Genomic DNA, 278064 nt, shown 5'->3' with positions numbered 1-278064 from the left:
CCCGCCCACGGACACCCGCGCCAACAGTCTGAGCCGGGCCCTGGGCTGGCTGTGCCCGCCCCGCACCCCCGCCCCCTAGGGTTGGGGCTTCGCTCCCGAGCGGAAACCCTGAGTGACGCATCACCCCGTCCAGTACAGAACCCCAACCCCACGCCAGGGGCCCCACGGGAGACGCTGCCACCACCCCACAGGCCCCACTGAAGGACCCCCTGCCCCCGCTGCTCCCCAACATTTTACTGTTTAATTTTTTTTCCAGCGCTTGTTACTGTTTGAAGTTGTCTCGTTTGCTAGTGTCTTGTCTGTGTCTGCTGCTGGAGTCACAATAGGATGAGGGCAGGGGGTGTGCACAAGTCCCCGGGGTCTGGACTGCACCCGTGTGCAGGGGGCTCAGCAAGCGTGTTTTGGGTGGGTGGGTGGGTGGGTGGATGGGTAGATGGGTGGGTAGATGGGTGGGTGGGTGGGTGGATGGGTAGATGAGTGGGTGGATGGGTGGGTAGATGGAAGGAAGGATGAAAGAATGAGTGGCCTCCTCCCCTAGTGGGCACCCGGTCCAGGAAATAACCCCAGAAGTTGGCTGGCTTCTGAACTGTGGGAGCATGTGTCCCCTCTTCACATCGGAGGCACAGTTTGGGGTTTGGGGAGTGGAGGGAGAAGGACATTCCTTCGAGCAGAGTGTGGAATCGAACACCCGCCCCGCCCGTGTTGGGAAGGTTTGGAGCATGCTCAGGACCCTCGGGCTGTGGCCGAAGTGGGGCTGTGTGCCCTCTGAGTGCCCTCCTGCTCCTGGGACTCCGGCCTTTGCAGCCCCGAGCGGCCGCGTAAACGGACCATAACACAGGGGTCTGGTCCGGATGCCGCCTCCAGAACTCCCCCACACAGGAGGCCCTCGGTGCATGTTTGGGCAGCTCCCGGGGCTGCTGTAACCAGTTCCCACCCACCAGGGGCTCCAGACAGCTGAAGACGACTCCCTCGAGGCTCCGGGGACCAGAAGCCCCAGGTCCAGGGGTGGGCCGGGCTGGGACCCTCCCCAGGCCTTGACCGAGACTCCGTTCCAGGCCTGTTCCCCAGCTCCTGGGGGCGGCTGTGGCCCCTTGTCCTCCGGCCGGTAGGTGTGCCACTCCGCTCTCTGCTCCGCCGTCACACGGCCTCTCCTCCCCGAGTCTGTCTCCCGTGTGTGTCTCCAGTCTCCCGTCCTCTCCCTGCTAAGACCACCGGTCACTGGACTTAGGGTCCCCACAACATCCAGGATGACCTCATTTCAAACCCATATCTCGAGTGCGTCTGCAGCGACCCTTCTCTCCAGCAGGGTCCCCCTCGGAAGGTCCAGGTGGACGTGAGTTCGGGAGACACGATGCTGGCCCCGTGGAGAGGGAGACGGGTACCCCGCGCTGGGAGGACGGCTCTGCGCCCCACGACCCCGAGACCCTGCCGGGCACCTGACCGTCCCCAACCCAGTCCCATGCTGGGGCTGGATGAGCAGGGGCCAAAGGAGGAGGCCCAGGGAGGGACAGGGCATCCAGGGGGCTCTGTCCCGCCCAGTGTGTTTGCAGGAAGGGGCTCCCGCTGGCCAGGGCCCAGCTCTAGGCCCACAAAACCCTCCTCTACCTGGCTTCCGTCCCCACCTCCTGCTTCCAAGGCCCTCCTCCCGCCCCGTCCCCCCGCCCCCGAGCCACTGCACACACCCTCAGTGCCCCCCCTCTCCCAGCGGCTTCCAGCGAGGCCAGGTGGGCTCCCCGTGGCCACCCTCTCCGGGCGTTTCACTCTGGGAGAAGTTCAGACCTGAGGAACCAGCACGTGCAGAGACCAGCCAGGTCCTTAATCGTCCTCTGAGCCACGGGGACACTGGCACGGGGTCCTCTGTGATTTCCCGAAAGGGACCGGGGATGAAGGAGTTGGCTTTGGGGGTTCTCCTCGCGGCATCATCAAAACAACGCGTCAGCTCCGTCAGAGCAGCTCCCCAGAGGACGAGAGGTGCCCCCCGGAGCGAGAGGCCGTCCTCACGGTCCAGCAGGGGCAGTGGCCCCAGGGCCGCCCCCCCCCACCCTCCCCCCACACACAGGAGCTTCTTCCTGGGGGGAGACATCTGGGTTTCTAGAGGGATCTACAGCAAGCACCCCCTGGCTCCGCCCCACTGGCCGCGGCAGCGGCTCCCAAGCCCCGCCCCAGTGTGGGTGCAGGGTGATTGACGAGCAGGATGCTCTGTTGTGCTCTCCGCCGTAATTGCTTTAATTCAAACACACCGTCAGCGCCGCTTCCCCGAGCACCAGCACACGGCTGTCAGGGCTGTCAGGCGGAGCTGCTTACTGTTTTACATCGTTACAATATTTGATTTCAACTCTGCTGTGTTGTTTTTTTTTTTCCCTGCAGAGCGATTTCAAGACTGTTTCTTCCACCTCTCCCAGGGAGAACTGCAGCAGGGGAAGGGGAGGAGAAAGGAGCCGTTCCCTCTGATCCAGGTGGCTATTGACTTGGGAGCTGAGCAGGAGGGAGAGAGACACAGAGAGAGAGACAGAGACACAGAGATGAGGAGGAGGAGGAGAAGGAGGAGGAGGAGAAAGGAAGGGAGGGAAGGAGGAGGTGAGGGAAGGAAAAGGAAAGAGAATAAGAGAGAACAGAGAAGGAAGAATAACAAAGGTAGCTGGTTCCGCTCGTGGCCAGCACAGGCGCTCGGCCGGCCGGGCAGGAGCGCCGAGAGCGGCCCCTCCGCCTCTGAGCGCTTCCGGGACGAGCGCGGGTGAGCCCAGCAGCCTGTCCGGGTGGCCCGGTCGCTGCGGTGCCCGTTGGAATGACTCTTTCAGTGGCTCCACGGAAAGGTCGCCAGCAAACTTGACGTCAACTCCAAGAGACTGGGGAGCTCAGCACGGCCAGATGCCCCGTCCGGAAGGCAGGCGCTGGCAGCAGTGGCGTCAATCTCGCAGTTTGCTGAGCTGCATGGATGTTTAGCTTTGGGTGAGTTTTTATTTTGAAATCGCTTCAGATTCAGAAACGCTGCAAGCCTAGCGCCGGGAAGTCCCCGTGCCCTTCCCCAGGGTCACTGCTGCTCATGTTTTGGGCTGGATTGCAGACCCCGCTTCCCCGGACACACGATTTTTCCCTCCCCGCACCTTCTGTGAGCACGTTGGAGACACCGCCCCCGGCATCCAAACACCTCCCGGCGATCGCTCCCGTGGCGCGTCCCGAAGAATAAGGACATTTTCTTACGTAGCAAAATCAGGCGATTTACCGCTGGCACAATATTATCTGACCCGCAGTCCGTCTTTGCTGTGGACGGAATGTTCGTGTCTCCACCCCATGCCCACATTGGTGTGTCACAGCCCTGCCCCTGCAGTGTGATAGGAGAAGGCGGGGCCTTTCAGAGGTCCCTGGGTCAGATGAGGTCACCGGCGTGGGTCCTCCCCCCAGGAGGGGTCAAGTGGCCTCAGGAGAGGAGACACCCGGGAGCGCACTGTCGGTCTGGGTCTCCCTGCCCGTCACGTGAGGACGGGGAGGAGCCGGCCCTGCCCCAGCCCCGGCCCCAGCTGCCGGCGCCCTGAGCTCCCACCCGCAGCCGCCAGAACCACGAGAACGTTACAGCTCCGCCGCCTGAGCCGCCCGGCGCTGTGGTTCATTACCGCGCCTGCGCGGACCAGACCCCTGCTCGGGCCTCTTCACTTTCCCACTCCGCGTTCTCTGTTGCCCCTGGCTACCCGGCCCAGCCCCCAGTCTGGGGCCGCGGGGCGCACGCCGAAGTCTCGTCCCTGCCACCTCCTTTGCTCCGGACCAGGGTCTTCCTCGGTCTTTCTTTTACTGTAACTTTTTAAAAGGATTTCCAGCCAGTTATTTGAACAGACCGCCTTCCAACAGGGCGGTGCACTGACTCGGAGTGTGCGTTGGGGACGGCGACCCCACAGACGTGACGCGCGTGGGAGTGTCGGCCGCCGGCCCCCTCGCTGCGCCGCCCCTCCGCTCTCCGGTGTGTGACGCGCAGTTCACGGGGAGGCCCTTGGAGACACGTGTGTCCGACGCTAGTCACGTGACTGCACCCACAATCTTTTTTTTAAAAAGATTTTATTTATTTATCTTTAGAGAGGGAAGGGAGGGAGAAAGAGAGAGAGAGAGAAACATCAACGTGTGGTTGCTGGGGGCCGTGGCCTGCAACCCAGGCATGTGCCCTGACTGGGAATCGAACCTGCGATGCTTTGGTTTGCAGCCTGTGCTCAATCCACTGAGCTACGCCAGCCAGGGCCAAGTCAGCTCTCTTTAAAGACTAGATCTGTGTTCACGCCCTTCCATTATTCACCTAATGTTCTGCCACGAGGATATGCTTTTTAAATCAGAGCAAAAAAAAAAAAAAAAGCTCTCTGTTTTCCTTCTGTATACCTAACACTCCAGCACAGAAAAGGCCTTTTTTATTGCCGGGAACGGCCTTCACCTGGGAAACGCCAAAGGCTGGTCGGGCAGCTCCGTCTCTCCCTGACGCTCCCGTCACCAGGGCCAGTGCAGCACGCCGCCCTGGCAGGGTCCTCTCCCCGAGGGGACGAGCGCTGGTCTTCTCCTTTCTGTAGACCACAGGGATGCCCTGTCACCAGGCTTGAACACAGGTTCAGATGCATTTCGCCCCTGGAACCAAAACCTGTCCCCAAAAGCCCTGGCTGGCGTAGCTCAGTGGATTGAGCGCGGGCTGCGAACCAAAGCATCGCAGGTTCGATTCCCAGTCAGGGCACATGCCTGGGTTGCAGGCCACAGCCCCCGGCAACCGCACATTGATGTTTCTCTCTCTCTCTCTCTCTCTTTCTCCCTCCCTTCCCTCTCTAAAAATAAATAAATAAAATCTTTAAAAAAAAAGCCCTGTCCCCGAGGGCCACCACCACTCGCTCCCGTGCCCTGAGACCCTGTCCCTGTGTGTCCCCTTCCCCAGTGGACCTGCTGTGTCTGCCCACTCAGCTTGTCACGAGCCCGGCCTGGGCCCAGCCCACAGGACAGTCCCCAGACAGGTGGCCTGTGGACCCCTAAGGGCACTCAGAGCGGTACCACCAGCCCTGAGACCCCACAGAAGGAAAGTTCCCTAATCCATCAGGAAATGTATCTTCCCACCCCTGTCCCCCGGTGCCAAGCCAGGGCTGCCCTGGGCCCCGGTCTCAGAGCCTCTCATGCTAATGGTTTGCACACTCAGATCAGCAGTCCCGGGTGTCACTTTAAGACGGCGTCCCCCAAGGCACCAGGGAGGCCCCTTCCCACGCCTGGTTCTGGGCTGTGCCCTGTGATGACCCTCCTCCCCCTTCCTCGGGCCCAAAGCTCTGCTCAACTTGAGCCTCTGGGAAAGGGACCCACTTGGGGTCAGGGGTTACGTCTCACGGCTGCAGAAAAATCCCCGCCAGAAACTGTAAACTAGCAGCAAAGTGACAGCAGTCCTACAGTTTGGGTGGGGGTGGGGGGACCGGAGAGGAAGGCAAGAGAAATTGCGCCTGGGCCAGCCTGCTGCTCTCTAAGGGTGGAAGCTCGGTCCGAAAGGGTAAGCCACTCGGGGGTGGGGGCTGGGGTGGCGGCCCGGGTCGGACAGGCTGCCCCGGAGGGGCCCCCCCAGCCCCCACCCCCCCTCCTGCCCGGACTCCTGGGCGTGGGAGCGGCGGAGCGAGGCCCTCATCATCACGGCCCCGGAGAATGGGCGCCAGGCGTGACCGTTTGTCACCGAGATGGAGTGGACGACGCGAACCATGGCAAACACCGTAATGGCTAATTTCAAACATTTATTACGATTCTTGCGAGATCTGAAAGCTGTCCCCACTCTTGATTTTAATAAATGCCGTCTCGGAGCAGCCGCTCATCAAAGTGACACAAATTGTGCGGTAAACAGATCACGGCGCGGCTGAAATACTGGAAAACGAGATCGGAAATGCCCCTTGTCCCCGTTTAAAACTGCCCGCCACGCCTCCTCGGCCTTCGCTGCAGCCGCGGGGCGGCCACGGGCAGCGGCGCTGGGCAGGTTGTGGTGGGCACCACCAGGTGCTGTCCCCCAGCCTCTCCCGGCCCTGGTGCTCCCCGTCAGGGACGGGTGGACAGGACGCCTGGGCCTGGCGCTCCCCCGGCCACTGGGGCGAGGGCACCTGGGAGGCACGGGGACCTGCCTCTGGGTTGGAAGGGGTGCTGGTTGGGGCTCTGGGCACTGACCCTCCTGGGGGGGCTGGGAGAAGGAATGCCCCCCCCCGTGTTCTAGGTCCCCCACCAGGAGTTCCTACTCCTGGAAAGGGTTGGGGGCCACGGGCTCTTGCCTGTCGATTCTGAGTCCCCCTTTTCGGCCGCTCCCCTTCCCTCCCCTCCCCTGCTCACACCGGGCACCACCTACTGTGTGCCAGGCATCTGCCTGGCCCCTGGGCATGCACAGGTGCCCAAGAAGGGCTTCTGGTCCAGAGTGGGAGGCTGACGGGCCTGCAGTGAAATGAGACGACCACGTGACCTGAGCCAGGCTGGGCCCGCTGGACGACAGGACGCCCTGGGGTGGTGGCAGTCCCCTGCTTGGCCGCGGCCGACCCAGCACGTCAGGACGCAGGCTACCTGGCCAGGTGGCCTGCGTGCTGTGTGCTTGGGCCAGGACCCTCCCTGTCCAGGGTTCCAGGTGCCCGTGCCCAGGCGGCCCCACTCCCTCCAAGGACAGAACAAGCAGGGAAAGCCCTGTGCAGCCTTAAAGGACAACAAAACGGGGCAGGGGCGCTTTCCTGTTTGCCTTAAACCCCAACCCCAGGGCAGGGTGCAGAGCCCCCGTCCCCCACAGGGACCCACAGGGCTTGCCCGCCCTGAGTGCCTCCCTCCTAAGCATGTCCCTCACTCAGAACCTGCCCCTTGTGCTGTCACAGGCAGAATGTGGGGACCTGCAATGTAAACACAGGACTTTGGGGAGACCGAGAAGCCCCCCAGCCCGAGGCCGAGGCAGCGTGGCTGCCTCCGGCGGGGGGGGGGGGGGGGGCGCCTGCGTGCGGCTCAGAAGCCTCTGCCTCCGACTTCCTGGGGCAGCCGGCGTTCGGGGACCTCGGCGGGGACTGATGGCTGGTGTCACCAGGCACATGCTGCGCGTCACTGCCAATTAAGGCTCGAGAGAAAAGCACCGCACGCCTGGGCACAGCTGGTCACACGCCGTTCCACCCCCACTCCCTCCCTGGCCTGGGTGCGGGGGGGGGGTGCGGGGGGCGGGCGGAGGTGGCCCCTTTGCAGCAGCTGCACCGGGGGGCCCAGCGGAGGGTCGGGGCCACTTGGCATGGATCGGCGGGCGACGCTGCAAAGCCAAACGGTCACTCTGCCTTTGAGCCGCAGCTCCGCCGGGTCTGGGGTGGGGGCGGGGGTGACCACCACCTGCCCCTGATTCTTCCTCCTCCACCTGCCCCCGGCCGGGGCCAAGAGGACGCCCACTGGTGGAATTCCCACGGAGAACAGGGAGCCTGGCGGCTCTGAGGAGCAACTGCTAGCTCTTTCAGTGTTTTCAATCAGCATTGGATTAAGAAACTACACAGTTTATACATTTAAGCCCAAGTTAATAGATATTAAATTTCATTATTTATTAAATATGAATAATCCATTAGGGGTTCCAAGTGAAACATTAAATCTCTAACAAATTAAATTTAAATAATTAAGGCTATTATTAGTGGAGAGAGATTGCCAGGATGCGGGGGGGAGGAGGCGTGGGCATGTTCCAGAAACTATTTTTTTAGCCAAAGGGGCACCGGGCTCTCATCATCTGTGGGTTGGGGATGGGGAGGGGAAGGGGGGGAAGCGAAGGGCCTGGACCTTGAACACGCTGCTGGTGCATTTCTGAGCTGGGGTCACACCCCGATTCCTTCTTTCCTAGATCCCAGCCATTATCTGGGACTCCCACAACACGGTCATTCCCTCTGACACGGGAACAGAGTGGTTTCTCTGGGGGAGGAGCGGTAAGATGCCAGGCGTGGTAACGGCGTCGCAGGGAAGGATGTGAGGACACCGGAAGCTGCTTACAACGGGCGGGGCCGGGTGGGGTGTCTCCCCAGGGAGGAATGGGCGGTGGGGGGGATGCTGAGCAGCCAAGGAGGGACAGGAAGAGGGGGACCAGCTGCAAACTCTCCAGGAGGCTGGGACCACGCCTCCCCCAAACATGTGTCTACATCCTAATCCCTGGAGCCTTTGAACGTGACCTTACTTGGGGGGAGGAAAAAAAGGTCCTTCCTATGTAACCAGTTAAGGATCTCAGAGGAGATCGCCCTGGGTCCCCTGGGTGGGGCCCGAATCCAGGGACGAGTGTCCTAATGAGAAACAGAAGACAGACACAGAGGTGCAGCTGCCCCCGGACGGGCAGGGACCGGAGGGGCACAGCCCCGGCCCAGGGCCGCCAGCGGCTGCCGGGCGCCGGGACTGGCAGGGAACAGGACCCCTTGCCCCGCCCCCGCCCCCCGAGAGCTTCGGGAGGGAGCCTGGCCGGGCCGGCACCTTGAAAGTGGACGTCTAGTCCGCAGCTTCCCGAGACAACACACGCGTGTCGCTTGCAGCCCCCCAGTTCGTGCTTGTCTGTTCCGGTGGCCCGGGAACCCGCTGCCGTGCCCGGGGAACCTGCCTGTGCCCCTGGGGCCGCGTCACGGCGGGGCACCGTGGGCCGGGCCGTCCTGCCAGGCCCCGCCGGCACCCTGCCCCCGTGACAGGCTTCCTTCGGTGCCCGTGCCGGGGTCACTGCGGCCCAGGCCCGGGGCACGGGTGGTCCGTGACCGTGGGGACAGCCCAGCGCTGGATGTGTTCAAGCCCAGCCGTGCACTCTGAACTCACACGGACACGGCTTGGCCGTGCTCAGTCTGATCACAGGATGGTTCTCTTTCACAAGCGCCCCTTCTGAGCAGAAAACCCCCTGCCCACTCGGAGGGTCAGGCATCCAGTCCCCCGGGGCGTGTTCCCCCTCTTAGGGAGCGACCCCCGGCTGCATCCCCCCAGGGCCCCTGGCTGAAGTTCCCAGCCCCCGCGTGAGGCCATGTCTGCCCTCTGCCCTGCTCCTCCTCCCAGTATCCTGGTCCCAGCTGCCCCCCAGGGGTCCCCCCATTCTGTCCTGCCCAGGGGACGCCACCCATGTGCTCAAAACCCCCTGGGCTTCCCCACCGCCAACCCCACTAGGCACAGGTGCAGCCACCGACCGCGGGTCCATCTGTATGCGGCCCAAGCGACCCGTCTGGTCTTTTCTCTGGTCCCCGCCCCCAGCCCCCACCGACGATGCTTCAAGGTTCGTCCCCCACGGGTCCTCCCCCTGGACGCCTTTCCACGCTCCCCCACAAGGACAAGGCCCCCAGCGGCCCCTCCGACGCCCTGTGGAATTTGCTTTTGTAGCTCTCACTGTACTTGAACTTGCTGCCCCCCTGCCAGGGCCCCCCGCCTCGAGTCACAAGCCCCCCTCGCCCTCTGGCACCAGCCCAGACTGAGAACGAGCCAAAGCCGGTGTGTCCAAGGTCACCTTGGCTGCAGAATCCAAACCTCATCTCTGCCCCCCTCTTTACAGCCAGGACCGGCCAGCTCATCCATCAGATGAGGGGGGCCCTCAGGGGGCAAGGGCCGAATGCTCCGAGGGCGGTCTGGCGTCCCGCTGGGACTCTGGCTAAAGAGTCCCCTCTGAAGACACGAGTGCACCCACGTGCAGTGACCTGGGGGCCCTGCGGGAGGAGACCTCTGGTTGGGGAGGGGCATCCTCAAAGAGTCAGATGCTCCCTGTTTGGTGATGTGGTGTCCCTGCCTACCCGGACCCCCTCCTCGCCTGTCCCCTGGAGCTGGGGCCCTGGGAAGCTGCGGCTGAATGCTGCCCCTGCTCTGCCTTGGCCAAGGTCAGACGGACTGTGCTCCCTCCTAACCCAGAGGCTGTCAGGATACACATACACACCCCCACCACCAATAGCAACACCGTTGGCCTGGGAACTAAGGGAAAAGTCTCAAATCGGAGAGAGCTGAGCGTGGGAGACTGTAGCATCAGATTATTCCTCCAGATCCGCCCACAGTCTCTGGGCCTGGGTGGCGGGGCCGAGGTCACCCCTCGCTCCTGCCCCAGCAGGAGGGCCCTGCACCGAGCCCGTGTTTCGGCCGTGAGCACATGACCTGTTGGGAGCCGCCCCGCCTGGTTTCAGAAGCTGTAACCCCCAGGGCTGAGGCTGAGTAGCATACCTTAGGACCCTGAACCACTGAGGAGGCAAAGCTTTTCTCCCTGGGAGGGGCGCCGCCTCTGCCCCCTTTCACCTCACCCTGCTTGGCCCCGGGCAGATCACTGGTTAGCCAATGATGGGTAAGGTTCCTCAAGGGAGGGACAACCTAAGACAGGCACGGTCACGAAGGGGGCCCTCAGGGAAGGTCTTGGGGGGCTATTGAAAAAGGGGGTGATGGGCCCTCACCCCTCAGCTTTGATATAACCTGAGTCCTCATTCTGTCTGCAAGAAGTCTCCTAATCTCTTGGCTGCCTTACTTCCCCCGCCTGACGTAAGCCTGAAACAATGCGGGAGGGTGGGTGCAGCCCTGGGCAGGAAAGGGTCCCCCCCAGGCGATCAGGCCTAAGGAAGAATGCACAGAATCCTGGGAAGCCTGCTTTGCTAAGAATGTCCTCAGTGCTCTGATAAGGGTCCGAGCACGAAATGAGTGTGTTTCCCAGAGTCTCATGACCCTTCAGCTCCCTGACCCTGACTCAGAACAGGCCCTCGTGGTTCTCTGGAAGTTGTCTGTCGTCTGAGCCTCACTGCCCGACCCTGACTGATGCGCTTCCCCTGTGCTCCTGTGCGCACCGAGCCCCGTGAGAGCCCCCTGAGGAGCAGGCTCCCGGCCCTTCTCCTCCGAGAGATTGGCCCCCTTCCTCCCCAGGCAGGTCGTGTCTTGGTAGACTTACTCTTGTCTGTGGCAGGGTGGGGGGCGGGCTCTGCGGGCGGAGCCCCCCCCCAATGACCCCCTCCTCCTCTACCACCACCTGTTTTGCTCCTGGGGCTTCCTTTGTCTCCTTAAAAGTCCCAGTGGATTGAGCACCGGACTGCGATCTAAAAGGCTGTCGGTTCAATTCCCCGTCAGGGCACATGCCTGGGTTGCAGGCCAGGTCCCGCATTGGGGGGCACGCAAGAGGCAACTGATCAATGTTTCCCTCCCTCTCTTTCTCCCTCCCGTCCCCTCTCTCTCAAAGTAAATAAGTGAAATCTTTTTAAAAAACCCAAATAGAGACAAAAAACTAACAACAACAACAACAACAAACCCTCCTCAACCTAATAAGTGACAAAGACACAGGCAAACACACACAAAGGCACCCTGTGTATATACACTAGCAATAAACAAATGGGCGTCAAAGTGTTTCAAAATAACACCACTTACAACCACTCAAAAAAAAAAAAAGAAAGAAACAGAAGCGCTTCGGTGTGACTCTAACAAAACGTGAGGAGAACATATGTGCTGAAAACCACACGGATCAAAAACAGAGAAAAAGAAACCCAAGTGCGCGGAGACCCACAGCCGGCGGGGCCTGGAAGGCGCCTCCTAGTGGCGCTCCAGCCTCCGGCGCGCCTACTGACCCCCGCCCACCACGAGGTTGGCTTGTCCGTTTGCTTGCTTGCTTGCTTAAGCTGCAGGCACGATTATTGTAACATTTAAATGAGAAGGCAGAGGAGCCAGGAGAGCTACAACAACTTCGAAAACAAATACAGCGAAGGAAATCAGCCTCCCTCATGTGGAGACTTTTCCCTCTGTCGGCAGGCGTCCAGGGGCTGGGGTCTCTGCAGAGAGCTGGACACACGGACCCTCGGGACGGAGCCGGGCGTCCAGAACCGGCACCCAGGAGTGCACCCGCCCAAGTCCCCCGGCTGAGGCGCCAGGCCCCTCGGGGGCGGAGAGGGACTCGTCGGCCTGGGTCCCTGAGGCCACTGGACACCCACGGACCAGGAGGGGAACCCCTCTCCCGAAGCCTCACACTTTATACAAAAACTAGCTCAAAAGGAATATGCGCTTGGATGTGACATGTAACGCTATGACATTCCCAGAAAAACACATGGGCAGAAGTGTCTCAGGGAGAAAGAGCTCCTAGACTTCGCGCCCAGAGCACAACCCAGAGAGGACACCGGCGGTCAGATGGAGGCCGCAGGACGCCGGCCCCGGTGTCCCCTGGGGAAGGCGGGGACACACAAAGGCTCAGTTCTCCCCTGGTTTCCACCGACGTCCTGCAACCCCCGTGGGACCTGAACACGGAGGGCAGGTGAGCTCCCTGCTGGGTCACCCCGTCCGTGAGCCGGGAGGACGACGTGTCCAGAGGACCCTGGCCGATCGCGCCCTTTGTGTCTCTCCGTGTGGCTGGTTCTGCGTTGCACCCTCGACAATAAAACCGCAGTCCTCAGTGTAGCGCTGGCCTGAGTCCTGTGAGCTGTTCCAGTGAGTCACAGAGCCTGAGGGGACGAATCTTAACTCCATAGCCAGACGGCCCGGTGCCCGGGTGGCCCTCGGGCCCGCGGCCGGCCGGCCTCGGAAGCCTGAGCAGTCTCTCGGGGGGCTGAGCCCTTTCCCTCTGAAGTCCTGCTCTGCCCCCTGGGAGTCCGTGTCCCAGCTGCAGGACAGATGTCACCGCAGAGGACCTGGGGGTGTGCCACTGACGAAAGCCGCACAGAGCCAGGGGCAGGGCTCGCTCCGGCTTTATTCCCCTCGGCCCCTAAGGGGACCCTCCTTGCTCAGAGCAAGCCCTGCTCCGACCTCCGAGGGGGGCCGAGATGAGGATGAATGCATACTGAAGCCGGTGAACTTGTGTGGAGGTAGGCGAAAAAGTTCTTCACAGACAGCCACCTTCTTAGGGTCAGAACCTTGACCCCTAGGGGTGAACCAACACCACCATCACGCCCCCCTTTGACCTGGCCCCGCCCCCCTCCTGCAGTCAATCAGGAAGAATTCAACACGCGTGTGTAGGCATGGGGGTGGGTGTTAAGAGAGTGGGCGACCCTGGCTGGTGTGGCTCGGTGGTCTGGGTGTCATCCCACACACCCAGAGGTCACTGGTTCCGCTCCTGGTCAGGCCACGTGCCCAGGTTGCTGGCCAGGCCCCCAGTGGGGTCATCTGGGAGGCAACCAATGGTGTTTCTCTCCCTTGGTTTCTCCCTCTCTGTGTCTCTAAAAATAAATAAATAAAAACCTTTAAGGGGGTGTGACCAGGCCCCCTGCTGGACGGACAAGGGTGGTGCATGGGAGGGGCCAATCCGAAGCCCTCAGCAGCTCATCCTTATGGTTTACAGTGGGGGCTCTGGAATGGGGGCGCTCTCCGGAATGGGAGGGCCCTGGGGGTGGAGGAGGTCACCAGGGAAGCTGCCCCCAGAGGCCAGGGAGGGCTGGAGGAATGAGGGATGAGCAGGACGAAGGAGGAGGTGGGACCCGAGGGCAGAAGGCAGGAGAGGCTTGAGCAGGCGGTGCTGGGAGGTCACAGACACCTGCTTGCCCGAGGTACGGGAGCCCCGGGAGTGGGGGTCCTTCCACCGGCTCTCCAGACAACCCTTGGGTCAGGGTCGGGGATTATTTCCAGGTAACGGGTGGGGAAACTGAGGCCTAAGGATATGAGAGAGAGAGAGAGAGAGAGAGAGAGGGCCTCCTAGGCCGGGCTCCGACCCCCCAGCCTCAGCTCAAGATGACGCTCTCTTCCTCGCCCACCGAGACCCTGGGCCACGCCCCCCCCCCCCCCCCCCCCCCGCCCACCGGAGGGAACGGTGCCCAAATGTCGCAGCAGCTGCTGGAGCAGAAAGCACGACTCCCCTCAGTGAAGACCATGCTTTCGGGGACCTGAAGCCACCCCCCCCCCCCCCCCCCCCCGCACTGCAGGTTAAACCATCAGAGCGGCCTCGGAGTTCTAGACATCAGACGCGGGGCAAAGGAAAGTTCAAATCCAACACGGGGCCGGAGCAGGTGCAAGGTCTCCACAGCCCACAGACCCGGCGGGACCTCGGAAGCTTCCTGTGCTGCAGGGTGGGGCTGCCCACCCCCTGGGGGGGGGGGCCTGCTACTTCCCCGTCAGCCCCATCCAGCTGTGAGCCCAGCGCTGGCCGGCCCCGGGGGAGGCCTCGCTCAGCTCCCCGGCTGGGGCCCCGTGCAAAGGGGGCAGAGAAACTTGGACTTCAAACCGCTCTTACAAAACAACATTTTTAGGAGTTAAGCAATTAATCCAAACACACATGGATTCAATTTCCTCGAAACAGAAATGGCTCCGAAACCCAAGGAGAGCCGAGCGCGGGGACTAATCCTCTGTGAGCTCTGTGAGCACGTGGGAAGCGCGAGTGAGCGGGGGGACGCCCACCAGAAGCCCCCCCGCTTTGTGGCGGAGGGGGCGGGGCCTGGGTTTCAGAAGAGAAGAAAGACTTTCACACGGGGGCGGGCAAGGGCCAGGCCCCCCCCACCCCCACCCCAGGCTCTCCGTGGTGGCCCGCGGGTGGGCAGCACAAGGGACAGGGACAGGAAAGGGAAGGCAGGGCCGCAGTGCGTCCGAGTTCTCCCCACACGGCGCTTTCTTCCCTCTGGTGTCCCCCGAGGCCAAGGAAGGGGTTTCCGGCCGACGTCTGCTTCCCCTCGCAAAGTTTTATGACTCGGCCTCCGCCGCCGTTCACCCGGGAGACAGGGTTTTAATAGAATTAGGTGGAGACCTTCCCTTGACCTCGGCCAACAAAGGAAATCAGACGCGGAACGATGTTTATACGAAACTCCGAAGGTCAAACGAGACACCAGCCATCCGCTCCGAAGGCAGGAGGAAGGAGACCTGGGAACTGCAGTCAGTGAGCGCTGCCCTCCTCGCCACCCCGTTTGGGGGGAGGGGGAGGGGGGAGGGGGAGAGGGGGGAGGCCCGGCCACGTGTGGGCCCGTGTTCCCCAGCAAACAGGTCCCTCCGTCTCCATTGCGTAGGGAAGGTGAAAGATGCTGAGTTTAGAAAGCCAACATCGTATGAAAGAATTCTGCCCGTAACACAGGAGCGAGCGCTGTGTTCGCCGTTGCTGCCTGCGGAGGGGTGCAGCCCCGTGGTGGTGACGGCCTGGATTTATCTGTCACCTCTGCCCCCTTCCTTCCTCGGCACACTCCCCCCACTCCCCCTCCCTCCCTCCCGTTGAGGACACAGGCTCAGAGCGTCTCGGCGGTGAAGTTCAGGCCCCCGGGTCCAGCAGGCCCGAGCCTAAGACACGGTCCACCTTTCCCCAGGACCAGCCCCCGGAGCAGCCACCAGCCTGCGCATCTCCAAGGCGCTCCCTGCCCCAGGGTCTCTGCCCGGGTTCCAGGCCTCCACCTGCTCCGGCCCGAAGGCGTGGCCCTGGCTTGGTTGCACTTCTCCGGGACTCCTCCCTGTCCCCCCTCCCGCCCCACCCAGCCTGCAGCTCCACCTTGGACACGGACCCTTTGCCTCCGACCCCTCCGATGCCCCGATGCAGCCGCCATCGTCCTGCGCGACTCCTTGCTCCCTCCCGTGACCCCAGAGAGTTCTGCAACGTCACACTCAGGCCATGTCCGCCCGCCCACTCGGAGGGTAGCCATAGTCCCCACACGCCCGAGGACTCGCCGGGTCCCAGCCCCTCCCCGAGCCCTCCCTGCACCCGCAGCCACAGCAGCTCCCTGAGCCTTTGTCCCAAGGCTCCTACCGCCTGGAAGGAACTTTTTTTTTTTAAATAAAGATTTTATTTATTTATTTCTAGAGAGGGAAGGGAGGGAGATAAAGAGAGAAACATCAGCGTGCGGTTGCTGGAGATTGTGGCCTGCAACCCAGGCATGTGCCCTGACTGGGAATCGAACCTGCGATGCTTTGGTTCGCAGCCCGCGCTCAATCCACTGAGCTACTCCAGCCAGGGCAGGAACACTCGCCTCTAAAGCGCTGCGGCACCTCCCCCTTCTCCTTCCCGTCTCTGCTCCACCCCGCTGGGCGAGGCTCCCTCCCTGGACCTGCAGGTCAACACCGTGTCCCAGTCCCACCCCCTCTGCTCCTTTTCCCGCGTGGGAAGGCCCACCGTCTGGGGTACGCCGTACCCACGGGGCTGGCCCTGCAGCTGGCCCACATCCTCCTCTGGAGAGTGGGCTCTGTGCGAGCGGGGTCCGCCCGGCCAGGGGTCTGTGCCCACTTACACACACCCCGTGACGTGGAGAGACGGGCCGGCCTCCCGGGTGGCGTCTGCTCGGCCCGTATTACCGCGGGTCCCTCCACCGTGTTTTGCGCACACACGACGGAGGGCGCCCGGTCTCACTGGGGGCATTGGTGCCCGGCCGCTGGCGGCGCGAGGGCCTGGGAACTTCCGTCTCCCTTCCCTGGGACTGACGGGCGAGGTACATGCTCTCAGCTCCTGAGCCCCCGGGGGGACCCCTCATGGGTGCGATCATCACCCCCCCCCCGAAACACGGGCTTGGCCGGACGCCGGCCCCCGTGTGTGCTCCTTCCCGCTCGGCCTCCCTCCCCGCCCCGCCGCTCCGCTCCCGGGAAACACCTCCCGACCTTCGCTTAGTGCAGACCCTCATCTCAGGACCTGCTCCGGGGCACCCCCGCCGGAGACCCACCTTCCAGCGTCATGGAAACGTAAGCTGGCCTCGGGGCACGTGCGTGTGCAGCATCCTCGCCACCGGGCCCTCCCAGTGTGTCGAGGAAGGGGCGTCGTCACACCCATTGAAAAGGTGAGAAAGCTGAGGCCTGAGGGGGCATGGCAAAGGACAGCTGTCCCTCTGTATCCATGGGGATGGGTTTCAGGCCCCCCCCCATTGAATACCCAAATCCACAGGCGCTCAAGTCCCTGATCTGAAATGACACTGTATTTCCATACAACCTGCGCCCAGCCCCCGCCACCCCGGTCTACATTTGCTTACAATACCTAATACCAGGTACAGGCTAAGTGAGTCGTCGTTACACTGTATCGTTTAGGGACTAATGACTAGGAAAAAAAAAGTCTGTCCACATTCAGTTCGGGTCCAATCACCGCAGTATGTGTCAGCAACAATGTAGCCTTTTACAAAATGCTTTTAAGCCCCCGCTGGATGATGTTGCAGGTGCGGAACCTGCAGCCACCAAAGGCGAAGGGGCACGTTTCCCCAGCGCGCACGCCAGTGCCGAGCACGCTCTGTTTGACGCCCCCCATAACGTGCAGCCGTGGGAGCCGCCGCCCCGAGCCCCGGGAGGCGCCGTCTCAGAGTCTGCCCATCGGTCCACGTTGTTTCAGGCGGCAGACCTGCGTGAGACGACCAGTGTCCAGCCAACACATCTCCCCAGACCTGAAGGTGTTTCCGCTTTTCACCGTGAAAGAGACTCAAAATTGAGGCCCATCCCATCCCCGAAGAATTTGCTACATGAGAAGGAAAAAAAAGAATCACCCCTCCATCTATTAACCGATCGCTTGCTTGGGCCTGGTTTGGCGAGATTTATTCCGCCATTAATCACTGCCCTCCCTTCGTTCCTGTTAAATATAGAATTGATGAGGAGAGATCCCCATCACGGTTTTAAAAAAAATAATTAGCTGCTACATCACGCTGCCCGCCGCGAGACAGGAAGGAGTGATTAAATTAGGAATATTAAAACCCCATTAATCTGCGCTCAACGTGAGCTCCGCTTGTTCAGCTCGTGGGGCGCTTATTACTGCCGACACCGGGAGACACGTGACTCGCCAGCCACAGCGAGGTCACGGGCTGGAAGATGCCAGGTGGGACATCGGTCAAAGGCGGGAGAGGGGACCCGAAGTGAGGGCTGCCGTGTGTCAGCGAGACCCCTCCCCGTGCATGTGTCGAAATGCCTTGGATGTGGCTCTGAAAAGCAGATAAGACCCCCCACCTCTGGGTGGGCTCGGGCAGGGTCCAGGCGTGCTCAGGGCTGTGCTGCCTACCTGCGCTCCGTCCCTCTCTGCGGGTCACCTGTGACTTCAGGGACCTCTGAGGCGTCCGAGGCGGTGGCACCCTCTGCCCCAGCCCGGGGGGGTGCCCCACCGCTGGTCTGTGGGTGGTCCTGAGAGCGTGACCCCACTAGGAATGGCAGGTGTCGTTAGTGCCGAGGGGGTTCCATCTTCTGTCTCACACGTGGCCCTGTGAGCCGTCCGGGCCTGTCACCCTCAATCAGGTGAGGAGCTAAGGGCACACCCCAGGAGCACTCAATAGAGACAGATGTGGGAGGGAGGAAGCCAGCCAGGGATCAGGAGCCAGGAGATGAGGCTAGTTCCGGGAAGAGAGTGGATTCACTGAAGGTCGGGGGTTCGCAGGGAGGGGGACACTGGGCAGCGGGGGTGGGGCACCTGCCTTCCTCATCAGGTTGAGGTCACAGGGCTGCCAGGTGCCGGCCTGTCCGTCTCTGACCTTCACACCCTCGCTGACACGAAACAGTGCAGCGCTGGTCCCCCACTCAGACCGGCCAGGGCCTCCCGAGCACGGACCCCTCCTCTCCGGGCCCCACTTGCTCACCGCTCATGGGAGGTCAGACCTGGGGCTCCTCCGAGCAGGCACGGCCCAGCCAGACCTCTGTGGCCCTCCCTGGCCCTGACCACCCACCGCAGGCCCCGAGGCCCCCCACAGCATGCCCCGTCTCTGATCCCAGGGTGCCTGGAGCACCAGGTGCCCATCAAGATGCCGATTCAGGCCCTGGCTGGCATAGCTCAGTGGACTGAGCACAGGCTGTGAACCACAGTATCGCAGGTTCGATTCCCAGTCAGGGCACATGCCTGGGTTGCAGGCCACGGCCCCCAGCAACTGCACATTGATGTTTCTCTCTCTCCTTCTCCCTCCCTTCCCTCTCTAAAAATAAATAAATAAATCTATTTTAAAAAGATGCCGATTCAAGTTTGATTCAAGTTCGAGTGGGGCCGGGGACCTCCCGGGATGCGCCCTGTTTCACTGACAGGAACGGAGACCGTAGGTCACAGCCGGCTGGGGGGGCTGGTCGCCCCGAAGAAACGCCCACAGGTCGCCGAGGAGCAGGGAGCTGAGAGTTGGCAGAAAGGGCTTTTTCTCCAGAAGGGCCCCAGGAGCAGCCCGGGCTGGCTTCTGCTCCGAGGGTTCTCCGTCCTGGGGGGGGGCAGAGTGGACGTGTAGGCGAGGGTCGTGCCTGGACGCGGCGCACGGCTTCTCCCGGACAGCCACAGCCACAGTCACGCGCTGGCCACGGCAGCAAAGACGGGCAAGGGCTGGTGGCCTGGCCCGGTTGTCCCCTCCTATGCACCTCCAAGTTCTCTGCCTGGGACAGACGTGGGGGCCCCTCCCTGGCCAGGGCCGGCCCCAGAAGGGCTCCCCAGGGTCACTGGGAAAGCAAAGGGGGAACCTGGCAGAGCCACTGTCCTCAGAGTCGACCCTGGAGCGAGCTGTGCATGGAGGCAGTTCAGGACAGACTGGGGCTGCCCCGGGGCTCTCTCGGGACCCCCGGGAGTCTGCACGAGACACCTCGCCCACCTGGCTGCACACTGGCAAGCTGACTCCAAACCCCGAGGCGCGGGCTGCGCCACCACGGAGCAGAATGTCAGGTTGTACGGGCCAAGGACCTGTCATGTTAGGGGCGCAGAGCACACTTGGGTCAGCACCCCCTCGGGGACGAGGTTCGTACAGCGCCCGGGAAACCGTCACCGCCCAGGCCGGGGAACCGGCAGGGCCGAGTCTCCGAAAGGCACCCTCAGGGCAGAGGGACCAGGAGAGAAGGTCCAGTGGTCTAGGGACACTCAGTGCCAGAGGTCTGTTCACGGCGTAAACCGCCCCGGAGGAAAACGCTTCATCCGCGAGGGAGAACGAGTCCCGGGGGAGGCGGCGGAGGGCAGCGCGCGCGGAGAAGTCTCGGTGATCGTCGGGCTCGGCCCGACCCAGCCACGCCACGGGCGCGCTCCCTGCCTGCGCCCCGCGGAGACGGAGGAGACGCAGGAGACGCAAATTCTGCCTCCTGGCCCATTTCCGCGTTTCCAAAATGTACAAAACGAGACAAAAACAAGCTCCCGCCCGTTCCCTCTCCTCCATCCCCGCTGGTCAGCCAGGCGGTGAGACCGAGGTCGCCGGGGACCCCCGCAGAGAGCGGGAGGAGGGTGGCCGCCCGCCGTCCCAACAGTCATTGAGTGCAGGGTTCCGAGTTCGGGCCGAGGTCTCAGTGCCGCCCCCCCTGCCCTGGCGGGGGGGGGGGGGACTTCCCCGCCCTTGTCCCCCGCCCCACGCTGGCGCTGGCGGCACAGCCCCCGGGGAAGTGTCCGGTTCGCAGGCGCCCCGGTGCCCCGCCCCGTGTGTGCTGGCTGCGGGCCGCGGCGGCGGGGTGACCGAGGAGGGGCCCTCCCCCACCGTCTCCGGCCGGAGGCCAAGGTGCAGGCTGCCCACGGCGCCCGTGCGCTCGGCGCGAGATGAGTCTGTCCGGAGGGAAAGGTGATGGGTAACGGACACCTGTCACCGGTAATCAGAGCCGGGGCTGGGGCCGGGCCACCCAAGGGAGCCGCTTCAGACATAAACACTCCGACAGCGTAGAGAATGGTGCTGGGTTCGTCCCCCAGCCGCTGGGGGGGCCTGGCCCGCCGGTTCCCTCCTGGAGCCCGAGCCGGGCCGGGTTCCCTTGGGTCCCAACGGGAATGACCAGTTCCTGGCGCCCAGGGGATCAATGTTCAAGAGGCCGAGACTCCTCGACTCTCCCCACGTGGACGCCGAGGCTCAGGGTCCTCACCGAGGCCAACTCCGCAGCCGAGGCTCTCGCGGGGCCTCATCCACTTCCCACCGCGCACCCTGCATGGCTGAGCGGGTTCGGGCCGAGGATCGTCCCCGGCTTGGGGCTCCGAACGGCGCTGCCCCCCACCACTGGCGCGCCCACGACCCCGCCCAGCCACCTCAGCAGGAGAGCTTCGGCGACAATCGAACGTCAAGGTCAGGGTGAGCAAGGAAGGTCGAGTGAGGACCAGGGCAGGGTTCTGACTGCCCATCGGGGACACTGAGTCATTTCCCAGGATGAGGCTGCCACACGGTCCCTGCGGCTCCGCCTGGAACGGTGGGGGGGGGGGGGGCAGGATGGGGGGGGTCGCTCTTCTGGGACGAACAGCGAGGTTTCGGGTTTTCCTTGTTGTCCCGTCCCCGTGGGGGCCGGGCATCCTGAGAGATGTGGCTATTTGTGAGCAGCAGGCTCACCGGGCTGGACTGAGGACGCAGGGAGTCTTTCTTCTTAGCTGTTTGCAAACTGACAGACTTTTGGGGGGACGGCACCCTCAGGCCCTCGGTCACCACGTGACCAGACATCGCTGTGATCCCATGGGACATGGGTGTCTGGTCCCGCTGGGCACCCCGAGGAGAGGCCAGGGAGGGCGCTGTTCTTGTGACCCCTCCCCATGGAGGTGGGCCGCTCTCGGGACCCGGGCATCAGGGCGCTGAGACTCGGGAACGTGGGGGCCCCTCCGGGGCCCGCTGGCTGACCCCTGGGCCCCGTCACCTGCATCTGAGGTGGAGGAGTGGCCTGTCCCAGCGGCCATGGGTCCCTCCCCTCACAGACACCCTCCGTGCCCCTTGCGAGACTGATTGCAAAGACAGAATTTTCTAGATTAGGCCCTTTATTAACCCCAGGTGGGGGAGGGAGGAGGGGCAGAGTCAAGAGCCTCCTGGCGTCTTCATTTCCTCCCGCCGCCCCCTAAATCCGTCCCACGTCCGTGGCATTTGCGGAGCGTATGTTCAGGGGACCCCATAATCCCTTCAGAATATTAAGATTGCATGACTTTATCTTCGGTTACATTAAACTTTAATTTTCCTTAGGAGTTCGTATTTGGCTAAAAATTAATATAGTGAAGTTGAAAAGAATCTTGTGGCAGGGAGAAAAAAAAAGACTAATTTCGTCTCCGGCTGCTCAGACCCGGAGAAGCCGAGGTCAACGGCCTCGCGTTCCGCCGAGGGCCCGGCTGTGTACACACCCCGCCCCGCCCGCCGGGGCGAGATTAGATTTTATTACTCTGCAGATCCCGGTTATCTCCGCCGCGCCAGCGCGGCGCTGCCGGGAAACGCAGAACCATCTGGTCCTGAGCCCGCACGGTTTATTTAAGGATTTAATTAAATGCTCTAAATGGAGAGGTTCTCCGAATTAACATTTTAAATGTGACTTATTGCAGGTTTAATATTGTCTTAATGCCAACCTGGGGACCGCTGCCGCCGCCGCCGCGTTGTTGACGTTCAAATTGAATTCATTTGGGGGGCTCCGGGGGGACCCATTAATTAATCGACACAACTAATGGGGATTGGTTCTGACTTTTGATGAAGATTATTTACTGAGACAATTTGCGATGAATAAAGAGTCACAGTAGGCAAATGCTTAATTGAATTCAAAAAAAAAAAACAAAACCCGTCTCATTGTGTTTAATATCAAGGATGCATCCTGCAAGCAAGCGTTGAGATAAATACCGCGGAAGGACCCATCGCTTCAATCTTCTTAGCGCGGCGCTCCCAACAAAGCGGATGGGTAATTACATCTGCCCGGGCAATTTGCTGCTCGCAGAAGGACTGCAGGTCCGGCCGGCTAATCGCTCCCCCGGAGAGACATCTCTACAAGCGCCCACTTTGCCCTCGATGGCACAGGCACCCGGGCTGCTCAGAGGCCTGCAAAAAGGCAGGGGTCAGGTCCCCAGGAAGCTGCATGGCTTAAAGAAGCCCTTCGCCCTTTCTTCCCAGGATCCCCTCCGTAGCCACCACGCACACACGGGACTCTGATGGATCTGGTGTTACACCTCCCAGGTCTGCGCAAGCCACACCTCTGCTCGGAGGAAAAGGAGAGGTCTGGAGAATGGGAACCGCTGCCTCTGTGTGGGGTGAGGGCCACCGGGGGCCTCCCCTTGGCCTCTGCGGCCCTACCCCTGCCTTAGGGCACCTTGGTGCCTACCCCCAGGGCCCTCCCTCCTGCCTGTTCTTCAAGGCCCAGGGCAGCCCCTGCCTCCCGCAGTGTCTGGGGGTCACTGCAGCCCGCTGGCCCTCTCCGTCGGCCAGTCACCGGCCTTCCCGCCTTTCGAGGCGCAGCCCAGGCCCGGCAGCCTGGGCATCACCGGGCTTGCCGGAGATGCGAGCTGTCAGGGCTGCCGTGACCTGCTGAGCCATAATTGGCCGTTAACGAGCCCCTGGGGACCATGTGCAGGGTCTAGGGAGACCGCTGCTCCGGGGACTGCTTCCAGGGGAGGGGGATGCTGGGCCGCCCTGTGGAGTGAGTGAGCTCCGGCGCCCCTGACGCCAGCAGCCCGGGAGCCGGGCTTTGCTCTCTGCTGTCGGTGGGGCACTGGGCCCCGAGAAGAGCCAGCGAGAATGATGACGGTGACCAGTGGCTTCTCCCCAAACCTCTCTGCCCCCGGCTACGTGGGGAGTCCTGGTGGCTGACTCCACTGCGCTGGGCACCGTGGCGCCCTGATCCCACCACAGCCAGGAGCACCCCCACCTGCCACGGGGACCCCCCCAGAGCCCAGGGATACTGGGTCAATGTCTGTGGGGTCGGATCGCCACCCTTGCTGGGGACGGCCCTTCACATGGAGGGAGATGCAAGCAGCCCCCACGACGCCAGTTCCAGATGGTGGCCTGTGCGCGAGACAGGGGACCTGGCGTCCCCCAGAGAGCCCCCCGCCCCCGTCCCTGCCACACCACCCAGCTCCCTCACCTCCCAGTGCAGGTGTGGGTGGGTGCGTCTGTGGGAAGGGCACTCGGGTTTTCATTCTGCAGAGCCCGGCCTCACGTGAGTGTCACCAGAAACCAACCGGTGACGCAGGCGTGGCCCGTGTGACAACGGTTTTATCCTACAAAGTGGGGGCCCCCCCCAGAGGAAGCCTCCTTGAGTGCTGCTGTGTTGTTTCAGGCCGCCCGTGACGTCACCGGGGGCAGGAGTCGCGGTGCAAAGACACAAACAGAAGTGTCACAAAGCCTGCCTCCTCCTGCAGAGCAGACGGTCAGCAGAGAGAGACAGCACCGCGGGACCACGGGCCGGGGGAAGGTGCTTGCAGACCGAGGACCGCAGACAGACGCGGGGCGGCTGTCCGGAGGACAGAAGGAGCCCCCACAGCTCAGCAGCAAAACCCACAGATAACCCCATTTACAACAGCGGGGGAAGGGCTGGAGCAGACACCTCTCCAGCGAAGACGAACGGATGGCCGGCAGGTGCTTCGCGTCGCGGGCCACCAGGGAAATGCAAGTCCGGGCCACAGTGAGATGCCTCCTCGCACAAGCGCCGGCCGGGATGTGCTCGGCCAGCGGGAACCTCACACGACACGTCACCGTGGAAAACACGGAGGCACTTCCCCGGAAAGTTACACTGGAGCCACTGACGGGGATTCCTCCGGACGGGCTAAAGCAGCATCTCGGAGGGACACTGGCGCCTCTACTCATCCCGGCCGCGTCCCTGCAGACGGCCAGGCCGTGGGAACAGATCCGAGATGACGTGCTCGGTCCCCACGGTGGAATGGGGCTCGGCCCGAAAGAGAAGGACACGCTGGCCCGGGCTCCAGTGGGGACGAACCGCAGGGCCGCCGCGCCCAGTGGAATAAACGAGCCGGTCTCCGAATCTCCGAAGCACGGACACGGCGGGCTTCCGCGCACACCAGGCATCTGAAGGCGTCGAATCTCATAGACGGAAAGTAAAACGGGGCTCTGGCTGGCGTAGCTCAGTGGATTGAGCTTGGGCTGCGAACCAAAGTGTCGCAGGTTCGATTCCCAGTCAGGGCACATGCCTGGGTTGCAGGCCATGGCCCCCAGCAACCACACATTGATGTTTCTCTCTCTCTCTTTCTCTCTCTCTCTTTCTCCCTCCCTTCCCTCTCTAAAAATAAACAAAATCTTTAAAAAAAAAAGTAAAATGGTGGTTGCCGGGAGCCGCAGGGGGGGTCACAGGGAGCTGACGTCCAAACGGCACCAAGTCTCGGCGGTGCGGGGTGAGAACATTCCGGGGAGCCCCCAAGTCACCTTGGGCTTGCAGTGACCGATGGCGTCCTGTGCCCTTGGCATCGCGGAGAGAGTCCTAAGGACCCAGCTGACAGCAGTGTCGCCCCAACACTGATTTCTCAGTTGTGTTGTAGCAGCCGTGGCGTGGCTGCTGTGAGATGCTGACTCTCGGGGAGCTGCCGGGGCAGGGGTGGGAGGCTCGTGCCGGCGCACGGTCTCGGTGTTGTTGACACATGCACTAGGCCAGGCCGTTCTCCGGGTGGCGGCTGTCCTCTGCCTGCGGGGTGCTTAGCGGTGTCCCCAGGTTCTGCCCACTGGAACCCAAAACACCCCCCTCCGTGGGACACCCAAGAATGTCTCCTGCGGGCTCCCCATGAGAGTCACACTTTTAGAAATCTGAGATTATTTCAAAATTAAAAATATACACCATAACACCGGGACCCAACCCATGAAAGAAACAACAGAAAAGCCGGACTTCGGTAAAACGGACAACTTCTGCTCCGTGAAAGGCAGCATTAAGAGCAGGAGAAACCTCGCCACCGTCCGGAACAGAAATATTTGCAGAAGACGCACCAGATACAGGGCGGTTCCACAGAGTACACAGATAACTTTAAGATTCAACAATAAGGAAACAACCCAATCTAAAAACGGGCCAAGGACCTTCACAGACACCTCCCCAAAGATCACAGACAGACGGCGGTAAACACACCCACGGGGCTCAGCGTCACACGTCACCAGGGAAATGCCGATTTACACAACGAGGGGGCGCCACTGCACACCGGTCAGACTGGCCAAAACCTGCACACTGCCAACACCAAGTGCCGATGAGGATGCAGAGCAACAGGAACCCTCGGCCGTGGCTGTGGGGGCGTGAAACGGTGCAGCCACTGCGGGGGACAGTTTGAGCGTTTCTCGCAGAGCTCACCATACTCGTACCGTGTGAGCCAGTAACTGTGCGTCTCGGCGTTTACCCAAAGGAGCGGGAAACCTATGTCCACACGACGCCTGCACACGGATGTTTACAGCAGCTTCATGCAAAACCGCAAACACTTGGAAAACACCGAGGTGCCCTTCAGTAAGCGGTGGATAAAAAAAAAAACTATGGACCTTCCAGACAATGGAACATATTTTAGCACCAAAAAGAAATGAGCCGTCACCGCCATGAAAGCCACGGAGGAGCCTGAAGCGACTGTCACTACATGGGAGACGCCAGTCTGAAGAGGCTACCTCCCGTGCGGTTCCAGCATTCTGGAAGAGACAGCGCTACGGACACAGGAAAGGCCTTGGCGGCTCCCGGGGGTGGGGGGTGAACAGGCGGCGCACACAGGTGGTCAGGGCAGGGGAACCCCCTGGGGACACTCCGACAGTGGGTCCACGCCACCACACAGTTGTCCAGACCCGCGGCTTGTTCCACAGCACAGTGACCTGAGTGCAGGCCATGGCCCCTGGGGGGACGGCGTGTCCTTATGGGTTCGTCCCCCGAGGCCGCAGCTGGTGGTCACCCTGGCTGAGCCTGGAGAACACAGCCACAGGTGGGTGGGCCCACCTGCTCGGGCTGGAGGCCTGGAGGAGCCCCGGACCCTTCGCCAGGACCCCGGGCAGGGGTGCCTCCCAGAAGAAGATGCCTGGAAGCCACGCTGGACGCCGCCGGGCAAAGCGGGCAGGAGGCCGCTGAGCCACGAGTGAGGGCCGGGCAGGAGACCGGGCTGCGCGCTGGCCCCGGAGGACCTCAGAGCTCCCTCGGGGGCGCGGCCACGGGCTGAGGGCAGCAGGGGGCTGCGGAGGGAGGGAGGCAGAGGGTTAGGCCGCTGGGCAGGAGCAGGACACTGCGGGGACCAGAGCAAAGCTGTCCCTGGACAGCCGCAAAAACCGCGCCACCGAACAGATGAAATACGTGGCCAGGTTCTTGTTCACCCGCATTAACGGCGATGCCCTCCGTGGCACAAGGGAACGAGCCAGAGGCCCTGGAGCTCCGGAGAGGCCGGAGCAGAGGCTGTGACGGGGCAGAACGCAGAGGGGACGGAAAAGCAGGAACATACAACCAGAGGAAGCCACTCCCGCACAGGCAGGTGACCGGGAAGCACTGCACGGGAGCACAGGCCGCAGACAGGCCACGCCAGGAGGAGCAGAGGGGGCGGGGCAGAGGCGCCCACCCTGCTGACTCTGCCCTGCCAGACCCTCCGTTTCGGGGTTCGCTCCTCCCGGACCCCCGTGGTTCAGAGAACACCCATTGGCGTCCCACCAACAGAGCCCGTTTTGGGCATCACTGTTCTAGGTCAGGGATTTCTGTCCCCCAGGGGAGGAGGGCATTTTTGGTCACCACGACAGATGCGGGTGCTGCTAATAGGAGGTACATGGGGACCAGGGGTGCTGCCAGCGTTGGACAAGGTTCAGGACAGTCCCCACTGCACAGAACTCTCCAGCCCAAACGTCACCAGTGTCCCCGTGGAGAGCACCCGCCCTCAGGGGTCCTGAGGCTCCAGCGCTGCCCCACACTGTCCGTCCCAGGGATTCCCTTTTGGTGGTGGTGGCCGCTGGGTCAGGATGGCAGCGGCTGGGTCGGGAAGGGCGGGAGGAGAGGGAGGGGCCCGCCAGGCGTTTGTGGGTCGGTGGCGGAGGGACCTGTGAAGTCAGAGGCGTCTGCGGGGACCGGAGGGGCGTCTGTCCTCAGCGGGAGGCCGCCCGGCACAGGCCAAGACGTTCATTGCCCCCACTCCCGTGCACGGGCTCGTGGCCCCCAAATGTGGTAACACGGGGAGATGAGCAGAAACATCAGCACGTGACCCTGAGCCGATCCTTGCCCCTGCCCCCTGCTCCGCACCAGAGCCCGCAGGGCCAGCCCCGGGGGCCTCCAGGCCCAAGGGGGAGGCAGGCCGGCAGCCCCGTCGGTGGACGGTGGGCCCGGCCACACTGGGGTCTCTCGGGTCCCTCCCGGGAGGCGCCCCTCCGTGCAGGAAAAGGAGGCTTTGCGCCAACCTCTGTTTCACCATATTCACCTCGTCGCCAACCTTCAGAATGGCTAACGTCGCCGCCTGCCCCAGGGGAAGCTGTTCTTGCCGCTTCCCCTGAATGTCACGCGGAAGCTCACTTCAAACCCCACCGAGGAGCTGGCTCCTCCCCCGGCGGCCGGGCCGGGCCAGGCGTCAGGAACGAGGGACTCACCTGTCCCGGCTCCCAGCCCCTCGGCTTCCCAGGGTGTTGAGTCCCAGGCTGCCACCCGTGTAGCCTGAAAGAGACACGGGAAATAATGTATTCACAGAAAAAGCTTAGCTGTGATACAGCCACATATGAAATTGCGTATACCCACTAAAATAAAAAAAAAAAACATGTATGGAAGACTTTGTAAAATGGGGAACCTGCTGGCAATATGATGTTAACTGACGAAAAGCTAAATACCGTATGATCTCAAGTTTGTGAAAATATGAGAGAGAGAGAGGACAATAAAACCAAAAAGAAAAGGAGAAATACGGTAGTTTATCGTCAGACAGAAAGAGAACAACAGATAGCGTGTCTAATCTGTACGCTGTTCTGTAGCTCCCGGTGTTTATATGTGAGTGTGTGACCCTCAGACACTGTGTAACCAAACATTCGTTGGTGAAAGGACGTCACATCCTGTCTGTTCAGGCTCAGGGCAAAGCGCTCCAACAGGTGACGCCCCCTCAGGACGGGCCCGCAGCAGAAGCCAGCAGCACCTTCTCCCCGGATGTATCACAAAGAACCTCCTGAAAACTGGCCCACGAAGGACACCGTCCGGGGACTTCTGTCTGGTGAAGGCGGGCGGTGGGCAGGAGGGGACCACTGGGTGGCACAGCGCAGTGCCACAAAGCCAGGGGCACCAAAGAAGTACTTTAACGGCACGAGTCCATCCGACGACAGAACGAGAGCCCCCCCACCCCCCGCCAGCCCCATCCCGCCAACTTTGACATCTATGGAATCTTCCAGAATGCAGCTGACCCTGCAAGATGCTGTCTGGGCCCAGAACATATCTTAGCTTTAATACCAGTGCTCAGCGGGCAGGGGGAGCGTGCCTGGGCACCCCGGTTCGTGGGGTGCCCCTGGGAAACCAGCCCGCCACCCCCAGACAGAGCCAGAGGGGCGAGCCCAGGACTGTTCCCCAGCTCTGTTCACTCCGCACCTGCCTGTCGGGCACCTATGGCCGTGTGCCGGGGCCAGCCAGGTACGGGGCAGGGTAGTAAACCCCTAGGTGATAAATAAATGCCTTCCTTTCACACTGGGCCAGCCTCGGTGCCCCTGGGGTGCCCCTGAACACACAGGCCGCTGATTCAGCCCATCAGCGACCCCCAGTGTGTATTTGTAGCAAGTCTCCAGGCAACACCCTGCTTCCGCTGCTGGCCAGGGTGCCCACTTTGAGAACCACTGAAAAAAAACAAAACAAAAAAGGGAGGTGGCCAGGCTGCAACCTGTCAGCTCCTGGTCCCCATGAAAATGGACACAGCACCGGCACAGTCCTGGGGGACACCGGTCTGGCTGCCCGAGGGGTTGGGGAACCCGCTCAGCGCCCGCAGGGCACCCCTTCCCAGGGAGGCCTCAGACTCACTCACGGGCAGGAGTGGCGGCCGCCCCGTCTCTGTGAGCCCACAGAACTGGCTCAGCCGCCGCCCGCTCCCGGCGGCCGGTTGCCCGGAGCTCATGGAATTCACGCCGCTCACACACACCTGCAGGTGCTGAGACGGCGCCGAGGGCCGGAGCGCGCGGTCTCTCGGGTCTGAGGTAGGGTTCTCCGCATTAGGCCGCCATAGTGAGAAGAGGTGGGTGCGTGCGGGGGGAGGGGCACGGGCGGGGGGGATGGTGGCATCGGTGGAGATCAGTAAATAATTCACGCCTCTTTCCGCCCGAACAAAGCTGCCTTCCACTCCACCACGCTTATCAACACCCTGAGGTTTCTCATCCCCCTTCTGAAAGGAGGTAGAAGGTGAAATACAATCATTTTTCATTAAGAAATGAAGCCATCCCTTCCTACATATTCGGTCCGGTGTTTATGTCCTTGGGTGGGGTTGGGGTGGAGGCAGGGGATGGGGAGAAAGACTCCAGCCATCCCAGGAAAAAGATTTTTTTTCATCACCCTGCAAAATCCAGTGCCCAAAATAGCCCGTCGTTGCCCTGGCAACGGGCACTTGCTCCCCAGCCTCCCCCCACCCCTGCCTTTGCATATTTCTATCGCCGCCTCCCAGGCGCAGCTCATAAACACGGCGGCATAATGAAGCACGTTATCGCCGGTGACTTACAGCCCAGCTGCGCCCGGCGAGATAGCACGTGGCCGGCAAATGCAATTTCATGCAGCGAGGCTAACAGATTGATTGGGTGCCCTTCAAACGCGACGCCACTTCTCCCCGTCCGTCCACACTCGGAAGCGAAAGCCGGCCTCGCCCTCTCCGGGGCCGCGCGCCACGGCGCACACGCCGAGATAATGCCCCGGGGTCTCATTAGGGCGGGAACCGTCCTGCCCCGAGACGGGGATTATGCCAACAGACCTCCGGCTCCTCTCCCGCAGCTCCCCCTCGCTCGGCAGAGGACGGGCGGGGACGCGGGCCTTTTTGAGTTAATTATCCTCTCTCCTCTCCTGCGTGGATTACGGCTCCTCCGTGCTGGGGGCGGTGGGGGTGGGGCGGGGCTGGGGCAAGCAAAGATCAAGGAGGATTTTCATCTCTGTACCTGGGGCCTCCAGTTCCAGTTGGGGGGGGGGGCGGGGGGAGGCTGTCTCTTCAGTGGTGAATGTGAGGAGAGGGAGCGCTCGGCTCAGCACCCCGCACCCCTGACCCTGACCTTGGGAGCTGCCTGTGTTCCGAGAGGGTCTGGGGGCCTGGCAGTGAGACCCCTGCCTCTCTCGGGCCCCTGGGCAGGGATGTCGTGGAGCGAGGAGGAGGTCCCCCGGGCCCCGGCAGACACTTGAGAACACGATCAGTCGATCAGTGGGAAGACAGGGGGTGGAGATGGAGCTGATGGCAGGGTGGGGGGCAGGGCTGGGGGTAGGAAGCCCAGTTGGCCCCCGCCTCCTGGCCCCGCCCAGCGCCCTGTGCAGGACCTGCTGTTCCTCCGGGGGGCTGCCGGCGTCCACAGAGCCTTCTCAGAGCCCCGGTGGTCTGCCCTGGGATGCGGGGCGAAGGAGCGCTCAGAGGAAGGGGCCCAGGGGCACGCCGAGCTGGGAGGAGAGTGCATGCCGTCCCTCCAAGGACAGCTCCGGGGCTGCCTGGGCCCTGAGCACCATCAAGACGAAGGCCCCTCGTCTTCCTCCTGCCCACCCGCTGTCCGAGGTCCGCCCGGACCGCCACTGCCAGGGTGGAGGAGCCCAGGAAGCAGTCTGGGCAGAGACAGCGCCCCCTTGCCCATGCGTAGCTGCTCCCCCAAGTCCGCTGGCGCAGCGCTCGGAGCTTGGGCCTCAGGAACCTTTTACATAATTTTTTAATGGAGATAAAATTCACGTGGGGTAAAGCTAACCGTTTTACAGTGAATATTTCAGTGGCTTTTAGCTCCCTCACAGCGCCGGGCAGCCTCCACCTCCGTCTGCTTCCGGAACGTTCCATCACCCCAAAAGGGGACCCCGTCCCCATGAAGCCACTCCCCGTCCCGCGCCCCCCCCCCGTCGCCGGCAGCCACCACGCTGCTTTCTGTCTCCCCGGACTTCCGCGGTCCGCAGGTTCCGCATACCTGGGATTGTACGAGACGCGACCCTGTTCTTGGACTTGCCCGCGGAGGGGTGCGGCCGGGACTTCACCCCTTTCCCACGGCCGCACCCGTTACGCAGCGAACGCCCCGTTGAGCGGACGGGCCACGCCTCGCGCATCCGGCTACCGGCTGGCAGACCCCTGGGCCGGTCTCACCGTCCGTTCAGCCTCCGTGAGTGTGGCGGCCGTGAGCATGCTTGCACACGCACCCGCGTGAACGCACGTTTTCCACCCTATGGGGTCTGTGTCTAGGGGCGTGTGCTACGTGTGTGTTGAGCATTTTTGAGACACCACGACGCCATTTTCCAAAGCGGCCGCCCCGGCTCCCACCCCACCGGCCACGCGAGGGTCCCGATCGCTCCCCATCGGGGCCCACGCGCACCCATCCCGATTCTGGCCGCCCCGGAGGGTGCGCAGTGGCCCCGCACCGCGGTTCTGACCTGCGTTTCCCATCAGGTGCCCTGGTTTCTTTTCTCCTCCTCTTGGCATAGAAGTGTTTTTTTTTCAGTTAAGACTTTCGCTCACAGAGACAAGAATGCGAGCGAGCCCGGGGGGGGGGGGGGGGGGACGGGGAGAGAGAGAGAGAGTTCTCGGACCTTCCTGACCCCGGAGCCGGGGGAGGGCAGGGAGAGAGAGCCACCGCAGAAGACCCAAAGGTGCTGAAGAATATTCAGCCTGAAATTCTCTGCTACTCGGGAACCTCTTAAACTCCCCCCGGAGGGGAGCCTGCCGGCACACCCGTGTGTGTGTGTTCTGTGCCGAAAGGAAGATTCGAGAGAACGAGGCTGGCGACTCTTACCTTCCTCACCTTGAACCGTTTCCGAGAAGGCTGTCCAAAATCGGCTTCGCTCCCCACAGGGGGCGAGGGCCTTCCCAGGACAGGAGGTGTGCAGTCCATTTCTCCCGCCCGGGAACACGCCCCCACGGGCCACCAGCCCTCCAAGGCCCCTGCTCTGCAGAGCGAGAAACGGAGGGAAATTGCACTGAAAAATGACACCATGCCTCTGCCCCGCCCCCCTCCCCGGAGGGGGGGACCTTCCGTGCTCTGTGGTTTCGTCCCCCCGCTGGACACCTGCATCCTCTCTGTCCTCCTCCAGCAGGACAGATACCCCTGCACGCTGATTCACTCCAGCCACTGTCAGACCAGGGGCTGTGGCCCCGAGACAAGGCTGGGGCGTTGGACATGGGCGGGCAAGCGCTGAGTTGAGTGGCTGGGCCACCCAGCGGCCTCCTGACCTCCGGCTGGTCATTCACACGGAGGGCCCTTCGAACGAGACACGGTCATATCGGCTCAAATCGAGCCCCTTCCCCCCAAGGTCTGAGCACGTTTCTCCTGACACCTCAGTTCCTGCCACAGCCCTTTTGGCCCCCACCCCACCACGTGACGGCCCCCAGAGCTCTGCCTTGATGGGGGGCGAGGGGCCGGGCCCCGTGGTGGCCGCAGGGATGGGCGCGCTGCCTGGCCCTGGGCCCCAAAGCCAAGTAAAAAGCCCCTGTGGAGGGAGAGTCATCGATGTCCCTGCAAACACAGCAGAGGTCACCAGTGCTGCTGGAGAGAGGCACACGGTGTCTTGGCCTCGAAGACAGGAGGGGCTGTCCCTGGTGGTGGGGTCCCCGCCAGGTGGCCACATCTGCAGACGGCCCTCGGGAGGGTCTCCGATTTCCGCCCTCCAAGGGGCAGGAGGTGGGGGGATGTGGCAAGTGGGAGGCACAGCCCCAGCAGGACCAGGGAGGTGGGAACACGCAGGCTGTTGGGGGTCTCCCCGGGTCACATCTTCCCACCGGAGTGTGGAGCGGGGAGGGGACACCAGGGGGAAAAGGGACTGGTGGCCAGTGTGTGGAAGGGGCGGCGGCCGCTGCCCCGGGCAGGCAGGAGGCACCAGCCCTGGTCAGAGAGGGACTCCCTGCCTCTCCCGCCCCCCCCCCCCCCCCCTGCACCTGGGGACCAGTGCGGTCCTGCCCGTGAGCATGAAGTGGGCCTCGCCAGGGTGGGGGGGCGAGAGTTACACCAGAGGGCTGGCCAAGGTCCATGCTTTTCCTCCAGTGAGCCACCTCCTGGCGCAGCCGCCACCCCGCGGGACACGAGTTCAGGCCCCCGCCGAGCCCCCCTCCGAGGGAGCGGAGCCGTGAAACGTGCCCCCACGAAGGAGCCCTTCCTGCTGCCTTTGCACGTTCCGGTCTGGGGCTGGGCCGGGCAGGCGCTGGGGTGGACAGGACGCGGCCACGAATATGTAACGAAGCAGGAGCCGACTGTGACTCACTCACAGCTGTAAGCCGACGTCTGCCCGCTCTGGGTCTCTCCCCTGTCGCAGTCCAAGTCCCCAGAAGGCAGACAGTCCCGACTGTGCCTCTTCAACTCCCGGACCCTCGCTTCCTCGTCCACAAGAGAGAAGGCGCACAGCTGCGTGGCCGTTCTCCAGCCTTGGCCAGTGAGCAGAACACCCGGGGCACTCGTTCAGAACGCAGGCCCCACCCTGGCTGGCGTGGCTCAGTGGATTGAGCGCCAGCCTGCGAACCAAAGGGCCACCAGTCCAATTCCCAGGCAGGGCACATGTCTGGGTTGTGGGCCAGGTCTCCTGTAGGGGGCGCATGTGAGGCAACCACACATGGATGCTTCTCTCCCTCTTTTTCTCCCTCCATTCCCCTCTCTAAAAGTAAAACTGAAGAAAATCTTAAAAACAGAAAAAAATGCAGGTGCCCAGGCTCAACCTCCACTCTTCAGGGATGAGGCTGGGGGTCGGCACCGAGTCTCGAACACGGTCTGAGAAATGCGAGGCAGCCATGCCCCTGTGTCCTGGTCCCCGGATTTCTGGGGACCGAGGCCAGACACCCCCATGTTCTCTGTCGACAGCTGCAGGGGGCAGGGGTCGAGCACCTCTGGCATTCAGAAGGAGCCGGGTCCCAGCTGCCCTCCAGCCCGCTGCTGGGTGGGGGCGGGCGGGGGGGGTGGCCCTAACCTCAGCCGAGCCCTCTCCCAGGGCCTGTGTGGGGACCTGCTGGCCCCGGAGCCGGGGGTCAAACACTCGGAAGGAACAAATAATCCCCACACGAACAGCAAACGGACAGGCAGTTCTCACCAGCTGAGGCCCCATAAATCTTCACATACTTTTGAATCTCCCTTACAGTTCCTGTCCGGCGGGTGCATAAAACTTCTCCGGGTTCACACGGGCCAACTGCGTCAGTCATCCCCGCCCCCGACGGGCTCCCCGTCTCGGAGACCTTTCGGAAACCGGGACGCCTTTCTGCGGTCACCCATAATTGGAAACGCGTGGAGACGAGAAAATGTATGGCAAGGAGCGACCTACCTGGGCAAAGCCGTAAGGAGGGCCCAGTGTCTGCAAGGGGGCAGGGGGGGGGCCAGGCACCCGCTCCCTGTTCATCCCCTGTTACGCTGTCATCCAGGGTCCCCAGCGGCCCCTGAAACCTGAGGACTTGGCTCGAGTGGGGCCCCACCCGAGTTCACTTCCATGTCCACACGGGTGCAGACTGTGCTCCGTGGGGCCAGGGGGTGAGCAAGGACAGAGGGTCTGAGGGCGAGGAGGAGGAGACACGGGGGCATCCGATCGTCCCCGTCAGCCCCCTGGTGGTCTCCTGAGGGCCTACTGTGCGCCACCTGCTGTTCTGTGGGCGGGAGGCGCACAGTGAACAAGACAGACAGGAACCCGCCCGGGTGGTGTTCAGAGCCTGTGGGACCGTGACTCGCTCTGGGGGTTCCAGCCACAGACGGGACCCCGGAATGACCCCTCCAGGCCCGCTCCCCCGACCTCTGACCCCGGGCCTCCCGATGGGTCCCCCTTCCTCCAGCCCATCCTCTCCGGCGAGATCCGCCTCCACCACCGACTCGCCGCCCTCCCTGCTCAGAGCCCCCGGTGCCACGCGCACACTCAGCACGGCGCCCAAGAGGTGGAGACAGCCCCGCCGCCCACGGGTGGGCCCACGGGCAGCACAGCACGGCCCGTCCAGACCCCGGAGCACGGCTCGGCCCTCGAAGGAAGGAAGGAACCCTGGCCGCTGCCGCAGAGCGGAGCCTGAGGACCCTGTGTGTGCTCGGGGAAGCCAGCCACATGCAGAGGGCGAATGTCCGGGGCTCCTCCTCCGGGAAGCCCTCAGAGGAGAGGCAGGAAGTGGAGTGGAGGGAGCAGGGGCGAGGGTTTCCTGGGCACAGAGGTTCCTCGGGGGACGGGGGAGACGTTCGGGAGATGAGGGTGGGGGCGGTGCGACGGGAGTGTCCTTCATGCCACGGAACTGGACACTCAACCACAGTGAAGACGGTAAATCTTACGTTTTCTGTCTTTTGCCAAAAAAAATTAAAACATGCAAACCCTAAATAACACCAGGTCACTCAGCCCAAAATTTCTTCCACCGGGTGGAGTAACGGGGGGTGGGGGCAGAGCCCAGTCCGGGCTCCTCCCCAGCCACTGCCCCTCCCCCACCCGCTGTGCCCCAGACGCCCCTTAGCGTCCTGTGAGGGCACCAGGCTGGTCCCCACCTTGAGGGTCTTTGCAATTTGCCGTGACCTGGGCCTGACACGTTCTCCATCACAGGCTGGCTCCTCCGTGTGACCCGAATTTCCGGTTAAATGTCACCTCGTTGGGGAGGCCCTCCCAGGCCCCCTGTATAAAGCAGCCGCCCCACCCCTAGCCCCCACCAGTTCCTCGCAGGCCCCCCTGTGTCGGCTCTCATGCTGCACGCCCCCCGCCCCCCGTTGGGTACGTGCCAACTGTTCTGCTTCATCGGGACAAGAACCCGCGGCCGGTCTGGGCAGCGTGTGTGGCCCACGGCCGCTGGTCTGAGGACGGTGGACGGAGGGATGGCGGGAGAGAAGGCGCTCAGAAGTCACCTGTGTTTGCACCGTCACCTCGGGGCCCCTGCCGGGGTTCCGGGGCAGCCACCGGGAGACGGCCCTTCGTGTGCGGGGTCTTGGGGGGCTGAGCGGCCGTGCCGGGCAGAGCACGTGGCTGCTGGGCCGGTGTCCCCCACACTGGCCAGGGTGGAGCTCAGGACACAGGCAGCCCCGGGAAGGCCCTCTGTCCAGCTGAGGGCAAGTCCAGGAGAAGGGCTCAATGAGAAATGGGGGGCCGGGGGGACCACACGCGGCGGCCGCCTTCCGTGTGGTCGTCCCCACCTGGTCCCTACGGCAAACTTCCTGTCTGAGGGGGGACCACAGTCAGGGGCTGGGGGAGGGGTTGGGGGGGGAGGCTGGCACAGGTGGGAGAGCTGCAGAAGCCACCCCCCCCCCCCCCGGGCCTCACTGCCCACCCCCAGGCCAAGGCTCTGGACCAGTGTCCCCTCTCGCCACCAAGGGGCTGGGTGCTTCCAGAACCCGCCCTTTCCGGAGCGGCCGGCTCTCCGCACCATTGGGAGCCACGCTGCCATCCAAGTGCCCGCAACACCCCCCCCTCCTCTGCTGCCCCTGCCAGCCCACCTCCCTTCCCGCAGGGTGGGCATTCCCACCCGCCCCTGTGGGGTCTGAGCCGGCGGCTGGGGGAGGGGCGGGGGCGGGTGACAGCCCCGGTGGCACTCCTTCCCGGTGGGGAGGGTGTGTGTGTGCACGCGCATGTCACTGCGGAACGCTGCCAGAGCGATCTGGTTTCCAAGGAAACGGAGGGGAGGTGTGGGGAGAAATGCCGGTCCCGAAGCCCAGCTCCCCGGGGGGGCCCAGCCAATTACTGCCCGCGGGCTGGGGGCCAAGGCCCGGAGGCAGACGCGCCCGGCCGCTGGAGAGGGGCCCGGTGGGGGGGGACGGTGCCCAACGGCAGGCAGCAATGCAGGACGACGAGGACCCGTCCCCCCGCCAGGGGACAGCCAGCAGCACACCCTCGGGGCCACCCTCTCCCCGCCCTCTCCCCGCCCTCCCCCGCACGCGGGGTGGGGGTGGGGCAGGCAGGCAGCCGGACATTCCGCGACCCACTCCACGGCTAATTATTCTCCGCGACGAACACGTTATTATGTCTTACACTCGACATAATCAGTTTGGAATCACCACTTTGATGAGTTAATGGGCACTTGGTGGGTGTCATTCAAGAATCTCTCCGCAAAGTGCGGCTGTATTTTTAGCAGCGCGGCAGCGGGGGGCGGGGCAGGGCGCTCTGCGTGGGCGGGGCTGCGCGCTGGCCGCTGGCCGTGTCTCCGCCCCCACCACCTGCCTGTCTGTGCTGCGGGCCCAAGGGCAGGGCTAGCCAGTGGCTCGGGCCCACTCCCGTGCCCAGGTCACGCGGGGTCCCCGCCTGGCGGAGCCCTTGACGCCTGCCACAGACGGACAGTGTGTTCCCCGGAAACGCATGGGTTGAATCTCAATCCCGACTGGTGTCCTTCCGCAAGGGACCCCAGAGAGCCCCCGTGTCCTTCCGCCCCGCGAGGACACGGGAAGACCCAAAGCCAAGACGACTTTCTGTGGACCAGCCGGGGGTCCCTCGCCAGACGCCGAGTCTGCTGGCACCTTGATCTTGGACTTCCAGCCAAGAACCGTGGGAAGTCAGTCTTGGCTGCTCCAGCCCCCCCCCCCCCCCCATCTGGGATGCTCTGTTAGGGGAACGCACGCCCGCCCGCAGCCCCAGAGGGCGGTGCTGAGGGTCAGCTCTACGTCACGTGGGACATGGGGGTCTGGGGTCTGGGACAGAGCCGCGTCGGACCTCGCACGCGCGCAGCAGACACCCCTGGCCTGGCTCAGCGCCGGGCCCCAGCCCTGACGAACTAAGCCGCAGGAGGCTCAGTAGAGAGGGTGTCTTCGCTGCAGACAGACAGACACAGAAGGAGACAGCGCCTGCAGACACACAAGGAAGTGTGTGTGGGGGGGGGGGGGTGCCACCCCCCCCCCAGCCCAGCCCCAGAGGGGATGGTGCAAAGCTGAGCTTCGGAAATGAGATGAAGTCTCCGAGGGGACGTGGGTGGGGAGGCGTGGGCGGGGGCTGAGCTCTCCAGCACGGCCGCCCTGCGCTGGGGCTGGTCCTGCACGCAGGGACGGCTCTGGTGAAAAGCAACTACTTAGCGTGGAGGGCCGGCGCTGAGCTACAAACGACCCTGTCCCCGGGCAGAGCTGCGGCCCCCAGCAGCGCCGGGACAGGCAGTCTCCGCCCCCCCTTCCCCCCGCACCTGTGCTGGGCTCCTGGCGGCAGGGCTGGCTGGCTTCCCCCAGTGGGCTGGCTCTTCGCCCCCCAGGCCAGCCCGCGTGGTCGCTGGGCCAAGGCCGGTATTGGGAGTGGACAACGCACCACCGCCCGTGCCCACCACAAATTCACCGACACCCACGCTTCTGCAAGGACCCTACCCCAGCCCCCGTGGCCACCGGTCTCGCAGGGCTGGGCCATCTGCCCTTGGCCTTCCCAGTGCTGCTCAGACAGACCCCTGCTGGCTGCCGCCCTGGCGTTCATGCCTGCTCCCCACCAGCCTCCGTCCCTCAGGTGGGGGGATCTCCAGGGGTCTGTTCCTGGGGCCAAGGATAAAGCGCATGACCTAAGTTACCTAAGTTAGGCCAACCCCTGTCTCCCGTCCCTTTGCCACAGAGACGGGTCCACAGGTGGGCACGTGAGCCCCCGCAGCCCAAGTGACGCAGGCCCAGGCCCTTCGCTGGGCCTATGGGAGCAAGGCTCGCTCTCGCTCACTGGGCGTGACCAGGAAAGGGTGGGGCCCAGGGGACTGCCGGGACCTGCTGAAGATGGGACTCAGACACGGAAACACGGCTGCTTGTGCATGGTGCACACACATGTTCACATATGCATGCACACACGCACACACACCAACCACCACGATGCTCATGTCTCAGAGGCTGGTGGCCCCGTCCGGCCTGGTCTTCGAACACCGGGCAGCTCCGAGGGCCGTTCTCTCCACCACGGGCCCCCAGACAGGTGGACGCAGGGCCTCCCCCTGCGGCCAGCTCCCCAGGAGGCCAGACCGCCCGCCGCCCCCCCCCCCCCACGGCAGGAAGAGGCCGAGGGCGGCCTTCTCCGGGGCGAGCCCCAGCTCCTCCATGCGTCCAGAAGCGGAGAGCAGGGTCCTCGTCACTCCCGGCTGGGTTTCTGTGTTCTCCGGCCACCGCCCACCCGGGAGGGAGGAGCCGCCTGGACCTTCCCGCCCAGCGCCCGGCTCTCTCCCGGGCGCCTGCCTGCACAGCTGCTGGAGTCTGCCCTCAAGGGCTTGCCGGGCACTGACGGCGTCCCGGGGGAGCAGAGGGAGGAACCCCAGGGCGCCGCCCCGAGCACCGAGGTGCCAGGCTGGAGCAGGGGGCGGCAGGGGGGCACCCACGGAGAAAATCGAGTCCGCACCTGTCGGTGTTGTGAATTCCAGTGGCTCCCACCCATGCTCGTACGACGAGAGGCTGCGAGACGTGGCCTGCAGAAGCCCTCGGGCCCCGAGTCCAGGGTGTGACCCCCAGAAGCCCGGGGGGCTGGGTCGAGCACACGCTGAGAGGCAGGCTCACGGAGGAGCCTCCAGGCTGCCAAGCTGGGACGTCCCCAGAGCCACCCCTGCAGGTCACCCATTGGGCTGAGAAACAGTCACCGAGGCCCCAGGGCAGGTGACAGCCCAGGGCACAGGTGGCAGACACCAGGCCTGCAGGCAGAACGCGGACTCCACCTGGTTTCTGCCCGGCGGCAGCGCCCAGCGGCTTGTCCCTAGTGAAGGAGCAGTTACGGGTACGCAGCCCTAAAACCACATTCGGCTCTTTGAAGGCCACCGCGAGGCTGATGTGGCCCCCGTGAAAACGAGTCGGACACCCCCGGTGAGGGGAGAGGGTGGGAGGGGGACTGTGGAGTGGAGGGAAGGCTGGGGCGGGGGGACATGAGAGAGAGACGGAAGCTGAGCGGCATCTTGAGAGGAAACGGGGGGAGGCCACCCAAGGGTGGAGCCTGGTCCACGCGGCCGCCGGTGGTGGCGGGCGCTCTGCTCCGACTCGGCGGCGTGAGCAGAACCGGCGGGAGCTGCGGTCCAGCACTGATGAGCCCGCCCCCCGCCCCCCGGCCCGGGATCACTGCGGCTCTCGAGCTAATAACCCCGGGGACCCCTCCGCCCCACACTGGAAGGGGCCACCAGCCCTCTGACCTCCGTGCAGGCTGCCTGAAGGCAACTAAACTCTCCTGTTTGTTTAAGGCGAGATCTGCCCGGCCCAGGGCCCTGGGGAGGGACCTTCTTCCTTCCACGGAGAACGGTGGGGGCCGGGGCCGGAGCCGGGGCGGGGGGAGCAGACCCCTCCCGTCCTGCTGTTCTCCAAGCACAGGTGTCCTGCTTCACTGCGTGAGCGCCCATCGCCCGGGGTGGGGTGGGGGGCCTGATCCGGCTCCCAGGGGTCGCCAACACCCAGCGGGGTCGCCTGACCCCCTTTGACCCTGGTGTGGGCACAGCCCTGGGACCTGACACGCGGGTGCCCAGTGGACGGCCAGGGGTCCTGCCTGGGAACCGGGAGTCGGCTGCACGGAGCTGCGGTCTTTCCTGGGCGGCTGGTCCCCGCGGCCCTCTGGGGAGGCCGAGGGTGGACGTCGGGAGACATGGGAGCCCAGGCTCTGGGCGGGGCACCGCTGTTCTCACCTCCGACGACTCCCGGAGCTTCGCCGGCGGCCTCAGGCCCTGCCTCCGACACAACCCGAGGCCCCGCAGGTGAAGTCGCCGGTCTGACCCACGTGGTCAGGTGCGGACAGCGAGGACCCAAGCCCGGCCGGGACTGAGTCTAAAATCCCTGCTCCCGAAGCAGACCCTGGCGTGGGGGACAAGGGGCAAAGTGGGGAGCCCCCCAGCAGCAGGCTCAGCCTCCGCCCGCCTCCAACAGCAGACTTACACCCCGCCGCCCCCCCCCCCCCGTGGGAGGGACACTGGGCAGAAAGTCCTCGGCCCTGAGTTGGGGGCGGGCAGAGGTGGGGCCCCGCCCACTGCAGAGGCTCAGAGGCCCCGCCCCCAACTCGCCTCTACTCGGGGGTTCCCCCTTGCCCCAGGCTTCTAGCCAGGGAGCCCCGCACTCAAGGCCCAAGCTCGTTCCTCCAGGGAGCTCCCCAAATCGCCCCGGGTGGGTGGGAACTGGTCTCCCCTTAGTGCCCATCGTGCCCAGCACGCCCTGGGCAGGGCCGCTCTCTCCCTCCCAAATACGTGTGTCCTCGCCGCCCACGTGAAACGCAAAGCGTGTCCCGTGGAACTTGGTCGGGTCCACCAATCGCACTTAATTGCTTGACCGGATCCGGCGTGGCGCCCAGCACGAGGCCGGCGAGGAACAAACCACTACAGGTAACAGGTGTGCGCACTCCTCTTCTGTGGTCGCCACAAAAAAATTGCCCAAAAGGGAGTGGCCAACAACAACGCAAGTTGATTGTCTTACAAATCCTTTCGGTTCTACTCCAACCTGGGCCTCGCTGGACTAAATCAAGGTGTGGGCAGGGCCACGCTCTGCCTGAGGCCCCGGGGAGACCGTCTCCTGGCCTCTTGCAGCGTCTAAAGGCCCCGCCCATCTTCAAAGCCAAGGCCCGGGCCTGTCTGGCCCTTCTCTGCTCACGCCTCTCTGACCGCAGGCCGGAGAAGCGCCCCGCTTGCTGCTTTTCAGGGCGCAGGGCGATCCAGAAGGATCCCCCGTCTCGACGGCCTTACCTTCATCATGTCCTCAAAGGCCCTTTGGCTGCGTAAGGTGATAGACAAGGGGCCCCCCAAAGTGGAATGTACTTATGAAAAACTGTGTGTTTATTCTTCCATGTTTAAACTTCACTCACCCTCCAAGTCCTTTCCATTTGATACGATACACCTGGCGAGACGTGTTTTCCACGGCTCAGAACAGTTCTTGAACTTGTCGGTTTCGATGCCTTTTAAGGCTTCTGTCCTTGTCTTGTTTCACCTCTTCCACGTCGGCAAAACATTTCCCTTTGAGGACTTTTTTCCACCCAGGGAAACAAAAAAAAAGTTGCTCAGGATAAAATTGGGTGAATAGGGAGGGTGGGGCACGGGGGGCACACCATTTTTTGGTCAAAAACTGCCGAACACTTAGCATATGTAGGCAGGTGCGCTTGTAAGTCACCCATCAGGAAATGGGCAGACATGTTGAGTCTTAAAAAAAAAAAATTCACTGAAGCCAAAGGCAGCCTCTCACAACAACGCCAGCTGGTACATTGGTGCAGATGGGCTCCTAGAACACTCACCTCGTGGTGGAAGCCTGTACCACAAGGCTCCTGACACCCAGAAGATAATTTCAATTCTGGGGGTCCGCCTTCATAGTCACAGGTGCTGGGGATTCAATGTGGACACCCCCTGCTGGCCGTGTTCTGACCCCCACGGTGTACTGTAAACACCCACAAAGCTTGAGGCAGGGGGCGCTCAGTGAATAAATGTGAGACTCACCATAGGAAGCGAAGTCAGCAGGTTCTGCGCTGCGGGCCTGCTCGGAGCCTTCACCACGTGGGTGAGCGTGGTGAGTTTCCAGGACGGGGGTGCAGCATGCCGCGGAGTGATACTGCGCCTCTGCGACCCCGGGACCCCTTCAGGTTTGCGCGACCGCCGGCACCTCCACAGCAGCGCCCTCTCTGGTCGCGGGTCGCGGGGTTAGGAGCTCAGAGCCGCTGCTCCCGCCCTCTGCTCCCCCCAGGCCTCCAGGGCCCACTAGACTCCACCCCTGGGCAGCAAGACTGAAGCGACTCTGAAAACGCAGCCTCCTTTCCGGGGCCGAGGCCAGCGGAGACCGCGTGGGAGGCCTCACACCGCCCTCACGGGTGCGGGCACCTCCGCCCTGTTTGCCCGGGACGCTTTAGCACCCGGGACAGACGCAGCGTTCCTGTCACCCTGCCCTTCGCAGCAGCGTCTTCCCCGACAGGACACGGCACGCCCGTGTCCTCTGCAGCGTGCGTGTCAACACTCAGGGAGGCACTGCATGGAAACGCCGCTAATCAGACGGGAGCGTCGCCCTGCACCCTGACTCTGCCCCAGGAAGCCCATGACCTTGGGCCGACCCTCCGGCCTCCCTGAGCTTCCGGTTCCTCTTCTGCAAGGGGCCCCGGGGGTTAAGTAGACGGTTGGCTCGACCTCTCCCAGCTCCGAGCTCCGAGCTCCTACCTTTCATGCCTCTCTGTATAGCCTCCCCGGGTCCAGTCCGCACGAGAATAATCCACCGCCCGCTGCTTATAAAAATGCCCGCGGTCCCCAAAGGGGCTGCCGGGCCCTGGCATCCTGTAACCTGCTAACTTCTACCTGAAGCTCGCGGCTCCCAAGGAGAGAATTGTTTAATCTCATTGTACGGCCGCGTGATTATTAGCTGCTCTCGGCCACTGAAGCAATTCCAGCCATAAATAATAAGGTCGATTATAAAGATAATTGCAGGCACCGTCCCCTCCCCCATCACGGCACTGGCTGCTGCTGCTGTTTTATTTTTTTTTTAAATGCCACGCAGTGCCAAAAGCCTTCAGAAAAGGAGTTAATTAATATCCCTTGCTGTGGACTAATTCTCGTTTCAACATGTGGCTGTCACGTCCCTGTCATCATCGCTGATTTACAACAGGGTTTAATTAAATTCTCCCTCCATCATTCCGCATCCTCCAAAGACACCACCGCAGAGGCCGGGGGTATTTAAAATGTCACCTGCTGAGACACATCACCTCTTCTTAAATAAATATGACAGTGATCAAACTTTGACTAATTACAGTGACTTGGTTATTTGTATGTTTTAATATTTAATTGCTTTCATGTTCATCCAATTACTGAGCGACGGCAAATAGAAATTAACTTTTTATCAGCGTGTTCGCAGCCCAGTGAGGAAGCGCCCCGAAGTCTCCGTGCACGGGGAGCTCCCCGGTCTGGGGGCGATGCAGAAGCGCTCTCGGTGCAGAGCACCGGGCGATTAAATTCAGGGCGAACCCTCCCGGCTCCCGCCCCAACTCCCAGCCTGCACAGGGCGGCGGCCGGGCTGCGGGAGCATCTACCTTCGTGCAGGCCCACACTGCCACCCTGTGGCCACTCGGTGCAACGGCCCCAGTTCCTTCCGGCGGTTAGGGTGACTCCTTGGGGACATGGAAGCTTGTGTCTTCCAGTCCCCACGCTGGCAACCCGCATTCCCCTCCTGAGTGGAGGTTCTGTCTTCATGCTCCTCCAGCTTTGGCAGGGGCGGAGGGGAGCCGGGCGGGGGGCGTCTGCTTCTCGTTAGACATTCTAGCACCTTTTGCCAAGCTCCCTGGGACAAAGGCAGCACCTGAGACCATGTCAACTGTGTGTCATCTACGCCACAAATTCCAGCAGCTGGACACTCCGCCAGCTATGAACCGGGAGACAGAGGGTGCATGCGGCTCATCACCAACGGTGTTCCGAGCAAACGCCTTAACCAGAGCCCGAGACGGCTCACAGACCCCCCAAAGCCAATCCCCCCCCAAATTGTCTCGGAAGTCCCACTTGCTGTCTTTCCTGTCCCCTCGCTCCAACCCAGCGCTTGATGTTTCGACATGTGCTTTCCCCCCAAGCCTGACCTCTGCATTGCAGCATCTTTGCAGAATATTAAAAAATGGTTTTTTTAAAGAATGAAGAAATAAGCCTCTTCTGCAACTCTGCAGCGATTCCAAACTGAATAAGGCAGGTCCACCCCCAGCCTAACCCCACGGCCTCACGGGATGCCGGCTTGCGGGGTTCAACTTTCCAAAAATAAAAATAATCTTCCCAGGTACTTACATCTTATCTCCCTGGCTCAGCTGTAAGCTCTTCACGGGGCAGACCCAGAACTGGGTAGAGACTGAATCAGGGGGCGAGCCGGAGAAAAGTCCCCGCCGGCCAGCCTTCTGCCCAGTGGCCCACGAGTGGCCCTCACAGGAGGTCTGGGTCACAAGGGGGCAGCCGGGGTCGTGTGAGGAAATGCCTTGTCCACTGAGCCGGGGTAACACCCGCTGTGCCCTGGGCGCCGGCTGCACACACTGGGGATAAAGGACAGTGCGGAGCTTCTGTCCTTGGGGCTGGAGTTGGGGGGTCAAGGTGTGGGGTGGGGGGGACAGCGTCCCCAGGAGCCTCGCCAAACCCAGGGACTGGGCTGAGGCCCCAGTGGGAGCTTGCTCTGGGGGCCACACGAGCCATCGGCTAGGGAAAGAGCAGGAACGGTTTTCATGCAGCAAAGAATAGGAGGCCGTTTGGACACTTTTCCTGGGGACCCAGGGCTTATGCAAATGCACCCAGCCCAGACCGAGGGATGCTAATTGGTCCCAGCGGGCGCCTCCCTGGTCAGGGGTCATGTCCGCTCAGCACCCGTATTAACCTCTCCACTGGGGTCTCCAAAGCACTCGCTGGCTGTTTCAGCCGCTCTCTTCAGAGCCCGGAGGTTTTTACCTCGAATTCAAATCGAGTCTTTATTTCCCTCTCCTCTCCAACTAATTCCCCGTGACAGGCGAGTCCTTGGAGAAAGCCACAAAGCCTTCAGTGCTGTGGCCTGGCCGGAAGCCACCGGGAAACCAGGACAGAGAGGCGGCAGAGAACGCGGCGCTGAGGGCTGGCACCTCACCGGGTGCCCTGCCCGGGTGCGCCCACCTCCCCCTGAGGCACAAGGACCCAGAGCCCCCAGGTTCTGTGCCCCGCTCGGCAAGAAGAAGCTCGGCACCCCACGGAGCTGCCCTGCGCCCTGAGCTGCATTGTGGGAAATCGCTGGTTGGAGCTCAAGGTCAAACAAGGGCCCTGCAGCCAAGAAGTCGGCTACTGGCCTTCTGAGCCTGACCCGAGGTGCCCGACTCTTCCAGGAGGCAGCCCAGCGTGGCTCCCAGGATCTGTGGCTCCACAGCCGGGGCTTGGGGACCAAGGACACTTACCGTGGGCCTCAGTTTCCCTACCTGTAAAGTGGGAATGATTCTAGCACTCAGTCTGTAGGGCTGCAGGAGCACTGGGTGCGGTAGCCCGAGGGTGTCTGGTTCCGCACCGAAGTCTGCACCTCAGTCCACCCCTCCCACAGCCCCGAGTGCTGGCTGGTGTCCCGTGTCCACAGGCACTCGGCGGAGCCAGGCCGGCAGCTGGGAAGCGGGGGACGCGCGCCAGCAGCTCCTGCCACGGGCTCCTCTGACGGCCGACGAGGCCCGTGGGCCCTTTCTCAGAGCAGCATTTTCCGGTGCAGGCCATGGAGCACGGAGAATGGCAGCAGTGACCGGTGGGGGTGACGCCAGTCCCCACGATACTTTTAAAGGTCAGGGTGTCACATGTGCCTCTCCATCCAGGCTGGTGCGATAGAGCACATAATTCCAGGTAAGCGTGAGCGCCAGGGCATTCGCAGCGGCGAGAGTGCCGCAGAGAAGCCCGCGGGGGCGTCGGTTCCCGTCTCGCGGGGAGGAGACGCTGGGTTTCGGCGGCAGGCTCCTCCCACGGAAGACGTCCGTCAGCCTCATCCAAACTCCCGGACTTCTGGAATTTTCTCCATCTACCCCAGCAGGCCCCCCGAGGGCCAGCTTGGGGACCCCAGCCAGTCCGATGCCCCTCGCCACCCCTCAGGAAACATTAGCTGCTATTATTTGGGGGCCGGATCCTCCAGAAGGTCTGCAGGAATCTAGTGACTCCCTTCCTCGGGGGGGAGGGGGGTGGGGGATAAATGCCCATCCGCGCAGGGGGGCTCCAGGTTTCCCAGGCAGTCGCAGGTGGTCCCGGGACCCTTGCCTCCTCCCTAAACAGATGTCAGAGTCCTTAGCCTTTCGGCGGGATCTTTCCAGAGGAAACCGTCTTGCTACCCTCACGAGTACACGGCGCTTTGGAAGAGAAAGAAAAGCCGTGAGCAAAGGAGGACCGCGGAGGAACACCAAGGAAGCATCTTCTGCAGCCCTCACACCCCACTCGCAAGCCCGGTTACTTCAAGGGACCCAGTCGGTCCCCGAACGGGACGGGGTTGGGGGGGAGGCCGGCGGAGGGCAGGAGGCAGGCAGGGAATATGACGGTGGTGTTATTTGATTACGCTAATTACTAATCATGGTCCCAACCAGCAACACGGCCACAAGCCAATTCATTGTGAAAGCACTATAATAGTGTTTAGGATACAGAATTAATGTTTATAGCCACTGGGGTCATTGAGTTTCCACGGCCATACAGATTTATTACAAACCAGATGAGTTTCCCCCCGAGTGCTCAGAGCAAGGACGCCGCACGCCTCAGTGACCGCCCCTCGCGCTACGCTGGACACCAGGGGCGGGTGTGGGAGGGGCTGGCGCCCCACCCTGGTGTACAAACACCTTTTTAAAAATTGTGCTTTAGCCCTGGCTGATGTAGCTCAGTGGACTGAGTGCCCGCCTGTGAATCAAAGGGTCCCCGGTTCGATTCCCAGTCAGGGACATGCCTGGGTTGCAGGGTAGGATCCCAGTAGGGGGTGCACGAGAGGCAACCACACACTGATATTTCTCTCCTTCTCTTTCTCCCTCCCTTCCTCTCTCTCTAAAAATAAATAAAATCTTTAAAAAAAAAACACAAAAAAATAGTGCTTTAGAGATTAAAACATAATAATACCAAAAAATGCCCTGGCCAGCTTGCTCAGTTGGTTGGAGCATCATCCTGTGCATCAGAAGGCTGCCGGTTCGATCTCCAGTCAGGCATGTGTGGGAGGCGACGGATGGATGTCTCTCTCACATTGATGTTTCTCTCTCTCTCTCAAACCAATAAATGCATCCTTGGGTGAGGAGTCAAAAATAAAAATAAGAACGAGGTGAACGAGATGGTGCTTCAGGAAACCACAGGTCAATGGGGGGCGGGGGGAGTGAGGCCGGCAGCGGCTCAGAGCGTGAAGACTGGCCGTGGAACCGCCCCGCGGGGCCCCGCACGCACACCCGGGGAGCCATTCCCCTCTGGTCGGAGCGGACGGTTCCGGGGGCCTGGGACACGCATCTTCGGAAACCCGCTTTGGGTCCATTCTTCTCGACAGGTTCTACGGGAGTCAGCTCGGGCGGCCGTAAAAAGGCGCCCCAGATCACCGGGGTGGCTTAGGGAGCGGTCCTGGGGGCCGGAGGCCAAGGTCAGGGTCGGCTTCCGCTGGGGCCTCTCTCCACGTCCACCGCCACCTCTTCGTGTGCCCACACGGTGGTCGGCCCCCTGTGCGTGTCTGTGCCCCCATCAGCTCTCCTGATGACATCAGTCACAGTGGGTTGGGGCCCCTCTGCAGGGCCCCGTTTAGCCCGGTCACCTCTGTGGAGGCCCCCTCTTCACAGGGTCTCACGTCCTGAGGTCTGGGGGGGCTACGGCTTTAACACGTGAATTCTGGGGGACACAGCTCAGCGGGTACCACCTCACCCAGGGAGGGCGGGGCTTCCTGAGAACCCCAGAGGTGGGGGAAGGACACCTGGTTCTGGTCACTGGCTTTCCTTATCTCTAAGGACAACAATGCCAGAGGACGATTTTAAAATGATAATAAATCAAACAGATGTCTCCAAGACAGAGAGAACATTCCAGGACGTTTCAGACTTGAAGAGCAGTGCTGGTGTCTGGGGTCATCCTCAGATGCCCCTTGAGGTGGCCAGGAATATGGGGGGAGAGGGCAGCCCCACCCAGGGCCTGGCACACAGGGGTGGCACCCCCCCCCACTGCCCGCCCCTCCCCCAGCCCTTCTGCTGGCTCAGCAGCAGCCACCCCCAGTTCTTAGGGGCTGGCCCCCCTCCGGGACTGGCTTCTGGGGGTGGGGCGGGCAGGAGACCAGGGCCTTCTGACAGCTGTCAGGCCACATCACCAGCTCTACCGGGAACATCTTCCTCTGCTGTCATCCTCGCTTCCAGCCGTGGCAGCGGCGGCCCGGAAGACAGACAGCCCCCCTAATGGTGCCAGGCAGGCGGCCCCCCCAGCTCTGCCCTCTTGCTCTCCAAGGGCCGGGAGAGCCGTCACGGCCAAGGGCACGGTCCCGGGGCCTCAGCCAGCCTTAGGACCAAGCTTCGAGCCAGAGGGTGCATCCGGGGAGGCACAGCTGGGGGTGGGGGCGGGTCCCTGACCCCTGCCGGGTGCTCCCTTCCGGCAGCAGAGAGAAAGGGCAGCACCCAGCTCCCGGGGGAGTGCGTCTCTCTCCCCTGTGGCCCTGCCCCCGTTTTCTGGGTGATTGTCACACTGTTTATGTCATTTGTTATTATCGTTGCTGCCCCTGCCCCCATCTGGCTCTGCACCAAGCCTCGGTGGGCCCCCTGCGGGTCCCTGCCCCCACCCCCTGCTTCCCTGAGCTCTTGGCCCCACTGGCCCTTGCCTGCTGGGGGTGGGGGGACTCTCTGCCCAACTGCAGCCACTCTCTCCCTGTCCCTCTGTGACTTTGGTGCCTGCCGCTCCCACATCACCCTGGGAGGCTGTGGGAGGAGCGTGGTGATGTCGGGGTGGGGGCCCGAGGGAGCAAGGAAGGAAAGCATTGCTCACAGCGGTGTGGCTGGGCCCGAGGATTCAGGGTCTTCCCACTCTGCGGGGTGGGGGTAGGAGGGGTGGGCGGGGAGGGGGGAGGGAGAATGGGAACTCCTGGCTGCAGCCGGACTGAGTGTCTTTGTGGGCACGGACTGGGCAGCTGCCCGGCCTGCCTGCTGCTGGCCACTCTACTCCACGCTGGCTGCCCCTCCCCTCGACGTTTGTTCTCTTTCCAAAACTGCCGTGTTTTCCCCAAAAGCGGGAGCGAGGCCCCAGGGCCCACGCCCAGGACCGGAGGGGCTTCTGCACGGAGCGCATTAAGGGAAGGACTTGGCGGAAACAAGAGCCCCGCCCGCTCCTTGGATTCCCCTCCACCCACGCTGCGCTCACACCCCGAGGGCGCCGTCTGGGCTCGCGGCAAAGCGGCAGCAGCACTGTGATGCCCTGCACGACACCGCTGCCCCTGGGCACCCAGACAGGTGGGGCTCGCCGCCCCGGGACCCCTGGTTCAGAATTGCACCTCCCCCATCACGCCGGACTTCAGCTGCACTCACACCCTCCAATCCCAGGGCAGCGGCCACGCCCCGAGGTGCCCCTCTCTGCTCCCCGAGGTTCCGCAGGGTGGTTGCCAAGGAGCCCGCTCCTGCAGGGGGATGGGTGCGTGGGCATCCCGCAGGGCCGCCCAGCCAGCCGCCCACGGGCCACCAGACACGGGGCAGGGACAGCGGCTGGCTGCCCTCCGCTGCACACATTCCCAGCAGGGGCTCCCGCATCGCCACCCTCTCCAGGAGGGGGCCGTGGGGTTTCCGGGCGTAGGGGGCTCACTGCCCTGCGCCCCAAGGCGGGGAGATGCGGGGGAGCAAGACAGCACCGTCCTGGGGGCCCACCGTGCCCCCCCCCAAGAGAGCAGGAGCCCGTTACTGCCCTCCTGGTGGGATTTTAAAACATCCTTGTATGTTACAAGGACACGAGTTAGCTCTGACGAAGGCGATGCCATTTCACCAGGGGAAGACCCACGTGGGAGGTGGGAGGGGCGCGGAGGGAGAGGTGGCGCTGTGCGCGGGGCGTGGCGGGGGCGGAGCTCCGCGAACGTATCTGCCAATTTCTCCCTCCAGGACCGGGAGGCGTGGGGGACTCACTGGCGCAGGGAGGCGGGGTGCCGGGCCTGGCATCCACGTGGGGGGCGGAAGGACCCCAGCACAGGCGCCATCTTCCCAGCGCAAGCGTGGATTTGAGATCCAAAGGCTCTCTGCCCGGAGCCCAGGGAGGCTGCCCCGGGCCCGGGGGTGCACGGAGCGCCTCGGAGGTTCATTCTGTCCACAAAACGGAGCAGAGCCTTGCAAGAAGGGTCCTTCCTCCTCCAGAATATTCTGCTGTCGCCATTCAAAACCCCCTCCCTGACTGGAGTCCCAGGGGCCCGGCCGCTGCCATGGAAACCTGGCAACAGACAGGCAGGAGAAGCGCCAGACTGAACTTGACCATCTGGAGGGAGGCCCGGAACCGGGAGTGGGAAGTGCTCGGATGTCACAGCCACTTCCCAGGGGGCTCCTGGGCGCTCCTGAGCCCCCGCACCATGCTTCCAGCCGGAGGCGGGACCCGACTGGGCAGGACACGCGGCACCTCCGCCTTTGGGACGCCTGCCACCAGTCAGGGGACGGAGCAGGATCTGGGCCGAATGAATGGGCAGGCAGCCGGCGGCAGCGAAGTGAGCCAAGGGCCAGGCCCGCAGGTCACCAAAGGCGTGGCCGTGGGTGCAGGTGGCAAGGAGTGGGTCTGTCTGAGTGGGAGGCTCGCCTGGAAGGTGAGGGGACAAAGAGGTGGCAGCCAGACGTTGAGTTCAGGTGTGGGGGGGAGGGGGGGCTGAGCACCGGGAAGGGAAAGCCAGCAAGAGGGGCTTTTGTCCCAGGCCACGGCTGTCACTCACTGGGACACCCGGACAGGCCTGGGGCTGCAGGGAGAAGCCACAGAGCCGCCAGGCTGCCGCGGGCTCAGGGCTCGGGGGTGTGAGCCCAGACTCTCCCAATCCTGGCTGACCCTTCAGCGAGGCAGGCTCGGAGGGGTCTCCAGGCGGACCAAAACGTCAAAAATCCGAACGGAGGCAAGGCAGCCCCACCCCCTCCAGGGGCCCCAGACCCCACAGGCAGAAAAAAGAATTAGAAAAATGAACAGAATCCAGAGTTGCTGCCACATATTCCTTACAATGTCCGGTTTCGCCCCCAAATTATAGGACAGGCAAACACATGGGAAGTGTAGCCACGCCCAGGGGGGAGTAAGGCCGTCAGCGGAGACGGACAGGACAGAAGACAGAGAGGGGGCGGGGGTGGCATTCGTGTGTTCTGGCAGACAGACCGGCTTCGCACTGGCACCGGGCACACAGGGAGGTGACGGCTCCCTGCGGCTGCCGTCCACACCGGCGACCCAACAGGACTCAGAGCTTGGGACGCGGCGAAGGGCAGGCCGCGTTTCCGCCGGGAGCTGCGGTGCATTCACCGTCAGAATCCCTGAAACGCAGCGCCGTGGGGTCTGCCCACTTCCGTGAGCTCTGCTCTGCCGCACGACTCGGGGTGGGGGAGGGGTGGGGTGGGGGTGGGGGGCGAGCACCAGCCTCTGGCGCATTCAAGGCAGAGCTATTAAAGCGGCACCGTTTTTAAAAGAGAGAGCCAGTACAAAGGATGACGAGAAACCCCCTAAATTACAAGTGTGGGTTACAATAATTGCTAAATTACAGAGCTCCAACTTTATTAGACACACACCCCCGGGTTTTCAAAGGCTGTCTGGAGCTGACAAAGCCAAAAAGCTCCGTGAGGAGCTCCACGCGGAGCTGAGCGGGGCTCCCGGGGCCACCCCCCCTCCCCCCGTCTCCCGCCTCCCTGGGTGAGGCTGGGACTCAGAGATCTGGCCAGTTCCCCTGGAGGAACAAAGCCGCACGCGGTGGGTTTGGAGCTGGGCTGGAAGCAGTTTTCAAATGTGCAGAAGCCGCGCGGGGCCCATGGCCAGCGGGTTTGGGTCCTGAGAATGTCCGTGGGGTCTTCAGAGGCGCTGCTTAGGCCCTCGGAGCAGGCCCTCGCCAGGGCCGTGCCCCCTGTTCCTCTCACCGTGTGCAGCTGTGACTTCAAAGCCTCCAGCGTAAGTGCCGGGTCCCTGCGAATCCCCTCCCTCCCTCCCTCCCCTCCTCCCTCCCCTCCTCCCTCCCTTCCTCCCTCCCTCCCTGCACAGGACACGGCCCTGTTCTGTAGCGCTCACCCCCCTGCACACACACCCCCCCCACGCTGCCCCCTGGCGTGCCAGCTGCCCGCAGGCTGGGCTGCCCACCCTTCCCGCTTACGCACACCCTTACGCCTCTCCCGCTCCCAGCAGGTAAGGGAAGACCTGACCCCGCCCACTGGCCCAGCCCCGGAAGTGAGTGGCGAAGGGAACCGCAGCTCAGGCCCAGCTCAGCTGCACGTTGGACCGGCTCCGCCCCTCCCACTAACGCCGACGGAGGAGGGGGCCTGTCCTTTTTCCAGGCGGAATATATTTACATTCGCCCTGCCGGGTGGGGCTCAGAGGCTTGAGCACCGGCCTGCGAACCATGAGGTTCGATTCCCAGTCAGGGCACATGTCAGGGTTACAGACCAGGTGCCCAGTTGGGGGCGTGCGAGAGGCAACCACCCATTGGTGTTTCTCTCCCTCTCTTTCTCCCTCCTTCCCCCTCTCTCTTAAAAATAAATAAATACAATCTTTAAAAATATATATCTTTATAGTGCACACTACTGTTTTTCCACACGTGACATCTGAGGGAAATTAAAAAACTGTACGACATGAAAAGAAACAGGAAAATGTGACTCATAATCAAGAGAAAAATGACCGCTAGAAGCAGACCCACAGATGGCTGGGACGCCGGAATTATCAGCCAGGACTTAAAATTCATTGTACGAAAGGCATGACAAGACCCAGCAGCGGGGAAGGCAGCCGGCCTGTGCGGACAGGTCCGGCCAGCAGGGGGCGCAGCAGGAGGGGGCTGCAAAACACTCAGCTGCCTCTCCGATGGACGCATCAGCTCAGCCCGCCCTTGACCTCCGATTTACTTTCGTTCCTTCGGCTCCAGGGCAGAGGAGCAAGAGGAGGCCAATGCAGGGTCTTTCTGTTGCTGCTTCTGGATGCTGACGCTGCTGCTGCTGCTGCTGGTGGTGGTGATGATGCCCTGATCGGCTTGGGCTGCTCTGACAAAATGCTGGGACCCAACAGAAATGTACTTCCTGCAGCTCCAGTTCCCGCAAGAGCCTGCTTCCTGGCTGCAGACGGCCACCCACTCACTGCGTGTCCGGTGGCCTTTCGCGGGGAGAGAGCTCTCCAGTCTCTTCCTGGTCTCAGAAGGGCCCCGATCCCACCCTGAGGGCCCCACGCGCACGGTGTCATCTAACCCTGATCCCTGCAAAAGTCTCGCCTCCAGCGCCATCCGAGCGAGGAGCAGGGCTCCAGCCCGTGAACCTGAGGGGGACACAGACACGCCCTTCGCAGCAGCGGTGACGACGTTGGCGACGATGACGGCTAACGTCGGTGGGACGGTCCGTCGAAACTGTCCTGTGTGATGGGTAGTTCGCCATCATTTCTCACGTGGGGAAACTGAGGCACGGGCCTACGTTCAGTCACTGGCTGGCTCAGAGTCACCCAGCTGGCAGGTGGAGGAACCAGGATGCAAAGCCGTCCTGAGAACACTGCCCCGTGATGGCTTTTGCAAAGGAACACAGGCCCAGCGCCTGCAAAGCATGTGGGCTGGGGGGGCGGGGGGGGGGACACGGGGGTTGGGGGGGCAGGCGTCTCAGCTGGAGATGGCAGCCTCTAGGGAAACAAAACTGAGGTGAGAACCCCAGGGGGCCTCGGGATGACACTCCCCGCCCACTCCACGCTCCCCAGGGGGCTGACTCCCGAGAACGGAGCTGCAGAAGGTTTGCAGACGGTTGGGGATTCTTCCTTCTTTGCCCATTTGGGTGCGTGCTGACGGGGGTCTCTGGTCTCCATTGCTGGGCTCTGTGAGGCCGGCGTCCTGATGCTGGTGGTGTAATCGCTGCCCGTGTCATCTCCCGGCCTGTCCCTCTGCCCTGCCCCTCAGTGTGCTGGTCCCGCCCTCACCGTCCAGGGGGCAGCCCCACACCCAAGCCCCAGTCCAGCAGGCTGTGAGGGCCCGTGTGCTCCCCATGCTGTGCGCTGCAGGGGGGGCATGCGTGTGTACCAGAGCCTCCCGTGGGCACAGCCCCCACACTCCCCACTCTGAGACCACACACGGCCCAGCACGGTGCCATTCTAGGGGGCCGCGCTCCAGCCAGGACCCGCCCAGACGGGATGTCAGCGCAGAAGAGGTGCCTGAGAGGCACCCAGAGTGAGGCCCCCGTGGGAGGAAACGTGAGGTCCAGCCCCTTCACCACGCTGCTGTGTGGCTTGTGGCCTCAGTTTCCCCCTCTGTGCAGTGGACTTGGCAGCCTCTGATGCGCCCTCTCCAGAGGGGCCATGTGGGCGAGAACCTTGGCAAACCCAGCCCTGGGAGTTGGGGCTCCTGGTGACCGGGCACCAGGGGGTGGGCAGGAAGAGTCGGAGAAGGAACCCAGATGGTGGGGTGGGGATGGGGCCCAGAGTCCGGGTGGAATCTGGATTCTGAGCAGTGTCCACTGTGGCCAGGGGCAAGGATACCCGTCCCCCCAACCCCACTGCCAGCCTCACCGCCCACGGGGGCCCTGACTGCTGGAGCCTGGACTGAGCCCCACCCCTCCAGGTGGCAGGTCCTTCGGGGACTTAACTTTCTTCCTGGGATGGACTTGGAGGAAGTTATGCATCAGGGAGACGGTGGAGAGGCTGCAGCAGAATGGGGGCGGGCCCCTGCTGGGGTTGGGGGGTGGGCCCTGCAGGGTGGGACTGAGACACAGCGCCTCCTAATTCCTCGGCTGCACACACCGGTGTCTGCATGGCTCCCCCATTCCCACACGCCCCTTCTCCCTCCCCCAGAACCCCCAAACCGCAGGGAGGGGGAGGATGGCCGGGGCCTTTCATTTCTTTGTGGTGTGTTTCTTCCTGGAGTTTTCCACATGGTCTATGAGCTGTGCATGCTCCTCTTGTCGTTAGAAGGTCGTGTTTAGAACGGGGAGGGGGACATCCCCAGTGAGGACCCGAAAGGAGGCCCCCCCGTCGGCCAGCTTCCCTCTGGCTTCCGCCCAGGTGGAGCCGGCGCACCCCGGGCCTTCACGCAAGGCAGGGACACACACAGGGCAGGGGCTGGACAAGCCCGCGACTGCCCGGGCGCTCTGGCTCGTTTGAACTCTGCAGCCACGCAGGGGAGGCGCCCTTGGGAAGCCCCGCCCCCCACAGGTGCAGAGAAAGCCCTTGGGGGCTGCCCGTGGAACCCCAGTGTCCTCGGAGCCCGGTTCTCCCGGAACACGCAAAATTGGCTGAAACTATCGTCCAACGCTGACCAGGCCCGAGGCTTCCGTCCAGTGGCTTTAAGTGCCCACGGCTGCCCGGGCAGAGGCAGCCACCCGGAGCGAACCTGTCAAAGGCTCTGGCACGTGGGGTGTCGGTCTGATGTTCCCTTTTCCGTCACCCTCACACGCCCAGCACCACCCCCGCCGCCCCGGCGCCGCGGCGCCGACCAGGAGGCCCGTGAAGAACTCCACCGCGAGCCTTCCAAGTCTGCATTTGCAACATTTATTTCAGGAAATACATTTTCAACACTTTGTTATTTATACAAAAAAAGAGACGGATTTCTCGGGAGGCACATAGCACAAGGCCACTGTGGAACACACCCCGGGGAGCTAACCGTTTTTCTGGCTACAGAGAAGGGAAGCGGAGGCATCCCGGGGCCGGGCGCCAGAGCCCCGGTGGCGGCGCGGGGGCTGGAGGGGGCGTGCCCTCGGGGGGTGGGCGGGGTGGGGGGAGCTCCCCCACGCTGCTCCGGCCCCGTGCTGGGGGCGGGCACGCCCTGCGAAGTCACGGTTTTGGCAAAAACTCGGCAAGTCGGCAAGTAAACTGTTTGCTAAGGGATCCTTCCTCTGCGAGGTGGGGAGTGAAGGTGCGACGTGGAAGCCCCTCGGGCCTGCTGCGCACGTGGGGACGGCCCCCGAGGGTCCCCTCGTGGAGCCGCAGGGTCAGGGAGCACGAGAGGCCAGTGGTGGGCTATGCAACCTGACCCCTGACCTCTCTCTCTTTCGCGGGGGTCTTGACCATGGGCCCTGGGGTGCAGGGACCCAGGTGCTCTCAGGATGACAGGAAGTCAGGGTTGCCCAGCTTCCTGCCTCCCCCGGCTGGGTGTGCAGGTGGGGTGGCTGCCTGGGCCTTAATTTAACCAGAGCATCTTGGACCCAACGGGTGTCCGGACGGACGGACGGATGGACACACACACAAGCACACGCTCAGTCACACGGGGAAGGCACCGAGCCACTTGGACCACTGAACACCCGGCCACGGCCCCCCCAGCCCCCCTTCTTCTTTTGGGGACAGCCTCCCTCCCTCCACCCCCTCACCAGACTCATCTGCTCAGAGCTTCCCAAGACTCAGGGGGTGGGGGGTGCATCCCTTTTCTCCCTTTGAACCCTCAATCAAATCCCAGCTAGGGGCACAGCCGGGAGGCGAAGACACACCTCCTCTCCAGCCTGCCCCCGTTTCCCCACCGAGGGGCCGGCCGGGCGTCCGCAGCCTCGAGGGGCGTCTGTGATAAAGGCACTTTCCGCTCCGGGTGAGCCTACAGGCCGGCTGGCAGGCGGGCGGCGGCCGATGGGCCTCGCCGCGTCTAAGCTATTGGCAACCTGCGTCTCGCGGGAGTGGCTCTTCTCTCCTTGGTGGGGGCCAAGGGGTCCGAGGAGGGCTCTCTGAGTTATGTGGTCTGAGTTACGGCCCACGCCGTGCGGGGAGGTGGCGACGGAAAAGGGTTCTGGCCCCCCCCCCCCCCCCCCTTGCTGGCTCCATGCCCCCCGGGCACAACCCCGCAGGCTCCAGGGGCTGAGGCAGCCTGGGGGTGCGGCGGGTACCAAGAGCAGGGGGCTGCTCCGCCAGACCCCGGAGCCGGGCCTGGGGCCGGGGCGGGCATGGACTCGGCCGGCCCCTGCCCGCCTCTCCTGGCTGTGGTCCGGCCTCTCCCGGACCTAGGCACTGCCAGGAACGGTCACACTCGGGGGACTCGTTATCTTGTCCATGGCGGCGTGGTGCGGGGCGGAGGACGATGACGAACGGAGAAAATGAGAGGAGAGAAAGTGGGGCCAGTGGGCGGGCTGGGGGGCGGGAGAGGCTGGGGGGGCGGGGCCCTGGGGGCGGGGCGGGTCTACATCTCCTGCGCTTCCGGCTCCTTGTCGTCCACGCCGTTGGACATGTTGCTCTCGTGCAGGCGCTTCACGCGGTACGCCTCGAAGTGGATGCTGCTGGTGATGTCTTTGATGTTCTGCATGTGCGTCCTGGGGCGCGGGGGGCGGGGGGCGCGAGGTGTCAGCCTGGCCCGGGACGGTCGCAGCCGCCCTCCCCGCCCCCAAGCCCCCAGCGATGGAGACCCAAGCGCAACCGGGCTGGCCTTGGGGGAGGGGCAGTCTCTATGGCAACCCCAAACCCTCTCAGGACACCCCTGTTCTCACGTGTCCCCCCTTCTGTGTCAAGCCTGTGGCCGGGACGGGGGCTGGGTGCAGACGTAGAGGTGGGCAGGGCTGGGGTGTCCCTCCTCCAGCTGGGAAGTGCTGGCCGGAGGCCAGGGGTGCCGGCAGGGGTGGGGCGGGGGCGACCACAGCCCTGGGGGAGCGTGGTCCAACTCTGCTAGTCCCGGCTGGGGCTCCCCCTCTGCCCATCCGCAAGGCAGAGGGGGCAGATGTGGGAAGAGGGCCGGAAGAGCCCAGGGCGGGTGTCCTTCTGTAGCCAGGCTCTCTCTCTAACACCTGCCCCTAACCCGGAGTCCCCGCCAAGAGATGCCTCACCCCCAACATCCATCCGCCTGCCAACTGAGAAGTGGGAGCCCCGCCCTCTGCATTGCACCCTGGGGCACCCTCTAATGGGTTGAGGACAATCTACTGCTCCTTGTTTGGGCTCACGGAGACCATGGGGAAGACACAGCCAGGTCAAAGGGTGGGGTGGGAGCTGGGGAGACGCCCCCCCCAGTGCCCGACTCCTGGGGCCCGGGGTCTGCAGGCTCACCCTGACCGTGACTCAGCCCTTCCCACCCAGGGGGCTCCGGTGGTTGCAAAGGGTTTCCACTTGCTTTATTCCCAAGAATCTGGGCTCCCCGCCCCGGGGAGGACAGGCAGACGGCGGGACTGTGGTCCCCAGCCCCCAACCCCCGCACGGTCCCCGCTCTCACCTGATGAGGAGGTCCCGCAGGTAAGCAAACTCACAGTGTGTGGTGTTCTCAACTGAGGAGAGGAGACAGGGGGCCTTTAGTGTGGCTGCGGGCCCCTCCCCCGGCCCCTCCCCCCCGGCAGCTGTGGTCTAAAGACAGGTTCGGGCAGGTGGGCAGGGACGGCCACTGCCCGGCGCGTGAGCACGGGGCACCTCGCAGGCGCTGGAGGGGCTGTGTGACGGTACTGACTCAGCTCCTGCTCTCCAGAAAGTTCTGGAAAATCGGGGAGATGGCATGGTAACCAGGCCAAGACTCAGCAAGTGAGAGAGAGAGAGAGAGAGGGAGAGAGAGAGAGAACACACACTACAGCGAGGGACAGATGCTTCCTGGCCTCTCTGACCCTCGGTTTCCTCATCTGGGAAATGGGGGTAGTAACCGCCATCCACTTCCCACTTCTCAGGGGCGGGAGAGGGCGGGCTGAGCCGCCCGTGAGTTTCGCCACGCTCACCTTGCTCTCGAAAACACGGAAGACGCCTCAGGATGGCGGGGGACAAGGACAGGGCGCAGGGGAGGGGTAGGCGCACGAGAGCCAGGCAGGAGCCCCGGACACACGGCTGGCCGGGGGCTGGCACGCAGCGGGCCCTTCTGGGCTGGGGCGGGGACGCAGCAACTGCCACCGGGCCACCATCCTTACAGCGCCATGGGGCTGCTGCTGCTTTCAACGACCCCAAACGGAGCCGGCGGCACCAGGACAACGCACAGACAGTGCACAGGGCACGGATGGGGTGGGACAGGGACACCACCGGGGTGCAAGACACGGAACACCAGCCTCGCTCACTCCCTAGCAAATCCTGTTTCCAGCACTGGCTGCAGGCTGGCCACCAGGGGGCAGCAGACGCCAGCCCATCTGCATGCTGCCCTCCCAGGCCCCTCCCGACTGACCCTCTCTGACCCCGAGGTCTCCCTCCAAAACACGGCTTCAAAAAAAGGTTCTGAGCAGCAGGACTCTGGGAAGAGAGGAGGTGAAAGAGGAGGGGCCAAGACAGGCTGGGCTGAGACTGCCTCAGTGGGCAGGGAGGCGAGTGGCCTTCGGGGACACCCGGGGGATCAAGGCCCCCCAGACAAGGGGTGAAGTGAAGAAAGGCGATTCGGGGCAGATGCGGAAGCATCCAGCCGGCACCCCACCACCAGCCCGACGTGGGCACCTCTCCCCCCTCCCCCAGACTGGAGCCCGCACGGGTGGGCTCACGGATTCCAGAGCCCGGGTGGGCTTCTTCCTGGCCCTGCCGGGGGGTGGGGGGGTGTGGACAGACACAGACCCGAATGCTTCAAAGATTTAACATAAAGTAAGCCGGCCGGCCGGGGGCCTGCTGGACACCCAGCAGTTCTCGTTATCGCCAGCTGCTTAGAGCTCTCTGCCCCCCAAGCTCCAGTGGTCATCGGACAGTCTCTCACTTCCCCGACATCTGGGCCCGCTGCGCCCACTTCACAGATGTGGAAGACTGAGGCCCTGGGGAAGGGAGACGCCGGCCCGACTCCAAAGAGCAGCAGGGGCCTGGTGCGCTCGCTTCCTCCTCTACCGGGGCCTCTCAGCCCGAGGAACGGGGAGCCAAGGGGCCTGTTTTAACCTGCCCCCACCCCCCTCCGGTCTACACGGGGAGGAGCAGAGGGGAAGAGAGGAAACGCCTGGGTTCACCCCACCTAGGGAGTAACCACCCTCGGAGGGCGGCACTGTGTCTCCCCAAACCACGCCCCGCGGCCAGCCCTCAGCACTGGGAATGGGGAGGAGGCATCTGGGAAAAGAACCGTGGGCCCCGAGCCGACACCTGACACCTTCGAGAGAGGGAGGGACAGACACACGAAAGGCTGAGCAGGGAGCAGGGATGTGGCCGTGCGCTGAGGATGCCAGGCAGGGCCGAGGCCGCCAGGAGAGAGGCCCGCACGCCAGATTCTCCCTCCAGCCTCCAGAAGGCTCTGGCCCTGCCCACGCCTTGGTTTAGCACACCTGGCCTCCAAAACCTCGAGAACGAATTTCTGCTGTCGGCCGCCCCGTCTGTGCTCTCATTTGTCACAACAGGCCCAGGACGCCACGGAGGTCCTGGAGATTTGTGCATGTGGGGGGTGGGGGGAAGAGCGCCACCTGGTGGTCGCCAGGGCTGGACAGAGCTGCAGCCCAGCCCTTTCCTAGCCCAGAGGCTCCAGTGTGTCCAGGGCCACAGCTGCTGGACCCAGCACTCAGCAGTGCCCATGTCGCCCTTCCTCCCTGGACACTTCCCCACCCATGGGGGACCCGGGTGGGGGCACAGCTCTGTCAGCCAAGGGCTCCTGGACGGGCGGCTTGCCCCCCTGGGTTATTCCCCGGTGGGCCCCTCCTGGCGGCTGGGAGGGGGGCAAAGCAAGGAATGAGGCTCTGAGGGTGCCCCCCACCCCAGGCCCTGATGGGCAGCCCCGGAGCTGGGGGTGGGGGGGCGGAGGGCAGAGGTGGCTTTAGCGTGCCGGCCTGTGGGGTGGCCCCGGGCGAAGGCTGGGCGGTGAGTTACCTTCGATGGTGCCCCACTTGGTCTTCCGGCCGAGGATCCGCTTCCCGTTCACCTGGTACTCGTGGTCGCTGCCTACCACGGCGAACGGGATCATCTCCTGCGGGGGGGGCGGGTCGGGGGGGCGTGCACGGGTCACGTGTGGGCCCCGGGAGTAGTGTCGGAGCGTGGGGCCCCTATGGACGCCGGGGCTCCCACCCCTGCCAGCCCCCCCCCCCCTCCGCCTTTCCTCAGACCCCCGAGGGGCAGGAAGGCCCCGCCCCCGCCCTCCGGCAGCACCGGCGTCCGGGGCCATTCACTCACCCGGAACTTCTCGTTCACCAGCCGGTCCTCCGCGTCCTCATCGAACTCCTTCTGGGGGTACACGTCAATGCCATTGGACAGCAGGTCGGCGGTGATCTGGGGACCCAGAGGGGGGACGTGTGGGCACCGTGGACCTGCACGACGGTGTCTGCCCTTCCTGTGACCTCCAGCGTCAGCGGCCCCAGGCTCGGGGTCAAGGGTGGGCTCTGGAGAGCCGGCGACCTTGATGTTCTCCAGCCCTTGTGCCTGGAGTGGCAACCTGCAGCTGCCCGGGGACCTGGGTCGCTGCCCCCAGTGCCTCCCAGCCTCCCTCTCCAGCTCATCCCCCTCAAGTGGCCAAGCCCTAACCACCCCCCCACTAAGCTCTACCAGGCACCCCTGTCACTGAGGCCTCAAGTGCCTGCCCGGGTCCTGCCTGCAGCCCAGCACACACCTGCTTGCGTTTCACTGTCACCTCCCTTTGCAGGGACAGGTGCCCCACCCAGATACCCAGTCGACACATCCCCCCAGACATGCCCCCTGCAAGGGGGCTCCCCGAAGCATGCTGGGAAAACCCCAGGTGCCCGGAGCTGAGGCCCTGCCGGGACCCAGCTCCGTGGTTTTCGAGCTCCCAGGTGGCCCTGACGTGCCCCTCCCGCTCAGCCAGCCCTCCCCACACAGCCGGCGCCGCAACCGCAGCAGAGGAGGAAGAGCGGCCACCTGTCCCCTGCACGGAGACTGTCCCCTCGGCGGAGGCCGCCCACCTCCGACTTCCTCTTCCACTTAACAGAGACCCGACACCCCGTGCCCGACAGCCCCTTGCGGGGGGGCTGGCTCCCGCCGAGGGGTGGGGGGCCGGCAGCCGGGTGGCAGCGGAGCCCTACCCGCTGTTTGAAGTAGACCCTCTCCTCCAGGGTCAGCGTGTCGGCCTTGGCGATGACCGGAACGATGTTGACCACTTTGCTGAGGCGCTTCATGAACTCGATGTCCAGGGGCCTGAGGCTGGAAGGGGAGGAGGACGAGAGAGTGGTTGGTGGAACGGGGACAGGAAGGGGGACAGGAACGGGGACAGGGGGGCAGGCAGGATGTCACCCGCCTCAGGCCCAGAGGGAGCCCGGGGAGCACCCAGGGGCCCGGTCCCGGGCTCTCCACGCCCAGGATGGACAGCAGGACGAGATGGGGTGGCACGCAGGGGCCCGCCCCCGCCCCTGGGACCCGCCCCGGCACGCAGCCCCACGGGGCACGCACGAGTGTCCGGTGGCCGGGATGAAGTACAGGCAGCAATGCACACGCGTGTCGGGGATCCGCTTCTTCCTGTTGATGTTGACCTCCTCCTGCAGGTACTTCTCGTACTGGTCGTTGATGAACTTCATGATGGGCTGCCAGCTGCGGGCGGGGGCCGGTCAGCTCCTGCCCAGCTCAGGGCCGCCCCCGCCCCCGTCCACACCCAGGCCACCCAGTCCCAGAGCCCCGTGCACATGCCAGGGAATGTGACTGACCAGGGATGAGCCTCCTCTTCGACCTTGACCTCAGGGGTGGGTGGGGAGGGGCCAGATTCTCAGGGCTCAGAGCACCCGTTCGTGTTTCTCTGCCCGAGGAGCGGCCCCCCCAAACCTGGGGGTCCCCGAGCCCTCACCAGTTCTCGTTGTTGATGTGGTCCCCAAAGCCCGGTGTGTCGATGACCGTCAGCTTCATGCGGACACCCTTCTCCTCGATATCTGCGGGGGTCACAGCAGCCACCGAGCTCAGGGGCAGGCCCAGGACCTGACTCCCCCGTGGGCTGGGCCCCCGGCTGCCCGTCCAGCCCTGCCCCAACGAGGCCCACTCGGGGTGCCCCAGAGTGACCAGCGATGATGCCCTAGTTTACACGGGGGGCACGAGAGCCGCCAGCACAGAAGTCCGGTGGAGGCTGGTGGCGTTGATGCCTGTGATTTCCAGTGGACAGCTCAGCTGTCTCTGTGAGTGAGAGCTCAGGGGTCCCGGAGGGCTGGCCCCTCGCCGGGGACCCACAGCTAACACGCCCAGCGGGGTGGCCGCCGCGAGTGCCCGGCCCAGGGCCCCGGCCTGCGCCTACCGTGCGTGATGGACTTGATCTCGATGGTCTTAGGGATGCGCTCCTCCGCGGCCGGTTGCTGCACCGACTTCCGGCTGATCTTGGATTTGAAGAGGGTGTTGATCAAGGTGGACTTCCCCAGGCCGCTCTGCCCTGGGGAGAGAAGGGGCTGTCGGCGGGGGTCGGCGGGGCTCCGGCCAGGGGTTCGCGGGCCCCGAGACTCAGTGACGCTGGGGCACCCCCTCTCGGTGGGCGCCCGGGGTCAGGGAGAGCTGGACAGCGGTCTGGTGCCCACAGTGCATGGCCGGACCCCAGTCCTTCTGACCACAGAGGCCCGCCAACCCCGGGCACGCAGGTCCCAGCCCCATCCTGAGCCCCACGTGGGGCTCACAGGAAAAACTCTGCCCAGAGTCCTCTCAGCATGGAGCCCACGGGCCCACACACACACACACACATGCGTGTGCACACGGCTGCAGCCTGGAAGCCCTGCCAGGCTGCCTTCCCTGCCCTGAGCTGCACCAACACGTCTCTGACACGACATCACACTGACGTTCCAACTCTGAGGGGCATTCGAGGAAAAGCGTGTGCCCCCGGCGGACAGGCAGCCGGTGTTGGCACCCCCTGGCCACTGCTGAGCAGCCCGGGACCAGCCGCCCCTCCTTCCACTCCCTCCCCGCTGCCTGCGTGTTCGTGTCCCGGCCCGAGGCTCAGGCCAGGGGCCATGTCACACATTGCAGCCACAGTCCCCGACGTCTGGGAGGTGCCAGTGGGGCATCTCAAAGTCTACCCCAGGGTCACGGGCATTTTCATCTCCACCATCACCACCACCACCCGAGCACCCACAACCACCCCACTCTCCTGGGGCTGCCCTGAAGCCTCCAGCCAGGCCCACTGGGCAGGGGGCAGCCCTGCACGGGGCTGGAAGGCCAGGGCTCCAGCGGGAGCCAGGCAGCCGCTTCAGCAGAAGCTGAAAGGGGGCTGCCACTGGTTGACCCAGCGCCTGCCCGGCCAACACTGACTGACCTTCCTGAGCAATCCCCGGGACTCTGAGGGGAGGGGCAGCGGCCCCTCTGAGGAGCTGGGACCCTCAGGCAGGCACGCGGACGCACCCACGATGCCACCTGCCCCAGTCACAGAAGTGGAGACGGGGCCGGGGGCGCGGGACTCACCGACCACCATGATGTTGAACTCGAAGCCCTGCTTCATGGCCTTCCGGCGCATCTGCTCCAGGATGGAGTCGATCCCCACGTAGCCGAAGTCCGCGGGGGCCTTCTCGTTCCGCGGGGTGGGGGCCTGCTTGAGCCCGGCGTCTCGGGGGGTGTCGGCCATGTCGCCAGCGCAGCCGGGAGCCGCCTCGGTGGCTGGGGGAGGACGGGCAGAGGCGTCAGGCCACCCGCAGGCGCCCGCCGGAACCTACATCCTCAGGTGGCCCCAACCACCGGCCCCATTTCTCAGCTGGGAAAACCGAGGCCCCGCTGCCCAGGGGGTCCCCGAGGAACACCCGGAGCCCGAAGACCCTCAAACCTGCCTCCGGGGCAGGGCTGTCCCCGGACCCCCATCTCCCCCCCACCCGGGGTTTGTCCTGGAGAACCACTCCCAGGAGGACAGGGCCCGGGGCGCACAGTGGGCCTCTGCGTCTCCCTCATCCGCCTCAAAGACACCCCACCGCCTGCTGCAGCAGCCCAAAGGGCCTGGGGCCCCGCAGGGGACACAGCCTGGGCTGGGGCACAGGCGAGGACGGCCTGGTGGAAGCGGAGGGGAGGCACCGGCGCCTGTCCACCGGCCCCGCCGCTCCCTCCTGGGTGAGGTGCGTTCCACCCCCCGTGCCCGCCGCCAGCCCTGGGGCGGCAGGAGAGCCCGGTGGGCCCCCCGGGTGCAGAGCCGCCCTGCTCCCCGGCTCGGCCGCTCCAGGGGAAGCAGCACCCAGGCACGGCCCCGCCCCACTGGACCCAGGTGGCCACTTCCTCCGCCGGCCCCACCGCGCGGCCAGGATGAGGTTCTGCTTTCGGGTCAGCGGACAGGGGAGCAGACGGGTGGGGCTGGGCGAGAAATCTCAGGCTCCCGCGGTCTGCAGGCCACGCCTCCCTCCTTTCTGCAGCCCCGCCCCTGAGGCGGTCCCCGCCCCGCCCACATGCCCAGGTCAGAGTCCCCAGACAACACCCCCGGGGACCTGAGGCGTGTCCTCCCCGCCTGTCCCACTCCCAGGGCGGCTCCCCAGTCTCCCCAGCTGCACCCTGAGCTCGGGGTGACCCTGCAGCGTGTCCTGACACCCTCAGGAGGGGCTGGTGGGTTCCCTGGGCATCGCCCCGGACCATGCCCTCCGGACGGCCTGCTCCTGCCCGGCCCCGGGAAGCCCAGGACACGGGGCGCCAGGCTGGGAGGTCAGTGCCGAGTCTCCAGGAAACTGCATTCCCACTTCCCGGGGAAACCGCCAGCTCTACCCCCCACAGGCCCCCGGCGGGCGCAGCGACCCCCTGTGGCCGCCTGGTCCCCACTGCCCGGCGCCCAGGCCTCGAGCAGGGCTGCAGGAGAGGAAGGTGCCAGGACGGCCGGCTGCCCGGTCCCAGGAACCGGACCGGTCCCGCACGGCCGTTTCACAAGGGTCCCTACCTCGGAGAACCGAGGGACCGAGAAAATAGCAACGCAGGTAAGAAAGCCAGGAGCCCCCAGGCCCACGCTGCCCACCCCCGGGCCAGGGAAGGCGAAGGACAGCAGGGGGACCACGTGACCACCCAGGACTCAGGAGGGGGACGAGGACCACCACTCGCCGGAGGGGCCGCCTCCCTCCCCTGAAATCCTCCCCCAGCCTTGCTGCTTCCGACGAACAAAGACAAGAGCAGCATCTGGCCCCACATGTGGCCGCGGGGCAGCTTCCTGGACACGAACGCGGCCGCCTTGTGGGGCGCGGCTCCGCCCTGCCCTGCCCACGTGACTGAAAATTGCTTCCATCTGTCTGCGGGGCCGGGAGACATTCTCCAGCCCGCCCCCACACGCCCCTCCCAGCAGGCCTGGGGGGGCAGGGAGACCCTAACCATCCCCCCTCACTCCCCTGCACGTCCAGGGAGCAGCCGCCTGGCCAGCCGCAGGCACAACTGTCCACGGCAGAAACCAGAACCAAAGCCAACACCCTGCCTGCCGGGGCCCTGCTTGAGAAGGGACAATGAAAGCCCAGCAAAGCCCCCTCCCCCTGCCCCCCGGCAGGCTCCGCCCATCCTGCGCACCCCTCCACAGCCCGCGGGCCCTCGGACGCCAGCCAGGCCACGGAACGCCGCAAGATGAGCACGTGCTGGAGCCAGACAGAGGGGGTGGCCGCAGGACACGGGGCGTGGACGGTGCCCTCTACACGGGTGCGCTGCGTGGGACGGGGGTCGCAGCCCCGCGGGCTGCCGTGTCAGGGAGGAAGCAGCCCGGCAGGCGGGGCGGGAAAGAACCCCCTGTGCCGCGAGTGCCGTGCGCTCGGCGGGGTCAGCCATGGCCAGGACGCCGCCCTCTGGCCTCAGCGTCCTGTGCCCGGGGCTGCCCGGAAGTGCCCCGTGAGAGCTGTCCCGTCCTCCCCCCGCCAGGCCGGTCCTGCAGGGGGCAGGCCAGCCCGGAAGTCGCTCTCTGCAGGTGCCCCTTTGAGCCCCGGCCCGTTCACTATACCCACAGGCCGGGGGCAGCCGGCCCGGCCCCCTCCTTCACCAGGGGCACCTGCTGGGGGGCCTTTTCTCAGGATTTGGGACAGGCGAGAGGGTCTTAGAGCAGGGAGAGAAGGGAAGGGGCACAGCCGCCCCCCCACCCCAGCCAGAGACTCTGCTCTTCTGGTGCCTGCGCGGGGGCTGGAGCTCACAGCCCGAGCTGGCGCAATCTGAGGACTTCAGCTCCAAGGGACACACGCCGACGGTGACGGGCCCGGACCACCACCTGCGGCTCGCTGGGGCTGGGGCCGCGGGACACCTCCGGGGGGTTCACGCTGCATCCCAGCGCCGAGGCCGCAGAGCAGAGAGGGCTCGGTGCAGCAGGCTGGCGAGGCCTGACTGGACACAGGCATCAGGGACCCCCCTTCTCTGCCCGCCCTGCCCCTGCCTGTCGGCGCCCCGTCCCCACAAACCTTGGCCTCACACCAGTTCACACCAGTGCCCCTGTCCACACTGGCCTTGCCCGGTCACCACCCACAGCGGCTGAGCAGACAGCAAGGCCCACTGGCCTGCGGACGCTGGCTGCCAGGCCACCCAACGGACCCCCTGGGGCGCCAGGGTCACCCAGCAGATCCAGGGCCCATGTGGTGGCCAGACGTCAGGGCTCCCGGAGCGCACAGCCACCAGGGACGCCCCCAGACCACACCGCCCCACCCTGGGGTCCCGGCTGCCGGACGGTCTACCTTCACTGCACAGCAGGGCACACAGAGGGGAGAGGGGCCCGGACAGCTCTCTGTCTGTGGGTGCCCCCGAGGCCCCCTCGGGGACCACAGGGAAGGCCACACTGCAGGCCACAGGGGCCCCACAGGCTCCGCCCCCAGTGTCTGAGCCCCTGGCCAGGACACGCGGGCCCAAGGACTGCTGACGGTCCCTATTGCCTGCAAAGGGGCCTCTCCAAGGGGGGCAAGTGATGCAGGGGGACAGTGATGTGAGTGGCCCCTTCCTTCCCTCCCGCCCTACTGGGTGAGTGTGGGCATGTCCAGCAGACCCCGGTCTGCAGCCAGGTCAGCCTGCCCCTCCCCCCGCTCCCCTGCTGGAGCCTGCACCCCACTTTCGAGCAGTCTCCACAGCGACAACCAAGTACTGCTGCGTGCCCCCCGCCCCACGTGAGATTCGGGAAGCCAGACCCCGCATCCACCACGCCCACTCCAGCACCCCATGTTCCCAGCGCCTCCCGGCCCGGGGAGCCCACAAGGAAACGCTTGCTGGGTGAAGACATGAGCGAGCGAGCGAAGGCATGATGCCAACCGCAACGGGCACCGTGCACCGGGCCCGAGTGCCAGGCGCCCCCCCGCAGGCATCAGTCCGGGAGGATGTGAGCCCAGGCGGGTCCTGCGGCACCACGGAAAGGCCGAAGGAGTGGGGCCTCCCCACTGCCAAGACCAGAAGGTGCCGGAAGCCGGGGCGGGCCCCCCCAGGCACTGCCAGGAGCTGAGCCCAGCCAGCTGGAAGGGCACTGGGTCTGGAGCCCGGGGCCCACCAAGGGGCGTCAGTATCGTCACCTCCACGGCCGCTGAGAAAAGGCCAAGCCCGGCCGGAGCCACCAGGCTCAGCATTGGCCCTGGACCCCAGGGGGCTCTTAGGGTCGGTTGCGGCTCTCCCAGGGCACCCAGGTGCTGACGTGGGTAGGCGGAGCCTGGCCCACCTGCCGCTCCAGCCAGAGCTCCCAGGCGGGCCCACGTGGAACAGAGAGACCCCCAGCACGCCCGTCGCCTCCTGCAACCCCACCTCCGGGAGGCTGCCCGGCTGAGCTGACGACACCCACGGGGGCCTCAAAGAGGACTGACTCCCCGATCCTGGTCCACGTGGCTGGGTGGCGGGAGAGGCTACTGTGGACCAGCTCTGGAAATGCAGGGGGGTGGGGGGGGCAGGGAAGGCAGGCATCGGGGCTGGACACCAGACCCCCACAGAAGCAGCGGGCAGACCTAGCAGGGGGGGACCTGTCCCGGAAGGAGATGTTAAAGCAGTGGCTGTACACAGTGATGGTGGAAAAAGATCCTGGGGTCCCAGTGGACCAAGGACCGAAACCTCACTGATTCACTCAACAAACGGTTCTCGAGCACCGGATCCCAGAGGAGGCGCTGCAGGCCTGCGGTGGGTCTGGATGGGAACGGTGGCAGCAGCGCACAGGAACGTGAAGATCATTTACACAGGTATTTCTTACCCCAAACTTCCAGCCAGAGAGTCGTCCCTGCCACGTGAGAAACCCGGTCTGGCAGGGCAGTCCGGGATTTTTGTGAGCGTGTTGCAAACCTTTTTTAGACGCTGTTGAAGGGTAAGGACTCCCTCCCCAAAAAACACCCACCAAACAGAGACACCCCAGACACATGCGGACAGTTTGGTCGGGGGGATTCATCAAAGGGCCCCTAGGTCCACGGATCTCAGTTTTAAAAAAATAACTGGGCCTGATAGGAACTCAGAATTGACCCGCATCACCTCCTCACTGCACCGTGACGGACACACACGGAGACGCTCGGGGCTCAGTGGGTCAAGGAGGGAGAGGGAATGTTTAAGACGATCAAAGGCGGAAAACTCACTGGAGGAGCCAAGGGGACGAGGGGCGGGGGAAGAGCAGAGGCTGTGAACAGCTGCCCCCCCCTCCCCCAGCATGGGGGCTGCGCCCTGCGGGCCTCAGGGGGTGGGCGGCTAAGGGGGACAGCGAGGCTTTGAACACCGGACCTTTCCCCTCGCGTCCCCGTGAACCCGTCCCGGCCACCACAAACTCCCCATAAATGTCACCGGGGAACTTCCTGTTCCTTCTAAAGACGCAGACCCTGAATGTAAACGGCCAACTTGCGCCAAGTGTGCCGGCAGGACCGAGGACTGGATTTTAAAGGCACGCAGGGCCTGTCTAATTCGATAAGTGACTCCAAATCGAATTACATTTCACACGTTGTCTGGGGCCGCGAACATCTCACCCGAGGCCGGCCGGGAATGGGGGAGGCCAGAAACCCGAGCCCCGGCCCTGTGGCCCGAAGCTGCTCAGAAACCCGGTGCCAAACCGCCCGGCCTCCGCAGAGGAGCCCCAGAACGAAATCGCAGTTTTGCAGCCTCCATGCACGAGGAAGCGTGCATGCACCAGGAAATCCCACGACCCCGTGCCCTTTGCAGGACCTGGGAGGGGACACGGCAGGCACTGGCGGACCAGGGCCCGCCCCCTTGACTCGCTCAGGGCCCCAGGCGCCCCAAAGTCGGAGGCCCCGCTTTTACCGCCCCGCCCCCTGCCTTTCTCTCACTAAACCCTTGAAAGCAAGCCTCTCCCCCATTGTTCGGGCAGGAATCTCAAGAAGGTCTTCGTCTCTGCCAACGCGGTTTCAACGGGCCCCATCGGGAAAGTCAGATTTGGACCCCGGCCAAGGCTTCCCCTGCCCCTCCCCCCCTTTCTGGAAGAGGCCCCGTCTTCTGCTCCTCCCATTCCCTGGGTTGCAGCCGAGACCTCACCACCGACAGGCTCAGCGCCTGTTGAGACATCCGTCTCCAGGCAGAGCAGGCTCCAACCTGAAAGCGTCCTCACCCACTTCCGGAAAAAAAAAAAAAAAAAAAAAAGCCAAACCTCCCGGAGAATCTGCACGGGAGAGGGCCAGGGACCCACCGGGGCCAGGGCCGACTTTTCGTTTTGTCTTGCACGGCTAACTCCCCTCACAGGATCAGGGGGGCGCGCCTGGAGGTTTCTCCCACCCCAGGGAACCTTCCGGCACCACGGGCCCCTCACCCAAAGCGAACCCGGAACCCAGGCCCGCAGAGCACGCGCGCCTGGCTGGCTGGCTGGCTGGCCGGCCAACCACAGAGATTCCGTTAGTTCTTGGCAAATGTGTGCGGAGTTAAAAAGAGAAAGAAGAGATCCTCCCCCCCCCACCCCGCCCCAAGGACGGGGGGACACTGGCCATTTGTCACAGCGTGGAATTTCCTCTTATCAGGGATGTCCCCCTAAGGGAGGGGGGAGGGGGGGCAGGGCCGCTGGGCCCCCGCCCCCTCGCCCGGCAGCACGGCCATCAGCAGACGCATGCCAGACCTCAGGGTGCACACGACGGAGGCTGGGGCACGGGGGAGGGGGGCTCTACCTTCCCCGACTGGTCAATCTTCTGAATGACAAAAAGAGGCTGGGGTCTCTGGGGTGCAACAGGGCACCCCCCTTCCAGGGTTGAGGAGGAAGGAGCTGTAACCCAAAGACCGGAAGCAAGTGCTTTTTCTCTCTCGTGCAGACCAGCTCGGCCCCACGCTGCCTAAGGCTGCCCCCCACCCGGGGCACTTCAGAGGGGCAGAGTGGGGGCGGGGGGGAGGCTAGGAGGCTGCAGAGGACACCTCCTGTCACAGGGGCTCCAGAGGGATGTAGGTGGGGGGGGTCAGTGCCACCCTGTTGAACCCTGTGACCCACATTCGCAGCCCAGGCTCTGGGCTGGCAGGAGTTGGGACAGCTGGGGTCACTTCCTGTCCCCACTGCCGCCGGGTCCTTCCTGCTCAGGGGGGCAGGGGGTCTGGGGCAGACCCCAGTGGTGGCCTGGGGACTTGCACGGCCCGACGCAGGGTGGGCTTCGCAGGCAGCACCTGGACTGCGCCTGCGGCCCCCTTGGGTCCTGCACCCTGAAAGAACCCGTGCTCACCCCCCACCCCAGGCCAGCCCCTGCCCCTCCTCTCCCCCAGGAGGCAGGCAGCCGAGGAGCCAGAGAAAGGCCCGGTGCAGCCCGGGACACGGCCAGGGGCCCCTGCCAGTCCCAGACCCACGACACCGGGCACCCTCTGGAGCAGGGGTCCCAGGAATAAATGTGCACCCTGCTGCCTCAGGCTCCCCCACCCCGCCCCCAGGGAAAGAGCCATGTGTGTGTGTGTGTGTGTGTTGCACGGCTGCCTGGCCCCCTCAGGACAGACACCCCGAGAGCCCCGTGCTGGGTGGGGCTCCTGCACTGAGCTCATGGTCCAAACACGCCCTCTGGTCTTGGGGGCCCTCCCACCCCAAACCTGTGACCCAGTTCTGGCAGCTAGAAATCCGGGCCCAGCCTGGCCCCTGCTCTTTCCATCACCGCAAACCCGGCCGCCCACCCCGAAGCTCTGTCCACTCCAACCCGGCACAGCTGCAGGCGGCCACCCCGCCCCCCGCCTCTGCGGCCACACGACCCAGGCCGCCACCAGGACGGACGCTACAAAACCTGAGTTAATCCCACCACTCCCCGGAGTGACCCCCTCCACCCCTGGGAAAACACAGAATCCTGTTCCCTTCCACTTACTGCGTGGCCCTGGGCAAGTAACTTTGCCTCTCTGTGCCTCAGTTTCTCACGTGTAAAATGGGGAGATGACCAGATTGCCTCCTCGGAGAGCTGGGGACCGAACCAGGCATCGGCAGGGGGCAAAGCCCAGTGCCCCGCCCGGCCACGCCAAGTGTGGGTCAGCGGGACACCAGCCCCACTCCAGCTCCAGTTCAGCACCTGCACCGACCGACCCCCAGGCTCCGCCCAGAGGTCCCCAGGGGCCCGAAAGGCCCTCTCCCAGCGGCTCCCGGGAGCTCCCCACCGTCTTCCCAGGATACTAATCCGAGCCCCGGCCCCTCCACTCTGTCCCGAGAGCCCTGAGCACAACTGGTAACTGCATGCTCGGTCTTCCGGTCCAAGGCCGCCTCCCGCACCCGGGGAGGGGGGGCGGGAAGCTCAGGGTCTCCCCTCCACCGCTCAAGAGCCCTCCCACATGGAAACACCCGGCGAGGAGCTGCTGCCTGAATGAATGGACAAATGAATGGTGAACTCGCTGCCCTCTCCCCCCACTCCTCTCCCCCAGAGCATCATGGGAGGCCGGCCTCGGCCTCCCTGTTAACCCAGGTGACACCGCGCCCCCTCGAGGTTCCCACGGTGCCGGTTGCATCCTTTCCCACGCGCCTCCCCTCCAGCTCCATGCGGGGCAGCCTGTGAATGAGATGCGAACCGTTTCCGGCCTCCGGCGTCCTTCTGGGGCGGCGGAGCGGGGAGGAGGCAGGGTGGATGCGCTTCCTGGGACAGCTCCTGGCCACTCAGGAAATTCTGCTCCGGAAATGGCCGGAGGGGGGGTGGGGGCACCCTCGGGGGAGGGGAGATGGGCGGAGACTGGGCTGCCAGAGACAGGGCCCTAACGCTACCCCCAAACCCACCCACCCACCGGAGCTGGGGCCCTGGGGGTTCTCCCAGGGGTGCAGCGGAAGTGAACCGGTGCAGTCAGGGCCTGGAGACAGGGGGCTCCCATCGGAGACTGGGCCCACCCCGTCCATGTGGACAGTCCAGGGGGTCCCTGGAAGAATCGCCCCGAGAGTGGGCATCTGGGAGTCCAGGTTTCATGCTCCAAGGACGGCTCTTCCCGGTGTCCAGCAATTTGCTGTCCAGCAAAGTAGGTGCCTGTCCAGTTCAACATGACCTATATCACCTTCCCAAACGTACAGGGATTCAGGTAAACCGATCACGAGAATTCATTAACTGAGATACAACCGGAGCCCCCCAAACATACAAGACCCCGTCCTGGCCCCCAGCGGCTCAGCTAAGCTGTAAAGACACCAAGGGACCGGGCTGGGCCGTCAGAGGACCGGCCGGCGCACAGCACCCTGCAAAGCGCTCAGATTTGTTTTATCTCCGAGTCTCCTGCCCTTGGCCAGGTAGCTCGGCTGGCGAGAGCGCTGTCCCAACAGCCAAGGCTGCGGGTTCGATCCCTGGTCAGGGCACGGAGGAGAAAGCAATGAACGCAGCAATCCGAGGAACAAGGCAACAATGTTTCTCTCTCCCCCCCCCCCCGCCCCCACTGTCTCCCTTCCTTCCTCCCCGTATCTAAAATCAATACTGAAAACGAGAGCCTACATTTCCTGCAGTCATTAGCTGCCACTTTTGAAACCAGACCAAGCGGACTAGGGCTACGGCAACAATGTGTTCTCACACACCCTGTTGCTGCTGCTGCTGCTGCTGCTGCGACACAAAGTTTCCCCCCGGGAGTCGCGCCAGCCCCGGGGGGTCTCCCACACTTGCTGGGACCCGGCACGCCCGCCCCTGCCCACGGACAGACCCCGACCTACCCGGCACCCTCTGCACCCTGGGGGCGGCCTACTGTGGACCCGACAACGCCCGGTGTCTTCCAGTCGCTCTGGGAAGTCAGCACAGAACCTGGAGGGGGCCGGGGGGAGTATGTCCCTTCCCAGGTCCCTCCTGCCAGCAGCTCCCGGAAGGAGACACATTCATATGGTAATTTCTGCCTGTGAACCTCGAGGCCCCTCGGCCGGCAGCCCTGCTTGGAGGAGGAGGAGGAGCAGGAGCAGGAGGAGGCGGCAGAAGGAGGCAGCCTGGCCGGGCCTTCCCAGGACCTCGCTCCCCCGCTGACGAGCAGACACGGGGGACCCGGGCGGAGGGCTTCCTCACACACCTGCGTGGTGGTTCAGCGTGACAGTGGGCGGGCACCGATGTACAGCGTGACTCCGGTGCACGTGACGCACAGAATGGTCTAGAAGCAGCAGAGCTCAGCCCTGGAAGACCCAGGGCTGCCCCTCCCTCCCGGGGTCCCCGAAGCAGCCCTCCCCCACGTCACGTCCACCCTGGGGGGGGGGGACGCCGCACGGGCTCCACCCCGCCGAGGCTGGCCGGGAAGGGGTGCGTGTCCTCCCGGGAGAGAAGCCGCTGCCCACACCCCAGTCCTCCCCCCCCCCCCCCGACTTTCCTGCTGGGGGTGGGGTGCGCCCAGCCCCACTTCTTCTCTCAAACCAGGAGGCCCCGCTGCTCCCCCGGCGCCCACAGAAAGGGCAGACAAACCTCCGCTTCCCCTTTCTGCCGCGGTCTGGGCCCCGTGCAGGCGAAGGAAACTGCAAGTCAGGGCCGGGGCCAGGGCGCAGCTGCAGGGCCCGGGTCGACCCCGCACCCAGACCCCACCCCACCCCACCTCACCCCACCCCACCCCAGCGCTGCCTCGTCAGATTCCAGCAAGCTGGGCCCGGGCTCACTGTGGACAGTAAGGACCCCCGGCAAAATGCCAGAACACAGATTTGAGACCTGCCACGGGGGGAAATTTCCAGGCGCTCCCGGCCATTGGGGTTCAGGCTCAACGGGCCAATGTGGACTCGCCCTGGGCCGGTGGGCGGGACTGTTCCCCGTGACTGGCACTCCCCCGAAGGACGGGAGACACACCCACCCCACAGGCCCCACTGTGCTGCACCGTTCACAGCCGCTCAGAGGAGGCTGCAGCCCAACCCCCACAGGCTGGCGGCCGATGGAGGAGTACGATTCAGCCATGAAAAAGGATGGAGCGCGAGTGTCACCCAAGGAAGACCCTTGGGAGCAGCAGCTACGTGAGAGACGCCGGACACCAAAGGCCGCCCACCCACCCCAGGGTCCCGCCCATTCCACGGCACATCTGCAACGGGGAAAGCCAGAGACAGGGCGCAGGGGGGCGCTGCTGGGGTGGGGAGCAGGGCTGGGGAGCGACCTTGCTGGGTGTGGGGTGCTCTGTGGGGTGAAGAGAACGTTCTGGAATTAGCGGTGACGGCCACATCACTTCGTAAATACACCAGAAGCCAGTGACCTGCACGCTTTCAAACACTGAATTTTATGGTCTGTGAATTGTGTCAATAAAGCCATGATTAACAACCAGGACAGAAAGGCCGGTGACCTGTGAACGTTCCCCAGAGGGCGGGAGAGGAGACAGCGTCCTTCTCGTGTACCCTGGCGCCCAGCCCCACGGTGAGCTGGGGGGAGCCCTCGCCCACCCCACACCCCAACACGCAAGCCCTCAGGGGACCAGCCTACCGCCCCAGACTCACGAAGGTCCCCAACGGCCCTATGAACTGGCAGCTGACAGGAGTTTCTGCCACTTAACTGAGTGGAGAAACTGAGGCACACACGGGGCGGGGGGAGGGTGGGGTTAGTGGTTCACCATGGACATGGCCCCAGAATTTGCTCTGGGGGACGGTGACACGAGGCCCCCGCAGACGGGCCAGGGTCCCCCCCAGCACCGAGGTGTCTCGGCATCGCGGAGAGAGACCAGGAAGCGTGGCTGGGCGGACACCCGAGGGACTGAGCACAGCAGGGTGGCCGCTGCCGCACGGGTGTGGTCCCAGGAGCCTCGGGGAGACAGTCCTGGGCCGCCCGGGGCCGCAGTGAGCCCTGGAGGGGGCTGGGGAGGGGGGCGGCCAGGGCGGGGACAGATGAGAGAGGACGGCGGGGGGACCTTGTGTCGGAACTTCAGGCCGGGGCACAGGGGCCGAGGGGTGCGGCGTCGGGGTGGCACCCCACGGGGCAGTGAGTGCCCCAGGGTGGGGGGCGGGCAGCCAGCCCCAGGGCCCATGCTCCGCCCCCTACCGTGCCCCCCAAGGGTCCCCCTGTGGCCAAAGCCTCCCTTCCAGCCCAACCTCCACCCCTGAACTCAGAGCTGCTCCCTCTGCTCCGGACCCATCCGCTCCTCCTCCTCCTCCTCCGTCTCCTCCAGCGCCTGCTGCTCAACCCCCCTGCGCCCTGAGGCTGAGGCCCAACTACAGGTGAGCTGCCCTTCTGCGGAGAGCCCCGCCCTTGCGGCAGCCAAACTGGGAGGGACCGGCAACGTCCCCCCAACCTCTGGACTCCCCCCGCCCCCCGGAGTCAACCCCCCCACCCCGAGCCAGGACACCGGCCCCACCCAGGACGCTGTGCCGCCCGGGGAACTGAGCAGTGGCCCCACTTCTGCCTCCGACAGCTCTCAGCCTGCCAGGTGCTAAGAGGGGGCCAGGGTGAGGGTCTCACGCCACACCTGCGTGGGGGACGCACGGCAGAGGGCTCCCCGCAGGCCGCGGCCTCCTTGTAATGAGCTGCGTCTACTTCCCCTTGCAGGGCAGGACGCTGCAGGGGGCGCTTCCTTGCCCACCGGGACTTCCTCGTCTCCGTGGGGACTTCTCCCCTTTGCCTCAGTTTCCACATCTGGCCAACGGAGCGAGAGCGGCCCAGGGTGGGTACAAGGAAGCCCTGAGGTCCACAGAGGGGGCCACGGCTCGAGAGAGCCACAAACGCAGGCCCACCTGTCAGCGCCGCACGGGCAGCGTGGGTGACACCACGGAGCTTTCTGTCCCCACCTCGTAAACAGTCCCGTGTGGGCCCACAGGGCGGGGGGCAGGGGGCGGGGCCGGGGAAGCTGTTTGAGACGGGTCCCTCTTCCCAGGAGCAGAAGTCTGGCCCGGGGAGAGGACAGCGTGCCGGGGAAGCCCCCTGGCCCACCGCTCACCTCTCTGCCTCGGTTTCCACCCCCGTCGTGCGAGGAGGGGCAGCCCCACCCAGCAGCGGTCGGTTTGGTGAGATCCCCCCGAGATGAGGACCCAGAGGCCCGGGTGCCAGGCCCGGAGTCAACGGTGGCCAAGATGGTGCCGGGATGGGGCTCCCGCCCTGGCACACCGGCCCCACGGTGGGCAGTGACCGCACAGCAGGGGTGGGGGAGGCGCAGGTGCGTGAGGCCGGGGGGGGGGGGGGGGGCAGACGACCCCAGGAAGGGTGATGCCGCCCCACCAAGTTGCCCGCCCCTCTGGGTGGGCGCCACCCCTCCCCCAGCCTCTGGGCGATGTGTGGGCCCCGGCCCCCACCCGCCCCGTGTCCCGGCTACAATGGGGCCGCTGTCCGACCTGCCATTAGTCTTCGAGGTCCGAGACTGTCACCCGGCAATGGGCCGCTTCTCCTCCGGGCTGGGCAGACAAGGGACAAAAGACACAGCTCGCGTGGTCCCTGCTAGGGCGTGGGGGCGGGGCTGGGGTCAGCGGGTCCGCCCCGCCCAGGGGGGACGGGTTCAAGCCCCCGGACAAATGTGGCTCCTGGGCCCCTTTGTCGTGGACGGCTCCAAGGGGACCAGGGGCCCCGAGAGCAGCACGAGGGGCCAACCCCCCGAGGCCCTGGAGCCGGCCCTGCAGGAGCCATGGGGGTCTGCCGGGCGGCACTGCGTGCTCACTCAGACGCTAACTGGGCAAGTGCCCGGGACGTCCGGGGCACCGGACACTGACCAGTGAAACGCAACCCCTGTGGTCAGCTTCCCCAAGGACACCTGTGCCCTGCCCCCCCGGCGGGTGGCCCTGTGTCAGGGGCCTGGGGACAGGCTCTGGGGACCAGGCCTGGGCAGGGAGAGGGGAGCACCTGCTGGGGGGAGGCCTGCTGGGCACTCCCCACTGGGCACACCAGCAGGGACGCTCTTCTGACCTGCACACCTGGACGCCGTGTCACTGCCCACACCATGCTGGGCGTCCCGGCAGGGCGGGGGGCAGGCCCTTGGGGGGCATGGCCCCGGGAGGGGTCACCACCCCGTAGCTGGGGTTCCGAGGGCAGCCCCCCAGGGCGCACGGGGGCCGAGGTATCACAGAGGGTGGTGTCCGGACCCCAGCGTCGGGCCAGGGACGAGAAATCTGGGGGCACCCCTGCCCCGATCCAGCCAGCGGATCCCGATTAAAGTCGTGTTCGGGCAGAAACAGCGAGGAGGAGGGGACGGAGCCGATGGGTGACCTTCACGTCTCAGGGCCTCCGTGCGGGGCTGCCCCGGCCTCCCCCGGACCAGGGCCCAGCGGCCGCTCGGGCCCCCAAGGGCTGAGCCCTCTCCTCCCCGCCCCCCAGAGCCTGGCCCAAGTCTGGTTCCCGGCGGAAAGAAAGAGATGAACCCACCCCCACCCCCACCCCCAGGGGAGAAGCCCAGGTGGAGAGAAGCCCCACCCACTCCGTGCCGTGCCAGCCCCACACACGGCCCGTTAGGCCCGCCCCCAGGCAGGCAGGACGGACAGAGGGGACTGACTGCCAGCTGGGGCGAGACCCCCCCACCACACACACCAGTTGACCTCAGGCCTGCAGCTCCGCTTCCCACTGCCCAGCTGCCCCCCGGAGAGCAGGCTCAGGCTCGGCCTCGCGGTGGCGGCGTTCCTGGGAAGGCGTCCGCGGCTCTGCCGGGCCCCCGACAACAACAGGCCCCTACCTGTCCCAGGAACCAGGCTGGCGCCCGGCGAGCCAATCAGAGCTCCGTGCTGGGAGGCAGAGCCTGGGAGTGGCGTCCCACCCAGCCACGGGCCACGGGTTTTGCTGGAAGCGTCTTCCCACGTCCTCCGCCGCGTAGGGAGCTGGGGCGCCTGAGCCCTGGCCATGTCGGACCCCAAATCCCCCACGAACCCAGCTGGCGGCGCCGGCCTCGGCCAGAGCTAGGGGATGGGAGGGGAGGGGAGGGACGGGCAGGAGCCACGGGGCGTGGAAGGTGACGGCCACACTGCCGATGACCCCGGCCAGGGGACGCGGGGTGGGCAGCGAGCATGCGTCCCCTCCCTCACGCAGTGAGATAAAGTCACTCTTCCCCGACCTGGGGCCGATGTGAGGGGGGGGCCCAGGACCCCCAGGTGGCATGAAGAAGCCGGCCCAAGATCTGAAGGTGGGGGCAGGGAGGGGGGGATCAGAAAACGGAAGCTCGCCGTGGCGACCGGCTTCCTTAAAAAAAGCCCCGAGACCTTTGACACGGCAGGAAGCTGGGTCGCTCCGGGCGGGTGGGTGGGGGGCTCTGCTAGGGGCAGGGTCTTCCCATTCTGCCGTGTGCCCCTGTGTGCAGCCCCGTCTGACAGCGTGGCGCAGGCTGCCTGCGTGACAACAGGAAGTGGGGAGGGCACGTGGCCTGGGGGAGGAGGGGGGGCCGGGGGGGAAGGGGGAGTTGGCAGCCCAGACACTGGGGTGCCCAGTGGGTCCGGGGCATCTGTGGAGAGAGCCTGGTGAACCCCAACGTCCACCTCGGCCTGGTGGCCCGGGGCCGTGTCTCGGGGACCGACCCCACAGGCCACCACAGGCCACGAACAGCGGTGGCCACGGCCGCCTCGTGGCTGCTCCCTCCATCAGAACAGGGTTCTGTCGCCTCCACCTCTGAACGCTCCGCACTCGGCCCCGGCGCACAGTAGGTCCACCCCATGCACCCGCTGAACCGACCAACCATCCTCCCCGGATGTCGGCCCCCACAGCGCCAGCCCCAAGGAGCAGAAGCTGCCGGAAGCACAGACACAAACCAGCACACGCAATGGCGTGGCCGCGACACAGAAACAGCAAAGCGACAGGGACACCCAGGGGGTGCGGTGACCACACAGGTCCCTGGGGACGGGCTGAAAAGAGGTCAGCTGCAGGTGGCCGCCTTCCCCACCCATGTCCTCCCCCAGGAGAGACCCCAGGGGAGAGAAGCAAGAACCCCACCTTCGCAAGGGGGCCTCCCGCGGATGCCACCCCCCCCACAATGGTCAAACAAAGGAGCCTTCCCATGGCCTCCAAGGTGCCCCCTGCGCGGCCAGAGAGAAACGGCAATTCCATGAACACCCAGGGAGGCAGAGGGACGGCGAGTGACAGGGGAGACCACCCGCCCCACGTCCACCTCCTCCCACCAGATTCTCCCCCGCACAGCGTCCAAACCGAATTCCAACCGGGGTGCCGTCCCCACAGCCAGACACCCCCGCTGCCGGCCGGGTGGCACATATTTCTCCAGCAAAGGAATTTCCAACTCCCCTCTGGGGAGCAGGGGGGCTTCCCCAAACCTCCGACGACAATGCCAGCAGACTTCTATCCCCGGGGGACACTGGGGACCAGCGTTCAGAGCAGATGCATTGCCTCCGGGCACCTGGGCGTGGGTGCACGCCGGGGTGACGTGCCGAGCCGGCCGCGGCAGGGACTCGGGGGCTGCTCCCGGCCTCTCGGCGTGGCTGGCGCGTGCCCTTCAAGGCAGGTCTCCCAGAGCTGCCCTCTGCCTGCCTCCCCTCCCTGACAGGGGGTGGGATCCCCTCCCACCAGGTTCTCTGGCAAAGGGCATGCACTGTGGACCTCGGCCGGCCCACCTGCCCACTCCCAGCAACACGGCACACCCCAGCCTCCCAGGCCCCCCCGACAAGCCCCGGCAGAACTGTCCCGGCATCTGATGCCGGCGCGGCCAGCGTCTGCTGACACTGACCCGCCGCTGGCCCTGGAGGCCGCCTGCCCCTCACGGAGGACGATCCCAGGAGGCGGAGGTGGCCAGCCCCGGGCTCCCGCAGCCCCCCTGGAAGTCAGGGAAGCCCCTTGCGCGAGGCAAACTGACTCCTCCAAGAAACTCCCGCCGGGGGGAGGCCCGCACCACTCCACTCTGCCGGCCAAATATTTACAAAGAGAGAGCTGTGGCCGCACAAAGCCCTTTTCTTCCCCTCGGAGACCGAAAATCTGGGCCCCGCGTGGAGACCGAGCCCCTGCCGTCCCTCTCCGGGGGGCCGGGAGCTGTCCCACCGGCCAGGAGGGGTCCGGGCCGGGCTGGGGGTGGGGGGTGCCCTGGGGCCACACTGCTCCCGGCCCTGCCACCCACCCAGCAGCCACCGGGGGCTGCCCGACGGCCAGGACACCTGAGGGCCCCCGGCGCCAGGCCGCAGGGAACAAAGGGAGCGGAGGACTCACCCCAGCAGCGGAGTCGGCCGCGCCGGCTGCCTGCGAGTGCGGCCCGCCCACCGGGTCACATGGCTCGGAGCCGAGCAGAGGATCAAAGGGGCTTTGTGGCCGCGGAACAAGGAGGCTCCCTGAGCAGCGTCGCGGGCAGAGGTAGGAGGGACCGCAGCCGCCTTCGGAGGGGGAACCGGCACCCAGGGGCAGGGCCAGGGGGGCGCTGAGGGGGGTGCGGGAAGAAGGGGGGCCCCCGCCGCAGCCCCGGAAGCAGCCGGGCTCACGCGCGGCGTTCTCTGTGCGTGAGGAGCGCGGAGGAGTTCCCAAGCGAGCCTCGGTCGCCCCAAAGTCAAGTCACGTGGCCCCCGGGGGAGAGCTCCGGGGAGGAGGCGGCAAGAAACTCACCTGGACGTCCAGTCCGGCTGGGCCGCCCCGGCCAGCAGCCCGCGCCGCCTGCACGGCCACCAGGCCCCTCCCCGCGGCCCGTCCCCTGCCGGGGTGCTGGGTGGCGCCAACACTCCAGCGTGCCCGTGGGCGTCCTGTTCCCCCCCCCCCCCCCCGCTGCCTCGCTCCCTGCTTCCCCTTTGCCAGGTGCACCCCAGATGCGGCCCCCCCACACCCAGCCCTGACCCCTGCCGGCCCCGGAGACACGCCTAGGCTCCCTGCCCTGTTTGCCCCCCACTGCCGGCCGGGCCGGGCCGGGAGGCGGGGGTGGGGCCAGCTCACCCGGGCTCTCTCTTCTTCCTGGAGACTCACCACTCGGACTCCAGACCCGCTCCGGCTGCCCCAGCCCCTCAGGGCCTGGGCCGTGAGTCAGTCTCCTCCTCCTCCCCTCCCTGCAGGCCCCGAGCGGAGGTGGGACCCCTGGGGGATGGGCTGGGGGGTCCCAGAGGAGCGAGCTCGGGAGCAGCCCTGCTGGGGCTGGGCCTGAAGGCTGGGATAGGCCAGACCCACCCCCTGCCACGACCTCTGACCCTCAGCCAGTGAGTCACTCCCTCCCAGGCAGGGGTGTGGCCTGGCAGCCCCAGGCCTATTCGCACACCAGCAGGGTTCCCTGGGGCTGGTCTTGGGGCCTTGCCCGGGGCAGGGAGCCCTGGCTGACACCTGCGAGGGCTGCTTCAGGGCCAGTGGCCGGTCCTCCTTCCTCGGGGAGGAATAACGCCAGCCCAGCCCCCTGGGGGCCACTGCTACTCCCAAGACACGTCCCCTGCTGGCTCTCAGGTTCCCCATCAGCAGCTCCCCCGTCTGGCTGGTGGCTGAGGCCCCGGAGCACCCACCCTGCCCACCCCATGGGCAGGCTCTGTCCTGCGGGTCCACCGCCAGTCCAGCACAGCTGCTGCCCACTGATGGCCCACTTCCCCCCAGCGGCCTCGGGATCTTCCGGTTTGCCACAGAGGCTTGGGGGGCTTCTGCCCCTTGCCCCTCCCCACCCACCCAGCAGATACGCCCTAAGGAGCCGCTCCGTCTGTCCCTGGACCCCAGGGCAAAGACGGGGAGCGCCCAGGGGTGGGAGTGCACGCCCCGAGTCCCTGCTCCCATCTCAGCAGAAGGGAGGCCGGAGGCGAGTCCGAGATGTGGGCTCAGAGTCGAACACCGGAACCAGGGCCCTTTCTCTGCCCATCGCTCCACGGCTGCAGGACTTGACCTTCCCCATCTGTGCAATGGGCACGATCCACCCCGATCGCAAGAATCAAAGAAACGTGCCCGTGTCCGAACCAGGAAGGCAGCAGCTCAGAAATGCACTTCCCTTTCCTCCCAGCAGGTGACTTCCCGGGGCCGGGATTGGGGAGCGCGCCCCTCCCCCTGCCCCCGCCCGCCCTGCTGGGCCCTCGTCCCTGGGCCCTAAAGGGCAGCCCCAAGAACCTGCAGCCAAGGAGGCCAGGAGGGACTCCCGTCGCTCCAGGGGGCGGGGTTGACAGGGAGCCTCGGGGAGGTCACCTCGGCTCGGCACCCGTCCTGGTGGCTTCCTGCTCCCAGAGCGCCCCGAGGAACCCCTCCTCTGCCTCTGGCCTTGCTCTGGCCCCAGCTTTCTGGCCCCACCGGCCGCTCCCTGGGCCCAGCGCTCCTTCCTGGGTACCCACCTGTTCCCCAAGGCCCCCCCTCCCCACCCTTCCTCCTCCCGCCCCACTTCCTCCTCCAGGGAGGGGTGGCCTGGGTGCTTCTTACACAGCCGTCCTCACTGGTCACCGGTCAGTGGGAGTCTTTAGGGCGCAGGAGAGGGAGTCCCTGAGCCTGACAAGCCCCCCTCCCCCCACCCAGTCCGGGCACTTTTCTGACACAGAACTTCCGCCCCCCAGGACTGCGCGGCGCCCCCTGGTGCTTGGCCGGAGCCAGCGCAGCTGCTCAATCTGCAGAAGAAACAAGCCCATCGGTTCTGTCGTTTGAAAGATTCCGGTAGCCGCAGTAACACGGGACGAAGACACCAAGTGGGTTCATTTTAATGCCTCGCGGCCCTGAGAGAGCCAAAACACCACCAACCGGACACGTGAGCAGCACCGAAACGGAGGTTAGTCTGCACGCTCCCCGCACTACAGGCTTGGAGAGGCGGGGCGCCTCGCTTCACGCCGACAGCACCTCTCTTGATGTTCTCCCCCCCTCCCGTGTCGCCCCGGGAGGGCGCCAGACCCTCGGGGGCCTCTGTCCCACCTGCGCCCCGCCGATCGGCCTCAGCAGCGGTGTGCAGCCACCTGGGGCTGAGACAGGACACCGCTCCGCGGGACACAGCAAGAGGCTGCTGAGGCCTCTGACCCCCACAACACAGTGTCCCCGGCGGGGAGTGCACGGAGGACATCCCGCTCAGATGCCACCACCAGAAAGATGGCAGCTTCTCCTACGAAGGTGATTTCCCTGCACGTGCGCTAAGCACCCATCAGACCCCCCCAAAGGTGGGAGCTCCTGCCGCCGCCAACCCACGCTCTTTCTGGGGTTCCCTGGGCCGCCTGAGAGCTCAGGCCCCTCCCTCGACGAGAGCCAGCCACAGGCTGACCAGCGGCCTGACTCGGATGGCGTGGCTCTGGAGGGGTGCGTGGGGTGCTGGGATTTCCCCCCGCAGCCTTCTTGGTGGGGGGCCCAGAGCCTCGGAGGCCTCGCAGACTTGGGGGCTGGGGAACCATGGGGCGGGGCCATGTGCAAAGAGAGAAGGGAAGGGCGGAAACCCAGGCGGAGACCCCGGAAAGGCGGAGGGAAGAGGGGAGGGAGGCCGACAGCCAGGCTGCCGTGACCGGGGCCGCTGTCACTGGTGAGGGCGCCGGCTCCCCGGCGTGTACACCCTCCCAATGAGCAGCTCTTAGTGCCCGTGTCCAGGAACTTCCCAGTCACCCAGAACCGCACCAGTTCCAGAAGGATCCAGAGACGCAGGAGGTGCCACAGGTGTTGCCAAGGGGGGAGCAGGAGTGGGGGGCAGCCAGGAGTGGACAGAGGGGCTCCTCTGCGGGTGATGACTTTCTCTCGGAACTGGACGGGGGTGACGGTTGCAGGATGACATGAACGTGCTAAATGCTCCTCATGGTAAATCCCGTGTTCCGTGTATTTCACCACCACAAATATATATACAGTTTAAAGAAAAAGAGAGCTTAACGTGTCCTTGTCCCCCTTGAACCAGTTTGCTTGGCTCTAGACCTTAAAACCAGGGGCCCCCAGACAAACCCTGAGCCCTGCGCCCCACCCCCCGGAAGCTGCGTGCCGGCTCGGGCAGGAGGGGCTCTGCCCAGGCGATGCGGCCACAAGCCGAGGACTGGCAGCGGCCGCCGGAAGCCGGGCGGGCAAGGCCAGCCCCTGCCAACGCCGTGGCGTAGCCCGGTGTCCCTCATTTCCGACTGCTGGTGCCCAGAGCTGTGAGGCAGAAAGTTCCTGTTTCGGGCCGCCGAGGGGGTCGTGGCAGCCGCAGGAAATGCACACAGCCCCCCCGCCCCCCACACACACAGCGCCAGCCTCCACCCGAGCCGGGCAGCAGCTCTGCCGTGTGTGCGGAGCGGGGCCTCTGTGTGGGGCTCCCCAAGGCTGTCGCTCTGAGCTCGACCCCCACCTGCGAAGCAGAGGAAGCCCCGAGGCTGGTGCGCTGTGGGAAGGGGTGCCCTGGCGTCCCAACAGGGACACGGAAGGCCATTGCACCCGCTGGTGATCAGCCCCACTGGACAGCGGTCCAGTAGCAGGGACCCACTCTGGACACCGCAGCGGGGGGCAGTTAGGGTCCTCCCTCCAACTGGAGAAGAGCATGGTCTGCCAGGTGTCACTGCCCCCAGCCCAGGGGCACCCGCGTGATGCCCCCCCCCCCCACACCTTCGCTCTGACAGGCAGCAGCGTCCGCAGAAGAGAGGGGAAGGAGACACAGAGTCCCACGGCGTCCTCCCTCCGCCCCCCCCCCTCACGCACACACACATGTACACACACGCACACACCTGCCCCTGTCCCGGTTCCCTGGCCTTCACGTCTCTCCGGCCCAGCCCAAAGCCCAGGTGTGAGCCCAAAGCCCAGCTCTCCCAGCCCACCCCGGGCAGACCTCGTGGGGTGCAGCTCATGCTGCCACCAAACACCATGAAAAAGGCCCTTTGCTCTCATCTGCGGGCCTGTGGTGGGGCTCCCCACCCAGGGCCCAGGGGAAGGGCTGGGCAGGTTCAAGCACAGGTCTGCTGGCTGACCGCTGGTGGCGGCAGCCCGCACATGCGGCCACACCACTGGGAGGGGAGCCCCAAGTGCTGCAGGCTGGTGGACCCAGGCGCTGGCAGCACATGAGCCCCTGCAGGCCCCGGGGTGGGCAGGCTGGTCCCCGCAGAGCTGGTCTGAGCTGAGCAGGGCTGCAGCGCCTGGGTGTTCTGCTACATTTGGCTGATACCTTTCTCTTTCTTCCGGTTCCTTTGCAACTTGACCTGGAGGACGGCTGAGCTCCCCCTAATCTCAACAAGAAGCCACCCCCGCCTTCCTCTGGCCCAGCTGACTGCTGACTTTCTCCGTCTCCGAATGCCACCACCTCTTGACGGCTGGTGTAGGTCACGGCGCCTACCTTCCCTCCAGCCCCTCGCTCCCCAGCCTCTGCTGTCTGACTTCTGCCCATGTCAGTGTCACAACCCAACTCTTGAAAAGACCGTCATCACAACATCCGGTTCCACTCCATCTGATCTTGGGGCAACATTAACCACCCTCTCCCCTCACCTCAGCCTCCTTACCTCCACCCCAGACTGACACTTCTGGTCCTGGCCCCCTTCCCACCCAGCTCAGTCACATCCCTGCTGTGTGCTTTCCTCTGAGGACTGTATACCCTTCATTCAGGCCCCGACATCTCCCAAACCTCACCTAAAATCCCCTTTGTTAAAAGCCACCGCCTCCAGGAAGCCCTCCGGATGTCCTCCATCAGATGTGGACAGCCACCCCCTCCCTCCTGTTTCCTGAGTCACACCCCAACCTGGTCCTTGCCTGGCTGACTTACCTCCTCCCGAGTCTCCTAGGCAGCGGCCTCAAGAACAGTTTGTGGGACTCAGGGGCAAGGAGGCCCCATTTCCTCCCTTCTCAGAAGGGTTCCGCCCACCCCCACTATCAGGTTACATCTTCCCCTCCCAGGCACCTTGGGTGCATGCACTTTTGTTTTTCCTCTTGAGAAGCTATCACTGTATCAATAATGTATCTTACAAAGTATTTGATGGTATCTTCACTTAGAACATTGTGGCATTCTTCACCTCCAGCCACCTCTGTTGTTCCGGTGTGAGGGCTACTTTGTAGCTCACAGTAGCCCCAGGCCCCCCCCCGCCCCCCCCCCCCCACCAGCGTGCCCCAGGGCTGCAAACTCTTGGCAGGCACAAAGCCAGAATCCCAAACACCAGGCAATAAAACAATCAGGCCCAGCGTTGATTTCAATACCAGAAGCCAAGAGTGTCTGTTGTGGCACCAGAGAGCCAGGCCCTGCAAGCTGGCCGCTCAGGGGTGTCAGGAGGGAGGATGGCCAGGTGGGGGCGCTCCAAGTTGGCGTTAGATGCCAGGCTCCGAACTTCCTTGCCCTTCCCAGGGACCAGAACAAAGGCTCAGCAGCTAAAATGGTAGGATTTTGAGTCCAAAGACACGTGGTTTGGTACTTAGAGGCAGGGAGGGCAAAGCCAGCGGTCCATCAAGGGGCAAGAAGCCGTCTAACAAATACGGATGGCTGCGCCCCTCAGGGACTCTGACTTCACTGATCTGGGGGCTGGCCTTCTAAAGACATTTCTCCAAGGCCCCTGACGTGCAGCCAGGGTGCAGAGCCACCCGTGAGGGCTGAGAGGCCCACGCAGCCCGAGATTTAGCAAGACCCAGACCGAGTGAGGAGCTGTGCGCCCAGGAGATGTGCGTGGGGTGAGTGGGGGCAGGGGGTCGCCAGTCCTTTGCCTGCCCCAGGAAGCGCCTGCCCCCCAGAGGTCTGTCCCATCCTGCCGTCGGACCGACACCAACCCAGCATGCAGCTGGGACTGGGCGCGGCCCCCGCCTGGCCGGACAGCAATGAGAAAGGGGCCGCAGCTGAATCGAGGGGCAAGGCCTGGGCTTCTGGCACAGGGCCTCCATGCTGCCCGAGGCCTGGCTGGACTTGGAGGGGGACAGGGGGAGGCCGCCCAGGAAGGGTCCAGAACCCTCCGCTGTGGCACAAAAATTATTTTGAGCTGAGGGCATCGGAGTTCCTGAAATCTCTTATCTGCCTCAACGCAGAGCCTCCCGGAACTCAGCGGTCACCGGCACCCCTCCCCCGAGCAGGCAGGGGGGACTAACGGTCACCCCAGAGATGAGGCCCATACCTGCCCTCGACAGACGCTGTCCCCGAGCTGGCCGCTGGCCGGCCGCCAGCCCAATCGGTTCTCAGAAGGCCCACCCATGTCCCCAGAGTCCTCAGAGTCTTCCAGGAACGGCTCTCCTCCTCGGCCTCCCCTCCCCCCGCCGAGCCAGCAAATAAGCCCCAGATCCTAGAAGTCCGCACGTGGCTGTGATTAACCCCCCTCTCCCCTGGCTAATGCAGCGCCGGTCAGATCGATGTGTGTGCGACCCCCAGGACTGACCCTAAGAGCACAGAGGGAGACGATTTTCCTCCCAGACACCTACCCCAAAAAACCCAAAACTAAAGCCCCTCTTCGTGGCCGAGCCCCACCCCCGGCCAGCGCTCGGACTCCCCTCCCCCACGCCCGTTACAGCGGGAGCAGAGCCCCCCACGCAGACGCCGCCTGAGGGGTTCCTCGGGCAAAAAAAAATCTGGCAGCTGCCGTCCTTACTGTCCCTCTTTGGGGCATTTACAAGTACCTGTCAGTGCACTAAAGGGATTACATTCTGCAGTGTGTGTGCGTGCGTGTGTGTGTGTGTGTGTGTGTGCCTGCGTGTGTGTGTGCGTGTAAGTTGAACTGGTTCCCAAACTCGTCAGACCGAGGAACCCCTCTGCCTCCGTAATGCTTATGAACAGTTCCACAGAGAACACAGTTTGGGAAACCCCGGGCTGCCCTTGCAAGCCCGTCAGCTCCGCCCCGGCCCGAGGCCAGAAAAGAGTCAGACCACGCCAGCCCCCCCAGAGGCAGGTCCCGGTGGGCGTGGAGGGGCCGAGGCCCACAGGCAGGGTGCCGACCTGAGACGGCCCCAGGTGTTGGAACCCTAGTTTTAACCCGAATCCCCGAGTTACCAGGGGACACAAGAAGGGCCTCGGTGGTGGCGTGTATCGCGGCAAAAACCAGAAGGCGGCCCAGACGTCCACGGAGGAGAGGACGGAGAGCTACGGCAGAGCCGCCGGCGGCCGCCCAGCACGCGGCGGCGGCAGCGGGCACGACGCACCGAGGCAGAGAGTAACCGGCCCGTCTGCACCGCGCCCCTGGGTCCGCGGTTTTGCGACACGCAGAGCCACGCCACGGGTCACCGAGAGAAACGGGGCTGGGCAGCGCGTGTCCCGGGCACAGTGGCAGCGCCTAGCGACAGGGAGGAAGGGGGACAGCCCGAGGGGCCCGGGTGGGCTCCGTGGGGACGGCGCCCATGTTTCAGACCGGCAGAAATCCTCGGAGGCCCCGGGCAGCCTCGAGCTGTGAGCCGTGAGCCATGAGCCTGTGTCCGACTTGCTGGGCGACCCAGGAGACAAGCCGTGACCTCCCTGAGCTTCAGTTTACTCCCCCGTACCCCGTGGGTGAGGAACCCGCCTGCTGGGGGGGAAGTTGCCCAGACTTCCTGCCCTCGCCGCAAGGCTCGGGGGGGGGGGGGGGGGCATGAGCTAGTGGAGGAAGCCAAAGGGCTCCAGGCCACTCTCGTGACCTGGCAGGACCCTTTGTGACCCTTTGTGCACCCCCGGCCTGATTCTGGGGGGAGGGGAGTTGCCCGAAATCCCCTTTAGCAAAGACACGGGGGCAGGTACCCCCGGGAAACGAAGCAGCGTGTTGGAACTGGGCCCAGACCGGCCCGGACCAGCTCCCTCCACCTTTCTCTCCTCCCAGAGCCGGGGGCTGGGGACATTCCAGGCGGGGAAGTGGCTGTGACATCACCTCCCCGTTGGTGCAGGGAGGGGACCCTGGCCCACCTTCCCTTCACACACCTGCGCGTCCCTGGTGCCAGAGCCTCCCTGCCCGGGGGCCAGCGATCCCAGCTGCAGGCCCCCCGGGGCCTCGGGGTCACAGGCACGCCACCAAACTCTCCCTGCCATCCGAGGAACGCAGGCTCTGAGGTCAGAAGGACAGGAGTTCTTCACCCAGGCAGATGCCCGGGGTGGCTGCCCTCCCGCTGGCCGCCCCCCGGGGCCCCCCTGCCCTCCCAGGGCCTGTGGGCGGGAGGGAGGACAGCCCCGCAGAGCCCGGCACCTGCCAGCCGCCACATCTCAGGGGCTCTGACTTGGAAGCGAAAAAAGGAACAGGCAGAAACTGTGGACGGACACGAGAGTTTTGGTCACCAATCCCTTGCATGCACCTGTGATTCCAAACCCCAACGCTGGAGCTGAAGGGTCACCTGGGAAACTTCTCTGTTCAAAGTACATTAAAGCCCTGGCTGGCGTAGCTCAGTGGATTGAGCGCGGGCTGCAAACCAAAGCATCGCAGGTTTGATTCCCAGTCAGGGCACATGGCTGGGTTGCAGGCCACAGCCCCCAGCAACCGCACACTGATGTTTCTCTCTCTCTCTCTCTTTCTCCTTCCCTTTCCTCTCTAAAAATAAATAAATAAAATCTTTAAAAAAAAAAAGTACATTAAAAAAAAAAAGAAATCCCACAAACGTCCTGTTCAGGGACAGAAGCCGGAAAGGAAGGTGTGTCGCAGGTGCCGGTCACACCAAGCCCAGCCCAGGCCACACTCCCCACGGGCACGGAGCCTTCCCGCGCCCCGATCAGGTGGCCACACGCATCTAGGGCCGCGATCGCATTTCGCAGAATCCCTCCCCCCGCCGAGAAACGTGGGCCGCGCCCGTGGCTCAGTTCCTGGGCCTGCCGCGGCTTCCTGGTTTCGGCGCACCCCGAGGCCTGTGCCCTGTCCCGGGGGGAAGTGGTGGCTAGGGGCACCCAGGGCTCCCGGCTGCTTTTGAAACTCCTGGTGAGTCTAAGATGACTTCAAAACGAAACGCTTTTTATAAAGGTCATTAAAAAAATGGAACATGAAGATACGTTCTCACGATACAGGAGTTAGAAGCGGGCACTGGACGATGCACAGCGGGTCTGTTTGCTTCCTGCGTGCCCCAGCGCCGCCTCTGAGGACGAGGGGAGGGTCCCACCGACCCAGGCCCTGCCTGCTCAGGCCTCCCCGTCAGGCGGGGGCACCGAGGTCCCAGAGGTGGTGGGCGGAGCCCGCTCCATGGGGCCACAGTTAGCAAGGGCCTGGGACCCGAGGCCTGGCCACTGAGGCCATTCTCAGCGAGTCCTGAGAAGCCCCATCTAAGGGAACGCAGGTGCAGGGACACGCAGGCATCGGCCGGTGGGATGCGGCTTGATTCCCAGGCCCCAGGAAAGGACCGCCATAGCGGTGGGGGGTGGGGGGTAGGGCTGGAGTGTGCGCACCTGGCCCCTCTCAGCTCCAAAAGTGACAGCTTCACAGCCTCACTCTTGCCCCCTACAGGCCCCGATGCTGGTGGGGGGAGGCAGGGATTGCAAACCCACCGGCAAAGATTTGAGAGCCCCGGGCATCCCTGCAGGTGCCTCCTCTCCAGCCCGGTCCCTGGGGCAAGCAGCCCATGCTGGGACAGCAGCTCCTCCACACCCCTACACACGCACCTAACTGGTTTGCTCCTCGGAAGTCCGGCCCTGCTACCCTGCCCCCACCTCCAGGAGGAGGAACTCCAAATCCGGCTGGAACTCCCTGCATGCCCCAGGACTGGTCACTCTGCTTCCTTGTTTGCAGACGATCCCTAAAGTCCCTTCCAGCTGCAGAATTCCAAGACTGGAAGGAAAACAAACCACAAAAAGGAGGACGGTGCGCCGGCCCTTGCCCTTGCCTTCCTGTGTGAAAGGGGGAAACCATTTCCCCTGGTTTCCTTCCCGCCCTGCCTGGGGCAGCCTCCCTGTGCACCTGGGAGCTGGGAGAGCCCGGGGGAGCCCGGCATCTTCCCGGGCTCAGGACACACAGGGAGGGGAGCACCTCCCGGGTTCTTCCCAAGAGCAGCGCCGCTCCCTGACCGGGTCTGCTTCCTGCTGCTGCTGCTGCTGTGACAAGTCACCCCAAGTGAAGTGACTTAGCAATGACACCACACATTTGTCATCTCCCAGTTGCAGAGGCCAGACATCCAAGGGGGGGGTCCGTTTACTGATGACCCTCAAGGCGTCGGCAGGGCCGGTTCCCTCCGGAGGCTCCAGAGGGACCAGCCAGCCGCAGCGCCTGGGGGCCGCGCTGCCCGGCTCCTGGCCCCCCTTTCCCGGCCACCAAGGGGAGGGGTCATTCTCACTGGCCACCACGAGACTCCCCCCGCCCCGACTCTGCGATCTGAGGAGCCGTTGTGTTCACAGGGGGCCTGTGTGGAGTAACCAAGATGCTCCCTCCACACTGTCCAGGAGAATCTCGCTACTTAGCATCTCGCTTCCACTGGCAGCCGGGATCCCCCTTTGCCTGGGGCCACTGGACCTGAGGACCCAACACACACACACACACACACACACACACACACCCTGCTCTGGGGACTAGGGTGTGGACCTCACGGGGAGCCCCTGCTCTGCGGCCCCACCGACCCCGGTCCCGAGGGAGGGGCAGGGCAGGCCCGCAAGCCCAGGAGGATGTCTGCCCGGGTTCAGACCCCGGCCCCAGCACTGCGCTGAGGGACCGGGTCACCGGCATCTGTGAAGTGGCCCGATGTACTTAAGGGGCTGGGGCACGGACGGTCCCCCGCCCGAAACACCACCCTCGGCTCGCCTGCGCCGGGCCACTCGGCGGGAGAACGCCTGGCTAGGCCAAGGCCATGGACAGCGGCAGTGGCCTGTCCATGGCCTCCCCCGTCACCAGAACCACGGGAGGCCCACAGCCTCCCTCGCCCACCCCTCCTTCCAGGAGGCAGCCACACGCCCATGGGAGCCCAGGTCATTCCCGCTTCCCCACATGAGGTTGCAGGGGTCACGGGGTGAGGGGTCAGGGGTGTGTTCCTGGAAGCCGGGCCCTCGGGCCAGACCACAGGCCTCACTGTTCTCCGAGGGGCTGGCTCTACTCCCGCTGGCCCCGAGCAACCACAGCCCACACTGCCCCCAATCACGGCACCGGAGCAGCTGGCTGGGCTGGGCGGCCTCGGGGACGGCACTCTTCCCCACTGGGACTCTCGCTTCCTCCTCCGTACACGGAGAGCTCGGGGCCAGGGGCCTCCTGGACTCCAGCGGGTACCCGGGCCTCTGGGTCCACGGAGAACACCCGGCAAGCCCCCCGGCAAAACCCCTGGCAAAGCCCCCATGGCCCAGGGGCAGTCCCTGCCGAAGAAACACTTCTCCATGCTCTGTCCCTAAGTGGTGGCACCCGGGCCTTCTCCCTGGTGCCCTCCCAAGTCCAGGATCTTGGCTGACCCCGCAGGGGCGGCGGTGGCCCTCAGGCACTGCCAGGCCAGGGAGGGGGCTGGCTGCCGGGAAGCAGCCCTTGCCCACGCCAACACGCCCCGGCATCCATGGGGCAAGGCTGGTGCAGCGAAACCGGAGGCCGTAGGTGGCCGGGGCCAAGGGCCAGGCTGGCCCCTCCAGCAGGGCAGGGGGGAGGGGAGGGGAGGGAGGGAAGCTGCACGTGATTCCAGCCTCCGTTCTCAGGGGAAGGCCGCTGCGGAGGAGGAAGCTGTGGGGGAGGGGCGGGGCTCCGCCTGACACCCCACCCGTGGCTCCCGCCCAGGGCCTCCAGGAGGACCCGCCCCCTCTCCCGTCTCTGGGGAGCAAGCGAGAGAGCAAGCGAGGCGCTCTGCACGGCCAAATTCCAGGGCCGGATCCCACACTCATCCCACCCCCCTCTGCCTCTGGGCTGCTCCGCACAGCTGGCCTGCAGAAGTCGGGGAGCCGCCGGGCTCCGAGGTGCGGGCGGGCGCGCCCCCACCCACCCCTTCCTTGGAAGAGCAGGCCTCTCGCTGCTGCTGCCCTTTCCCTGGGAAAGCTGGGGAAGGAGTCAGGGGCCGGATCCTCCACTAACCCTTTCCTGCCCGTGGTTGCTGCAGGCACCCCGGGGGGTGGGGCGAGGCCCGTGCCCAGGGAGCTGGGGGAGCTGAGTGCGGACAGTAGGGCGGCGGCACAGACACGCACAGAGTCGGGCTGCGTGGACACAGACGGCTGGCGAAGCACCTTCCTGCAGCCACGTGGCCGAGCTCTGTCCCCCCGCCCGCCCCCGTGAGTGGGTGGCACACGGCTTCGGCAGGACAGGGGCCCCGGGAGCTCCTGCCTCGGCCGACACACAAAGGCTCCGAGCAGACGAGCTGCATGCCCGCACCGCTGCCCCGACACGCGTGTGCTGCTCACAGCCACCGGAACACACCCGCGGCGAAGGTGACAGGCCGGCCCACCCAGTGCCAGACGGCCGGGCGGAGGTGCGAGGCGCCGAGACGCAGAGGCACCCACAGAACTGCTGAGGGCGTCCGTCCCCCCAGCTGCCCTGGCCCGTGTGACCCCCCACCCCCGCCCCAAGGACCAGCCACTCTGCCCACCAGGCCGATCTGCCCCCTCCCTGAACGCCGGCCACCGGGGGCTGTTGGGTGGCCACGCCACACCCAGAGACGCCGACCCTTTGGGGTGCCACAGGACCAGGGACCAGCTGTGGGGCCTGGGCTGAGGAACTGCGCCCTCTGGGCCTCAGGGAGGCGAGAGAGCCACCTTGACACGGGGGTCCAGGGAGGTGTGGGGGGAGGGGGACTCTGGAGTCACGCCACCCCCCACACACACCCTGCTCTGCCACGCCCACCAGCTGTGTGGCCCTGGGCAGTCACGTCACCTCTCTGTGCCTCTGGTCCTCATCCGGAGAACGGGAGTGATGACAGGATGAAGTCAAAACGCTACTGAGAAGATTAAAGGAAGCACTTATGCCAAGTAAAGAGCCCTGAGATGGCGCGAGGGCTAGTGACCAGGAGGGCACCCCGGTCACTGTCGCCAAGGGGCCCACCCAGGCCCGGTGAGGCCCGGCCTACAGAGGGTGCCCCCTCTCTTCCTCTCTGTCCCCCCGGCGGCACCCAGCCTTAGTCTCCAGGAGCCAGCCACCCTCGGGAGTCAGCACAGAGGGCTGGGCCACCACCCCCAGTCCACCTGCGGGGGCGTGGGGGGCCCTCTCTCCTGGGCTCCACCGAGCCCGCGCGCCCCACGCCCTCCCCTGCTTCACATGCAAGAGCAAGTACCAGCTTCTAGTCTGGCGGGGAGGGGGCGGGGGATCCAGGGAAACCTCAGACTCCAGAGTGGGTGACACGAGGGAGTCGTGGTTCAGGTGCCCCAGGGGTACCCCGGGACATCGTGGGACTCCCCACGGCCCAGGGAGGGTCCCCCTGGCAGTTGGATGGGGCCCCACCACCCCTGCCCTCCACACGGCTCCCCTCATGGGTAGTGCCCCTGCTCCTCCTCTGCCCCGCCCCCCAGCAGCCAGGAGGGCACGGTGAACGTGGCTGGGGTGGGAAGGGGGTGGGAAGGCGGGGAGCACACTGCAGCCAGAGAGCTCACGGGCAGGGGCGGGGCGGGGCGCGGGAGCATGGCCACCGCACGGTGTGGCCCTGTGCGGGGGGGGGGGGGGGGGGGGGGGGGGGGGCGGGGCCCTCCTGTAGAGAGCGAGTGAGAGCAGCTTTCTGGGCGAGGGGAGGGGGCCCAGCCTCTCCCAGCAAGTGCGGGAGCGGGGCTGCCCGCAGACCCCGAGCCAGGGGCCTTGGGCACAAGCGAGAAAGTGAGGAACTCACACACACACGGCTGCAGCTACTTCTGGCCCGGACCCTGCACGCACGCACACACGCAGCACCCGGCCGGGGAGGCCGGAGGACGAGGGCTCCGTGCCGGGGAGGCCCCCACCCCTGGTCAGGGAGGCCCCACACAGGCTCCCCTCTGGGCCGAGCGCGGAGCGGCGGGCGGAAGGCCTTAATGAGTACCAGACGGTGCTGCGCGGAGGGGGGGAGGGGACAGGAAAGGAAACCCACACAGAACATGCAGGGCCCCGGGAAGGGGGCGGGGCCGAGGAGGAGCGGGGTGCCCTCCGGGCCAAACCCGCAGGGAAGGGGCGGCAGAGCCGCAGCCCGGCCCGGGGCCTGCTTCCGCCGCAGATGCGTCCCAGCTGCGCTATCTGCAGCCCGCCCCCGAAAAGGCCGGACTCCGCTCCGGCTCCGAGGTCGGTGGTCAGGCTCCAGCTCCAGGGGGCCCTCCCCTCGCCCCTGCAAAGCCAGCTGGCCAGTGCCAAGGGCCGCCGTTGTTTTAGGGTGGATGGGCCGGCCCCGGCTGGGGACGGCAGGCAGGGCCCTGTCCCGGAGACCTGCCGTGGCCGCCCAGCACACCGTAACGGGAAGGACTGGCCGGGCGCCGGCCCCTGCTGCACGCAGAGGTGCCCCGTGCAGCCCCCTTTCTCGGCCCACCCTGATTTGGCTCCGGCGTCACCCTGCTCCCTCTCTGCGAGGGGCTACCTCGCACTTCAGGGCGGGAGCCCCCGGGTTGGGTCTCGCCTGCCCGGGGACCAGGCCCGGAAGGAGAAGCTGCCCTTTGACCGGGCTTGTTGGGGTGGGGGCAAGGGGTGGGGGGACCCCAGGGATGCCCGCCTCCCTTTGCAGAGCCGTGACTATGCTCTGCTCACAGCTCACGAGTCAGTAACCGTCCCTGCGACCCCGGCAGCCCTCTCTTCCCGGAAGGGCACTGCGTCTGTGGCTGGTCAGGGCCCCAGGACCCAAGGACAGTTCCAGCCCGGCAACGACGAGGACAGCCAACTGGGAAAGTGCTTCCAAAGAGCCTTGCCGTCCCCAGACAGCCCGCTGCGGCGGCTGCCCATCAGCACGGTGACCGGTTAGGAAACGGCACAGAGAGGTCAGGCAACTTGCCCCGGGCCACACAGCCAGGCAGGCAGGAACTGGCCGCCTGCAGAGCCAGCCTCCTTCCCCGGGCCTGGCTGTGCCCGGCTCTGGGCACGGGCCGTCCAGGGGTGCCGTCCCCAAGGATCTCACCGTCTGATCGGCTGGGGGAGCAGGACGTCGTCCTCTCTCGACCCCAGTTCTGAGCTCAGGCTGGGCACGCGGGAGGGAGGCCTCCGCAGGTGAGCGAACAGGTGAGCTCATGGACGAGAGCCTGAGGGCGGGGAAAGGCAAAAGGGACGAGGGCAGAACACAGTGAAAGTCTCCTTCACCCCTCACGTCACCGCACAGATGACCGCACGGGGTGCAGACAGACAGCACCCCCGGGGGCCCCCTGCCTGCCCCCCGCCCCGCGCCCTGCCCAGGTCCACCCTCTGCTTCCGAGGCCCGAGGCCCCGAGAGTTACCCTCCCGTAAACGTGGCCCAACTCCGCTCAGGCTAGTCCCGGGCCAAGAGCAGGGCACCGCTGGGTGGGGAGAGGGAAGCGTCCGATCCGACTTTTGTTTGTAAAAAAAGTGATTTGTAGCCCTGGCTGGCGTAGCTCAGTGGCGCACTCAGTAGCTGAGTGCAGGCTGCAAACCAAAGCGTCACAGGTTCGATTCCCAGTCAGGGCACATGCCTGGGTTGCAGGCCACGGCCCCCAGCAACCACACATTGATGTTTCTCTCTCTCTTTCTCCCTCCCTTTCCTCTCTGAAAGTAAATAAATAAAATCTTTTAAAAAAGTGATTTGTATTCAATGCGCGTGTAGGAAAAACAGACGGAAAGGAAACACCAAAGTGTTAACAGTGCTTATTTCCGTAGAGTGAATTTACAACGAAATCATTTTCTTTATAGTTTTCTAATTAAAATTTTTTTTTTTGTCATGAGCCGGCACGATTCTTTAAATTGCACAAAAACTAAGTTGGTGTTTCAGTCAGGGAGATGCAGGCTTCTTGGTGTCGCCCGGCCCAGCGCGGGTGCCGCCAAAGGGGCCGACGGCCGGGCACTGGGGGGTCTCCCCGGGGGAGCTGGGGGGGCACCAAGGGGCCGGGTCCCTCTCCTCCGCGTTCCCAGCGCAGAGCTGGGCCCACGACCCACCCAGGGGACGGCCACACGGCCACTTCCCGCCGGGCTGCAGGGAGGATGTGGGGTCAGCCCGAGTTTGTGTCAACACAGCTCTGGGTTGCCCGCCGCCTGCTGGGGGCCCCCCCAGTCCCCCAGCACTGGCCCGGCCCCCCACCCAGCCCAGCATGACGACGACCTCAGGCGGTTGGCAGGGAGGGGAGCCGCTGGGGGCGGTCACAGGAGACACTTTCCAGGGGCAGGACTGGAAACCATGGGATCCCCCCCGCCCCGTCCTCTCCGAGGACCCGAGACCTGCACCGCCCCCTGCTGACCGGCTGGCTCGGGGAGGACCATGGGATGGAGTGCCCAGGGAGGCCAGGCCTGGAGGGCAGTGGGCACCACCGCCCGAGGCAGGGAGTGGAGTGGGGGACGGCGGCTCTTAGCCAGGCCAGCTCCCGCCTCCAAAGCACCACCGTGCCCCTCCCTCCAGCCACCAAATGAGGCTGCCCGGGACCACACACCCGCCGCCCAGGTGAGAAGGCCGGGCGGTGCACCCCACGGCCAGTCCCGCCAGGGCCAGCTCCCGGGCCTGCCGCGGCCTCGCGGAAGGGGATGTGGGGTGCCGATGTGTTTACATATCCCAGGTGAGCAGCCCCCACTCCTCCGGCAGCGACACTGCACAAGGCCACCCACAGCCCCAGAGGTGAACCCCGACTCCACCACACGGAGTGGGTGCCTGAGACCCCCCTCTCTCTGGACCTGAGTCCCCTCGGCTCTCACAATCTCCACAGTCGCTGCACCCAGGCTCCCGAGGCTGCCGAGTCGCAAACCGAGCCCCACCCACCTCCCTCACCGGCTCCATTCCCTGCCAGCCCCTGACCCGGGCACCCTTCAGGCCTTTCTCCCGGCCTCCTCCATACCAGGCGCTCTCAGCCCCCTCCTCCAGGAAGGACACCGTCCCTAAACATGCCCCTCGAGTGGCCACCGCTTTCGGATCACAGAAAACTAAGACACGGCTTCCAGCCTTCTCCTCGCCACAGCTCCTCCGTGAGAACAGATGTCCCCTGGGTGTCTGACACCCAGAGCAGCCCGTGCGCATCAAATGTCACCCCCTCCCCCCTCATTCTCTGTCACCACCCCATGAGGCAGCCAGCGCCCAGCCCCCCCACCGATTGCAGCCCGGGCGTCCAGTGACCTCCACGCCAGCAGCAGCGGGCACAGGAGGCCCGGGAGCACTGATGGTGTCACATGGCGGCCACCTCCCCTTCCAGACCAGCACTGACAGGCCCTGCCCACTAGCCCGGGGGGAGCTCAGCCACACACAAGCTGAAGGACACGAGTGACGCCAGCACCCGCATGCTCCTGCACCTTCAGGGATTGTCACAAAGGGAGGGGGCCTGCCGAGGGCCCCTGTTCCCATGCTGACGCAGCCTCTAGTGGCAGCACCATTATTATGCACCGACTGGATGCCCCAGGCTGTGTCCATCTGTTTCATACACTGTGCCGTCACATCCCCACATCTGCCCCAGTTTACAAACAAGACAGATTCGGAGCATTAACCTGCTCCGAAGAGGAAGTGCAGGATATGGATTTGAACTCAGGTCTGGCTCGTACCTCCCCCCCTCCCTCTTCCGCTGGCCCCCAGGGCCCTCCCACCCTGTGCTCAGGAGCTCCCAGCATGCCCCCTTCCAGCACCGCTCTCTGTAGCCGGGGCTCTTGCTGTGCATCCCGTGATCACTGTCCTAACCTCTCTGGGCTGCATCTTGAACAAGAGGACCTAGTAAAACCATCCTCCTTCAAAAGGTCAGCAAGGGACACAGCTTGCCCTAAATCTTGCATGTGCTGCCCCCGCCCTGCCTTGGAAGGTGGGGACTCTCAGCCCCCCCTTCTGCTGGATCAGGGAACTGGAAGTCCCAGAAGGCACTCAGGGTCACCTGGTCTGCAAGCGGGTGGCGGCATCTCACAGCCCACACTCCTGCCTGCCATGTGGCTGCCAGATGAGATGCCCTGAAGGGGGGCCAGTCCCCTGCCTCGCCCCCTCGCCCGAGTCCTGCCTGGGTTCCTCAAATCCCTCCGGGCCTGGCAACTCGGTGGGTGCACGGGGTGCTGGCTCCTAAGCAGTCGGCCTGAGACATGGGCTCGGAGGGCGATGGCTGGCTGCCTGGACTGGGCCCGAGGAGCCCCTCAGGGACAGCCCCGCCCACCCCGCCCAGAGCCCTGGGCTCACGCTGACCCGTTGTTCTGTGTCACGCCCGACCGTGTGCACACACACACAGACTGGCTTCTCCCAGGTGAGCGCTTCCTTCCCCTACAGGCCACCCCAGGCCCCACCCGTCACACCGCCCCCTACTGAGGACCCACGGGCTGCGGGACCTACGTCTGCCCAGGGTCCCGTGGCCGGCGTCGGGGACAGTGGGCCAGCCCCGTGGCCTCTGGCTCCAAGCCACACAGGGGCTTCGTTCCACACACGGACCGAGCACATGTGTAAATGCTGGGTGGGGGGTGGACGGGTCCCTCAGTTACTGCATGCAGGCACGGCCCCCCTGGAAGGCTGGAGCCAGGCCGGCCTGGGGAAATGCAGGGCCGTCCAGCGCTCCTTCCCCATCTGGGCGCCCCCTCGGCTCGGGCAGGGCCAGCAGCAGAGGCAGGAAGTGCAGCTGGAGCCACACTGCGGGTGGGTGGGCGCTGTGGCCATGTGGCCACGCCCCCTCCCGGACCTCTGGAGCCTGGAGTGGGGGTCAAGGGTTCTGGGCCGCAGCCAGGGGACGACCCCACAGCCACTGGCTCGGGGAGTCCAGTCTGCAGGGCCGAGGTGTCCAGGGCCCGCTGGCCTGGCTTCCCACACAGCTGGGCTCCCCGCGCACTCAGCCCCAGGGCGCGCGGCCTCCCGAAGCTGGGTCCATCTTCCCAGGCCCGTCCCACGGCGAGGGGAGGTCAGAGCTGCTCCTGGGGGATGGCGAGGGGCCAGGAACAGCCCCCGGGGTGGAGGGCGGTGGGGGCGGGGGTTGGGGTGGTGGGGCCACACTCCCGGAAATGGAAGAGAGCCCGCCGGGGCCCAGCCCACTCTGCACAGGCCCCGCCTGCCGTCCCCCCACTCTCCCGACGGGAGGCTGGGCCGGCCGGCGGGGGCGGGGTCTGCGCTGTCCCCCAGCCCCCTCGTCCCGCGTGGCTGCCGAGTCCCACACACGCCCCGGCTCAGAAGGGACCCAGCCGAGCGCCGGTCAACACCGCGGGACAACGGGCTTCCTGGGGCAGTGCGTGTCGAACCTCCCGGGAGCCCGCGGAGGCAGGAGGACGCCCTTCAACCCGCTTCACAGACAAAGAAACTAAGTCCCGGAGTGACCCGCCGAAGGCAGGGAGAGCTCAGGGCTGCCTTCTGTCAGCGTTCAAGGTCAACAGCAGACCCCCAGGGCACCCACCCTAGAAGACAAGCAGGCTAGACTCTGCTCCCTGAGCCTTTAGCCCCGGAGGCCCCCCCGACTGTCCAGAGGGGCCACAGAGGGGGCCCATGCCCAGGAGACTAGGAGGGGTCCTCCATACGACCTGACGGAACACGCAGTGGGTCACGGCCCCTCCTGCTGGGCCGGGCAGCCCAACCAGAGGCTGTTGCAATGACACGGGGACCCTGTGCCCAGGGCCTGGCCCGCCGGGGTCTGCAGTCCGCCGGGCCCCGTGTTCAAACACGAGGCCGGTTCGGCCGCGTCCAGCTGTGCGGCCCGGGCAGCGGGTGCCAAGGCTGCCGTGCGGACCCGCCCCACAGCGGCGCCCGAAGGCTCGAGGCCTGGCCCCAGGAGGTCGCAGTAGCCAGCAGGGTGATCCATGAAGCACTAAAGCAGGCTGGGAGGGACGGGCCCGCCCCCCACGGAGTCCAGCTGGGGGACAGTCCTGCTCGGGCCCAGGGCAGCAGGACGCCGGCCAAGGGCGGGCTCCGGGCTGGGCCTCCCGCGGGGCTGACGAGCCCAGGAAGAATGTTCCCCCCGGGCACAGCCGGGGCCCGGGGCAGGCTGCCTGCCGCCCGCGCATTCCCTCGGAGCTGGCACCTGCTTCGAAGGCGATTGCGTGGACTTTCCGGATCCTTCCTCCCTGCCCTCTGACCTTGCCCCACTCAGTTACCGCCCCTCCCCACCACTCTCTTACTCACTCTCTCCTTTCCTTCCTGCCCAAACACAAACCGTCCAGGCGAGCGCGTCAGCTGGCTGCTGCGGCCCCTGCAGGTTACCCCAGGGGCGGGGGTGGGGGGGGCGGCAAACGGGCAGGATGACTCACAGGGCCAAGACCTCGGGATGGGGGCACGGGGCCGAGACGGGTCATCCCGCCGCCACTCCCCGGTTGGGACCTAGCCAGAGACTCCATCTCTGAGGTCCTCCGGACGAGAGACTATATGCCTGGTCACAGGGCCACAAACACGGCAATGGAGTCTGCCATTCCCGGGGTGCAGGGGTCCCCTGGCAGGTTCCTGAGCATTCTGTGGACAATCGCATGGCGGGCGGAGGCCTCTCACGCTCTCACCCGCAGCCTGGCTGAAATGCCATGTTCTCACCTGGTGACACTGGCATTGAACCCCGGCTAAGAGAGGAGGAGTCACAAGGTGCAGAGCAGGGGGTGTTTAGTAACCTTCCTTTGGCAGAGTTCCCCTCCGACCCCCGCCGAAGAGACCCTGGTTGGCTCCAAAGGGCGGCTCAGGCCCAGGAAGCTGCATTGCAGGTGCACAGCCATCCGGAGCTCTGTCTCGGACCCTCGGGCCTGGCCGATAGAGGCAGGGCCCCAGAGCATCAGCGGTGACCACTCCCTGCCACGGGGCCTCGGCCCATGGGGGTCAGCGCCCCCCTCGTCCCACGTGGCCAGGACCGGCCCTGAGCTCTCCCCGGGGAAGGGAGGGCCCCTCGGGACGAGGGCGGGTGGGTCTGCAGATCACCTGCGCCCCCAGCCCCCCGGGCAGGACGCAGCCCCGGGGAGGCCCAGAGACCAGCCACAAGGGGACCGCCAGAGGCAGCTCCTCTCCCTGTCCCCACGCTGAGCTGACGGGCTGACCTCCCAGAAAGCCACGTGGTGGCCGCTACTGTCCTGGCCGCCCGGCCTGGCCCGAGACGGGGCGCTGACAAGAGCCGAGACGCTGCTTCTCCAGGGGCCTCTCCACCTGCCTCTCCCTCCGACGCCCCGCGGGCCCCAGCCGCCGCATCTGGAAGCGAGGAGGGGGCCCCGCGCCGGTCGAGGTGACACCCACCAGGAGCCGAGGCCGGGCGCCCCTCGGGGCTGAGCAGAACCTCCAGCCGGGGCCTCTGCGTTGTGGGGCACAGAGGTCTTGGCCGACCGCTGAGGGCAACGCTCGTCCACTTCCAACCTTCACGTGGAGGGGCCAATGGACGCCCCCCCACGCCCCCCCCTGGAGACACAGGCACCTGAGCACCTGGCTCCGCCCCAGCAGGCGGTGGAGGAGCCTCCCGAGCTCCAGAGAGAACAATGGACAACCTCTCGGGAGCCTGCACGTATGGACAGAGTGCGCGGGGACGTGCCCCGGGCCAGGGAGCCAACCTGGAAGGCAGGGATGCTGGCGTCACAGCCCAGGGTCTCCCGCCCTCCCCTCAGCCCACCTGGAAACCACAGGGTAGTTTCCACACAGCCCCTTTCCCCACGAAGAAGGCACACCCCCCACCAGCAGCCCAGACATCTCCCGGAGGTTCTTCCAGCCGAGTTCAAGCTGGTCTAGTGAGGAGGGGCGGGAGCAAGACAGCTGGTGGGGGCGGGGCTTGGGGAGGCGGGGCTAGCGGGGGGTGATAGTGAGCACCGGGGATCCGGAGGCCTCCAATCTGTTCCCACTCACCCCCTGCCAAGCCGGATCTGATTGCAAAATCCAGGGCGGTGGCGGAGGGGCTGGAGCGAGGAGGGGAATACCAGTCTGCTTTCTAGCGGGGGATTTCTTTCACGCCGTCATTCACGGCACCTTGTGAAAGCAGGAGGGTGCCGGCCCGGGCTCCTCAGCATCCGGCCAAGGCTGGGCTGAGACTCTGCTCAGCGCACGGGCCAACCCCAGCCCCAGTGGCCAGGCCAACCCCAGCCCCAGAGGCCGGCGGAGAGCTCCGCCCCCTGCTGCAGGCCCCTCCCAGGCCAGCTGGGCACCAGGCTCCCCCAGGGGTCACATCCAGACTGTCGGCCGTGGTGGGGCCTCCGGCAAGTGGCTGGCGCTCTCGGTGCCCCGGTTTCCTAACCTGGAAAATGGGACAACTCAGTAACCACGGGGCCCGGAAGCCGGCCTCCCTTGCTCGGCCCTGCCCCCCCCCCCCCCCCGGCCGAGAGAAGGGTTCCACTAATGGTTGCCACGGGAACGCGGACCTGGAAGAACCAAGGGAGTCCTCCAGCAATGAAGGGGAGGTGCTCGCACCAGCTGGCGAGCTGCAGGGGGGAGGAGACCGCCAGGGAGGGGCAGGGAGGAGCAGGAGAGAGAAGGGACAGATGACAGGGAGGGTCCCCCCAGGTCCTGAGCACAGGGAGCTCCAACAAGGACAGGGCCCCGAATGCTTCTCGGCCCTTCCGGGTGCAGACAGGATCACCCCCACTGCAGCCATATCCCCACGGGCCTGAGGGCGCAGCCGGGGCCGTCCAGGAGACCATGGGACCCAGGGGCAGGCACCAGGACTCGGGTGGCCACACCGCCGCCCCCAGAGACTGGGCTGAGAACACGAGCAGGCCGGATACAGACGGCAGGACCTGGGCACCGGCGAACCTCCTGCTGATGAATTAAACATCAGGGGTCCCCGTCTGCAGGCCGGGCTCTCGCGCCTGGATAGAACGTCCATTCACACAAACTGCGGGCAGGGCTGGGGTGTGGGTGCAAGGTCCACCCAGCTGCCCTGCAGCACAACTGACGGCCTGGCACCTGCCCTCGAGTCACAGGAGTGGCCAAGACCCTCCCCCCTCCGCCAGGTGATGGCATGCAGGGACAGGGGGTCCGCCCTCCTCGGCCACACCCCACACCGGAAACCCACCGGCCCACCTCCCGAGGCCCCCAGCCGGATCTCACCTGGCGCCTGAAATCCAGGCCGGCGGGGAAGGGCTGCTGGCTCCAGGGCCTTGTTTGGGGAGGTGCCCAACCCCGTGTAACCCGAGCCCTGCGTGACGTGCCCTCCCCCAGCAGGCACATCCGCATCAGTCCCCTGGCAGAGAGCCACCCCCTGAGGAAGGCCTGCCCCAGGGGAGTCCTCCTGGGGGCAAACACAGGGCTCCTCCTCCCACGCCCCCCCCACCACACTGTTGGACTGTGCGGGGAGGCAAGCAGTGCCCTGGGGGGTGGGGGGGGGTGTGCAGGGGTCACACTGCCCTTCTAGCTCCTTTCCCATCTGTAACGTGCTCCTCAAGCCTGGGCTCAGGAGGGAGCTGACCCCCCAAGTTCTGCCACAGGGGGAGACCGGATCTGCAAGTGTGCCCTGCAGGGGTGGGGGTGCGGGAGAGGGAAACACCACTGAAGCCCACGCGGCCCACACCCCTTCGTTTTGTCAGCAGCCCCCTCCCCCTGGGTGTCCCGCCGACTCTGCCCCACTACGTGTGAGGTGTGAGGGGCCATGGGGTGTGGGGGCAGGGAGAGGTGTGCCTGGGCAGTGACCAAGGAGCACAGGCTCCTGGGGCTGGAATACGCGGCTGGGGGGCTCAGAGGCAGGGAGGGGCTACCCCCCCAGCACCCTCCCACCTCCTGGCTGTGTCTCTCCCAAACCACAAGGGCCCCCTCTCAGACCCGAAACACCCCGCCGGAGCTGAGTCCGGGGGCCAGCACGGAAGCAGGGCCCACAGGTCTCAGACGCCACTCCCGCGAGGGCCTGGCGGAGCGGAGGCCACCTGGAAGGCACAGGAGTGCCACTCTGGCAGCTCAGGGAGTTGTGTGTCATTCCCTGCCCCCCCCCTCCCCCAAGGGAGGAGGCCTCTGTCGGAGCATCAGGGCACTCGTGGGGCGGAGAGGGCGGGAGGAGGCCGTGCAGCACCAGGGCCCAGGAGGCTGAGCACAACAGAGCTGCAGCCGGGCCTGCAGGGCAGGGCAGGGCAGGGCAGGAGGCACGGAGGGGCCAGCTGGCCCCAGCTCTGGACCAGGACAACAGCAGGGCCCCAGTGGGTCTGGCCCGCTCCATCACCACCTGGGGCCACACCTGGCCAGGCCACGTGGGCTACGTTCCATGTGGGTCCCCCAGCTTATCCTGGCCTCACGGGCGATGGGACTGGCGAGTGAGTCGGAGAGGCTGAGCGACTTGCAGACTCCAAGCCTGGGGGCCCCACGAGTGGTCGCTGTGCGGGGCTGGCGCGGCCCCAGGGCCGGGTGGAGGGCCGGCTGCCCAGCTGGGGGACAGTGCCCTCGGGGCTGCTCTCGAAAAGCCTGGCCTGGGGCCCAGCCACCAGCACACCCACGACGCTGCCCCTCCCCCCCACCCCTCCCACGGCCTGGGAGACCCTGGGCTCGCCCAGCGCCTGGGCAGGGCGGCTGGGTCCGGGCAGCGTCCCTCGGCATACACACAACCACCCTTCGCTCCGTCCATGACAGCCAGCCGTTCCGCGTCACGGCCGCTGTGTCTCAGGAGGATGCAGTGACAGCTGACCCTCCGGCTCCCTTTGGGTCCCGGAGTGTGCGGGGCCCCTCTCTCCCTACCACGCTCCGTGCAGGGGGGAGCCGCTCCAGCCCGCCCACCCGAGCTCTCTGAAGGAGGGCCTTGTCCTCACCAAAGCCCCCCGCCCCCCGGCCAGACCCCCACTGACCCGCTCTGGCAGGTGCCGCACAAGCTTAAGGTTCAGAGCCAAACACATGAGCTGCACCACGGACGGACATCGAGCCGAGCGAAAGAAGCCGGGCACGGAGATCTCTGTGTGTGCACCCCGAATCTAAGACCTAAGACACGTGCAGGATGGGAAAGCCCACGGACAGAAAGACCAGCTGTTGCTGAGGGTGGGGGGACAGAGATTAGACGGGGACAGGGGCTCTCTGGGCGGTGACAAAGGTCCAACACTGGATGTGGAGAGAGGCACAGCCCCACGGACCTACTAAAAACCGCCGATGGCTGACACTTGGGGTGAGCGCCTTGTGTTGTGTGGGGACTGCGTCTCAGTAATGACGTCTTTAAAAAGTAAGAAAAGCGCCCTGGCTGGCGTGGCTCAGTGGATTGGGCATGGGCTGCGGACCAAAGTGTCGCAGGTTTGATTCCCAGTCAGGGCACATGCCTGGGTTGCAGGCCACGGCCCCCAGCAACCGCACATTGATATTACCCTCTCTCTCTCTCTCTCCTTCCCTTCCCTCTCTAAAAAATAAATAAATAAAACCTTAAAAAAAAGTAAAAGCTCCCCTCAAAAAGAAAAAAAACAGGAAAAAAAGGCAATTTTCAGAGGGCGGCAGGCACCCAGGAAGGTGGGAATCACTCCCCTGGTGCGCGCACACACACCTGTCTGCACACACGTGTAGACAGGCGCTGGTTTGTGCCGTAACACGTACATCCTACCCGCGGCTGCAGTCTGATAAGTCTGAAAGCTGCTGTCTCTCTGGGCAACGTCAAGGTTATGACTCCTGAACCCTGACAGCCCTTCACCAGCCTGGACCATCCTGCCCCCTGCCAGACCCACCCCGTCACCGCGTCCATGAGGGTGGGGGCCCCGGACTCAACCGTCCCCGAGGGCCGGTCCCACCGCACTCACGGTGCGGGCCCAGGGCAGCCGCCGGGGCAGGGGGACACACGGCACTATCTCGGGGGGCCGGCCCCTCACACCCCTCCACATGCCACCACTTCTCCACCACCCGAGGGATTTTAGATCGCTCACTGGATGCTTGTCTGAGAAGAGGATGTAAAACATAAGAAAACACCCGGAACCACGGAAAATTCTAAAAAATGTTCCCGTGTTCGGCCCCCACAAACGGATCGGGCTCAGGCGGCGGCGCTGGCGAATCCCTGAAACGTTTTAACCCAGAGACGACTGTCTTGCGGCGAGAGATGTCCCAGAGCAGAGAGGGGACAAGAAGCGCACCCAAATTATTTTTGCTCCGCCAGCGGAGCACTGCCGCCCAAACGGGTAAAAATAGCGCCCGCACGCCCGCCCGGCCCACCCGCCGGGGACCGAGCCCCCTGGGGCGTTTCTGCGCACGGCCCCCGACCCCCGTGCCTCGCCGCGGAAACCCAGATGAATTCCAGCGGGTTGGTCTCAGCTCACAGAAATGCGGCCGTGAAAGTCCTCGGTGAAAACCGGGGGGGGGGGGGGGGGCTTTTCCAGGGCCGAGGAACGCAGGGGTCTCCGAGCGGGACACGATCCCAGAGGCCAGAAGAACCGACGCCCCCATCGAAGGGCGGACCGTCCCCGTTTGGAAGAACTCCCCGAGCAGAGTTCAGCGTCAACAGCTGGGTGACAACAAAGAACTCTCCAAAACAATCAGCCAGAGGAGGATGAACGAGCCCCCCTACTCCCTGGAAAACAGGGAGCTGGGAGGAGACCAGGCAGAGCCCCCAGGGAGACCTGGGCCGGGCCGGGGGGCAGAGGAGAGGGCACCCCTCCCTGGGTGGAGGGGGCACAGACTCACCCAGCAACCGACCAACCGGGCATCATCCTAGCGTCTCGGCCCGGGGCGAGGGGCCTGGACCGGGCTGTCTGGGGCTAACCACGGCGGGGCGGGGGGGTGGGGGGGACCGCCAGTCTGGCAACACGGCCCGGCAGCTTCCACACCCCGCCCCCGGGTGCAGAAAGTCCCCTCTGGAGGTCTCTCTCTCCCTTCCACCATCGCGTGGGCACAAACGTGTGAGCGGTGTCGTCGAGGCCTCGTTCGTCACAGCGCAAAGGGGACAAGAGCGGAGGAACCGCACAGCAGCTGGGACCCAGCCTTGAGGGGGGTGGGGGGGTGTGCAGAGAGCAAAGACTCCCCCAGCGACGGGGCGGGAGAAACAAAGCCAGGCGCAGCATCCTGGTCCCCCCAAGCTCTCAGACCACCCCTGCGGGACCCCGAACATGGCTCCCCGGACGCGAACAGGGGCAACCCTGGGGACGGGAGGGCGGGTGGGGGGTGGTCAGGAGAGAGAGATCGCCTTTCAAATTTCAAGCGGTCTTGGCTTTTTCCCCTGTGCCCACGGGCCAGCACTGCTTGTCAGAACCAGATGAAGGTAGCAGGGGCGGGCGCCACGGCACAGAGCGGAGCCGACTGAAGGGCAGGCCGAGTCCAACCACCCTCTGCCCGCTGGGTTCACAGACACCGCGGGGGCCCAGGGCCACCCTGGAAGGGCCCCTTTCCCCCGACCGAGGCTGTGGCGATGGCCACAGTCACCAGGCCTGTGCAGGGCCAGAAAAGAGACATTCCCCCACGAACAAGCGGGCAAGGCCTCCCCTCCCGGGTGGCCCCGGCGCTCACACCATCCACTCCACAGCGTCACCTCTGCGGGTCGTCCTGGAAGGGAGGAGAGGGACCAGGTGACCTCCAGGGCCACTTCCAGTTCCGAGTCCCCCTGGCCTCTCCAAGCTGCACTGGACCCTACGGGGGGCTTCCCAACGGGGTTCCCCAGAGGCCAGGGGCCCGAGGAAGTCACCCAGCAGCCGCACCGGGAACGCGGAGGGGAAAGGCGCCCCCTCCACCACAGCGCGTCCGATTTTACCCCGCCCCCCGCCCAGAGAGTGCCGCTCGGACCCAGGCACCGGCTGCCTTCGCTCCTCACGACCGCCTGCCACTCCGGTGCTCCTGGGGAGCCGGGGGCCACTCCGACACCCACAGAAAGCCCCGGTCGGGGAACGGCACAGCGGGGAAGGCACAGGAGAGAAAGTCACGCCGCACACGGCCACAGGTGCGCGCTCGGCCACATCGGGCCGGGTGGGCCAGCAGCGCGGCATCCTCCAGCCTGACCGCTGGGCCCCGGGGTCTGGGCGGGGCCGCCCACACCTCAGGGCGCGGGGGCGGGGGCTGAATGTGCCCTGTGTCCGGCGGCACAGAGTGCGGCTGTCCGGCCGGGCGCGTCCCCAGACAGCGGCCCTGTTGTGCAGCCCTGGGCTCCGGCAGCTGTCCTGGGCCCTCCAGGCTGTGCACGCAGACGCAGCCCCTCCTCTGGCAGCTGCCCCAGCTCCCCAGGGTGAGCCCGGGAGGCCTCGCCCAGCGCCATGTGCCGGGGTCCTGGGCTGCGTCCTGGGGCCGGGCTGGGTGGTCAGGGCCGCAGCGCCCCACGCCACGGCGGGCGGAGCGGAGAGCCGCCACCAGAGCCTGCCTGCTGCTCGGCCCCGCCAGCTGCCCCGCAGCTGCGCCCGCTCTGCTCTATTTAAGGCACTCGGCAGCTGCCGGGACTGCATTCCCCGGCTCGCCCCTCGTCCTCCTCACCGGGCGCTGCGCTGCGCTGGGCAGGCAGCTGGGTGGGCTGGCGGCGGGAGGTGGGCTCTTCCTAATCGCTGCCCCCTGCTCTGTCCTGTCTTGGAGGACACACCTGGGGCTGGGCACTCCTCCAGCGGCGCGCCCCCTCCATCCCGACCTATGACCTACGACCTATGTGTGAGTGGGGCTCAGAGACCGTCAGAGAGGGAGGAGCGCCCCTTCCCCGTGACCAGGACATTTCCAGAGCCGCCGGAGAGAAAGCCCGTCAAGAGACTCGCAGAGGTGCCCCACCCCCACTTTCACGCCCCCTGTCCCAAGTGACCCCTGGTGCCACCGTGCTGTGGGCACCTGGAGGGCTCAGGCCGCCCTGGGCCAGCAGGCCCCGCCCCGCCCTCATCTGACGGAGAGAGAAACCAAGCCAGAGGGGCAGGGGAGCGAAGTGAAGTGCCACAGGGTCAAGCCAGGACACCCCACGACCTCACTCAGCTGGGCTCAGGTCGGGGACACCCGACGTGCCCCCAGGCCCTGTCGCCCCGCCCCTCCCCAGGGTCCCCTGGGAGCACCCAGCAGCAGCAGAGAACCAGGCCCGGGAGCGGGTGGCCGGCGCCCACCTTATAAGGCAGCCTCGGGAAGCCTGGCTGGTGTCGGCCGGAGCCGGAGGGGCGGCTCCCAGGGCAAGGCAGAGCCGGCTGGCAGCCCGCCCCAAGCACCAGCCCGGCCCCACCCAGAGCCACCCGTGCAGACGCGGGGGAGAGAGCGGGGGGTGGGGAGGACCGGGAGGAGAGGCCAGGCTGCTCCTGCCTGGAGGCCGAGAGAGGAGCCGAGACGACCCGGGGACAACGAGGAAGGTGCCAGTTTCGGGGACAGGGCAGCAGCCTCAGAAACCACAACCTCAACACACCAGAGTGGACAGGGTCAGCTCTGTGGGGCTGCGTCTGACCAGAGAAGTAGCTGCTTGGGCCCCGGAGGGTCCTCTGGGGACCCTGCATCTGTCTGCAGGGGCGACAAAGGCCGCCTCATCTCACTCCTCCAACACCGTTTCCCTGAGCACCTGCTACGTCCGAGTCACTCACTCCGGATCTTGTGGGATTCTCAAAAACAAAAACAGCCCTGGCTGGGTGGCTCAGTGGATTGAGCACCAGCCTACAAACCAAAAGGTCACCGGTTCGATTCCCAGTCAGGGCACACGCCTGGGTTGTGGGCCAGGTTGCTGGTTGGGGGCATGCGGGAGACAACCTAGCGATGTTTCTCTCCCTCCCTCTCTCTCTCCCTTTCTTTCTCTAAAAGTAAATTAAAACAAACAAACAAAAAACAGAGACAACAGCTCTACCCTCAGGTAACCTGGAATCCAGTGGGGGTGGGGCAGGGAGGGAATTCGGAAGAAAATATAGCAAAGGTTAAGAGTGGCTATGACTGAGTTACAGGTGAATTTTAGTTTCTTTCTAATTTCTATGTTTTCTGAATTTTAAAGAAAAGATACTATGAAAAACAACTGTTTTAAGAATTCTAGCAGAGCAAAGAAGGTTCACATACAAATAATTTACATTCTAGGCCAAACACCAAACACGATACACGAGTAGGGGCAAACAGGCTGGGAATCAGGGCAAGCGAGGCCACTTCCTTCCGGTGGGAGGGCTTCCTGGAAGAGGTGCCGTGTGAGCGGGGCTTGGAGGGAAGTGTAGGAGCGCAAAGAGCAGTGAGTGATGCGGAGAAGAGCGAAGTCGGGGGTCAGGAGGTCCGAGCAGAACCGCTGTGAGGGGAGGGGCTCGTGGGAGGCGTGCGGGGACCGTGGCAGGAGGAGCTCGGAAGCAGGCGGAGCTCAGGCGCAGGGCGGTGGCGGCTGGACCGGAGGGTGGAGGGCTGCGGAGTGGCCCCAGGGCGAGTGAGCCAGCGCAGGCTCCGAGTGGGCAAGGGTTTCATCAGCGCTGCGTTTAGGGAGGTCAGTGTAGGAGCAACTCAGCCGGGGTCCCAGGAGACTTGGTCCTGCCCCCACGGCCAGTCTGGAAGGCTTCCTGGAGGCAGAGGCGGAGGGCGGAGTCTGACCAGAAGGCACAGAGCTCCCTCCGCCCCTGACCCCTTGCCCCTGGGGTGCCAGGGGCAGCGTGGCATGGAAGGCAGACAGCGAGGGCCCTGCGGGGTGGGGGCTTCCTGGAGCTCTGGGCCCAGCCCCCAAATGCAAGGTGGGAGGGGACAGGACCACCAGGTCTCCAGGAGAGATGGGCAGGGCGGAGGGCTGAGGGAGGACCGGACGTGCCTCTGGAGGGTCTGCGTCGACCAGCAGCACCAGCGGCAGCGGAGGAAGGAAGGAGCAGAGCAGCGGCTGGGCAGGAACTCCGGCCTGCACCCCGGAACCCACTGCAACGGAGCCCAGGAGCCCCCTCCAGCAGGAAAGCCCCGCCCCCCCTGCAGACCTGCCCAGGACCTCCAGCCCCGGCTCCAGCCCTCAGCGGGCCCCGCCCACTCCTGGCCCGAGTTACTCCTCGGGGACTCCTGCTGTAGGAAGAGGAAAGAGCCTCCCCCAAAGGGAGTCATCCAAGCCCCGCCTCTTCCACCGAGCTCCTTCCTCTTCTCAGTGTTTGTCCAAACCCCGCCCCCCTCCGCCCAGTCCAACTAAAGGTGCTCAACAGGTGAGCACTGGCCTCGGAGAGCCCCGCCCCACGCAGCCACCTGTGTGTGCAAACGCGAAGAGCACGTACCCCACCCTGCAGCTGGTGCCCAGGGGCAGGGCCCGACGACAGCACACTGGCCCACGGCCCCCCACATGGAGGTGGATCCCCTCCACACGGCGTGGGGAAATTCCACAGTCCCCGGGGCTCAGGCTCCCCAGCACCTCTGCACTGCGGCCTCGGCTGGGGACGCTTCTCTCTCCTGTTTTGCCTGGTCAAACCCCCCAAACCTTAGGGGAAGGGGCCCCGCTCCCGGGAAGCCTCCCCACACTGTTCCCGGTCCCACCGCCACTGTCCTGCTCCCGCTGGCCCTCCCGCTGGCCCCCCCGCTGGCCCCCCGCAGTCCCCCCGCTGAGCCAGAGCAGGCCTGATGCTGTCCCCAGAGCCAGGGCCACCTCCTGGCGCATCCGGCACCAGCTGTCACAAGCCCTGGACGGCCTGGTGATGACCATCTCCCGGCCACATCCTGTTTGACTGGGCCGAGTGTGAACACCTCACCCACGGGAGGGGGTGGGGGCCCTGTGTGCCCAAGGCCCTCGACCAACAGCAGACCCGGAGGAAACCGTCTCCCGGCCACTCCCCAAACACTGGCCGTGCTTTCGTCCTCTCCGCGCTCTCTGCGCACCAGGGGGCGGCTCTGCAGGGTCAAGGCTGGGGACATGGGAGCGAGAGCAGGCTCACACGGACCCAGGGCCGGAAGGGACCTCCAAGGCCCTGGAGTCCGGGCCGCTGGGAGGTGCCCAGCGTCGCAGGAAGTTCAGAGTCTCAGCCCCTCACGACCTCCTACCCTGACCTGCTCAGCCGAGCAAACGTTCACTGAACAGAACACAGTAGCTCATGCAACACCATCGCCAGCCAAGAGCACCCCCCACCCCGGTCCCCAAGTCCCCGAACCATTAGCCACAAAGTAAAATAAATAACAGGAGGAAGCGAAAGCAGGGGCTGGAAGAGACACGTGCGTGCCCGTGGCCACAGCAGCGCTATCCCCTGGAGCACGAAGGAGCCGGAGCAGCCGATGTCCAGGAACGGGAGGTGGGCGCACAGCACGGCCCCCCCCCCCCCCCCCCCCCCCCGCACAGCCCTGCCGGCCACCACGGCCACCTGCCAGCAGGGGCGAGTCGGCCGGGCGTGAAAGGGCCAGCCCAGCACGCCTCCGCTCACATGAGGCGCCCACAGCGGCCGGTTTGCACACGCAGCATGGGGGGGGGGGGCGGGGGGGGGGGGGGGGGGGGGGGGGGGGGGGGGGGGGGTGCAGTGTCCGACAAGGACAGGCTTCCACACGGGGTGATGAGGAAGCGCGGGAGACTTTTTGAAAAGGTCCATCCAACACCCAGAACATTCTGTCTGTCCGACTCAAAACACACCCACTGAACATTTACCGAGATCCGAATCCCGGGACCAGAACCGGCCCAGCTCCCACGGGGCTTACAGCCCAGCTGGCACCTGCACGAGGCCGGTGTCCCGGGGACCCAGGGACCCAGGGACCTGCGGGGACCAGCACTGCCTCCCCTGGAAGCTCCCCGGGCGGGCCAAGTCCAGGCTGGGATCCTGCGAGGACAGCACCCAAGCCTCTTGCTTCCCTCCCCCACCCTTCGCCAGGAGCGCACCCTCAAACACACATGCGGGCAGGCACCCCAGGGACCCCTGGCCCAGGGGCCCGTTCCCAGCGGCCCAGGGAACCTCAGGGTGCACAGACTAGGCATTCTTGTGTCCTCCTTGCCTCTGGGGGAGAGGGAGGTGGAAGGTCCTCCAACACAAAGCTTCAGGGGGACCGGAACGCCCCACCCCGCCCCGGGCCGCACCTCTGCCAGGGGTTTGCAGGGCTGCTGGCAACCCCGCCCCTGGGCGCACGCACCACGGAACGCACTAGTGCATCTTGGGACCCCAAACCCGCTTCCTCTCACATCCAGGCTCCAGCCCCCACCGCCCTGGGCTCCGGGGCACAGCCCATAAAGGGGGCCCCCGGAGACCCAGAGCCCAGTTCAAATCCAGCCTGCTGCACCGTGGCCCACCCTCCGTGGACAGGAAGCACCGAGTCTGCTCCCCGGAGCCTCACCGCTCACCCCTGTGCGCATTCCAGGTCTTCCCAGAAGCACAGCGCCACTGCCCCCCGGCCCCCACCTTGACCCTGAGCGTCCTTCTCCAGGGTTCCAAGGCAAAGCCAGCTCCCGCCCTGCCCCCCAGTCGGCACCCCCAGTCGGCACCCCGGCGCTGCACTACTCACCCTCCTGCCTCCTGGGCGGGGCCTCGGCCGAGGGGGGCTGGGGCTTGGGCTCCAGCCGGCTCTGCAGCTGAGACACCGGGGTGGGCTCTGAATTCTCCAGGATCTGGGCTGGGGCGGGGGAGGCGGCCGCCTCGGCTGGCTTGGGCACCTGGATCTCCACCCTCTTGGGGGCGGCGTCGGCGGCGGGGGCGGCGGGCACCTCGGGGAGCTTCGAGGCGGGGGTCTCCATCCTCCGGTGGGCCGGCTCCGGGGGCTTGACTAGGGTGATCTCCGTCCTCCGGGGGGCGGGCTCCGGCGTCTTGTGGCCCAGCCCCTCGGCCCGCTTGAGCCCGAACCGGGACGGCCCCGGGGCGGCGGCGGCGGTGGCGCCGGCGGTCTCCACCTGCTTGGACGAGATGTCGATGGAGAGCTCGGTGCGCCGGGACACGGGCTCGGTCTTGGGGCCCGACAGCTCCACCCTCCGCAGGGGCGCCTTGGGGGACCGCTGGCTGAGGGAGTCTACATAGCGGGCGGCGGCCGGCTCCGAGTTCTTCACGCCCAGGTCCTGGAATTTCTGGGTGGAGCTGGCCACCGTGGCCCGGAGGAGGGGGGTCTGGACCCTCCGGGGTGGCGTGGAGTTGGGTGTCTCGACCTCCTCGACCTCAAAGGACCTCTTCAAGGCTGGAAGACAGAGGAGGGCGTGGTGAGTGGACGGCCCGGGAGCACCTGGTGGCAACAGGGCGCGGGGAATGCGGGGAGGCAGCCGGCGGGGGCGCTGCAGCCGGGACCCCGGGCTGGCTCTCGCACCCTTCACCTCTCGGGCAGAAAAGGGGGCAGCCCTGCTCTACCCAGAGGTACCCAGAGGTGCCCACAATCCCCTGTTGTTTGGGGGGAAAGAGAAAGGGCTGGAGCCTGGAGGAGGGTGGCCTCTTTGTCCAGCCACGGCCACAGCCACGGCCACGGCAGGGACCCAGCGACAGTTCCTATCCAGATGTCGGGCTCCAGGGGGGCCTCTGACTGCTGTCTCGTCACGGCCTTCCTTTCTGCCTCCTCACCTGCCCCCAGCAGACACCATCGCAAACACTCCATCACCACCCCCGCCCCCGGCAGCGGCGGGGCAAGCACGTCCCCAGTAACTACGGCGCTACCATAACCAATCAGAATCGTGATGGGAAGGACCTCGTCGTATCCATGACGGCACGAAGAGCCGACACGGGCCACGTGACGTTGGCCACGGCCGGGCTCACTGCGCATGTCACACCGATCTGTCACGATAACCCCGTGTCGTCAAGAAGGCCACCGTGCCCGAGATCGGTGAGGAAACTGAGGCCCCGGGGCGGAAGCCGTGCGCCCAGCCCCAGGGACAGTGAGTGGCAGACCCAGAAGGTGCAGCTCCCTGACTCCAAGGCCCCAGGTTCCAGGCACGGGGTTGTCCAGTTTCCGGCGGAATCCCAGAGCCCCGGCGCAGTCCACCCCAGCCAGACTGGGCCCCTGCGGGGTGCTGACCGGCCGACTCCCCCACCCTGCTGCCGGCCCGCCCCTCCGCCAGGAGCTGCTCCCTCCAAGGCAGGGGGGAGGGGGATGGTGCCTAAGAAGCCGCCATCCGCGCGGTCCTCGCAGCCGCCGGGCCGCAAACAAGAAGCAGCTGCTCCCAGTTATCAAGGCCGGAGCAGGAAGGGGCCCACGTGGCAGGGACACTCACCAGCCCCCTCCCGCACGCCGGCCCCCGGCGGCACACAGTGGCCCCGAGCCCTCTCCTCGCCTCTCCAGCCCCGATCCCAGGGCTCCGGGGGACCCCACAGCTTCCTCCCCCCACCCCCGCCTGCAGCTGGCCCCCAGCCCCCAACCACCAGCGCTCTCCAGGGCCACTCTCAGCAGCCCCTCCCGCCCAGCTCCTTTCCTCCAAGTTCCAGCTCAGCCCTCAAGTCCTCCCAGCAGACGGCACTTTCCTGCAGAAGATGCCTGGCTGGGGGAGTGGGGGGGCAGGTGGCCGGGGGAGTGTGTGATCTTTTTCTTTTTTTTTTTTAAGATTTTATTTATTTATTTTTAGAGAGGGAACAGAGGAAGAAAGAGAGAGAGAGAGAGAAACATCAATGTGCGGTTGCTGGGGGCCGTGGCCTGAAACCCAGGCATGTGCCCTGACTGGGAATCGAACCTGCGATGCTTTGGTTTGCAGCCCAAGCTCAATCCACTGAGCTACGGTAGCCAGGGCGGGAGTGTGTGCTCTTAACCCTGGATCGGGGGTGTGTGCAGGAGGCCCGTCCCTGACACCCACCCCCTGAGCTCCCGCTCCCCGGACATGGCCCTCCTGTGACGCCTTCTTCGAGGCCCAGGCACACCGCCCTCTGGGTGGACACAGCGACCGAACCCTGGGGTGCGAAGCCCAGCACCCCGGAGGCGGCCGGGCAGGGGCTGCACACGTCCTCAGAGGGGGGAACCGTGTGGGTCGGGGACGCTGCCGTGTCGTCGCGCACCCTCATCTGGGGGACATGCCTGCCGCCTCCCCGGTGTGGGGGGCCCCCCGTGGCCCGAGTGTCGGACCTCACGAGAACCGGACCCCTGGAGGGCTCTGGGGCTGCCTCCCGGCATAGAGGCTGCTGCAAACAGAGCGCAACCGCCCCTTGACAACCGGGCACCGAGAGCACCAAGCACGAGCCGTCTGTGCCAAAGCAGCCCGAACGCCCCGAGGAGAGGCCGGGTGCCCGCTGGACTGGACACAGAGTCCAGGGCTGAGAGCCCGGACCTGCGAGGCACCTGGTCTGCTCCCTCCCTTGACAGCACTGTCCGGCTGCCCCTGACAGGTGGCCTGGAGGAGGGACGTCCCCCCTCGGCACGGCACAGGCACCTCCGGATGTCCTTGGTGTCGGTCCCCTGGGGCGGAGCCGAGGAACAGAGTGGGTGGGGGAGAGCCTTTCCCAGGTCTGCTCAGGAGAACGAGGCCCTGACTCGTGACGTCAGAACCGGCACCAAAGCAAAGCCCCCCGGGACTCGGACACGAGGTCCAGAGGCGCCCATGCACGGGTCCCTGGGGACAGCTCAGCTGCACCCGGGAACTCGGCTCCTCCCCGGGCCCCCTACACCCATGCGTGTGCCCGGCCCCATCCGCCGCCCTGCCTGTCTTCCTCCGAGGCGCGGGTTGCTCCTGGTCCTGCACCATCGGGGGCTTCCTGTCCGGTGATATTAACTGCCTGGTGCGCACTATCTGACACTGTCCCTCCCCATGGTCCCTCACACCGGGAGGACAGGGGCTGTCCCCACCATGGGGGCCGAGGCTGCCCAGCGAATCTCCAGGTTGTGGGGTTGTCCTGTTGGTGGCATCCCCCCAAACAGGCACACCTCCTCCTCCTCTGAGTGCTCTCAAAGCCAGGCTCTCGGACACTCCCCCCCCCCCCACAACCAGCCCAGGGCCCCAAGGTTCACACCCACCCTTTCCCATGCCATCCCATTCAATTACGACTGTCAGGAGCCTCCCCGCCCCCAGCCGGGGCCACCTCGCCCCGGCCCCCAGCCCCTGTCCTCCGGTCCCAACCACGCTCAGCAGATGCACCGGCAGAAGTGTGGCCGAGTGACCCCAGAGCCGCAGCGTTGAGGGGCCCAGAGCTGGGGAAACGGCCTCCTTCTCCCTTCCCCGGACTCACAGAGCCCAGGTGGGCAGAGACGCCGCCAGGGGAAGGGAGGGCACTGCCCCGATGCACACCGGAGCCTTTGCAGACGGAGCAGATGGTTTCCAACGACAGGCTTTGCAGGGGATGCCCGTGCACAGCGGCCGCCCCCCCCCCCCCCCGAGGATGTCCTGACGGCAGAAGCACCCAGCTGGGACCAGTCAGGAAACGGCTCATCACAAAGCTGGCGGAACGGGGTCCCCCGGCATCTCCTCCCCCAGCAGAGTCCTACAAACACCCCAGGCTCCACACACGCATGCACCGCCCCTGCGGGGGACACCGGGTGTCACTGGCTCACGTCCCTCGTCCTCCCCACCCATCCCTGCAGAGGCGGAGGCAGCCAAGGGGTGTCCACACTCGGCCACGGAAGCCAGCAAGTCGCTTTGCATATCGTAGACCCCTCCAGGGCCGCACTGGACAGTGAGGGCAGTGAGGGCAGTGAGGGGCGGCGGCCAGTGCCGGACCGGCTCTGGTCTGAAGGGTGTTGCTGCAGCCGGAGGTCGGGCCGGGCACCCAGGCGAGCAGGACGAAGTGCACTCCCAGACAGCAGACACGTGACCTCCGGGGCCTCTGGGAGGCAGAACTCCTGCAGGAGGCGCCCCCTCTGCTACCCCCTTTCTGAGACGCAGATGCCCCTTCTCTCCCCAAAGCCAGGCACAAACCTCGCCGGCTCCCCAAAGCCTCCCACAGCCCGCACACCAAGCGCCCCAGGGCCACGGGAGCGCGCACGCCTGCCCCGGCCGGGCAGGTCTCGGAGGGAGACAGTCAGAAGAGCGGAAAGACTGACCGCACGAGGACGTGTGCATCGGCACCCAAACGGCGAACGCTGGGAGCGATTGGGGTTCGCGCCAATGCCCCAAACCCACACGCCGAAGTCCGACGCGGGCATCGAAACCACGGTTTTGAAGACCAGCAAGGCTGAGACTAGGCGGTAAAAACAGCAGAATGCAACACACATGCGGGCAGAGGTCCTGGTCTCCGCGCACACACGTGCAGAGCGCGCACACGCACGGGCCGAAAACTCCCATCTCCGGGCGGAACCCCGCGGGGTGGGGGCGGTTTCTCCAGGAGAGGCTGCGTGGTTCAACCGGCCGGACCGGGAGCGGGGGCTGTGGATGCCTGTGCCCCGCGCTGATCCCCCCAAAGCCCAGCCCTCTCCCGGCAGACCTACGGCTCAACCCCCAGATGCAAACCTCCGCCGCCCCGCCCACTGGGGCCCCCGCCCACCGGGAGGCCCCGCCCACCGGGAGGCCCCGCCCACCAGGGTCGAGCGTGGCGGCGGCCTGGGTCTGGGCCTGTTTAAGGAGGAATGTGCCTGCGCACAAGGGGCCATTGTGAAGGTCCTGCTCCGACCGCCGGCGGCCGGCGCTCCCCTCCCGGCTCCCGGATCTCTTCCTGGTGCGCTCGGGGGGCGGGGGCACCGGGCAAGCCACAGAGCCCAGCTCCGGTCTGGGACACATGTCAGAAAACGAAATGCCGGAGATGAGGTCAGAACAGGCCCAGGTGCGGCCCCCGAGAGGTGGGGGCGGGGCCGGGGCAGGCAGAGCGCGGCCGGCGTCTGAACAGGGACGGCAGGAGACGACCCAGGCGGTGGCTGTGCGGCAGTTCTTGCATCCGTGTAGAAACTGGTGTCAGTGCAATTACCACCCGCGAGTGTGCGCCCCGTGTGTGCGTGTGTGTGCACGTGCTCACCCACACACAGGGGGTCAAGACGGCACGAGCCTGACCCGTGTCTGCCACGCCCACAGCCAGTGTCTGCCCCTCTGCCCCAGGGCCTCTCTCGGTGGCCGCCTGGTGCCCTGGGCGGGGCGACGGGGAGGAGGGTGAGTTACACTGCTCCCCACCCCAACAGCTCTCGGGCAGTCACTGGAGGGTCAGCATCCCAAGCCCGCACTGGGGGGGCGGGCAACTCTGGCCAGGGCCTTCACGCTGCAACATGCTTGGTGACGTACCTCACAGGCCACCCCCTCCCTGCCTCTGTCACTCAGGGACCACAGGGACCCCCCTCCCCCGCACCTGCATCCTTGCTGGGGGCCCAGCGGAGGAGGGGGGTGGCTCAGGGGGCGGGGGGTGGGGGGTAGGCTCCAAACAGAGAAGAGGACGCAGACAGGGAAAGGGGGGGAGTGCCTGCAGGAAGCAGAACACTCCAAAAGGAAGGGCTTAAAAGTAGCCGCTGTGGCGGCAGAGCCTGCCCAGGGCCTTCGAGAAACAGGGAAACAGAGCCAGCCAGCCGGCTGGCCGGCCAGCCTGGGCTTCCCACAGAGAAACACATTTGTTTAACAACATCGGCCAAGTCCATATAAAGGAAGAGGGAATGAAGGCCGCCGGCCCCACAGCTCAAACTCAAAACCCTCCCTCCCGAGGCCAGACTCGGTCTAAGGGCCACGACTGGTGCCAGCCCCCTTTCTGCCCAGGCTCCAGCTCGGAGCCTGGGAGCCCCAGCCCGGGGCACATGGGCACGGCTGACCAGCCGAAGGCGGCCTGGGCGTGCAGGGCCCTGGCCCCCCCGCCAGACAGAGGCCAGTCTCCCATTGCCTGGCACGGTCTTGCCGAGGGTCTGGCCTGCCCCCCCCCCCCCAGAAAAGGAGGAGCCCGCTGACCCATTTGCAAGGGGGGAGCCAGTCATGTTCCCGAGCCTCACTCACTTGGAGGTCTCTCCGCCCAGGGGAGTTGCCCCCCCCCCATTTGTTTTGAGGACTATCTTTGGCTTTGGGGATGAGGGAGGAGCAGCCTTCTCTACAGCCTGGGAGACACGAGCCCCTTCTGCTCGCCGCAGCCCCACCTGGCCCCCGGCCCCCGGGCTCTGGACGGGCCATGTGAGAAGCAGCAGCCCCGGCGTGCCTGCCTGCGGGGCCACGGGAAACATGCCCCACCCCCTCCTCAGGCTGCAGGAGGGCCTGTGCCCCTCTCCAAAGGGACACGTCCAGGCAGAAGGCGAGCGTGAAGGCTGGGCGTGGAGAACCAGCGAGCTGTGGCCCCCACGAGGGACAGGACCCCCAGCTGTGGGCTGCGATCAGCAGCTGCCCTCGGGATTCTGAACCGCATCTTACTCCCCAAATGCATCATGTAACTTTCTCCCTGGGCGAGTGAGGACACGGGGGGGGGAAGCAGCCCCAGCTCCCAGGCAGCGCCCCCCAGCCTTGCCATGCCGTCCAGCCCACCCAGAATGGGGGGTCCTGCCTGGTTCCTCTACACTAGCTCCCGGAATCTGCTCTGCGGCCTGCAGGACGCTGGTCGAACCGTGGCCTCCAAGATGCCAGGTTCAAGCCCCAATCCTGGAACCTGTGGAAGTCACCTTCTTCAGGAAAAGGGTCTTTGCAGATGCGATTAAGGTACGGATCTGGAGACGAGACTGTCACGCAGGAGGGTGGGCCCTGCATCCAAGGATGGGGTCCCCAGGGAGACGGCACAGGGGAAGGCGCAGGGGAAGAGGCCGTTGGCGACGGAGCAGAGACCAGAGCGACTGAGTGACCGGCCAAGAACCACCCAGGATTGAGGCCGGGGCCCCCGAAGCGAGAGGCCTGAAATGGGCTCTCCAATGAACTTCCAGGGGGAGCCAGCCCTCACACCCCGGCCTTGGGACTCCCCGCCCCGGGCTCTGTAGGAGCCTCGGTTTCCACCATCTGAAGCCCCCCCCCCTCCCGCCCCTATGTGCGGCACTTGGTTCCAGCAGCCCGAGGACATTAATGCACCGGCAGAACACAGGCTGGAAGGCAGGTCTGCATCCGACTTCCTCAGCCTCCTGTGCGCCCCGAAGCCACTTCCTGCTGTGATTCAGCAGCGGGGACGAGGGTGCCCTGGCATGAACTTGGCCTGGCAGGAAGGAACCTGCCCCGTCCGCCTGCCCGCGTCAGCCCCCCGGCCCACCCCGGCTCCCCACAGCGGGCCCGGTGCCCCTTCCTGCTGCTTGCTCCGCCCACTGGCTTCAGAGCTGCCCCTTGGTCTGCCGGGGACAAGGGACCCTCATGTGCGCCCACCCACCCACTATCGTTACCCAGGGCACCCGTCTCACCCCCAACAGTGTCCCAATGAGGGCCATAAGTGACCCGGTCGCCCTACCACCAGTGGCTTCATTCCCGCTGTCGGGCCCCCACACACCACAGCAGGGTCTCAGGGGAGGCTGCGGTGGCGGTGGGATGAGGGGGGTGGCGAGGAGCCACCTCACAGGTGAGACTCCTGCAGGCATCTCGGGGCGCAGCGGCTTCTGCTTCAAATCTGCCTGCAAGCAGAGCACACCCCGGGCCTCAATCCGCGCCGGGCGGGAGCCACTTCCTGGGTCTGAGGCCCCCGCGCGGAAAGCCCCACACCTCAGAGGGCGACCTCGGGGGCGGGTGGCCCCTGCGCCTGCCACGGGGCCCTGCCCCTGGTCCTGGGACACCCCCAAATCGCCCTGAGGTGCTGGACCTCCTTTTTCCCTGCCTAAATGACAGTGACAGGGACACGCGCACATTTAGAAGGATGTGTTTTGGGCCAGTCTTACCATTTTCCCCGCCCCCGCCCCACGACACCCACCCACCCCACGGCTCGCTCTCCTGCGGAGAGAACAGGATCGAGCAGCAGGGCTCAGAGACGCAGGGGACGAGGGCAGGGGCTCCTGGCTGGGGCGGGGACCAGGGCCCAGGCCAGGAGCACACTGGGAGGCAGCTGAGGAAGAGGCTGAGGCACAGGGGGCGGGGCTGGAGGCCTCCGTGCGGTGGCTCAAAGGTTCCCTGATCCATGGCAACCCCTGGGAGGTGACCGACTTCAGGACACGGAACTGCAGCCCCAGCTCCAGGGGTCCACCGTCAGGGTGCCCCTCCCCCGACCGAGGGTCCCACTCCTCTCCTGAGCCTGCTCTCCACCCCCTCCACCCACCCTCCACCGCTCCCCAAACACACCTCCTCCCCGCCCCGCAGGCTGGCTGGTGAGGGCTGCCCCCTGAGCGCGCCCCACCCCCAGCCCCGGCCCACAGAGCCAGAACCACCCGAAACCACTCGGAACCATCCACGAGCTCCTCCCATAAAAGAGATGCAGTGGGCGAGCCTTCCTCCCGTGGCCATCGGGCCCCTGGGCCGGGTGCAGCGGGACCGGGGACCCCGGGGAAGGTGCCAGCCAGGCCCGTGGTCAGCGGCTCTGTTCGCAGCTCAATGACCACCACACACGGGGGTGGTGGACGCTGCCCATCTGCCGGGGCAGCAGAGCCCCCGCTCCCGCCCTCTCCCCCCACTGACCTCTGGGGGACCGGGAAGAGCGCTGTAAGAATGTAAAAAAAAAACAAAACCCAACCCTAACACCAGGGGCCACCTGGCCCAGGTGGAACCCTCCCTCAATCACGCCGCCTGCCACGGGATGCCGGAGGAACAGACGGGGCTCCCCGTGTTGTGGCCTGGGGGTGGCCAGCAGGTGGGCGCTGCCCAGGCCAATATGAGCTGCAGCCTAATTACAGGGGATGGTGACCCCGGGGAGCAGAGGTCAGGCCCCGGTCAGAGCAGCACCCGGGAGTCCAGCTGCGCCCCACGTCTCCTGAGGAATGCCGGGGTGGGGGCCGGGGAGGCTCACCACAGCAGGACCCAACACTGGCCCAGCCGGGCTGGCGCTCGGGGGGGCAGAGCCTCGGTGACCTCCAGGCCCTGCACGCACCGTGACCGGTTTGCAGTTCAGGTCCTGCTGACCCTGAGGGTCTGGACCTGCTTCTGTTCTCAGGGGCACTCGGGGTTTGGCAGAGAAGGGGGTGCCCCGAAATCCAAAAGGCGGGGCTGGGTTTGCCGTGTGGGGGAGAGTGAAGCCGGACACAGGGTTCCTGAAGGTGTCCCAGAGAACACCGGCACCCACGGGAAGAGAGGGGCGCCCCGCTGTTGCACACAGCCCCGGCTGGGGGCTGAGGGGGGTGCTCCTCCTGCCCGGGCTCTCGCCAGGGAGCTCGTGCGAAGCTCACATGCCCGCCTCGGCCCGAACAGAGCGTCTGGCCTCTCTGCTGGGAGGCCGTGAGGTCCCCACGCTGCAGCCCAACAGGCTCTCCAGAGCCTCACAGGCCACGACCAGCGGGGACAAGGGGGACAAGTCGGAGTGCAGGGTAGGGCCTGCCTCTGAGGGCAGGGGGGCTCTGGAAATGGAGCCCCAGGGGTCAGGCCGGGGCAGGAGGGGACGGCAATGTGCCCACAGCCAGGACGGGTGTTGGGCTCCGGCGCCTGCTCACGAGCCAGCTGCCGGGACAACACCCCCCCCCCACCCACATTGGGACCCAGACCCTCGTCCGGGACGCAGGACGGGGCAGGCACGCAGAGGAGGAGGCCACGTGGCCCGGGAGACCTATGACCCCTCCCAGCCATGCCCCAGGGACGCCCAAGCCTGGTCTCCCCCCCTGACCCCCGACCCAGCGCCCTTCCCACTCACCCCAGGGCCTGGAGCACCCTGCAGCAGACTGACACGTGGCCCCGGAAAGACACCCCCGTCCCGACGCCCAGAACCTGTGAGTGGGACCTCATGGGGGAAATGGGGTCTTCGAGGATGTGATGAAGGATCTCGAGCGGAGATCATCCTGGATTCAGGGTGGGTGCTGGATTCAGTGGGAGTCCCTGCAGGGCAACAGAGCAGGGGAACCCGAGGGGAAGGCGCCCACAGACAGAGGCAGAGACTGGAAGCACAGGCCATGAGCCGGGGATCGCCAAGGACAACGGCCACCTCGACGGCAGGAGAGAGACGGAACGGACCCCCCCTCCAGCCTCCAGCAGGAGCCGACCCGCCACTGCCTCGGTGTCGACATCGGGCCCATGGACCCATGCTCTAAGCCTCACAGTGGGCAGCACTCGGGCACGGTGGCTGTGGGGGAGCCCACTGCTCCCCGACCCCCTGCTGACCCAGCCTCCTCTTGCCCATCGTGCCCCGACAGCACCCCCTGAATTGACCCCACACACCGATTCCACCTCCCGGGACCCGTCGCGGCTTCCAGGCAGCGACCTGGAAGTGCTCGTGTGCGATTGCAGGGAACAGCCCTCCCGAGGGGTGGAGTGGACCCCGCCGCTGGGGATGGTGGGCCCTGGGCCCCGGCGTCCTTGTGCGGGGTGGGGGGATGGGGTAACCAGACTTAGTTGGGACCTGTAAGGCATCTTCCCTGCTGTTCTCTCCAAGAGGGGCGAGGCCCCCGGGGCGGCTGGTGTGTGGCCTTCCGGCCGCCTACTGCTGGGCCGCAGGCAGACTGACGAACTACCCTCCTCGGGACCCTACCCCGTGAGCACACGACCCATCCCTGCAGCTCACGGCTCGTGGGGCAGGGAGGAAGTGAGAGCTGTTCGCAATGGAGTCCAAACTCTCCCTGCCAGAGCCCCTGGGAGACACCCCTGCCCCCGCCGCCCAGCGCCCCAACTCCTCGGCCCAGCTACCTCCCACACGCCTGCCTGCCTGCCTGCCAGCCGCGCAGGCCCAGGGGGCCAGTCCCCGCCTCCGGCCTCGTGAAACCCCGACGCAGCCAGGCCCTTCCCGGCCCCCAGCTGCCGGGCACAGGGGGCAGGGAGAGGACCACCCCCCACCCACCCGGCATGCAGCCTGAGGCCCCTCTGTGGGCAGTGTCGGGGGCCAGGGAGAGAGAGAGAGAGCGCCTGTGGGAAAGGCGGCCGCAGGCAGGGGACCTGTTTTAACTAAAAATGGAGAGTTTTCACCGAGTTGTCCTCAGCAGAACCGCTGTGTGTGGGAGGGCCGGGGAAGCTCTGCAGATGGCCCAGAGCCGCGGGGGCGGCCCGGGCGCGTCTCAGAATTGTCACAAGGGCCACCCACGCCCCACCGAGCCCGGCGGAGGGCCTGTGGCCGCGGCCTCCTGGGGAAGCCCAGGGAAGGCCAGACTGAGGGGTCCCCGCAGCGGGGACACAGGGCCATGCTTCTCCCTCCGGTCCTGAAACAACCAGGCCCAGCAGCCCCAGCCCCCCGCAGAGCTGCGGGCCTGGCCAGCCCGCCTCCCCCCCAGGCAGAGGTCAGGGACCTCGGCTCTGGTCGCATTCCTCCGTGGCCAAAAATGCGGCCGCCGCCGGCAGGGCCTGCGGACGGGGCTCCCAGCGGCCTTCGCTCCGCTCCACAGCCCGGCCGGGGGCTGGGAATGCCAGCAGGGACCTGGGGGACCGGGGCGGGCCTCTGGCCTTCCTTTTGGACAAGGAACGTTCAAAGATAATGATCTATTGCTCTTCGGATTCTAAAAGCAACTGACCTGCCCTGGAGAGAATTTGCAAAACACGGAGAAAGCCTCAGGGAAAAGCATGTTGGAGCCCAGGACCCAGCCCCCACCACCAGCCAGGGTCCCTGTGAATGTCCCCCCCAGCCCTGTCTGTCTGTCTCCTCAGCCCTGTCGCTGTGGGCAGGCGAGGCCCTCCCTCCCTGCATCTGTAAACAAACTCGCAGGCCCAGCTCTCCTGGGAGCGGCTCCCCCCGCCCCTGCACCCGTCCCATCCCCGAGTTCCCGGTGGTTCTGACATTCTGGTTCTGGATTGTGCTCGGCTCTGACTGTGGACCAGAACCATTCCTGGAGTTCAGTCGAAGTCAGCTGCCCACCCCTCCCTGCCTTCGGAGGGTCTGGTTCTGTCGGGCTGGAGGGCCTGGCAGCCGGGGAGTGTCCGAGGGGCAGTGCAGGGAACCTCTGCCCTCCCGCTGCCCTCCCGGGGGCTCACACGTCTGGGTCCCTCCCCTCCCCCTCCTGAGAATCCTCTAGGAAGCAAACCAAACGCACAGGCCCTGCTGGGGACAGCCCTGGCCGGGGACCTTGCCGCGGCCAGCTCCGCAGCCCCGCCGCCCTCACCTTCTGCAGAGCCACCCTAGGTCAAGGTCGACGCCCAGCCTCAGCTGCCTCCCTCAGCTCCCAGGTCAGCCCCACACCGGAAGGACACACTGGACAATGCTGGGGGCGGAGGCCCACGGGATGAGGGGGGGTGCGGGTCACAAGGTCCCCAAACCTGGCCCAGGCTCACACGCTGTGTTTGCGTCAGGCAGAGAAGGTCCGAGCGGCCCAGAGTGGCCACAGTAAGACAGGACAGAACGCGCCTGCCACAGGGACCGGGCAGGACTGGGGTGCAGGCTGACATCCGGACCCCTGCCAGCCCCCCGCCAGCACCCCCACCAGCCCCCAGCATCTCCCGAGGGCAGGGGCCAGGCTTGGTCACGCCTGCCCCTGCTGCGGACCGAGTGCCTGGGTGCCCACAGGTTCCTACACTGAGTCCTAACCCCCAACGCATCGTGCAGGAGGTGGGCCGCTGGGAGGGGCTCGGGACAGGGGGCTGGAGCCCTCACAAATGGGTCAGCGCCCTTGCAAGACGGACCCCTCTGCCCTGGGAGGACACAGCGCGAAGACAGCATGTACAGGCCCTCCCTGAACACCAAGCTGCTGGCTCCTTGATCTTGAACTTCTGGCCCCCAGAACTGAGAGCTCAGTGTCTGGTGCGTAAGCCCCTCGGCGGAAGGCATCTCGGTACAGCAGCCCAGGCAGATAAGACAGCGTCCCTCCCCGCGAGGGCCTGGGAGGCCGCCGGACACGCCTCCCTCATCTCGACGGCGTTCGCCTCCTGAGATCGCGACTAGTGAGCACCCAGTGAGCGCTCGCCAGGGGCTGGGCCCTGTTCTCGGGGCGTGTATCACATCAGCACCTTCAGTTGCCATGGCCGCCTGCAGAGAGCGGTTTTTACTCACGTACCCATTTTACAGACGGGAAACCAAGGCAGGACAGCTCGTGACTCACCCAAGGTCACAGTGTGGGCGGGGGCGGCGCCGGGTCTGAGCCAGCACGCTCTCTCGGCTGTGGCCCCCAGCTGCCTCCAACTCCCGGCCGGGCCCCTGAAAGCTAAAGCTAAACTCAGAAGCAGAGAGCAGGCCGGCGCACCAGTTCACACCCGTCCCCCCCACCAAACCCCCTGCGACCCTGCAAGCTGGGCGCTGTCTGCAGACACGGCCATCGGGCCGGAGCAGGGGCAGCCCCACCAGAGCCCCCGGCCCCACCACTGACAAGCAGACTGAGACTCCCCTCACAGCCGGCAGGGTCACCCCAGGGAAGGCGGAGCCAGGGAGGGCCGGGCGGGGCTTGGGGGCAGCAGGGGGTGATGGGCGGTGCAGGTCCGGGGCCAGGAGGGCCTCCACCTGCCTCCCAGCACAGCCCTGGGCCGGCTGTGGCCTGGCCACGTGGCTGGCCTCCGGAGGACGAAGTGCCCAGCCCGGTGCCTGGCACACAGTAGGCGCTCAACGAAGGAGAGAGGCACGAAGAAGAAGAAGAAACCAGCCTGGTCAGAGGACGCGCCTGGGAGTGGAGGGGGAGCAGCGGGGAGGGCCTGGGCTTGGGTCGGGGAAGAAGAGTGTGGGGGTGGGGGGACGGCCCGAGTCCGACAGCTGGCCGCGTGCGGGGCAGCTGAGTGCAGGAGGGGCCTGGCGTCGTCACTTAAATACGAGGAGAAGTGTAAATATTTGAGTCCCTCCCAGGGTCCCCATCGCTCCCTCTGCCCCAGCACTGGGGTTTTCCCCCCAGGCCAGGACCCGGGATGGGGGCACAGCTCGGCCTCCCGCCTCCGCCCTGCGCAGGTAGGAATGAAGGATCCCCTTCCCCACCTCACCCCCAGGGGCCCCTGGGCCCGCCAAGGGTCTCTGTAACAGTTCAACAAAAGGCAAAGCGGCCCTTCCTGAGGTTTGCTGGCGGAGGCCGGGGGTGTAGGAAAGCCACTCCAAGCGGCTCCTCCCGGGCCCGGGCCCCACCTGGGTTATCCACCACCCAAGCCCCTCCCAGGAGGCCAGGTGGAGCCTGGATCCTCTCCACGCCCCTCACCCAGGCCGCCAGCACGGCCCTCATTGCCCACCCCCCGAGGGCGCCGGGGCCAGGCGTGGGCACCGCAGGGCCTCCCACACCGGGCACCGGTTGGCAGACACTGCGCGAGGAGCCGGCCAGCGCCACCTGCCTGGAGACCCCGCCCGTGAACTCCTGCCAGGACCCCGCTTAGGTGCCCTGTCCTCCCCGAGGAAGCCCCGCTCGGCGGGCTGCCCCTCTCCCGGGCTCCTGCCTGGACCCCTGGGACCACCGAGAGCTGCTGAACAACCCGGGGAGGTGACAGCCTCTCCCGCCGCCCCACGATCCCCCCCCGGCCCACCAGAGGACAGCCGGCCCCAGCACCAGAACTGAAGGAAAAAATCCAAACCCGGCCACGCCTCCCCGACACTTTCCACGGGGGACGGGCGGCAGGGGCGGCACAGGAGGCCGGGTTGTGGGCTCTCGCCGCAGCAACCAGCGATCATCCACAGGGACAGCGGGCAGGGGCCCAGGTTCTCGGGCAAGCGCCCCTCCACGTGGGCAGCAGGTCACCCCGCCCGCTCAGAGCCGGCTTCCCGCACCCAGGGTGGGGCCGGCGGGCACAGGACGGGACCCTGCCTGGGAGACCAGGGAGATCCACCAGGCCGCTGGCCTTGGACGGTCAGGCCACCAGTGTCTCCAGCCCCTCGGGAGCGCCCGGGGACCTGCACCCAGCTCACCCTGCCGGGGGCTCGGCTCTCTCCCCACCAAAGAGAAAGAAGAAAAGGGTCCCTGTTTACCTCCTGCAGACAGAGTGGGGGCTGTCAGTGGCCCGGGGGGGCCCCTTCCTCACTCCCAGAGGACCCTCGGCTGTGGACACCCACCCACAAGGAGGTGCATGGACCCCCCCCCACCCTGCCCCAGGGACGCCCAGCAGCAAAGACGGCCGTCACAGGCAGCGCTGCCCTGCACCTGGCAGGGGAGGGAGAGGCTGTGGGGGTGGGGCGGGGGTGGGGGTGGACCTGACTCAGGATCACAGACTCAGGATCACAAAAGTGGGAGAAGAAGCTCCACCCCCTCCTTATAGAGCGAGGAGAGGGGAGGCGGCCTGTCCAATGGGAGAGGGGAAGCCAGCCCCCAGGGACCCCCCCACTGGGTCAAAGTAAGACCAGGGCGCACGGCAGACACAGCCACCCCCCACCCCTGACCCCGTCCCTGCAGGAGCGGGCCTGAGGCCCTGGGGGAACCACCATCATGGAACCCCAGTCAGACGGTCCCTCGATGCTGCAGCCCCAAGAATGGAAGGGAGGGGGGTGGGGGGACACCGGGCCTGCCTCCCCTCCCCCACCTCACCACGCTCCCAGGACACGACCCCGTGTGTTTGACCTAGCCTTAGGGACAGGGACACAGGAAGCTCTAAGCCCTGTGTGGGGAGGGCACACTATGCTGGAGTCCAGGCCCCTTGGTTTTCTGGATTTTGCAACAGGGGCCAGCACTGGCTTCCCCGGCCGGCCCTGAGGCCCAGGGGGGACGGGGCGGGGACCCCAGGGACCTCAGGGGCACGGGCACGAGGCTGGACACAGACGAGCACGGGGAAGAAAGGGGCAGGTCAGCGCCTGACCCCGAGCCCCGGCCTCCCCTGCAGCTTCCTCTCCTCGCCCGGCTCTAGACGGGGCGCCGGGACGTGGGTGTGGGGGCTGGCTGTGCTCATCCTCCCGCACCCCCACCCCCACCCCCATCAAGGCCCTCCCCCAGTGCCTCCCCCTGAATTTCTGGACATCGGCAGCACTTAAAAAAGGACAACACACTTGGAGTCTCTAGGACATGTCCTGGCCCAGGCAGAGCGGAGGCTCAGACTCCGTCCAGACCAAACCCAACAGCCCGAGCCCAGCAACGCCCCGGGCGCCAGCGGCGTCTGGGGGCCGGCGGCCGAGAGCCTGTGACTCCTCAGGCTCCTGGGACCGCGCCCCCGGGACACGGCTCGGCCTCACACGCAACCCGGAGAGCCTCCAAATTTGGGAAAAAACCGAGAGGGCTTTGGAAAGAAAGCCACCGTCTCCTTTCCCGGCCGGGTTTCTGGGATGAATCGGAAAAAAAGAGAACCCTCCTGGGGTGCGGCTCCCGCCACAGCCCCCGCCCCACCTCTCTGCACACACCGCCGGGTCTCGGGGGGTCTACCGCACAGGGCTCACCGCCCGGTCACAGCACAGCTCTGCCCTTGGGGGTCTCCGAGCCAGAGGGGAGCGCCTGCTCTGGCCTGGCAGCGAGGTGGGCTGCTTCCTGGGCTTGCAGGCCAACGCGGATCCCCTGAGCCCAGACCCGGGGGCCCCACAGCTGGCCCAGCGCTCCGGTCTGCACCCCAGGGGGCTCTCTCAGAGCAGCAGGCCCACCCATCGGCCCTGGGGCATTCATCTGGGGAACCAAGTGGGGGGCTTGACCTCTGACTGTGACCTCCCCTGACCTCTGGGCCTGCAAGGAGAAAGAGCAGGAGGGCCCCCCCCCCCCGCCCCCGCCCTGCTCAGCCAGCACCAGGACAGCAGGGCTGCGGCCCCATCATGAGGGGCCAGCAGGGCAGCCTCCCCCACAGACGCGGCCTAGGCAAGTGCCCGCTGTGGGGCAGCACCACACCTGCCGCTGGCCCAGGGGCGGCAACTCTGGTGGGCGTGTTTTCCAGGCCCAAGGGCCCCCGTGCACCCCAGCCTGTGCCCGGCTCCCACGCCCTCGAGGGCCAGGACCGAGGCCCTCACTGGCCCTGGTGGAAGCGAGAGACACACACACCTCCCCCCACCCCCCCAGCCGGAGACGGGACGGCTCTGCTCGCTGGGCACAGGGCTCCGCACCCGCACAGTCAGGGCTCGCACAGGCTGCTGGACGCCCCCCGGACCTCGGTCCCCCCTCCTGGACACTGGCCCCCGTCCCAGACACCAGGCTCCTGGCAGGAGGCCTGACCGCACCCCTGTCCTCACAGTCAAGTCGCCCAGCACGAGCCCGTGTCACTGTCCCCACATGGCCCTGCAGGTGGGCCTGCAGTCCACCCACCTGTGATGATGCCCCGGCGTGCAGGGGATGGCCGAGAAGGCTGGGTCAACGTCCCCCGACAGGGAGCCCCAGGACCCCAGCCTCCTCTGTGATAGGGAGTATCTGCCAGACTCAGGGCCCCGGGCAGGCCCCGCGGGCGCTCTGACCCTGCAGGGCGGCCCACGTCCCCAGGGGATCGGACAGGCCCTGGACTGGGCCTGTGCACACGTGCCACCCCCTGACCCGGACACTGGGGAGCCCACGCCCACCTGCCCCTCGCGAGCACCCAGCACCCCCCGGGAGCAGGACGAGACTCAGCACCGCACAGCCCTCAGACAGAGGCGTTCCTCACCCGCCCAGCGAGCGGGAAACCGAGGCCGACCCCAACCCACACTGCGTCCCAGGGCGGTGTGCACTCCCCCTCCTAAGCCTGGCTGTCACTCCACAGAGTGGGGGGGGGGGTCCCATGCTTGCCCCCGCCTCCTCGGCCCAGCCCAGCGGTGAAGCCGATCACAGAACTGCTTCTGCTGCCCACAGCATGCATGTCCGCCCCCTCCTGGGCCCGCGTCCTGGACGTGAAGCGCACCAGGCCAATGCTTTGGTGGCTGTCAGACCCTAGGAGAGGCCTGTAGCGGCAGGTCCGGTGTCCTGTGCGCAGCACCAAGCCCCACCCCAGGGGACCCCCATCTCCCTGCCCCCATCTCCTGTCGGGCCTGGAGCCCGCTCAGAGGGTCCTCGGGGGAGACGGAGGAGGGGTCGGAAGGGCCGCGCATCCTCAAGGCGACAGCACGGCTCCCGGACCAGGGCGCCTGGTCTGGTTTCTACCAACATCAAGGGCTCTCCGGATTCTTTCTCCACGTGCAAATCCGGTCACGGCGAACGCTGCCGGGAAAGGGGGCCACAGCCGGCACTTGGGTGGCTGCTGTCGCACAACGGCCCGGGCCGGGGCAGCCTGGGCCACACGGGCTCAGCAGGCACTCCCTGAAGGACCCACCGACCCGCAGCCAGAGAGGGGATGGGGCACCCCTCCCGCCGCCCCATCACGCCGGCAGTGACGGGCTCCGAGGCCACTTCCAGGCCCGTTTGTCCCAGGAAAAGCGGGGAACGGGACTCTGAAAAACCACAACAGCAAAGTACAAAGTACTCTTCCGGCCCCTACGTGGGGGGTCCCCACAGAGCCCCAAGATCATCAGTAAGGGGAAGGTCAAAGGGGGTGCGGGAGGTTCATGTTTATGGGGGGCACCGCCACCCTCTCAGTGCCCAGGGGCGGGGCCTGACCTTGACAGACACGCCCCAGAGAGAGGACAAGCTGAATCCCAGTGCCACCTCGGTGACTGAGCTAATCTCACCCTCGGGAACGGGGCAGGCACAGGCCAGGGACAGGATGATAAAGAGAGATGGGTGCCCCGCGGGGCAGGGGACAGACGTGCCCAGCACACGGGGCGTCTGCTACAGACAGACACACACACACACATGCACACACACCACCCCAGGGCCGCTGCCCCTCTGCCCCCAGCGCCCCCCACGCCCCACCCCAGGGAGCCCCCAGCTACCCTGCAGGTCGTGCCCCTCCGGCCTGGAAAGCACCACTACCTCCAAACATCCCTGGAACAGGCTCTGGCCTTGTGGCGGGATGCCAGGCTGCTGGGGGTGGAAACCACCCCCGGGACCACCGTGGCTGCCGAGACCTCGCCCTGCTGAGGCGCTGGCCCCCGGGGCCTCCGTCCTCCGGCCACGGGCGTGAGGGAGCGGGTCCTCTGGCCTCGGGCACAGCCGGTCGTGGCCACGCAGCCACAGAGGAGCTGGCAGCTCCTCCCTGGCCCCTTCCACCCTGACGTACAGAAACCCTCACCGTGCGGGCGGCCGTGGCCAGCCCCCAAAACAGGCCAGACCCCCGAAACAGGCCAGCGCCCCGAAACAGGCCAGCAAGCCTCTAGATAGGTCTCGCTTACTCCGGCCGCCTCCCCAGGACGGTCCAGGCCCCAGGCAGCACTCCTGACCTCCACAGCCACCCGCTGGCCCCCCCTCATGCCCCAGCCCCCTAACGGACTAGCTTATTCCGGCCTCCCCTGCTCGCCCTGCTGACCGGACGGGAACACTCTCCTCCCGCCTCCAGGGAGCAAGTCCCCACGCCTCCTCCGTACGGGCGTCTGTGCTCGGACAGCCGTGACCTCTGCCTGCCCCGTCCCATGCGCTGTTGCTCCGGGTCATGCCCTCTTCTCCGTCCCCACGTCCGTCCACCCAAGGCTGTCAGTCCCCAACAGCCGGTCCCACTCCACGTCCCCGGGGCACTCGGGCGGGCCGCCTTTCTGGTCCCCGATCCGGCACACTCACACTCGGGCATACTTCCACTTGGGAAGCCGGGGGGACTCTGGTGCCTGAACCCCCATCCTCAGAGTGCTTGGAACTTTTCAGGGTGCATGACACGGGCCCGGGGCTCCCCAAGGGTGAGAGACCCACCCCTGGAGTCACAGGGCTGCTCGCTGTTGCTGGGACGGACCCCACGAGGCCACCGTCTCCAGCTCAAGTCCAGGGTCAGGGAGCCGCCTGGGAGGCCCTGTGGCAGGGACCCGCCCCAAGGCAGAGGCCCTAAGGGTCCGCATGGCGGGAACTGTGACAGCTGTAGGCCCACAGGACCCTGGGGCGCCACCTTCCCACCCTGCCTCGGGGCACCTAGCAAACCCCCCTCTTCCTCCCGAGTCCCACCTCCAGCACGGAGCTTCAGGGACCCCCTGCTCCCCTGGTCACCCAGAGGGTATCCCCCCGGGGCCAACCTGAAGGGGGCAGCTTCTCCCGATTGGGCCGAGTCTCACCCTCGGACCTTTGGGAGCAACTGTGGTGGGCCAGCTGGGGCTGAGCTGGGGTGGGCACGGGAGCCGTGGGGCTCCAGACCCCCAGACACCAGCCCTGGTTCCGCCCATGAAGGGGGGAAGACGGCCTGGCTTAGCCTGGCACCTGACCCTCTGTAATCCCTTCCAGCCCGGCTTGCCCCGCGCCAGCCCACCAGAGGGTTCTGCCCAGGGCTGCCTGGGAGCCCCTGCGAGGGGAGGGGCGGGGCGGGGGCTCCAGGTCCCAGCAGAGGCAGGCCCGCCCCTCGAAATCCGGCCCGAGTGCTGGAGACTATTGTGTGAGCTTCCTTTCCGACCGCTGTATTTACTCCCCAGGACGCGGAGCCTGCGGGCGGTTACAAGGGCTCAGGAAAGCCAGAGCGCGTGTGCACGCACGCACACACACACACACCCAAAGCCAAGAAGAGGGGCACACTCGCGGGGACAGGCGCCAAGCTCCCCACACTCCGTAAACCCCCAGGAGCGGAAGGACCCAAGTGCACTCCCTACTCGCACGCAGACCCCCTCGTCCCCACGCTGCCTGCCTGCGGGAGGCGGCTGAGGACGTCCCCCCGCCTGCGTGGGAGACGATGGGGCACCCTGCCCAAGACCTCGCGGTGTCCACTCCGTGGCCCGCCCCAGCCAGATTCGGCTCCGCCTGGGCCGAAACTGGCGTGGGGGAGGGGCTCGTCCTCCCCGGCTTGGGGTGAGGTGGGGGGGCCGGGTAACCAGCTCCCCCCACCCGCGGCAGGGCTGAGCGGCCTCCCAAGGCCCAGCAGAGCGCCCGCCCGAGGGAGGGGGCTGAGCGGCGGCCGAGAAGAAACTGCACGCCCGCCGCCCGGCGTTACAAGGAAGCCCCGCGAGCCTCGCGGAGGTTGTTGTCGCTCAGCGCGCACAAACAATAAAAGGAAGGAAACCCAGGCGGCAGCTGTCCCCACACTGGGTCCTCTGCGTAGGCGACGCGGGGCGGGGCAGGGGGCACGCAGCGGGAGGGTGCCCCATCGGGGGTCCCGCCTCCCCCTCCGCGCACCCGTCCCGCCCGAGCACTCCCGTGGCCGGCCGGCGGCGCCCACCCACCTTCGAAGTCCGAAATGATCCCGTCCAGCTGCGCGTTGACCGCGGGGTCCGACATGGTGGTTCGCGGGCAGTGCGACGCGCTGGGTGGCAGCGGCGAGGAAGTGCCCCGGCCGGCCCCGGCCCTGCGCGCTGGCGGGGGCGGCGCGCCCGAAGTCCTGCGGAGCAGAGCTGGCCGCGGAGCCCCTCGGCCCCCGGGCTCTGCTGAATGAATGGGGGAGGCGGGCGGGCGCCGGCCTCCCGCTCCTGGCGCCCCCGCCCCGCTCCGCCCCCGCCTCCTGGGCGGATCAGGTTCCCCCCGCACTGTGGCCCGGCCTCTCCGGCTCCACTGGCTGCTCCGCCCGCCTGTCAAGGCTGGGACCTGGGGGTCTGGGGCAAGAGATGCCACCGAGGGTCGGCCCGAGTCCTGGGCGCCCGACCCGAGCGGCCCCCTGCGCCCCCACAGGCCCACGCCCAGGGGTCAGCGGTGGAGTGAGCCGGCCCCCTTCCCCCAGCGCCCTGCTGCGGCCAGATGTGGGCGGATGTGGAGTCGCGGGGGCGGTGCCGAGGGGGCGGGAGGGAAGACCTCATTCCCCTTCCCTGGGGCGCAGAGCTCCTTCTGCGGGAGGCTGTATTTACGCGAGCAAACAAAGTTGGCCGCCTTGGCCTTCCCGCGCTCAGCGCCGGCAAGGGTTAAGCGCTCGGGCTGGCTGCCCGCAGGATCCCGGCCTGTGGTTGGCGAAGAGCCGAGGGGCTAGCGCAAGAGTCACGTGGCCCGGAGGGGGGACCCCCCCCCTCCCTTCAGCAACTCCCCACCCCCACGCTTCCACCCGGGGTCGCTGCTGCGCCCGCGGGGACAGATGACAGAAGGCGCTGGCCCAGCGGGGGCTTGAGACAAGGACGGAGAGCCCTTTCAGAAGAGCCGGGGACATGGGCTGCCCCTGCCCCCCTGCAATAAGCGGCTTTTGGAAGGCAGAGCACAGACCTGGTCTCCCGTAGTTATTAGATAAGGAGTTCAGATCGGGGAGGAGGCGGCGCGGCCGGGCGGGGCGGGGCCCGGGGTGGGCTCCTGCTCCCCTCCCGGCCCGGGCCCCTAAGCTCCGGGGCAGTGAACGTCTATGCACCCTATCCTTTCAGCGAACACGGATGAAACCCTAGTGCCTGCCGGGCCGGCGGGTCCTCGGGGCTGAGGACACGGGGGTGGGTGGGAACTTGGGGGGCATCAGGCGGAGTCCCCAGGAAGGGCCGCCCGGGTCTGCGGCTGACATCTGGGTGGGGGGGGCTCTTCCATGCCCCTTGGGGCGCCTCCTAGGCACTCCTGCCTGTTTCCCCTCACTACCTGAGACCCGTGGCCTCTGCCCAAAGTTGGGGGGGGTGGTAGGGGGCAGCGGGAGAATCCACAGCATGGAGTACTCGGACCCTCAGAGCTGGTGGACAGATTGCAACACGGGTGCCCAGAGCTCCTCCTAGCTCTCTGGTTGGTCACTGCCACGCCCCCCCCCACACCAGCCCCCAGTTCTGATGCTGGGGGGGGGGGGGCGGATGCTGAGGCCTGGTTCAGATGAGGCCTCTTGCTGACAGCGCACCAGGTTGGGTGGGCTTTTCCAGTAGACAGAACTGAGTTCTTCCTTTTTAAGGAGAGCAGCCACTCCCTGCCTCATGCTTTGGATGTTTCAAACTATTTTCAACCAAGCGAGTTTGCGGGCAGGGAGCTGCAAAACCACAGACATTTCAGAGGCGCGCACACCCTCGTGGGCCCGGGTACCCACGTTTGAGAAGCGGAGTCGCCAGGGTGGGAAGCGGCCCTGGCCCCACCCCGGTGTCTCCCACACCAGCTGGGGCATTTCTCGGGTGAACACCGGTTCCTGGGCCCGCCCAGCAGTCCCGCCGTGGGGGATACCTGCCCACCCCATATTGGGGGGTTTGCTGGTTCCCTACCCATAAGAAACAGCCTCACGCCACAGCCGCCCGGGAAGACTCGGGGTGTCCCGGGTGGCCTCCAGCCTGGGCCATGGCGTCACCCTCCAGCGTGTGGGTAAAAACCACCTGGTGAGCACAGACACACCCGCACGATTGTTCTCCCGGAGGGCTGGCACGGGCTCCACCGGAGCGGCGCAGGGCCGGCTCATTGTGCGCTGGTTCACGGCCATTCACCGCGGAGCTAAATATACTGGGGCTTATCTCCTCGGGGAGCGCAGCCAGGGTGCACGCCTCCTCGAAACGCTCCCCAAGGGGGACCCGGAGGACAATGGCAGGACGGAGTCGACCTAGGATGCGGGGCAGCGCCCTATGCTGGCGGGACTGCTCCAGAGCCCGTCCAGTCTGTCTGTCCACTCCGTCCGTTGTCCGTTGCCTGCCTCCGGCCCTGTTCTGCTTTAACCACTGAGGCCACTGGGGCCAGGCCAGACACCTCCAGGTACGGGGCTTCCCTGCATGCCCCCCAGAAACCCCGCCCCCCGGCGCTCAGCCACGCCGCCGCCCCGGAAGTCCACTCTTGTATCTAGCCGGCCGCTCTAATTGTACATCGTTTATTTCCTTTTTTTTTTTCCTTGTTCTCGGAGGAGATGGGAAACAGCTGGGTACCACCCTTCAAGCAATAATTACCTTCTCCAAACCAAAGACAAGCCGGGCGCTCCTTGGCCTCCTGCTTCTCAGCTGAAATCATCCAGCCTTTAATCACGCCCCAGCCTTTGATCCCTGCTGATGGCTGTGCCCAATCTGGGGCCCCCGGACCTCAACGAGGCCTGGTCCCTGGAGGGTGGTGCTCACCCCCTCCCCCCCTTTCCCAGGGCATGAGTGGGCAGCGGCCCTGGGCAGGTAAAGCGAGCAGCGGCAGTAGCCACAGAGAAGGAAAATGAGCTGAAACTGGGCAAGAAAAATACAATTGCAAGGCCTCTGCCTGCTGGGACGGCGCGGTCTCCGGAGGCCGCAGGGGAAGGTACAAATAGAGGCCCCTGGAGGGGCCACCTGCCTGGCATGCCCACCGTGAGATGCATCGTGGGGTGAACGGTGCTGCCCTAAAGTCAGGTCCGTCCGAATCTCAGAATGAGGGTCTATAAAGGTCTCCACAGATGTTGTAAAGACAAGGACCTCCAGATATGGTTACGTTGGATTAGCGCAGGCCCTCAGTCCAACCGAGGGCGTCCTTGTAACACCGAGGAGACGCACAGATGCAAAGGAAGGGCTGGCGAAGGCAGAGGCAGAGGCTGGAGTGATGGGGCCTCCAGCCAGGAGCCCTTGGGACGGAAGAGGCAGGCAGGACTCGCCCCTCCAGCCTTCGGGGGGAGGGAGGCCCTGCCAGCACCCTGACCCGGGGCTCCAGCCTCCAGAAATGAAGGAGAGTCCATTTCTGCTGTGGTCTGCGGCCCCTGGTGTGCCGTCCCTCGTCACAGGGGCCCTGGGGTGTGAATACAGACCCCAAGACTCCCCTGAGTCACTCTCCTGCCTCAAAGCTGCGTCTCCCAAAGGTTATCTAGTATGTCACAGAACCTGTCCTGGGAAACTGGGGCTGTCCCCCAGGTGGCAGTCCTGAGGGAACGGGGCGGGGGGGTGCAGGGACAGGGCGCCCAGGCAGCAAGCCTGAGTGAGAAAGGCTGCATGGCGGGGTGGGCGGGAAAGAGCGGCGTGCGGCCCAGGGGGAGCCTCTCTGGAAATGGGAAGGCGCAGGCTGATGAGAAGCCCGTGGGTCGAGCCTGGGTGGAGGGCGCTGACAAAGCATGGGAAAAGGAGGGAGGGAGGGAGGGAGGAAACGCGGGCGGACACAGCCCTTTGGCACGCACACCGGGGTCCATGACCCCAGCTCCGTGCAGCCTGGGGAGCGGAGGGAGGGCGGTGGCCGGGGAGGGGCCCGGCCACTCCGTGCTTCTGGATGGGACGCCCCATAAGTGGCCCATCTGCTTTGTCACAGGCCTGAGCTCCTCCAGCACAGAGGCCACGTGATCTCAGCTCTGCCTGGGCCTGCCTGGCGCACAGTAGGGCTTCCCTGAGCACCAGAGCCTTGCAGCCATCAGCCACTGGACCTCTCCCCCCAGCCCGGGAGTTCCCTAGGCCCTGCATCTCCGTAAGTGGTGCTCCAGGCAGACATCTCCCTGTCACCCCCAGTCCTGTCTCCCTCTCCCCCGCACCCGTCTGTACCTGCCCCACGTGCACCTCTCCCACATGTGTGTGGAGGGAGCAGCCTGCCTCGGACCCGCAGCACCCGCTCCGGCCCAAGCCCCTCCTCCCGCGTCAGCACCAGCACCAGCACTCGGGGTCAGGGACAAACAGCACCTGACTCGAGGCATCTGCCTTTTCCGTGGTGTACACGCCCTCAGCAAAGGTCGAGGTACTGATGCGTCACCCCGGGGGGTGGAGCTGGGAGGGGCCGTGTGGGAGCCCCCACTGCGTGCACGGCGTGTCCAGGGCACAGAGGTGCCGGCCCCAGGGGTGCGGGGCAGACGGGGCAGCTGTAGCAGAGCGCCAAGGGCGCGAGGGTTGCGTGCCTATGGCCTCTCCCTCTAACACGAGCGCCTGTAAGTTACCGAATGCACATCATACAGGCCTCACGTGTCACTCAGTCTGTCTGAGAGCAGCGCCTCTCTCGATGGTGGTGGAAACGGAAAATGTCCCATTTTAACTACTTGGAAGTGTCCTCTTGGTGGCATTAAGCACGTTCACGTGCCATGCGACCATCACCAGCATCCTCATCGCCCCAAAACCGACCCTCTGTCCCCGGGGAAACTCCAACCCCACCCCACCCCCGCCCCGGCCCCCTCCCCAGCCCCCTCCCTCCCACCTTCTGCCCCCCCCATGACTACGCCCCCTGCAGGAGCTTCCTGTAAGTGGGGCCGCATAATGTCTGTCCTCCAGGCCTGGCTTATGTCAGCCAACCTCACGCCCCCAAGGCCCCTGTGAGCCGTGGCAGGCGACAGGGTTTGCGTGCTCCTCCCGACCCCCCGTGAACGTGGGGCCCCCGAGTGTCTCTCCGAGTCTCCACTTCTCATTCTTTCGGGCATTTACCCAGAAGTGGAATCACACGGCAATTCTATAATTGAATTTAAAACAATAATTTATGTATAATTTTTTAAACATGATGGATTTCCTAAAACGTAAGCGATGTATTTTTGCACAAGACGTCATTAAAACGTCAGCAATGGCTGTGTTCGGACGTGCCTCCCAAGTTAGCTGGCGCTGGCTCCACGGCCATCCCCTCCCTCCCGAGCCCCCCCCCCCCCACAGAGCCCCCCTCAGCTGGCTGCGCACTCCCCTCCACCCAGACCCAGCGAGGTCCAGGCGCCCTGGCCGGCACCCCAGCATTTGTCTCCCGGCCTGTCCAGTGGGCTTGTGATCAGCTCATTCAGAAGCCCGGGCCCCCCACAGGCCGGGTGAGTTATCACCCGGACTCTCACATTCTGATGACTCGTATTTGATTCCCGATTGTCCCCGCTGTACACAGTCAGTCTCACAACCCTGTGCTCCTCCTGCGGCCCCCAGAACAGGGCTGTGCAACGGGCTCGGGTCCCCAGCGCCCCAGCAGCCCTCTGAGGCCTTGTGGACAGAGAGAGGGGTGGGGGGGACACTCAGTGCCCCCCACACACACCCGGCAGATGGGAGACTGCCACTAGTCCCTCCGGCGGCTCTGCAAAGCCACACGAGGGGCCTCTCGGGACGGACGGGCCAGCTGGGTACCAACCCAGCCGCGAAGCACCAAGCAACCACGGGAGGCGGCAGGCTCCTCCCCCAGGGCCGCCAGGAGACTTGGCTCAGCCGCCACCTGGAAGGGCAGGCTGTCCCCAGGGGGCCTCGGTGTCCTCGTCTCCCTGCCACTGTTCTCCTGCGGGCGCCCGCTCCAAGGCTGGGAGTCGGAGGCTGCCGCGTGGGGACAGGGCTGAGTCACCGGCCCACCCCAGTCCCACGTCAGCGGGAACAATGGCATTGGAGCGGAGCAGCCGGCCCTCTGCGGCCGTACTTATTTTTAAAGTCACCGCAGTGACCGAGATGACGTCGTCTCTGGGGAGCTGCCCGCCCCAGAGACGGCCACCTTGGACGGCGGCCACGTGACCTAACGACACCCCTGCCCACCGCCCTGGCGACACCCAGCACGCACAGAGGGCTGGCACCCGGAGTGGCGGCAGTCGATGAGGGAGGGGAAGGAGCAGGATCTCCCCCCACTCTCGGGGGGACCCTCTCGGGGAGGGGGGGCTGCAAGGCTCACCCTGCACCGCAGCCCTGCTGGAACCCACCTCCGTGCCCACCCCCCGAATGCCCATCCGCTCTACCCCTGAACACCTCCGCTGAGAGGGAGCCCGGTGCCTGCCGTTGCTGCTTACTCAGCCTTTAGCCAGCGTGAGGCAGAGACGGAGCTGGAGAAGGAGAGGGAAGGGGGGGCGGGGGCGAGGGAGGGGGAGTTAGGGTCAGCCAGACTGACCCCCAGAAGAGGCCCCCTGCTTTGCTCTCTCCCAGACGGGAGGGGCAGAGGAGGGTGTGGGGTGCAGCTCTCTGCTGGGAAGATGCCCCCCACCAGGGAGTGTTGGGGGAGGGGCTCCCAGGGGGTTGTCACCCCACGGGTCCCCAGCAAAAGCTGAAACCTGACGATGGAAATGCCACAGGCCCCGGAAGAGGACTGGCCTTCAGTCACACGGTCACTCTGAGGAAATGTCCCGGAAACCAGCCCTCAAAGCCAGAGACTGTTCTAGAAGCATGAGATCAGGGTGAGGCGGCCAGCGTCCAGGCAGCCCGAGCCCTGTTTCCCCTTCAGCCAGAGGCCCGAGGGCCCCTGGGTGCTCCGGGGCCTCCCCCTGAGGGCAAACACAGGGTCGGGGGGAGAGGGGGGAAGGCTGGGCGCCCCGCCAGCCCCCGCGCCTGCCCTCCGTGGCCTCGGCAAGGAAGCCGCAGGTGCTCAGGGACACAGCCAGAGCTGGCAGGTCCCCAGCCCCCGGCCTGTCAGTAGAAGGACAGAGGAGAAAGAGCAGGGACCCATTCGCCAGATGCTCTGACACACCGCCTGTCGCGTGGACGAACAGACCCACGGCAGCACGTGGGGTCTCCCTGTGGGCTGGGCTTTTCTACCTCACTCCCAGCCCACCACGAACTGAGAGGAGGTTTCGTGTCACCGGATGCACCCCCTTGGCCCGCCGGGACCCCCAAAGGAGAGGGTGGCCACAGTCCCTGAGGCGCTGCCTTGCCTCCCCTCTTGGCCCAAAGCCTTGGGAACAGAGAGCTCTGCGTGGGAGGCAGGCAGGAAGAGCAGGCGCGAGGGCCGGCCCCCCGCCCCCCCGACAATCTGGTACTGCTTTCCTGGATAATGAAAAGTCCCCACCCCACATGCGGGCTGGAGCCAGCCGGCAGCCAGATCAGCCTCAATGCGCCGATTGTCCCCCGTGTGAAGTGGCCGGGGCACTGAATGGGTCTGCTATTCACGCACCCGCCGGTCCCCTTCCCCGTCACCCCCAGCGTGAGTCACTCGCCGTGACTGGGCCAGCCAGCAGCCCTTGCCAGCGCTCGCCTGCGGTCGCTGGGCTGTGAGGAGAGGGACAGCATAAAGGACAAAGGCTGCCCAGCCCAGGGGCCTAGGGGCCCCCACGGCTTCCCACGGACTGTTTATACTGGGGTGCCCCTCAAGCCAGGGGAAAGCCCCCATGGGTCTCTCTGGTTCCTGGGGACCTGGGCAGCCATGCTGTACCCATCTGGGGGCGGGCAGTCTCCCGGGAGACGCCTACACGACTCCAGAACCAGTGTGGACACTGGCCAGAGAGACAGGGACAAGACGGCCCGAGGCCCCTGGGGCCCAGGAGCACCCCCTCACCTCTGGGACCGCAGCTGCATGGGCGGGGGCGCCCTCCGGAGGAGGAAGGACACGACGGGCATCACCCCTCCGGGCCCCCAGCCGGCACGCCGGCCAGACGGGCCACCGTCTCCGCACAGCTATGCCCGGGCAGAGAGAGGTCCCTCACTCTGCAGACCAGGGAGGGGCCGCTCCGGGCAGGGCCACGTCTGCACTGGCCTCCGGGACTGGGGCATCAGGTCTCCGTGGTGAGTCCCACGCACAAGACCACAGAGCGGGCTCCAGGCCTGCCGGCTCTGCTCCAGCCAGCGAGCCAGCGCACCTCTGGGGCCGCACCGCCCTCAGGGCAGGACGCAGGGCAGGGGACGGCCTGCGGGGCGGACCCACCGGGCCAGAGGGAGACAGACCCTCGCGCAAGTCCAAGTACGGCCTGTGGTGCCGGGCCACCATTTTCCAGGAGGTCGACATGGACATTCTGGGCCGGTGAATCACGGCTGTTGGCACATCTGGAGACAGCCCTGCCCCCCACCCCCACCCGCAGAGAGGAGGCTGCATGGTGCACACAGCTCCCTGGGCCAGGTGGCGGGGCGGGGCCCGGCGGTAAGAGGCTTCAGCTGGATTCTGAGTCACCTCTTACCCAGGAAAAGTATAGGGGTGTCCAACCAGGGACCTAACGTCTCAGCACCGACGTCCGCCTTCCTGCAGAAGCACGTCACTCCCCTAGGGCCCACGCGCTCGCGCCATCTGCCCGCGAAGCTTCAGCCGTCTGGAGCGCCACACGGCCGTGACTGCCGCGCATCCTGCAGGGACGCCTGGAACCTCCCGACGCGTCCCCAGGCCTCTAGATCTGAGCCCCGGGGCGGGCATTCCGGACGGTGACTGACCGGAGACACAGCCAGATCTTCACACGGGGCTGAGCCGGTTCGCTCGGAGCCCCTCCTGAAGCAGAGGCCCGCACGCTGACCCTTCGGGGAGACTTTCCGTCGCACAGGACGAGAGACCAGGCTGAGGCGGTGGCGGGCTGGTGAATAAGTAACAACCCGCTCTGGCGGGCGGGGCGGGGCGGGCAGGGGCAGCTCCGTGTTTACCCGTGGCCGCGGTGTACACACACTCAGACCAAAGGCCCACGACCAGCCAGCGGCCAGCATGACGTCACCAAGCGCAAGGCTGGCGGGGACGCGCACGCCACTGGCTGAACCTCTCAGAGAAGCTGACGTCATCGAGCGCATGGCTGGCGGGGACGCGCACGCCACTGGCTGAACCTCTCAGAGAAGCTGACGTCATCGAGCGCATGGCTGGCGGGGACGCGCACGCCACTGGCTGAACCTCTCAGAGAAGCTGACGTCATCGAGCGCAAGGCTGGCGGGGACGCGCACGCCACTGGCTGAACCTCTCAGAGAAGCTGACGTCATCGAGCGCATGGCTGGCGGGGACGCGCACGCCACTGGCTGAACCTCTCGGATAAGCAGACATCACCGAGTGCCGGGCTGGCGGGGACGCGCACGCCGCTGGCTGAACCCCTTGGATAAGCGGACGTCACCGAGCGTAGGGCTGGCGGGGACGCGCACGCCGCTGGCTGAACCCCTTGGATAAGCGGACGTCACCGAGCGTAGGGCTGGCGGGGACGCGCACGCCGCTGGCTGAACCCCTTGGATAAGCAGACGTCACCGAGCGCAGGGCTGGCGGGGACGCGCACGCCGCTGGCTGAACCTCTCGGATAAGCGGACGTCACCGAGCGTAGGGCTGGCGGGGATGCGCACGCCACCGGCTGAACCTCTCAGAGAAGGATAAGGTATCCCCCCCGTGGGGAGCGTGAGGAGCCCCGAGGGCCCTGTGCGGCCGCCCAGGACGGCCGGGGCAGGTAGGGGTCCCCTGGGTTGCCCAGGCTGCCTCGGTGCTCAGGGGGAGAGACGGCTCTGACGGCGGACGGGCTAGGTCTGCTCCCCCGCCCCAGGTCATCAGGGTGATCACGACTTCCTTCGAAAGGCACCAAAAATCCAACTAAGGTGGACACGTGGCTGGACGGAAGACTGGCTGGGGGGGCGAAGGCGGCCCCAGCCGGTGTTACAGGGAGAATCCAAGTGACAGGTGCGTGAGCGCGCGCTGGAAAATGTCCCCCAACTTCAGCCCGTTCTCAGCACAGATGTCGGTGAGAGGGGGCCACTATCGTCGCTGTGGGGGCAGGGGTGGACCCCCAGGTCCAGCACCATCGGAATTCCAGTCCAGCGAGTGTGGACAACCCTTCTCTCTCCGCTTCTCAAGACGGCAAGAAGGCTGAGGGCCTTAAAGGTTCAAAGTCACCACGACACCATCCTGCCTGCCCTCTCCCCACGGGGACCCGGAAGATTCTACAGGTGCTGCGGGCCGCCACGTGCCAGCTCTCCACCCTGCCTTCGGGGCTCTGTGCTGGGCCTGTGGTGGATGCCGAGTCAGCGCTGGCCCTTCCCCTGCCACAGCCCGGGCCGGCCCTTCCCCCGCAGTCTGGTCACCAGCTCCTTCGTCGTGTCAGTGGAGTTGCTGACACAAGGACCCAACACACCCACATCCATCCACGTGGACCTAAAAGGCTCCCAGGCAGCAGGGGCCATGGCTGTGAGTGCCTGCAGAGATTCGAAAAGCCAGGGAGGCCAGACCAGAGGCCGTGCCAGGTGCAAGGGACCCAGAATACCCAGGAGACGCCACACGGGTGGCCGCCTGTCTCTGTGGGGCGCAGGAACACATGAGGCCGAGATGCAGGACAGCTGTCCCCACCCCCCGTGAACCACGGCGGGCAGTCTGGGCTGGGCCACCCAAACGGGGTTCCCCGTTGTGTGGTATTGAGCGTCCCAAGCCGGGGACTGCCCTCCCAGCCAGGAGGACCCCCAACCTCAGCCACTCAAAAACACAGACACTGGTTTTCCTCCGCGAGTGGGAACTCGGCTCCTGTTACGGGGCCAGGACGACAGAGTGCTTCCAGAGCCCCGAGGTGGACCCCACCCGAGTCCTTCCCTGCAGAGGCACTGCAGATGTAGCAGCCACGGGGCACGGGACGTGGTCTCCGCTGCCAGGAATGGGGGCTGTCGGCTGTGCGCATGGCACAAGCCCGGGCCACCTTCAGGCTCTTGGCACATGGCGGTACGACACAAACCAACAGCCAGGACCCAAGGCAAGCCCCCCCCACACCACACAAGCAGGATCTTGGGGGCCACCCTCAGGGCTGGTGGCGGAGGCTGGGGACGCGTCTGCACACGTCCCTCGGGGGCCGCTTTTGGCACACGTGTGGCTGGCAATCACCCGCACGTCCGTGCTGAGGACCTGGCGCACAGCCCACCAGCGACAGGGCGCTGGTAATCCCCAGCTGCTGTCCTGACGCCACGCGGTGACGCTGCCCAAGGCAGGACAGAGAGGGTCACTGTTTTCAAGGTCACGCCCCCTGCGAAAGGGAGATGCTGGGCCAGGGGGTGGAGACGGGCGTTTGGGCCAAAGCATCAGCTGTCCGTCAGTCACTGTGTCCACGGGGAGCGCCGACGGGCTCGTCCGGCATTTCAGCTGAGTGACGACGGTGACGCGCCACGCGGCAGGGACCTGCGGGCCACCCCGCTGTGGGAAGACACTGTCGTCCCCTCCTGATGGAGCAGGGAGGGTGGGGCTGTTGGAGTCACACAGCCCCGGAGGACGCCCCGGCTTGGCAAAAGGGTTAGCCGGAGGAGTTTGGGCGAGGTGCTCAGCGTCCCTGAGCCGCCGCCCCCACAGTGACAGGTGGCCGAGGCCGGGCGCCTGCGGCCAGCTCCTCCGTGGCCAGTGAGTGCTGCCCTCTGCTCCCCACTCCCGGGGGGGGATGGAGGGGGGCAGGGACGCACAAGCAGGGACTTACCCACGCCCATCCTGAGGGCGGGGACGTGGCCGCAGGTCCCCTCAGCTGCTTCTCCCAAAGCTCCTCTGGGAGGGGAACTCTCGGCTCAAGTGTCACTTCCTCTCCGGACAGCTGCAGCGGCCTCGGTCCACACGCAAGGGGGCCGGGGGGGGGGGCGCCGCTGGCAGTGGGCTTGAACTGACCAGTGACCTCCGGGGAGTCAGGGGACATCCGGTTGTCCCTCCCGCTGGAAAGGCGGCTCCGGCTGGGCAGGGGCCTTTGGGGAAATCCGGTTCCCAGCAGCTGGGCCGGTCTGGAGGGCCTCGGCCACGGGGATGCCCCTCGGTGCCCACCGCAGAGCGGGGCCCTGGCCGGAGGAGACCTGCTCTCGTATCACAGCAGCAACGACCACCATCGGGCGGGCTTTGCACTCGGCACCGACGGCTGAAGAGAACGAGCAGGGGGCAGGGGGGAGCGTGGGAGGATGGCGCCCAGCCTGACCCCTGTTCCAGAGAGCAGGCCCAGTGAGCAGGGCCTGGGGGGTGGGGGGAGCCCTGTGGTAGGCACACGCCCAGTCACGTCGCACTTTGAAATTCAGGTTCTCATGAAATAACGGGGGCCTGGGATTGGCAGGGACCTCAGAGGTCCCCTGCACGGCATTCCCGAACAATCTCCACACAGGCCCTGCTTGAATACTTCTGGGCCTGGGGAACTCACTACTTTGCAAAACGGCCGGTTCCACTTTCAGGAAATGAAACTTGGTGGGGGGCGGAAAGCCTCTTGATGGAGTAAGTCAAGCTCCACTTTCTAGTACCTTCCAAGTTTCTGGGACTGCTCTTGTATTTTGGAGGAACTGAAAATAAACCCTCTCCTCCAACTCCGTGGAGGCAGTGACTAGCTCTTCTTTCGGAGCCTGCTGTCCAGGCAACCGCCCATCCCCCTCCTCTGACTCACCCCGAGCCACGGGTCCCCAGGCAGGCCCCTCGCCCAGGGCCGGGCCTCAGGGAGACCCCTCTGCACACTGGGCCTGTTGTGGGTTGAACTGTGCTCCCCAAAACTGCCTGAGGCTTGAAGGCCCGGAACCTGTGGATGGGACCTTGTTGGCAAATCAGGCCTTTGCAGATGTGATCAAACTGAGGCTCAGGTGTCCTGCCTGGGGGTGCCCTACGTGCGGCAGCTGGTGTCTCTGTAAGAGAAGGAGCGGGGCGATGTGGACACAGACCCACGGGAGGCCGAGACGGCAGCGGGACAGCCGCTGGCCCCGGAGCAGCGGCCGGCACCAAGGGCCAGGAACGGGTACGGAGCAGACTGTCCCCACAGCCCGGACTCGGACGCCCGGCCCCAGATCTGCGAGGGAGCGGGCTCCCGTGCTGTGGGGCCCCGGTCGGCGGCCATTTGTCACAGTGGCCCCCGCACGGATCCGGGGCCTGAGCAAGGGCGCAGCGGCACGGTGTCCTGCCCTCACGGCAGCCCCCGTCCGCATCTGTCACTCACTTTGTCTCATCGACAAAGTCACACGGCTGTTCGCCCTGAGCTCAGAGCACCGGTCGGCTTGCACCCGCGGACTTTCCCACGTCCCGGGTCAGGGCAGCCCCGCTGCTCACCGAGCGCCTGCTGGGGGCCTCCTGTCACCCTGGGGCCCTCGGTCCACTCGCTCCGGGCAGCCCAGTGCCCCCATCTGACCCCGAGGTGCCAGGGTTGGCCGGAAACCTGCCTTTGCCCAGGTTTCTCGGGCGACTGGGATCAGCCCCCTGCACTCAGCCGGCACGGTGGGTGACAGCTGCCCCTGGCCCAGGACACCGGGGGGGAAGGGCCAGCCTGCAGTGCGGCCACCCTAGACCCACGGAGACTCCCTGGGTTGCCGACGCCTGTCCTGAGCCCTGCAGACCTGGGGACGTGAGCCGCCAGGGCAGGCCCTTCGCACTGGACACCTCGGGCCACATCCCCTCTTCGGAGCGGGAACGACCCCGCCCCACCCCCACCCCCACCCCCTGTCCCCCTGAATGAACAGCCGCAGAAGCGCGGTTGCGTGCCAAAGGTGGGGCTGCAGTTTCCCAGAGGCCAGCTTCCTGCCGGGCCGAGGTGTCCTGTCAGGAGTGCTCGCCTGAGTGTGTGCGTGTGTGTGTGCATGCACTGTGTGCGCCCGTGCACACGCGTGTCCCTCCACGTGCAGCCTGGGGCAGGGCGGGGAGGCTCTCGGAAATTCTGGTGGTCAGGAAGATAGAAAAATGGAAAAGGAGAGTTGTACACATATGTGTGCGTGGGCGTGCGTGCACACACATGCGCATACCCATGTGTGCACACATGCACACTCTCTCTCTCTGAAGGAACGTCCTTCCTTGCCTTCCACCTCGAGGGGACCCCAGGCTTTGTGAAACAGGACTGGACCTCGAGAACCGAACTGCAGACGGTCCAGAGCTTTCTCGACCCTCCCACCCCCCAACCCCTGCGGGCAGCCCTCTCCTGGGTGTGGCCAGCCTGCTCCGGGCTCCGGGCTCCCGGGGCACCTCCTGTTCCCAAGGCCCCACCCGTTTCCTCCTCGGGGCTCCTCTAACCCTGGGGCTGCCTGCTCGCCCTGCACGTCTGCACTTGGGTGTGAATCATTTCCTACACACACACACACTCTCTTCTGGCTCGGCAGAGGAAGAGGCTTCTCTTCCTGGTCCCGCGTACCCTGTCCCTCCTCCGGCACGGCTGCCAGTGGCAGGAGCGCCAGGGGCTCCGTGCTCACCACAGGGCTCTCGCCCCAGAGGGCCCCTTCCTGTGGACCAGCTCTGACCCCCGGGCCCAGCCACCTGGCGGGCAGCTCCTGGGGACCCCCTGCAGCCCGCGCACACCTGCCCGGAGCTCCTGCCGCCCAGTCAGCCGCCACCTCGGACGCACTGCCTCCGTACCCGCGGGCAGCGGCTTTCTGCCACCAGTTGGCCTCGGGCGTCCGTGGCGGCCACGTGCTGTCCAGCAAGGCTGGGGCCCCAGACTGAGGGAGGCAGGGGCGGTGCTCCGAGTCCTTTGCTGCTTCTCCCGCACCCTCCCCCCGCTCCATAGACGGTAGCTGCTTCCGGTGTGTGCGTGGGAAAGCACCCACAATGCCAAATCCCCCACTTCGCAACTTCTACGTGTGAGTTTCAGGGGCCTTAAGGGCATTCGCAATAAAAACTTATCGCCCGGTTCTCTCCCCTACCGTGTGCCTGGTACACATGCCTGCACACACATTCAAGCGTGTGCACGTGTCTGCTCTTGCATGCCTGTACACACATCTGAGTGTGTGCACGTGTCTGCTCTCACATGCCCATACATACATCTGAGTGCGTGCACGCATCTGCTCTCACACGCCTGTACACACATCCGAGCGTGTGCATGTATCTGCTCTTGCACGCCTGTACACACATCCGAGTGTGTGCATGTGTCCGATCTCGGTTCCTTGGGGTGCATAACTGGAGTAGAATCACTGAATCACATGGTAATTCTATGTTCAACTTTTCGAGGCGCCGCCACACTACCCCCCGAGAGGCTGCACCCCGCAGCAGAAGGTCCCAGTTTCTCCCCGTCCTCACCGACCTGCATCCTTTCCCAGTTTCTTCCCTAACCGTTTACAGCGGCCCTCCCAACGCACGGGCGGTGGGGTCTCACCGCGGCTCCGATCTGCATTTTTCTAACGACCGCTGACGCTGGGCATCCCAGGCATTTTCGCTGGCATTTCCGTCTGTCCAAGGTCTTTGCCAGTTTCTTTCAAGGGGTGGTTTGTTGTTTTGTTGTTGTTACGGAGTTGTAGGGGTTCTTTATACATGTTCTAGGTATCATATCAGTGAGATGCACGGTTCGCAAATGTCTCCCCCGGTTACGTGGCTTCCCTCCGCGCTCGCCGGGTGCACAGAGGTTCTCACGTCGACGGGGCCCGTGGAGATCTGCCTTCTCTGTCGCTGCCCGCGCTCTTGGCGGGGCAGGCCAGAAATCGCACCCAGCTGCGGGGTCGTGGAGCCGTCCCCTGTGTTTCCTTCCAAAGCAGCTGCTTCCCTCGTGCGCTGCTTCCGTCCCCCTGGGTCCCCGTCCCCTCCTCGCCGCCAGCCACCCTTGATCAGATAACCGTCCCAGGCGCTGAGCTGCGCCGGCTGCGCTGCCGGCGCGGTTTCTGCTTCCTGCCCGCGCCCTGGCTGACACACCGGCGGCGCGAGCGGGAGGGAGGGACGCAGGCGAGGGCAAAACCAAGGAAGCAGAGAACAGGAGGACGGACAGGGAAGCCGAAGGGAGTTCTTTGAGGAGGCCCGCGGGTCAGAAAACTCACGGCCGGACCCGGGAGAGGATGTGAGAGAGAGAGAGAGAGAGAGAGAGAGAGAAGGGGGGGCAGCCACCCCCAGCGTGGGGACCGCAGGTGACAGGCCCCGACCACTGCGGTCCCTGTGAGGGAGCATGTGACCAACTTCAGGGGAACACATGCCACGCCTTACATGACAGGGACACATGCCTTCACAGCACAGCTTACCGAAACGAACACGGGCGGAGGGAAAAAACGGAATGGCTCTCTCCATGTGTTAGGTAAATGTAATGTGTTTAAATATTAAATAGACTTAGTATATTTAACAGAAAGGCCTAATCTGCCATTTAAAAACACTGAAAAGAAGGACCACAAAGGGCAGATGGCCTGCGTGATGAATTCTATCCAATGTTTAAGGAAGAAACAACAACAATCGAATGCAAATTGTTACATAAAAATGGAGGAGGAAATACTTCCAAAGTCTGTCTACAGGGCCAAAGTAACTCCACCACAGACGTCACCAAAACCAAGAAAAGCCACACACCCGCATCCCTCCGGAACCTACACGAAAAACCCTCGACGGAACCCCAGACAACCAAACACAGCCATGTGTGAAAAGGGCGACAGGCCACGGCCGCGCCGGCCGGACTCCCTCCGGGACACGAGCTCGGTGAGACAGTCAAACACCGACCTTTCCCCCGTGTCCGATGCCCCCAGGCAACTTCTGCCCCAAAGTAGTACATGGAAAATTCCAGAAGTAAACAATGTCGTCAGTTTTGCATTGTGAGCCTCTCCGAGTGGCACGATAGCATCTCGCCCTGCCTGGCTCTGCCCTGCCCGGAATGTGCGCACAGTCCCTGGGTCCAGGGTCCTTGTGTCCGGCGTCACGGTGCTGCCACTGTGGTGCCGCACGCCCGCCGGGCCCTCGGCAGCCCCCTCGGTCCTTAGGGAGACTGTCCCATGTCCCCGTGCCTGTGGTCGAGTCACCCTTATTTTACTCAACTGCGGCCCCAAAGCCAGTGACGTGCCTTTTGTTACAGTACGCTGTGGTAACTGTTCTTCCATTACTGGTCACTGCTGTGAGCCTCTCCCCGGGCCTGACTCACACGCTCAACTGCACCGTGGCCACGTGTGTGCTGGGAACAACACAGCGTGTGTTGTCCGTGGTCTCGGGCCTCCACGGGGGATCTTGGAATGTGGCGCCCAGGAATAAGGGGGGGCCCACCACACGAAAAGGCCCACTCGTGTTCGAAAACTGGAGCAAATCAGGGCCAGAAGGCAGTCCCCTCAGTCTGGAGCTGCCGGGGGGAGTGCCGGCGCCAGGCACGGACGCGCCCTCCCCACCTCCGTTCCACGTTGTGCCCGCAGCTCCAGGCGGATCGGTGGGCCAGGGAAAGCCATAGACAGCACAGAATCAAGAAGAGAGAAATAGAGCTGCCTGTGGTCAGACGACAAGGCGTTTTACTTCGTCAATGACACAGTATCCACGGAGCAGCACTGCTAGAATGGAAACACGGCCGTGATGAAGTCACAGGGTGTAAGATTTACATACAAAGCTGACTGCGTTTTCACAGACGAGCTGCAGACGGTTGAACATGACATTGAAACCAGTTTACAATAGCACCCCAAAATAAGAGGAGTAAGTTTGACAATGGACGTGAAGATCTTTTCATCGAAAACTACAGAAAAGGGTACTTTTGCGGAGATCAGAGAAGCAAGAGGAAAACAAGATGACCTCACAGATGGAGACGGGCCAGATTGATACGATCAGAAAATCGATGTCGCTAAAAGGTTGTTAATTCTAAGGAGACCTACGGGGTCACGGCGCTCTTGGTCAAAACTCACAGGCTGTCTTGGCAGAAGTTGACACACTGCTTACAAAACTGGTGGGGAAACTCAGAGGACCTAGAATATCCCAAGCGATGTTTTGGATGTCCTGGAAAGCGTCATTTCGAGACTTTTTATAAAGCCACATCAATCAGGATAACGTGGGCCTGAGCAGAGGACAGACAGACTCTCCATAGAAGGCAACAGAGTCCCCAAGTTCAAGTCCAGGCGCACGGTCCAGGGACATCCGGCAAAGGAGCCAAGGTGATTCGATGGCGTGAGGAAGGTCTTTTTCAACAAACGGTGCTAGAACCACCGAAAATCCACACACAAAAGAAAGAGAAAGAAAGAAAAGAAAAAAAAAGAACCTTAACCTCATACCACATAAAAAAAATGAACTCAAGATGATCTCTAAACCTGAAATAAAAGCTGCAACTATGAAGCTTCTAGAAGAAACATTGAAACCATCTTTGCAACTTGGACGCCAGCAAAGCCTTCTTCTAAAGCGTGCAGAGTGGGGTGACCGAAAGGGAGAAATCTGTGACATCGAGGTGGGTGGTAACGCAGTCACGGATCTGGAAGAGGGTCCGCGCCTCTCGTGGACTGTGGGTGGGCGGGAGGGGGACGCGGGCGTGCGGAGCCGAGGGGGCGGGCAAACGGGCATCCATGCCGTCACGCCTTCATCCGTCCTGCGTGTCTGACGTTCTTCATAGTGAACATTGGAAATGTTTAACACAGATTGAGGCATGTCGACCAAAACAATACGGAAGAAAAGAGAGGCGGCAGGGGAGCCCTCACCTGAAGCCCTCCGTCCGCTCCCAAACCCCACTGTTCAGGATGGATGTCCTGGGGGGCCCCCTTCAGGGTGTGGCCCCCCAGGGGGCCAGGACAGTGCCTTTCCGTCCTCACGGTGTTTCCCATTCTCCCACCTGCCACTTCCCGCGCCAGTGGGAGCAATACCGGGGGGGGGGGGGGGGGGGGGGGGGGGGGCGGGGGGGGCAGCCTCCTCCCACAAATTCAGCGCCAATAAAAAACCCGGAGGCGCTGGGCTCTTCCTGAGGGCTTGCACTGCCACCTCCTGGACGAAAGGCTTCCTGCACCCAGATTTCCGGGTCTTGAGTTTGGGGCTCCATGGGGCCCCTCACTGCAGTGAATCTGGGGGTGCCCAGGCATGGACGATACACATGTCTCGCACCGGGGGCCCCTTCTCCTTCCTCCCCCAGAAAGACACACATTCCTCTTCCCTCCGGCTGCTCTCTGCAAGCTGGGGGCGGTGGGGGGCTGCAGGGTCCCCCCCCCCACGGTGTGCGCCCCCCACCTCCAGACTCACATCACAGAGCTGGCCCAAGGCCGCCCCTCCCCTCCCCCTCGGACACTGTCAGGATCAGGACCCTCGGAAGTCACTGAACTGGGAGCAACGCGGGAGGCAACCACTCTCGTGCTGTGGTTCTCAGCTTATCGAAGGGCAACATCCGGTGACATCTCCCAGAGCGGGCACGGCCATGCGACCCGCATCCCTGGGTCGGACCCGCTGCCTGGAGGGGCCCCGGACCCCCTCAGGGACCCGCTGCCAGGCCAGAGGGACAAGACAGCCAGGGCTGGACTGGGTGGATGGTGGGGACACAGCCCCCACCGAGGGCCACCCTCCGTGAGCACCAGGGGTGCAGGGACAGAAGGGACATGGGCCTGAAGCAGAGCCACAGAGAGGGGAGTCCCCAGGCCCCGGAGGCAGCCTCCGCCCCACCCCCACCACCACGCACCAGTCGAGGAGCGTGCTCTCTGAGCGGGGGCACAGCTCTGACTGGACTGTCCCCTCTGTGGGGCACAGGCGCCCACTGTCCCATCAGAGCGGCCCTTGAATCTCCTCTGTCCCCAAGTCCCCAGCCCTCTCCAGGGGAAAGGACACAGCCAGGAAAGCAGAGAGAGGACCCAGGACCGGCTGCCCAAGGGCCAGCTCCGAGCAGCTGCTCAGCCCACTCCGGGAGGGGGTGTCTGTCCCCTACAGGTACGGGGTGTCACCCCAGGCTCCAGACAAACCTGCCTGGAGACTCAGGGCCCCAGGAGACATGAGGCCAGGAGTTGCTGCCCCCACCCCCCGCCCTGCCTGGCCTGCCGTTCTTCCCTGAGGCTGCCCACCAATCCGGAGGCCACCTTCCCGGGACTCAGGCCATCCCACGCTGGACCAGGCACACACCAGACCTCAGCCCGCAGGACGGCACGGCAGGATGGGGTGGGCAGGGCTGGGCTGGGCTGGGCACCACGTCAGTGCGTCCGGCAGCCTCTTCAACCACCCGGGTCCACCCAGCAATCCCTGTGTGACGGCCACCCCCTTCCCAGCTTCCCGGCCTCTCCTCCCTGCCCACCAGGGGCCAGCCGAAGCCCAGGAGACATCCAGGTCCTGCCACTCCCTCCACGTGGTGCCCAGCTCCCACCTCAGTTTCGGCCCCGGGACCCCAGAACTGGGGGAGAGCCCACCGCTGCTGTCGGAGCTGCCCAGCACGGGGCGCGTGGTCACGGCAGCCCAAGAAACGGCCACGGGGACCCAGTCCTGGGGCTGTGGGGACTGAGGAGGAGCCAGGAGGGCTCGGGGCCCAGCCTCTCGTCTGGGAGGCTGGAAATGCAGCCAGAGAGGGCGAGAGCAGGCAGGTGGCCAGGACCGCAGCGGGGACAGCAGAGCGAGGGGCAAGTGAGGACCCAGGCGCCGGCTCCCCAGGGGGAAGGACCCCCCTGTAAGGAGCAGAGCACCCGCTCCCCTGCTGGGCGGCCGCCCTGCGATTGGCTGCCTGGGGTAACTCCCTGCCAGGGGCCGACGTCCAGGGACAGGGTGGCCGGTTCCTCGCAGGACCCCACGCCAGCAGTGGAGGCCGCATGGAGACGTCCCCGTCCCCTGCCTGTGACTCGCCGGGCAGCCCAGCACCCCCCACCTCCCCCCTCTCGGCCAGGCCGAGCCGAGGAACCACAGCGGAGAGGGCTCCCTGCTAAAACACAAGCCCTTGGAACCAGATAAAACCGCTGAACTTGTAAAAGCCATGGAGCCGGCCCAGAACCAGAGACAAAACGCTGACCCCTGGCGGGAAGGAGCGGCCTGCGTGTCTCAGCGGCCAGTCACTGCTCTGTGACTCACCCGCCCTGCTGACGGAGGGGTCCGCCCCCCACCCCCCTGGGGCATCTTCCCACGGGGAGGCCCCCAGGCTCACTACCCAGACGGGACGGAGGACTCCCGCGGCTGCCCACGCCCACCCCAGTCCCTTCCCAGAGGGCAGGCAGACCTCCCCCTCCCCCTCCCCCTCCCCCGCCACGCGGCCCGGACGGCAGCTGCACAGCAGCCCAGAGCTGGCCGGACATGCCCTCAACGCCAGCCCAGTGGGGCGTGGGCAGGGGCAGCCGTGCCCGGAATGGGCAGGTGGGGCGTCTCCCCGGCAGGCACCCCCGCCCCACCCACAGAGGCGGCACGGCCTGACCCCTGGCCGCCTCCAGCCTGTGCTGGTGTGGGCACGGAGGGGTCGCCACCACCTTCCCGTGAGACAGAGCGGCCCGCCCGGCGAGAAGAAAGGGGCTCCCGGCGGGCAGGGGCCCCCAGAACAGACTCAGAAGCCCCTGGCGGTGGGGGGACAGGTGGCGTGTCCTGAAATGTCCTGCCTCCGGCCGTGCCTGCCCGCCTTCCCATTTCACAGACCAGGAAACCGAGGCCCCGGCCACAGAGGGACTGGCTCAAGGTCCCAGCAGGGACAGGGTGGACCTCGCTTCCCCAGGGACTGGCCAAGGGCTACACTGCCACTAAGCACCAAGGTCAAGGTCTAACCAGGCCCGAGGGACAGGAGGCAGCAGCTTGGGGATTCTCATTTCCATTCATCTCTGTGACCCGTTTCTAACCGAGCTTTCAAATAAATGAGTTTGGGTTTTTTTTAATGAAAATGCATCCAAATGAGGATTTCACAGACAGTCGAAGTTTTTCCTCCGGTACATCCTGAGAGGTTCCTGCTTTGCCCCTTCCGGCGCTGCCCCCCGCAGAGGGCGGCGGGCGAGGCCTGGGGGCGCAGCCCGGAGCCGGCCGTGGTCAGTTCATGCGAAACTCCCGGAGCCCGGTGAGCCCAGAGGTTCCAAGACGTGGCCGTTGCCCCCGACGCCCCAGGGGGCCCCCAGCCTTTGTGTGCCAGCTCCCTGGGCCCCTGGCGGCCACCCATCTGGGCCGTGGCTTGGCCACCTAACGTGAAGGCTGGACCGAGGTCCCTGAGGCCCCCGAGGCCCCCGAGGCCCCCGCCTGCCAGGCCCCACACAGGTCCCCGCCGGGTGCCCGTTCTGCCGCCCCGCCAGGCTGGGCACAGGCGGCCCTGGCTCCCGGCCCCCGCGGGCCCACGTCACCAAGCTCAGAAACACACAGGCAGATGTGCTTCACTGGCCGGGCCTTCCGCCGCCTGCGTGGCCGCCCCGCCTCCCGTGGTCAGCCTGCCGGGACCGTCTGTGCGTGCCCAGTGGCACGGATGCACACCCGCATGCCCACATGCCCACACTCCCACACACACCCACGCCCTGCCGGCAGCTCCAGGGCCCGTCCTGCTGACACAGGCCTTCCTTCTCTCTGGCCTTTTGGGGAGCCCCCGCCCCCGCACGCACAGTGGCAAACAGAGCAGGGTGACGGCGCTGCGAGGTGACCTCACGGCGACCCAGGGGTCAGCTCGGAGCCCCTGAAGCCCAGGGCACGCGGATGCCCGAGGACGTGTGGGACCCGCACGGCGGACCGCGGCACCTGGCCCGACGAGGGGTGCGCTGTCAGCAGCAGACGAGCAGTGGATGGGGGGTGACTCATGGTGCGGTCAGATGCTGACGCAGGCACGGCACGCCATCCGGGCAGGAGGAACCGAGCCGGCCTGAGCCGGGGGACAGGCTTCTCCCTGGGCCGCCACGGAACGGGCAGCCCCTTCCTCTCCATTCGTCCGTCCTTGCGGGCCCTGGGACCTGGGCCCACCCCGTGGGGGCTGCCACCGGGCACGGCCACTTACTTGGTCTCTCTCCCAGGGGTGGGGGACTCGCAGCTCACACACCGGCGGCCTGCCCTGACTCCTGGCCCTGCCCCGGCACCCAGATGTCCCAAACACTGATTCTGCTCCGAGACCTGAGCACAGCCCCCACCTGCTCACCTTTCTGTCCTGAAATGTCCCTCAGAGCCACGGACGACTGTCACCACCCTCCCACCCGGCACGGGGCTCCCAGGTAAGGACAGGACCCGGGCAACGCTGGAACCCCCAAACGGGAGCCCCCCCAACCCACACAGCACAGGACCCACTCCCTGCTGGGCCTGCACACACTCACTCACACGCACGCATCAGCCCGTCTCCTCTGGGCACCGCCGCGTCCTCCCCTGTAATCAAGTCCCGAGAAAGGCACCCAAATGCTATTTCGGGGAGGAGACCGCGGCAGCCTTGAAGACGGGCCCCGTCTGGCAGTGAAAACACAAACCACACAGTGGACAGACCAACCACCGACCAGCGTCCGGAATGCCGCCGCCCAGACCCCCGAGCTGGAGGCAGGCCGCCCCCCCCTTCCCGGAGCGCAGCGCCCCCAGTCTCGGCACGCACGGCCGTGCGGCGGCGGTGCCCAAGGGGCGCATGGGGAACAGGAACAGCCGGGGGAAGGAAGCCGGGCTTAAACAGCAGCCAGAGTCCGCGAGGCTCAGCTTTCGGAACGTCCTATCCCACGACCTCAGAACCGCCAAGAGGAAGGGAAATGTGTCCACGGAAGTGAGCCCGAGGGACCCCCGGGTGCCGGTTTCCCCGAAGCATAAAGGGAAGCTCTGGGCGAGGGGGCGGGGAGGGGGGGGCGCCCCGAGAGGGGGCGGGGGAGGGGGGCCGCGCCTACCTGAGATCCGGTCTCTCTCCATCACTCCGACACACTCGGCAGCAGGCGGAGTCCGAGCCCCCCTTTCCGCAGGCGTCCTCCCCTTTCTCACCCCGTCGCCCTCCTCCCTCCTCTCCTCCTGCCTCCTCCTCCTCCTCCAAGAAACACTCTTTGTCTGGTCTAATTTCTTCAATCTGCTGCGATGGCGAATGCATCCAAATTACCACATTTCCATGTGCTGATCATATGTTTGCGCTCCACACTGAAGTAGCATTGTGTCTCTGAGTCGGAGCAGACGGGGAGCGAGGGGAGAAGGAGGGAGAGCGGCTCCCGCAGCTCCGGGTCCTCCTCCGGTCGGTGCACCGGGCAGGCGGGCGGGCAGCAAGGACCGGCCGAGGACCGAGGCCGGTGGCGGGCTGGCGTCTGGGCTCCCTGCGTGGTGGCTCCCAGCTTCCGGCGGGCCGTGTCTCTCCACCCCCTCTGGCCCCGGTGAGTCGCGCCCGCTGCTCCTTTTTAATATCCACTTGGAGAAGCTTAACTTAGCCTCTTGGAAACCAGCGCACAGAGTCAAATTCCTGGCCTCGTCCAAAGTCTTTCATTTTCCCCGTCCCGCGATGCTCTGGCGTTTCCTCTGGTTTACGCGGCCCAGCAGCCCAGCTCCCGGGCCTGCCTCTCCTCCCCACCGACTGCCGCCCGCTGGTCCCCTCGGTCCCCCGCTCGGCTGGAAGGAGGGGCCCTCGCGCCCCAGGCGGGCGGCCCAGGGAAGAGGGAAGGCACCTGGCCGGAAGGAGCCCCACGGAGCCGCCCTGCCGACGCCCCGACGGCCCGTCCGCCTGCCTGCGGTGACAGAGGCAGCTGGCCGTCCCCGCCCCAGCCGAGCGCGAGAGCCGGACGGAGACTTCCTGGAAGATTCCCACCGCACTCATGAGTCAGTGAGTCTCCAGCTGTCCCCGGGGAGGGAGCGCGGCTCCTTACCGCCCATTTCCCCAGACTCAGCGCCTCTCTGGGAGGGGGCGGGGGGGCAGGGGGGGCCCAGCGGGGCTGGCAGCTCAGGGCCGCTTCCTGCTGTTCACCTGGGGCCCCCGGGGCTGCCGACTCGTCACCCCCGGGGCCCTGCCCACATCTGGTCAGAGTTAGAGCAGGCAGGGGGGCTGGGGACACCCCCTGTGCCCTGTGAGCTTTGTCCACCTCGAGGGCTCAGGCTGGCAGCCCCCGGCCCGAGACAGATCCAGGCCCTGCTGGACGGGGTGTGTGTTCGCACCAACTGGGGCACCTGGTGGTCTCACCGGAAGCTCCGGATTCTCGTGTCTCTGGGAAACCGGCCCCCGTGGGCCCGTGGCCCCAGCAAGGAGCCCTCCTACCTGGCCACGTGGGCTGGGTTGGACAGTGCCACCCCTTTCGGACGAAACCACATCTTCCGGTTGGTCCTGGTCCCCGGGACCCCTGCCCCCCTGGGGCCCATGCCCGCCCCTCCGGCCTCTAAGGGAGCAGTCTCCACCGGCCACGGCCATGGCCACGGCCACGGGAGCCCTTGGTCACCCACACGGAGCCCAAGCACAGTTCTCTGCTGGAGGAGACAACGTCCCCACCCCCTCCTTCCCGGGACAAGACCCCCCAATGCACTCTGCTAGGTAGCAAGGGTGTCTCCCTGGGTCGGGGGGGGGCATGTTCCAGCAGAAACCGGTGTCTGGGAGACACGGAGCAGCAACCACAGACCCCCACCCGTCCCCAGCAGGGCCTGGAGCACGGCCCCCAAGGCGGTCTGCAGGGGGACAGCAGGTGGGGACGGGGTCCCGGCTCGGGGGAGTCTGGGACTCGGACGCCTCAGTGAGCTGAGTAACGTCTCCTAAAGACGCCACGTCCGAATCCCCGGAACCAGGGACCTCGTTTGGAGACAGAGTCACCGTGCACGGGCTGAGGGCAAGATCCTGAGACGGGGAGATCATCCTGGGTTGTTGGGGTGGACCCTAGTGGCCGTCACGCGTGCCCGTGTCAAAGGGGGCAGGGATCTGGCTGCTGCCACACGGTGCAGGGCATGAAGATGGAGCAGAGAGAGATGGGAAGACGCTGGAGATGGGAGGGGTGCGCCGCCAGCCAAGGGACACTGGCGGCCCCAGGAGCAGGAGGCGGCCGGGGGCAGAGTCTCTGGGGGCCTCTGGGGGCAGCAGGTCCTGCCGCTCCGCCCTCGCGGGCTCCAGCCCCTGGCACCGCGAGAGAACCCGTCTCCTTCGCAGCTCTCGGCGCCCGGCGTGTGGGGACGTGTTACAGCTGCCCCGGGACACCCACTCATTCCGCCGAGACTCCTTCCTTCTAGAACAGAACACGACACCAACCACCGGCAGTTGTTGAATGAGAGCAGGGGGCACCGTGGTCCCATTTCGGTTTATTTAATCTCCTTTTCGACTTTGAAAAGAAAAGCCTTCCTTGTTGTTTTTTTCTGATTATAGATATGGCACATGTTCATTGGGTTACGTTTAGATACTACAGAACACCTACCCAGAGACCCCTTTAATGCCCGTGGGGCTCTCTCTCCGGCACCCGTCCCAGGGCGGCAGCTGGACCAGGAGCGCCCCTGGTGCCACAGACCCAAGCCAGCTGGTGGGCCGGGCCGGAGGGCGGGGGGCCGTGGTGGGCGCAGGCACCCCGGCCGCCGCCTCCTGCAGGCGCCAGCTGAGCGCGCTGTTGACTCGGGGCTGTGGCCGGCGCAGCTGCTGAGCACAGCCCTGGCCCTCGGCGTTCCCCAGCAATAGTTTGGCTCCAGGTCCGTTCCCCCGCCATGCCTAAAAACCCAAGCATGCTGGCCCGAGCGGGAGATAATTCAAAACCAAAAACCTGGCAACGCCAGTGGGCTTGGATGAGGCCCGAGTGAGTCACAAGCCAGCTCAGAGGCCCGCGCAGAGGTGGGGTGAGGCCGGGCAGCGGGAGGAGGGAGCAGCCCGCCGGCCCCCCTGTCTGAGTCCCTGCCTCCTTGCTCAGGGGGCAACTCGCCAGGCCAGGCCGGCCCCCCTTCCCCAGAGTGGGATCCCTGCATGGCCCCCTGCTCCCAGACCGCACTGACGGAGCCTGGGCCCCACACAGCCGTCTCCCTGCCTCAGACTGGCCCGCACAGCCGGCACAGCAAACCACTGAGCAGGCCCAGCGCGGGGCTGGCCCTCCTTCCCCCAGCCCGCCCCAGGTCGAACCCCCACTTCTGCCCCAGGATGCAGGCCCCACCCCCACCCCGACCCCAGGCCACGGCTTCCGGAAGCTGCGTGTGCTGGCCAGAGAGCCCCGGCCTGGCCTGTCTGCACCCCGGAGCGGGCACGCCTACCCGGCAGCCCTCCCTGGACAGTCCTTCAGGTGGTGTCTCCATCCTTCGCCTCACAGACCTGCGCGCTGCCAGCCCCACAGAGTGCAGACCGCTTTGTCTGCGGGGACGCTGCTCTGGCCCCTCCCACAAAGCACATCTGCTCCTCCCCCGCCCTGCACCAGGCCGGGAGGGGACAGGGGTGCCCTGAGGTCCCACCGCCAGGCTGGGAGGAAAGGAGCGGGCACCCGGGTGATTCTTCCTCGGGCAGGGCGTCAGGACAGAAGGGGTGGCAGGCGGGCTGTGGCCTCACTTCTGGTGCACATTCTGGGGAGGGGCCCTGAGGAGGCGGTGGCGGGGTTGGGGGCGGGGGGACAGCTGAAAGGACACTTTCCGAGTCTCTGGGCTCATACTTTCTGCCACCCCGCCCCGCCCGCTCCCAGGCAACCTCCGCTTTAAAAGACTCGACCGCTGTGGCTTGCTTCCCTGAGCTAAAAATAGACCTCCACCCAACCCCTCCCGTTGACCTCCCGTGGCCACGGCTACCCCTACCTGCCAGCAGGGCGGGCGGGCGGCTGGCCGAGACCCTCCTGGCTGGCCCCAGCCTGGCCGACGGCAGCCTCCCCAGGGCAGGAAGGATTCTGGGCCTGGGGCCGGCTGCATTCCTCTCCGGAATCTTCTCTCCACTTTTTACTGTGCCGCAAGGTTCGGCGGTTCCTAAATAAATACAGCCCGGCCAGTCTTGGCCCGGGGCCGGCGGCAGGGGGGACTGGTGGGCACGGCCTGGGCCGGCCTGCTGCCCTGGGAGTGCTTCCAGGTCGGGGTGGAAGGAAGCCGAGAGGCCAGAGAGAAGCAGCCCCTGCAGGCGGGCGGGCGGGCAGGCTCCGCCGCCAGCGGCCTCACGCTCAGCCATCCGTCCCGGGCTGCAGGGGCTGCAGCAGGGCCGGGGCAGCTGGCAGCGTGGAGCCCGGGACCTTGGTCGAGTCTGCCCCAGGGTCCCTGAGTATGAACTGTCCCCCAGAATACTGGAAACTCCACCAAGAGCTGCCCTTTCGCTCCCCGCCGGGGGCCCGACATTCTGCCAGCTCGGATGGCCCACACTCGCCGGGTGAGCGGAGAACCCCAGGGCCCCGTGTGCGCAGGTCACGCGGGCCAGGGCCGCCCAGCAGAGATTCCTGCAACTCGTCCATGTTCTCTGTGTCCACCAGCCCCAAAGGGGCGGCCGCACAGGGCTGCTGCGTGCCAGCCCCGTGCCCGGTGCCGCTGAGGAACCGAGTCCTAACTTTGTGTTAAATAATTACACGTAAACCCGCTGCCCAGCCCGGGGGTTCGCCCCCCCTTCTCCTCCCCTTCTCCTCCACCTCAAAGACGTCCTGTTCTCCATAAATCTCCTCCCAGTGGGCACACAACAAGGGGGGCCACGCTTCAGTCGAGGCGAAGGAAGGCGGATATTTCTATTTAAACTGGCCTTTGGCCGACTCCCCCAGACTCCTCCTACTGAGTTCAGCTCCGTAACACTCGCTTCCCGCCTGCTGTGCGCCACCGCGGAGCCCAGGCCCGTGCGGGGAGACGTGGAAATGCCCCAGGCCAGGCTGCTGCGGGGAGCCAGCCGCTGGGGCCCACGGGACCCCAGGGGGAGAGAGCCTCCAGTGGTGAGGAAGCGGGGGGCTGCGACCCACAGGTGGGTAGGTGGGCACCAGGAGCGGGGACAGAGGGCGCAGGGCCGACAGCCCGAGTGGCCGAGTCCACGCCAGGCTGGGAGCGCCGTGAACACGGCCTTTGAGTTTAGAAAGGACCCTAGGGTGCTTTTTTGTTGTTTTGATCTCTGGGCTTTTTCTCAGCCTCCTGTCCCACCCCCCACCCCACCCCCCTGCTTCTGCTGCCTTAATGCCTCTGAATGTTGGTGTCAGGGACCTCAGACCCCACCTCGCCGTCCACAGGCCTGCGGGTGGCGGGCTTCTGGGGGGACGGTGTGGGGTGGCTGTTGGCCAGGGGGCATTGCCAAGATGGAAGTCCTCCCCTTCTCCCGGCAGGCGGTGGTGGGCGGTGGTGGTCTGGGCCTCCAGCTTGACCTTGATGTCCGGCAGGGCCTGTGCTCCAGGGCCTGGTGCTGCCCCTCCACCCGGGGCTGGGCCGGCTCCGACCCCAGAGCCGCAGGACCCCGCTGAGCGGCTCTGCCCGCCAGGCACAGCGCGCCTGCACCTCCCCCAGGCCGCTCTCCAAGCACCGGAGCGTGTGCGCGTCTGTGTCATCGCGGCGGCGGCTCCAGTCTCGGGGGTCTGTAAGGTAGCCGCCGTGGGGCGCTCCTCCGTCTGCCAGGCCTGGCATGGGTCTAGCTCTTCTTGCTTCTGCTGGGCCCAGACACCCCGAGAGGGCCTGAGATTTGGGGGCAGCCAGCCCCACGGTCCACCCGGTGTCGGCAGTCTGGCTCCGGAGACCCTTTGCTTCGTCCCCACGGTTCCTTACGAAGAGCAGCCCCTCCCCAGGGCCTCGGCCTCTGTCTCCAGCTGCAGCCAGCGATACTGGAGTCATCGGTGACCTTTCAGAGCCCCCTGGCGTCACTCTCCACAGGCTGGCACCCGGCCAGCCCCGTCTCGTCCTTGGCTCTGACGTCACCAGCAGCAAGACGGCGTCATTGGTCTGCGGAGCGATGCGGGCACTGTCCTCGGAACTTGCAAAGATCCGGGCCCTCGGGTCCTGGACGGTCTTGAAGTGACATCCCCGGTCTCTGACCTGGGCCCCTTCGTCCCCAGGGGTTCCCAGACCTTTGCTCTCTAACTTCCCGTATCAGCCTCCAGGCCCCTCACCCTCCCAGGCGGGAGGCTGGGTGGTCACTCAGGCCTTGCCTGGTGTCCTTCTCACTTTGGACAAGCTCACCAACACCCCCCCCACCCGCCATTCCTGCAGCCCAGAGCCTGGGTCCCCAGCCGCCCCGCGTGCCGGTAGCGTGAGACAGGGAGGTCTGGGAGCCCGAGCCCCCGGCGCCTGCACGGACACCGGCCGCACTGCTGGCCACCGGCCCAGTGACCAAGCGGCTGCACGGAGCCCGGGGCCCAACAGCCGGGGGAGCAGCTGGAGCAGGTGCTGAGACGCATGTTGTTCGAGGTGCTGAGGGGCACAAAGCCCCTGGTGCTGAGGGGCAGCACCGGAAGCAGAGGAAGGGGGACAGGCTAAGACTCAGGCGCAGGCCGCCCCCACGGCCCCGTCTGCCGTGAGTGATCACCTGCACGGAGCCATCGCCCTGTCTCTGGCCCCCGGGCGGGACCGGCAAATGCCCACTGCATGGTGGGGAGGGATGGTGGGGGAGGGACACCAGAGGCCTGACCAAGGTTTAGCCAAGACCACGGGCAGCGCCCGGCAGGGCTGTGTTGGGGGGAGGACAGTGAGTTACTAAGATCTTGGCAACCCGTCCACCTGGGGAAGCCTGGGGGAGGCCAGAGGTCCAGGACTACACGAAGACTCCTTGCTGGAGGCCCTGTGTGGACGCGAGGCTGAGACGTGAGGAAAACGAAGGCACGGGTGTCCGTGGACGGCAGAGAAAGCAAGGAGCCCCGGGGACAAGGCCCACGGGCAGCCCCAAGCCCCTGGCCGCCTCCCCCTGGACCAGCTCCTCGGCACGCGGCGCGCCCTTGTGGCCGGACTCGGGGCACCTGGCCACCCGACACGGAACTCCTTCACGGAGTGGCTTAAAGCAACAGAAATCGCTTCTCCCACAGTTCTGGGGGCAGACATCCAAAATCCGGGGGACAGGGGGTCTGGGGGAAGTCCTTGCTCGATTCTCCCCGCGTCGGGGGCTGCCCTCGGGTGCCTCTCGGCTGTGCCTCCCCCACCCCCGTCCCACCTCTGCCATCACATGGCTGAGGGTCTCCCCTCTTCTCACGAGGGTCCCCAGCCACGGGGCTGAGGGCCCACCTGATCTCCAGCGTCTCAAGATCCTTCCCTCACCACGCCTGTCCAAGACCTATTGCCACAAACAGGCCACTCTCTGTGGTTCTGAGTGAGCACGGATTTGAGGGGGAGACACGGTTCACCCCGCTAAGGAAGGAATGAGGTGGGACTGGGGAGGAAGCCCCCGGGGTATCTGGAGGAGGAAAGCAAGCCCCGGCAGCACCCCGGATGTCAGGGCAGGGGGAGGAGCCTCCGGGGACGGGCCAGCCCCAGGGCCGGGCGGCGGGGAGGTGAGGAAGCAGACGGTGCCTGGGAACCGGGGCAAAGGTTGGCCGGAGGCTGCGGTCCGGGTGGCAGCCGCCCAGGGTGGCTGCTCCGGACCCAGGAAGCGGCGAGTGTGCAGAGCGGGGGCCGGGAGGGGCCCCGGGATCCGCCCAGAGAAGTGCATGTGAGAAAGTTCCCAGGGGCGTCGGAACGGAGGCACCTCCCGTGGGACAACCCCCCCAGCGCAGCCCGGTGGGCGGCTAACTCTGCTGCCCCACACCGCGGGGCCCTCGCCGGCGGGCTAAGCAGAGGCACGGGGATCCACGCGGGTACATCTCCAAGTCCCCCACCGTGGGACGAAGCAGACGTCCCTGACCCACGATGCACTGTGCCCGTCGGGCTCGGGATGAGCCTCTCCGTCGCCTCCAACACACAGCACCGGCAGCGCGCCCCCGGGGACCTGTTCTGAACACAGCCTCAAGGTCCCCTCGCCCTGAGCAGGGGGCACGGAAAAGGCCCCCCGGGGGGCTCGGGCTGCACCCGTAGCACTGATTTCTAAAGCAGCACGCGGTGGGGCACAGGGGTTGCATTTTATTCTTTATATTTGTGTATGTCTAACAATTCCTTTTTTTTTTTTAAGGAGGCAGAAAATGAGGGAGCTTGTTAAAAGGGTGGCATGGGTGTGGTTTGGGCGGAGGGACAGCGGGTCATGCTGGAAACAGCCGCCCCTGGCCTGCTCCTGCACATGGCCCCCCGGGAGCCCGACTGTGACGGAGGGGGGTGGGGGGGGCTGTGTGTGACGGACGAGCCCCCTTCCTGAGGGTCGAGGGTCAGAGGGAAGGGGGCTGAGAACCCTGCCACGGACCGGGTCTTAGCTGACAGGAGGCAGGGGTTTGAGACGGGGGCCGGGAAGGACAGGAAAGGGTGTCTAGGCCAAGCCCACAGGGCCCCCCCTCCCCCGCCCCGGGGAGAAGATTCCGTGTGTCAGCAGGCGATCCCACGCGAAACCCAGATCGCCAGCCCCAGGCTGCAGCAAATTACGCGTTAGGCTTCCAAGCGGGACCGTGGTCGCGGCGGCCAAGTGCTGACAGGGCAGCACCGGCCTCGCTGGGCACAGGGCAGAGGCCTGAGGAGGCCGCGTCCACTCAGCCAGCCCCAGGCGCCAGCCCCCGGACACGTCACCCCCCCAAGCGCCGGGCCTCTCCCCAGCCCATCACTGGGAGGCAGCCCAGGCCCGGCCCCTAGGGGAGACGGTTTCAGAGGCGACCGGCCCCAGGGGAAAGCTCCCAGACGCACAGCAGCAGCTGGGAAGGCCAGTGGTTAGCGGCCCGACGCGTCCGAGAGCGGGGCAGGGATCCTGCTTAAGCACCCTGTGAATCATGCACCGGCCTGGCTGTCCCCACACCCGGCCCCGTCTGGCACCCGAGGGGGCCGCACACACGTAGGCGTGGACATCAGAGCCCGCACGACGCATGCCACCGCGTGTCACCCCACCCCCACTTCCTGCCCAGTGCTGCCCCTCGGCCACCCCACGGGTCTGGGGGTGCCCTGCCCACCAGTGGGTGTCGCTTGTGCAGGACAGACACGGGGAGAGGTCCTCGCTGGCCGTGGGGGCGAGCTCAGGACCACTGAGTCCGGAACTTCGGGGTCCCGGGAAGCCAGCACGGCCGGGAGCTGTCAGAGGTCACAGCCATTAGCCACGTGTTCATTAAAAATAAATCAGATAATTCAGCCCTGGCTGGCGTAGCTCAGTGGATTGAGCGCGGGCTGCGAACCAAAGTGTCGCAGGTTCGATTCCCAGCCAGGGCACATGCCTGGGTTGCAGGCCACGGCCCCCAGCAATAGCACATTGATGTCTCTCTCTCTCTCTCTTTCTCCCTCCCTTCCCTCTCTAAAAAAATAAAATAAAATAAATCAGATAATTGTACGCAAATCAACGAGCAAACGAAATGAACTCAACAACACGCACGTCGGGTGCTCCACAGTCGCGTTCGGGCAGCGGCCACCACACTGGACAGGACAGGCGTGGACTGTTGCCATGTCACAGACAGTGGCCCGGACAGGGCTGGGTGGCCAGCAGGCAGGAGGTGGGCCCAGGGGCACGTCCCCTCCTCTAGGATGGCCACTGCCCATTCTGTCACTGGGGCCTGCCTGGCACCCAGGAGGTCCTCAGCACACTTCTGCTGTCCCTGGGGAGTGTGCTGGGTCCTGGGGGGGGGGGGGAGGCAAGTCCCTGTGTCTCTGGGCCCCGATGTGCTGGGAGAAGAGGCCACCAGCAGGAGCACAGGCCCCAGGCCCGGCTGCCGGGCATGACGGCCCAGACCAGGGCGGGCTCCTGGGCTGGTCACAGAGGTCCCGCCAGGGGCCTGGTGTGAAGAAGCTGAGCACACTCAGCCCAGGGCCAAGGGGCCAGTGGCAGGGCCCTGGAACCCCTCCATGCCCTGCCTGCCCGGGCTGGGCCCCGAGGTTGGGAGGGTCCTTTCCGAGCAGGGAGGTGTAACACCTGCCCCAGACAAACAAAGGGGGTCAAGGCTGAACCAGCCACGTACCTGGGCCAGTCGAGTCACCAAGCTTCCGGAGGCGACCGCTGGACGTCCGCGTGACCCCTAAGGACAAAGGCAGAGGGCAAAGGTTAGAGGCCTCTGGGAGGCGGCTCCCACCACCGGGCAAACCCTCACCCCGATCCTACCAGGGCTCCAGAGGTCCCAGTTCCCTGAGGTAACACCTGGACCCAGCAGCCACCTGCGGTGACAGCCACCACCCTCCGGCAGCTGGCCGGGCGCCGGGCCAGAGCCTTCACACACACTTCCCCACCGAGCGCCCCATCCCCACCCCGCAGAGCGGGGAGCTGAGGCTCTGTGGGGCTGAGTCGCTTGTCTGCAGCCGCACAGCCGTGAGGGGCTGAGGCCAGACTAAACCCCAAGGTCATCAAACTGCAACATGTGGGGTTGGCTCCGGTGCGCCAGGCCACGGGGGCTGCAGGGTGGGGAGAGGAGGGGGCACTCGGGCAGCCCCCTGGTGCGACCTTGCCCACCTACTTCCCACCCCTGGGGTGGGGTCTGCAACTCAGGGCGGCGGGTGAGGGGGGTGGGAGGTGGAACAGGGCAGGACGAGCTGTCCCCTCCCCACTCCCCGGAGGGAACAAGAACAGAGCCCAGGTTAGCCCGGCCTCACGCGGCCTGGCGCCCTCCCCGCACACACCCCTCAGCCCGCGCCCCATCATCCCTGGAGAGGCTTACGGCCGGCAAGCCCCGACGTGAAGGGATTTGCCAAGGTGCTCAGCCAAGCACACCGGAGAGGTGCCAGGACAGGGGCGGCAGGTGGCTGCCGCGTCCCTGCCAGGCTGGGCTCTCCGTGCCAGGGCTGGGCCGCCTGGACAACCGGGCCGTCCTGCAGAGAGCGGCAGGGATGCCCAGGCGGGCCCAGCGGAGGCCTGTCACTCGGACAGCGAGACACGTGGGAGGAGAAGAGCCAGGGGCTTGGGGGGGGGAGGGGGCGGCACCAACAGCAGCTGCAGCTCCGCCTCCTGACGCCAGCCAGCACGTGGGGGTCAGAGGTCCCGGCTTCTCCCCGAGGTCCTCCAGAGGGGCTCTCGGGACAGTCATTCATTCACTCATTCACTGGCTCATTCGTTCATTCCACAGCCCGACCCTAAACTGGGACCGACGGAAGGCAGCCAGCCATGAGTCCACAGGTTCTAGAGCCCTCGGCAGGGGCTGAGCAGCCTGCCACGGAGCAGCCAGCAGGACCCAGGGGGACCCTGTGCAGGCACAACCACGTCCCCCGGCCGAGGCCCAGGGCCTTCCACGGGCTTCACGTCCGTGTTCCCGCTCACTCCACCCGACAGCCCCCGGGGGCAGGTGCCGCCACCCCCGTTTCACAGATGGGGGAGCGAGGCTCAGAAGCCCCCCAGCCCTCCTCCAGCCACCGGGCGTGTCAACCTGACCGGACCACAGGGACTGGGTGTCAGGTAACATTTTCTCAGGTGCGTCTGCGAGAGTGTGTTTCTGGGGGAGCTTAGCACGTGACTCAGCAGACGGAATGAAGCACGCTGTCACCCCCGAGGTGGGTGGGCCTCTCCCGGCCCACTGAGGACGCGAACAGCACGGCAGGCGGCAGGACTCCTCACCTGCATCATCATATGAGCTACCCCCCTTTAACCTAATAGTAATAAACCTCTGTATCGGTTTTTCTCCTGGCTCTGCTCTCCGGAGAACCCCGGCGGATGCAGGGACCGCACACGGCAGAGATATCAGCGGCCGAGCCCGGGTGGGCCCCCGACGCTGAGGGGGCCGTGTCTGCTCACGGCCAGGCGATGAAAACCCCATCCCTGTCGGAGGTCCGGGCAGAGGCCGGGCCACAGCCACAGGCCTGCAGGGGTGGGAGGGGCTAGCACCCTGCTCCCGGGATGAACAGCTGGCCCCCCTAAGACCCCAACAGGGCTGCCCAGAGTAACTGACGGGGCCTGGGGGCTGCCCCAGGCCTGAAAGAGAGAGGTCAGCGCTGGTCCTGAAGCCGCTGAGAGGCCAGAGCAGTGGGCCTGGGCATCCCGCCCCAGCGGGCCTCACGTCCACAGGGCTGTGACCCGCCCCTAGCACCTCAGTGGGAGCTGCGCGGCGTGAATGACCCGTGAGAACTACCCTCATCGCTGTCCCCACACTCACACTCACACCCTGAGCTACCCAGAGGTCAGCTGTCCGGGCGAGGAGGGGCACCAGGGGCCAGCAGCTGAGTGCGGAGACCCCAGTACGGAAACAGCACCCCATGAGGGGTGGCTCGGCCAGCTGACTGACACTTGGCGGCGGCCCCCTCCCCCGGGGCTTCTGGACACTGGCGAGGATGAGGAGCATCTGTTCAGGTCACTCGCACGCCCCACCCCTCCCCACCCCTCCCCCGATCGATCCCCGGGGAACCAGCTGGGCTCCCGTCTTCCCAAACCCGGCGGGGCGATGGACGTGAGGCCTATAGCTTCCATCTCTCCAGTTTCCCTGGGGTGAGTTCTTCTTCTATTCACACTGTTGATTTCCCAGTTTCCCAAAACACACAGCTGGTCCCAGGGGACCCCAGGCACAGAGCGGACGGAGGGCATGCTCCCCGCTAACGAAGGAGGAGGGGCGTGGCCCGGGTGGCCGCACCCTAACACACGCCCAGCCCTGAGGGTCCTGGGCTGAGGGTCATGGAGATGTCGTCCCCAGTCCCCAGACCGGGCGATGCAGGCCTGTGTCCGGGTCCCAGCCTGGGGCAGAGGCGGCTGGAAAAGCCTCCTGGGGGACATCCCTCTAAGGGATCTGCTGGTCCAGCTGAGAATTGTGGTTTGTTTGTTTGTTTGTTTTTTAATTTTAATCATTGTTCAAGTATAGTTTTCTCCCCCCTACTCCCATTCCAGCCCACCCACCCAACCCTCCCCCGTTTGTTTTTTTAATTTATTTTATTTTATTTTTATTTTTAGAGAGGGAAGGGAGGGAGAATGAGAGAGAGGGAAACATCAATGTGCGGTTGCTGGGAGCCATGGCCTGCAACCCAGGCATGTGCCCTGGCTGGGAATCGAACCTACGATGCCTGGTTTGCAGCCCGCGCTCAATCCACTGAGCTACGCCAGCCAGGGCAGAATTGTGTTCTTTTTATGTGCTTTTAAAATGAAACACATTCGGGAGGAGAGGCGGTGACCTGAAACTGGGCTGCCTGGCGTCACCCCAGACCGAAGTGCTGGAGTTCTGAGGGGCCGGGGCGGCAGGAGGGTCTGGGGGCAGACAACCGGCGTTCGATCCCAGACCTCGGCGGGCGCTGGCCACGGGCCTGGCGGCCGGCCTCCCCTCCCTGCACCTCGGCTTCCCCGTCTGCAGGACGGGCCGGAGGCTGCCTACGCCGCCGGTGACATGCGCTGCAGGCACTGAGCACAGTGCCCGGCACAAAAAGAACACACTCAAAAGATGACCTCATCGTCATTGTTAATGAATTAGTTTTCAGTAGCATTGTTGCTACCCGTACGCACCAGCCACCAAGCCAGCCCTGTGGGGCCGGGACCAGTGAGCAGGAATGAACAGCGGGGCCGCCTGCGCTGACGCATCTCACAAAACGTGCGCTCCGAGCAGGGCCCCCAGCACGGGACGGCGGGGGCACTGCCGCCCCAAGGGAGACCGCCAGCACTTCCAAGCCTCCCCCCCCCCCCCCGTACCCACCCAGCGAGCAGAGGGGAATCCGAGAGCTGGCGGCCAGCAGAGGAGGGTGAGGGGGTTGAGGGGGGTTGAGGGCAGGGGGAGCGGGAGGCGGTGTCCCAGGTCTAGAGGGAACAGTCAGGGCACGGGGAGCTCAGAACCCCGGGCCCCGCAGACCCGCCCGCCCCGGGAGCTCCAAGCCTGGTGCCGGCTCGCCTGGGCCAGGGCAGAGCCGTTCTGTGACGTGTGATGTGTCGGGGCCATGAGATCAAAACCCACTTGAGACGACGTGGAGCGAAGGACAAGGGAGGCATTAACGCCGGGACTCGCGGCTGGCCCGCGTCCCAGGCTGGAGGGAAAGGCCGCACTCAAACGCGGGAAAGAGACCCAGGCATGGTGGGGCCCCCTGGTCCTCAAGAGAAGAAGGAGACCCCGGGGCTCCCTGGAAAGGAGTATCGGCCTTGCACACCCAGCACTCGGAGGGCGCGGCCGCCCGCAGCCCAGTGGAGGAGCCCTCTTCCGGGCACACTGCCTGGCGCCCTCCCTGCCCCCCCAGGCACAGCACCGCCCCCCCCCGGGGGACAGTTAAAGCAGGTACAACCCCCCCAGGCACAGGCCCCCCAGGCACAGCCCTACCAGGCACAGCCCCACCAGGTACAGCAGCCCCAGGTATAGTCCCTCCAGGTACAGCCCCCCCAGGTATAGACCCCCCCAGGCGCAGCCCCCCCAGGTACAGCCCCCCTAGGGACAGCACCCCCCCAGGCACAGCCCCCCCAGGCACAGCAGACAGGAGCTGGCCCACATGTCCTGGCACACGCCGGCCTGTGACACGGGTTGTCCCTGTGCATATATACCTTGGGGACCCAGGTCAGGAGAGAGAAGGATTCGGTAGCTGTGAAGGCCTTTTATTTTTGCCTCTTTCAACCAGGGGTTTGGGACGGAGCCCGGTGAGGGGCAGGTTGGGAGGGCCCCGCGGCCCGGACACACGGAGCAGGCCCTCGGGCCCGCTGGGGCTGCTGTGTTGCCGCCCAGGCCCCTGCTCTCACGGGGCCCCAGAGCCTGTCAACACTCACGACCACTGTGCACAGCCCCTCTGGCGTCGCACACGGGCCCCCGGACATCCGAACCCGAGGAGGGGGCAGGGCAGGAAGCGGCCGTCCCTAGGGGAGGGTGACACAGATACGCACACACAGCAGGTTGCTCCGCACCGACAATGAGAGGGGCCGGGCAGTGCTTCCTGTCCTCGACACGTCCCCACTGTCCCCGAGGGGGCCCCGCGGGGAGCAGGCCCTGAGACACCCCTGTGCACACATCCCCTCCCTCTGGCAAAGGCTCGTCCCCAGCTTTTTTCTTGAAACTCGTGAGGCAGCCCCTCAGGACCCGCCTCTCTCCACCTGCCCCTTCCCCTCCGGGCCCAGGATGCCTGGCGGGCCCCAGCACACACCCCTTCACCCCCCTCCTTCCACAGAAGCTGTGAAGGGCTGGATCAAAGTCAAGGGTTTCAGGTGGGGAGTGAAATTCCACGCTTATCTGCAGAGGAACCCGAGATAAGGAGATAAGCCTCCTCCCGCCTCCACTCTCTGCCCTTGGCCTTTGCTCCCCGGGGAGGTGCGCACCAGGGGGGCAGAGACAGACCCTCCCCCTCCCCGGGGATGCCCCAAATTCCCAGCCCCCAGTGCAGGGCCACCTGTCCCCACCCCCACCCCCACGGCTGGCAGACGACAGGGCTGTGGATGCCAGGAACTGCAACCCGTTCACCCACAAAGTGAGGATTCTTTCGCCGCACGAAGGAGCTCCCCCTGCAACAGACTAGACACTGCAGTGGGCTGGGGTTCAGCACCGTCCCGGGCCTCAAGCTGGGGCTCCTCGCCCCTTCCCTGCCACCTGCCCCGACCTGCCTGCCTCTCCGCCAGGCGGAGGGCTTGCTTCCAGCCCACCAGCCCTCGTGAGAAGCCATGGCCTCATGCAAAGAGCCAACCAGAAGCGGGGGCTGCTGGCTCTGGCACAGCGGCACCTGTGGCCTCTGTCAGGGTTCAGGCTGGGGTTGGGGTCGGGGCCCAGCGGCAGGGCCGGGAGCCGGCGGAGGCTGGGGCAGTGCCGCATCCTGGGAGAGGGCTCTGTGTGTGGGGGGAAGGAGAGTGGGCTGCACACCCCCCTCCAGCTCTTCCTGTGTCTCGGGCGAGTTCCGAGTCTCTCCTGCAGGATGCAGGCTCTTGGGAATCCTTCCGGAGCATCTGACTCTGTCCGAGGGGCAGGGACTGCCCCCAACTCCGCTGGGGGCGCCCACAGCCCAGTGAGGGGCGGGCTCTGGTTCCGGCCCACGGGTCGGGGAGCAGACAGCAGGTGCAGCACCACCGGGTGGCCAAGTCCCACACGGGACACGGGTGCTGAGCGAGGACCCACGGAGCCCCTTCCTCGAAGGGTCACCGGCTGGGCACCTGGACTCCGGGTCCCCCTGACACACGAGACTCTCAGTTAAACCTGCATTTCAGGTAAACGACGGGTGCAGTTCAAGGGCAAGGACACCCCTCCGTTCCTCGGCCCTCCCAGGCTGGCAGAAGGGCGGAGGTCTGCAGGCCGAGGTGTCCAGGCCCCCCCCCCCCCCCCCCGCCGTCTGCAGGTATAGAGCTGGGTTCAGCCAACGGGAGGCTCCGCAGGAGACAAAGGTGGGGGCGGCGGGGCAGGGGCAGAACCAGCCGGCCCTTCCCCGCTCTCGGCCTTGGAAGGTTCCACCGGCAGCGAGTCCTGTCTCTTCCGTCCCTGTGGCTCCTCCCGCCCCGGCAGGCTCACCTGTGCCCGGGCTCCCATCACGTGACTCTGGTCCTTGGACTCCAGGAACAGGACTCCCCCCTCTGACCCTCTGACCCTGTGGGACTGGCTCCCCTTCCCCCCCCCCCCAGGCTGCCTCCTGGACGTCCAGGGGCCCGGAGCCCCAGGGCCCTCGGCTGGCAGGCGGCCTCTCAAGGAGCTGAGAGGAAGGGCCCTGGCTAGCCACACAGTCAAATGGTCCAACATTTTTGCAACATCTGCAAAAGGGAAATATTCTCACTGCAGTCAGTTAGGGTTCCTGCTCTGCTCTGAGCTCCCCCAGACCAGGTGCCACCGGAAGTGTGGCTGGCACCTGGGTGCCCCAGCTAAGGGGCAGTCGAGTGGGAAAGGGACTCCATTGGGTGACATTTGTGTCATTCACGGTCACTTCCGTGCAGTCACATGACTGCCGGCCACCCCAGTGTGGAAGTCCAGGAATGACACCCCGTCCCCCCACGGATCCGAATCTGTCTACCACGCAGACTCAGAAGGGGTCAGACATGAACTTGTCCTGAAAACCAGGGCAGTGCAGGGGGTGGGGCAGGGGATGGGGAGCAAGGTTTGAAATGGGTGGGGCCAGAAGCTGCGCCACGGGAAACCATTCCCATCTGTTACATTCTCTCTTTTTTTAAAGATTTTATTTGTTTATTTTTAGAGAGGGAAGGGAGGGAGAAAGAGAGAGAGAGAGAGAAACATCAATGTGCGGTTGCTGGGGGCCGTGGCCTGCAACCCAGGCACGTGCCCTGACTGGGAATCGAACCTGCAATGCTTTGGTTCTCAGCCCGCGCTCAATCCACTGAGCTACGCCAGCCAGGGCTTGTTCTGTTTTTTACAGACATAAACCTGTAAGCCGAGAATCCAATTCTCTTCCACGTCGACCACAAACACAAAGTATCTCTGGTCAGAAATAACGGCAATGATGCGTCGCATGCGGCTACAATCACCCCGTGCTTTTCTGCGCCTTTCTTGATGGGAATCCCACAGTTTATCAGAATTCTCACGCCTTTGGGGCAGACAGCGCCACACTCCCACACACCCCGTCGGAAGTCACACTCTTTCATGCACCCCAACTACCAAAAATAGAAAATAAACGTTGATCAACCAGAAAGATGAATTAACATTCCATTGCCCCAAAAGAAAATGGTCTTAGAGCGCCACGGGATGGAGAAGCCACCCAAGAGCCTGCAGCCGGAGGTGCAGGAAAGGAGTGACTTTGCAGGTAGGATGGATGGTTGGTTATTAAAAAAGAGTGGTATTTTTCTGGACTGGGTGATGCTTATGATATTGGGCTCCTGTTCAAAGTGGGTATTTGGCCCTGGCTGGTGGGGCTGAGTGGGCTGAGCACCGTCCCCCACACCGAAAGGTCACAGGTTCAATTCCCCGTCAGGGAACATGCCTGGGCTGTCGGTTCAGTTCCTGGACAGGGCAGGTATGAGAGGCAACCAACCAGCCAACGTTTCTCTCTCACGTCCATGTTTCTCTCCCTCCCTCCTCCTCTCTCTAAAACCAGTAAGCATGTCCTTGGGTGAGGATTTTTTAAAAAGTATACTTCGCTGTTATGCCTTTTCTCGTGCAGAACAAGCAATCGGCTCACACCTGTCAAGAGTCGCGTAGGCCCCTCCCCGGCTCTGCCCCTGGGCCTCCTCCGTGTTCCCGTGTTCCTCTGGGTGACACCTCCCCCCACGTAGGTCCTGAGTTCTGGACCCTCCACTGGTGTTTCCGGGACGGACCCGACCCACGCCCCATGAATAAGCCCCACCCGTGAGGAGGATGAGCAGGCTCGCGGGGAAGGGCCGTGGGTGCGCAGGCCCATGGGCGGCGGGGAACACGGTGAGCCACGGGGGGCTGCTGACTGCAGCAGAAAGGAGCGGGAGGCCGTGAGGCAGGGACAGGAGGAAAGGCTGCGTCCGTCTGGGACGGCCCCGGTCACCGAGGTCGACAAGGTGCGTCACTCAGCCTTCAGGTGGCTGTCGGGTTACAGCACAAACACGTGCCACAGGGAGAGGCAGGGGGGTCAGGGACGGAGGGCAGAGAGGCGCCGGGGGGTGGGGGGGCTGACTGGGAAGATGGGAAGAGAAAGCAGAGGGTGACCACGGGGGGGGGGGGTGCTGACACAGCACCACCGACGGGCCTGTGGGGCCTGCGGGTTCCAGAGGGACCCACCCAGGCAGCAGGACCCGTGATTGCCACCAGCAGAGGTGGCCGGTCCCCTGGGGCGACCAGGGGACCCATGCCGGCCCCGTGAAGGAAGCAGAGACTCCTCCTAGGGGACACCTCCTCTTAGGGGCCAAGGAAGAGATCGAGGGCAGGAGAGGCTGGGCAGGGCGCCCGGCCCTGCACGCCTGTCGGAGAGAGGAGCCGCACGCAGGCTGGGGGCGGGGGGGGGGGGCCCTGATGTTTGCAAGGACCGGGGCACCCTGGGGCATCTCCGTGGCGAGGAGTGGCAGGAGAACCGGGCAAATGGCACGTTCTGTTCATTAAACCGCTTCCGAAAACGCCGTAGCGGAACGCTCGGCTGGGTCTGGGGCAGTTCCAGGGCCGCTGGGAAAGGCCGTCGCCATGAGCACTGTTGCATTGGATTAGCTACCTGGAGACAGGCCCAGCGCCCAAGCAGCCCGTGCCCCGCCGCGGAGAGCAGGGCTGTCGTCACGTCGGCCGTGCAGCAGCCTCCACTCAGGGGCACGGGGCCACGGCACCCAGGAAGAGGGCCAAGGTCAAGCAGGCCGGTCAAGAGCACCGGTAAGAGGTCAGAGAAGTAAATTAAAGAACAGCCACTCTGAAGGGCCATTCGAGTTATAACCCACGGAACAGGATGAAAAACGATTTCCAGAGGGAACGGCAACTCGGAACATGTGTCACAGACCTTCGTGTGCGGACAGGGGCCGGGGGGAGGCTGGCAGCCGCCCGAGAACCCCAGGGCGGGCGGGGGGGGGGGTTCCCCCTCGATCTCCTGCTCACGCCGCTGGGCTGTGAGCCGCAAACCAGATGGGCAGCAAAAATAAAGGCAAATGGGGTGGAAGAGGCGCACAGTGTATTTTGGGAAGCTTTCCTTAAAAAAAAAAAAGTAAAGCAAAGATCTGGCAGCGGCAGTGCCCACCCCCAGCTACCAGGCTGGCACCCGCGTCCGGGGTGACTCACTCCCCCCCCCCCGAGCGGAGGGTTGGCCACACCTGGGGCCCCCAGCGCGGGGGGCAGCTGGACGCCAACACTGAGAAGGAGCCCACCACCTCCGCCACTGCAGCCCACGCTGCCGCTGCCGCCACCGCCACTGGTGGGTGCCCTCTGCCACCCAGCGTCCCCGCGGTGTCCGCCCTGGGTCATCTGTGCCCACAGGACCGTCCCCCAAGTCCCTCCAGGTTGGCCAGCCCGGGGCCCGGGAGACAGCAGGGTTTGAATTTAACCCACTTCCCCGCGGTTCCGGTTACAGGAGAGCTATTCCCCCGCTGGGAGCCGTGGGCCGGGGGCTGGGATCTGATCCTGGTGGAAATGGGGGGGACCCAGTCCACGGGGAGGCCGTGAGAACCCTGGGACTCAGGTCGGATGCGCCTGACGGACAAGCCCAGAGGCAACCGGCCAGCTCGCCTCCGCCCAGCCCTTCCCGGTAACCCCGCTTGCCACGAGCCACCTTGAACCTGGGCAGACACTCACAGCTGCTAGTGCTTTGGCGGCGGCTGCCCCAACACGCCTGGTCCGGCCAGGACAAGTGGTCCCAGCGCGGCTGCCATGGCCGGCCCCCCCGGCTCCCAGATGCAGCCTTGGGGTGGGGCCCAGAGGGTCCCAGCCACAGCCCAGGCTCCCCTGCCCACCTCTCAGGCTGGCGGGGGAGGAGCAAGGCCTGCCCAGGAGCCAGGAAGAGGGCAATGCCACCCCCCCGCCCCCACCACCCATCATGGGGAAAGAACAGCTCCATGGGGTGAGTGAGACAGCGGCCTTCTTGGCCCTCGTCCCCCCACCCAGCGCTTCCAGGGGCCCTTGGGGAGCTGGGCCCACGCAGGCAGGTCGGAGGGGCCATGCGCCCCTCCTCTCCCCCAAAGCCAAGGGCCGCTGGAGGCCTCGGGCCAGCGTCCCCGGGAGGATGACCGGAGACTTGCATGCCTGCCACACGGGCAGGCAGCCGGGCCCCTCGCAACCCATCGGCTTACTCCGCCTGCCGCCGCCGCCCCTTCTCCCGTCCCGGAGGAGGCTCCCGGCGGTCACGCTTCGGAGAACCAGGTCAGATGAGGCCCAGAACAAAGCTCGGTTGTTGCACAGCTTCCAAGAGGCCACCGGCGGCGGGACGCCTGGGAGCCATCCCTGTGCCGGCCACGGCTCGATGCCCCCTTCACCCTGACTGCAAACAGACCCGGGCCCTGGGCGGGGCCAGAGATAAGGCGGAGAGGAGCGGGGCTGGGAACGAGCCACCCTCAGCCCCGCGGGCCCAAGGCCGCGCCGTCCTCCTGGGCTGTGCTGTGCTGACGGCAGCCAGGTGCAGGAAGGGGCCCGGCACCTGGCCAGGCCCCCCGCCCCGCAGGGCTGCAGCGGCTAAGTCTGTGGGCCCCAGGGTCCCAGGTCTGACCCTGGTACCCTCCCTGCTCCCCGGGGCCCTGTGCCCGGCAGGACAGACTCCCCTCTGTCTGTGCTTCTGGGCCAGCCGCCTTCTGGCAGCCAAGGTCACTCCAGCCGACCCATTCCCGGCAGGGCGGGGGCTGTGACCCCGTGTGCCCCATGGTGGTCCCCAGAGGGCTCCGACTCACCACTTGTACCCACGGATGCCTCGTAAATCCCCCGGCCACACCCAGGCCGTGGGCGTTCCAAGGCCATCCCTCCGACAAGCAGAGGCAGAGGAACCCGGGCCTGTCGCCTCCTTCCCCGCCCAAACGCTCTCGCTCCTCAAGGCCCAGGGCCTCTCTCCGCAGCCCTCCCCTCCCCCGAGGCCACTCACCAGACCCACCCAGGAACGGGCGCTCCTCGGGCCCCACGCTGGGCCCTGCATGCTGCCCTGCGTGCCGAACCTTCCCTATCAAGTACATCTTAAGCAAACGGCAGGGCCCATGCAACGCTGCCCCTGGGCAAACAGCAGGAAGCAAAGTCCAGCCCCAGGGTCCCACCCACGGGCGCCTGGCAGCACACGGAGACAGTGGGCGGGAGAAGGGACGTGTCTCTTCCTGCTACCAGGGCCCCTGGTCCTCGGGGGAGATGTCCTCGGACTTGCACCTGGACATGCACGCCCGACCGCTGCTCCTGAGTGGCCATCCCATGTCCCCTCTGCACCGGCGCTGGCTTGCACACACGGGGGGTTCTGGGGAGAATGTGGGGTGCCTCAGGCGCAGGTACACGGTAAGGTGATGGCACCCAGTTCTCGGACCCCCTCTGGGCAAGCTGGGGAGGGCTGGTGGGCAGGTGGCTGCGGTCTGGGGTGGGCGGGGGGGGGGGGCGGCCTGAGAGTGCCCCCCAGCTCTGCAACAGGCTGAGGAGAGGACAGGCTCCCCGCCCCGGGCTCAGCCAGCTCTCCCAGAATGGGAGGGGGGCAGCTCAGGGGTCCGTAAGGGCGAGTGGCCCTGGGCATGCGTCCAGTAGAGCCCGGACTGGCTGCGCGAGGTGGCTCTTCCTCTCCACCCAGGTCCCCTGCATGAGCCGGAGCAAGCAGGCTCGGACATGCGAGGACAAGAGGCAGCGTGGAGGGGCGTGGGTGGGGGCGGAGGAGAGGGGGGCAGAGAAGAGGAAGCAGCCCCGCCTCCACGCCCTGGGGGGGTGGCTCACTGGGGAAGTTCCTCTGCCTTCCCAGAAGTCAGCGCCTGCAGCGCTGGTGGGGGAGGTGGGGAGCAGGGGCATCATCCCTGTCCCCTGGGTGCAGCCTCCGGCCCTGCCCTGGCCCCTGGAGGGGTCACCCCAGCACAGAGCCCTGTGACCTTTGGTAAGCCAGGTACCCCTTTGATGGGCCAGGTACCCCTCTGGGAATCTCCTGAAAGCCACAAAAGATCTCAGCGTAATTCTCATGTGCACACACAGACCCACCCCCGCCCCCTTTTCTGCGGCTCTCCGGCCCCAGTTAAGCACCCCCTCGTGCCACCAGGGACTCCCAGGGGAGTCAGAGACACTGAAGGGCAAACTTTGCGTGACCCAGCACACGTGACGAGAAGCCCCAAACTGAGAATGCCAGAGAACCAGAGGGGCGGGGCCTGCAGCCTGCTCCTGCCCCAAGGAGCCGGGGAGAGGCCAGCCATACTCCTGGCCCCCCCCAAACAGGCTCAGGTGTGGGAAGGGCGCCAGCAGCTCCTGGGCATCCTGACAAAAGGGGGTGGCACAGGGCCCCCACATCCTTCCGGCCGCTGCTGAGGGTGAGGACAATGGCAGCCATGGGGTTATGGAGCCGGCCTCCCTCAGCCTCCTGTGTACTGGCCCATCCGATCCCCACAGCCCGCCAGCGTGGTCCCTTACCAGCTGAGGCAGATGCAGGAGACAAACGCCTCCCCCCACAGCCAGGAGGTGCCCACTTAAAACCGAACCCCAGGAGCCCCCAGGACCTGGGCCGCACGGCCCGCTGATGGCCACTACCAGCTCTTCCCAGTGGGAGCCACAGGCGGGGGGGGGGGGGGGGAGGATCCAGGCAAAGCCTGCCCTGGTGTCCTGAGCCCACCCAGGGCCTTTGCTTTGTCCCCACCTGGGAAGATTCTTTTCATTCCCCCCTGCTACTCAAAATGTCTCATGCCTCAAGGCCCAGTCCAACCCTGCCTCCCCCCAAACCGCCCCTCCAGCCCACACCCCTGCTGCCCGGGGGGGACGGGGTGTGGAGGTTAGGAGCTGCCGCCTCGTGGGCGATCCCCACAAGCAAGGACCACGCCGTGGCCCTGGCTGCACGTGGCCAACACACAGCGTGTGTTCAGGGAGCGTGCACAGGCCCAAGGCACCGGGCGTCCCCCCGGCCAAAGACACTTTTTACACGTCCCCCTTTGCAGAGACCCATGAGCACCCACACCAGCTCGGTGGGGACCTTACAATTACTCACGCAGCTCATTTTCCAGCCCGTAACTAGGCCCGGAAGCTGGGATCCCACCCGCCCCGGCGAAAAACAAAAGCCCTCCCGGCTGTCCTTGGATTCCCAGCGCAGGGTTGCCACGCCGTTCGCCACTTTCCGTCACTCCGAGGCACGGACCCTCAGCAGGGGCCCGTCCGCCTTCTGTAAAGCGTCCCTCCTCGGACGGGGACAGGGGCACCGAGAGAACTGGAGGCACTCAGGAGGGGGCCAAGAGGCCCTCCAGCCTGAGGCCCCACGGCCGCGGGGACCTGGCATTCCGAGGCCCTGTGCCAGGAGGGGGACAGACGGGAAGCCGGCCAAGCCCTGCGTGCTCTCATCCCCCAGGGCCTCGCCCTTTCAGAAAACACAGGAGCTGGTGCGGCCTCGGCCCAGAAACTCCACTTCCGCCCCCTGCAGAAAGCCTCGTGTGTGTGTGTGTGTGTGTGTGTGTGTGTGTTCACCTGGGGGAGGGAGCAGGCACAGAGGAGAGGAGACATCAAGCCCACTCCCGAGGCCCCCTGGCAACTCAAAGTTCCCCCCCAGGGAAGGGCCAAGGACCACCCCCCAGCAGTAGGGGAAGTGCAGGGAGCCTGGGGCGGGGGCAAACGGCCATCGCAGGCCCGTGGCCACACTCACAATGATGCCCACAACCATCTCAAGTATCTGCAGCATGCTGGTGGGGGGGGGGAGGCCAAGTGCCAAACCCCAGCCTGGGCCACTGGGAAGCCCCGTCCTCCTGCCCCCTCAGCACCAGCCCCCACGGCATGCCCCCCCGTGTCTGAGCTGGAGCCGCCGCGGTCAGGGGTCTGAAGGGCCATGCTGTTTGCGACAAGGGATGAAGTCGAAATTCGAAGCCGCTGACCCAGAAAGGTGTTTCAGAAGTCCTGAGAAGCCCTCCCTGAGAGCAGGTATTCCTTATCACCGGCTGCGGGTCCAGAATGTGGAAAGCAGGAGATGAGGCACGGCCCAAAGGCAGGAGGAAGGCCCAGACGGCCTCCTCCGAAACTCCAGCCAAGTTCCACGATTCTGTCCTCTTATCCATAAGAATGAACTCTTGGGCCCCTGGCAGAAAACGTACTGTCCGAATAGATCACGGAGAGCAACTCCAAGTTTGCAGGGTGGGCAGGGAAGGAGATGCCGTTTGCTATTTGATGACTGAGAGGACAAAGGGTCCTGGATCCTCAGAGGGAAACCACAGGCTGGCAAGGCGGTGGCCTCAGTTTGCCCATCTGTGAAATGGAACTTCAGTGTACCCAAGGGACCCTGAGCACCTCTTAAGAGGGGGTCAGGCCTCTTCCACCTGTGTGCGGCCACACCTACACCAGCCTCCCAGGATGGCGTCTTGGGACCCAAAAGATGACCGGGTTGTGGAGCCTAGTGTTGCAGGACAGTCCCATTTGGAGAATTTCCGGTGTCCCACTGGGTGCGGGAGTAAGTTCGCCCTAATTGAGGGCGCTGTGGCCGACGCCTCCAAGCTGGAGGCTGAACCCAAGAAAATCTTCCACTCAGCCGCCCGCTACACACACACACACACACACACACACACACACACGGGGACCCGAAGTACCCCGACCTGCAGCACCTGGAAAGTCGGCAATTCCAGCGAGAGTGCAGGGGCGAGGGGGGCGAGGGGGAGGGGCAGCCCCCACAGCGACCCCCACCGCGGTCCCACTGAGCGAGCAAGGCTGACGGAAAGCAGCAGGGGACCCTCGGCCAAGATTAGAAGTGGGGCCGGCCGGGGAGGGGTCAAACAGCGCTCGGGCGCCCGGACTTTCCCCCAATGGAGCCAAGGGGATCGCCAAGCCTGTCGAGGGGTGCAATGCCTGGGGGCCCCTCGAACTCCCCGGGATGGAGGCTGCGTCCACTGGCCGGGCGCGAAAGCCTCCCGCGCCGAAGCCTGCGCTGGGAGCTCCCGGACCCGCTCGGCTCCCGGGGCACCTCGACCGCCGCGACCGCCGCGGCTCAGGTAAGAAGGGCTCCTCCTGGCACACCGCCCCCTCCCCACCCGGGACGCAGCGCCCACCTGAGTACTTCTTCATGGTGCCTCCGTGGCCGCCGCTCCCAGGAAAGTGTGCGGCGAGGCCGCAGGGCGCGGGCTCCCAGGTCGCTAATCCCCCGCGGCAGTGGGAGGGCTGGGCACGCGGGGGCGGGGGCGGGGGCGGGGGCTGCCTGGCCCCGCCCCCAGGCCCCGCCCCGGCCCCGCCCCGCGGAGGTGCGCGCCAAGCCCCCAGCACCGGGCTGCGTTGCACCTGGCGGGCCCTCGGGACGGCGCACCGCCCGGGTTGGGGCGCGTCCCCGGCGCGTTGCACTGCGCTCGCCCGGGCTCAGCCCGGCTCGTCCGCGCAGTCCCTGCGCTGCAGCGGGATGCAGGTTGCACGAACGTGGGGGTGTTGCCCAGCGCGCCAGCCGCCACGCCCATCCCCCAGGTGCCAATGGTTCGTTCCAGGGCGTCGCTGCTGCTTTCCCCGCGGAGTTGCGGCAGGGCGGGGCCCGCCAGGTGGCAACAGGAGGAGGAGCGAGCGCAGGAAACAGCCGCGGGGCTAGGCGGTGGCGCAGCGGGCACAGCCCCGGGGGTCGGAGCCCGGCGCCGGCTTAGCGGCAGGACAAGGCAGGGCAGGACGCGGCAGGCAAGGCACCTTGCCCGTCCCGCTACCTTTCCGGTAATCAAAAGCGCAGACTGCATCAACTCCTCTGGTGAACTCACCTGTAAAGTGGGTGCGTGGGACCAGGTGGTAATTTCCGTTCCACCTGAGAAGCTCGGCGCGCCTCTCCGCGCAAGCGCCGCTACTGTGCGCGGACCAGGCCTCCGCACAGGAGAGCAGAGCGCAGGGGCCCGCGTTTTTCCCACGCGGATAACACGGCCGCCGAGGGGGTGTGCGTACCCAGGCAAAACTTGTGCAGAATTATTCTACTCTGGCATCTGCTCACAGAAAGTTCCCGTAGTAAATGGGGCTTTTATGCACAGGCAGAACGTGATGAAAGTGGTGTCAGAGTTTTACTGGGGAGATGCCAAAACGTGGTCTTAAAGAAAGAGCGAGCAGGAAGCCCTGACTGGCGTAGCTCAGTGGATTGAGCGCAGGCTGCGAACCAAAGTGTCGCAGGTTCGATTCCCAGCCAGGGCGCATGGGTTGCCGGCCATGACCCCCAGCAACTGCACATTGATGGGTTTTTTCCTCTCTCTCTCTCCCTCCCTCCCTTCCCTCTCTAAAAATAAATAAATAAAATCTTTTAAAAAAAGAAAAGAAAGAAAAAGCGAGCAGGGATTTGCCCCGTGGCTACGGTGACGGGGAGGCGGAAAGGCCTTGGATGAGCCTCGCAGGCGCACTGTGTGACGGAGCGTGCCAGGGGTACACATGGGTGGGGGCGCTTCCAGGCTCACGAGCCAAGGCCCCCCCCCCACAGTGAGGATGGGTGGGAAGGTGACGCGGGAAGCCGCACACACTCCCAGCAGGAGCACAACACTGCCTGCCCCTGCCTGCCATCCCCAATAGCACCCGGGACACAGACCGCAGGGCTAACAGCTCCAAAAACTCTGCCATGTCCCCTCGCCTTCCTGCGCCCTGCCACAGCCCCTGCAGAGGGGGTGGCCGGCCCCATGACCTTCCCCAGCCCCTGGCCAGTGAGGATTGGACCAGAGTGGATGCAGACCCCACCTGGGGCACCCCCAGCCCTTCATCTGGGGGTCAGAGGCTGAGGGAGGGAAGGGGACGGAGGGAGGAGAGCACCCACCGGCCTGGGGGATTAGGTGAGTTGTGAACAGCTGTACTTGGAGTCCGGGCTACCCACCCCCACCCCCAGGCTCCCCCCCACCCCCCCCCGCACACACACCCCCAACTGCCACTTGCTGCAGCACGTGCAAATTCTGCTCTGACCAAGCCAGAGGCTTAGCTGCACCCCAAATCTGGCCAGTAGCATGAGGACACGTCCCTGACGCCAAGGCCTGCGGTTCCCAATCCAGCTGCCTTTCGGGAATCCGTGTAATGGGCACATTGTTGGCGTTGTTCCTTGTCCTCAGCCCCAGTCGGAGGGGCCCGGGTGCCCTTGCATCCTTCCAGGAGACGGGCCCTGCGAGCAAGGAAGACCTCTGGTGCTCCGGGTGTTGGGTCTGCCCCTCTCAGTGCCTTGGGGCTCACACTCCTGCCTGGGGGCCGTCATTCGCAGGGACCTGGGCACCCAGGAACACCTGCGTCTAGCAGCCCTCGGAATCGGAAGGATGCACAAGGCAGGGGGTGGGGGTGGGGGGTGGGGAGCGAGGTGTTCGCACCAGTGCATCTCAGGAGGCTCGGAGGTTCACTGTTTAAGCACAGAGCGTTCCACTGAATTGTTCACGGACTCACTAAAACACTCGCCTACCATGCGATCGCCCCCCTTCACGAACGGGGCGCGCCAGACTTCTCTCGGCTTGCAGTCCTGGGAGACGACCCTTCCGTGGGTAACGACCCATCTACTGCCGTGCTGCTCCTTCGCTCACCGTCCTGGGTCTTTGAAAACCGCTTTTCCACACGCAGCTCCCTCCCCCACCGTGTGGGTTGCAACGAGTCACGGAAGTTCCCCGAGCCTCAGTTTCTTCCACTCCTGCACGGGGGGATTCTTGTAACGCCTCAGGCGGCTCGCCCGGCGGGCACAGCGGTTGGGACAGCCAGGTCCGCGGAGTGCCCGAGCGTGCCGCGGCCACAAAAACCCACGGTGGGCAGCGCCGGCTCAGGAGGAAGAAGCGGTGGCGGGCAGACGCCGGGCAGCCGTGCAGGGCTGGCAAGGGCTCGAAGAAAAGCACCAAGGACACTGCGGGTCGTGCAGCAGGGGGGACCTTCGTTCTGCGGGGTGGAGGGGTTGGGAACGCCGTCACCTGCTGCGGCAGGGAGAACGGGCCCGGGTCCCCCTGGGGAACGGGAGGGTCCAGCGAAGGGCTTTTCTGGCCGGAATGCTGAAGGCGGGGCCTGGCCCGGCCTGCAAGGACACGCCGGAGCAGCCCAGGGAGCCAGGAGCACACTGCCGCCTTCGAGCAGGACCAGGAGGAAACAGGGAGGGCCGGACAGGCCTTCTCGGGCCACCCAGGGACCCTCGGAATAAAGGGCGTCCGGACCAAGTCCAGCTGGGCCCGTGAGGGTCTGTATCACGACCTCAGAGAAACAGCCAAGTGCCTCCTGCAGGCGCAGCCGTCCCGAGCTGGGGGCTGCGGGCTGTGGCAGAGAAGGGCTGGTCGCAGGCAGCCTCGAGGTGCCGAGAGCCACCAGGAGAGGCCCCCCCACTGTGGGACGGCGGCTGCGTGACATCCTGGAAGGGGCTGTCTGAGAAAAAGGGCCCAGCCTCCGAAGAAGCCTTGTGACGGTTTGTTTGAGCCACCCCGACAACTGCCAGGAAGCGAAGGCTCAGCAAACTGAGAAGACGCCCGGGAGACGGCAGTGGTGCGGCTTGGGAGGGGGAATCGGAGGAGGGGACACACGGGGGTCCGTGAAATCCATGACAGGGGGGAGGTTAAGGGGGGTGAGAGAAAGCACAGCGGGGAAACCTCTGGGACTGGATGCGGAGTAAAACGCGGAGACACTCGCTTCTTCGACATCGGCGGGGGCGGAGGTTAGCCATGACCGCTCACGGCGCACAGAGCTGGCACGTGGGCACCAGGTAACGCCATGGCCCTGGCTCCGGCTCCAGTGCCCAGGTGGTGCCTCCCAGGGGTCTGGGGACGAGAAGGACGCTGACCTTTCAAAAGTATGTTATCTTAGATGCACAAAGACGACAGGTAATGTCAAAGGTAACCTTTGTCAAGGAAGCCACAGGCCCAGGACGTGCCTCCCTGCCGCGACCTGCCGCTAGTTAGGGATTCTTCCCCTCAGACCACGCTGGCAGGCTACTCTGGCCTCCCCCTCTGAGCTTGTCCGCCTTAGTGTGCGGCCCTGTCTTGCCCACCAGGCACAGGAGTGGAGACAGGAATACGGGGCGGCCAGGAGCTCGGGGGTCAAGGGTCGGGGGGAGGGATGAGCAGGGGAGCACGGGACTTCCGGGCGGTGCAGCTGCCCTGGGTGACTCCGTGGTGGTGAACACCCATCCTTGGACCCCTGTCACCTAGAACGGCACCACCATGCATGGACCCGGACCTGAACTGCAGGCTTCGGCCCGAGGTCCCAGGCAGATTCGACTCACCCACGGTGACAGAGGGGCCACTCGGTCACTGGACCAGAAACTCGGGCGGGACCGAGTAGGGGGGCTCTGTCCTCACTGCTTACTCACTGCTTAGTTTTTTGATAAATCTAAAACTACTCCAAAAAAGGTCTTCTCTCTCTCTTTTTTAAAGATTTTATTTATTTATTTTAGAGAGGGAAGGGAGGGAGAAAGAGAGGGAGAGAGAGAAACATCAATGTGCGGTTGCTGGGGGCCGTGGCCTGCAGCCCAGGCATGTGCCCTGACTGGGAATCGAACCTGCGACACTTTGGTTCGCAGCCCACGCTCAATCCACTGAGCTACACCAGCCAGGGCTCTTTTTTTTTTTTTTTTTTTTTTAATCTTGTGGGTAAGGTTTTCACCTCACGGAGGGGTCTTACATGCACAGGCAGCCCCCAAACTCCCACAGGACGCAGGTTCTTAGACTAAACAGGGTGAGGACAGAGCCAAATGAAAAGAGGCTTCTGGACTCTGGCCTTTGGGGGAAGGAGAGGGCCTGAGAAAGTGCTTTGGCTGTGAGCTCGGCCTTCTCAGGGGAGAGGAGGGTGAGTCAGCAGGCAGCGCTGCAGGGCGGGAGGGCCCAGGCTGGGGCCGGCAGCAGACTTGGTCCCGGTGACTAGGTCCTGCCCCCTGAGGGTGAGCCCCAGACCCTGAGGGACGGCTCTGGGGGGTTCCTGGGGCCGAGGAGCACGGATGCATGTGGGAGGGATGGGAACTGCGGCCTGTGGCGGGGGATGGGGCCGGGTCTGAACATGTTTCCCAAAAATGGCCACAGTGTGACCTTAGCATTCCTCCTGTGTCCCCCCCCCCCCACTTTGGATCTGAGGGGCTTATGGTGTTGTAATCCTTGAACCTGGAGCCTGGAGACACTAAGCGTCTGACCACCCTGAGACCTGCGTGTTGTGGGGAGTGCATTCGTTAGCTCCTGCTGCGTAACAAGTGTCCCCGGGGCGTCAAACGAGACGTGCTCGTTACCTCGCCGTTTCCGTGGTCAGCAACCTGGGCTCGGCTCAGCCGGGCGCTCGGCCTCAGGGAACCTCGCAGGCCGCGGTCCACTCATCCGCAGGCTGGACTGGGGAGGAACCCACGTCCGCGCTCCTTGGAGGCTCCCACCCTGACCGGCCGCCGTTCTGGGCGGCTGGAGCCGCTTTCCTGGCCAGGTGCATGCAGCAGCTCCGCCCGCCCACAGCGACGTGCCCTCCCAGCCAGCAGGGGGCGCAGCCTGCGGGCAAGGCGGAAATGGTCGTCTTCCATCGGATGGTGGAAGAGACAGCCCGCGCACACCGGGGGGCAGGGGTCACCGGGACCGACTTAGAAGCGACCCCGCACAGGGAGGCCCCCCGTGGGGGTCAGGTCAGAGCCCCGGACTTGGCCTCTTTCCAGTCCAGGGCCAGGAGCGCAAGCAGGCGAGGCCCCCCAGAACGCTTCTCGTGACGCAGCAGGTCCGAGCCTTCCCGCGGCGGCCGGCGGCCCTGCCTTGCACCCCTGCCTTGCGCCCGGCCGCTGGGCTCTGGGCTCTGGGCCCCTACGCACCCCTTCTCTCTCTTCCATCAGCTTCTTTCCCGTCCTGTCCCCCCCCCCCCCCAGCCACTGCCCCCCCGGGCCTCCAGACCCGAGGGGTCGGACGTGGCTGCGACCACAGGCCACCCAGAACAATCGCCCCTGCCCCGTGACCCGGGAGGGGCCTGGTCACCGCGCCTGCAGCCACCTGTCATCACTTCGGCCGGGCTCGGCCGCTCTCTCTCCCTGCGCAGCCCAGCGCCTCCACTGCGCACAGGTCCCCCAACCCGCGGGGTGGCGGAGGCCTCCCAGGGGCGGGGCTGCACGCCGCAGGGGCAGCGAGGCTGACGCTCTCCCGTGCGAGCACGCGCACTGCGCCCTCGTTTCGGGAAAGCGCTTCGGCATCAACGGCAAGAGCGGTAAAAGGCCCGTGCGCGCTGTCCCAGTAACCAGGTTGTTTCTCCGTTGGCTGATTCGACATGTATTTCTTGATTAGTGGTTATGGTCCCCACCCTCTAACGAGTATCTGTCGGTAAGGAAAACAGACATCGACCAAGTAAGCACCTATGCAGCCCCCACGCCCACCCAGTAGGGGCCCAGGGCGGGCTTGTCCGCAGACGGAGATTTTGGACTGACTCTGGGAAAATGAGCAAGTCCCCGCCCCCACCCCGCCACCTCCAGAGCAGCAGCTGCGCTGTCCAACCGAATCACCCAGGAAGGGGGCAGGATCACCCCGACGCCCGCCCGGGTCCCACCTCACTGCGGCGTTCCTGCCTCAGCCTCTGGTTTCTCTGCTCCCGGTGGGCACTCCCCACCTTTCCGGCCTCTTACCCCCCACCCCGGCCCACCCCAGCCCCGCAACTGTTCCCCAGACACGGTACCAGGAGGCCCGGCGGGGGCCTCCCCGGGACGCCTCTGCTGAGCGGGGAGGCTCGGAGAAGCGCTGCACCTGTCCGGTTCTCCGTCTTCCCGCCGGGGAGCGGAGGTAACGACCTCCCCAAGCCTCGGGGCTGCTCACGACGGGTGTGTCCACGTGTGTGTGCATTTGTCCTGTTGCACACTTATAACTTGTGCACTTTTTTGTGTCGATAAAATAGCTTATCAAAAACTAACAACCAAGTCCAGTGGCAAGGAGGCCTCCAAGGGGGAGAAGCAGACACAATGTATGCTGGAGGAAATGTTGCCGCCTCCAGCTCTCAGGGGCGGGGCAGTAACTCGTGCTCTACTGCCGGCACGCGGCCCGCAGAGCCCACCGCGGTGGGGAAAACGTGTTTGGCGAAGCTCCCACTGGGGTCGGTTTGATGAGGTTTTACTTTTAAAAATGAACCTTCAAGCCCATCGCATTCCAGGAAGCTGGAAATTTACAGTGGCTTTCTGTTTTTAATGGGCTTGCAATAAAAGGAAATATTTAAAGCTTACGAAACAGATGGCACTTGAAGTTCATTTTCCAAGTCATCCCATAGGGCACGGATGGATACACTCTAAAAAGAGAAACTTAAAAGGCACAGCTGCCGTAAAACACCAGATAGCCATCTCCACGTGACAGCCACTAGAACGAGGAAGGGGCTGGGGTCATGTCCGCACAGGGGCCGGGGCAGGGCGCCGGGACAAGTGGGGGGAAGCAACTGTGACTTCCCCGGGGACTCAGTCCCCACTGGCCCCAGCATTCCCCCGGGACACGGGTGCTCTCAGCCCCCAGGGGGGCCCCAGGAAGGCAGCTGGAAAACCAGGCAGGGGAGGGCGGGGGAAGCTGAGAAGTTGAAGAAAAAGAAACATCTACTCAAGGTGGACCTACCAACCTGATCCCCAAAACATGAGCCCAACTCATGCTAATCAAGACAAGCAAGAAAAAAACTCCAGCAGAGAGACATGAAATAACTCCGGGTGAAAGGGAAATAACAGAGGATTCGGAAAATAACTTTCAGATACAAAAGATTAGGGCTGTCGGAGAAAGTGGAAATGACGAGGCAAAACCGGCCGCGGGGAAACAGCAACAGGTGGTCAGCGGAGGGGTCAGCCCGACGTCCTGGACCCGAGAGGGGTGACGGTCACAGCTGAATGCCCCGCAGACAGCAGACACCTGGCTGGACGCGCTGAAAGCGGAATTCGTCGCTGGAAGGCCTCACTGAGAACGTGGCCCAGAAATGAACACGGGACACAGATAAAGACACGCAGTCACAGGTAAGGCACGCAGAGGGTGGAGCGAGGAGCTCCAGAACACCCAGCAGGCGCTTCGGAAGAAGAGAATGGGAGCCCTGGCTGGCGTAGCTCAGTGGATTGAGCACGGGCTGGGAACCAAAGTGTCGCAGGTTCGATTCCCAGTCAGGGCACATGCCTGGGTTGCAGGCCATGACCCCCAGCAACCGCACATTGATATTTCTCTCTCTCTCTCTTTCTCCCTCCCTTCCCTCTCTAAAAATAAATAAATAAAATCTTAAAAAAAAAAGAATGGAAAGAATGACGCAAAAAGGGTGTTCTGAATCTTCCAAAGACCAGAAAGAGATACGAATCTTCAAACCAAAAGCTCTGCAGGCGATGCCAGCGCCGGCTCTCACTCCGACGCCTCTCGCAGCAGCCGCAGCGTCTCCAAGGACACAGAGACACAGAGCGTCTCGAAGGAGCTGCTGAGGCAAAAAGACGGAGACTCCCCACAAAGCCGATTTCTTGTCGTCCGGAGTAGGATGTTCCAGGGCCGAAGGGACACCGCTGTCGTCCTGGAATCTCACAGCTAAACTCTCACTCGAGAGTGAGCATGACGTACAGGCGTTGTCGGCCGTGCGGAGGCGAGGAAAGATTCCCCAAAGAGGGAACGTCTGTAAGAAGCCGGCCCGGGGGGAGAGAGAAGATGCGAGGGACACGGTGGACACAGAAATACGTTAATTAATTTAGTTCACATGGACTGTGAAAACAGTAACTAATTTCGTGCTATAAAGAGCCAGACTGAAATTTTTTAAAAAAGATTTTTATTTATTTATTTTTAGAGAGAGGAGAAAGGGAGGAGAAAGAGAGGGAGAGAAACGTTAATGTGTGGTTGCCTCTCGTGCGCCCCCTACTGGGGACCCGGCCCACAACCCAGGCTTGTGCCCTGACTGGGAATCAAACCTGCGACCCCTTGGTTGGCAGTCCAGTGCTCAATCCACTGAGCCACAACGGCCAGAGCTGAAATTCTAAAAGCAGTAACCAAGACTGTGGGCACGCGTGTTTGGGAGGAGGGCCAAACTTGTGAAGGACGGCAGAAACACTGCAATGACTTTCAGCTCTGGGACAAGAACGTATAGTTAAATACCTGTATCTCAGTGCCCACCAGCAGGATGCACCCTGCCGCCTCCAAACCCACAGAGAAGCAAAGGGGACGGCGGTGAAACCCCCGTCAGCCCAACAGAAGGCAGCGAGGGCAGACAGGGAGACACGGGACACAGAAAACATAAAGCCACACGGCGGAGGAAATCCAAACACGTCAGCACTCGCTGCAGGACGACCTGAACAGCAAGATCGGCGCACAGGTCTGGGCGCTGCTCACGGGTGTGTGCCTGTGCAAAGCGGAGTAACCTCGCAAGTGCAGGGACTGCGGGGGAGCGGCTGGCCGTGGGAAGGCGTGCGGGCGCGGGCAGCTCTGCGGCAGGCGGGGGGGGGGGGGGGGGGGGGGGGGTCTGCCGTGGGCGAGTGAAGGGACGGAATGGCGGGTGTTCTCTGTCTGGACTCTTCGCGTTTAGACTTACTCACGGGCAAGGCCTCCCGGGAGCCGGTCTCCGGCTGCTCACCGCAGGGTGCGGGGCCCGCCTGCGCCAGGCGGCGTGTTGACCTGCTCTGATCGCCGGCCGTGACTCGGCCCTGGGAGATCACAGGCTTCCGAGGTGGGGGGAGGGGGGAGTGTGGGAGCGGAGGGGTGCCTGTCGGAGGGGGTGGCTCTCGAGGGGCCTGGTGGGCAGGGGAGGGAGAGCAGGGCAGCGTTGGTAGCAAGGCCAGAAACCGGGGGGTTGGGACAGGGCCTCTGCCTAGGGTGACCCAGGTCACACCCTCCAGGTGCCACAGGCAGGCCCAGTGCAAGTGAGGTGGCGGGGGGGTACAGACAGACCGCAGCAAGAGGAGATGGAAGTGGGGCGCACAGGCCCCAGCAGGAAAGACAGGGTCGGGACACAGAGCAGGCCAGTGGGTGCCACAGGACAGGAGGACCCGGGACTCGGCTCAGGGGGTCCCGGCCACCTGTGCCCACTGCTCCCTGCATCCCACCTCCCTCCCAGCACGGAGCTGGGCCCAGGGAAGCATTTCCTGAGTCAGTGGGAGGAAACGGGCCAGGACAGAAACGAGCTGGCCCCCGGGGTCTCCCTCCCTCTGCGCTCATCTGCCCAGCATGGCCTGCCCCACCCGACCCCTGCAGAAGCACCTCCGCGGGGCAGTCAGTGACGGAGGCTCAGGCGGTAACAACCCGGGAGGCCGTGGCCACGTCCTCAGGGCCAAAGGCCTGGGATGGGCTCTGAGTCTCGTGAGGCCTGCAGGGTCCCCTTGAGGTCCCAGTGCAGCCCCCACCCCTCTGCTGGGAGGTCCCCGGGCTCGGCCCCTGGGGAGGTCAGACACATCCAGTCTGAGCAGGAGAAAGGAGGCTCCGTCTCAAGAGGTCACTGGGCTCCGCGGGGTCCGTGGGGTCAGCTCCCGGGTCTCATCCCCAGCTTTTCCGGTTCCCACTCCAAAAGGCTGGCAGACCCTCCCCCACTCGCATGGCGGCCGTCATTACGGAATGACAGGGCTCTCAGTGGGGCGAGGTTCCTGGTGTCCCCCCCCGGAGGTTTCTCCCCTCGCCCTGCTTCTCCCTGGCCCTTAAGGGGGGAGCGGCTGTCTGCCCCCGCCCACCCCCTCAGTGCCCCCTCAGCGGAGGGCAGTGCGCTGCGGAAGGGCCAGAGCGGCCTGGGCTGCTCGCCCACTGGCCCCTGCGCGGGGCCCTCGCTGGGGAAAGGCGCTCCTGAGCACCCAGGCTGCGGGGCTGAGACACGCCGGCTGCCCTGGAGTCCCGCCCGCGTCTCAGGGCTCCAGCGTGACGACGCAGTTACTCCGCTTATCACAGAGAAAGGTCTTCCCTGGCCCAAGGTCCTGTGACCATCACTTTGCTCCAAACAGACAGTCACTCAAGCAGATGACTGACAGTCTGTACAGGACAGGTGGCCCCGGCTCGCCCCTCCCCCTGCTAAGGACAGCTTCAGCCCCGGGGACAGAGCAAGAGGCAGGCGCAGGGAATCCAGAAGGAGTGACAGAGGGGGATGGCTGGCTGCGGGGACCCCAAGGCCAAGCTGGGGCAGCCGGCAGCAGAGGAAGCTCATGCCCCCCCACCCCCGCCCCAGAGCAGAAGAAGGTGCCGCAGGTGTGCCATGCCCCAACCCCCCACCCAGCCACAGCCGGCAGCCAGGCAGGCTCAGTCCCCTCCTGGGCTGCGGTCGAACCAGCAAGGGGACATAGACCAGGAGCCCCCGGCAACAAGTGACCGGACACCCGCTCCCCTTCCTCACCCAGGGACACAGCCCGGCACGGGGAGGGGGGGGCACTGAGGCCAAGGGACAGCCCAGTCCCTGGCGCCCCGGCAGGGACGGTTCTGTGTCCCCGAGAGCCAGAGTCCCCCCTCCCAGCGAGGGTCCAGGGGCCCGGCTTTGCGTCCCCACAGCACCAGCCGCCCTGAGTGGACCCAGAGAGCACGGGAAGGTTCTAGAAGAGAGAACGCCACCAAAGCACGGCCCCCAACGTGCGGGAGGAGAGGGGTGGAGGAGGAGGAAGGCCATCCCGTGATGGGGTCAACGGAGGGGTGTTTTGCTGACACGGCCTCAGAGAGCAGCTGAAGGAAGTTCTCAAACGGAAGGGAGGTCAGGCCAGGAGGAAGCTTGTGGGCGCAGCCGGAAGGGCAGTGCGTCGTGGGGAGAGCAGAAATGGGGTCCCCACCACCGACCGACGGTCCTCTCACCCCTGTGGACCCCCACGTGACCGAGGAAACCCCACCCCCGGCAACCCCTCCCAGACTCCAGACACTTGGACACAGGGTGGTGGGGCGGAGGGAGGCAAGGGGGCCGCGCGGAGGCAAGTCCTCCCGCTGTCTTGAGGCGGCAGACCCCTCGGGCCAGAGCGCTGGGCAGGAACCCGCGGTGCCGGGCGGACACCTGCCAAAAACTCCGAGAAACTCGGCGGATGAGTCAAGACGGAGCCCTCACACGTCGCCGCAGGAGGGCGAGGAGAGAACAGCAGACGAAGACACGGAAAACGAAGACACCAACAACGAGGCGGCGGCCTTGGTTAAGCCCCGAGTGGAGGGGCTGTCCACACACCGGCCGGAGACAGGGGCGGCCGGGGTGGACAGATGGCGTGCGGCCCACGGAGCTCGCTCCCCGGCCTGTGACACAGGCCGGCTGAGAGCAACAGGAGGGGAAAGCAGGCGCCGGGCAAGCCTATTTCAAACACACAAACAAACACACAAACACGAGAGGCTCTGTCCGTGTCACAGGACACAGACCCGGCAGTGAAGACCGCTGGAGACAGAGGGATGTGACACGGTGACGAAAGGCTGGGTTCGGCAGGGACGCCACGACCCCAAGTCCACAGGCACGCACCCGGGCAGAGCCTCCAAGTGCAGGGCCCGGCACAACGAACGCCCCCTTTTATTGCAGAACCGTAAGCGTGGAATTCTGCAACACGACCACGTCCCACGCAAGCACAGTGCAGGGCATTCGGGTGAAATGTCCACAGGAAAACTGTAAGTTACTGCGCCCGAGTTATTGCCCTACCAGCCCCGCCCGGGGAAGGCATTACTTCTGCCGGGCCCTGCACATGCCGCAAAGCCTCCTGGGGCCGCCGGGGTGTGGGGGAGGGGCAGACCCACAGCCGCAGCCGGGGCAACGGCCCCGCCCCCCGCCCCCCTGCAGTGCCCGCTGGACGGAGCTCTCACGGGCGGGCGCATATGGAGTCTCCGCCCAGCGACGCCACCAGACACATTTTTTTTCCCCCAAGTGCCCCGGGGGAAGCATTCACCAAGGCTGGCCGTATCCTGGGCCATAAAATAAACCTCAACCAACCCTTACAGACGGAAGTGACACCGGACACATTCTCTGATCGTGAGTGTACCGAGCTAGACGTCGGTAACTCAAGGCAACGGGAAAGACCTCTAAACACCCGGAAACCAAACAACACGCTTCTGAACAATTCAGGGCTGCGACGGGAAGACTGGAGGGAGGCGAAACGTCCATAGAGCTGGGCGGAGATGAAGACCCCGAGCGCGAGAACAGGAGGGCTGGTGTGACCCTGGGAGGAGGGGCTCAGCCACGGGGAGATCTTGGGGAAGGAGGCAGCTCTGCTCAGTGCTCTCGGGAGACCTAAGCCAGCCTCCTCTCCAAGGGGCGCTGGGCTCCGGTGGAGAGAGAGGGGCAGGGAAGGGGAGGCTCCGCTGGCAGTGTGGGGAGTGCAGGGGACCGGGACGGTGTCAGATGCAGGCTGGGGGGAAACCAAGGGAGGCTTCTCAGAGGGGGTGACGCTGAGCGAGTCCTGGAGGACGATGTAAGTGGGGAGGGTGTCCCGGGCTGGGGGGAGCTGGGGACGCAGGAGCACCCCTGGCAGGGGAGGGTAGGTGCACTGGGCACAGGCGGCCTGGCCGGGGTGGGAGACCCCGGAGGCGGGGCTGGCCTGGACCGAGAGGGGCCTTTCAAGATCCACTGAGGAGTTTGGCCCTGGCTGGCATAGCTCAGTGGATTGAGCGCCAGCCTGGGAACCACAGGGTCGCAGGTTCGATTCCCAGTCAGGGTATATGCCTGGGTTGCAGGCCATGACCCCCTGCAACCGCACATTGATGTTTCTGTCTCTCTCTCTTTCTCCCTCCCTTCCTTCACTAAAAATAAATAAATAAAATCTTAAAAAAAAAAAAAGAAAGACCCACTGAGGAGTCTGGGCGTGATCCTAAGGCAACTGCAGTCTGTGGTCTGCAAATATGTCTCCCCTTCAGAGGGTGCCCTTTTGCTCCGGCGACCCTTTCCCCTGCTGTGGACGCCCGGACTGAAAGGCCTCGTGGGATAGGTCAGGTCCACCGGAGAGTCTCCCTGCTTTAGGGTGAACCCACTTGGGGAACAAACAGAGATACTACGACCTGGCAAGAACGAAGATGGGGAACAGAGGCTGCTGGGTGAGCACTCAGCAACAGCACCCACCCTCGTATGGAGGAGTCACGGAAGGCTTCCTGGAGGAGGTGTCATTTAAGTGACGTTCTTCGGGTTAAGCAAAGGGAAAGAACATTCCGGGCAGAGAGAGCCTCGGGTGACTTGGAGCCGACCAGCCTGGGTCTCCTGGGTCTGAATCCCAGGCCCTCTGCCCCCTGGCTGTGACTTCTCTGGGCCTCAGTTTCCCCATCTTTAAGGAACAGCACCGGCCACGTGGCTGTGTAAGGACTGGAGAGCAGTGTGAAAAGAGCCTTCAGGGAGGAGGGAGGGCGAGTCACCAGTGAAGCCTGGGGAGTGTCCACCGGAGGTCCCAGAGCCCAGCACTGGGTGTCGGGCCCTCCCCCAGGTCACCCCCAAGGTCACCCAGAGCTCAGAGGGCAACAGCAGTCTGTTCCTCCTGGACTTGCCAGGCGTCAGCGGGAAAGGCCGTGTAAACCCCAGGGCGTAGCGCCCCTGCTCCAGCAGGTGGCGCTGTCGCCCGTCGGAATGGCTCTGTCCCCAGCCAAAGGCGGGAGGACAGACCTTCTGCCGTTCCCCACTGCAGAGAGCAGGGGGAGCCACAGCAGGGCTCAGTGGTGACAGAGGAGCCAGCAAAGGGACCCGAGGAGAGCAGGTATCCTGGGTCAGTGTGGCCCTGTGTCCCAGAGCCACCTGCTCCCCTACACGCACCTGAACCAAAGGCCTTGACAGGGCAGAGGGAGGCCGGGACCTGCGGGCCAGGCCTGCCTGTCTCCTGGGTGCAGGGACGCTGGGAGTCCGGGGCCCCACGTCCACCCCCTCACACACGTCTCTCTCGTGCCGCCCCAGAGCAGCCCCCAAGGGGATGGGGGACACTGGGCCTTGGCTGTGTGTTTTCGGGCTTCAGCCCCTTGGAAACGTGTCCGTTCAATGTGTGCGACCCAAACGCCCCACCGAGGTGCCGCCCAGGTGCTGCGGCATGGCACCGCCCACAGACGTTCCCGCCCAAGTCCAGCCCGTTTCTGATCACACCTGCTTCACACCTGCCCTCCATGGAGGTCAGGGGCCGTGTCGAGCGACCAAGCAAGTGACTGCACAAGGAAACGGTCAGTCACCCGGGCCGGCCTCTTCCACGGTCACCATCACATAAAACAAAAGGGGAGGTGGGGCTCGTTCTGGATTCCCAGAGACGTAAGGGTCTGGACCCCCCGCACGCCAGGCACCATCCTCGGTGGACCCTGGGCGGACAAGCCAGTGGCCATGAGACGAGAACCTGAACGCAGGCCGGCCACGAGGTGACACTGGGGCCCACTGCTCATTTCGTCGGCTACTGGGGGGTGTCCAAAGCAGGAAAACGTGCCGTCTGGGGATGCAGGTCCTCAGCTACTTGAGGTGAAAGTGTCACATGATGGTGACTTTGATACGAGTTAGGGGAGACCGATGGAGCAATGTGGCAGGTGTCAGCCGTCCATGGACGGCTGCGGAGGATGTAGCAGAGGACAGACACAGGTGTTCCTGACGCTGCTGCCTGCACTTGTCCCTGTTTAAAAGTTTTCATCATAGAGGGCTTTTCTTAACTTTTATTTTTAAAATAATTTTATTGTTATTTTTTAAAAGATTTTATTTATTTATTTTCAGAGAGGGAAGAGAGGGAGAAAGAGAGAGAGAGAAACATCCATGTGTAATTGCTGGGGGCCGTGGCCTGCAACCCAGGCATGTGCCCTGGCTGGGAATCGAACCTGCGACGCTTTGGTCCGCAGCCCACGCTCAGTTTTTTTTAACTTTTAATAAAAATCGAGTGCGGATCCCATGGAGGACGTGGGCTGGAGAGGACACATTGTGCTGAATAAATGTAGGGGCAAGGACAGAGAGTGACAAATGGCTCCCAACCTGAGGGAGAAATGAGGGGGGGGTTCACCGTGGGAGCCTGGGGGGCCATGTGCTGTCTGAGGGCAAAGCCCTTGATGCCCTCATGGGTCCCGTTTTCATCCAGGGTCCCCACACCCCACTGCCCAAGCTGCTTTGGGGGGAGCCGGTGACCTGGAGCAGCAGGGAGCAGGGCCCAGCAGGGTCGGGACTGGAGGACAGAGGAGGCCCGGGGGGCCTGGCAGGTGGATCAGAGGTGGCGACATTCTTGCAGGAGGAGCTGACCCCTGAGCGTGTGCCCGGAAGGACCCGAGTGAGCCCTGACTCATCGTCACTCTCTGCCTCCTCTCGGCGGCGGGTATTTATAGCACGCTCCTGGGTGTGCCCTAGGCTCGGCGTCACGCGCCATGCTGGCCAGCTTCCTGTCACCCACAGAACAACCGTCTCGAGGTTCAGAGAGGCCTGAGAGCTTCCCCAAGGTCGTGCAGCCAGTCAGTGACCGGGCCGAGGGCTGGGGGGCTGAGGACATGGCAACTGGCCCCTGCCGACGTCTTGGTCTGCAGACCCCCGGCCCGGCTTCCGGGACAGCTGCACGCCTTGTGGCCCCGGGCCCCGGGGACGCACCGGGGTGGAGGGAGAAACCCAGCTGGCTCTGTCAGATGCCGTCCCAGGGAGGCGGAACGGGCTGAAAATAGAACCAATGTTCTGCTCGTTTGCATGCAATTTCCCTCCCATTTGCATACCCCGCGCCAGGATCGCTAACTCCAGGATTACAAAATCAAGTGCACGAACGAGTTCACGTGCCCTGGTCCAGGACGGACAAACTAGGACTTTAGGGTGTGTCCGCTCGTCCCGAAATCAAATCACACACACACACACACACACACGCTTCTATCCCCACTTCCGAGTGAGTGTCCGTGCTTGAAGAAAATTCCATGGTGTCTCGGCAAGCAATCTCAGGGAAGCCTGGCCCCACCAAAGCGAGCTTCCCGGGGCTCTGTCCTGCAGCCTCCCTGGCCCGAGTGCTGACCACGGCCGGAGCGCCACGCCGAGGAAGGAGGGGCTCGCGGAGCAGACTGGAGAACAACACGCCATGCGTGTTCCCGGTGGGCGCTCACTGATGACACTGGCGAGGACGGCGCCCCTGGAAGCTCAGCAGAACGGCTGTCCCAGCTCTGCGATCACCTGGAGGTGAGCCCTTCCCGGGCTGGTCCAAGAGTCCAGGCTCCTGACCTGGCAGCCCACACCGCCCCCCGCCCTGCAGAGCCCACGCTGGGGCCTGGTGTCCGGGCGCACGTGGCTTTGGGCAGCCTCGTCTCCACCCTCCTGCACCTGGGCCGCCTCTGGGGCTTCTCAGGGAGACTGGGCCGTGCACGAACTCACGTCACACCTGTCATTAAAGTTGTGTCAGCTGCTGCGTTGGCGGCAAACAACCAATCAGGGTGCCCTGAGCCAGAGGCCACGCCCCAGCTCCAGCACATGGGCCCACTGTGCTACTCTAGGCACATGTCTTAACCTCTCTGGGCCTCAGTTTCTTCCTTCGAGCCCTAAGTCTATTAGATTAAAACACTGGTTCTCGACCTGGAATGGTTTTGCCCACCCCGGGGGGACAGGAGACAGTGTCTGGTGACAGTGCTGGTTGTCACCACCAGGGGGCGCTGCTGGCAGCTAGAGGGTAGGGGACGGGGGTGCTGTTCACCGTCCTGCACTGCATAGGATGGCCCCGGGGCAGAGAACGACCCCGCCCAGACCGCCAACAGCACCTCGTGGGGAAACCTGGAGGAGACGAATTCCCGCCACTCCGAGCTGACGCTGCCCAATTATCAGCACAACAAGCACGGGGGCAGGACTCCATAGGGGGGGGGGGGGGTGGAAGCGGCTCACTGCCTGTCCCCCACTGTGCACAAGGCCTCCCAGCAGATCCAGGGTCCCCCACCCCCATGGGGCTCCCACGGAAGCTTCCTCCCGCCCTGGGAACAGCCGCCCTGGGAACAGCGGAGGACCAGGGAGGAGCTGGTAGCCCAGCCCGGGGGGGGGGGGGGGGGGGGGTGCGCACAGGTAGCTGGGAACTCGGGGGTCAGAACGTGAGGCTCGGGGCTCCCCAGTGTCAGGTGACTACGGAGGCACAGACCTGAGTTTCCTTCTCAGACAGGACAGCCCTGCTGTCCAGGCCTCTGGGGGACAGGCAGGGGCCCCAGCAGGCTGACACTACGGGCCTTCCACAGATGCAACATTGTGTATTACCTCTTCCCAGAAACCTGCGTGCCCCTTGCAGACCGGTGCTGGGACCAGGCCCGCACTCCGCACTGGGTCTGGGGTGTCCACCAGTCACAGAGGCCATGAACCCCCCCTCCACCCGCCCCCCGAGGCAGAGCTGGTGTTCCACGGCACAGCATTCCCCTTGGTCTCTGGTCTGCACGCCCCTTCGGCTTTCCCTTGTGGTTTTCCAATCCCAGCAGCCTCTTGGGAGGCGCGCCGGAAGTGCTCAGAAATGAGACAATGAAACAATCACTAGTTCGTTCTCAGGCTCTCGGAGACCGCCGTTGGTGCACGCCGACAGAGGAGAGCTGACGGCTGGGCGTGGGGGCTGCACGCTGCAGCACAGGCCCGCAGGCACGCACGGTCCCTCAGAAAAGACCCCCTCTCCGCACCCCGCCAGGCGCCCTCACCGTGGTGGGCGGTGCTGGGAGGCGTCCAGGAGAACCCCCGAGTTCCTAGGCATGCGCGCCGTGGTTTCTTCCTGCCTCGTCTCAGCACTTTCACCTGCCCTCCCCGGGGACCGGCTCCCCCCTCTCCCGGCCTGCGGCAGCACCCACGGGGCTTCCCCGGGACCGTCCAGGGGCTGGGCCTGGGCTCTGTCCTGCAGCCGAAGCATCCGGAGAACCACTGAGGACTCGTCGAAGGTCACTGCCTCGCTTTGTACACGGAAATCATCAGATGCATGGCAGATTTAAATGTAAAAAAACCCCAAACAAACAAACACACACCCGGGAAAGTACAAAAAAATGTAGGAGAATTTAATGTGGGGGAGTCCCCTTTAATCAGATATAAAACCTAGAAACTACTAAGGAACAGACAATAAACTTGACCTCATAAAGGTGAGTTTTCTGCCCAAAAGAAAAAAAAAGGCCAGTGCCCAGTGACCGGCCCACTCACAGCTGGCACACTGGGTCGCCGGTCACCGTCGGGTGTCCGGCCCCGGCGCACGCCCGGGGACAAGGCTCTGCTCTGACGAGAGGCCCCTGCACACCCCTGGGACCCGGGCCCTCGGGGAATGCCGATCCTCGATGGGAAGAATCAGCGAGTGGTGGGTGACCAGGAGACCGCCTGCCCCCCCCAGGAGGGCCCGGGGCACGTCCCTGAAGATGTGGGAAGCTTTCAGGTGGAAAAGGCTGATAGCCAGGTCAGGAAAGGGACGGAGGGAGTGGTCAGGCTGTGAGAAACGTGGGATGGACGATGAGACACGGGGGAGGGCGTGAGGCGGGGGCCGGCCAGCGCGCTCGGAGGAAGATGAGTGATTATACACACGGACGACCAGGAGCAGTCTGGGCGGGCCACCTGACACCCCCCATCACCCATTGTCTGAGTGAGGAGGGATGAGGTGTGGGGGCAGGGCTGAAGGGAGCCAGGGGCTGTGGGAGGGACAACAGAGTGAGAGAGAACGTTTTTATTTTTTTTTAAGATTTTAATTTTTAAAAGATTTTATTTATTTATTTTTAGAGGGAAGGGAGGGAGAAAGAGAGAGAGAAACATCAATGTGTGGTTGCTGGGGGTCATGGCCTGCAACCCAGGCATGTGCCCTGACTGGGAATCGAACCTGCGACGCTTTGGTTCGCAGCCCGTGCTCAATCCACTAAGCTACGCCAGCCAGGGCGTATTTATTTATTTTTAAATGGAAGGGAAGGGAAGAGAGGAACAGAAACATCAATGTGTGGTTGCCTCTCATGTGCCCCCCACCGGGGACCTGGCCCGAAACCCAAGCCTGTGCCCCGACTGGGAATCGAACCTGCGACCCTGTGGTTCCCAGGCTGGCCCTCAATCCACTGAGCCACACTAGCCAGGGGCAGAGGGGACTTTTTCCCTACTTTACTCCCTCTTTTTCTGTTTCAAGTTTCACCACGAGGAAGTACGCTCTTGGGATACAAACCAATTATTTTCTGAAAAGCGACTCTAAGTTGCTGAAGACCGTGTTCACCGCACGGCTGAGTCACATCCGCACGTCCAGTTAACCAGCCCACCCCGTCTGAGGAGGGACTGCGGCGGCTGAGGGCTGGGCAGCCCCCCCACCGGGGAGGGGCACAAGGGTCCGGGGGGTGGGGGGGGTCTGTCTGCATCACCCCAGGTGGTCTTTCCATCCTGTCCCCCTCCCCCCGCTGAGTTATTATTTATTCCACCCCCAGCGGTTTTCCCGGCACTAGAAGGGAGCCCGGGCAGGTCGGCTGGGGGACTCGCCCCGCAGGGGCCGGGCTGTTCCCACTGCTCGCCTCTCCGTGGCCGCCCTCCGTGCTCGCCGGCTCCCAAGGGGCTCGGCTCCGGCCCGGCCTCTGCACTCGCTCCCACCGGGGTGGGCACCTCCGGGCTCTGCAGGGCCCCCCCCATCCCCGCGCCCGGACGCCCCGCTGTGTGACTCGTGGGCCCTGTCACGAGTGCGGTCTGCGCCTCTGTTGGGAGCTCACGGGGACACACGGTCCCCGGGGTTCGCTGTGGTGCTGGGGTGTCGGTGACAGACCGCTGGGTTCCCAGCCCCTGCGTGCACAGCTCAGCCCTCCTCGGGCTTCAGGTTCCACCGTCCACCTGCCGTCTCCACGTGGGGACGCCGCCACCGACGCCCCAGGATCCCTGGCCGGCCAGACCCCGACCTGTTCAGACGCCCGACTCGCAGGTCGGCCTCGTGACGCCAGCGAGAATGCCCCTGCCCCGACTCCAGCACCGGGGGACGCCCCCGGCCCCGCCAGCGTTCTGCAGGACAGCGGGGAACGGCAGGCATGTGAGGAGGAGCACGGAGGGGAGCTCTGGTGGCCACCATGAAGACGCGATGACGGTCTCGGGGACGCTCAGGGGACGCCCCGCAGGGAACAGGTGCTCACCTGGCGTTCAGTGGCCTCTGGCTGCCACCGTGAGAACCGGCTGCCAAACCGAAGGCTGGGGAACAGCAGGCCGGACCCGACGACAGGCGGACACACACCAGTGTGGGGGGGTGGTGGGGGGGCTCATGCAGTGGCCTCGCTGCCCCTGGGAACCGCTGAGTCACTGTGAGTCGTCACGGCGCCGAGGTCGGAAGGAGCACGCCAGCCATCAAGACCCCCGGGGACACGCTCCACCTGCGGGCACGTCCGGGCAGCGCTCACTGCCCACCCCACGTCCCAGCCAGTCCTCTGGGCCGGCTCCCACCGAGGACAGACGCCGACCAGGCCAGCGGGGAGCCGGGGATAAGGCATCCGGGTTCCTGAAGGTGTGGGCCTGCCCGTTCTACCTGCTCCGAGCCCACCCGGCTGCAGGAACTGTCACATCACTGAGGAAACTCCGCACCAGGCATCGTGCTGCTGTTCGTGTTTGACTCTGACCCCGTGCAGTTCAAGAACAACGGCAGCACGTCCTCTGGAAGTGGGGGGCCTGGGGGCCCCGGGCACCCTGACCTCGGGGCGGTGCATGTGCATGCTGGGACTTCCGGGACACCCCGGGGTCCCCCCCCTCCGCCAGGCTTGGGCTCCAGCCTCCCTCCGCCCTCCCCGCAGTCGCCACGGCCCCTGAGGAGTGACACCTCTTCCAGGGAGACTGCACAGTAACCAAAGGACGTCTGTTTTCTTTAAACGGTTCACATTTATTATTGATAACAATAAAAAAATCTTGTAAAGACTATCAGTATTGTATTACCAAGAGTGAGGTAATATGTTTACAAAACATTTACAGAATCTGATACGTAAATAATGCATCTGGTGGGGGGGAGGGTGAATGAAGACACTCATCGCAGGGGGGCACCCGAAGACCCCCGAGTGCCGGGAGAGGCGGGGGGGACAGCAGCCACGGAGGGCGCGCGGGGCACCGAGGGGACCGACGGGCAGGCTCGCCCGCGCCACGGCTCCCAGGCAAGGACAGTGGCCAGGCAAGGCGCGAGCAGCCCGCAGGCCCCGGCGCGGTCCTGTGCTCTGAGCTCTTAGGGACGCGTCCAGCCCCGGGAGGTGACCCAGGGCCACTTCTGAACCAGACCGGGGGAGGGGCTGGCCGCGGCCCGAACAGTCCTACAGCGTCCCCTGGCTGCCTGCCGCGGGCCGTGCATGGGAGCGGTCTCTCGGCAGCTGTCAGCAAAATCGCCATCTGAGACACACAGAGAGAGGGAGGGGGGGGAGGGGGAGAGAGAGAGAGAGAGAGAGAGAGGAGGGACCCCCTCAGGCCCTCGGGACTTGGAAACAAGAAGCGCCAGCTGCAAGCAGCAAGGGGCCCTGCTGTGCCTTCCGGAGGCAGCCTGGAGGCGCCGACAAGGAGCCTCTCTGCACAAAGGACGGGCCGCGGGCCAGGGAGGCCGCCGCCAGCGTGCGGGCAGGAGCGGGCGCCTCCCCGACCAGGAGAACGGGCCGCCCCGCTCCTCCCGAGCCCTCCTGACGCCTCTGCCTGGGCCCGCCCCCCGGGCACCCCCAAAGGCTTTCAGCGTGGACCGCGACGACGCAGCCCAGGACCTGTGGCCCGGCACCCCCTCCCCGCAGCGTCACAGGCTCCGCCTCTGCCGCACACGACGCCGCTCTCACGCCCGTCACGAGAGCAACCCGGTGCAACACGGGCAGGTTCGCCAGGAACCAGCCTTTCCCATGAAAAGCCAAAAACCAGGGCCGCCATGAGACAGAACAGGCTTTACAGGTGGGAGCAAAAGGGAAATGTAAAAAGCAAACCCATTTCCTATCTGCTTGGTTCCTGGGAAGATTCTCATTTCATGGACCAAGGACCCTCGCGGCAGCCCGCCGGCCCCACACGGCCACGGCCACGGCCACGCACACGCTCGCGCACCCACGCCGGGAGTCCACGTCCTTCTACAGACGCAGGCGGGGCTCCGACGAGCCTCATGCCCTCCTGAAGTGGCCAGGCACGCCGTGAGACCCCTGCTCAGCCCAAGTGAGCGAACCCCAGACACCTGTGCCGTGGCCCACCCCCCGGGACTCAGAGAACCACCCGGGCTCTGAGGCCGAGAGGCTCGGGGGGCGCCAGGGAGTGACGTCGGGACGAGCTCAGCATGGCCACTGCAGGCAGCAGCGCTGGGGGGGGGGGGGGGGGGGGCGGGGGGGGGGGAGAGGGAGAGGACGCCCAGGGAGAGCCTGCTCTGGAGGCGCTGAGAGGACGGGAACGGGGGAGAGAGATGATCGAGTGTGCTCAACGATGGCTGTGTCTTCCTGGCGCCACGGGAACCCCTTGACCCACCGGCACCGACGTGAGAACCACGAACCCGCCCTCCAGGAGCCAGGCTGCGGCCCCCCGGGCTGCCTCCCGGTCCTGCCAGCCGGGACAGCTGGTGGGCCGTCACTGTGCGCAGGCGGAAGACGGGGGGCGGCGGCGGGGGCAGGGCAGCGGCTCCCGCTCCACGCGGGAAGGTGAGGCGGCCCCTGCAGGGCGGGGCAGGGCCTCATCCGCTAACGGAGGGTGTGGAGGTTACGTGGTGGAGCGTTTTTTGCATCGACACTTGAGACAGAGTCAAGCTCTCAGTCAGCACATAAACGACTTTCTTTCCCGAGGGCCCTGGCGCCCTGCCGGACTCTGGCGGCCGCGTACAAAATCTATGGCTATTGAGTCGGAGGCGGAGCCGGAGCCGCCTGTCTCGGCGGCGGCGGCGGGGTCAGCGCCTACGTCTACCATCTCGAGCGCTACCTGCCGCTACCTAGGGGTCGGAGGCGTCTGCACACTGTGGCGCCGGGCGGGCGGCGCGCCGGGGCTGTCCGAGGCAGCGGTGGCGGCGGCGGCGCACTACCTGGAGACCATGGAGCTGGAGTGGGACTGGCTGGAGGAGGTGGTGGCCGCGCTCAGCTGGGAGAACCCGCTGTGGCTGGACTCCAGGCTGGTCATGGAGCCTCTGCGAACAGCACAGCGAGGGGGCGAGGCGTGAGGACCGGCAGCCCCCCAGCTCCCCCCCAGCCCTGCTCTCCGCCCCACCTCCCTGCAAGCCCCGCCTCCCCACCAGCAGCACCGACAGAGCAGGACAGCCGGGCAGGGCCCCCGGGGACGCGGCTCCCCACTGCCCTTGGGCACAGGCAGCACCGTGACCCGGCAGCAAGTGGCCCGAAGGCCACTCCGCCCGCACCCAAGCCCCCGCCACGCCGGAGCCCGCACCGGAAGTCCTCGGACCCGATCACTTCGGTGTAGTACATCACTTTGCACTTGTGCGAGGAGACCTGCAGCGAGGCCAGCACGTCGTCCACGCGGGGCAGGCTGGTGGCGGCGCAGGCCGGCATGCTGTGGAACCGCCACTGCAGGATGTAGAAGCCCGGCCACCGGGTCACGTGGGAGCCCTGGAACGAGTCGGGCGGAGCCGGCTGAGGCGGCCTCCCGTGGGGCCCCGGCCCACGGCGGGTGGGGCAAAGCCGAGGGAGCCGCCGTGGACTCGGCAGAGGTCCCTGGCCGTCTGGACAAGTGAAGGGCCTGCTACTCGGGGTCATCAGCAGGGTCGGTCCCAGCCAGGCGTCTGCCAGATGACGGCAGGTGGCACTCTGAGTGTGCCCGCCCCACGACCAGGACGCAAGGCCTCAAGCGGGGCCTTTACTGGGCCTTGAGGAGGTCAGAAAGGGCACTGGACCAGGCCTCCGGTGATCCGACCAGCACGTTCTGGGTCAGGAGAACGGCCGTGTAAAACCAAACGCCAGCCTGTGAGAGCCACCTCCTCCGTCAGTTCTGGAGTTGACGGCTGGGATGCAGCTGAACACCGTGAGGGCAGCCACCCCGCATCCGCTGTGCGGGGCCGAGGTGCCAGAGCACTCGCACTCAGACCGACTGGCGGCAGCGTCACCGGCGGACTGACGGGGCGTTTTCGCACGGTCACGACAGTTAACAGTCCCCGAGGCGCTTGTGTCTCTCACCGCTGTGCAGAGCGACCTCCCCGGGAAGGGGGCGGGAGCAAGGGAGCGCGGCCAAGGGCGCGCTGGTGGCAGTCTCCGGACCCCGGCTGTGCCCACACACGGGGCCCGCCCTCCCCCCGGGGTGCCCCGGTGCCCACACACGGGGCCCGCCCTCCCCCCGGGGTGCTCCTGTGCCCACACACGGGGCCCGCCCTCCCCCTGGGGTGCTCTGGTGCACGTGAGCTGAAGACGACTCTCGGACTTGGGGCAGAAGTCGTGGACTCTGTCCCCAACCCCCTCGGGTCTGAGTCCTTCCCCCGAAGCCTCGCTTGGCTCCTGGAGTCTCCCGGATGGAACTGGACCCGCACCCACCCAGCCAGTGTCCCACCGACAGGCGGCGGCGCCGGGCAGGGCGGGAGTGAACGAAGTGGCGGGCCCCTCCCCGGGACAGAGCCGGAGCGCCGCCGTGGTGGCGCCGCGGCGGCACAGCCGGCCTCGCTCACCTGCACGCTCTCGCCCTCTCTGCACGTCAGGGGCGACTCCACCATGCTGTAGTCGCGGCCCAGCTGCCAGGCCCTGTCTATCAGCTGCACGTTGTTCCCCCCCGGGCAGGTGATGCTGTGCGCCCCCAGCGAGTCCTTCTTGGGGGGCTGCGGGGACCTCTTGGAGTGGTAGATGTTGAAGACGACGTCCCCTTTGCACACGTCAAAGTCCCAGGTGATCACCGAGGAGGCGTCCACGACCTGAATGAGGATCTGGAGGCAGGCGGGGCCGCGTCAGCCACCGAGGCCGCACCGGGCCGGGGGGCGGCGTGTCCCCTCAGCGGATCTGCACGCACGGTCACCGGCCACCGTCCAGGCTGCCACTCGCAGCTCCTGCTCCGTGCCCCGGGCCGGTCTGTGTGCACCACTAGCTACACGTGCCGTCCACGGCTTCCGAGACCCGCGCTCACGGCTGCGCTCTGAAACACCCAGTCCCGGCTGCACACCACGTCTCAGCAGGGCAGAGGGCAGCCCTGGCCGGTGGGGCGTCACCCCACAACCTGAAAGCTTGTGGGTTCAGTCCCTGGTCGGGGCGCTTACAAGACAACCAACCGATGTCTCCCTCCCTCCCTTTGCCCCGCTCTGAAATTGACGAGCGTGTCCTCGGTGAGGACTGGACACACACACACAGGACACCAGGCAAGACGGCGTGCGGGGGGCCCGACCGGGGGCCCAGGGCAGGTGGGAGTCAGACCAGGAGCGCAAGGGGAGGGAGGAAGCATCCCGGGGAGGCGCCTCTGCTCCCAGTGGGACGGTGTTGGCGGGCTGGAGGCACGGGGCTGGGGGCGGGGTGCCGGTCTGAAGCTGCTCTGTATCGGTGGCGGCGCCCATTTGCAGTGTCCCCGCAGGGAAAGAGCAGAGTCACGGTCCTGCAAGACCGCTGTGGGCGGGCTGAGAACTAACCCAGCTGGGCAGCGCTGCACTCACTCAACTCCCAGCAGCAGCCAGGGCCGCATGCTCCCCCCGCTGCGAGCTGCCCCCCCCCCCCCCCCCCCCCCCCCCCCACCGCTGCGAGCCGCCCTCCCTCCCCCGCACGGCGGCCCTGTCGAGCGAGGGGGCTCCTCCTCCCACCGCACCACCGCCTTCTCTCGCCACCGAGACGCCACTGCGGGGCGTCTGTGCGGAGCAGGCTCCACAGAGCACCGAGGGTCCCATCTGGGACAGCGGTGGCCCTGAGGCCCGGCCCACCCGCCCTCCTCTGCCCAGTGTCCCCCAGGCGGCTCTCCTGACACGAGCCCCCAGCTGACAAGCACCCCCTTCCTGCCCGCACAACGGGGATGTTTACTCCGGCCTTCGCTTCGGAGGGGTCACTGTCCCTGGTCTGTGCTCCCCCGAGCCCCTCGGCGGAAATGGAGTTCTTGCTGCTCTGACGTAGAGACCCAGCGACCCACGTCTACAGACACCCTGGGACTCTCCAGCTCTGCGCCGAGGTCAAGAGCGACAGTGACCTCAGAGGGGACAACAAGCACCTGCCTCCGGGAACCAGCCTCCTCATGAGAAGTACGACCCGTCCCCCGGACACGGGAGCGGGAACCTGAGACCCCTGCCGCGTTGGGGCCGAGGCAGAGCAGGTCTCTACGGCGGCCGGCTCGCGCCACAGCAGCACCCCCGCCCGCCCCACCGGTGACGGACGGGCAGACTGTCCCGGAGACACGGCAGCAGGACAGACGGCCGCAGGACAGACAGCAGTGGCCGAGCGGGGCGGCTGCTCTGGCAGGAGGCGGCCTGGGCTCCGCTCCCCGCCACAGCCAGGGGCCAGGCCAGGCACCCACCCTCTCTGGGGCCACTGTGGAGGACCGCTGTCCCCTCCACAGCCGGGGCGCAGGAGAGGGCGACACGGCTGAGAGTCCCTCACGCCTCAGGTCACCACGATGTCCCGGGACGCGCAGTGAGCACAGTCATCCAGGAGCGCCCGTGCCTCTGCACCACAACGTGACAGCAGAGGGGAGATTTCTCCTCGCTCCACGAAACCAAGAAAAATGGAAACGTTTCTTTAAAAATATAAATAACTGAAACCCAGCCAACACCATGGAAAACGAGGCTGGCCCCAGGTAACCAACTGTAAATGAGCCAAACCTGAGAGCCGACCCACTGCGCCCAGACCCGTGTGCGGGCCCCTCGGGCCAGTGGGAGAGCCCCCCCCCCGCCCCCACACAGCTGCTCACAGTGCCAAAGGGCCTGTGTGACCAATCCAACGACGGAGAGGGGGCCGGCCGGAGCGTCGGTGCCCCTGAGCCAAGTCCCCGGGGGACCCGCCAATGAGCTGTGGGGTCTGAGTCTCCCGGCGCCCGCCCGGGGCGCGCACCTCATGGGGGGCTCCCTTGAACACGCTGGCGGACTGGTAGATGGTCTCGGTCCAGAGCTTGAGGTCCTCGTTCTCCAGCTCCTCCGCCGTCCGGTACAGGGACTTGGGCACCAGGCCGCCCTCCGGCACTTCACACTGGAGACGAGACGACGCAGCAGTGAGACTCAGGGGGCTCAACCCCTCCCACTCCCTCCTCACAGCGAGGGCAGACAAACGGAGGCGTCGGCCTGACAGCCTGGCGACCCAATTATTAAAAACCCCAAATCACACGTGAGAGAACTAACTCCATTCACCCCCTTTAACATACTATCCCGATTCCCTGCCGGCGGGGAAGCGTTTCTGAGAACCGCTTTGATATTTTTATAGCGTCTTCAAACACGCACAGCTCCGCCCCCCCGCCCCCCCCCCCCCCCCCCCAGTCAAAACATCGGCTTCACACAATCCAAGGGAAGCAGCCAGCGGGGATCAGGGCAGATCCTGGGACAAGCTCTCGCCAGATTCAGCGATGAGGGAGTGTGCGTGTTATCAAAAATACCTACACGGTGGGTCCGAGAGATGCCGGCCAAAGACGATAAAAACAAAACACTCGAAACTGGAAGTTCTGAAAATCGTCTGGGCCGGCCAGCACCCTCCCCGCCCTGCCCCCCCCCACAGCACACAGGCCCCACCCACGGCCCGCAGGCCCCACCCACGGCCCGCAGGCCCCACCCACGGCACACAGGCCCCGCCCCGGGGCGCGCACGCAGGGACCCACCATGCACTCCCCGCCCAGGAAGTCGGGGATGATCTCCTTGTCGATGTAGTCCAGCAGGCCCCCGGGGCCCTGGTAGTCGTTCCCCGCGTAGATGAGAAACTTCCTCCTGGTGTTGTCGTCGATGAACGGGCTGACCTGTGAGGAGGAGACACGCCGGTACCCCCTCTGCCCGCCGCCCGACCCCCGGAGGTCCGAGTGACAGGCGGATGTTGCGCGGGAGGGGAGGGACTGGAGTTTGGGGCGCGTCTTTGTGAAGTCCCTTTGCACGGTGTTAAGACACTCGGGAGTTCTTTCTTCCCTTGAGTGATCTGAGAAATGTTACGTCTTCCAAGTTAGCTTTGTTTTTTCTAACTGGTCGGGACTTAAAGGCACAGACACGTGGACACGCGTGCGTGCGGCGGCAGCCAACCCACCAGCGTCCAGAGCACGGGGAACACGCGGGGGGCGCGCAGGATCAGCAGGCGGCCCAGCGTCTCGGGGTAGTTGGCCTCCACCACCTCGATGATGCGCAGCAGGGCCTTCACGCCGGGCCTCCACAGGTGCCGCATGTTCAGCCCCTCCAGGTCCACCAGGCAGGTCCACGAGCTGCGGGCGCGCACACGGGTTAGTCCGCGGACCCGCGCCGGGCAAACCGGCCCCGGAGCTACGCTTTCTTCCTGGCGTCACAGAGTAGCCCTGACAGCCTCCCCCGCCCACCCCGCCCCACACAGCGGTGACGGGACTGCGGGGCTATGAACCCCCACACACGCACGCACACGCCTGCTGCGTGAGGCGCATGGGGTCCGTGCGGCGGGCCCACCCCTGCCCTGACGTGCTCAGGGACCCAGCAGAGAGGCATGCGCTCTGCTCGACGGGCTGGGCCACTTCCGCCGGCCCCACGCGGCAGTATCTGCCCGTGAGCAGTGAGCGCGCAGTGTGACTGAACTGCAGCAAGCTCTTCCTCCACCAGCGTCTCCCAAGTCGAGCCCCGTCGCGGGAGCTGAGCGCACAGCGTGAACCAAACAAATGTCAACCCCCTGCTCCAGGGACCCCTCCACATTCCAACGCAGCCCACCCAACCAGCGGTGTGACTCGGGAGCACAGCGTGGTTTTGCACCCCCTCCTCACCAAAAGCAAGCAAACGATGACAAAACGCAGACAAGGCAAAACGCAGACAAGGCAAAACCCGCACCCCTGGGCTCCCGAGGACCACTCGGACTAAGCGGACAGGCCACGCCCCTCAGCCGGAGAGGGGGGGAGGGGGGAGCAGTGCACAGGGCGAAGGAACAGCAACACTGACCACGTCGCTGGCTTATCTATTTTCTACCTTCCCGAACACCGTGGGAAACAGTAAACTATTTAGGCCTGGCTCTGAAACTCCAGAAATCAAACCAGATTTGCGTTCTAACAACCAGAGAGAAGAACCATTTGAGTCCCATTCCCGGCGAGCAGGGAGGAGGAGCGAGGTCGCGCACCCACCTGATGGGCCGGCCGAAGACCTTCGTGTTCTCCTCGCAGCGCCGGAGCCCCTCCTCGTTGATGGAGAGCACCTGTGCGGGGGAGGCCCGGGACCCGTCAGCCAAGGACGGCGCGCCCCTGCGCCGATGGTGCGGATGGTGCCACGCGCTCAGGGTGAGCACGTGAGCCGAACAAGCCACCCGTTCAGCCTTTCTGATACACACAGACACCCCTGACGGGGAACGGCTCGCTCTGCAAAGAGTGCTGTGCCCTGTGGCTAAAGTGACAGCTACCCCAGGGAGGTCACAGTCAGGGGGCAGCCCCCGATGGGCAGGGAGGGCGTGACCTGCTGCCAAGTCTTCAGAACAAGCACCTCCGGAGCCTCGGGGCAAGTGTCCGCCGAGAGGGGACACTGTGATGCCGCACGGACCAGCCAAGGGGAGGCGGTGTCAGCTGACCCCAGGCACGGCTGCAGGGCACACCGTTTGCAGGCCAACCCTCCCGTGTCAGCAGCCCGTCTGCACAGTTATGACCTTTCCCTCTGCACACGCGTGTGCATGTGGGGACGCCTGCAATGCACTGCATGCACAAGCCCACCCACAGTGGCCACAGCTCCACGGCGAAATGCCACCCGTGGGTGCCTCAGGGCAGCGGCATGATCGCCGTGCCTTCTGGAGCTGCCGCGTTTCCATGTCAGGGCCTCGTTCTCCCTTCGGAGCCGCCCGCCCTGAGCAGGCTGCAGTGGAGGGGGCCTGAGTCGGGCACCCGGGGAGAGGCGTGCACCTCGTCCGGGTGGGAGGTGCTCGGGCCGGGACGGAGGAAGTGCCGGGGGAGACTACTGCACAGAGGTCTGTCCACACAGACAGCTCAGGAAGTCAGGGCGGGGGGGCAGGGGCCTCCCTGGGGGTGAAGGTCAGAGGTGACTCAGAACCAGCCCCCGAGTGCTCATCTCGAGTGGCTGGAGCGATTTTCCCTGTTGATGCTTTCTTGTGAAAAACTTAATTTATAACTTCTGGGCCTGCTTTTGAGATTTTTCAAGGACACAAACAGGTTTTCCTTCCTGATCACAGAAGCAGCACGTGCTCGCTGCCCCAGGACGATGGCCCTGCCCAGTCCCGCTGGCGGAGGAGGGAGGGGAGGCCCAGGCGCAGCCCGACGCCCCGCCTGGCACTTACGTATCTCAGCAGGGCCTCCTCTCCGAGGGCCCTCACCAAGCCTTTGGTGTCCATCTGCCCCAGCCGGAGCACGTAGAGGGGCCGCCCGTCTGCGGGGGGGACGAAGGTCAGGCATTAGTGCCGGCGCCAGCCCACCACGGAGCCGTGGAGGCACGCCTAAGGCCCCCCACGAGGAAGCCTGCTCTCCCATGTTTTAGACGGGCGTTGAACTCTCCTCCTGGGGAGCAGCAGCTGGCTCCCGTGGGTACGAGAGGTTCCCCCAAAACACGGTAAAAGGAAAAACAAAAGCCACCGACAGAGCAGTCAGCAGGGTCATGGAGACAGCTCAGCTCCGCACGGGTGAGGGCCCAGCCCCTCACTTGCACAACTGGGGCTGTGCATAGAGAGATCCGACTCCCAGCAGCAGGGGGACGGCACTGGGTCCAAACACGGAGTGCCCTTTCTCTCTCGTTCCCCAGGTCAGCCAAAGTTCAAGGTCAAGAGTGTTTAAAACCCAGCTTCCTGTAACCCCTACCCTCAGAACCAGGAAACCAAGATGAATGAGGCCTTCCTAGAAATCTTAAATCCCCAAGGGCAGGACAGGTTGGCTCTGCTTCCTTCCAGCCTGGAGGGCTGGTGGGTGGGGCCTGAAGGGACCCTGACTCCTCATAGAAATCCCTGTCCCTGTGAGCCAGCTCCACAGAGGGGAGATGGCCTTGGTGGCCAGTGTGCTCCTGGTGTCAGCAGTTCCCAGACCCCAGGCACCAAGGAGCAGCAGAAGGGGCAGGAATGGATTCTGTCCCAAACAGACCCTGAGGGGCACAGTGGGGACAGTGTGCCTCCAAGGACAGTGCGGGTCCAGGGCTGCTCTACCTAACCCGGAGGGTGTTTCTGGGCTCCCACGCCTTCTGACCGGAAGGCTTAGGAACACTCTCTCCCAACCTGAATGAGGTACATCTGCTACTGTCTCACTGCCAAGTTTTTCACTCTCTCCCGAGGGTCACGAAGTGGAACAAATGTGTGCTCCCAGTGGGAATTAATGGAGCTGCAATCCACCCGGAGAAGCACGAACGCCCGGGTCAGGGACACAGCCCGGTCCGAGCCGCTCAGGTCTGACGGGCCCTGGCGGGGGGCGGGGCCTCTCCGTGTGTGGGGTGCCCCTCTGTGCTCCACCCCTCTGCGTGAGTCAGGGCACAGGGAGCGGGCCTGTGACGGCGAGAGCCCCCCCGCTCCCCCGCCCCCGCAGGGCCCGAGAAGTAAGGAGTCGCACTCCAGCCACTCTTCCTTTCGGGCGCGTCCCTGCCCTCGGGTCTCGTCTCTGCCCACCCCCCACACAGAGCTGAGGTCTGTCTCCGCTGGTCGGATGGGACACCCTGGCCGCCCATCTCCACAGGTGAGGGCGGGGCCCGAGTCACCGGGAAGCTCCTTCACTGGCGCTGCGCCCCGGAAATAGCTGCCCTCGACGCCCTGGTTCTCCAGGGACTGTGTGTCCCCAAACCTCGTCTGACTGAGGGAGGGGCTGCAGTGACCGGCCCGAGGGCCACATACCTGGGCCCCGAGGAAGAAGCGAACAGCCCAGCCCTTCATGCCTCCCTGCCCCTCCGGGGCTGTTCCCAGGGGGGTCAGGGGTGTGGGTGCGCTGTGGGGAGACTGGTACCCACTCGCTCGGGCGGGGGCGGGGGGGCCACGCACACAAGGGCCCGCTGCACCCCGCAGAAGGGAGTCCCGGGCGGGCCCTGGACGCCGCGTCCCGCACCTTTGTCGTGGTGGTGCCAGCCTCCCGCGTAGTAGTCCTGGAGCACCTGGGGCGGGCGCCAGGTGTCCAGGATGTAGTCCACCTGGTGCTGCTTCCGCCAGGTCAGGGACTGGCACATGACCTCCCGGGCCTTGTCGATGTTGAAGTCCCGGGCGCGCAGGAACCGGAGGATGTGCTCATCCTTGGGGATCTGCGGGGGGGGGGGGGGGGGGGGAGACGTCTCTGAGCAGCGCTCCGGGTGCCCGGGGACGGAAGACGCGTTACCAAGGGAATAAGACTCCGAAACTCGCGCTTCTCGTCGAGAGTGGGCTGCGTTACCCCACTGTTTAAAATCAGCCTCAGCGCTTCCGAGCAGCAGCAGCAGCACCAGCCTGAGGGTCTCCACAAGGGAGTTCCACTTCCTTCTCAGCGCGGCGGAGTGGAGGCATCGATTTCCTGAACACCAAATGCTTCCAGATCCCCCGGCCGCCCTGTGCACCACTGCCACCGGTGCGCCTCCCGGGTGTGCGAGTGTGCACGTGCACATGTGAGGGCTGCCAAACAGTGTTGGCTCTGCCGACGGCGGCGGCGCTCCTCACGTGCAGCGGCCCTCCCCAGACAGGCGCCACTCCCGGCCAGCGGGGGCCACCGCCCCTGAGCGAAGCCCAAGGCCGCGCCATGTCCGCGCCTCCCTGGGCCCGCCGTCCTCCTCCACGGCCATGGGCTCACTGGCGCGTCACCGGTCCCCAGGGGCGGCGCCACAGGGGAAGGGGCAGCCGCCTGGGGAAACAGCACTGAGACGGAACCCCTCAGAGCAGCGCCCCACAAAGACGTGGGGGTGAGTGAGAACCTGGGTTCTAGAGGCAAACAGCCTGGCCCCCAACCCTGGCCCTCCCCCCTCACGCACCGTGAAACCCGCAGTGAGTCACTGGCCGTCCCTGCGCCGCACTCTCCCCAGGGGTGGTAAAAACCACGCCCACCGCACAGGGCTGCTGGCAGTGCTTCAGACCCACTCTGAAACAGTGTCCAGTGCACAGTCACTGCCCAAAAACGACAGTAGTGCCCGTCTGCAGCTGTGTTCTCGACAGGTGACACTGAGCCCGACCCCGCTCCGGTGACCAGCACAGACGGCGAAGGAGGGCAGCCAACTGCCTGCGGCGCCCGGCTTCTCCCCACTGAGCGCAGCCAGCAGGGAGCTGGGCACCCAAACGCACCTCGGCCCACCCCCGGGCCCCAGCAGTGCACGGCCCTTGCAACACCTGGTTCCTCGTGAGGCCGAAACCCACCCGAACCTCCAAATCAAAGCACAAACATCTCCAGCCCCTGCACAATCGGTGGACTCCTTCCAAACCTGCCACACATGTGACTGTCCTCCAGCAAGGGAGCTCCGTGAGACCCAGAGAGGCACAGCTAATTACACGCAGAAGGGCACCACGAGCTGCCACCGGACACTTGACACCACCTCGAGACACAGATGCAAGGACTTCTGGACTGGGAGGGACCGTGCCAGCTACGGCAACCGGATGCAGTAACTCCGAGGAACTGCGGACAGGCGGGGCCCCGGTTCCAGGGATGGCACCCCGCTCCCGCCCCCGGGGCCGAGTCTCACTTTGCCCTTGTGCGTCTCCTGCAGCCACTGGCGAAGCCGGATCAGGCAGCTCTCCTGCAGGGGCGTCAGGTCGCCCAGGTACCTCTTGATGTAGTCTGCGTCCAGTTTGTCTGGAACGGAAGCCACAGGAGGTCATTTCCAACGAGAATGCCGGAACCGGAAGCATCCCAGAGTCCTGCTCAGGGCAGCTGAGGCGCGGTCCAACTCCGTGCCGCCGCAGGGACTGCAGACGGCCACCGGCCACCCCGGAGCCCTCAATGACAGCCGAGCCGTCAGACCCCGACCGCGCCACCGGCAAACTCGCTGGATCTGCTGTACTCCCTGGCTGCCAGCAGGCCACCTCTGCTGGTAAAATCTCAGCACCGCTCCTGACAGAACGACAGCTCTACCAGGTACTCAGTGACTTTTAACTCAAAGTTACATACAAAACTGTGAAATAAACAATTCCAGACCTGTTCTGAATGGAGCTGTGCTCAAGAGCACGGGAAACCTTTTCTGTGACCCAGTAACGTCAATGGCAAAACGAGGTGTGAAATTAAGCGCAGCGGAGAGCAGTCACAGGGTGCAGAGACGGCGTGCACCCTGAGCACGGAGCCGCCTGCCGAGAGCTGGCGGACAGCACAGCCCGGCTGCAGGGCAGGACGCAGCGCAAGACTGACCCCGAGGGTTTGACGAGGCTCCCGAGTGCAGAATTTTCTCGTGTTTTCCTACTTTACAATGGGTGTCGCTCTGAGAAACAAAAAGGGGTGTGCAAGTGTGTGGATGCGTGTGCAACACACGAGAGGCAGCCCAGCACGGCAGCCGGAAGCCCTGCCACCCACAGCGGTGTGGCCCTGTGGGAGCCCCCCCTTCCCTCTGCGCCCAGGGAGGCGTCCCCTCCCCGACCGGCACCATCGTCACCGGCGCTCACAGAGAGCCAGGCCAGCGCCTGACACCCAGCGCACGGACAGTGCCGATGGCCGGTTACGTTCCAGACACTGGCTGCTGCCCTGCCTTCGCTCACGACGCCTCCACCTCCATACAACAAACAGAAGACAGGTCCTGCCGTTACAACTTCACGTAACCCTCCCTGCCCTTAAGTAAAAATCTGCTTCTCCCCGTGGGGAGAAGTTCGCCGTGTGACCGGGTTCTACAGGCCCGAGGAAGCGGGCCCGCACCGCGCTCTCCCCCTCCCTCAGGCCACGTCTCCCGTCCCACGGGGACCAGAGCGGCAGAGGGACCAGGCGGCACAGGAAGGCGCGTCACGGGCCAGTCCTGCCCTCGGAGGAACCCACCGTCGGGGGTTCCCGCGGCCGGCTCCGCGGCCCCGCTCGCGCTGCCCAGGGCCTCGCCGCCCAGCCCTTCCTTCTGCGCAGCTTCGGGGAGCGCGTCGGCCAGCGCCGCCGCTTGCGTCCTGCAGGAGGCGGCCGTCTCGGCAGAGGGCGCCAGGCGGGGCGGGGCCCAGCGGGGCACGAAGGTTATGCCTTCCTCTTCCAGCTGGTGCAGGTAGTACTCGATGATTTCTTTTCCCTTTGAAACAAACACAATGTTAAGGTTAGTACACACGGAACGTTCAATTATTCACCCCTCACAGGTTTTCACGACACTTCTGGAAACTGAACTGCTCTAGAATACACAGAAAAAGCGAAATGCCTTTGCGTCTGTTTTCCACGTGTCACTCCCTCCTCTCCAAAGGTCTAGGAGACAGCAGCTGAAGACAGCGAACCCCACGACTGATGGGGAGCCCCGACCCACCACACTCCCACTCAGCGTGCGCTCTGTGTCTCTGAGTCCGTTCCCCCCGTGGCCCCGGACGTGGGAGACGGCTTCACCAAGCCGGCCCAGCCCCACGCCGACACCCATCAGAGCCCAGGGCCCACGGCAGCCGTGGGCGGCAGCAGCACGGAAACGAGGAGGAAAGCTCTTCCGTGGCAGAGGGACCCAACAATGGAGGCCGGGGCCCCCGATCGGCCGCCCGGTCGGCAGGCCCCTGGTGGCACCTGGGCCGCAGCTCCGGCTCGTCCAAGCCCAGGATGCCACACCGGGGGCTGCACGCTCCTCCTCACACCCGGCAGCCGGCATCCTCTGGGCCCCAGCTGAGCCTCCCACTCCCGGGGCCGGGAGGCCCACGGGGAGAGTCGGAACCTCCCCCCTTCAGGAGAGGGCCGGGTCCCTGAGCCCCTCGCCCCCCCCCCCCCCCCCCCGCGCCAGCCTCCCTGAGAGACCGCCAGCTGGAGCGAGCCCAGGGGTGCCTGCCCGCCCTCTGTGGCGAAACCCGAGACAGACTCACTTTCTTGATGTTGCTGGTATACTGTTTCATTGCGATCTTCTCCACCGTGCTTTCAAAGCCGAAGAAAGATTTGATGTCCAGGCTTGCAGACTGTTCAAAACAGGTCCAGTCCTCATTCTCAGGGTGGACCTGCGGGTGAGCGAGAAAATGTCCCACGAGTTAACCAATGGTGAGAGTATCGTTTGTCTGCTCCGCACCACTGGTTACCGGGAGAAAACACTTGTTTTACCAACAATGTTATTGGCATGAAAGCAGCAGACAGAAAAATTACAGAGGTTCAAAATCATGAGAGGACTAAAATCATGTTTCTAGAATACTCTAAGCGTGAATACACAAGGAGCAAGCTTCCTCGTCACTCTCGGGTCACCCGTTCGCCGTATTCACTGAGCGGCATTCTCCCCACACGGAACAAAGACCCCTGCCCGGCTCACGAGGTCACGGTCCAGCGGCAGGGGGCAGCGGCCCCAACCGTGACGGGTGAGGAGGTGTGCCACCGTCGGAGGACAGTGTCGTGGGAAACTGGCAAAGATGGAGCAGGGCTAGAACCAGGGCAGCGGGAGATGAGGCGCAGCCTGCAGGGGGTTCGGCTCCAGCGAGGAGGGGGTCTGAGCGAAGGCGGGAGGAGGGGTGGGCGGAAGGTGGGGCGCTGCAGGCCCTCGGGGTGGCAGGCCTGCGCCATCAGGCACAGCCCGGCGGGGCGTGTGCACACGGACGGCAGAGGTATGACTTCCTCTGAGTGACACGCCGAGCTGCTGCTGGTTCTGAGCCCAGAGACAGCATGACAAGACGTGACATTCTGTGAGTGGGTCACTCTGGAGCCGGGGCCAACACAGCGCAGGAGGGTCAGGGAGGAGCGGGGCCCGGGAGGGCCCTGCCACAGCCGCTGCGGCAGGAGGGGCGCCGGGGCCGGTGGTGCGCGGCGAAGGCGCGGGGCGGGCGGGCGGCGGCACTCACGGTGTAGCAGCAGTGCTCCCTGATGACCACCCGGTTGGCGAACGTCTCGTTGTGCGCCTCGATGTGCAAGGTGCGCTCCCGGGCGTTCAGGGAGTTTTTCTGCACAAAGTACACGTAGTCCACACCTGCGATCTGTACGGGGAGGCCGAGGGGGGGGTTCGTCAGCACCAGCCAGCCCCGGGGGGCAGGGGGGGCTGGCTGGGGGCGCAGTGCAGTGTGGTGGGGGGCCCTGGGTCCCCGCGCTCACCTTCTTCAGCAGCCGGGGCGCGTCGATGTCCAGCTTGCAGCGCCTCTCCACGACGTGAATGGCCCCGTCCTCGCTCCGGAACTCATTCACGATGTCGCTGTCCACGAACATGGGAATCAGGGGGCACGTGGGGAACCTCCTTTCGTAGGCCTGGGGCACAGTGGACGGGAGAGGAGTCGGCAGCTCGTCCCTGATGCTGTCCTGGGTCGAACCGTCTCCCACGGATGTGCACGGCTGCCCTCGCCCGCCCACCCCCAGCCTTCACGGGAAGGAAGACCCCCGGGGTCCGGGGACCGGGAGCCTTGGCAGAGCGGAGAGGCCGGTGCTCCCCACATGGGTGCCGAGGTGCCACATGACCCTATCCAAACCCCAGCCTGATGTTTGCCTGTAGCTACAGGCAAGGTTTTAAAATCTATACAGAAAGGCAAAAGAACAAAAACTAGTTTTGAAACAGAGTGCACTGGGAGGAATGGCCGCATCGCCGTATTCAGGCCTGCTGTATGGAAGCCACGGTAACGCAGACCATCCGGTGACGACAGACAGACAGACAGACACGGGGATCCATGGACGGAGCAGACAGTCACGCACTGACCCACCGACGGGCCCCGCTGACTTCTCGAGGGAGGCAGACGTCCCACAAGCGTCGAGGGGGACACTGCACACCCCTGGGGACACCAACGGGCCTCGCCCTGAACCCCACCACACGGGAGCGGAGAGAACTCTCCAGGGGTCACAGAGTCACACATTCGTGAGATAGTCTTGGAATGACAACACTGTAGAAACGGAGAAGGAGCACATCATGGTTGCCGGGGGAAGGGAGGGGTGGGGCCGGAGGGGAGTGGGTGTGGCTGTAACGGGGCACCAGTCGGGGGGCCCTGGGGAAGCGAGCGCCCTGGATCTGGGGTGTCAGGTCCCGGCTGTGGAGGTGGGCTGTGCAGGTGGGCTGCAGCTTCTCAAGGCGCTTCCTTCCGCGGGGGAAACGGGGAGGGAGCACGTGGGACCGCTCCCTACCACCGCTTGAGAATACTGCTGGCGTGTTGTGAGCCCACGGTTATCTAGAGACAAACAAGTTAGCTACACAAAGAGAGAAGACGACTCGCCACACAGAGGCAGGTCTGTCCGGGAAAGGCCCAGCCACTGTGAATGTAACGAGACCTGCCTGCGTGACGTCGACTAGCCGGGCAGCCGAGGCCAGCGGACTGGAGTGCGCATGCATGAACAGTGACACCTGCACTGCACTGGTCAGTGGGGGCGGGGGACAGGCTGAGTGAGCGTGTGTGCTGGGTGGCCGTCACAGTCAAACGAGTGAGCAGGGCAATGAATCTCCACCGAATTTTGCACTACGCTCGACATTCCTCAGCGGAAACAAGTCGGCTGATGCAGCAGCTGCAGCTGCGGGCAACCGGTGACTGGCAGCTGCCTCACAACGACACGCCCGCTCACGCACCACGTCTCGTGCAAAGTTTTTTGGTGAAACATCGAATCACCAGGTGACTCAGCCCCGCTACAGCCCAGATTGGTGCCCTGCAACTTCTGGCTTTTCCCAAAACTAAGATCCCCCCTTTGACAGGGAAGAGACTTCAGGCCGTGGGTGAGAGCCAGGAAAACAGGACAGGGTAGCTGACGGCGCTGGGAGGGCTGGGTGAGGTCCCCACGTGCCCACTTTGAAGGGGACCGAGGCCTCACTGTCCTACGTACAATGTTTCTTGTATCTTGTGTATCTCCTTCAGTAAATGTCTCTATTTTTCCACGTTACATGTCTGGACACCTTCTGCACGTGCCGCGTACAATCACCCGAACTTTCAGACAGCGCAGGCAGGCGCCAGAGGCGCTCACCCCGCAGCAGTCCGTGACTCCTGAACTGCAGCCGCTGCTGCGCGCCCCGCCCCCGCCCCCGCCGGCACTGGGCCCGACGCACACGCACAGGCTCTAACAGACGGCGTCTGCTGCGTGCCCCGCCCCACCCCCCCCCACCCGGCACTGGGCCTGACGCACACGCTACAACAGACAGCGTCTACAAGGCGCGCTCAGTCGCCCCGATCGCAGCACTGGGGAGTCTCAGCGAGGCCCTCCCGTGTGCTGGTGCGAGGTGCTGCACAGGCGGCAAGTCCAGGAAAAACGACACGGAAAACCGTCGGCGCGGCTTCTGCACGGCACCCCACTGAAAGCACTGGCTCCGTGCAGTGCGCCCCAGCGCCACGGCGCGCCAGGAAACCGAGAGCACAAGGGCTTCAAACAAAACAGTTCCTTTTAAGTTACACACAGGGCAGGGGGAGCACTTACCGAGAAACAACCTCGGCTAGGATCTCTCCTTTCAAGTACCTACGAGAGATCATGTTCAAAACCCCTGCCCCATCGCTCAGACTCCTGAAACAGCGGCCAGCACAAGGCCCCACCCGCACGGCCCAGCCCTGAACCTGAAGCAGTGAAAACGCCCCACTTGTCCCCGCGGACTCGGATTCGCAGGCGTTTTTGCTTCTGCCCTGGGAGCCCCAAACGGCTGGCAGGCAAGGTCCGAGGGCGACTGGGCGACTGACCCGGGGACTCTGTCGCTATAAAAAGGGGTCAGCAAGCACCCGCCTTCCTCGCCCCTTCTGGGGTGTGCCCGCCCGTCACCCTGCAGCAGACGCCTTCTGCGGCCCCAGGGCAGAGCCCGAGCCCCGCCCCCTGTGCGCCCAGGGAGGAAGCACCTCCCCCGACGACCGAGGGAAACCAAGGTGTTATTTCGCACACGTGTTTTCATTACGGGACGAACGCTCACTAGGTAAACCAGTGAGCCCGGTGTTTTGTCTCTGCGCCCCCTGACCCAGGCCTGCCTGTCCGAGAGGCAGGAAGGTTAATGAACTCTGCACGCTGCTGGCACAGAAAACCCTAACGTTCTAGAAGGTTATGGAGAAGGAGGGGTGCAAGAACCTGACGTAACTGTAGTCTCTGAAATCCTCACAGGTGCCAGTCCCCTGGTGTTCCAGCATGAACTACAACTTACACCATCCCTGCAGCCTGACAAAACAGAAGCATCCAGTCCTATTGGAGACATCAATGATGCCCCAGCTCTACCCACAGGAAGGATCTAGAAGGACTGACAACCCGGCGGCAAAGAGCAAACCAAGCAAACCTTGGTTCCTGAACATGGGTCTGCTAGGGAAGAGTCCCTCCTCTTGGGGAGGTGGCCGGTCACAAGTCTGGGGCAGGGAACGGTCGAGGTGAGGCCGAAGTGTCTGTCACCAGAAAACGAAGAAATGCCAAATAGTCTGAGGTGACCCTGTCCAAAGGCTGCAGGAACCAACGTGAACGGGGTTCCGCTCCCCGATTCTGGGGTAATCTGAGCGCCAGAAAGAAGAACAGTAAAGCGCTATGAACGATGTAATGCCACCCGACACAAAGGGGCCGGGACGCAGCCTGCACAGAAAGGGGCCCCTGCTGACCACGAACAGGAAGGGCAGAACCGGGAGAAGCTCCGCTCTGTCGGCGCCCACGCACGACGGCGGGGCTGGGCCGGGCCGCGGTGGGCGCTGCGGGGCGGCTGCTGGAAGGGACTTCACGGTCCCCTGTGGTCAGCTTGCTGCAGGCTCTCCCGAAAGAGAAAGGGGACAGTCCCAGAGCGACAAAGGTGCCTTTTCGGCGGGAAGACCTGGCAGCCACCACCTGCACCGAATGACGGATCAGGACCCCTGACAGACAGCTCGGCGTGGTGCCACAGGACCACCCACGACTGATGTGAGGCGACGGGGCGACAAGCCGGCGAATGCAAAGTGGGGGCCACGCTACGAACCACCAGCCCGGACCCTTAAAAGAGAAAACACGCCAGTCTCTCGAAAGATGAGCAAGAAAGCAGGACACTGTCCGACGTGAAGGCAAGGGGCCAGCACCAGCGAATGCAAGGCCGCACCGTTGCTGGGGCCGGGTGAGCCCGGCTGGGGAGAGCGGCTGAGAGAGCAGAACGTGCCCACGTGGCACGTCACGTAATGTCATTCCCTGGGTTCCGGGTGACGCGGGGGTGGCGGGGACACGCTTTCTAGGAGACTGTCTGCTCCCGGGCAGTATCTGCCTCGGTGTTGAGAACCAAAGTGTTACGATGGCAGGGTACTTTCAAATGGTTCTGCAAAAACCATGGGTGTGTGTGTGTGTGTGAGAGAGAGAGAGAGAGCGAGATGCCGCACTGTGTTAAATTCACCTGGGTGGCGTGTATACCGCCATTCACTTCTTTTCAACTGTTTAAAGCAGAAGCTTCTCAAAATAAAAAGTTGCCGGGGGGGGGGAGCCCACATGTAAACTAAGTGATTAAATGTGACACAGCCACGTTTTACCCATGAAAATTTATGCAAACTTCAGGTCCACCCGAAGCGCTAAGGCCGCGGCGGCAGGTCAGGTGCACGGTGTCGCAGGTGCGCCTGCTCACGCGGCCCTGCGGAGGGGCCGGCTCGGAGAGCGCGAGCTCCTGGGATCTCGGGGGCGGCCGGCGAGCTGGGGTTCTGCGTGAGGCCTCCCTGTTTCTCAGGCCCTGCCTGGGCCGCACAGCCCACGGCCTCCACGGTCCTCTCTGCCCCCAGAACCCTCTCCGGGGAGCCCGGGGTGGGGGGGAGCCCCCGCTTCAGCGCTCACGGGCTCAAATCACTGCACCCAAAGAGCAGCAGCGGTGTGCCCCAGTTCTCCCTGTGTCTTCACGAGCCATCGGCAGTGTTACCGGGACATCTCTCCTGGTCACACTCAACACGTGTGAAATGGAGAAAAGGCCGAGCCCGGCGGCGCCCCCGGCAGTGGTTTCTTCAGCAGAGGGGGCGTGCGCTTCCATGATGCGTCCCCACAAAAGGAAAACCTGCTCTTGTGAGAGCAAGAACCCTCGCGATCATCCGCTCCGTCTTTCCCTCAGCACAGCGGGAGTCTCAACAGTGCAAGCAGGACTAGGGCCTCGCCCGGCGCCCCCACAGCGGAGCTGCCGCCTGGGTTAGCAGCTCGCTCCCACCTTCCTTCCTTCCTTCGCCCACTCCCCCTTTCCAGAGGGACCTCTGAGCCTGCAGTTCGGGAGCCCGGCAGGAGTGCCTTCAGGTGCCTGCCAATCTCTGAACGCAACTGTGACACTAAAAACTTGAACTGCGTGACAGAAAACTGTATTTTAGTGAAGACACTTCAACATGAGAATTAATGAGCTTATTACTGCATCCTGCCAGAAAACCCATTTAAAAGAAATCTCACTTCAAGGACCGACCTCTACACGGAACAGGTGCACACGCAAACCAGCCAGCAAACGGTGGTGGCGGCGGCACTGCACGCGACCGTCAGCTCGCTCACAGGCAGTCTGGCTGCACCCTGGGAAACCAGCGCGTGAAAAACTAGCTGTGCCTTAAGCCTCTCTTGGAAGTCGCCAGGGACTCGAAGAAACAAAAACACACGTCAAGAGAACGTGGCAAACTGACCGAAGTGCCTCCGAGTTAAAACTCTGTGATTCGTTCACTGTCAAAGGGACAGCTGTATCCGGAGAGCATGCCACAGGCAGATGCTAGATGCTATGCTAGGGTTCTTTTTTTCTTCTCATTTATTTTTAGACAGAGGGGAAGGGAAGGAGAAAGAGGAGAGAAACACCAGTGTGTGGTTGCCTCTCTTGTGCCCCCTACTGGGGACCTGGTCCACAACCCAGGCCTGTGCCCTGACAGGGACCCGAACCCGGGGCCCTTCGGTTCACAGGCTGGCGCTCCACCCACTGAGCCCCACGGGCCAGGGCAGGATTCCCGAGAACACAGAAGTGCAAGTCACAGGAATGGGCTCGAGTGGGGAGGCGGGGCATCAAACTGTTTCACGACGGAGGACAACAGGAAGACGACAGGAGGTGAGAACACCTCAGGAACTGGAATGACAATAAAGTTGCTCGGGGCATTCCGGGGGACATCACAGAACTGCACCCCCGAAACCTGGCCACTGTACGCACCAGTGTCACCCCAGCACATTCACAGAAGAAGAGATCCTGGGGGAACGCCTCACGTCGGGACGAGCAGAGAAGGCTCTGCGAGCACGCAGGACTTCCCCGGGTCTGGAGGGGCGGGCAGCGGTAGGGAGGGAACCCGGGGAGCACTCCTGGGGGGAGGGACCTGGGCGAAACCGAAAGGGAGCAGGGGGCGGACGCGGACGGCCTGCAGGGGAGGCTGTCGGACCTGCTCGAGGGGCGTCGGCACACGCAGAGCCGGCTCGGCACGGGAGGTGGCTCCGGGAAGAGCGTCGGGCACCAGCGCGGTCTGCCGCTGAACCTCGGGAGCAGTAAACACCCAGGCCGATCGGAGATGTCTGAGTGACAACTGCCCAGGGGACTGGCGCCCCGCCCTGCATGTGACCACGACACAGCCCCTCTCCAGCTCTTGACTGAACCCCACTAACACTAAGAGAGACTCCTATTCAGTCCACTAGTGCACTGAGCTCCAAATCACATGCTGGTTTTCAGCAAAGGTGTTCTGATAAACTATTTATAACAATTAAAATTCGTGTAAACATGAGCCCTTTAAAGAGAGCTACGACACAGTTTTAAGCTGTGACACTTCATTCCCCCCCACGCGTGCTAACGACCCAGCCGGACAGGCCTAGGAGCCCGCTGCCAGCGGTGAGTGGCAGCTGCGGTCACTCCGGGAGGCCTCGGCCGCCGCCCCCTGCCCCCCGCCCCACCTCCAGCTACACCAGCCGGCCACGTCAGAGCCACCGCTGGGTGCCCCCCGGGTGGGAGCAAACGAGAAAACAGAACACCGACGCTGAGCAGCAGCCACGAAACAGACGGGATGCGACCCAGAGCCCTCGCCCTCTGAGGTCAAACACAGGTGAAGTCTAACCCTGCACTTCACCTGCGACGGTCCTGACGGCACTCGCCTTTCCCCCCGCAGGTAAGGTCTGGCCCGCAGAGACTGTGACATCCGCCGGTGGCGCTCTAAGGCCTGCGGAGAGGTTACCTAGGGGAACCGTGACAGACGTCACAGCGACCCCGTAAGGGCTTGGTTTCTTCTCCTTTCTGCACACTGTATTCTTTATCGCAGTTACTGGGGCGGCACCGGTTAATGAGGTTAGACAGGTGTCGGGGTACAAGCCTGCGCTACTCCATTCGAACACTGTGCTGGGTGGTCCCCGCCCCAGGGCCGTCCCCGTGGCTCCTCGCCCAGGACCCTGTCCCCATGGTGGGAGCCCGAAGGCCACCGACGGCACAGTCAGCAGGGGGCGCAGGCGGGAACGGTGCTGCTCGAGTACCACGGACCCAGCGCCTGCAACCCCAAATCGCTCAGGCATTCTCACCGCCCCTCTGTCCCGACACCCACTCCAGCTCTCTCCCACGCAGCGTCCCACACCAGCCACGTTTCCTTCCACGAAGAAGCCGTTTCCATGCACGTCAGTCTGCACCACGGAGCGGAGGGCAGACACTGGCCAGCAAGGTGGGCAGCCTGGCGTCGGCCTGTCACAGGTTCTCCCTCCCACGGGCCCATGCCCCTGCGCTCTGAGCGTGAAACGTCCCTGTTGAAGGACAGACGGAGCCCCGGATCCCTCCTCCGATCCTCCGTGTCCCCGCAGGAAAGGCCCCGGGCTCAGGGCGCCCGTGCCAGCGAGTGCTGGGCCCACGGCGGGGAAAGGTCAGCCGCCCCACGCCCACCTGTGCACGCTGCCCTCTGGCTGTGCGGGCTCCACCCTCACACCTGTCCCAAGCTGACCTTCAGGTGACTGTCAGCAGGCAACGGTCTACAGAACCTGGCGAAAACTACCAGCAAAATTACAAGGCTTCACGTGTAAAAAGTTGTAACGCCACAGAGAGATCACTAATCTGATTTATTCGCCCTACACTATTTTAAATAGTGATCCAAACACCACACAGTAGCAGGGGTTTTTTTCTAACCTTTTAAAATAATTCAGGTCAGCCCGGGCTGGCTGGCTTGGTTGGCTGGAGCCTTGTCCCAATACGCCAGGGTTGAGGGTTCAACCCCCAGGTGGGGTACAGGCAAGAAGCCACCAATGAGTACATGAACAAGTGGAATGACAAAGTAGTGTTTCTCTCTCTCTCCCCCTTCCTCTCTCTCTAAACTCAATAAATAAAACGAAAGTAGATAAATAAGCAGCATGATTCAGGTTCGCGATGCCCAACAGATGCCTGACGCGACCCCGCAGGGGGCCACTCCCGCAGATCCACGTGGGGGGCCGGGGGGACGGGAGCGCTCTGTGCCCGAGCTGGTGACAGCGGCCTCCTCTTGGAGAGCTGCACGAACTGCTACTCAACAATTGTTCTGCCGCTTTCAGACGTTCGACCACAAGCGTCCCTGCCCCTCGGGTCCTAGAAGTAAGTGCTTAAAGAGGCCGGCGAGGAACGGACAAAGGGGCAGCGGGCAGTCATCTGGCAAAGAACGGCGATGTCCCCATGCGGTCTGATGTGACGGTGCCCCGCGCTGCACTCTGCTCCCAGAGGGCAGGGACCTTGGGGCTGTGGTTCCACACTGCACGTGTGGCGGTCACGTGTCCTGCTCACAAACTGTCCTGATTCTTAGAAGAGAAGTGGCCGTATACCAAGATTTCACAACATTCGGCGAAGAGTGGCATGGCTTTAAAGCACCTGGACCTCTGACAGAAGGACCAGTCACACAGGAAAGCCGAGTCACGCATCGCGGAGAACGTCACCCAAAGCCACGAACGACGGGCGCGCTCACGGGCTGAAGCAGGACTCCGGTCGGACCCACGGCAGACGCGGTGCACAACAGGGGTGGCTTCGGGGGAGTCTCTTCCGGTTAACGACAGACGCGGCTAGTTCCTTCCGTCCCGCTCAGCCAACCACGCTCGGCCGGAGCCCCGACCTGCCCGGCCCTCCTGAGCGTTTCATCCCGAAGGAAACAAGCATCTCCAGGCAGAAGCCCCCGGAAACTTGTCGGCACGATGTCACGGACTGGTGAAGGCAGCGAGCTCCGAACACAACGCGGTGTGGAGCGGCACGCCTGGGCGGCGGCACGCTCGGCCCTTCGCCCCGACCAGAAACCAGGCCCTCGGTCCCGCTGCGTCACGTTCCCGACGGGCCTCGGAGCGACGCCACAGACGCGCCCGAGGGCTCTGTGCTCGCGTTGCTCAAGCCTTGAAGGCAGTCACTGGTGACCCTTTGGAAGGTTCGGGAGAACACGTGTCCCCGGGCACTGTCACGTGGGGCTCCACGTCACGGGCTTCCGAATGTCAAGCCCCCTACAATTTTTTCGGGGTGTGCCGAGGCCAGAGAAATAGAACTTACTGAGTTAAGGTCCAAACAACTTAGGACATCTTTGTGTCCCGATAACTTAGCAACCACGTGAAAAAGCAACACCCCTGAAGTTGAGGGGGAACTTTGAGTTACTCCTCATGAGGCTGGGCACCCCGCTCGGGCAGGATCTGGCCTGGGAGCCAGGTGGGGCGCTGCTCCTCTTGGTCCCTGGGGCCCCCTGATCCTCATGTGGGGCCTGCGCAGCAGCCCCCGCAAGCCAGCCGCATAAGGCCGGACTCCAGCAAACAACACACAGTGTGGTCCCACTGTGACGTGGCGAACCACCCCGAACCGCCGGTTCACGCGGTATCCGAGAAATGCCGAGTGTCACTGTTTCCTCAACAATTGAAAATGCCCTGCAGCTCTCTGGTGCTCTGGGGTGCCTCAGAACAGTTTGGGAACTGTGTTCACACGTGCTTTAAATTTCACCCCCTAATTCAGAAATCCTTTGGCCTGCAGATGCAGGCAATTCAACATCTAAACAAACCGTTTTCCATCCTGCTGCTCACCCTCTACCACCAAACCCCACTCGACACAAAGGGCCCAGCGCTGCAGTGAGCTCTGAGCTCCCAGCTCCCGCACCAGGGCCCCTGGCAGTCTGAGAGGCGGGCGCCCTTCTCTGGGGGGGGAGGCGGGCGGGGCGCACTCCCAGCACCTCGGGCGGGCGGCCGGCTGCCAGCACTCAGCCCCCGCCTTCCCAGGGCTGCGCGGGGCCCACGGACACGGGAGCTGCTCCTCACGGACCTTCATGTGCCACCAAGTCCCGCCGCCCTCCCAAACAGTCCCAGCCACTACCATGTGACAGCACGCTCCGCCCGCGCCCGACACAGGCGGCAGGTCGCGGTCCGCCCACACCTGATCTACCACGCCAGCTATGGCAGGTTCCACTGAGTTACTTCCTCGCAAGGATTCCAGAGTTACACTGACGCCAGCCAGTCGAAACTGCGAAGAACAGAAACCCTCGGCTGGAACGGAAAGAACCACAAAGCCTACGGGCTGTCAGCCAACGCCCTCGCACCTGACCACTCTCCGCCACACAGCGGGGCCCACGGGCGCCCGCCTCCTTGCAGACGCAGACCGGGCAGCAGCCCGTCACCCCAAGAGGAGAGGGGAGGGGCGGAGAAAAGCGGCTCACAGAGTGAGGAGAACAGCGCCTCCCCACTGGTGCATATTATTCACCAAGAAGGGAAAAGGAGCTCTCAGGCCACAGAGGAGACATGGAGGAAACTGAAATGCTCTCTGTTTAATGAAAGCAGCCTGTGCGAAGAGCTTGCTTACACCGTGCAGTCCCAGTCACACGTTCTGGAACAGGGAAGCCCGCGGGGAGAATGACGGGAGCAGTGGCCGCCGGGCTGGCCCGGAGGAGGGGCGCGGGGGCGGAGCACAGGACTTGCGGGCGGGGAAACTGCCCAGCGCGACGGGCCGACGGTGGACACGTGACTTACACACCGGTGCCAACGCACAGGCCGAGCGCACAGCGTGAACCCCAGCGCGACCACGGACGGACTTAACCCTGACGTGTCAGTACCGGCCCACCAACTGGACACAGACCGCACGAAACGTTACCAACAGGGGAACTGTAAAGGGGTGTACGGGAACTCTCCGTACGACCTGCTCGGGTTTCTGTAACCCTTCAACTGCCCCATGAAGAGGTGAAAACCTCTTCACTGCACGCGCGACGAGAAAACAAAAGGACACATCTCCTTCAAGATGAACCTAGAGGAGTTCCAGACATCACGTATCCAACCGTCACGCCCTCCCCACGACAGGCACGGTGAGCGGGAGCCGAGCCCCCGGAGTCTAACACCGGGGCGCCAGCGAGAATCGCAGGGAGAGCCAAGGCAGAGGCAGACCACGCCCCCACCCCCACCCCCACCCCGTACCCAGCGCCTGCGCACTGCGAGTCTACCTCGTGCGCAGCACAGCAAGTTCCGCAAAGACGAACACGTCTCCTGGGTGTGACCACGCTACGCCCTACGCAACACGGACGCAGAGGCCGAGAGGAGCCTGTGGGCGGGGCCGAAGCCCCGCACGCTTTGCGCTCCGCTCCAGGCGCAGGCGCTCTGTGTCCGGGAGTTCAGGCCCGGGGGCGAAGACCCGGCTGCGGGTCCCACCGCCACCGTGGGACACGCAGCCTGCGCGGGTTACTTAGTCTCATTGGGCCCCAGTTGCCTCGAGCACGGAATTGCGGAAGACGAAGAAGGGAAACGTCGAGGCTGAGCACGGCCGCTGTCCCAGGCCGCACGTGAACTTCTCACAGAGGGAAAGCGGGACAAGCCGCAGGTAAAGGCACCGCCGCCCGACAGTCCCGGACCCGACCTGGCTGTGCACAAACCAGAAAGGGACCCTTCCGAGCGCGAACACCTTTAAAACTAAAACTTTCCATTTCATATTTACCTTTTCCACTACACTTTGAAAATGCACCAAAAAAAAAAATCCATGTGTTCACCAAACTAAAATGATAATTATCCCCATGGCCCAAAAAACACACTATGTAAATGTCATGAGGCTTTGTTGGAACCCAATTATTTTGTTTATTATTAGCCAACTAAAAGTTTTTTTTAAAAAAGGAACTAGTTGTAAATGTCATTTAGGTCTCTCTCCTTTTAAAAGGAAAAGAAAAGAGGTATGAATTTAGGCATTAAGAGTTCAACTTTCCCTTTGACATGTGAAGGAAACAAAGAAATACATGAATTCAGTTAATTACGTAACTCACTGATCAGCTAAGTGCTCGGTGCCAGGAGCGGACAACTCGGCCCTGAAGACAAACAGGACCAGGCTGGGGAGTGACTTTCACAGCACCCACGGGAGGGGGGGGGGGGCCGGAGGGCAGGAGGGCAGGGCACAAGGTGTCCTCCACAGAGGTTTCGGTTACAGGGCGTCCAGCAGGCTCCCTGCTGATGGCATTAACATTTTCCACAGCAGGAAGAAACACAATATACTCGGAAGGGGAAGAACTCACATAGGAAACTAGTCGCTCGGCTCCCAGCCTGGCCTGAATGGACGCACATAGGAGCCCGCTGTTCCCACGGTCAGGGCCGGCTGCTGTCCGAAGACCGGGGCCTCCTGGGGCCATCTGGTCCACCAGATACAGCACCGCGCCAGCACCCGCATTCACAGGACAAGTGCCAGCTCAGAGCTCCTGTCCACTTCCCACCCCCTCCCTCCTCCACCCCACCTCCCGGTGTGGGCATTCAGCAGCGCCCCCCCCACCCCACTCCTGGAGCACAGTCCCTTTAGGACCGAGACACAGGCCAGGCCTTCTGTGAGCCACCAAAAACGAAGTGCTGGGGAAGGAGCCGGACTCCCCAGCAGGGAACCTGCCACAGGCAGATCAGAGGGAGCGCGCCTGGGGGAAGGGAAAGGGAGCAAGACAGCAAAGGGGCCCTGTGCACAGAACCCGGACAGCCAGCCGAGGTCAGAGTGCTGCCACGGCCTGGGGCGACGCGGGCAGGCCGGAGTGGGTGGCTCAGAGCTGCGGGGGGAGGCGGCCAGGCCAGGGACAGCCGCGGTGCTAGCACCTGAAACCTGTTTCCTCCTCTGGGAAGCAGGTGAGGCCAGGGCCTACGAAAGGTGCAAGCTCCCGGTTACCAGTGGGTCCCGGGGATGTGAGGGGCACCAGGGGGCTACAGGGGACAGCACTGGACTGTAGACTTGAAAGTGACGGAGAGAGATCAGCATTCAAGGTCAGCATCACAAGAAAAAAATGTGAACATGCCTGAGGTGACAGACGTTAACTAAATCTGTGGCGGTCATTTCACGGTCTGCACACGTGTCAAACCACTGCGCTGTCCTCCTTAAACCAACATGAGGCCGCGTGTGGGCTGCGCCCCAGCAAAGCCGGCGGGAGGAGGGCCTCCCCACAAGGTCAGTGCGAGCAGCAAACGAGACCCGGGCACAGAGCGCTCCTTAAACTTTAGCTCGCCACCCTCAGGCCTCTCTGTGCTGCTGAGACGTTTCACAGGCGGCGGCGCCCCAGCGGGACCCGCGGACGGCGGCCCACAGGGGAGAATCCCAGAGACCTCCCCCCTGCAGGGAGACAAAGCGCAGCCTCCGCCTTCCTCTGCACCGACCCAGCGGCGGCTGAAGGCGGACTTCCCCGTCTCCTTCCCGGCCTCCCCATCACAACTCCGCTGGAGGAGGGAGAAGGCCGACACGGCTCATTCACCGGGAGGAGGGCTGCGCACTGAAACGGCTCAGCCAGCCGCCAGCCATTCCGGCGCGGCACAGGGAGAGTAACTCAAGAACCTTCAGCCCTCTCCTCCCCGCCCGGGTTGGGTTTCAAACAAAACCCGAGCTAAGGGCCGGGCTGATGTGGGCTAATCAGAGCGCAGCAAAACCTCCGACTCGGAGGAACAGCTTGCAGGACCGAGGGCGCACAAAGCCCTTCCCCAGAGAAGGTTCTCTTGGACCTTCGGTGTTGGCCGCTCGTTTCTGATACAGCGCTACTTAAATATGTGCCAACTGCTAGGTAAAGACACACAGTGGCAAACCCAATCTAACAGCAGTCACTCAACGGCCGGGGCACAACTGCTGGGGATGAATCCTCCATCCCCAGGGACAGGGGACTGACTGGCTGGCTCAGCTGCCAGCCCTTCCCCCGCCCCTCCCCCTCCCCCTCCCCACACGCCCCACGGAGTTGGGGGGGGGGCGCCCTGGTGATTCTCCCCGCCCACCGCTTCTCTCTCTTTCAATCTCAACTCCTACGGCTCAGGGTGTGCCGAGTAACTTCGCCTACACACACCATTTGCATATTAACTTTGCCTCTACTTTCTTTGTATTTGCTTTCAACCATTAAAATAGCGTCCTTTGGTGCCCCCAAAATAAACATAGAGCAAGCCGCAGACTGAGAGCCCTCGCTGTCAGCGGCAGGCGTCCGGGCGGTCTCCGCGTGTCCTGTGTGCTTCGGGTCGTGAAAATAAAGCATTACCTGCGCCCCGTCCGAGAATTACAGGGCACTGGTCAGAAACACGAGAGGCCTGCCCATCTCTAAGGAGATCTTGATCCTGAAGATATCTTATTTCTTTCAAATAAGCCTTGGAGGTCAAATGTTTCCCGGGCCAGTGTCTTAAAGCCCCAGGCAAATATTAGGAAAAGTCCCTCTTTTCTTAGTTCCTCATGTGCTTCATTTTGTGTTTAAAACAATCACTTGGCCGAATGGGATCTCCAACACACGGTGATTTTCCACAACCGATCCTGACCCAGAGATTTTTGTCTGATCGAGAGCAAGCTCCACGTGACAACACACACAGCAGTCCTGCGGGTTCCCGTCACACGCAGTGGGTCCGGGCGAGAGCTGCCTCGCTCTCCCGAGCACAGAGAACACGCTCCCGGGCCTCAGGGGAGCAAGTGCTGTTCCAGCGAGCTGCAGCTGTCAGCGTTTCAAGACGCCATGTGTCTGCCCACAAAAAGAATGTAATGGGCTACGGAAATATTATCTGGCTTCGTGGAGCAGAATAAAAACTCCGTCGCCAGTGGGCTGGCAGTGGGGGCGGGTTTAGTCCCCCAGGGAAATATCTGTCCTGCGCTGCTGATGGGGCGCCTCTCACACCAGCTGCCCCCCACAGGCCTGACGGCATCCCACTCTCGGTGTCCTCCGCCACTCCCCCTCCCCCGGGGCAGGGGCCCGCCGCACTCTGACCCCAGGGGCCACCTCCTTGCTCACTCTCCACCCGCTCTTAGATGCCGTTAGTTCCCTGTTAAAAACCCGCAGCAATGGCAACGACGAGATGCGATTAGAGACACATTTTGACCAGGTGGGATAAAACACAGTGGCTGAATTCCTCAAGGAACTTGTGTTTTGCATCTGGAATCCATTGAGTACAAAAGACAAAAAAATAAACCTAAAGAGATGAGCAATGATTTTTGGTTGGCATGAAACACTAGATGAGGGGCGTCAAACTCACTTTCACCGGGGGCCACACCAGCCTCGCGGCTGCTGTCATAGGGCCGAGGGTAACTTCAGGACTGTGTACAAGTAACTGCTCCTTAACCGGGGGCACGGAGCTGGGCGCGGCCGCTGGGCAGACACAGGGCGGTGGCCGCATTCGGCCCGCGGGCCGTGAGCCTGCCGCCTGTGCCCCAGCTGTGTAAGAAGTGCAGGGAGCACGACGGGCCACAGGCGCAGGCAGCCCCAGCGGGTGAACAAGACGTGGTGCACACGTGAGCATTCGTTCGGCCTTCGAAAGAAGAAACTCTGCCGCAGGCGGCGGCACGAGCAGTGCAGACGGGCTAAGTGAAGTAAGGAAGCCCCGACGGACACACGCTGTGTGAGCCCACTTATGTGAGCAACGGTCCTGATCACACTTGGACAGAAAACAGAAAGGGGGAGGCGTCTGCCCAGGGCTGGGGTGGGACGGTGTGGGGCAGTTCCGTGGGGACGGTGTCAGGCTGGGAAGACGGAAACATTCTGGAGGTGACGGCGGTGGCGGCGGTGACAGCGGCACAAAGAGAACGTGTTTACCAACACCGACTTGTGCACCTGAAAATGGTGACAATGGCCTCTTTCTGTTACGTGTATGTTACCACAACAAAACGAACTAGAGTATGAATCTCCTCCACCTGAAAATCAGGAACTGAAGTCCTACACGTAATTAAGACACGTGCGAGGACACACACGCGTGGAAACACAACCCTGGCACCACTGGTCATCTCAGGAGCCGCCGCAGCCTGGAGCCGCACGTGAAACAGACAGTCTTCAGCAGACGGTCAGCCCTCCAAGCAGAAGCACAACGTAACCGAGTCTCTATTACACAGACTGTCAGGGAATCGACTCCTCCCAAAAACTTTAAATTACCACAGACTGCCGGACCCGCCCCCACAAATTCTGATTTCTTAACTTCATGTGAAGAAATGCAAAGTAAAGATAATAGGTGTTTGAGGGAGAGCTTTCCAAATATTAATAGCATAAATGCTGCAATACAACAAATGATCTCCTAAATCAATTTACTCCGTAAAATATGTACTTTGTAGATTTTAGTTCTGGACTTGGTTTTTAAAATATATACAGGCATTAAACTAGGAAGAAGAAAAAATTCATACTTTATAATTAGGAGTACCCAATGTTAGGCAGAATAACTTATCTGTTAAGAAAAAAAAAAGTCACATGATACCCAGCTTCTCAGGTTTGAACCTATAGAGACGTCAAAAAGAAAAACAGAATACTGTTCTATCAGTGGAAACCACTTTGGTGAGTTTTACGTGCTGCAGGAGAACCAGAAACACGGAATCTTCAAACCCCAGGTGTCCGCCACCACGGGGGCAGGGCCACTCAGAGCACGGAACGCCCAGCGGCACGTAGACCCGGACGTGTTTCTCAGTCGACTGCAGCCGGCATACGCTTTGGCTCACTGAACATCAACTTTGTTTCACTCGTGAAACATAATCTGCATCCGACTCCTTCCAACCTGGTTTAATCATCGGCAAACACCTCCAACATGACCTTCTGTCCAAGTTTTCATCCCAAAGCAGAAATGACACGGCAAACACACGCAGACACCACAGGGCTCACGTCTCCTGCAGACAGAACTACCCCTGAGGGCTTCCTAAATGCTCAGGAGAGAAAGCACGGTGGTTTGATGCTCACCCTTGAGACACCTGCCCGGAGGGGTCAGCAAGCCCAGCAACCAGGGCGAGGCAAAGTGACCAGAGAGAGAGGGGACGGTGAGCCGGCGAGCAGAGCGAGGGGACTCTAACCAGGGCAGCAGACTCTGCCCGGGTCATCTGAGCAGTCGGAGCCGGGCAGGTGAGAGAGCGGGGATGGCGCCTGGCAGGCAGGTGCACAGGCCGGGGGCCACGGCACATCCTGGCAAACTCGGGAAGCTGCACGCAATCCCAGACGACCAGGGGCGGAACAGGTGGGGGCCCCACTTGTGCCCATGCAGCAACAGAGGGGGGGTGCAGATGGGGGACGGCGCTGGGACCCAGGACTGAGCTCAAGGATCTGAACTTCACCCGGAAGCCAGGTGCAGCCACTCAAGACTCTTACACTCACAACTGGCGAGTTCGGATTCACACTCCGAGACTCGGCAGCAGCCCCTGGAGGGGGTGGGTGGGTGGGTGAGACGGGGCTGGGGGTTGCGACTCCCAGGACAGACGCTACTGCAGGGACGCGAGCGGTTGAGGGGTCGTCTGAGAGGGCAACAGGGTCACAAGGGCAGGTTCGGGAGCAGTTCAGGAGACACCCTTGACCGGTGAGGCCTGCCCACTGCTGAGGCCAAGGGTCAGGAGGGCAGGCGGCCAGGGAAGCCAGGTTTCTGGTCGGAGCCCAGGGCGCGTGGCGGCAGCGCCCGTCAGGGGTGGCAGCTCAGAGCAGAGGGTGGAGCGTCCGAGCGGCATCTCAGTGGCGGTGTGCGGGCTGCTTCGTGCCGAGCGCAGAGCTGCGGACCACGTGCTGAGTCTGCCCAAACAGTCAGGACAGTCAGACGGAGAGGTCCCAGCAGGAGTCGGGAAGCGCCCCCATCCCAGCAGCCCCGGCTGAGGACAAGGCTCTGCGGTCTTCGGTGTCTGAAGTGACGGCTGAGGCCGCAGGTTCAAGGGGGACGGCCCAGGAAGGGGCGTCAGTGAGAGAGCTGGTACCTCTAAAACGGCATGGACTGCCGATCGGAACGCCCACTGGGGCCAGAGATCACGAGACAGACAGACAAGTGGAGGTCCCCAGACGGCAAAACAAGTTGCCGTCAGAGGAAGAGCCCGTCTGCACCCAGGGAGGCCAGGAGGCAGGCGGGCAGAGAAGAAAAGCGAGAGGGATCACAGGGGAGGCCGGAGGCCGGGGAGGAAGGGGGGCCGTGCAGCCATCCAGTCAGACACGCACGACACCCACAAACGGGACGCTTATCGGCAGCAGCGCTGTGGACACTCCGTGAAAAAGCCCCGGGAGGTCGGGGACGCGCAGAGGGCCGACTGCTGGGCGCAGGGGGACTCGGTGCGCATCAAGACACCCAGAGCAGCTATCTTTCCGAGAGCAACAGGACACTCTTAAGGACTTTCCCAGAAACGAAAAAGGCTGGTACCCTGAACACCAAAGAGCAGCTCCCAGGAGAACTGTAACACATCATATGCATTCTGTCACAAGGTGTAAAATTATTCCACTACAAACACACAACACTGTTTCACTCCTTCAGCTAAAAATCAAGAAAAAAGGACCAATTATAACAGCGGCCAACCCAACCCCTCTCTCCAGTAAACTTCTGTGGGGGGGCTCCCCGACCAGCACACAATCCCCACGTGGGGCTCTGACTGACAGAGAAGCTTGGACAGAGGACTGCCTGCCCCACCCAGCTGGCCGCTGAGGACCACTGCCGGCCCCAGCTCACCCGCCCCAGCTCGCCAGCCCCAGCTCTATGGCCCCAGCTCACCCGCGAGGCCTGACCTCCGCAAGCATGGGCAGGCTGTGCGGGGCGCACCTGTGCGACCCAGGCGCCCTCCCAATCAGACCTGCCAGCAAATTAACTCCTTCTAACTGCTCTGTGTACAAAATATTAAGACTGATGCAGTGGACTGAAAAGTAACTATAAATGAAAGACCCAGTTTAATCTGGGGAAAAGATTTTGCACCTTATTTGCAACTCAGAACTGCGCAGCACAACCACAGGGACGCGCGGGGAGCGGCGGGCTCTAACCACTCGCTCCCGTCGCCAGGGCGCCGGCGCTTAGGGAGACCTCCGCAGACGCAGCGCAACTGCCCCGAGCCCGCGCCTGCTCCCGTGCTGCTCTGCTGTGAAGGACAATTAAACCAGCACAAGGTCAAGGTAACCGAACAGGACAAATGACCCAGTTCCTCTAACAAAGCAAAGGCATGGGAGGAAACGAAAGGGAGACAGAATGTGAGAGGTTAGGAGACCCAGAAACATCATAACCGAGCGACACGCAGTGGCAGTGTTCGAAACAGGACCCAAACGACTAACAAAAATGCACGGAGCCCCTCAGAGTGCCATCAAGAAGTTGTTAGTACTTCTCTTGAGGGTGGGAAGGCTGCAGTGGTTACGAGTAAAGGAGTCCTTCCTGGTCAGCCCCGGCAGGTGCGGCTCAGTGGACTGAGCGCCGCCCTGCGAACCAAAGGGTCACCGGTTCGATTCCCAGTCAGGGCACACACCTGGGTTGCAGGCCAGGTCCCCAGTAGGGGGCACTTGAGAGGCAACCACACATTGATGTTTCTCTCCCTCTCTTTCTCCCTCCTTTCCCCTCTCTCTAAAAATAAATAAAATCTTTAAAAAAAAGTCCTTACTGGTTCGAGACACATGCTGACGTCTTCATCGGTGAACTAACGTGTCTGACACCTCCTCTACACACACGGGCAAAGTGGGGAGAGGATGGCACAGACGGGCCAACGCCGGCACCAGCGGCGCCGGATGGCGGGCCCTCCAGCGTTCACCCACCGTGCCGTCCTCTCTGTCTATGCGCGCTTGAGATTCTCCATAAGGCAAGGTTTGGCTGTTTGTTATTGTTTTTCTATTTGCCTGCTTTACGAAAACGGGTACATCAAAGGGGCAAGGAGCCGCATCAGACCCTGTGTTACTTCTCCTCGAACTACTGCCTGCTGGAGCACCGCTGGTTCCGTACAGACTGGTGTGCAACGAAAGCACACCACATGTGATCATCCGTTTCCACGCTAATTACACCCCAGCTTTTATTAAATGCCACAGGACTCACGCCACGGCGTTAAAACCTCTGCGAGCGAGAAGAGTACTAAGCCCCCACAAGTAAAAGCTGACCGGAACCCTTACTGTACCAGTGGAACTGGATCATACCCCCCACCCCTGTACTTGAATAAAACTCCGCTTCAAGTCAGCTCCCCGAATGCGGCTGCTGCTTCATCTGGGTAAAAATAAATCCTGTTGCCCCTTAGGCTGCTGGAAGATGTAACAACACCTCAATTACCGAAAACATGTACGGCGCGCTCACACCTCCCCCTGAAACCTGAGGGCCGGGCCGAGGACGCGCTTCCAGAAGGGGAGGGAAGGAAGCGTCTCGTAGCTGAACTGACGCAGGGAGTCGGGTCGGAGCGGGAGGGCAAAGCCAGAGAACAGAGGAGACGGAGCTCAAGGCGTCAGGCAAGGAAGGAAAGCGCGGGCGAGCGGCGGCGCCTGTCAACTGGGGCGTGGACGGGCTGACCGAGCCCACCAGCCAAACTCGCGTGGTCACGGCCACGTGCCACAACGGCTGCCGGGGTCTCGCCAAGGCCCAGCTGGGGCTCCGTGCAGCCCCGCTCTCACCCCCACCGCCTCGCCTCCCTCGCGCCGGACAAGCCGAAGAGAGCGCTCTCGGAGTCCGCACAGCTGTCTTTGCGCAACGAGGACAGGACAGGGCAAGCCAGGCGCAGCGCCGACGACTCTGTGTCGCCCAACCGCCGCCAGAAAAGGGGGAAATGACGCCACACAAACATCACTGGGCACTCAACGCTGCAATCTCTTTCTCACTCTGGGGGAAAAGGCAACGCACTTCACGTTCAGATTACACGCGCTTCCTGACAACTTCAAAAGAAACGGCGACTGCCTTAAAACAAAAGCAGTTACCACCGAGTTAATTTTTAAAAATTGGGGAAGTGGTTCTGCCCGTCCAATTCTTCTGTAAACCCATGCGTGAGGCAGGGCGGATGTCACCGTTTCGAAACTAGACATGTAAGAGAAACAAGGAAGTCGGAAGCAGACACCCCAAACACAAACACCCCGCACTAGATCCGGGTTCGCAGGGGAGGCCGCCCAAACCCCCGTCTCACACGACCCCTCACCGAGCCTTGAGCTCTGCAGTGAAGGTTTCGGAAAACAAATCGCACGAGTCATGGCACCCTCCCCCGACCCCCACCCCGCCTCACGCTCCCTGCCCTTCTGCCTCCACTACCAGGTAGTCATTCACAGACTGGCCGGTCACCTGGAGCCTAGGTCCAGGGCTGAGATGACCACATTGTCTCTCTCCAGAATGAGAGCTGGGAAACCTAAGAACCGGCCGTTCAGAAACTGAAAGAATGCAACACGAAATGCCACCAAGTTGAACTGGGGCCAGAGGGCTTGGCCAGCCCAGCCAGCACGTGGGCTGACACCCGGGGGAGGGAACACGAGCAGGGCGGCCGGCTGGGGGTGGGGAGAGAGGCTCCGGCGGCCGTGGAGGTAGGAAGGGGACGTGCCAGGGACGGCGGCTGCTGAGGCCCCCGGCAGGGCCACCCTCCAAGGCCGGGTGTCAGAGCGCAGCCCGCGCCAGCTCACGTTCCTGGAGTCCTGTGCGGCGCGGCACCGCTCCCACGAACAATGCACGCTCCTCCTCCGGCTCCCCGGAGAGGGCCTCGGCTCCGCACAGCCCAGCGCCAGGCCGGCACACGGAACGGGTGAGGGGGGGGGGGGCAAGGTGCTCAGCAGGTCGCTGCCACAAAACCTGGACAGTTTGGTGTTGAAGGGGAGTGCAGAGGCAGAAGCCACCGCCCCACAGAGGACAAGAGGCTCACCCCTCACGGAGACAGGCGCTCGGGAACTTTCTGAGGTCACGGACGGATCCCCTACCTCCACCTTCTTCCCTCGAGAAGGCTGGAGTTTCTGTTTTGATTTTCAAAACGAGGTTCATTGGGGTAAATCTCACCAGCGCTGCAGAGCAGAAGCCAGATGCACAAACACCCGAGTTTCCATTTATATACAGCACAGGGACAGATAACATTCGTCCTCGGGGTTCAAAGTCAAGAGCGGGGGAGGGAGGAGGCGGGGAGGGAGGAGGCGGCGAGCGCGGCCGAGCGGAACGCGCCGCACCGCTGGGCTGGTCCGCCGTGGTTCTGGAGCCTGGGTCAACCTGACGTTTTCACCAGGGGGCACGTCCACGACCGCAGGGTTTCCTGCGTGTGTGTGTGTGTGTGTGTGTGTGTGTGTGACACCTCAGGGGCACCCGGGGGAGACGAGAAGGGAAGGCACGCCCTGGAGGAATCTGCAAGTGGCTGGAAGTGGGTTTGTCCGGGTTTGCGTCCAGGGAAATGCTTACTTTCAGCCAGACGACGCTTCAGGTAAATAACGAAGAAAATTAAGAGCTTAGGAGCCCCGTTACTGGAAGCCTGGTGTGACTCACGAATTTGATACCAGGAGCAAGCCCGAACCAACCCAGCAGAGCCGGGAGAATCGCGTCAGCTGAACTCCGTCCCACAGTGCACGCTTCCCGGCGAGCGGGACTCGCCGGGACCACGGCGCTCCTCCCAAGGAGCCGGACAGGGAACTGCTCCCCACATCCTTTTTCTGCTTCAACGGACAGAAAAACAGCCGAGTCCCGACGAAGAGGAATTTACTCAGAATCCCACTTCTTTGTTTTCAAAGGGGGAATTAACTCAAGTGCATCCGTTACCCTGGGGTGTATTTTTAGAAAACAAACGAGCAGATGTTGATTTTCAAAGACTTTGAATTGAAAAACATTTCACCAAATGTACATACAGTTAGTTCATCAGCATAAAAAAAATCAGAGTAAGTACAAACGGAGCACTGGGGACAAACAATCAAACAAACGTGAGTTTACAAATCGTCAGATCCAAACACTTAAAGCACACAAGCCAGAGAGAGAGCAGCCTGAAAGTGAGGTACTTACGGCCATGATTAACTCGAAGGGGTGTTTGTACACCCTCACGGGCGACTGGTACTTCTGCACCATGATTGGGGTCTAACGGCAATCCTGTCGCACCTGCGAAATGCAAATGTACGTGACGAATAACCGCGGCGTGGGAAAAACTAGGTCTGCGCTCACACATCACACGCGGCAGTCTGAGGGCAGACAGAAACCTCGACAGGCCCTGGTTCCGTGCCCACGGAAATCAAGAGAAGACAATCGGCCAGGGGCAGGGGGAGGCAGCAGGGCAGTGAGAGGAAGGAAGTTGCTGGGGGACTGGGGGGGGGGGGCCTGGGGGGCGAGAGGCCTGGAGCCCGCCCCTCCGAGGGCTGCCCTGGGTTACCGTTCTGCCCTTTCCAGCAGTGACGTGTTAGGACCCGATTATTCTGATAACTGCTACAATTAGTTCTTGAATGATTTTTCTCTTTAGCAACTTCTACCAGAAGCCAAGCAACAATGGTGGCACTTTAAGATATTAAGTGCAGGGCCACCAAGAAATTTAAAAGTGGGGAACAAAGTGGACAAAAGGGGGAAAAATACCATTGTTATGTCAAATCATGAGACACCCCTCAGAGGCCAGCTTGGAAGGACACGGGCCGACCCCACTTGGGAACTGCGCAGGGTGCACGTTCAGGGGCCTGCCTGCCCACAGACACGGGAACTGGGGCCAGAGGCTCCCCGAGGGGGGGTCCTGGCCTCCAACAGCCGCCACCCGCCACCCGCTGGCCCGCCCTCGAGTGTCTCGGGAGTCACACTCCCGTCCCAGCCTGCGGGGGGGGGGGGGGGGGGGGGTTCTGGAAACACCCTTTCATCCGGGTCCTCTGCTGTGACTTTACTTTCCTATTTCAAAGGGAGAAAGAAAAATACATCCCAAGCGCCCACCTGTCCTGCAGGGGCTAAGCATTAAGAACGTTCTTCCACGCTGAGTAGAGTGAAAGGAGACTCCAAGCAGAAAGGGAATGTCCTCAAGGAGCCCAGAGTCTACAGGCAAAAAAAAAAGGCAATTCCAAACACAGCCTTTATTTCGGAACCTTGGAACACTCCTCCCCACAGCATTGCATTTAAGCAACGCTTTCCCCGGCATGCCCACTCAGCACCCCTCGCACGAGGAGGAGGGTATGGTGGACGCCGGCACTGACAGTCTGAACACTGCTGGAGATTAACTCGGAGTGACCTCAAGCGAGTCCCGTGACCGCGCGGACTCAGTTTCACCTCTGCAGAATGAGGGCTGGGGTGAGGTCATACTGAAAGACTTCCAGTCCGTAACCCGTGAGACTCAGGGCCAGGCTCGGTGGGAAGTAGTCATTAATCTTCACTCTGGGGCTGGCAGGTCCTGGGGGGCACGGACCACGCTCTATTTAGTTAGCGCACAGTAGGAATTCAATAATCTTTTTAAAATTCAACTGGGAAAATTATTTCAGGGTACCTCCCGATGAGGAGGAGGGTGAGCATCGGTACAAAAAGCGGAGGGGGGTGTTAAAAAGCAGAAAGCCTGGTAAGGCACTGTGACATCCATTCAGGGGGCCACTGCCCCGCAGAACCCCAAGTGGCTACGCTGAAGAACCTGCCAGTTCACAAGCCTCCCAACTCCTGCCAGTTCCCAGCTTCGGATGCTCTGGTCCAGAGACACGTTCTACGTGGGAATCTGGAGTTACCCCGGCCAAGTGGCATCCTGGCCCGGGGCAGCCTCTATACTACGGCATGACAGTTGGTCCTTACAAAGTAGCCAAGGGCCAGACCCAGTGAGTCCATCCCGAGCGGGTTCCAGGGGCGGCCGGGCCCTGGGATCATCGGTCAGCGAGTCCAGCGGGGCGGCCTCGGCGGGCCCCCGGCCCCAGCCGACCCAGGGAGGTGCGCCAAGGGGTGGGCTCGGGCCCTAAACCCTGCTGCCGGCAAGAGGGGTCGGGGATGGGACGACCGGCGGGGTGGGGGCGGGGAGGGGAAGCCCAGCAGAGTAGGAGCGGCGAGGGGCGAAGGGGCAGCGTGCCGAGGACGGCAAGAGGGCCGGCTCGGGGCTCCGCGCCCGGCCCGAGGGGAGCCGAGGAGAACTACGAGGGGCCGGGGGGGGGGGGGGGGCCAGAAGGGCGGGCTGGGCGCGGAGGCGGCCGCGAGATGCCCCGCGCCGCCGGGGGGGCCGCGCCGGGGGCGCTCTGGGAGCCCGCCGCGGCGACGCGCGCCTACCTCTGTCAGTGGAGCCGGGCCCGGGACGCGGGGCGTCGGGAGGCACTCATCGCGGAGCCTCAGCGGTGCCGTCGCCGTCCCACTGCCGGCGGCTGCAGCTCCGCCACCGGTTCCGGGGAGTGGGCGGGGGAGGGGGCGGGAGCGGGAGGGGCGCGGCGAGGCTCCAGTGGTTGTTACGGGTGACGGGGTGGGCGGGGCCGAGCGGCGGACAGCCGCACGCGTGCGCGCACGCAGCCGCGGGGGCGGGGGCGGGAGCGACGACAGTTGCTAGGGCGGGGGTGGGAGAGGAACGAGCGGGGCCGGGCCGAGCTGCGCAGGCGCCAACTCCGGGTCGGCTCCGAAGTGTGGCCGGTCTCGCCGGAGGACGCTGGCTCCACCCAGTTCGCGTCACGGGGCGGGGCGAGACACAAAGGGGGCTGCGAGGGGGGGCCGCGGGCAGTTCCGCTGAACTGGAACGGGGAAGTGTGCGAGGTGGCCCAACAGCCGGGGCCTTCTGGCTGGCCCGCGTGCTCTGAGCCCCTGCCGTGTGCCCGATCGCAGCTGGCGGCGCCCCCCGCGCTTCCTCATTTTTTGTTGACTGCTCAGAAGCAGCCGGCTTCCCCTGCGGTGCCCTGACCGCATTCTCGCCGATGAAGCAAAGGCCAGGCCTGGGGAGGGGCTGGGTGGGACCCAGCAGCAGCTTGTCAACACCTCCTGGCTGTGCGCTGGAACTCGGGCGGGCGCCGGGGTCTGCCCTCCCGGGAGGTGGGGGGCTGCATTTCAGCCAGAGAGCCGTGGTTCCAGTTCCAGCCCCGAAACCCAAGTGTGATACACTCCGTGACATTTAGGAGTCCTTAAGCGGAGCTAATGACTAGAGAGGGACATCATACGCGTCCACCCACACAGCAAGGCTGGTTTTGTAACCAACATGCCATTTCTCCATCAGTGTCACTGTTGTTCCGTTCGCGTCAGTCACCCTGGGTGGCTGTGCACTTGTTGCTGCCACTGCACAGAATATTTTTGGGACTGTTTTGGAACTTCCTTCAGGGCCAGCTGCCCAACCTCACAGGAAAATCATTCATGGCGTGCGCACACCCTTTCAACTCAAACCACCTCGTTCCAGCTTGATCACCCACACGGCGCACTAGACTGCTCGGACTGGCTTTTGCCTGTTTGTAACATCACTTCCACCTTCAAAAGTTGCTTTCGGAAAGAGACAACCCAGGAATGATGAGCTGAAACAGTAGCATCTGCGAAATGGTCTTGCCTGAAACTGACCTGGTTCTGATCGGCCTGTGGATGCAACCACCAATCTCCACGGAGCAGAGGACAGAGGGCGGTGCCAAAGGATGCCCGGACAACCACCCACCGGGGATGGGCCGTGGGACACTGTGCCTGACGGACATTCTTTACTCCATCAATTCCAGAGGAGAAGGCAGAGGGTAGGGACCAACCTGTAGGCTGAAAGAGACTGGGAAATTCATTGAGTTACACACTTAAGAGCCACAGGCTTTTTTCCACATGTGCTATATATTATAGTTCAGTTAAAATTTCAAAGGAAAACAGACCTGGGACATCCAGCAGTTAGAATAAGTGAAGTTTATTTCCCTGTTGATTTTAACAAATGAAGTAGTAAAAAACAAAAGTGAAACAGGAAAGTTTAAATGCTATTTGACCATATAATAACATTAAGAGACTACTGAACCCTGGCTGGCGGAGCTCAGTGGATTGAGCGTGGGCTGCAAACCAGGCATCACAGGCTCGATTCCCAGTCAGGGCACATGCCTGGGTTGCAGGCCATGGCCCCCAGCAACTGCACATTAATGTTTCTCTCTCTCTCTCTCTCTCTCTCTCTCTCTGTCTTTCTCCCTCCCTTCCCTCTCTAAAAATAAATAAATAAAATCTTTTTTAAAAAGTTAAAAAAAAGATTATTGATTTCTAGGTTTGATAATGGTGTTATTGGTAATATTTTTTAAAGAAGCCTGTCTTCTGGGATAGCCGAAATGTTTCTGAGTGAGAAGTGCTCTCTGGGATCAGCTTCGAAGAGACCCAGATGGAAAGGGGAAGGAGAAAGGCATCTGGATGAAATACGATTTGTCCTAAGTTGATAACTGTGCGTTATAGTATTCTGTCCACTTTTGTATATGTTTGAAATGGTCCGTAATAAAACAAAGTTTTCACATAAAGATAGTTTGTCACCACTGAGGACAGGAAATCAAGACATGGTTACAAAAGAGGCTTTTGGGAATGTCTCAAGCAACAGCCCGTATCATTAAGACACACGGACAGAGTCCCGAGGTGAAACACTGGAAGGAGAACGCTCGTCCCGTGTGCAGGTCAGGTGTGTCTGACCGTTCCTTAGACAGGCACCAGGCGGGCAGGTGGCCGATGCCTGCAGGAAGCTCCTGAGCGCCAGACCGCAGGGATCTGGGAGCAGACCCAGCCCCCGTCCTTTCATGGAGCCCTGGGCGCCTGTCGGCCCCCCACCCCACCCCGTGCGAGGCAGAAGGATGAGCAAGGTGGTGGGGAAGTGGGGAGCACACTGGGTCGGGTTTGGCCACCAGTGACTGAAACCCCAAAGGAAAAGTGTCACGACGAGACAGGAATGTACGTCCCTGTCGCATGCATGGAGTCCAGGGCCGGTATGGTGCCTTGTGGTCACTGTCAACAGCCCACTCCCCCCAAAGACCACCAGGAAAACCTGCCGTGAACCGAAGCTTAGGTGGGCGCCGGGAGGAGCTGCAGCTGGGGGTCAGAAGGGGGAGGTCCAGGCGGAGCTTTCCGGGTGGGGCGGTCTCAGCTCAAGTGTTCAAGGCTGATCTGTCAGGGCTGGAAGGACCCGGCCAAGTTCGAGATGTAGTCGTTCAGGCCTGGTGGACACCAGCCTTGAGTGTTTGAGTCTTGATGCGTAAGCAGTTGTTTGGTAAACGGGTTGTTTGCCCAAGTGAGCAATCTGTCATCCGGAGAAGGGGGCTGCTTGCCAAGATGAGCCAGAAGTTGTTTTTCGTGATTTCCCGGAGCAAACAGCGAAGCTGCGTGTGCTGGTTTTCGGTCCTGTGTTCCCGAACAGGCCTCCCCCGATAAGTAAGAAGTCGCTGACACAGCAGGTCTCCGGTCTCCGTCCCGCTGCCTAAGCCCCGTGGGTGCAGGCAGTGTCGCATCTCGTCCGCAGGGACGGGCGCCCCTTTCAGTCTTGCTGCTTGGTCATTACCACGGTGTCCTCTGCCTCCAGCCAGCAAGCAGGAGGGAAGTGGGAAGAGGTCAAACTGTAACCGGAAAAGACACCGGCGTTCGGGCTGCCTGTCACTACCAAATCCAATGAGCAATGACAGCGATTGAATCCTTTGTAGGCACTTTATTCAGATGGCCGGCGATCCGAGAAGATGGCGGGTTCATACCCTAACAAACCATCTTCCCCTTTCTTTCCTGGCCAGATCTTTTATAAGGGGGTTGGGGGAGGGCAAACGGGTGGGCAAAAGCCTGGAAATTCAACAGCTGTCTCCGAGGGGGAGGGGTAGTCGCCTGCTTCTTCCCGATAGGGATGTCTCCAGGCGGTAATCTCCAGCCAGCACCCCAGGAGGTCAGCCGCTCTTTCTCAGGCGCCAGATGGGCCTTATCTGTAGTTTCTGAAACAAAAACTTCACATACACATTACTTGCTAGCCCCTATCACAACGTCCTTCCTTGAAGGCCGCTTCCTTGGAAACGGTGTGCGAGTGTGCGTGCAAGGGTGCACGTGTGACGCTCAGAGCACGGGGCCAGCAGCGTCCCGGAGGGGAGAACGCTGCCCTCATCCGCAGCAGCACGCCCGCCCCCTTCTTCAGGCAGATGCTCCCCCAGGTCCTCTGCCGAGAGGACTCCGAAAGCCCTTGAGCAAGCCCCTGGCTCGGTCAGCGTTTCTGTCTGTGAGCCCCCCCGCCTGTCTGTGGGTGCCTGTCTCTCGGCGGACGGAAGCCTGGACAGCGGCTGCGTGAAAGCCGCACTTACCAGGCGCCCTTGGGCTGGGGGCTGCGGATTTCCCAGCATCCACCGCAAGACACTCTGGTTCCTGGGCTGCTCGCCAAGACCGCCCCCCCCCCGGCCCAGCCCAGCCCAGGAGCCTGAGTCTGAAGCCGCTGTTTCCTGTGTCCGCCTCTGGCTGAGGTCAGGGTGCCGTGTCAACAGGGTGCCCCCCTCTGCCTGGGTGCTGGCCGTGGGGCCTGCTACATCTTCCCCAGCAGGATGACCCTGAGCTGGGGACACCATTCCTGGTCCCTTCAGCCACATCTCCTCCATTGCTCTTGGTGCTCTATGAAGAATCAGCACAAGGAAGGCGTGGGAAGTTGGCGACACCAATAGAATTAGAGGTGGAAAGACGTTTGGAGGCAAGTGACAGTCTTTTTTTAAAGATTTTATTTATTTATTTTTAGAGAGGGAAGGGAGGGAGAGAGAGAGAGAGAGAGAGAGAGAGGGAGAAACATTAATGTGCGGTTGCTGGGGGCCGTGGCCTGCAACCCAGGCATGTGCCCTGACTGGGAATCGAACCTGCGATACTGTGGTTCGCAGCCCGCGCTCAATCCACTGAACTACGCCAGCCAGGGCTGCAAGTGACAGTCTTAGCTAACATTTAGGCTTTCGGAGCCCTATCTCTTCCTCCCAGAAGCAAAAGAAACAGGAGGCACGTCTGAACGACCCCTTCGAATGTTGCTGAGCCTCAAGGTGAGGTCAAGGGTCCAGGCCGTGCCGGGAGGCCCAGCGGCACGCACTTCTTACCCTCCAGTGGCCCTGCCCGCCCTGGCACTTGTGCCGCACAGTTTGGTCAGTCAGGGACGTGTCAGCTCTCTTCCACGGTGCAAGAGATTACTTTCTCATTCGGTGGTCAAGGGCGAAAGACAGCTTCACAAAACATGACAGAGTCTCCTCACCTGGCGAGGTCTCCAGCCGGGGAAGTAGGAAGTAGGAAAACGTAGGTTACCCCTCGGGCAGCGGTTCCTCGCCGGCTCTGGCAGCCGCCCAGGGGCCCGGAGCGGGTGCCGCTGCCTCGCTCCCAACCTGGGAAAACATCGGCCCGGAGGCCAGATCTGCAAAGGTTGCCCTCCAGGCTTCCATACTTCTGAAGTGTTTCATTCCCGCCTGGAGCGGCACACGCTCCCGGTGTCTGCATCGGTTTCCTGCCTACAAGTGTCCCTTCTCCCAGGCCCCGTGCACCCTGACGGCAGGATTCTCTCCCGAAAACCCGAACCCAGACTCACTCCTTCGCTCACAAGCCACACCGAGACCAGAGATAAATCTCAGCACCCGAGCCTGCCTTCCGAGGTCTTCTCGAAATCTCGCTCCCAGCTTTCCTTTGCCCAGAATGATTTTATCGTCATCTCCACTTTATCTGTCCACGTGTTCCTTCCTCCGTGAGCTCGGTGAACATGGATGCAGCCTCCTGGTTCGCTCCGACACCCCACGAAGCAGAGGAGTGTGTGGAAGGATCGCGAGGCTGCTGAGCTCTCTGCCCCGCCCCCCACCCCCCACCCCCCAGCCTTTCCTTTGCCTCCTCCTTTCCTGTACGCCTGGGCCCTGGGCACTTCCACGGGGAGGCATTCTTCTTAAATGAGATCGTGAGAGAACCAGCTCTGTCTCTTCCCTGGATCTGTGAGTTGCTTGGGTCCTGGGACCACGTCCACTCACTGTCTTCTGCCTTTCAGGGCCCTTGGCGTTTCCCGGAATGCTGTCAGACATTGAATGTTGGTGATGAGCCTTAGGTTAGGCCCTCACTCTGAGTGCCCTGAATTTGTTTCTCCATCCTGTGGACGGAGCGGACGCATCTTGGGGACCGATGCTCCCACCCCCTCTGTGCTGTCCCCTGTGTCGCCAAGCTAGGACCTGAAGCCTGGGGGAGTGGCGGGGACGAAGAGGAGATTGCTGCAGCGTTCCCCAGGAAGCCCACCATGCACCCTACAAGATGCAGGGCGGCCAAGGCTGACGTGAGCCCGTCCAGCGCCCAGCTCCGAGAAGGAGAAGCAGCCAGCCCGGTCTTGCTTCTTCACGGTTTGCTCGTTCCCCAAGCCAGAGCGCCGCCACCTCTCCCCCAGCGATGCCGCTGGGAGGCGCTTTGCAGGCCAGAGAGGGACCTCAGTCAGCAAGTCAGCAGTTTGTCCCCCGGCTGCTCCACTGCCAGTCACACGAGCGGGAGGCGGGGCTGACCTGCAGCAGGAATGGGGTGCTCACGGGGGCAGACCACAGGCCACGTGATGCGGGGGGCGGTCTGGGAGGAGTAAGGAGCAGGGAGCCCAAATCCGATTAGGAAAGCAATTTTCCCAGCAGTAAAGGTGGACGAGAGAGTCCTCCTTCACCTTCGGTTCTGCGGGCACAGACCGGACCTCGCTGGAGCCAGGCAAATAATTGGTCAGCACCCCGAGCCCCCCCACTTTGTCCTTGACATGGGCGATAGAGGTCTCCTGCCACCCCAAACACTTTCGACCATTGGGGGGGAGTGTTTCCATGCCGTTCCTTATTTGGGGCGCCTCTCACACAGCCGGGCATCCTATGCCCTGCCTCCGGAGTGTTCCGTGACCTCCCTGTGACAATCACACAGCTGCTCACTTCACACCTGGCTGCAGATCCCGCCCCTCCCCCCTCCCCACCCCGCAGGGCCCAGGTGCCTGCCCGGGCAGCCGGCTCAGGGGCCCGCCTAAGTGTTGAGGACTTTTCTAAAGGAAAAAAAAAAGTTCTGTTTTAAATTGAACGTTGATGATGTTTGGCGTGAGAAAGCGTGTGTCACAGGGCTGTTTCCTGGGATGGGAAAACGTTTCTGAAAACACTTTGAGGGTGGTCAGGCTCTGCATACATGCTTCCCACAGCCCGGATCCTACAGCTCTGCCTCCAGAATGTTCTATAAGCAAAGACTATTCATTATCCTGTCTCCCCCTCTGGTGGGTGACTAGCATCACCCTCTGTTTCTGTACATAAGTCCCTCCTCATATGAAATTTCCCCTGCGCAGAAAAAAATAATAATACACAGAAAATCAACAAAAGAGCCCAGTCTTCGCTTGAATGGCTGTGTGCACAGACCCACTGAAAAAAATGCGGGGGTCTGCCCTGGCTGGCGTAGCTCAGTGGATTGAAAGTGGGCTGCGAACCACAGTATCGCAGGTTCGATTCCCAGCCAGGGTACATGCCTGGGTTGCAGGCCACGGCCCCCAGCAACCACACATTGATGTTTCTCTCTCTCTCTCTTTCTCCCTCCCCTCTTTCTCTAAAAATAAATAAATCTTTAAAAAAATGCGGGGGTCCTGGTGAGTCAAGTGCCTGCTGTCACCACACAGGACCTGAAGGGGCTGGGGAACTCACACAAACAGGCACCTCATGTGGCTGGGCACAGCCATCTCTGCCACCATCGAGACCAGAAGGCTCACTCGACTCTGAAACGCTGCAACGTGAGAGCAAAACGGATCCTCAGAGGGACCTCCCTGCCAGCCCCGCCTCCCGTGGTGGCCTCCCTCAGGTGTGTGCTGGGGCCCAGGCAGGACCGGCAGCTGCCGCCGGCTGCTGCCGCCGGCTCGTCCTCGGGGTGCCGCTGCTCCCAGGAGTGAGCAGCCACTCGGACGAAAAACCCAAGAGTATGTGCGACCTTCTCCATCCCCTTGGGGACACCGGGCACACCTTTGAACTTGGCACAGCAAGTGAGAGGGGACTTTTTCCACCCTATGGGCTCAGGAAGCACCCACGCTGGCGCTGGCGTGCCGATTTCCTGGGGCGACGGTGACAAACTGCCACACACCGGGTGGCTGAGAACAACACAGAGGCCTTGTCTCCCGCTGGAGGCCAGACGCCCTCGGGGTGAAAGCCAGGTGTGGGCGGGGCCGGGCTCCCTCCTGAGGCTCCGGGGGAAGGTCCTTCCTGCCCCTTCCGTTCTCTGGGGCTCCTGCAGGTGTGCAGGGGAAAGGCCCACCCTCATAAGCACTCAGGCATGCGGAATGCCCAGGCGACGTCCACCTGGCCGGGTGTGAGCGCCTGATACACGCAGGTGCCTGTGCTTTTCCTCGGACATTCTGCTGAGAAGGCAAAACAAGAACGCATCCGGCCTTAAAAATATCTCCACACAGCCCCTGTGAAAAGATTGAGTTGGCTTGACTCATAAATTCTTTAAATAGCAAGTGGCGATAGCCTGGATGATTTTTTAATGGCCCTTTTATTCCTTCATCCGTTTATTGTTCTCAGCTTCAGAATAATGGAGCTCCCGGGTGCCTAGCACATGACATAATGGGGGGCGGGGGGGACGGGTGGAGAAAGCCTTGCCACTCTGAAAGCTAGGGGTCAAGTTCAAGTTTGAGAATGCTCCATTCAAGATCCCCATGTAACTTGTTGAAAATAAAAAAGTGGTTGTTTTTTTTTTCTTTCTTTTTCTTCTCTTTTCCTTTAACTCCACCTCGGGCCGAGTCCCGGCAGCCAAGACCGGGCGGTCCGTGTGGGTCTGAGCGCAGCGTGAAGCCTGTTTTCCGGCGGAAGACACTGAGCCCGTTGTCCCGACCGCTGCGCCCCTCTCTCCGCACAGTCCAGCCACTGTGCGCCGGTCGCCAGGGACCGGGGATGCCCCTGCAGCCGGCTCAGACCTGCTGGGAGGAAAGCGGAGAAAGCCGGTGAAGTCGGGAAAAGCCCAGGTGCCTTCCGGGGGGGCTTCTCTACCACCCGCCCCCTTCGGATTTGCAGTGCTGGGCCCCAAGTCACCTTCGAGGCCACCCCCTCCCTCCTGGCCAAGCCCTGACGTGTCTGAGAAGTCTCCGTCAGGTCACGCCTGACCAAAGCCTAGCACTCTTCGTCTTGGCGGAGGACGGGACTTAATCTTGAGCCATGACAGCTTACGAAAGGGACCTTATTGGCCAAACCGGGGAGTCCCCTCAGTGGTCTGAGTCCCGTGGCCCATATGACAGACGCGCCTGGAGAGGCCTGGGCCCCACGGCTGCCCGGGGAGCCCCCTCCGCTTCCTGGTGTCCCCGGAGAGCAAACAAAACGCCTGGAGCCAAGACAGGACAGGCTATTGTTCCGACGCTGGCCGTGTTGATTTTCCACCAGGAGCAGGAAGGGCTCAGAAATGGGGGAGACCCACCAGCACAGCTCCCTCCAAAGCCCTCAACTGTGGTTCTAACGACGCAGGGGAATTTTTTTTAACTTTTAAAAATCAATTTAATTTTGAAGTTACAAAGTAACAGGGGCCACAGCCGGCTGTCTGCAGTGCCTCCCTTTCCCCACCTCTTTCTTCCCAAGGGCCGAGGTCTGTGCTGCACCCACCCCCGCCCCCCACGGGCCGGGGCTCCGCCCCAGCAGGCAGGCCAGGCGCTTCCAAGGCACCCCTTCTCCCAGGGACGGATGCAGAAGTGGGAGTGAGACCTGCAGGGGTTTCTAGAAGGTTCCTGCACTCTGAAAGACGAGACTCGGGGACAGAAGGCACCGCATCTGTGTCCAGGAGCTGCCCCGCCCACTCTGACCCCTGGGACTGCTCCAGGTGTGGGTGCCCACGTGGGGACCAGGCTCCCACGGGTGGACCAAGCTCCCACGGGTGGCTGTGCCCGCCCACAGAGAGGAGAGGAGGAAGTAGAGTGGGCCTGTGGTGACACTGTGTCCCCGACACACCTGGGGCCTCCTCCTCTGTGGGCAGTCAGTGCTGAGAGCGGCCCCACGTCCTGATTGGGCAACCCAGCTTGAGGAAGGACTTTCTGTTCCTTGTGGCTAAAAGCAACCGCACACCGGCAGGCCAGCCTCGGAAGTTTGCAGAGACGCGCAGAGAGGAAGAAAGTCCCTGTCATCCCATCAGCCACGAATGGCACTGTTTGTTTTGCTGCTGGCCCGCCCTGTTCAAACCCGGCCTCGTGGCGCTGCCGGGGAAGTGTGATCGCACAGGTAGGGCGCCGTGAGGAGCTCAGACAGCGCAGCCGCGGAGCGCAGAAAGTAACCGGCTCCGGCGATCTGTCCCCTCACAGGTGGCCTCTGCCTGTTTGTCGTTGTTGAGTCTGGAAATTTCCCGACTCTGCCCGTGTGTCCTGATGTGTGGGTTCTTCCTGACTCAAGATGAATGACCACACAGCCCCTTAAGCCCACAGGCGGGTAAACTGGAGTGTGACTCTGACCAGCGGGATGCCTGGGCTAGGAGAACGGGCGGCCGGGGGAACAGGGAAGGCGGCGTCCGGTTCTGCTGCGAGCAGAGCGGGCCTGGCCAGAGACAACGGGCAGGGAGCTGGGCTCGAACTCCTGATCTGAGGGCTGCGTGGCCGAGGGCAGGTCCCTTGACCGTCCTGAGCCCGGTTCCTCATCCGTGAAAGGGGAGGAATGACGGCCGAGAGAGCTGTTGTACGAGTTGTAAATGCTGTGTGTGGTCCGGCCTCAGTAAGCGGCACCCTTCATTGAAAGCATTTGCCAGCTTCCCCCTTTCTCTCTCTGGACTCGTCTACCCTTCCTGGGGGCCTCTCCGCCCCGCCCCCGCTGTCCGGGCTCCCTCCATGTCAGCCATGGCTCTCGGCTGCAGGCCGCGGGGTCCCCTGGAGCTCGTGCATGCCACGGGCGGGTGAGGAAGGGGCGCAGAGCTCACAGACGCAGGCCCTGGGGTGGTCTGCCGGGGGCTGGAACGGCGCCGGCTCCCGGCGGCCCTGCCACTGCACCAGGAGCAGGAAGCTGCCGTGTCGGGGGTGGGGGTCGAAGCCTCAGCCCCCGTGTCTCTGGAACGAAGCTGCCCCCGGCCTCGTCCACGCCGACGAGACGACACCCCGTCCCTGCCTCTGCCTCTCAGACGCCCGCCCTGACTCCCAGGCCGCCGCAGGAGCCTGGGGTTTGCGGAAAGGAAATCACACACCTGACCCGGCAGGTCTTCCGTTTCTGCGCCGGAAAGGGGATCCCCACTATCTGGACACCCGATCACAATCAGAAACCGGAGAGAAGGTTCGGAACCTCGGGGCAGCCTCGGATTGCCTGTGCGTGGGTGGGGGGCGGCGGGGAGAAGGCCCAGCACTCGGGCTCAGAGGTCGTGTCCTCTGTCCCATCTGCCGGACGGAGACGGGCTGTGACGTTCTGTGACGTGTGTGCTGTGACGTGCTGTGACGTGCTGTGACATGCCCCCGTTAGACGTCTGCCCAGCTCAGGCGTGAGAGGCAAAGCACGGTGCCCAGTGACCCACCCCTAAGGGCACGTGTGTAGCGTGTCCTTCACATTGAACTTTTTAAAGAAGATGTCTGGGGTCCTGGCTGGTAGCTCGGGGGGTCAGAGGTCGTCCCGGTCAGCCAAGGTTGTGGGTTCCATCCACAGTCAGTCGGGGCGCAGACGGGAGTCAACCAGGGGTGCGTGAACAAGTGGGACAACAGATCAATGTCTCTCTCTCTCTCTCTCTCTCTCTCTCTCAAACCAATTACAAATTTTAGGAAGAAAAGAGGTTTGGGAGGAAGTTCAGGAACGCCGTCCCCAAGCGTGGCACCGGGGTGCACGGAGCATTTAGGCTGAAGGGGTCTGACAGTCGGCAGAAGCAGGAAGGTCACCGTGACCTTCCCTGCCTCCCCCGAAACAGGTCACAAAACCGTAAGGGAAGCCCTGGCTGGCGTAGCTCAGTGGATTGATCTCGGGCTGCGAACCAAAGTGTCACAGGTTCAATTCCCACTCAGGGCACATGCCTGGGTTGCAGGCCATAATCCCCAGCACCTGCACATTGATGTTTCTCTCTCTCTCTCTCTCTCTCTCTCTCTCTCTCTCTTTCCCCCTCCCTTCCCTCCCTAAAAATAAATAAATAAAATCTTAAAAAAACCAAAAACAAACACAAAAATCCGTAAGGGAGAGGCCAGGAAAGCGGCGTCCTCACCTCCGAAGACAAGGGGGCCCAAGGAGAGTCCAAACAGGCCTTGCACAGGCTCCCCGCCTCCTTACGGCACAGGACCCCTGCCCCGACCTCCCCGGCCCCTCGGTGACCTTCGTCGGACCCACAGTCCAGCCGCACTCGGGTTCAATGCTTCCCGGGGCCCTGCCACCTTGTGAAGACTCCCGAGTCCCATAAAACTCACACTGCCGCCATCTGTATGTGTTTCTCCTGCTCCCTGTCCTCGCCAGGCCAATTGTCAGGCCCAGCCAGGGACTGGAAGAGGAAAACCTTTTCCTCCCCTACACGGGTCAGCTCTGGCCTCCAGCGGACGGGCATCTCCGGCAGCACGACGCATGAGCTGGCCCTGGCCCTGCTTACAGCGCAATATAGGAAGGCGTCGTGAGTAAGGAGGCCTGAGGGCCAGGGCCGCCGGGAGAAGTCCCTGCCTCCCTGAGGGCTGCCTTTCCCCTGGCATGGGATCCGAACATGTCCGTCCAGGCTCTTGTTTTCCTGACGGTCCCAGCCTGGGCAACGAGGCGAGAGGCCAGCAGGTGTGAGCGCAGGCCGGTGCGGGGGGCACCGGGGACCACACGGATCACAGGAGCCTGAACTGGCTGCGCCAGGCTGCAGCCCCTCCCTTCGCACAGGAGGGTGGGTGAGCGACGGTGGGCGCTCTTCTGCCACTACTCCGCATCGTGACTCCGTGGAATACCCACCGTAACAGTATTTTATACGAACACAGAGCAAAGAAATGCTGCTCCCCGCCCGGCCGGAGCCCTGGTGTCCTTGACAACACCCCAGCCTGCTCCCTCACAGGGACGCCCGCCCCACCGGGAGCTCCTCCTCCAGAGGCTGCTGCGGCCTGACGCTCGGCCGTCGCCTCCCGGACGAAGCAGGTGTCTGTCATAGGGAGGGGACAACAGGAGCCCGGGGCTCATGCAGAGCCCCCAAGGGCTGGCGGTCTAGTGAGCCCCTGGGCTGTATGCGTGGTCCCCGGTGGCTGCATACGTGCAGAGGTTCGTGTGCCCGGATGTCATGCTAGCTCCTGGGACCCACTTAGGAAGGCAGCTAAGCCAGGGCCGCCTTCAGCTCGCTGGAGGCGGTGGGATGGTTCCTGGAAGGGACTCGTTATTTCTTTCCCGTCCTCAGTCCCCTGGGGTGGCTTCGCCCGCCCGCCCGCCCGCCCGCCGGCCGCGCTCCTGCGTGATGAGACAGGAATGCCGTGCAGAGGCGACGCCAGCCGCGGCAGCTAAGTATAGACGGCCGCTTCCCGGCGCACCGCCCGCCCGCGTGCCTGCGCGCACACATCAGGACAATTACAGGAAGGAGGTGTAATGACGACCTTGACCCACGAAAGCACGATCTCCTCCCCGGGTGGGACGACGACACTCCCGGACCGGCAGCTGGAAAGGCGGCTCCATCCCTTTGTTCCCTCGGGCTCGGTGGCGCCCCGACCGTGTTACATAACAGGGGTGTCCATGGTGACTCAGAGCATGTGGGGCTCAAAGGGCAGTCCTACGTGGGTGAGGATGGACAGGCCTCATCGGTGAGTCACATTCCTTTCCCGCGCCGTCCCTTGTAATTAGGCTGGCAGGCAGGCCGGTCGGCCCGGCGCAGTTTCGGTTTAGGCCCGGTGAGTCTGGGTGATCATTAACAACACCCACTTTCACTCCCAGAGGGGACCGGGCTGGGTGACACATTTCCTTTTTAACCCTCACCTGAGGGCATGTTTATTGATTTTAGAGGGAGGCGGAGGGAGGCAGAGAGAAACAGAAACAGAAACAGTGATCTGAGAGGGACATTGATCAGTCCCCTTCCGTAAGCGCCCCGCCTGGGAACTGACCAGGGATCGAACCTGCAACCTTTGGTTTATGGGGCAAGGCTCCAACCCACTGAGCCGCCCAGCCAGGGCGGCTGGGTGATCAATTTTAAGATGCCTGGTTTGCACCCTGGAGGACAAGGAGGACGGCCAAGGCAAAACCTCTTCATCGGGCGGACCCCCTGGGGAGCGTGCCTTCGGCAGGAGGAGGGGTAGGGAGAAGCGCGTTCCCAAACCTTCTAAAGAGCCGTCGGCTGCGCCCGCCCTTCCGAGCCCCGAGGGGCCTGTACCCCTGGCTGCTGGGGCACTGGCCTGGCCGGCCTAAGCCAGGTGGGCCTTGTTGGCCTACTCAGGAGACCCAGGCTGAGAAGAGCAAGTGGTTTCTGCATCCAGTTGACCCTGAAGCTGCCCAGGAAGAAATGTGCACCTGGCTGCTGGGCTCCACGCCCCGGGCCTTCTGGCCGCAGGCTCGGAAGAACACCAGCCTCGTGCCGGCGCCCGGCCCTCCATCAGGCCGGGCCTGTGTTTAGGGTCTCCACATCCTGCCGGGTCCTGCCCAGGCCCACTGTAAGGGGCCCGTCCACCCTGCCACTCTACACAGGTTCCCCCTGGAGCCAGGAGAACGAAGGGGGGCGTCTCCAAGATCTGACCCTTGAAACCCTGTCCCCCCCCCCCCCCCCGCCCCATGCTGCTGTCACAAAGGACTTCCTGAATCCCCCCGCCCCACCAGGCGGCTCTTCCTGCAGGAAGGTGGCAGCCAGGCCCAGTGTGGGCTGGGTTCTTCAAGCAATTCCTTGGTGACAGGCCAGCTCCCCCGGGACGGCTCTCATCGGCAACCTGATCTGTGCGGTTCCTCTGCAGTCCACCGGCTCTGTCCCAAAGCGGTAGGTCACGTCGGCCACCACCGTGAGGCTGTCAAAACATCCACTCAGCGGACACCAGCTCATTAGGGCTTTTAAAGACACCGGTCTTCGCGAAGGTGTGGGCTGGGTTTCTGCGGGTGCCCCCACGGCGCCTCTGCTTACAGATTCCCTCTGCAGCCCTCGCTGCAGGGAAGGGCAGGAAGACGGGGGACCGCTGGGAGACCCGACTTGGCAGGCCCGGGGGTGACCCATCACGGCCAATGAGAAGATGCCGGAGGTTCAGTTTTGTAAAGATGGGGCATTGGCCTGGACTCACCGTCCCCAAGCTCCCCCATCGCACAGCCCAGCCCCCACGCACGTCCCCAGCCGTGGATGGAGCGGGTGAAGGATTTCACCGTCAGCTGCTGAGAGTCCTGCTCGGTGGGTCCCGGGAGAAATGAGCACAGGCTGCGGGAACGTGTGTGGGACCCCACGATTGTTTGGACATGCCGTCACTGACAAACAGGGGCCTTTGAGTTCGCAGTCCAAACCCCTGGCGGCGTGTCAGCAGACGTGTGGCTGGGCTGGTTCCCGGGCCCGCAGACGCAATGTGGAAACAGTGACAGAAACCAAGATTGTAGTCTCACCGGGGCTCGGGAGCCAAGGGCTGGACACCAGGTCCACCAGGCCCACACCCGGCCACTCGCTGTCCAGAATGCACCGGCCCCTCTCCCTGTGGCCTCTCTCCCCAACCCCCACCCCACCCCCACCCCCCTCTGAAATCTTGCCCCTGCCATCCCTCCTGCTGAGGCAGTCCCCAGAGGCAAAGGTCGGAATGAACTCCTCCCTCTGGTTCCACGGCCAGGGTCAGACTGTTATTACAGCCCCCGTAAGAGTCTGCCTGGTGGAGGGGTCCCTCGGGCACCCCAGTGCCCTCCAGCAGAGCCCCCAGTGCACCTTACACCTGTGCGCACTGCAGGGTTTAAAGCCACGAAGAGCCCAAACATTCCCATCCCCTCGTCCCCTTGTCCTCAGCACACGGCGGGCTGACTCCAGGGCAGGCCTGGGTGCAGAGGGTTTCTGATCACGCTGCTCCGCTCCACTCTGCCAAGGACGCTCAGATCCTTGGAAAGCGGCTCCCGCGCCCGCCCCCCCCCCCACACCCCCCGAGGCGGGGGTTTTGTTCCTTTCTGCTCAGGACACCGGGGCTGGTTTTCCCAGTTTTGAGAAGAGAACACGCTGTGTCTGTTTTGGCTGGAACAGGCAGCATCAGCAGCACAGACGAGGTTCTCTTCTCGGAGGCGGGCAGCGCAGGCAAAAGGCCGGAGCCCCCCAGAGTGAAGGCCGAGGCCCCTCCACACACACACACACACACACACACACACACAGCCAAGGACAAGGGTCTGACCCCCAGCAGGGCCCGAGAAAAGTGGGGCGTCCGTGGACACACCCTGGCCCACACTGAGCCGCCCAAGCCAACAAGCCAAGGGACCTGGAGCTGTAAGGAACCCCCCGGCCGTGGACACACGCAGCCCACCGCCCCCAGGGGAAGCACCCACGTTCTAACGAGCACCTGCCTTTCCGTCTGTGCCTGGTGGGCGGCCAGGTGCAGGAGGGGGCTGGCAAGGGGCGGCTTTCCGCAGTGAGTGGTTAGAAGGAGAGACTCCGGACAAAACAAGGAGCTGGCGCCGCATCCCCGCGGTGCGGCCGTGAGCCCCCGAGAGCCCCGAGGGGACTTCACGCTGTGGTGTGCCCGAGCTCTGGGCCCAACTTGGGAACCGTGAGGGGTGCGGCTTCTAGGGCCGCTGTGACAGTGACGTCCACCGCAGGTGGACGCACAAACAGCGTTGTAAAAATATGTCCCATCTAATGAGATGGCCTTGCCCACGCCCAACCTCCCTGGAAGGGCCTTTGCCGATGGCATCTGCACCTGAGTTGAGCAGCCAGGACCTCTGTCTGGGGACCAGGGGGCTGCCGCCTGGGAGGACTGCAGGCCAGCGAGGCGGACAGGAGGCTGTGTCCACAGCAGAGTTAGGAGCGACCTTGGCGTACAGTGAAGACGCAGCGATAAGAACTGGTTTCCTGTTTAACCCTGTGGCTCTCACAGGAAGCACATGGGCCTTAAGGGTCTTCGAGTCTGAACTGTGTCCCACACACGGCGACAGCCTCGGCCCGGGCAGCATGTCAGGGCCGGGCGAGCAGAGGACACGCAGGCCCGTTCCCTTGCAACCCGCCATGCAGCCCGATGCCACGGCCGTGACCCAGAAAGCGCCCAGCGGAGGGCGGGCAGGGCAGGCAGGGGGCGGGAGCAGAAGCTGGTGCCAGCCCCTCACACTGCGGCTCTGTGCCCGGGCAGGTGACCCGGAAACCTCGCTGGGCAAGGGACCGTGAAGGTGTCGCCGGTGAGTCGCCCGTGCTCTGTTCCCCAAGCGTAATTCACTTGTTTCGCTTACTTTTAAAATTCTGAAGTAAAGGATTCTTGCATTTCAAAACTCAAGAGTGTGATCCAGAGTTTAAGCAGAAAAGCTGTTTTTCCGGGTAAGGTTGCACTGTGAGCCTGGAGGGAGACCTTTCCAAGGGCAGGGGCGACAGGAGGTGACTTGCTCCAGGCTGCAGTGCCTTTTTTTTAAAGAATTTATTTATTTTAGAGAGGGAAGGGAGGGAGAAAGAGAGAGAGAGAGAAACATCAATGTGCGGTTGCTGGGGGCCGTAGCCTGCAACTCAGGCATGTGCCCTGACTGGGAATCAAACCTGCAACGCTTTGGTTCGCAGCCCGTGCTCAATCCACTGGGCTACGCCAGCCAGGGCTGGAGTGCCTTTGAATTCACCTTTTTGGACGTCGAAGGCTCCAATGCACTGTTAGCCGTGCAGGGCTGCCCCCGCCGGTAGACTGACCGCGCCGTGGAAGGACACAACGCCCACAGATAACTGGGGTTCAGTTGCTCTTGTCTCCAAAGCAGCAGGTGTAACCCCAGGGAAACTCCTGAGAACACAGTAAGAAAAGCAGAGGGGGCGAGGGGTGACCACACACTCAGCAGCCCGACCTCTTGTTACCGTCTGCCTGACGTCAGCAGAGCCACGCCCCTGAGGGTGTCCACTCCGGACCTGCGGACATGTCGGGGCACAAGGCCAAGGGGGATCAAGGTTAGAGATGGAATTCAAGGTGAGAATCGGGTGACCTTGGAGTAGGGAGGTTGGCCTGGTTCTCCAGGGGACGGGGGGGGGGCAGGGCATGCAACCACAGGGTCCTGCCCACACCCTCATCTCTGCTCTGTGAGGCCCAGGTCCCACTTCTGACCTCCGGAAGAACTGTGCGTAATAGGTCGGTGTTATTTTAGGCCACCGTGTGTGGTATTTTTATCACCGCAGCCACAGGAAACTAACACAATTCTCTTCTAGTTATATATATATATATATTCATTCACCAAAAACCCAGGACCGTGCTGTGCACAACATCTTGAATAACCTCTCACTAACCCACAGCATCCGAACAGCACATCGCAAACCCTCGGTGTGCGGCCAGGCCGTCTCAGAGCGCACCTGCGTGGCGACGGCTCCAGCCCCGACCCCTAACACAGCCGCCCCCAGAGGTGCCTGCACCCTCTCCCCAGGCACTGCGCCCCCACAGGCAGCCCTGAGGACACCCGTGTTGGAGCCCCTGTCCATGTGCTGTCAATCACTCAGACCATGGGCACCGTTTTCCTTTTTTACTGAGGGGTAACTGAACCGTACATTGACAGGCGCGCATTTCGGGTGTGTTTCCACCCACGCAGACGCGCATGCACCTGGTCCACCTTGTGCATCAGGGCAAGGACCTGTCCCGAGGACCCCCAGATCACCCGTTCTCCGACCTGCCACCACGGGCGCACGGCGGCCCGGGTTGAGGCCGCGGGTGAACGAAGTCGTACAGTGTGCGGGACCTGCTGTCTCCCTCATTTACGGTAACGCCGTCAGCGCGTTCCCACCGCACCACGATTTAACCGACTTCCCCTTCTGGTCTCCGGCTGCTTCCGGTGTCGGGCTAACCTTGAGAACCGGGCATCAAAGCCGCGCAGGCTTCCTGCAGTGCGAGAGGGCACGGGCGCGTCTGGCCGGCACCCGCTGTCCTCACGCCAGCCAGCCGCTTCCGCGACCGGCCGCTGCAGCCCGAGCCCGTCCGCGTGGACGCCAAGGCCCATCCCCCACCGAAACGAAACCACCGCGTTCTCACAGCCCCACAACGCAGGCCGCTCCCTCCCCCTGCAATCTGGCCCCCGAAGGGAGGGAGCTGCTTCCTCTTGGAGCTCAGTCAGCGGGTCTAACCACTCCAGCGGAGCGCCGTTCAGAGCTTCTTGTTCCAGCGCAGGAACCCGGCCCCCCGCCCCCGCCCCCCACTCCCTGGGAGACAAAGGACGCCCCTCCGGGAAGACCGAGGAAACGAGCCCGCTCCTCTATTCTGGGTAACACGGCAGGAGTGCGGGGCGCGGCCGAGCGCCTGCAGCCGGTTCCCAGTATTGTGCAGCCTGCACAGGAAGTCCGGGAGTGAGCGGCGCAGGGCCTATTCCAAGAAAAGTATTTCCAGGCTGACAAGTGATGAATCACGACACCCTTTTCCAGAGCGTGCCATGGGGCTGTCTAGCGGCACTTCCTGCTCTCAGCCAACGGCAGCGGAGGGCCACCTGCTGACCGGCAGGGAAGCTGGGGGCTCGGGCAGCGGGCACGAGCCGGGTGGGAATGGAGTCCCCGGTGCCCGGCCACGTCAGCAAACCAAAACTCTGTAACCAACCTAGTCGCACGCGGAGGGGTGGAATTTCAAACCGATCAGTCTGGAACGGCCTGATCAATATCAGCGATCTGCCTGACGAGGCCCTTGTCCTGCCAGTCCCCTCCCGCCCAAGAAGAACCTTTTCTTTTGCTCACGACTCCCCTGCCCCACCCTTTGCCTTTAAGTCGCTGGGAAACATTCCCCCCACCAGGCCCTCAGCACGGGTCACGCATGGCTCACGCTCACACGCGCTGTGCGGGCTGGGAGGGTCTCTCCCGTCCGCTGTGCTGGGCTGTGTCCCTCCTGCTCCCTCGGCCTGTGCTGGCCTCCCTCTTTCTCCTTTTGTCGTTAGCCGGACAGAGCAGAGAATGGAAACACACACTCTGTATTTAAAACACTTTAATCTTATGTTTCGTTAGCTTAACACCAGCCAACGAAAGTCAGGCTCTTCTCTGTGACAGAGTCTTCGTCCGATGTGGTTGAAGACTCGGGCACGGCCCACTCTCACACCCGGGCTTCCACTAGTGGGGACTCCGGCAGCGATGCCCGTGATGCCCGTGGCCGGGCCTCCGCCCTCGAGGCAGAGAAAGTAACGATCGCGCGAGAGGACCCTGTCCCGAGTGAGAGGAGGGGGAAGTGCAGCCCGCCCAGTGTGGGCTGAGTGGTCCTTAGCGGAGGCTGATTTCTCGGTGACCTTTGTCCACTTCCCACCCACCACGGGCCTCCAGCATGGGCAGCTGAGTCAACAATGACTCTCCATCCTGCCCCAGAATCTTGAGTCACTAAACTCGACACACAGCGGCTGCTCTTCTCCAACACCTAAGTGACAGAGTCCCCAATGGTCCATGACACGCCTGGTTTGCAGGCGACCCACACACCACTGCTCTGGTGCGGAGGGGGACTGCTGGCTGGACACGGTGCTCATGGGGGCGTCCGCTGCCCAGGGGGTGCAGGCGGAGGGGGTGGGGGTAGGGGAAGGTCCAGCCTGGAGCCTGCTTCTCCCCTGATTCCGGGGCGGGGCTGCGTCATTTCAATTTCCCCGTCCTTGGGAGGAGGGGGCAGAGGGTGAGCTCCTGGATTCCTAGCAGTGAGATTTTAAAAGGCTGAGAAAGGGGTCCAGAATGAGTTCTTTTTTTTTTTTTCCCTCCAACTTCCCCTTATGTGCCTAAAAGCAGAACCACCCAAACGGACCCAACGTCCCAAACGCCCTCTGGAGGCTGGGGGTGATGACAGCCTGGGAAAGCTGAACCCCCAGAAAGCTGCCACCAGGCTCCGAACCAGAGGAAGTCGGCGCCCCACCCAGATTTCACTTCCAGACGCGTACCCCCCTCTTTCCAGCCCAATGGCACTCTCCTAGCGGGCACCCACTGGCCGTCGGAGCCGCGCGGGCTCGAACAAACCTGGCTCAGCCTCGATTCGTGCCGTTTGGTGTCGGGATGAGCGACATTCTGGCCGCCCCGAAACCCTTGTGAACCCTTAGCACACTGGCCAGGACTTCAAACGCCGGCAATGCGAGGCACCGGCCCCTTGCCAAAGAAAATCCTCCCCACGGAGCACCACCCACCAGCTGTTGTCGCCAGCAGAGAACCTCAATGAAAAGTTGCCTCAGAATGTGCTCATCTCCCTGCGTGCCACGTGCCCGGCCGCGTTCTGGGACAGCATTCGGGTCAGCAGGCCCCTGCGACGTAGTGAGCATGCCCCCCCCAGGGACTGGGAGCCACGGGGACACCCTGGCAGATTCCTAAGAAAGAGCCCAACCCGACAGATTAGCTTTCGGCATAACTTTCCAGTGAAGCAAGGTCTTGGCTAAAATACAAAAAACAACAAACCCTCCCCCCAACAAAACCCAACTCCGAACCGAGTTGCAAAAGAGATCCCAGTCCGGTGTGAGCCTGCACCCTCTAGTGGACAGAGAGAGAAGTTCGCGACCTTGACCAGCTCTGTTCTTGAGTCCCATTTTTAACTTCTCCGTCCCATAGCAAGTTTTCACAGTGAGACGATTCTAACAGTAAAACACCACTTCTTGGGGGCCACACTCTGCCTTCTCCACCGAGGCCGGGAAAAGCATCAGCTCTCAGGAAGGCCACTCCCGTCTGCCTCAACCCCCTCCCATAACCCCACAGCGCAGACGCCGAGAATGCCGAGGCCCACCCACGGCACGCCGCAGCCTACTTTAAATATGCGGCCTTTGGGGAGAACACGGATGCCGTCGCCACACCTATGCCAGCTGGGGAGCATTCCAGGAGCCACACTCGGTGGCACCAGCCACATGAAAGGCTCCGAGGCTCCCTGTGGGCTCTGGGTCTCCCCCCCACCCCACCTCCGGAGGCGCCAGCACCCGCCCCAGCGTGCAGGAGAACCCGGCTGCCGTGGGTGTGGGTGTCAGCGCGCAGACGGGGTGGAGGCCTGATGCCCACAGCCCACGGCGGGGCGGCAGGGTGGCGAGCTGGCCCGCCCAGGTGACCAGGACCGCCCTTCTCCCCCTCGCTCCCCTGTCCTGGGCAGGCTCCTCCGCCCTCAGGCCCAGGTGTACCCGCTGGGGACACTCGGGCACCTGGCTCAGTCGATCTGTGTCCCCACAAACGAGAAAGCAGAGGCAGGTAGATGACACCTGGCCCTCTCAGTACGATCCATCCACATCACAACAGAAACACCGCACGGCCACTCAGAGGGACCAGCCCCTGAACACTGCTGGTGAGCCCACCAAACCAAGGCCGACCTGTCTGCCTGACCATGACTGCCGACACGGGGCCCACAGCTGCCGGGCCAGATGGACACGCCCCGCCCGCAGCCGTCTGGGCTCAGGACTCGGGAGAGCGAGGCGGCGCCGGGCACCCATCGGTTCCAGAAATGGCAGTGTGGACGGTTGGCCCTGGCACACGCCACATCTGACACGGCACCTACCAGGCAGCTACTCCGCCTCCTCCCTCGGAAGCCAGGCACACGTGAGGGGGGGAGGGGGCACCTGCATGAGCACACCCCGTCAGTGGCCCAGACGTGAAAGCTCCAGGGGGGAAAGCCGAATGCCCACGGACACCCCGCCTCGGAAGCAGGCAGGCACCGTCCGTCGCAAAGAGCACCTGAGACCCTCCCCCACAGTGGCCCCCACAATTTCCCAGCTGGAAACCCACCGAAAACCCCCAGTGGACCCCAGGAGATGACGGGCACTGGCCCAGCCCTGAGCCCTCGACAGGACGTACTCCCGTCCCCGGCGCCCGTCTGGCGGGGGTCGCCATCACCCTCGCCGTCCCCATTCTGCCGAAGAAATCCAGGGGAGCAGGGACGTGGCCTGAGGCCAGCGGCAGAGCTGGGACCTGACCCCTGCACCCCCCCAACTCTCTGGGCCCGGGGAGCACGCAGGCACTTGTGCCCACGGGAGCCGAGGGGATGGGCAGGCACCCCGGGTTTGTCACGAGCAGGTCCAAAGTCCCGGACCACCTGCCCACACCCACCACACACACGCATGAGGGCCTACAGTGCCCTGACAAGCAAGAATGAAGAGAGCGGCCACGGCCGCCGCGGGACAGCTCACCCATGGCTACTGTCTCCCGAGTTCACGTCCACGGATGGCAAACGTCAAAGGACTGTGGAAAGTGGGAGAACTCCGTTCTGTGAAGACAGCCCACCCACACATAACCCCAGGGCCACAACCTGTCACTCTGCCACGACAGTGCCCCTGGGGTGCACATGTGCGGTGGGTGGACGGTTCCACTCCCCCGTGAGTCCCCAGGTCAGGGCTGCTGAGGGACGCAGTGACGGGCACAGGGCGCCAGCAGCCCAAAGGGCGTGTGTGTGACACCGAGCAGCCGCACGGAGAGCCCCCAGGCCAGCAGCTGCTCGCCCCCGCAGAGGGCTGGCGGCGCCCCCGGTGAGGCAGCGAAGCGTGGCCCGACGTACAGGCTGAAGCAAGAGGTTGGCGCAGGGTCACCATGCAGGTGAGGAACAGAGCTGGTCAGAGAAGGGGCGGGCCTGGGGGCCACAAGTGACAGCTCTGAGGTCACAGGGGTCATTCCCAGGGAAACCCTATCCCACACGAACTGCTCCCTCTGTCACAGCGAACACCAACCACAACTGCCCCGGCCACCCCTTCCCACCGGGCCACCCCGACGATGGCGTCTCCCTCCGGGTGCCCCCATTTCCTGGCAGCTCGTGTCCCCCAGGGGTGGCTGGGGCCCCAGCGCTCACACTCGCTCTGTCAGTCACTTTCACTGGGGACAGTGCTGCCACCCACGCACCTCAGGAGCAGAGGGGACACACTCAGACGCGCCACCACCCGGCACAGAAAACATTCAAGTGCGTGCAGAGTCTTGCTGGAGTCCGACTCCGTTTATTTACAGCCACACAAACAGGGTCGCACGCAGGTCAGCGTCCAACAACGGTGCGGTTCACGGGGAACCCGAGCTGACCCGGAAGGAAGGCCCCGAAGCGGAGTGGCCACCTTCCAGGCTCGGAGGACCAGGCAGAGAGGACATGGGCAGACCTGCCCGTGGCCACGCACGGGCCGTCCGGCGAACCCTGCGAAGAAAGTGTATCCGTCAGCCTGATCCTGCACAAGCAAACCTGAACCTCCAGAGAGTTCTCAGCGGGGGTGCCACAGAGCACCCTCGGAAACCTAGAATCTACCTCCCCCAGAATACAGTGTGGAAGGTGCCCTGAAGGGACCCTCCTCTGATCAGCCCCTCCTCTTTCCCCATCTTTAGGGGTCCCCAACCCGGAGGGCTGGTCCCCTCCTACTGAAAGTTACTCAGGGGCATCCGAAGCCCCAAGGCCGGCACGTGCACCCCACCCCCCAGTCTCCCTCAGACACCCACCTGCACCAAACCCACAACACACCCAGGGTCCCACGAGGCCTGTTACCCGACGCCGGCCCACTCCTTCCTGCACCTCTCTTCCCCTCCCCCAGCCTTGGGCTCCCCACCGCGCCCCCAGGCCCTGAGCTCCCCACGGCCTCTCCTCTTGTCTCGTGTGTCATCAGCTGGAAACAGCCATTCCAGGGCCCCAGCCTGAAGGGTCCCCCAAACATGTTTCTTCCCGACGCCCCCAACACCCAATGCCATGGACCCACCTCTCTCAGTCCAAGTCTCTCACTGCCAGGGACCGCTGCTCTTCACACCCTCCGAGGGACAGGTGTGGCGCTCCGCCCCACGGTGCTTGGATATGCTGAAGACGTGACCCCTCAACCCGTGCGCCGACGACAACGCAGGCAGAGCAGGGAGGAGGGAGAGTGCCGCTCCCCCCGGAGCAGGCTGACCTGCAGCCAAGAACACAGAAACTCAAGGTTCCACGCGCCGACACGCTGTGTGCGCGAGATCCGCAGGGGCAGTCACCCGAGGGCCGTCCCCAGGAAGGGAGGAGGTGCAGGCGACGTAAAAGGGCAGCTGTGTGTCCCCACTGCTGCACAGGGTCCCCGCTCCCTCCAATGCACTCTGTCCACGCTGCCCAACACGGTGGCCACGCCGCTGACATTACCTTTGAAAAGCCAGCTCCGCAGTCGCACCAGCCGCCCTGCAAGTGCTCACGAGCCCCGGGACTGCGGCCGCTCGGCCGGACTGCGCAGACGCAGAGCGCCTCCATCGCTGCGGAAGTCAGGCGGCGTCCTTCTGCAGAGGGCGCTCTTTAGAAATGGCGGGTTTCCGCACACCACCCTCTGGTTTAAAACCCTTGACCACTTCCCACATGCTTAGCAAAGACCCCCTGTGGCCCGGCCCACTCCCACCCTTTGAGCTCCGTCCCACACGGTTCTCGCCGTGCTGTCTCGGCTGCGGCAGCCTCCTGTCCGGACCTCTGCCCGCCACACCTGCTGGGCCATGGGCGTCTGGACATGCTGCCCGGGGCCTTCCCACCCAACTCCCACCCACCCCTCCGGGTCCAGCTCAGGGCCCCAGCCTCAGGAATGCATCCCAGTGTCCATCAGGCTACCGTGACACGCGCTCTCATAGAAACCTGTGCTCCCCTCACCCTCCGTCCTGCGATCACATGACCTCGTCTCTCCCACTGGGCGGTAGCTGGGAGAGAACAAGGACCACGCTGCTGCGTTTTTTCCGTATCCTTAACACGTAGGCTTGTGCTCCCCCTCCCCCACCCCAGCCAAGCACCAGTAAGTATTTATTACGTCCACACCATTCACGGGATTCAGAAACCCCGGCAGTTTTCCGATCTCTGAGCTCGGTCTTGTTTGCAGTATCATACATGATCATCAAACTGCTGCTAGCATGTTCACACCTGTTACTGCAAGTTCAAAGCCCAGGAGACACTGTCCCGGGCACTTACTCTAGGTCACGGCAGGGCTGCCTGGTACGGGCCGCACCCGCCGCTGGGCAGGTTCAGCAACACAGGAGCCTTTCGCCAGACCGTGCGCCTTAGACCCGTGGCCCCCAAGCCTTGGCGTACCTGGACCCCCCAAACCGAGGTCACTCGAACGTCATCGAAGAGGAGCAGGGGACAATAACCACGTGCGCCCTCCCTGCCCCGATCGCCGGAAGCTGGCGACTTCTCATTTCCCAGGGACACCCTGGAGAAAGGGAGTAAGAAGGCAGACAAGGTCATTCGGTGTTTCCACACTCCCAGGGACCGCGCCGGCTACCGGCCGGGCGCCCCGAGGCTTTTCTGGCGGCCGCGGCGCCTCTTACAACCGCTCACCCCACCCTGGAGCCCGCGTGGGGTCAAGTTCCCTCGGCCTCCAGGGTGCAAGCTGTCCCTGAGGTCTCGGGCCCCGCGGAGGCGTTCCCGCCCCCGCACGCTGGCGCCCGTGGCAGTGGAAGGCACGCGACACCCCCACGGGCCCGGACGGCCACCAGCCAGAGGCGGACGGATGGTCCCCAAGGCTACGAGAAAGCACGCGTCGCCACGTACCGCCCACCCTGGAACAGAGGCCGAACACCCTCACTCCGGACCGGAAGTGACGACTTACCATCGAGGTGGCACCTAGAGAGTCGCTCTCGCTTTGAAACTAGGTCCTCCAAGGCCGTCTTAAAGGGGCCGCGGTCGGCAAGATGTTGGTGAATGGGGATGCGTGCCTAGGGCAAAGCACAGAGCCCCAGACTCTGGGGCCTAGGGCACGAGAAGCTGGGTGCGCGGAGCCGAGCGCGCATCGGCCCTTACTCCTCACGCAGCCCTGGGAAGGGAGTGGGTACACTGCTCACTCCTGTTGTCCAGGTGAAAACACCGGGGCTCCTGCGCCGGGTTCGACCCCAGCGCTCTTTCGCCGCCCACGTGGCCGAAGGAGAAAGCTCAGAACAGGGGTTATATGACGGTGCAGGCTAACTTTGCCTGTTGGGACATCTGCTGGAAATCTTATTCTGCCAAAAATTGAGCACGTGATCAATTCCCCGCAGTTCGGTGGTTCAGGGGGCAGAGGAAGCCACCAGAAGCCTTGCTCCTTTGGGTCCAGTGGCGCACCGGAGGAAGAATTTGCTGGAGCTGAGGCAATGTCAGAATCTTGGAAATTTTCTGACGGCCACCCTCCTTGGCTTAAACACGGTCACCAGTCCTGTACCTTCTACAGGGGCAGCCACACAAACCGGCAGGCTTGCATTCTGCCTTCAGGCAGGGCCCGCGCTCTTTGGTTGGCCGCAGGCCCCCTCTACTCCCTATTACACACCCTCCGTTCCCAAGTCCAGGGGACTCAGAGCGCCCCGCCCCTCACGTGACTCATCACATCGTGCCGCAACTTTCCTTGTCCCCCAGCCACTTCCTCTCATGGGCCCATGCAGAGCGGCTTGGGGGGTGGGGGTGCTGTAGGGTTGAGAACATCCACTCCGGGTCTGATTCTGGCTCTGCCACCTGGTAGCTCGGTACCTGTCACCTCTGGCCCTCAGACGTCCCATCTGCAAGATGGCAACGGCAGTCACCAATCCCAGCTTCGTCCGGCCGTTGAGGGGGCGAAGTAAGAACCCGGCATGTTCGTCTGCCGCCCATAAAATGTTTCGCCTGGCGGCTGAATCAGGCTCCCTCCCACGGACCCACGTCTCAGCATGTGCCCAGGTGTGTGATGGCTCACCTGCCCCCAGGTTTGCTTCCATTCTTCCTCCGGGGTGAGAATGACGTGAGGATTAATGTGTACAGCTCGTGAGAAGTGCCGCCTCTCCGGGAAGTGACTTGGTCAGCTAGTTACTGCTTTATCTGGCGGAGGAAAGTCAATGCTGCAGGCTCCCGCGACGGCGCCAGCTCTGCCTTCTCCCTGGAGTGGCTTCCGGCCGGACTGGCTCTGATCCCATTCGGAGCAGCCCCGTCCCATAGAGAGGCAATGCGAGCCTCATCTGTGATTTCAGGTTTTCCAGTAGCCCCACTAAAAGAAGTGAAAAAACAAAACAAAACAGGGGACGGGAATTTTAGTAACATTTTATTTAACCCAGTGTATCAAAAAAGCTATCATTTCTCGCCCTGGCTGGTGTGGCTCAGTGGACTGAGCACCAACCTGCGAACCAAAGGGTTTCTGGTTCAATTCCCAGTCAGGGCACATGCCTGGGTTGTGGGCCAGGTCCCCAGTAGGGGGCGTGAGAGGCAACACATTGATATTTCTCTCCCTCTTTCTCCCACCTTTCCCTTCTGTCTAAAATTAATTAAATTTTTAAAAAATGCTATCATTTCAATATGTAATTGTATAAAATCACTAATGGGAGATTTTTATTATTTTTTCACTGAGTCTTTGAAATCCTGTGTGTATTTTACATTCAGGGCCGTTTTGGTTTGCACCAGCCCCACTGCACTGCCCACCGGCCACCTGGGCCTGGGGCTGCGGCTGCCGCCATGCAAAGTGCACCTAGGACCTGGAGGCCAGCCCAGCCCAGTGCCCTTGGGGAGGGCGGTTCCCTTTGCCACCTGGCTGGCCAGGTGTGGGGCTCTGTGCTCCGCCGGAGGGGAGAACCCTAGAGGCCGAGAAGGGAGGTACTCGGAGCTGAGCACATGTCATCCCTTGGCTCCTCTGGCTTAATGACAGCCACGCCGAATTGTTTAGCTGAAGTGTACCAGTGACAGCGACGTACTCAGAAACGCATCAAAAATAGGAAGTGTGGAGGGATGGAGGGAGGTGGGCAGATGGACAGACAAAGCAAGAGTAGTAACTGTTAACGGTAGAATCTACGTGGTAGAGATACGAGTGTTCGCTATGCAGTTTTATCAACTTTGCTGTGTATTTGACAACGGTCATAACAAACTGTTGTGGGGACACAGCGGGGAGGACGGGCGGCTTTGGGCCCCAAAGGCTCTGTCTCACCCAGTGAGCCTCATCACCGAAGTGGAGAAAGCAGGACAAATCGGGCTGGTTCGGGCTGGCTCTGATCTCCTCCAGGGTTTGGTATGGGGCGGGGGGGTGGGGGGACTCAGGGCTGCAGGGGGCTCCTGATTGGGAGGAAGGCATTTTAATCTTGCACAAATATTTAGCGGCGACATAAACCGCCTGTATTCCGTCCGCTCGGAGGAAAAGACAAGTGAAGGAAAAGCACTGGTCTGCACGTGCACATGTCCAAGTTCAGCCTCTGCTCTGTGACGTGGGAGCTGGGCTGCTGGGGGCAGGCACGGAACCTTCCCGTCTCCGAGGTCTCTGCTTCCGAGTGCGGACACGGGGGACGCCCATGTCACAAGCAGGCTAACCTGGGATTCTGCCGGTAAAACGTTCCGTGCCCGATGCACGTGAGCTCTTGATGAATGCTCCACGCATGTGAGTGGAGACACCTGTCTGGACGCATGTCACGTTGGAACTCCACTCCGCAGGACAATAACCGGGGGGGGGGGGGGTTGGAACCAGAAGACGTCTCGTCAAAAACAGTGTTTCCTGCATGCGGTTATTCAAAGGCCCTCCCTCCGCATTCCCTCTTTTGTAGCATCTTTGATTCCCAGTGGAGCTTGGAAAGAAAATCTACCCCTGTCACCACGTTCTACAATGTGTCAGAGTCGCCGCATTATTCGCTACATTTCTTCTCGCACCTTCCTTTCAAAACAGCGGCGACCGAATGAATAGCTTTGCGCGCGATTCATCCATTCTTTCTCCCTCCCGTGGGTTTCTTGGCGAGAGTCCGACCGCATGAGGACACAGAGAACCGGCCGGGGGCAGCGGGAGGGTCGGGGAGCCGCCGCCGATGCCTGGGCACTTATTCATCACCCTGTCCCACGCGGCTCCCGCCTGTCACTCCGCGCAGCAGACACTCGTGGGCTCCGAGGTTCACCACCGCTGGGCTGTGGCGGGTCCGCACCACCTTGTGTTCACGAAACACCGGCAGAGGGGCAACCGTGACGCCTTCAGCTCCCATCTCCTCCTCTTCCTCGCTGGCAAGGGCTCGCATGACTGACTTATGTGCTGCGCCTGCTGCAAGAACGCCCACCCTCCGGGTCACAGAAACGATGGCCTCCAGGATCTCTCAGCCCAGTCCGTATGCGTCCCGTTGCAGACGAGGGCCTTCCTGAGGAGTGTGGCTCTCCTGAGCACTTGCTGAAGCTGGCCGGGGTCCTTGGGGGCCTCCCTGACACGGTGGGTGTGCAGGTCCCCAGTGCTTT

At 64.3% G+C, this 278064-nt stretch overlaps 2 protein-coding genes, 2 long non-coding RNA genes and 1 other non-coding gene across 11 annotated transcripts; 1 reads left to right on the top strand and 4 right to left on the bottom strand.

Moving 5' to 3' along the window:
- The first annotated feature begins 49684 nt into the window (after window positions 1–49684).
- Window positions 49685–56994, top strand: LOC118502260. The gene is made up of 3 exons (XR_004904975.1): window positions 49685–49699; window positions 51986–52001; window positions 56639–56994. It is a non-coding gene; the product is annotated as an uncharacterized LOC118502260 (long non-coding RNA).
- Window positions 56995–57634: 640 nt separating this feature from the next.
- SEPTIN9 (septin 9) lies at window positions 57635–185854 on the bottom strand. 5 transcript variants are annotated; one of them, XM_036034196.1, is made up of 12 exons: window positions 185735–185854; window positions 170304–170360; window positions 115549–116208; window positions 65054–65245; window positions 63906–64037; window positions 63468–63549; window positions 63080–63217; window positions 62716–62833; window positions 61853–61948; window positions 61553–61649; window positions 59034–59085; window positions 57635–58146 (listed from the first exon to the last, which is right to left on the bottom strand). In XM_036034196.1, the coding sequence occupies exons 1-12, from the start codon at window positions 185748–185750 to the stop codon at window positions 58017–58019; spliced, it is 1770 nt and encodes a 589-aa protein (XP_035890089.1). In that variant the 5' UTR covers window positions 185751–185854; the 3' UTR covers window positions 57635–58016. The 5 variants fall into 5 exon arrangements, with proteins under 5 accessions (XP_035890089.1, XP_035890090.1, XP_028376986.1 ...); XM_036034197.1 differs by lacking the exons at window positions 170304–170360; window positions 185735–185854 and adding an exon at window positions 160338–160374 and having other exon boundaries at window positions 57636–58146; XM_028521185.2 differs by lacking the exons at window positions 170304–170360; window positions 185735–185854 and adding an exon at window positions 136833–137093 and having other exon boundaries at window positions 57636–58146.
- Window positions 185855–207604: 21750 nt separating this feature from the next.
- Window positions 207605–248527, bottom strand: SEC14L1 (SEC14 like lipid binding 1). 2 transcript variants are annotated; one of them, XM_028519870.2, is made up of 18 exons: window positions 248388–248527; window positions 247089–247187; window positions 246189–246281; window positions 223410–223559; window positions 223163–223294; window positions 222209–222337; window positions 221214–221448; window positions 219940–220049; window positions 218352–218541; window positions 216617–216705; window positions 215463–215533; window positions 214418–214589; window positions 214005–214139; window positions 213251–213385; window positions 210907–211158; window positions 209682–209860; window positions 209323–209424; window positions 207605–207686 (listed from the first exon to the last, which is right to left on the bottom strand). In XM_028519870.2, the coding sequence occupies exons 3-18, from the start codon at window positions 246249–246251 to the stop codon at window positions 207671–207673; spliced, it is 2160 nt and encodes a 719-aa protein (XP_028375671.2). In that variant the 5' UTR covers window positions 246252–246281; window positions 247089–247187; window positions 248388–248527; the 3' UTR covers window positions 207605–207670. The 2 variants fall into 2 exon arrangements, with proteins under 2 accessions (XP_028375671.2, XP_035890088.1); XM_036034195.1 differs by lacking the exon at window positions 207605–207686 and having other exon boundaries at window positions 209029–209424.
- Window positions 248528–271870: 23343 nt separating this feature from the next.
- On the bottom strand, window positions 271871–274418 carry LOC118502259. 2 transcript variants are annotated; one of them, XR_004904973.1, is made up of 3 exons: window positions 274218–274418; window positions 273043–274084; window positions 271871–272824 (listed from the first exon to the last, which is right to left on the bottom strand). It is a non-coding gene; the product is annotated as an uncharacterized LOC118502259 (long non-coding RNA). The 2 variants fall into 2 exon arrangements; XR_004904974.1 differs by lacking the exon at window positions 271871–272824 and having other exon boundaries at window positions 272833–273173; window positions 273964–274084.
- Window positions 273743–273927, bottom strand: LOC114504415. The gene has a single exon (XR_003685187.1).
- Window positions 274419–278064: the final 3646 nt, after the last annotated feature.

The sequence above is a fragment of the Phyllostomus discolor genome, chromosome 8, assembly GCF_004126475.2.
Source record: "Phyllostomus discolor isolate MPI-MPIP mPhyDis1 chromosome 8, mPhyDis1.pri.v3, whole genome shotgun sequence".
NCBI classification, from domain to species: Eukaryota; Metazoa; Chordata; class Mammalia; order Chiroptera; family Phyllostomidae; genus Phyllostomus; species Phyllostomus discolor.
Note: the sequence above shows the minus strand (reverse complement) of the source record. Positions and strands in the feature narration are given on the sequence as shown.

Bases quoted from the DNA above. Each gene is read 5' to 3' on its own strand.
- SEC14L1 (XM_028519870.2), bottom strand. From the start codon at position 246,251: ATGGTGCAGAAGTACCAGTCGCCCGTGAGGGTGTACAAACACCCCTTC. The intron at 221,449-222,208 runs GTGAGTCTGTCT...TTTGTTTCAAAG, and splicing joins ATACCAGCAACATCAAGAAA to GGAAAAGAAATCATCGAGTA. The intron at 211,159-213,250 runs GTGCGCGCCCCG...GCCTGCCTCCAG, and splicing joins TCAAGGGAGCCCCCCATGAG to ATCCTCATTCAGGTCGTGGA.
- SEPTIN9 (XM_036034196.1), bottom strand. The intron at 62,834-63,079 runs GTGCGTGCCCCG...CTCCCCTTCCAG, and splicing joins ATCCCGGCCACCGGACACTC to CCTCAGGCCCCTGGACATCG. The intron at 58,147-59,033 runs GTGAGAGCGGGG...CCCGCGCCCCAG, and splicing joins CTGCGGGACCTCCTCATCAG to GACGCACATGCAGAACATCA.